This window comes from Syngnathus leptorhynchus, chromosome 5, assembly GCF_054491065.1.
Source record: "Syngnathus leptorhynchus isolate UIUO chromosome 5, UIUO_Slep, whole genome shotgun sequence".
Classification (NCBI taxonomy): Eukaryota; Metazoa; Chordata; class Actinopteri; order Syngnathiformes; family Syngnathidae; genus Syngnathus; species Syngnathus leptorhynchus.
Genome location: NC_141199.1, coordinates 17,965,067 through 18,213,793, shown reverse-complemented (window position 1 = coordinate 18,213,793; position 248,727 = coordinate 17,965,067). Strand labels below are relative to the sequence as shown.

Below are 248,727 nucleotides of genomic sequence, written 5' to 3'. Positions count from 1 at the left end.
AGGCGAGCGTCTGGCGGTGGGCCCGACGGACGAGGGCGGCTTCCTGCGCGTGAAGGTTCTGTCCATCCAGAGGAACCGCTCCACCTGCAGGCTGCTGAGGGCGGGGCAGGCGGCCACGCTGGCGCTGGGCAACCTGGACAGGACGCTGCTGCGCAAGGTGATGTGCTCAGGCCTTGAGCGTGATGTCAGCCGCGCTGGCTGGCTGCCGCAGACGTGCGCAGACAGCTGCCGTTGTGCCCTTGCAGGGCATGGTGATGGTGAGTCCCAAGATGAAGCCCACCATCTGTTGCCACTTTGAGGCGGCCGTGGTTCTCCTCTTCCACGCCGGGACCTTCCGCCGCGGCTCGCAGGTCACGGCGCACGTGGGCAACGTGAGGCAGACGGCCGTCGTGCAAAGGCTGCACGGGAAGGTACTCGCCGGCTGGGCCGGGCCGGGCCGGGCCGGGCCGCCCATCAAAATCTCGGGTGGCTGAGACACAGGACTCCGTCTCCCGGCAGGAGGAGCTGAGGACGGGCGAGCGAGCCGTGGTAACCTTTTGCTTCCTCAAACATCCCGAATACCTTCGGAGCGGCGCCAAACTTCTCTTCAGACAGGGAGTCACCAAGGGCATAGGACACGTGACACGCCTCCTCACCACAGAACACATCCAGAACCAGGAGAACCACAACTACTAGGACAGAAGCGCCATTCTCAGAAGCGCCGCCCGCCCGAACAATTGGCCGTCCGTCAAGCTAGCCAAAACATTGAAAGGACCGGAATGGATGGCGCTCCGACCGAGCCGAGACCTTCGTCCTTTCTGCTCATCTGCCTGCCGCTGATCCGGCTGGCTGGCTGGCTGGCTGGCCCGCCTGCACGAAGATTCCGACTCAATTCTTTCTTCAACTTTGACTTTTTGGCTGGTTTAGCACTTTATGACAAACGTCAGCCCTGTGGGTCGACCGCCACCTGGAAGCTTGTCCACTCCAAGAGGGGAATTTTGAATGTGTTTGATGTAAAATAAGACATCCGTTTTTGTCGTCAGCAGTAATTAGCCACCTTAGCCTGTGACCCGCGTGCCAGAAAAGGCTGCAAACGTTTCAATGAAGAAAGATGCTTGCTGTTTGTTTCCTAAAAAGAACAATATGTCACATGTACATCAAAAAGGAATCAATAGAAAGTGGAAAGCGACTTGTTGGTTGTTTTCTTGATGTTCCATCTTGGCTATGCCAGACCAGACTTGTGTGTCATGGATGGATGCATGGAGAGTGGCGCTCCGTGACCTGACGCAATCCATCAACCCCATCCAGCAGCAATCAGTGCGAAGCGACACATGGTCGGCTGGCTCACCAGCATCATCGTATTCGCGCGCTGCGACCGTCCGACTGGAGCCGAGGCGAGGCGAGGCGAGGCTGCTGTTCATCCGCGGTGCGGTGCGGTGCGGAGCGGAGCGGAGCGAGAACCTCAGCGGAAACAAACGTCACTCAGCTTCACCTCGCACGCTTGCCGAGATTCGGTTAGGGGTCTCCAAAATAAGATGACTTCAAAGCTGCAGAAAAGGGGTGGAAACGTCTGTTCCATCGATCCGTGTGTGTTTGTTCCTTTGTCTGTCTGTCTGTCTGTCAGAACAGAGCGCTCACTTGATCCGCGTGGTGACGCTGGCGCTCCCTTTATTGTGAAGGCAGGCGGAAGAACCACCTGGAAGTGACGTCTCCAACTTGGCAAGGAAAAGCTAACGTAGCCTTTGCTAATGATGAGCGAAAGGTTTGGCAGCATGACTTCACGGTTGTTTGACTTTTTTGCTGATTAAAACGTCGCCTGTTTGGTGGCGACCTCAAGTCCGCCGCCCGAAACTTTGTCAGCTTCTCAGGTAAACACGTTGATGGATGGCTGATTTTCTTCGACGCTCCTTTTCTTGTTGCTTGTCCATTAGCCCGGCAGTTTCAAATGCAAACGAGAAAGTGGGCAATAGCACCGGGCCCGTTGTTTGATGTTGTCCTTAGTAGCTTGTAGTCGAATTCTGACCGACCGACCGACGCGTTTTTCCCTGAAGTCCGATTGAAAGCTCAACTCGCCGTGCGTGCGTGCGTGCGTGCGTCTCAGCGTTGGAGGCCAACGAGATGGCCGATGTGCGTCGCGGCGGCCACCGAGAGGAGCGCAACTCGCTGATGTTGATGGCGCGAGGAAGACGACAAGCGCCTGAGGATGAGGAAGATCAGGTAGGATCGAACGAAGAGGAGGAGGAGGATCTGGTAGGACCTGTCGGAAGCGACGAGGAGGACGAATCCCATGACGAGGAAGAATCCGATGATGAGGAGGGGCCACATGATGAAGATGAGGCCGTCGAGTCAACGGCCTTGGAGATGAAAAAAGGTAAAGGACATCTTTTGTTTCAACTACAGATTCAAGGCCTTCCTCACCTGCCTGGCTTTCCAAATGGATTTGGTTTCGTCGTGGCTTCAGCCTGAACACAAACGTGTTCCTCAAAACATCGATCACATGGATTTGCCCAGAAGGAGGGCAATCCTTTTTTTGCTGGCGTTCCATTTGTTCTTGGCCCAATCTGAAGCGCTCTCTGCGTTGCCGGCCGTGCGTCCAGACTTGTCGGTGCTGCCGTTCGAGGACGTCCTGAAACTGCAGAGCTGCGTGGGCACCAAAGCGTCGGACCGGGTCGCCCGCGGCGCTCGGCCCTTGTGCAAGCGCCTCAATAAGAACAGGTGGGCTGGCTCCTCGCCGCGGCCGTCTGTCGGTCGGTCGTTCATTTTTCCTGAGGTCTTTTTTTCCTTTTTCTCTTCCCGCAGGCCAGCTGAGGTCTCCGCCAAAAAACGGGCGCCCTTCCTTCGCCAGGTGGTCGCCGTCAAGAAGACGGTGAGTGGGTGGGCAAGCCAGGCCAATTATTTTCTCTTCCATTTTCCTGGCCAAAGCGCAAGTAGGACCTCGGAGAGTGACTTCCAAACATTGCCTTTGTTTTGCAGACGGCCAGAGACCCTCGCTTCGACGACCTGTCAGGGGAGTACAAGGCGGACATCTTTGACAAGACCTACAGCTTCATCCACGACATCAGACGGCACGAAACGCAGGTACGGCGGCAGCCTTTGCTCACTTTGTTGTGTGTGTGTGTGGGGGGGAGAGACAATCTTGCGAGATAGTTTTTGTGCACTTCCAAATTGTCTGTTTGGCAAGTCCAAAAAATGGGTCCCATTTCTTTTCTTTCCCAAATGGACTCTCAGGTGATCCAAAAGCAGCTGAAGAAGAGCAAGAACGCCGACAAGAAAGAGCAGCTCAACGGCCTCCTCAGGAAGATGGTGAGTGCGCTCGATTGCCCGCCCGCCAGGGTTTACCTTTGTCGCCACGGTGTCGTCGTCCCGCCAGGCCGATCGGGAGCGAGCGCGGCAGAGTCGGGAGCGACAGCGGGCCGACCAGCTTCAGCACAAGAAGGAGCAGAGAGAACGGGCCCAGCGCGGCCATCGCCCCTTCTTCCTCAGCAAATGTACGTAAAACCACAGAGCCTGGCAAGTAGATTTCAAAAAGATAACTCGCGTGCCTCGGACCTTGTCCCGTTTTCCAGCCGAGCAAAAGAAGCGGCGCCTGGCGGACAGGTTCTCGGCGCTGAAGACGAGCGGCAAGCTGGATGCCTTCATGGGCAAGAAGAGGAAGCGCAACGCCGGCAAAGACCGCAGGAAGTTGCCGTGGGGACAGCAGCCCCGAGAGCAAAGCACCTCGCGCCCTTGAACGGATCCGGCAGCTGTTTGTTTGTCTTTAGCTGGAATAATAAAGCTTTTCTCAAATGTGCCCTTTAAAACAGCGCCCAAGCTCCTTTGGAAACATCGCCACTAATGCTAAGGAAGGAAAGCCCGACGAGACTTGTTGAGCTGCTTTATTGACCATCCCATTAGCGCGTTGGGATTGGTCCTCTTTCCACTGATGGAGGAAAAGCAAAACAGAAGTCTTTTTGTCGCGGGTTGTCAGTCAGTCGCCGCGCGTGCGCGTCTCTTGTCCCGTGGAGCGGACGGCATTCTTGACGGCGCGCTGCATCAGCCAGGTGGCCACGTGCACGCCCAGCAGGGCGCCGCCCGCCACCCAGGGCCAGTTGCGCCGCAGCCAGCCGCCTCTCATGGCGAGAGGCGCTACTCGCTCTTGGTGTTGCCGCCGGCGGGCTGGCGTGCCGCCGCGCTCTTGTACAAGTGGGGGCGGGCCTTGAGCTGGTACCAACCGGCGTGGATCAGAGCCAAACTGGTGCCCATCACAATCAGAACTTTGTAGTCGTGCCACAAGCCCATGGCGCCCACTGCCGAGCTGCGTCCGAGCAAAAGACAATTTACAGAGTCGTCGGGAGAAAAAGCAGCAAGTACATTGACGCCGTCTGTCCGTCCGTCCGTCCGTCCGTCCGTTTTGGTTTTCAGGAAATTCTGCAATGACAGTAGTCCGATCGCAACGCTATTGAGGACTGAATGATAGCGAATGATTGGCTCCCATTTGAGTAGGTGGCCAATGCGTCGGATGTGCAGTGATCAAGCGACCAGTGCCGCCTTCAAGTTGACATGAAGTCGGCGCTCACTCAGTCATCGTATTTCAATCGACAAATTCCGTTCAACATCCAAACAGACTCGTGACGTGTCTCTCGTTAAAGACAAATTGGCACTCTTCAACAGAGGCAAATGAGCGCTAAAAAAAAGAAAGTATATCACCTTCACAAACGAGGTAACGCTCCATCGGCGGCGGCGGCCATTTTTACCTAGAAGAGCGGAAGTGACGTCAAAGCGAAAGAGACGGAAACGCAGAGAAATAAAAGAACGCTTCGAGATGAGCGCTGTAAAGTGGGGCGTCATGATTATTCATAGAATTTGTTTTTATTATTGTTTTAAACATTTTAAGACCGGTGTAGATAGGGGAGGGAAGGAGGGAGGGAGTGAGGACAACACACGCACACACACACACACACCTCTGCTCTGCGCTGTCATAGCTTCATCCCATGAATTGAGTCAAAACATTCTTTACTATAAATATTTCACAAATGAACATCTTCTGGGATGAACGAATACAAATGTCACTAAACAGCATTAAATCGAGGTATATCAATAAATATGTCGAAAATGAACAAGTATAAATGAGCTCAATCATGTCAAGCGTTGAAAGATATAACAACAATAAATATGTATCAATGTCAGAATTCAGCCCTGTCAAACGTGTCATCAACGTACATGAACAATAGCAAACGGAAATAATGTCCAGTAAATCATCAATGTCATTGTGTCCCAAACGCGACTTGTCCTCCTCCCTCAATCAACAAATCCTAAAATAAGGCCAAATAAAGTCACAATACGCTTGCACCGTCCAATGGAACTCTTGCACGGACGAATAAATAGGTCCAATGCGTCAACGAGATTTCTTGCCAGCCGAATGGAAAAGTTCTAGAAGGTCTTCCAGCGCATGGCCGACAGGATGCTGTGCACAAAGTACAGCAGCGTGGCCGCGTACGAGAACACCTGTGAGCGTCGGACGGACACACAAAAGCACACACTTGTTGGACAGACGGCGTTTTCATTCACAACATGTTTCCATTTGAGAGCCTTTGTCCATTTTTATTGCCGATAATAAAGAACCTGGCTTCGCCTATGCGTGCATGAGCGTGCGCGTGTGAGAGTGACAGACAGACAGACAGACAGACCACTGCCGAAATGTCCAGCTGGTAGTACTGGAAGTTTCCGGCGTTCTCCATGTCCAGCGTAACTTTAGCCAAGGACACGGAAGCGCTGAGGTAGAAGACGGCGGCCGTCAGGTGATAGGCAAAATCCTGAAAGACAAGGAGCACCACGTTGTGCCGCAAGGTGGCGGTGCAACACCCAATTTGGCGTTTCCGCGTCGTCCGGCGCAGAGCAAATGGCCAATGCGTGTGGTCTGTTGGTTGCTCCTCCACCACTTGTTCGTTCGTGACTGTCATCGATGCTTACTTTTGCTCGCTCGCTCGCTTTTGCAGTGACGGCGTCAAAACGATTGCTTGTAGGTACTCACCGCTGCCGCCCAGCCGCTTTTGTTGGAGTGACACCCGCACAGGAACACGAGGCTCCACAAGAAGGTGGTGACAAAGCAGAAGACGCTGACCGACATCACCCAGCCCTGTGGGTTCTGGGGAACCACCAGCGTGCACGCCACCAGGATCCACACCAGACCCCCAAACACCTGCACGCGGCTCAGCGTTAAAGTCCTCAAGTCGCAGCCTCGTTTTTGTCGACCAAACGCCCAACGGCGTCGGACAAAATGGGTTTTTCCGATGTCAAAATCGTGACGCGGGCCATACGGACCCCCGTGCCCACTCCGATATTTGGCAGAATAACGTGCCTGCCGATAGCCGAATAATTCAACAAATATGTGTTGAATTTAAAAAAATCATAACGATAACTCGTCTTCGAATGAAAACAATTCCAAAGCTTTCCAAAAGTTCAGTCAAAGTGTGAACAGAAGAAAACCGTACGTGTAGCGAGTTCGCAGCATTGGATTAAGGGATGGAAGATGGAATAAAAGATGTTCTCACGAGTTCGGGAAGGTAGAGCACGTCCGGCAGAGTTGTGCACACAGCGGCACCTGCGGGAAGCTCCGGCATCGTTACTACCGTCACCGGGGCCGCCGGCTGCGGGTTGGCGCTGTTGGACGCCATCCACCCAGGGGGAGAACAAAAAAAAACAAACAAGTAGACTGCGAAGACAAGCAAGAACGACCGATGGCTGCTCGCCCGCCCGTTCAGCAAGTACAAGTGCAAATGCAAGTGCAAGCATCTCCCTCCTGCGGGCGGGCGCGCACAGCCGCCGCCGTCGTCGTCATGACAACCACTGGCCGGTCGCGTGACCGCCTCTGGCAAAAGACCGCTCAGCTCCGCTCAGCCCCGCTCAGCTCGCGTGTTTCGGTTGTGTTGCGCCAGCTGTCGCCGTGGAAACATGAGCAGAAAGTCAAGGCCGAAGAAATGCTCAAGAATGGATCCAAAGCCAATGCAAGTCATTCCTCTCCTTGGCAAACTAGATAGAACAGGTGTTGAGAGGGTTAGGGCTGCTTTTAGGACTAAAAACTTGAAGTTCAAATGAGCATCAAATCGGAGAATGAATGCGTTTCGCCGTTTGGATCCAAAAGTACTTTTCAAACGTCCACTGTCTTGCCATGGTTACTTACTTACCTACCTACCCATCGGCTGCCCAGCAACGACAACCATCACAAAGTCATCAATTGTTGATCAGGATCAAGTTTTCACGTCGCCACATGCATGTATGCATGCCTACGGTCATTTGATCTGACCCTCCACAAGAAAAACAAAACAACACCCGGCTTTGTTTTTGCGTTTAAAAAAAAAAAAAAGGATCAAATATCATAAAATAAATACATTGCTGAAAATATAAAAGGCGCACCACTCAAAATAGAACAACCGAGATCAACATGAGGCTCCAAAAAAAAAAACCCACACATGAAAAGTTAAAATCGTTGAATGAAATCAAATGGCAAATTTAGTCAAAGATGGGCAATTTCAGAAATGATCAGTTTTTGCTTGTTTCAATTCGACTTGTGGGAGTTGAATGAGATTTGTCTTCAGCAGCGCTTCAGTTGCTCACCTGCAAGTAACCTTGGACAAAAAAAGGCCACTTTCCAAGCATTGAGCGGCTGGCTGCTGCATGGCTCCATCTTGTGGACCTGCCCGTACGCGAGCGAAGCCTTTGTTTGTTCTTGTTTCATTTCGCCACTAAACTTGATTTCCAGGACACAGAAGACGGAAAAGAACATTCGAATTTTGAACTAGCCTACGACCAATGGACAAAACACATCAGGGAGGTTGCAAAGGATTCACACAAAAGCCAAAGAGGATAAATGACGTCTGTGGAGGCCATTTGCATCATCAACGAGTGACCACATTTACAATTTGAGTAAAAAAAAAACTTAATTTTATTTGGGTACTTTACAAAAAAGATGTACCTTAATAACAATTAAGTCGACCCCTGTGAACAAACAAACAAAAAAAAAAGTAGCAAAGGTAAAATGGAAATTGTCCGTTAGCGCCGTTGACGGGCGCGCGTGGGCCTTGGCGGCTGGCCGGCCGGCGCTACTTCTTGGCGAAGGTGATCTTCATGGCGCAGGTGGCAGTGATGCGGAAGCCTTGCAGGGCATCCTTGGCCACGCCCGCCTGCATCTCGCCTTCAAACTCCACAAAGGCGATGTCGTGCTTGCCGGGGACCAGACGCACCTCCTTGAAGCCCGGGAACCTCACGCACGCACGCACGCACACAAGCACACGGTTACGCACGCAAGCACGTCCACCCGCACGCAAGCACGTCCACCCGTACGCAAGCACGTCCACCCACCGACCGACCCACCCGCCCGCACGCACGCACGCAGATGCCACTTACTGGTTGAAGAGCATGGACAGCATCATTTCGTTGGTTTCCTCAGGCAGGTTGCTGAGGAACAGGATGTAGTTTGGCGGGTTGTCGGGAACCTGCAGAGTCAGTCAGTCAGTCAGCGCAGTCCTTCAAAGTTCCCTTTGAAATGGCTGGACGCCCACTTAAGCTAAGCCCGCGTGCGTACGTACCTGCGCGGCCGGAACATGAGCCGGAATCGACGGCACCTGAACACAAGGCCGCAAAACACAAAGTCACCACACCGGCCCCATAAGCGGGGGTGGCGGGGCACATCCCGGCGACGGCGGTTGGCTCACCGCCACGGCTTTCTTGGCCAGGGCGACGGCTTCCTGGGGTTTCTTCTTCTTGTCCTTCTTCTTGTCTCGGTCGCCGTGCGCCCCTTTCACCTTGGTGATGACCTCAGAGTCCGTCTTAGCGTACTGGATCCTCTGGCGGGAAGAGGAGAGCGGGCGCGTGGGTGAAAGGGCGGGACTGGGGGCGTGGGCGCCTACCATGGGCTTGTTGTAGAAGGGGAAGCCCTGCAGCTGGCGCAGGGCGTTGGTGGCGGCGGCCAGCTCCTTGAAGACCACAAAGGCCTGGCCCCTCATCTTCATGGTCTTCATGGCCACGATATCCAGGATCTGGCCAAACTGCGACAGGAGCGCGTACAGGGAGCGCTTCAACTCTGCACGAGAGACGTCAGCGTCGTTGGTTGGCTCTTCCTCACGAGCTACTTTGCACAACGCTGACCCAACAAAAACAAAGGAGGAGAAGTCCGACTACTCACCTTCTTTCTTGACTCTGTCATTGATGTTGTTGATGTAGATGGTGTGGTTGGGCCGGATGTCCATGACGGCGTCTACGGGGTTCAACATCAATCGATTACTCGGCATCACATCCATTGTCACGTGAACATAATCGTTCAAAGACAACAAATTGAGTAAATGTCCTCTGAGTGATACCGCTGAGCTGGATTTGAGTTCTTTTTCCCTCCCCGATGACTAAACAAAACATCCTTGGTTAACCAAACGTTTTTTTTCTATAGTCTACGCTTTGATGCCAATAAACGTGTATGCGATGGAATGATTCCGTTCGAAAACTACTCGATAGCAGTTTCAAATTGGGATTGCGACACGAGCGCGTTCTGAAGACCCACAATGCGCCGAGCCGCGTCCATTCAAAGCACTAGCCTAGCCTAGCCGATTAGCCGCCGTCGGTTGGCTGCGCCAGCGACTTTTGACCAAACCATCGCTCCACTTGTGACCGAACGCAGCCGCCACACAACTCGAATCGAAAGGCAAACTTTCTTGGACTCCAGGAGGCGCAAAAAGGAAGAAAGGAGCGAGAGGGGAAAAATCAGGCAACTCACTTTACCTCTCGCTGCCGCTTCTCACGCCGCCCGCCTCGCCTCGCCTTGCCTGACATGGTATGACCTGCGCTTTCGGGCAGCTTTATTATGGACTGCCACCAGCAGGACTGGAGGTGGAACTACAAGGTGATCGGGCCGGCCACAGATCTCGATCTCCAGTATGAATTCATTTGGTCCGCAAGTTATTGCTGCAAACTTGACTTGTACAGATTGAACTCAATGGTCATTTTCCAATCCGAAGCTGGATGGATGGATGGATGGATGGATGGATGGATGGATGGATGGATGGATGGATGGATGGATGGATGCATGGATGGATGGATGCATGGATGGATGGATGGGGTTCTGTGTCTGTGTCGGTCTAGTCGGAACGTCACTGATGACGTGTGAGGCACCACCGGCTCGTGTTGGCCAATCGCCACGCAGCTATCTATCTATCTATCTATCTATCTATCTATCTCTCTATCGCGCTCAGCCCTGCTAGCAGGCTAATGTTTTCTTCCTGCCGCCGGCTACTGCTGAGGCCCACGTCACAATTTCACCTTCCTGCCTGCCGGCCACTGCAATTGTGGTTGTTGTTTTTTTGTTTTGTTTTTTTGTCGGGTTGACTCCTTCGTGGTGCCGGTGCGTTTTATGGACGACGGTCCTTCTCCCGCGAGCGGCTAAGCAGCTTCCGTCTCCCCACAGCAGCCAAGCGGACCTGACAGTAGCGGGATGAGCCATGGCGTCGGTTCGGGTGGCTGTCCGAGTCCGACCCATGAACAAACGGTGAGCTTATGAAATACGATCCCAGTACGCACCAAATCGCAGCATATGCTCACGAGTCACAATAACAACACTTCTCTGCATTGTCATAATGACAACAATAACAATTTGGCCGCTCTGTCTTTCCTCCTGCAAAATGTTGTCACGGCAGCTGGTGAAGCTGCCGTGAACAGCAGCGGAACTTTCTTGAGCATTTTGCCTCCAGACCATGGCTGCTCATGCTTTTTTCCAACGTTTAGATAGCTCGGGGGCGGGGTTCGTTCGGCCCCTCCGACTCGTAGCTGACCGAGTGGACGCGTGTGTTGCTCGCTCTTCCAGGGAGAAGGACTTGTCGGCCAAGTGCATCATCAAGATGGACGGCGCCAAAACCTCCATCGCCAACCCAAAGGTGTCTGCCGCCGCCGCCGCCGTCGGCCAGTCAAGCGTGGAAAGGCGTCTGAAAGCTCATGGTCTACTTTGCCCCCAAAGCTCTCGGAAGGCGCGGCGGGGAACCCGAGCAGGGACTCCCTCAAGACCTTCACTTACGACTTCTCCTACGACTCGGCCGACTCCGGGAGCTCCGGCTTCGTCGCTCAGGAGAAGGTAAAGGCTCGCTGCTCGTTTGCGCCGGGAGAACGCGGACGACTTGAATTGGAGCAGATTGCCAGGAGGCTTTGTGAGGCGTAAAAGATCCGGGACGAGTCCTTGTGCGCGACAGGTCTTCCGAGATTTGGGCCGCGACGTGCTGAAGGCGGCCTTTGAGGGCTACAACGCCTGCGTCTTGGCCTACGGTCAGACGGGCTCCGGCAAGTCCTACACCATGATGGGCAATCCGGTAAGCCTGAGTCTCAGAGCAGAAGGATGGACCCTCCTTTCCTATTTTGCAAATTGTGACCATTTCAGGGAGACGCCGGTCTGATCCCACGGATCTGCCAGGGTTTGTTCGGCCGCATCGACGACGACGCTCGACGGGACGAAGCTTCCTTCCGCACGGAAGTCAGGTGATCCTCGCTCGGCCGAGGCTCTCTCTCTCTCTCTCGCCTGGACGGCCCCGGGACGCGCCGCTCATCCGTTGGCTCGTCGCAGCTACCTGGAGATCTACAACGAGCGCGTGAGGGACCTTCTGAGGAGGAAGTCCGCTCAGACCTGCAACCTGAGGGTCAGGGAGCACCCCAAAGACGGACCTTACGTCCAAGGTCAGACTTTCTTTTACTATTGTCGGAACGGGCCTCGTGGAGCTTAGTTAGCCTCCGGGCCGTGGGGGCCTTGAAAAACAAATAGCGAGCGGCAGCACGGTCAGCCGGAAGAAAACGTACTCACGAGCGCGGGGCGGGGCCTCCTTCCGATCGGCCCGTGTGACTTCAGATCTGTCCAAGCATCTGGTGCAGAACTACGGCGACGTGGAGGAGCTGATGGAGGCGGGAAACATCAAGCGCACCACCGCCAGCACCGGCATGAACGACACCAGCAGCCGCTCGCACGCCATCTTTACCGTCGACTTCACCCAGGTCTGGAAAAATCCAAACATTCAAGCCCCACACAAAAGCGTGGAAAATATTGCGCACAAACGTGTTACCGATGAAATTGAAAGACAAAATAAGACCAAATTCATTTTCACGCCGCCGGCGCTTTGAAAATCCCAAAACACAGACTGAGCGCTCGGTTGGAGCGGACTGTGATGGCTCCTGCTTTGCGCCGCCACATAAAAGAGACAACGTCAAGGTGATCATAGGAAAGTACGTAGGCCTTTTGTAGGCTCGTCTCACGAGCCCTGCCCAGCCAGGCAGGCAGGCAGGCAGCCACGCAGTCAGCCAGCCACGCAGTCAGCCAGCCAGCGGCAGGGTGCTCCTCACTCCTTTCACATGGTCAGTGGGCTGGGCTGGGCCGCGCTGGTCCGAGCCCATCTGCTCCAGTTGTGGGCCTTCTTCTCCACAGAAAGGCTGCCGGACTTTACAAGAAATGACATGGTCATAGAAAGGCGAATGACATTTTCGGAAAAGATTTGACATCCGGCACTGGATTAAATTGGAAGAACAAAAACAAAAACTATTTGCAATCGCGTGCCTTTGACTCCTTTGGTGTTGCTACGTTTTTCTTCTTTTTTACGCTTAAAATCGAATAAATCTTGTACTTTTTGAAATGACTAATTGCAAAGCGCACAATTTGTAAAAAAAAAAAAAAAAAAATTGTCGCTCCACTCAGATTTCAAATCCGTCTTTTGTTGTCCAGGCCAAGTTTGACGCCCAGATGCCCAGCGAGACGCTGAGCAAGATCCACCTGGTGGATCTGGCGGGCAGCGAACGCGCCGACGCCACCGGCGCCGCCGGCGTCCGCCTCAAGGAAGGCGCCAACATCAACAAGTCGCTGGTCACGCTGGGCAACGTCATCTCCGCCCTGGGTCAGAAGCCCGCAGCCGGCAAATTTCAAAAGGCACACCCGCAGCCATGCCCTCTTTTTTTGGGTCACGTAGCCGACCTCTGCGCTGACCCCGACGGCGGCCAGAAGAGGAAGTCGCTCTTCGTGCCCTACAGAGACTCCGTCTTGACGTGGCTGCTGAAGGACAGCCTGGGCGGCAACTCCAAGACCATCATGATCGCAAGTACGCCGCCGGCTCGAGTTGAAGTCCAGTCGAACCGCGGCCCTGACTGGTTTCTTTTGCCCCTCCCCAGCCGTGTCCCCCGCCGACGTCAACTACGGCGAGACGCTCAGCACGCTGCGCTACGCCAACAGAGCCAAGAACATCATCAACAAGCCCACCGTCAACGAGGACGCCAACGTCAAGCTGATCCGAGAGCTGCGGGCGGAGATCGCGCGACTCAAAACGCTTCTGGTTCGGGGCGACCGGGTGAGGGTCGGCGCCGGGCCGGGCCGAGCCGAGCGGGGCGCCCCTCGGCGTCACGTCGCGTCACCATCCGTGGCTGTGCTCATTTTTTTCAGGTCGCTGCCTTGGACTCACCCACCGCGCTCAGCATGGAGGAGAAGCTGCACCGGAGCGAAGCCAGGGTCGGCGCACGTTCCGTCCATCTCATTTTGGCTGGACCTAGGTTACCTGCCTTGCATGAGAGGGACGCTGTGTGTGTGTGTGCAGGTGCTGGAGCTGACAAAGGAGTGGACCAACAAGTGGAGTGAGACGCAGAACATCCTCAAGGTACTGCTTTGTGCTCTGTCTGCTGCCGCGCCGCGCCGCTCGCTGGCTGGCTGGCTCAAGCGCCGGCCGCCGTTGGCACTCAGGAGGAGACGCTGGCGCTGCGCAAGGAGGGCACGGGCGTGGTCCTGGACTCGGAGCTGCCTCACCTCCTGGCCATCGACGACGACCTCCTCAGCACCGGCATCATCCTCTACCACCTCAAGGTCCGAAACACGGCGCCGCCGCCGGCAACGCGCTCCGCCCTGTCTGACGTGCTTCTTTGGTCAGGAGGGCCCGACGTACGTGGGCAGAGAGGACGGCGCCGGTGAGCAGGACATCGGTGAGCCTGGCTCGAGGCGGGACGCTTCCAAATGACGTTCCAATCGCAGGCTGGCGCTTCTTTTTGAAAAGTAACTGAAGGTTGACTCGAAAACCCCGCAGTGGTCCACGGCGCCGACGTGGAAAGCCAGCACTGCGTGTTTGACAACAGCGGCGGGACGGTGACGCTGGTGCCGCTGGCCGCCGCCGCGCTCTGCTGCGTCAACGGGAGACGTGTGGCCACGCCCACGCGGCTCAATCAAGGTGGGGCTCCGGGGGCCCGGGCGGACTTGAGAAGCTCATTTGACCCACCCGCTGTCTTGGCAGGCGCCGTGGTCCTGCTGGGCAGGACCAACATGTTCCGCTTCAACCACCCCAAAGAGGCGGCAAAGCTGCGGGAGAAGCGCAAGGTGGGCACTTGTTCCTCTTCCTTGCTGAAGCTGGCGCCATCAGCCGCAGTCACACGGCAGGCCTCGTCCGTCCGTGTGTTCCCCTCCCGCAGAGCGGCCTCTCGTCCACCTTGGGCCTGTCGGCGAGCGACCTCTCCAAGTCCTGCGACAACCTCTCGGCCGTCATGCTCTACAACCCGGGGTGACGCAATTCCGTTGGCTTTGCCTGCGTGCGTGCGCTAAATTGCAAAAACAATCCATGCTAAGTTGGCTTTGCGCGGCGCCACCAGGAGGGAGCTGGAGCGTCGGCAGCGCGAGGAGCTGGACAGGTTGGAGCTGACCAGGTACGTGCGGCAACTTCCTTCCCTCCCTCCCTCCCTCCCTCCCTCCCGGCCGCCCTCACAGAGCCGCCGCTATGGCTTTTGCGCGAGGACAGGCATCAGATCAAGCAGATGGAGGCCAAGCAGCGCAGCGAGAAGGCCAAGCTGCAGCGCCTCCGGCGGGAGGTGGAGAGCCGGCGCAAGGAGTCGGAGGAGGCGCACCGGAGGATCCTGCGCCAGGAGGAAAGCCTGCGCCGCCGCAGCCGCGACATGGAGAGCCGCCTACGAGACTTCCTGGAGGAGAAGCGGCGCTTTGACCTGCTCAGACGAGCCGACCGGGAACTCCCGCCGCCCCAAGAGGAGCTCCTCAGAGAGCTGCCACAGCCGGAGCGTCTGGAGGCGGCGCGAGTGAGCCACAACAAAGGCGCCGACGCTGCCGCCGCCGTCACTCTCTTTAGCAGTGAGGAGGAGAAACGGCCGCCGGCTCCTGTCACTTCTCCCGGCCTCCCCGACCACCCAAATTCTCCAGGCCTGGACAACCTCCTAGACCACCCAAATTCTCCGGGCCTGGAGGAGAAGCTTCGGGTCCGGCGATTGCAGGAGGACAAGGGAGAAGAGATCTGGCACAAGAAGCAGCAGATACACACAGAACACTCGGTCCCCGACACCCAGGACTACCCGGGGCCAGAGCGGGGCCTGGCTATGGAACTGGACTCGCACGGATGGTTATCTCCTCACGTAGATGCAGTCAGTCGGCTGGATTCCAAGTGCCCGACGGACAGGGAACAACCGGTCGAGTACGGACGCGTCGAAAAGCCGCTTCCCGCCGCCGCCGCTTTTTATGTGCCGCTTTGGTTCCGACAGGGTCGCGCCGAACATCCAGAAGTTGAGTCGCCACGTCGGCCGAGGGGAGGAGGAGACTTTGGCGGCGGGCGTCGACAACAGCTCGCCGGCGACGGGCCACGTGCCGACGCGCGACGTGGTCGTTCCGCTCTCAGACCACAGGTACACAACTTGAGGTCCGCTAAGCGCAGGGTCGGACTGCGGCTCCGCCTTAATTTCGGGTGGTTGCGAGAGAGACGCTGATGTCGCCCAAACAGGATCGACATTGAAGAGGAGGTTGAGCGGAGGCTACGCCGCTTCAACCTCAAAACAAGCAGTCCCGTGATGGACCTGGACCCGTCTCACTCACCACAGGTGGGTCTTTGCGCCGTACGTAGTCTGGGCTCGTGTGAACTTGCTTCTGGAGTTGACAATCGGCGTTACCGGCCGGCAGTGTGGCGGCGTTGCCCAGCCTCCTCCTCTTTGTCCTGGCGCGGTGGGCGAGGGAAGCGTCCGGGTCAATATCCCTCGCTACGTCCTCCGAGGCCAGGGCAAGGATGAGCATTTTGAGTTTGAGGTCAAGGTGGGTCTCGCCCCCCCCCCCCCCCAAGCCTCATTTGGAAGTGCTCAAAGTTGATCTCTCGTTGTGACAGATGAGCGTCAAGGACGAGACGTGGACAATCTTCCGTCGCTACAGCCGCTTTCGAGAGATGCACAAGAGTCTCAAGTCGAAATATCCGCAGGTCACTCGCCGCCCTTTTGGTGATCTTTGAATTGATGTCACCGATGATGTCACGGATAATGTCATTGCAGCTGGCAATTCTGGACTTCCCTCCCAAAAAATTATTTGGAAACAAAGATGAGAAAATGGTTGCTGAACGCAGGAATCAGCTGGAGGTAACAGCAAACTTGTATTTTCAAAACACGCATCTCCTACACACACACACACACAGCAAGCAGACTTGTGAAGGCGGCACGTGTGTTGCAGCGCTACCTACGAAGCGTGTTTGAGGTGATGTCTGCGGCGTCCGGGTCGCCGCTGCGGCAGGATGACTTTCCTGTGTCCAAACGCTGCGTGTGTGAGCTGTCTCCCTTCTTCAAGAAAGGCGTCTTTGAGAGCGGTCGCCACGGAACCGGCTGAGCGGGTGCTCCCGCGGGACCTTTTCACTCGGCCAATAAACTTAGCAGCTTGTGGCTGTGTTTTATTGTTTAAGCAGTGACGTGCTGTGAGCTTCATGACTGGGGAGGCACTGACGTCATTTCTCAACCCCCCCCCCCAGGTCAAATTTGACTTCAGTACATCCCACATTTAGGTGACTAACAACACTCAGGACATGTGATGTGAATGACAAATACTAGGAAGGAGGGCAAGCAAAAAGTCCAACTAGTGTGGAGAGCAGCATGAGACTCAAAGAGTGGCTGGCGTGAGTTCATCAGAGCAACAGCCTGTCTCTGAGTCTGCTGCTTTTGGAACGTTCAAACACACTGCAACCTGGGTGAGAAGGCTCTGGAGAGATGTTATTTGCACCTTTCCTGGTCCTGGACAGGTACAAAGAATTGCCCCCCCCCCACACACACACACACACACACAGATCCTTTTAAAAAAAAAATATATATATATATATATAAATCAAATCATCAAAAATCATGGTCAAAGCTTCACAGAAAGTGAAAAGTGCCACACCTGCCCTCACCCCCACTTTGTGATTGGCTGCTTGATCTGTGATGTCACTTGTACACCCCATTAGGTGCCACCATTTTCAGGTGTTCCTAATCACAGGCCACTTCAACTAGGGAAAAAGCTTACACCCGCCCTCAACACCACCTCCTGATTGGCTGCTTGATCTGTGATGTCACTTGTACACCCCATTAGGTGCCACCATTTTCAGGTGTTCCTAATCACAGGCCACTTCAACTAGGGAAAAAGCTTACACCCGCCCTCAACACCACCTCCTGATTGGCTGCTTGATCTGTGATGTCACTTGTACACTCCATTAGGTGCCACCATTTTCAGGTGTTCCTAATCACAGGCCACTTCAATTAGGGAAAAAGCTTACACCCGCCCTCAACACCACCTCCTGATTGGCTGTTTGATCTCTGACATCACTTGGACACTCCATTAGGTACACCGCCATTTTCAGGTGTTCCTACTAGCAGGCCACTTTATTAGGGAAAATTCATGGTCAAAGCCTAAATGAAAGTGAAAAGTGCCACACCCGCCCTCACCCCCACTTTCTGATTGGCTGTTTGATGTTTGACGTCACTTGGACACTCTATTAGGTACACCACCATTTTCAGGTGTACCTAATCACAGGCCACTTCATTAGGGAAAAATCTTAAGTGAAAGTGCCACACCCGCCCTCACCCCCACTTTCTGATTGGTTGGTGGATCTGTGACGTCACTCGGACACTCCATTAGGTACGCCGCCATTTCCGTTGGCTGGCTTCTCCGAACGAATCGTCTTTGGTTTGAAAAGAACGATAAAAATTCTGCGATTTTGGTTCAAAATGAGACAAAAAATGAAAAGGAAAATGACTATCATAAAAACAATTGAATTTGTTTTTGGGGAGGCGTATCTAACAATTGGTGGCATTTGCCTTTTGCACTTGTCCAGCTGACTTTGGACTTTCCTCCCAAATCAAAAAGTGGAAAAAAAAGAAAGAGCGGCTGCGCCCGACCCAGGAAGGTGCAACTAGTGCGCGTGCTGTCCGAGGACGAGCGGCACGTCTGCTAGCGGGAACTGGTAGGACGGGACGCCCAGCGCGTCCAGGCCGCGGCGGCACGTCCCCGCCAAGGTGGTGTACTCCTGAAGAGACAAGGGGCTCAAAACACTTTCTTCAATTGCTTCCCTACACACACACACACACACACTTACGTGACATTGGCGATCGAGGTCTTCCTGCAGCGTCCTGACGGTGGCCCCTTTGGACTGCAGCGTTCCCTGCAAGCAGGAAGGAGAGTCCGGATGTCACGCGACCACGAGCGAGGCCCAGCCAGTCGCGGCCGTACCCCAAGTTTGTCGGCGGGCGCCGTGCCATCGGCGGCGAGCGCGGCCAGCAGCTGCGCCTCCGTCTTCTCCACCGAGCGACTCAGCAGCGCCATCTTGCGGTCCAGCAGCATTTCCTTCAGGCCGCTCCTTTGCTGGACCTCCAGCAGGACCTGCGTCTGCTTCATCAGCAGCGCGTCGCGCTCCTCCTCCACCTGTCCAGGGCGGAGCGGGCGGGTGGGCGGGGGGCGTCTGCACGCAACACCGATGCCACAGCGGCGCCACACTCTCACCTGCTCAAAAGCCGTGACGAGCAGGTCTCGCTCCAGGACCAGCTCCTCCAGCCGCTCCTCCAGTTGCTTGACGCGGGCGTCGCCGGCCTGGAGTACAACGTCCGCGAGAAGCACCTCGTCAACACAGAGTGGGATGGGGTTAGGACGGGTGACGTACCGCCTGCTGGGAGCGAGCTCGTCGGTGGCCCTCCAGCCGGTGGCGCAGGCCCGGGAGGTTCCCCTCGGCCTCCCGCAGGGAAGCGGCCAGATGCGCGTTGCGCTTCTCCGCCTCGTCCAGGCGACCTTCGGCGCGGGCTCGACACGTCGCGGCCGCCGAGGCCTCGGCTCGGAGCGTTTTGCCGTCGTGCACCAATTTGCTCTGCGCGGCGCCGAAGAATTCCCGAGCCGCTACCGACTTTTGGCGCCGGCGGTCCGCCAGCGAGCGGAGCCGCCGGCTCATCTTGTCCTCCAGCGCCGCCTGCGTCTTGTGACTCTCGGCCTGCCGCATCTGCTCCATCTTCTCGGCGTACTTGGCCTCCACCTCTAAGAAGCAAAATGAATAGCAAACAATAGCTTGGCTCTTTCCACTCCAGGACTGAAGTGAGCCCTCGATTTGTCATTTTTTTCGATTCGAACAATGACAAAACTACCAGCGTAAGCAGACACCACTATTTATTTATGATGGGAAAAACCTTTGACCGTTAGCAAGTGCTAGCTTAGTAGCGATTTCCTGCCTCTGAGAGGTCGGTTCTGGCTGGTTTTTCTCAAATAATGACCATGGCTTTTGGAGTAACAAAATTCACCTGCGATCCTTTTTTCGTAGTTGTTGCTGAGCTCCATCAGCTCCACTTGATGCTTCTGTGGAGGACAGTGCAAAGAGTCTCAGGTGTCTCGGAGCACCTTCGAAACTTTCAGAACATACCAGTTTGAGCTCTCGGACGCATTTGTGTCCGGCGAGCTTGTCGCGGCGAGCCTCCGCCTGCGCGTCGTGCGCGTGCCTGCGCAGACGCAGCTCGGCTTCGGCGTGGCGCCCGCGAGCGAGCCACGCGGCCGCGCCGCCGCGCATCTTCTCGTCAGCTGCCGCCGCCCGCTGCTCAGACAGGACGTGCTTCAGCTTCTGCTTGTACACCTGCGAAAGAAGGGAGGCGCAGGGCAGGGATAGAAAAAGAGCAAAGGGGGGCGAGCACGGGGGTCAAGCACGAGGGTCACGAGACGGAGGGTCAAGAGGCCGGCCTCACGTTGAGCTCGATACGGTGCCGTCGGTCGGCGTCGTCCTTCTCCCGGCTTCGGGTACCCAGTTGCGCCCGCGTCTCCTCCAGGAGGCGCTTGCTCACCTCCCAAGAGCTTTCGATCTTGTCGCGCTCCAGCTGGAAGAATGTCCTCTCCTCGCGCTCGCGCTCCAGCTCCTCGCGCAGGCGAATGACGTGCTCCTCCAGCTGCGCACGCGCACGCGCACAGCAAAGGCGCCCGTTTTTAGCCGGGTGTTCGGCATGCAAGTGGAAAGTTGGACGATAGAACGTGACAACGTTTGCCTTGGAGAATGTGTGATAAGCCTCCGTCTCTTTTCTCGAACCGGAAATAAAGTGAAACACTGAAAATAAACAATGGGCCAGTTCGATTGTCTGGCATTGAATTCGACTTTGACCACGTGAACCTAAGTAGCATTAGCCTAGCTGCGAGTTACCTGCTCCTTGGACATGTCTTCCATGGAAAGGACGTCCACGGCTTCTTCTACCGACTTTTCCCCCTTGGTCGCCTTCTTCTTCTTCCTCGACACCTTTTCACTTTTGGGCGGCTGAACGCACGCACGCACGCGCACGCACACGCATGAGCCAACAGCTAGCTTCTGCGCACGGTCGCTTCGTAAGTTGGGAGAACAAAAGAGTGGCCTCCGGCTCCTCACCATGGCGGAATGTCCAGAAGCGAGGCGCCGGGTCGGGCGCGAGTCTTGAGGTACCGGGGCGGGCGCGAGCCAACAAGGCGCTCGCTCGCTCGCTCGCTCGCTCGCTCGTCAACAGCCCACGGCTGTCATGGCAACGGAGTCACGTGCCGCTACACGTCATATTCAACTCCATTTTTTTTTTCAACGGCAAACAAAAACACGCGACAATTGACTTCACAGAACAGGAAAACTGCGAAAGCCGTTCTCGCATTCAACTTAAACCGAGCTACGTTCTGATTTCGGGTAGCAAAAACCAGAAACCTTCGATCGGACCAACATTTATTGAACAGTTCATTTGTGGAGGAAAAACACAGTTGAAATAGTTTGTCGGGTTTTGAGCGAAGAAATGCGATGAAGCAAAACCCCCCAAAAAAAGGTGCCTCCGGTAGCCACTTTGGAGACATCTTGACGGCTGCAGCGGGCTTCTGCCATTGGACACGAATGCGCCACATTTCACGTGGGCCCGCCCGACTCGCCGGCGTCGTCCCGCGCGATCTTGGACAAATCTCCAAAGGAGGCGGTCGCCGAGCCTCGCTTAGCTCCTTTGGCCTGAAGGCAAAAAGCCAGCCAAACAGAAAGAGACAACGTGGTGGCCGGTCCATGCTGAGGAAAAGGTGCCACCACTCACTCACTCACTCACCTGAGAGCGGTGAGGCTTCCAGCCAATCATGTAGAGGACGTCAAAGGTGGCCGGGACCGAGCCGTCCTCCTCTCCGTACATTTCTGCCACACACGCAGGCATGCGCAAACAAGGTTGGACACGGACAGCCAGCGGGCGCAGCCACGCAGCCACGCAGGCACGCAGGGCGATCCCTTCCATCCGCTGGCCACGGACCTTGGTAAACAGCCGCCGCCGCCAAAATGGTGTCTCGACGCAACATGGAGCGGCGGTTCCAAGCGCAGTTGCTCTCGCCCATACCTCAAGGACACGTCGGGTGCGTGTCAAGCAGGTGACGCGGAGGCTGGCCAAGGTGTCGTGCCTTACCTTGCAAGTCCATCATCAGCTCCACCACGCTGGGATAATTCACTTGCACCTCGTCGGTGTCCTAAAAAGCACAAAGCTTGGGTATTTGCACCTTGACCCGAGCGAGCCTGTCCGATCACCAGCGAAAGGTCACCACGGTGAGCAGGTTGAAGCCGGCCCGTCCCAGTAGGTTGCCCAGGTCGGCGACGGCGGCGTAGGGCGAGACGCGCGGCGACAATCCTCCCTCCCGCTCCGTCTCGGCCAGCTGCAGCGAGCAGCGCAGCTGGTACAAGGTCTGGCCGCCGGCCATGGCGCCGATAAACGCGCCGTCGGGCTTCAGGACGCCGTGGATCTGAAGCGGACCGGGCCAGAGCGCGCAAAATTGGAAGGAAGGAAGCAAGCAAGCAAGCAAGAAAGGAAGGAAGGAAGACTGACCTGGCCAAGTGCGGCGGGCAGGTCGTTGACCCAGTGCAGGCTGCCATGGGGGACACAAAGCCAAAGTCAGCGAGCGAGCGTCAGGGCCCGTCAGTCGTCCTCGGCGGCTCGTCACCTCATGCTGCTGAGCACCAGGTGGAAGGAATTCTCCCGGAAAGGAAGGAACTCCTCGTCGGCCGCCAGCGCGTGACAGCGCATCTGGCCGCCCGCGTTCTGCCTCTGGAGACACACGGGAGGTGACGCGACGGGCCAACAAGACAACAAGTGGGCCACGTACCAGGGCGCTCTGAGAGATGTCCGTCAAAAGCAAACGCTCCACCGTCTCCTGAAGCACAGGCGGCCGTCAAAAGCGGGACGCGCTCACCGTCGTCCGCAACTTCTTTTCATTTCGGGGGGAATCGATATTTAAATGTCAACGCGGCCTACCTTGCTTAAATGTTGCGCAACGTAGCCTCGTCCGGCGCCCATCTCCAAGGCCAGCGGGAAGGTCCTGCGAGGAAAAAAAAGCGTCAAAGTCGGCTTTATTGTCAATTTCTTCACACACAGAGATGGAAATGACGGCGACGAGACACATCGCACAACACATACAAGCAAATAGCACAAAGAGTCAAAACAATAGATGAAGAAGCAAGCGTGCGCTCTGGCGGCGGGAAGGCCACCACCTGGCCACGTCATACACGCGATCCGCCACTCGAGCGCCGACCTGCACGCACACAAACAACAGCAATCCGACGTCAAGCATCAGTCAACGATCAAGAAGCGCAACGAGGTGAAAGCAAAACCATCTTGGGGCGATTTAACAGCGGCTTTACGAAAACGTCAAAGAGGAAGTATTTTGTTCTCAGGTAACGTTTAGGGACTAGATTACAGACAAGCAACTTGTGGAGCTGGTACGTCACTAACTCAGGAAGCATGCTTTCCAGGTCATTTCAGCTCTTTTGGCAAGTTGGCTAAGCACTTGTCTCTGAAACACCCGAGCGAGCGAGCGAGCGAGCAACTTGTCAACTCGCTCACCTCTTCTCTGAGGTAGTCGTACTTATGGGAGTCGTGGACTGCGTTCGCCCACTCCTTCTGCCTTTTCTTCATGCTTCGGTCGAACACGTTGGCGGGTCCGCCGCCCCCGGGGTACGACGACCTCCGGCGGCACTCGAGCACCCAGCAGCGGGGCCGGCGCGAGGCTGAGACCCGCAGGAGTCTCCCGCACGCTCCGCCACCGATCATCGCGACCTTCCCAGCCAGCGCGCGGCGTGCGTCACACTGCTTCCGGGTCGGGGTGACCTCCGGCGGGCGGCGCGGACAGTGCTCGCGCGCTAGCAACCCCTCGTGCCACCTGGCGGCCATCTTGGAAGGGGCAACCCATGGCCATCGCAAGGAAGTCGACCCGTTTTTGCGACGTTTACTTTTCTATCGTTTGAAGGTTTGAGTTAAGATATGAATGTAGTAGTAGTTCGGACTACTCGTCCCAGTGACTTTCCTCATCTCAATAGTACGACGCTGTGCGCAAAGTGTACGCCTCACACCGTGCCGACATGCTTCTTTTTCTCCACCGGAGGGCGCTGGAAGCGGCTCCGGCTCCGGCGCCGCCACAACCACTGCAAACAGGTCGGTGCCCGCGCCCTGCCTGATCTCACAAGGAAGGCCTCAAACACACACAAAGTGACAGAACGGTTGGATAAGGCACGCGCCCAAAACAACACGCTCGCGACCTGACTACATTGTTCGAATCGGCCTCTTTGGCGGACACATGGGACTAGCTGGGTAGCTTGAGCTATGCCGTTAGATCGCTGGATCGATCGATCCATCCATCCATGCATCCATCCATGCATCCATCCATCCATGCATCCATTCATCCATCCATCCATCCATCACCCAGGCTAGGCAGAGCAGCAGTCGCAGAGCAGGAACCTTGGTGGTGGCACTTGTTGCGCAATCTCGCAGAGAAGGCTCCACAGCTGTGTATCCATCCATCCATCTTTCTGGCATACACGAATAGTTCAACTGTGAGGGCTGCCTCTTACTGTTTGCATAGGGAGCATTCAAGATAAAGAACTGGGAATAGATCTAACAACACCATCGGAGTGGTAGGGTCCTTTTTATTGGCTGAGCGCCCGCTGCGTGCGTGCGATCGATGCTGTTGGAAAAGGTACAAAGAGAACGTGGGAAAAAACACACACACACAAAATCAAGTCGGCAGGGTAACGAGAAGAAGGCTTTTAAGAGTCCCGCTCCTTCTTCACCTCCACGTCTCCGGCCAGGATGGTGGCGATCTCGCCCCGCATGAAGGCCCAGGGAAGGTCGGAGCCGGCCAGAGGGCAGCGCCCCCCGCTGGGGCAGTACACCTCCCCGCCGGCGCCCTGCGTCTTGATGCTGGCGCGAGAACACGGGAAGCAAAACTTGTGCGACGCCACAGACGGGCACTGAACAAAGTGCGTGTCCTCCAGCCGCTCGCGACACAGCGTGCAGCCGAGCGGGACGCCGCCCGCCGGCGCCCGCTCGAGCGGGGCGGCGCCTTCGGGCACGCCCGCGTTGATGAGCGCTGCGACGGGTGACTGAGCGAGCGGTGGCGCGGCCGCCTCAGGGGGGGAGAGTGCAGACGAGAAGCCGGGCGGCGCGGCGGCCGTCTTAACCGCCTCGCCGGGCCACGGCAACCACGGCGGACCCTCGACCACGTTGGACTCGGGGGCCGAGCCTTGTCCGTCTGGCTCGGGCGACGCCTTCCTCTTGGTGCCCCGCTTGGCCCGCTCTGAAAGACAAGAGGAGAAAAAGCTGAAGACGCAATATTTTCAGCTCTTTCATCCCGACGCGGCCAATCGGGAAATGGAGACATTTTTGAAGCCCTTCCTTCCTTCCTTCCTTCCTTCCTTCCTTCCTTCCTTCCTTCCTTCCTTCCTTCCTTCCTTCCTTCCTTCCTTCCTTCCTTCCTTCCTTCCTTCCTTCCTTCCTTCCTTCCTTCCTTCCTTCCTTCCTTCCTTCCCATCAAGCACAACTAAGATACGCAGCCGGCCTGCAGAGGCAGAGGACATTTGAGCAGACTGGCAGTCGGCCAAAGAGAGCGAGTGCTTTCCGTTTCCGTCAACGGAGGAGGAGCAGTTACTGGCCTAAAAAAAGCGAGCCTAGAAGAAAATGCTTCAGACGTGAGTGACGTGACGGCAGCGGTGCTTCGGTTGTCATGACGTCACCACACCTGTCTTGGAGGCGGCGACGGCCACGTGCTCCTTAGCGAGCCTGGCCTCGATCGCGTGCACGGCCAGCAGCTCGCGGCGCGCGCTTCTGCCTTTGTCCGCTGCCAAGTTGTCCTGCAGACGCTGGTGGCCGACGTTGACGCGGCGCGGATTGGTGGGGCTCTGGCGCTTCAGCTCGGGCGGCTCGTCGGCTTTGGGGCATCCGTTGGCGAGCCTAGCCGCGGCCGTCGTCGCACTCGACGTCTGGTACTCCGGGCCGAGGCGACGGGGTGGCGGCCCGTCGGCTAGCTCCCCCCCGCCCGGTTGCCGGAGCTCCTTGGCGGTGAGCGGCGGCGGTTTTCCTCCTCGTCCCTCGTGGAGGCCGTGGGCCCGCTTGAGCAAGCGGGCGGCGTCGATAACCGACTCGACGCGGTCGGCTCCCTCGTAGTTGACGCAGCCTCGGCACACGGCCTCGCTGAAGTCCCAGATGACGGCCCACGGCATACGGGGCAGGTCGCACAGGAAGCACGACTGGCGCCTGGCGGCCGCAGTCATTGTGAGCTGGGATGGATGGATGGATGGATGGCTGGGATGGATGGATGGCTGGGATGACTGGCTGGCTCGCTCGCGGTTGGACAAGCAGCCACGGACGCCGACAGAAGCCTCGCGAGCCGCCGTTGTGAACGCACGCAAAATGTCGACGTCGCCGTTATGGCGTCAGAAAGCAGCCGGCCGCCATCACGTTACGCTGGTGGGGCGCGCGCCCCCACCGTCAAACTCGCGCGCCCGACATGATTACGTCATAGTCAGGCGCGGACGTCAGGCAGCGTTGCCGCCGGCCGCGAACATGCCAGAAAAGCAAAGATGAAGATTTCAGAATGGCTGCAGGCAAAACGCGGAGCAGCCTCCAAGAGGAGGAGGAGAGAGAGGACGTCCAACTTTCTCATCGAACTTTTCCACAAAATTCCGTGGTACAGTGTATATATTGCAATGTGGGAGACCACAAGTTCCATTTTTTTCTCTTAAATTACTTTAATTTGTGTCGACTGAAAGTCAAGTGCGCGCGCGCGCGCACACACACACACACACACACTTGGGTGCTATTTTCTTCCATAAGAACTATTCCTGCATTTTACATGGGCAATTTATCTTGACGTGCGTGCGCACTCATTGGTCCCTTCATTGCCACAGCGTCAGTGTTGGGAACCGGTTGGCGTGCAACACACGCCAACTGGCCCTTTCAAAGTGACAAAGTCCATAAATAGATGCGTGGATTGATAACACATTGATTGGTCGCTCGGTCGGATTTCCATAATCAACGCCAGTTTTCCTTCCCTGATTATATACACACACACACCAGCAGTCCCACAACTCCTCCGCCGTGATAAATGCCTTCAATACAAAAAGAAAAGGGGGGGGACAAGGGCCGACGCCAGCAGGGACCTGCCGGCCGGGCCCGGCGGCGTGTGCGCACAAAGCGCGCTTCAGTCGGCCGTGGCCGAAGCGGAGAGCGGCACCAGCGTGGCGGGGAACATCAGAACCTTGGCCGTCATGAAGGACAGGTCGGGAAGGCCGCAGATCACCTCGGCCGCCTCCGAGCTCAGCTTCTCGTCCTTCCGCGTCCTCCTTCAAAAATTCACGCTCTCATTGCAATGGCTTTCACAAAAATGGGATTTTTACAAAATATTGCCAAAAATATTTTCCATGAATCTCAGCGCTCTGCGGAAGGCCTACCTGGTGGAGGTGCTGGTCTTGTCCACGGTGGACATGAGGCGGGCAAAGGCGTCCGCCACGCGGCTGCCGGCGCCGCCCGAGTCCATCTTGGCCGTGGTCAGCTCCACCAGCTCGGGGTCCACACCTGCGGGAGAGACAGACGGCAAAAGTTGCCGGGGCGGAATGCAGCGGCGGCAACGGACGCAACACGGGGGGGTGGGGGAGCGAGACACGGAGGAAAGCAAGAGACGGCGCCTGACCTGGGATGGCGGCCGAGCAGGACGAGCCGGAGTCGTCGACAGAACCGAAGAAGTCCAGGTTTAGCAGGAAGGAGCCGCCGCTGGCTGCGGGCCGGCGAGCGTGCGCGACCACGAAAAGCGGCGGAGCAGGAGGGCGAAGAAGAGAAAACCAGACGGGCCTCATTAGGGCCAGTGAGCCGTTCGGAGCGACCCGACTCGCTATCAGTCAAGCCGCTACGACCGCGTGGAGAAGCGGGCGGGAAAAAAGAAAGAATAAAAAGACTGTCCTTCAGGATGGGGAGGGAGGGAGGGAGGGAGGGAGGAAGGAAGGAAGGAAGGGAGGGAGGAAAAGCACGCAAAGAAAAGAGCGTCATCGAAATACGGCAAAGACGCAAAGCAAAGTCAACCACCGGGTCGGATGCACCCAAACGCCAAGGATTTGGCCAGCCGCTCCTCTCAGAGTAAGTGAATTTGATTAGGTTTGCTTTCGGAGGCCCGGACCAAAGAGAGGAAAGCGGCTTTTGTGGGTGGGATGTTTGTTTGCCCAGTGAGTGTCCCCCTACCGTCCAAAGGATTGGTAAGGCCACTGCTGCTCCAGTCGAACTGGACGGGCGGGAGCGCCTCCTGCACAGAGGAGCCACAGACGTCAGAGCGGCCGAGCCCGGCCCCGTCCCGAGCCCCGCCTCTCCTCACCTGGACGGCATCCGAGGGGCCCTGAGCCGCCGGTGGCGCTTGCGCAATGGAAGCGATCATCTCTGCTGCCGAGACGGGCTTGGCTGGCTCTTTGGTGGGCTCCAACATGCCCTGTGGATGTCAAAATACACAAGGAGGTTTTTTTTTCTTTTTAACACTGGGACGGGCTGAGCGAGCGCTTCCTCAGGACCAGGCCAGCGGTACTATTTTTGTGCGTCTCTCACCAGGCTGGCGGCGTAGACGGGCACGATGAGCGGCTGCTTCTTCTGTCCCGTGAACAGCTGAAAGATTCCCGTGCAATGAAAATCAAGGAGTGAGCACTCTGTGCTCACTCAATTCTGCTTTGAAGGGAATGATGCGCAGAACTCACAATGTTGCGCGTGTCGATGCCGAGGCAGGCGAGGAGCGTTTTGTTGCAGTAGGAGCCCCCCCACTGATGCCTGAGGCCCACCGCCTGGTGGACATCTCGCAGCCGCGGCCATACGCCGCCACCCAGCGCGCTACACAAACCACAAGCGACGAGTTGACGCGTGAATGCGTGCGTGCGTACGCGAGACAGGTCAGCGTGTGGGAAGCACACCTGCCGGCGGCCTCCAGAAGCGTCTTGAGCGAGGCCACCCGTTCCTCGGGGGAGGCGGCATCGGCGGCACGGGGGAAGCTCGCCTCCAACAACTTCTCCACTCGAGTCCGCGGCGCCTCCTGCAGACGCGACACCAAGCAAAATCAGCCAGCGGCGTCTCGCGGGAGGAGAAAAGACTTTGTGCTCGAGCATTCGTCCGCAACTAAGCGTCATCCCACCCAGGTGATTGTTGAAAATGGTCCTCCACCAAAATTGCAAGCATCCCACCCATCTGACTTTGGAAAACGACTCTTTGGCCCAAAGGCTCGAGTCGGGTGCTACTCACTGAGCGTCGACTGCCGTCCCGCTCCACGCCGGCGCTCTGGGCCTCTGAGGGGACGTTGTCCGAGCCAAACGGCGCCCACGACGCTTCGGCGGAGGCCAGCGCGCCCTCCGTCTCCTCTCCGAAGGCGCTCCATCTGGCATCGGCGGCTGCAAAATGGCCAAAGGAGGCTCCTCCCTCTTCATGGGCGTCAGCTTTGGGGGCGTTGAAGTCGCCAAAGTCATCGCAGGCTCGCGGCGAGCACGCTTCTCGGCAGTCCGAGTGGGCAAAGGTCTGCTCGCCGAACGGGGCCGCGTCTCCAAAGTCCCCAAATTCCTCGTCGTCCTCGTCTAGTTGGCTGCGGTCGGCAAGGGTGGCGTTCTCTTCCCGCATGAGGGGCGGCGAGCCTGTCGCGCTCAGGTCGCCGTACTCCTCCAGGCCGTCCGTGGACAACGGCCGGCCTAACGACGTCTCCGTGTCTGAGGTCCGCCCGTCCGACGAGCCGCCGTCCGCAGAGACGCGGGCGCCCTCGACGCCGCCGTTGACACGGACACCGTCAGGACCTGTGTCGCCGACGCTCGTGTTGTCTACGCTCGTGTTGTCTACGCTCGTGTCGTCGACGCTCGTGTCGTCGACGCTATTGTCGTCGACGCTATTGTCGTCGACGCTCGTGTCGTCGACGGTGATCCATTCAACGCCAACGTGGTCAACATCGAGACGAATGCCATTGCTACCTTGGCAGCGGACGCCACCGGCGTCACTTTGTTTGCCGTCTGGCTGAGCGGCAGTTCTGTGTGCCGCAGCACATCCCCGGTGTTGTCCCGTGTGCGAGAAAGCGGCAAAATCAGCAAACTCCGCCTCTGAAGCGCCAGCGTCCCCTTCGGCATTGTCGTGGGAGCTGACAAATGTTTGCGGACCCGACTCCACGTCCGAGGACGCAAATCCGTTTGTGATGATCTCGCCGCCGTCGCCGCCCGCCACATGAGAGTCGGGCCTCTTCAAGTCCGACCGATCGCGGTTTCGGACGGGCGCCGGACGTCTTCCGGGAGCCACGCCGTTGGCCTTGACATCGGGGCGTGCTCCCGGCACGGCCGGCGGGCCGTTGAAGAGCTCCGGCGGCGGGGCGGCAAAGGAGGCGAGGCCGGGCGCGTCCAACTCGCCAGCCGACACAGATGAAAAGTCGCCAAACTCGTCCTCGTCCTCCTCCTCCGCGTCCTCCATGGGGGGCGGGGACGACGAGTACAGCCGGATGACGTCAGGCTCCATGGCGACTCGTCCGTCCCGCTACACCTGGCGCGCAGATGAGAAAGGTGTCAGTGTCGCCGTGGCAGCCATCAGGTACCCGATTCCATTGGCGAGTCGATCAAAATGAACTATGACTATTGAGCCGCAAAGACGGGTTCAGGGTTGTGAACGTCTATCGATCCGCAAAGACGGTTCGGGCCGTGTCGTGCCGGGACACCGCGAGCGACCCGACCGGAACGATTGTCGCAAATCAACGATGGAATCGACACGTTCTTGATGATTCCATTTCGGACTCTTGGCCACTAAGCGATAATTTATTCCGTTACTGCATGTCAAGAACCTGATATAAAGAACCCGTCGCCAGCAGACACGGACGGGGAGAAGGGTTAGGAAACACATGCAAACTCCACAGGAGAACTTTGGAAGCGGAATCCAAGCCGCAAGCGCTACACTCTCTTTAAACCGAAAGTAAAACAAACAAAGAAATACATGCAGGTTCCGCTTTAATATCAGTCACCTATGAAGCAAGCATTCAGAAGCCTCAGGTGCTCTGGACCAGGTCTTCAGTGTGTTGCCAGAACCGGAAGCAAAGCGGCATTCCTCCGCTCGTGCTCAAACCGTCACTTCGCTACGCTTCGCTTCGGTTACGTCTCGGGCAGCAAACAAGTCGGTTCGAATGGGCCGGAAAGCTCGGCTCGGCGGGCGGCGAACATTAGCGCGTAGCTCACGACAGACACACAGTCGAGCTTGTCATTTCCGCGTTTCCTCCCTCTCCGCGACCTCAAGTCGCAAAGTGCTTACTCGCGCCGCTGCAAGTGAGCCCAAGAGCGAAACAAACGTGACGGTGTCAATGTCGTCGTCAAACGGCAGCGGGCGGCTTGGCTAGCATCGGGCGGCTTGGCTAGCATCGGGCGGCTTGGCTAGCATCGGGCGGCTTGGCTAGCATTGCGCAGCTAATCCGAGTCGGCCGGGCCGAGCCACAAGTTGGGCTCGCGTTGACAGCAGGTGTCGTCGTCTTCTCCTCCTCCCTCTTGTGTCGGAAAGGACAAGAAAGTCTTTTGACGCACCTTGACGCGCTCGACGAGAGCTTCCATGACGCGGGGGAGGAACTCCTGCACAGGGCCGGAGGAGTTGCAACTCACTGCTGGTGGCCCAAGTCGAGCCCGTACGACTCCGAGCCGGCCTTCGCTGAGGGTGGGGGAGGAGGGCCGACGAGGTCGCCTATGACGACGACGACGACGAAAGCCGGCGGGCGGGCGGACCGACTGTGGGCCGGGTCCTACCTCGCACTTTCCCAGCATGCGTAGCGCGTCAAATACGAGGGCCCCGATACCAAAACCCCTCCGGTCCTCGACGAAGTGTACACCTCGTAGAAGTGCGCGCGCAAAATACAGAATTGGGACGAGTTCGTCTTTTTTTTTTTTTTAAAGATTAAACCGTTGCACGACGTACAAACCTTACAAGTTGTCCATTTTCATCTCGGATAAAGTTATTACAATACAGTTCAAAATATAAGGGACTGTTACGTCATTGACTAAGCGACAGTGTTGGTACTACGTCATTAAACATGGCGACACTGGTTCGTTTGTTTTTTAGCCTTTTTGGTGCTAAAAAGGATTTCAAAGTAAATACTGTACTCGGGCTTCAAGTCTTTGGCGGCTATGACTCCCCTGTCCAAATGCTCGCACTTCTACCTAACCTTGTGCCTCCGAAATCCACGTTCCGTTGAGTGTGTGGGGTGGCCCAAATCTTCAGGACGCTCGCTAATGTACACGAAATGTGACAGCAAAGGAGCTAAGCGGGGATTGCCTCCGGTTTGCCGCTATTCTGGTCAAAAACGCGATGAATTGTGGGTAATACGCTCAAGAGCAATGGATGCGTGCTCAGCCCAAGTGTAGAACAGGGGCGGGGCGAGGCGGGGCGAGGTCGCACTCCGGACAGTTTTGGTGCGCAAGGGCCAAAAATGGCGAACGCGACACGTCCTTTCTTGACGTGCCTGACGTCATCGAGAATCAGCACGCACTGTTTTGTAAGGCTGCGTTTATTTTCTGCCTGGCGATCGGCGGACGACTAAAAGTCTGTGAAGGTTAGAGGTTGGGGTCCTTCACGGGTCTTTCCTGCCTTCCTGCCTTCCTGCCTGCCTACCTACCTGCTATCGAGTACCGCCGCTGTTCCGTGTCGGAAACGGGCGAGAAAAGGTGAAAGATAGCCGACGCTGCCGCTGCCGCTGGACGCAGTCGCCCTTTGGAGCTATGATGGTGGGAAAGACGAGCGCCATCGCCGCGGCGGGAGTGTGCGGAGCCCTCTTCGTCGGTTATTGTATTTATTTCGATCGCAAGAGACGCAGCGACCCCAACTTCAAGAACAGGCTCCGGGAACGTAAGTGGGCCACATAGCATGTTCGGGTCCGTCCCGCTGTCAACAGTTCTCTCGATCAATCCAACGTGAGCGTTACGTTGCAGAGCTGTAGACCCGCTCCTGCGCCTTGATGCACGGGATCTCTAAAAGCTAGCCATCTTTACTTATGGTTTGACCAGCTTGCTTTGGATCTTCCATAGAGCGCTTTCTTGGACTTGCTGAATGAAAAATACACATCCATCCATCCATCCATCCATCCATCCATCCATCCATCCATCCATCCGCTTGGCATCAAGATGCTAACATATGTTATGTTGTTGTTTCAGGGAGGAGGAAACAGAAGGTGGCGAAAGAGCGAGCTGGCATGGCCAAGGTGACGTGTGCTTTCCTTTTGGGAAGAAATGTCAAAGGTGGATGACGCGTGCGCGTGTGCTTTGTTTGACCCGTGAGCAGCTTCCGGATCTTCAAGACGCTGAGGCCGTCCAGAAGTTTTTCCTGGAGGAGATCCAGCTGGGGGAGGAGCTTCTGGCCCAAGGTAACGAGGACAATGAAGCAAAGGTTTGGCCGCCGGCTTAGCCCGTCCGTCCCTTTTGCAGGCGACTACGAGAAAGGTGTGGAGCACCTGACCAACGCCATCGCCGTCTGCGGACAGCCTCAACAGCTCCTGCAAGTCCTCCAGCAAACGCTGCCGCCGCCCGTCTTCCAGATGCTTCTCACCAAACTGCCCAGCATCAGCCAGGTGGGCATGGCACCTTGACAAAGGCTTTGAAAAGGGATGATGTTTGCGTTCCCATTCATTCTTTTATTGCTCTTGCTTTTGATGATGTGTGTTAGCGTATCGTGAGCGCACAGAGTCTGAGCGAGGACGACATTGAGTGAAGTCAGCCGTCGTCATCTTCCACAGCAGCGAGGGACACCCGTTTGGGTCGGAGGGACACCCCGCCCGCCCGCTCTGTCTGGAAGCTGGCGCCAGCCTCTTGTCTTGTTTTTGTGTCGACGTTTGCTGTCCTGTTTTTGTCATCTGCAGAATAAACACCAAAGTGGAAGAAACTCGTCCTTCACGACTCGATCCTTTTCTCACTTCTGGCTCAAGTCTCTTGATGTGTTTGTTGACGTTTTGTCAGCAGCTGCTCGGCTCGGTTCGACACTTGGTTGTAGAATCCGCCAAATTGCCGACAATGGTAAACATCCCTTCTTTGTGGGCGGGGCGAGGCTTCTTATTTAACGGAGTCCACGGCCAACGTGGAGCACAGAGTGAAGGGACCCGGCCGGCCGGCCGGCAAAGCGGTTCAGTCGGAGTCAGGCGGAGGGACGTAGTCCGAGTCGGAATGGCCGTCCTCGCTGTTGCCGACCAAACTGTCGTGGGAGTCCCGATCGGAATCCACGTGGGCCGCCGTTGCCGCCGTCCCCCGCCGGCTGCGACCTGACAGGAAGCACAAGGTGGTTTGCGGCCGTAATGACGCGTGCGTGCGTGCGTGCGCGCCCATACCTGCTCTCTTGGTGTGCTTGTATTGTTTACGGTGAAGAAGATTCTCCCTGCGTCAAGCCAACAAAAGCAGGACGTCAAAGGACGGACCAATCATTTGTCATCCTTCTCGCGTGTGAACTGAACCTGTAGCATTGGGTGCCGTAGGGACACTCGGGTCGCTCGTTCTCCTCCGGCTCCTCGTAGTCTGAGTCTCCGGGATGGCTGCGCTCCCGCAAGTGGAGAGGGTTCTTCCTGAGGGGACGCCAAGTAAGACGGACGGCCGGTCAGACAGTGAGCGGAACACAGACGCCTGCTTGGCGCCACTTTGTTGAACGCAAAAGTGCTCGGTCAGGAAAGCTGTGGTCAAACAAACCTGTAGCAGTCTTTTCCATATGGACACGCAGCTCGCGCTTGGGAAGCGCCCTGGTCTTTTTTCTTGCCTTTTGAGCCGCACGTTTCGGCGGTCGTGACGTCACACTCGGACGACGAGACGTCCTGAGAGCGCACCGTGTAGCAAAGGCTGGGTGATACACTCTTCCGCATCAGTCAAAATGTGCTCGCGTGCTCTCCCTAGTAATCTGCAAAAGCCTCACAAGCTTGTGATTTTTTTTTTTGAACCATGATTCATTTTCAAAATCTACAACTCATTTCAATAAGGTGCCTGCCAAAATGATGTATTATCGCAACGTGCATTTTTTCATTTTTTTGCTACGGAGACTCGAAAGAGACAAAGTTAGCGAATGGGAAATTTGCCGGACGGTCGACTGCGGCGCGTGCAACAAATGCCGCGCGCGTGCAACAAATGCCGCGCGCGTGCAACAAATGCCGCGCGCGTGCAACAAATGCCGCGCACGTGCCCGCTGCCACTGGACGGAATACGACAAACGGCCCCCCGCCCGGGATGACATTTTGCTCGCACCTCGGCCGAACAAATCGCTTGTCGGCACGCGACGTCCGCTCTCTCCGTTGTGGTGGTCCGCTCATTTGCACGTGCTCCTTCTTTCCGTCTCCTCTTGACTTTTGCCGTCTCCTCGCCGTGTGGACTTTCTTCGGTGGCTGCAAATTGGAGATGATTTGGTCGTCTTTTGCAAGCCCCAAGCTAAAATGGCTTCGCATGGAATTGTCAGAAGGCATTACCTTGGCGTGCGGGGGACGTCATCCACAAAGGTAAGCGGCGTTTCTCGCGAGGCCCAGGCAAGACCGGTGGCATCTCGCCGCCGTGTTTCCACGTGGCACTGGGTCTGCGTTGGATGAAAAGAGCAGAGATCAGCTTGACATCCTCGACACGGGCAGCTTAACGTCCGCCTGGCCAGCGCGCACCCACCCGAGGGGGCCGTCCGCCACTCGAAACATGAGCTGTCCCGGCAACAGTGAGAAGATGTGGCCGGGGCGCAGGGGGCACCAGGCGTCTCTCGGCAGCGGGCGAGGCCGCTCGTCCGGCGACGCTTGCAGGAAGCACGGGTTGGAGTGCGTCTGAATGCGACAGCGAGCGAGCGCGCGACACGCACGAGTCCTCATTTTTATCTCGGGCCGTCTTCTTCTTATTGCCTTCCCGGTCGGTGGCTTTGGGAACAGTCGTCCTGTTTGTTTGACTCACCGGCTTGAGGCGCAGTCGTCCATCTCGGTTGTCCAGCAGGCCGTGTTGTCTGGACACTCTCTTATCGCTCACCTAAGGCGTTCGTTCGTAATAATAATAACAACGATGTGTTTCCACGGTGTCTGACTCATTTTGAAAGAGCTTTGGCAATAACGTGACCTCAGCACATCTATCAAACTGAAATCATTGGGAGACTCACTCGGAGGAAAGGGCCTCGGCCCAGGACAGTCTCCCCAGGGGGAAGCTGGATGGCATCCCCGCCGTCCATCGGAAGCAGCTCGAAGCCGGACATTGTCGGTACACTGGAAGGAACGTTTCATCATGACTTCATCGGTTAGTGAACTAAACACATGCGTCCAGTGTCGAGCACGCGTTTCTCCTTCTTTTTGTTCGTGTTTACCAGGCAGGCGGGCAGGTAGGCAGGCGGGCAGGTAGGCAGGCGGGCAGGTAGGCAGGCGGGCAGGTAGGCAGGCGGGCAGGTAGGCAGGCGGGCAGGTAGGCAGGCAGCCACGCGGGCAGGCGGCCACGCAGCCACGCAGGCAGGCAGGCAGGCAGGCAGGCAGGCAGACAAGCAGCCAGGCTCCGTGGGATTGAAACGTTGTTCGCTTCAAACACAACAAAAAAAGGGAGTCAAGCTTTGAGCCTTCACTTGGTGGAAAAGCGGAGCCTTGTGAAAAGCCTTCTCTTCTTTTAGCAACTATTTCCAGGAAAAAGACACAACATCAACAATAGCAACACTATTTCAATGACGCCACACACTACTTCCTGGTTTGAGAGCGCATGCGCACAGCGAGACGTTCCGGTTTGATTTGAGCATCATTTTTTTCATTTGCAATTGTATTTGTTATAAATTCTCATGCACTACACGCGTAGCGTAGGAGTTTAGCTGTTGGAAACTACATGTTTATTACGTCAACGAATCCGATAGCGTCTCAGCACGTCTACGCATGCGCGGTCGAGCGGGAGGGACGGACGGACAGATGGACGGACGGACAAACGAATCAATCAATGGGCAACCAGCAGAATGAATGTCCATTATGAAAGCGAGCACTCAAATGTTTTTTGGACACGTCTACCAAGTTGAGCAGTCAGTCGCTAGATTTCTTGTTTAGGTGGATTTTTGGGTGATTTGCAAGGTGTATTGTGATTTTTCTAAAGAAAGTCATTTCATGAAAGGAAATAGTTTGACAATTTATATATAGATATATATATATATATAGGCAAGTTTGTTTATATATCACATTTCATGTACAAAACAATTCAGAGTAACATAATTAGGATGAAAATAAGGAGACATTGCAGAAATCATACAATCATCTAAAACTGAGTAAAATGATTCAAACCAAGCATCAGTCTAGATAGCAGAAATGGCTATTAAATCAGGAGAATGGAGGATTGATTGACGAGAATGCGGCGGTAAACACGTTTTCGTGAGCTGAGGCAGGTGAGGAGCAAACGCCGCCCGCGTCACTTGGTTTGCTTCTCGGACTCACAAGTACAGCCAAAAACCTCACCCGATCAAAAGGTTTTGCGTCAGCTCATTTTTAAGGCAAGAGAGAGAGAGCGAACGAGCGAGCCGGCCCCTCGGTCAGGCGTAGAAGATGAGCTCGGGGATCTGTCCGCCCTGCACGCCGGTGCCGTTGGTGCTGTCCGAGGAACACTGGAACTGGAAGGTGACCTTGCCGCACTGCACCTCCGTCATGCCCTCCTGGCCAAAGTAGCTGAGCTCGTTGCCGTCCAGCACCACGCTGGCCGTGTAGAAGGCGTCGGGCTCGATCTGCACCGGGTGCTCGAACCAGACGGCGAAGGTGGAGCTGGAGCCGTCCGAGAAGTACTTGACGGCGCGCTGGGCCACGGCGGCGCCCTGCCGCTTCAGCTCCATCTTGGCGCCGTACTCGGCCGAGCCGCAGCTGGAGCCGTAGAGGCCGAAGCCGGCCACAAAGACGCGCTTGTCCACGGCGAACTGGATGCTGTCGCAGCGGCCGCGGTAGCGCCACTGGTTGCTGCGGTAGGCGCACGACTGGAAGCGGTGGCAGCGCTGCGGCGCCAGGCCCCGCCGGGGCTTGCTGCAGAACAGCAGCTCCGGCTTGTTGGCCGCCGTGTACCACAGGAAGATGTCGTTGGTCTCGTTCAGCGTCAGCACGCCCGACTGCGCCGCCCCGTTGGCAAAGTCCTCCAGAGCCATGGCGGGGATGCGGATCAGGTAGATGGCCTGAGCCGGAGCCAGCGAGACACAGAGAGACAGAGTGAGAGCCAGTCCGAGAGACAGAGTGAGAGCCGGTCAGCCAGCCAGCCAGCCAGCCAGCCAGCCGGTCAGCCAGCCAGCCAGCCAGCCAGCCAGCCAGCCAGCCAGCCAGCCAGCCAGCCAGCCAGCCAGCCAGTTGGCCAGCCAGCCAGTCAGCCAGCCAGCCAGCCAGTCGGCCATCCAGCCGGCCAGCCAGCCAGGGACGCTTGACTGGTGCGCCGCTCGACCCGGCCGCCGCTTCCACGTGGGTCTTGCCCGATTGCTCACCTTGCCCAGCACCAGTCTCTTGTTCTCCAGGGTGGGGCCCAGGTCCCGGCGCCGGCACTCGGCCCGGGCCCAGCTGAGCGCCGCCTCGAACAGCACCGTCTCCTTGGCGTTGAGCGTCTCGCGGCGCAGGATGCTCTCCAGCGTGTGCGCGTCGATGTCGCAGAAGCCGTCGGAGCGCAGCGCCAGCTCGGCCTGGGCGTCGATCACCTCCCAGCAGCGCTGAGTCAGCTCGGGCTCCTCGAAGAGGCAGCTCTGAGACAGCAGCACGCAGGCGTTCTTGGCGCTCAGGCTGGTCTCCAGGAAGTTGACGCAGGCGCGCGCCAGGTGCGGCACGATGTACTTCTTGGCGGCGTACAGCGTGGCCAGAACCGTGTCGGCGCACAGCTCGATCTCGTCGCAGTAGATGTACCTGCAGCAGCGCAGCAGCGCAGCAGCGCAGCAGCGCCCGTTAGCCCGTTTTCTTCGCGGGAAAGACGGCCGACACGTCGCGGGGAACATAGAAGACGAAGGAGTCGCCGGCGGATTCTCCGGCCGCCCTGGAACGATCCGTTCCGCGCCCGAACGAACAAACCAACCGACTTTGACGCCTGTGGAAACGGCGAGCCGACGCGGAGAAGCCCGAGCTGGAGCAAACGTGCAATGGCCGCACTCACTTGAGCATGGCCAGGAAGGACGGCGGCTCCACGTCGGGGATGCGGATCTCGTCGCGGTCCTCGGCCAGCTCGCCGTAGAACATGGCGTGGAACACCGAGCTGCCCACCGCCAGGACGTACTGGAGGCACAGAAGGGATGGAGGGTGTTTCTAACGGAGCTCAACCTTTGCCAGCCAGCCAGCCCCTCTGGGCTTTTTGAAACCAATTTAAAAGGGCAACGTTCATCGGCGCGCTGGCAAATGATGAGGACATTTTTGTTGTTGTGTGAGCCGCGGTACCTTGTGGCCCGGAACCCGCTGCGTGCCGCCCGGCGGTCCCACCACAAAGTAGACGTCTGCCATCATGTCATTGTTAAACATGACTGAGTTCCTGCGGGGAAAAAAAAACAACAACAAATTGACATCTGCTCTTTCTTGTATCTCTTTTCATGACTTGAGAAATGATTTTGTCCCCAGTCTCGGCTATATCAAGTATTGAGAATCCTTTTGAGATGGAAGAAGGCTTCTGTTAAATCAAGCCTGACCGTCAATCCAGACGATGAATCGGTCGGGCCCGACTGACCCTAACCCGAGGATCCATCTGTCTGTTTTGAGTTGCATAATTTGGCTCGGGGCCGCTCGCCCCACTCACTCACCTCTCGCGAATGGTGGGGTAAAGGCCCTGCCAGGCGCAGCCGGCCTGCCCGGAGCCGCCGTTGTTGTTGCTGCTGCTGCTGCTCAGGTTCTGATGGTCGTGCGTGTGATGGCACTCCAGCTCCTGCCGCCGCCGCCGCCGCTGCTGCTCCTCCTCCTCCTCCTCCTGCTGCTGTTGCTCCGAGGCGGACGGAAGAAGCTTCTTGCCGGGAAACAACTCCGCGGCCATTGTCTGGCAGTCACGCCTCAGAGCGCCTGGCGCTCATGGCAGCCGCGGCTCACAAACGGGTCTCGGGAGAACCTAAGAGGGGTGGGCAAACTCCGTTTCATTCACACTTAACTTTCCAGTCAGTCGGTCGGTCGAGCTGCGACAGAGATCCGCGCTTATTTTCTTGATGGAGCGGGCAAGGAAAAGAACTTCTCTGACGCAGGCAGACATTTGGTTCCCGTGTTAATGTCTCCCTCCATAAAGCGTGACGTCCGAATTGATCTCGGAAATGCGCTTCGGCGACGGATGGATGCTGTGTGTGCGAACGCCAACGGACAGTTTGGGAGGCCTGGCGCAGTTTGCGCTTGCTGGCGTTCGAAGAGCGAGCGCAGCACAGAGTTGACAAAGGATAGGCGAAAATGGTCAAAGGCGTTTTGTTTTGTTTTTCCGCCGGCGGCGACGCTGTTAGCTTCATGCTAAGTAGCACACGAGCGACAGTCGGAGGAAGGAAGCGACATCGAATCGCTCCGCAGTCTTAACTAAAAAAAAAACAAGTGACTTACCTCAAAGTTTCTCACACGCCTTGACGTGCATCGGAAGGTTTTCAAAAGATGAACTTGTCTACGGAAGACGCACTTTTGTTGTAGACCGTCGAAGACGAGCCGAGACGGTGTCTTGTTCGACCGACCTTCAATTGCGGGCGCACCTGGAGCCACGGCAAGGCATCGCCCCCTGGTGGAGCCAAGACGCAATGGTCGGACACAACTTCCCTCCCCTCCCCTCCCGTCCCGTCCCGTCAGTCACTTAGTTGACTTGCCTTGCCTAGCCGGCAGACCGACGCCACGTGCTCATCAGCTGATGCGCCACAGCCGCGTGTGCGTGCGCGTGCGCGTGTGGACGCCGATTTAAAATTGAAGCCTGGCGCGCGCTCACGGTCGCGCCCACCCACCCACCGGTCCTCGTCATGCCTCCGCTGGAGAGGAGCCAGCAGCTGCACAGCAAACCCTTCAAGCAGAGGAAAAGCTTCGGTAAAGCAACCCAGCCGACAGAAAGAAAGAAAGAAAAAAAAGAAAAGTGTTGAAACGAAATGCTTGTCTTTTGCTTTGAGTGCAGCCACCAGGAAGCAAGAAGTGGCGGGAATACGCTCCAAATTCCCCAACAAGATCCCGGTGAGTCAACCAATGAAGAAGAGCTTTCGGTTGAAGATGTACTGCTGACATGCGACTTCCTCTTCTCAGGTCATCATCGAGCGCTACGAGCGGGAAAAGTTTCTCCCTCCTTTGGACAAAACAAAGTTTCTTGTTCCACATGAGCTCACCATGAACCAGTTTGTCACCATCATCAGGTAACCTCATACTAGTAGAATTTAGTCGAAGCAAGCGGAATCGAACGAATGAAACAAGTGGATCCCATTGGGTGTGGCCACCACCAGAGGGCAGTAGTGTGCCTGCCCACATAGCAAAGACTCGACTTTTCCCGCTGCCAAAGTTGCCATGAATCTTTGGAATATGCTCCTCCTCCTCTCCCCAGGAACCGCATGGCGCTGCTGCCCACGCAAGCTTTCTACCTGCTGGTGAACAACAGCGGGCTGGCCAGTATGACACTGAGCATGGCTCAGGTTTACGAGGACCACCAGGATGACGACGGCTTCCTCTACATGACCTACGCCTCCCAGGAGATGTTTGGACACATTTAGCACAGTCGCAATCCCCGTGTCAGTGTCTATAGAAAGAACGTTTTGTGTCTTTTAATAAATAAATCTTATGTATATGTCAGCAGCTTTTGCATTTGGAGTCATCTTTTGTTCTGCCGGTCAAGTGTCGCTGCCGCGCGTTTTGTTTTTGCGTTTGCGGCAAATGGCCCCGGGTGCTCCGGAGACCTGATGAAGACCTGATGAACGCAGCAGAGCTGAGCGGCCACACCAAGGGGGGAAAAAATGTCATAACGGGAAAAGAAAATCTTTGGGGATCTGAATAGTTTATTTTTTAAAAGATGAAGCAACAAATCACCCGTTGCGCATCAGCAGGCCCAAATGACTGACTCAAATTTGGACTACAAATGGTTTAGAAATGTCATGGATTGTTGGTTGTACCGCCAGTATTTTCAAAGCGTGATTGACGCTCCTAAACAAAGTGGGGAAAAAAAGTAGAAAAGTCGTAGCGGGCGAGGTATCAAACATCTCCTTCATGGTTTAATGGACTTGGTGTCATATATACACTTTACAGATGGCCGGGCCACGACGGAGCACACGTCGGCCGCTTAGCGTCATGCTAGCACACAGCGGCACGTATTTACATTTAAGGGGGGGGGGCGTGGTTGTCGGGCCCCGCTAAGAGCAGCCAGAAGGCACGAGATGGAAGATCGCGCCTGTGCCTGCGTGTGCTGCATTGCAAAATGAGGACAATGTGAAGAGACAAACAAAAAGAAAACAAAAGCGTGGGTGTGGATTAAAAATGGGACCTGCACAGGTGAAGTGTGTGAAGACAAAAAAGCAGACTGCCAGCCAGCTTCCGTGCTCTTGCTGACTCGGGTGTCCAATTTGTTTTACTGCGGCTGCACGCAGCAGAGCTCCTCGTGGCGAGCTCGCCGGCCGCCCGCCAGCCAGATCAGCAGCAGCCTCCGGACGAGGTGTTGACGGGCTTGCTCTGGATCTTGACGTTGGACTTGTCGGTGCCGGCGGCGGCGCCGGGGCCCATCCTCTTCTTGATCTCGGCCGCCATGGTCATGAAGGCCTGCTCCACGTTGGTGGCGCTCTTGGCGCTGCTCTCCAGGAAGGGGATGGCCAAGCCGTCGGCAAATTCCTGGACAGCGGCGGCAATGGCAACTTCAGAACGTCGTTAGGGAAGGCCGAAATGTCGGCCAACGGCCGGCATAAAGATGCCCGGCCGTCAACCGGAGCGCTGGTGATAACGCGCTCGCTCATATAAATTGGTGCGACGCGAGCAAGCACGGAATGACGGACGGACGGGCGGGCGGGGGTGAGGTGATGACCTTGGCCGTGGTGTAGTCCACCACCTTCTTGGTGGTCAGGTCGCATTTGTTGCCCACTAGCAGCTTGTTGACGTTCTCGCTGGCGTAGCGGTCGATCTCCTGGAGCCACTGCTTCACGTTGTTGAAGGACTCCTGAAGCCCAATTGAAAAAGACTTACTTCTCCGCCAAAGCGGCTGGATCATCTCCCGTCCGATCCAAAGTCAATATTTGCTGCGCCGCCGGGACGCAGACGAGGGGACGCGGACGAGAGCCCGCCCCGCCCACCTGATCGGTGACGTCGTACACCACGATGATGCCGTGCGCGCCTCTGTAGTAGCTGGAGGTGATGGTGCGGAAGCGCTCCTGGCCGGCCGTGTCCCACTGCCACAGCAAGACGGGCCGCAGCGGGCGGCCGCAACGTGTTAAAGGTCCGTACGACGGTGCGCGCGCGCGCGCGCTAGCGAGCGCCACAGGGCCGCCCGTCTGCTCACAATCTGCAGCTTGATGGTCTTCCCGTCCAGCTCGATGGTCCGGATCTTGAAGTCCACGCCGATGGTGCTGATGTAGCTCTCCGTGTACGTGTCGTCCTGAGGGCAGGCACACACGTGCGTGTGCAAACGTGCGCAAAGAATCACATACAGTCGCACGCATCAAAACACATGCACATAGACACGCACGCGGGCGGGCGGCCGGGCGGGCGGGCAAACACACGCGCACAAAACGTGCCCACACGTAGTAGTGTGGTTGTCACGGTGACAAACAAAATGACAAAAGAAAAACTTACTGCAAAGCGAAGCAGCAGACAAGACTTTCCAACGCCGGAATCTCCAATCAGCAGCAGTTTGAATAAATAGTCACTGGACACACACACACACAGAGAGAGAGAGAGAGAGAGAGAGAGAGAGAGAGAGAGAGAGAGAGAGAGAGAGAGAGAGAGAGAGATTGCTAAGTATGCGCTGCGTGTAATTTCTTTTCCCTCTTCCTAATTTTGCCACCCACCCGCACAGACAGCGTGAAGATGTTTGCAGTGAATCAGTGATTAAAGGAAGAGTCTAAAGTCGTCAATGAAAAAAGCCATCTGCAGTGTGTCGGTGAGCGAGGCTGAAGGTAAATTTGAATTCCGCCAGAAATACGAAAAATATTCTTCCTTTCGTTTTACCTCATATGAAATCAATCATCATGAACGTTGAGTGATGACGTCAGGCGTGACTTACGTAATGATCAACAACACACTGATGCTAACTTGACTCGCGGATGTGGTAACTTCCTGTTGACAACTCGTGACTCATCGCATCACGTTTTAAAGCTCGTTTGGTGGTCTTTTCTTCTTCTTCTTTTTTGGCCGTTTGCTTGGCATCCACGCCAAGCGTCGTTTGGTTCACAGCCAAACGCGTCAAAATTGTGACGTTCGGCTAAAGTTACGTAGCCGCCCGGTTAGCTCGCTAGCCAGCCGACAAGGAAACTTTGAATCGCCCCAATCATGCCAAAGGGGCGACAACGTGCTGACATACGCCTGGGCGACTCAAACAAAATCAAACGAGCCGAGCCGGTGTTTCTACCGGCAGTCAGGCAAGCAGGCAAGCAGGCAAGCAGGCAGGCAGGCAGGCAGGCAGGCTAACAAAGCAGCTGGCGCTAGCTAGCTCGCCAGCTAGCTTCACTGTAGCTTAGCTTTAGCTTAGCTGCTGACAGACAGCTCAGCCGGTCGCCGGCCGGAGCCTGCTCGGAGACTGCTGACAACAGCCAAGAGCGACACTTACTATTCGGGATTCATCTTCGAGTACCGCTCGGGGGGGGGGGGGGCGCCCGTCACGGTGGATGGATTCGTCTGGACTTTGGTGGCGGCTTCGCCGTGTAATGGAGCGAAGGCGGACGTTTCAGGGTGTCCAGAAGCCAGCAGAAAAAAAAACGAGCAAAAGAAGTGCCGAATCCGGTTGTGGCGCAGCCAGGACGGCGTAATCAAATCAAACATGGCTGTCGGCACCGCCCACCCGGAATCGGAAGCGCGGCATTGTGGGTAGTGTGGTCCTTTCAAGCCGCTATGTCACGCAGCATTAGCAAGGTGCCCTTGCAGGCAGGGCAAGCCCTCTTGCTGTCTTCTTTTAGATTGAAGAGCACGTTCGAAGCGGCAAGTCGGAAATGTCCACAGCGTAAGAAAGAGGAAGCATTTGTGCTGGAATGATTTCCCCAAACGGTGAGCTCCAAATTGTTTGGGACTTTGAGGCGACGCGATGACTTGGCCAAACTACTGCCGTGCGCTTTTTTTTTGTTAGCCACTCCTCCTCCCTCCCTTCACGTGTTGGAACAGCAACTGGAGGCAATACCGCCCCGCCACATTTCTGCACATCTTTCCGTCTTAAACATCCAAAGCGCCACCCTGAAGACCTTAGATTGGAAACAGATGATGTTTTAAAATATGACATGTCTAAATGTAGAAGATGTTTGAGCGTCGTTTCTCGTCCCATGCTCTCACGTCATGGCCAAGGTGCAGACAGAAAGCGAAGAGCGTCTCTTTCGGGTTTTTTCTACATCAACCTTTAATTGGCAACACGGTGTGTTTGAAATGTTCATATTCATCACTAGTCATATTTATATGAGTATTCACATGTAAACACCACAGTCGCACGACCTTGCGTGAAACGAGCCGGCATATCGACCGCTCAGAGTTGGCTTCGTTTGTCGCCAAAACGGCCGGCCGGTCCGGCTTGCGGGCGGGCGACTGCCGCCGGCCACCGGGCTCGCGTCAGCCGATCGCGCCACGGCGAGCCGCGCCTGACGCCCCATAAAGAAATACACACACGCATGCAAACATCACGCATGCGACGTTCGCCGGGAGGTCACGTGACCACCCGAGTGCACGCAATAAGACTTTTTTTTTTTTTTTTTTTTTTTAACTTTCTCTTCTTGCTTCTGTGCTTGGACGTTTAACAGCGAGGGCCTGCGTCAGCCGGGAAAAAAAAAAAAAAAAAAAAAGGCGGGGGCGATTTGTGAGGTTGACGAAGCGGGCCGAGTGCATCAATGTGAAAGACTTTCTGTTTGACATGCGAACAGCAGGCGGCGCCATTGAGCACACGTGCACCACGAAAGAACAAAACCACACAGCAAATTCTACTTTGTAAAAAATGTTTGGTAGCCGCTCAGCAGGGAGATGACGAAGAAAAAACATCAAGGTGGACGCTTCGTCGCTGCGCCAGTGAGCGCGTGCTAACATGCTAATGAACGCGCCGGGCTAACCGACGACAACACAAAGGGCCGATCACAGGCACGTGCGTGCCTCCGGTTGGCACGCTCGCGCTTCCTGTACACGGCAGAATAAATAAAAGCACGCACGCACGCACGCACGCACACGCAAACAAACACGCCGCAAATTGCGGTCGCTCGGCAAAAAACAAAACAACAATAAAAACGCCTTGCGAGCGCTCGGGAAAGTGCCGCTTCCTGTTTGAGCGATTGCCGCGAGAGTTTGGCTTTGTACGGGAGAGGAAGGGGGCGAGGGGCCGCGGGCGCCGTCGAGGAGCGGGAAGCCCGTCACACGTCCACCACCATCTTTTTGTGAATGTCCAGGCCGCCCACCACCTGCCACAAAACAAAGTCGACTGCATGATCATCTGGAGAGCAGCTGATCTTTCAGCAATCCGTGTCAACGAGGTAAGGCCCGACTTGTTTCAACTTGGATTTGTTTTGGGGGGACAAACTGACCGCACAGAACTCCTCGAAGGATATCCTTCCGTCGCCGTCCTTGTCGGCATTGATGATAGTTTTGTCGACGATCTGCTGCAGCTGCGTGTCCTTCAGGTTGTTGCCCACCATCATCTTCAGAACCTGGAACAGCTCGCCGTTGGAAATGTAGCCGTCTTTGTCCATGTCGTAGATGCGGAAGGCGACTGGAAGGCAAAACCGACGCTGCAGACGGACTCGCTTTTGGAACTTAGCAAAAGCGTGACTTCGACAAAAACGTGCAAATGTGACAACAATCTTGGGTTACGTTGGCCTTTCGTGCCAAGTAAACGGAATTGAATTCAAGATCCATTGCACGACTCGCACCGTGGGGGGGAAACCCCCCAAAAATGGTCAATTTCTGGAGTTGACTCACATCGTAACTTTTGCTCCTTATCTCCTTTGACGCTGAACTGAGAGACGCCCTCAATGAATTCTGAAGGGAAAAAGAAAAAGCATCGGCGACGAACAAAGCCAGCGAGAGCGACGACTGACCTTTGAAGTCCACTTCGCCGTTGCCATCCGTGTCAAAGATGTCGATGACGCGCTGCACCAGAGGGTTCTGCTGCAACTCGGGCAGGGACATGAACTCCTCCACGCTCAGAGAACCCGAGTTGTCCAGGTCCAGCTTCTTGAAGCGCTTGCCCAGACGCTTAATCTCGTCCGCGTCGACTGAAGACACAAGCGGACAGACAAGAGACGGACGGCGCGCGAAATCAGATCGGTCGTCGCGAATCGCTCGCGGACGGACTCGCGGGGGGCCTACGCCTCGCCCCCACCAGGACAGCCGCTTCCCAAACTCACCCGATTCGCGGCAGGCTGTGGCCATGGCGCCTTGTCTAAACCTGACTCGGCATCGGGGTTAATCCCCCCCCCCCTCGGGGGGAGGGGCTAATCCGACGAGAGACGCTTCTCGTTTGGCCGGCGATTTTAATCCGGTCGGCCACAATCAACCGATCAAAATTGCCAGGTTTGTACAAAGCTCATTCAAAAAATAGAAAGTGACCTCAAAGGCTTGTTTTTTTTTAATGCCTCTCGTAATAAACCAACTGGACCCCTGCGAGAGAACAAGAGCGCTCACCCCGCAGTTTCCTGGCCCGCATTGATTTGATGGCATCATTCTTCTTGGTGCGCATTTGAAAAGTACATTTTGACAGCGAAAAAGGATGTCACGCGTGCCGAGGGACCCGACAGTCCTTTTAAGAATACTAAAAATACGTCGGGGATCGCGCTGGCGTTTGCTGCTGATGGCATACTTACAGTGGGAGCACATGTCCAGAGCATAACTGGCTTCGTTCCCCTGGAAACCAAAACAACATCACGTTATTTCACAAATTCATCGTCTCCTTTCATCATTGTTTAGCTCAGACCCCAGAAGATTTGGTTGTTTTTCTCCATATTCAGTTTAGTTGATGCCAGCATAAAAAAATAAAAAAACACCCTCGTTTTTGCAATGACTGCACGCACGGTGATGATTTTGGGAAGCCGTTTTCTGTTATTCGCCGATATTGATATTCATTGATGGTTCGGTGATCGATCAATTGCGTCCACTTGCCAACGCTTGTCTTCGCCCACACAATCCCCCGACTTTTATTTTGGCAGCGCTTCTACGACGACCGAGCCCACTTCCGGTTGCCAGAGCTAGCCTTGCTAAGCTTGTAGCATCAACAACAAGAGCCCAGCTCACGCCAAATGGATGCACATCCGAACGCCCTCAAGCATCTTCAAATGTTCGTGTCGGAAAAGAAACATGTCACACTCCCTGAGAAGAGAATCTGATCAATCTAATTTTGCCGTGCCGTCCGTCGGTCCATCACGAACCCCGACGTCCAAGGCCCATCGATCGTATTAGGACGGCGAGCGAGCGAGCGAGCGAGCGAGCGAGCGAGAGAACGGCAGCCTGCAAATGTCGCCAACCCGACGAAACTTGGCCGGCGCGACGTCCTCGAGTCTTACCATGTTGCCTGTCGAGGGGAGGTCTGCGAGGGAGGGCTGACGATCGGGCCGGGCGCTTGAGCTAACGCGGCTAAGCAGGAGACTGAGGAGAGCGACTAGCTGCCAGCCGACTAGCACGAGCGGCACTGCGGCAGGGGGCGGGGCTTCGGCGCCCCAAGACTCGGAGGGAGGGAGGGAGGCGATGGGAGGGGAGGGGAGGGGAGGGGAGGGGAGGGGAGGGGAGGGGCGTGACGTGACGTGACGTGACGTGACGTGACGTGACGTGACAGCCACCTCGCTCGCTCGAGCGACATTTACCCGATTAGATTTGGAAAAAGTCGGTGTTCCCGCTCCTTTCGCGGGTACTGGACAACCTGTGGTTATGGAGCAGATGCTTTTGTATGCTGAGGGAGGCCCGTTTGATCACGTTATCATTTTTGGAATAGGGAGAAGAGACAACGTGGCTCTGTCGTTTCCATAGACTTCTCGTCACTTTTGTGTCACGCTTGAGCGTTTGGCTTGAGAACAAACCAGCAGACGAGTCGACCTTTTGCTTTTCTTGTTGCTTTTATCAAGGAGAAACACAAAAAGAGTTGGCAAGAAACAGGTGAGGGAGGACGCCGGGGAGTCACCAAATTGCACTCGGCTTGGGTGGGGGGGGGGCACGCAGTTGGGGCGCTTATCGGGGCGCTCAGTTGAAGGCCTCCTTGTTGATCCACATAAGGGTGCGCGTCTCGTTGGGTTTGCACTCGTACTCGATGCTGCTGAACTTGTTGCCAAACTGGCAGTGCTCGCGCTTGTAGTAGTTGTAGTACTTGGCCTGCCAAAGCGTCTCGAAGGTGCCGGCGCGCCCAAACTGCAAGCACAGCAAACAGCACAAGCACGTGATACGCCTGCGACCTTGGGCTCGCTTCCACTTCGCCGCTTCACAAAAAGTGTTCTCGAGGTAGGTAGGTAGGTAGGTCTGGCTGCTCGCGGCCGCCCTTACTTACCTGGATGCTGACTTGCACGGGCTGCCGGTCGCCGCTCTTGGTGTGCGGGACGCCTTCGGTGTCGTAGCGTCCGTGGTAGACGACGCCGTCGGCGTCCCGAGACTGCTCCTCCAGCGGGAAGACCACGCCGCCGATGTTCATGTTGCTGACACGCACACGCAAAATCCAGAAGAGGAACTCACTCGGCATGTTTTACACCTCCCTGAATTTCGTGACCGAAATGAAACCAGATTTGGGCGGTGTGAAGTTGAGCCTCGGAAATTCAGAATGAGCCAAACATTTTGGCTTTGCCTCACGACCAATGAAAAATGTCAAACGGTGGAACATGTTGCTTGTGGCCATCACGCCTTTAAGGGGCGCTGAGAGCCGCAGCTGCTTTCCGTTTGTGTTTGTCCCGTTTAAGAAATGGCGAGCGTGCCCTGCCTCCTGCCTGCCTGCTTGCCTGCTTGCCTGCCTGCCTGCCTGCGTGGCTGCAAAGATGATTATTATGGTTATAATGTTATTCTATTAACCACGGTCAGCCAGCACGTTTTCATGCGAGGAGCTCGGCAGCAGGTTCTTGCGCGTCCGTGCGTGCTCGCTCGCTCGCTCGCTCGCTCCCGTACAGTAGTCAATGATCGAGGTCACGTGACGCCGCGCATTTTTAAGACACCGCTAATAACGATGCCGTTTGGGTAGACTGCACCGCGTCTCGGTTCTTTCGCTTGCTTTGTGCGCTTTTCTTACGTGGCCTCGACGTTTCCGGGCTTGACGAGGACTTGGATTTTGTATTTGGAGCCCGTGAGCAGCTTGACGGTTCGGGTTTGTCCGAACCGGCTTCCGTCCACCTTGAAGAAAACGTCGCCGTCGTTGGGTTGGATCCACAACGAGATGGAGATGTGAACCAAGTCCGGGACGTCGTCCATTTTCAGGGAGGGGGAGGAGGTCCGTCCGCGGGGGGGGTCCTGCGCGATGGCTCAGGAGGATGCTGAGGACCACGGTCGAGCGCGCCCAAGCAAACAAGACTGCTTCCGCTCGCGCACTTCACAACAAGAGGTGGGATGTTGACGATGAGTGCAAGTGATGAGCCAAAGTCTGTCCTTTTATTTCGTGTGCAACATTTCATCGTGGATGCAACCAACGTCCTGTCATGTATTCAAAATTCGCCAACGCTGCTGTCTCCATCAAACATAGATTTTTCATTCTTCATTTTTCCAGGCAGGGGCCGCCACCGAGCAAGGTGTTTTCAACCAAGCCCCTCGGACAGACGTTGCATAAAGACGGTCGCTGGGTCTCGGCTCGGAAGCCCGCCCAAAAAGGGTCCTACTTCAGACAGCAGGGGGCAGTCTAACGCTAATGCTACCCTGAGAATACAAAGCCATCGAGCAAGGAGTGAAACGCGACGAGAGAGTTGCGAGTGTGAGCAGGGGTCAAGCCGAGCAGGTCGAGGTAGAGATGCCATCGAGCCTCGGTCACACGACACCTTGCTAACGAAATGAACGTCGGACAAAAAGGCCCAACTAAAAGCATTCGTTGATTTCAACCGTTTGAGATACCTTGAAATACGTCGGAATATTTCGAGCTTTTTGGGCTACCGGGCTTTTTTTTCAACGACTGTGACATGTAAGCTCATAGTAGAATGACAATATATTTGAAGTTTGAAGGTGTCGTGAGACCTTGACAAATCTTACTTGGGGAGGACATTTTACCACCTAAGCATCTTGCTTAACGTCCTTAGGAAGGGACGGGCAGATGGCGTGACAGGCTACTGTGACTGAGGCTTGAGGTGTGAGGCTAGGGCAAAACAAGCAGGAGTACAGAACAAGCAAAAGGGGGCGTGGCCCGCCAAGTCAGTCGTCCTCGGGCTGAGCGCTCGCCAGAGCGGCGGCGTCCAGCGACAGGGTCCGCCTCCTGAGCTCCGCGCCGCTCTCTGTCAACTGCGCCGCCGTGGCGAGCGGCTCCTCCCCCGGGGGCGGGCTCAACCGCTCCTTTTTCTTTCCGCTCCACGCCGGCGAGACGGATGGGCCGAGGAGCCCGCAGGCCTCGTCGGTATCGGGGGGCGCCAGGTGTCTGTGCGAGCACGCTTCGATGCGCCGCACTTCCTCGTCCGCGTCATCCGCCGGCCGGGGCGCCTCTTTTCCCGCCTGGTCGCCGCGACTCCGGCACGAGATGACTCTCTGCGCTTGAGTGAACTCGGAGGTGTGAACGCTGGACGAGCGGCGGCAGGGCGGCGTGGACCGAGAAGACGCGCCGCCGGCTCCGGAAACGTCGTGGGCCGAGCCCATTTGATCCGACGAATCGCAGCGCACGGCCTCCTAGGTGCAAAGACGTTCAAGTCATGTCGCGTGCGTGCGTGCGTGCGTGCGTGCGTGCGTGCGGCGCTCAAAAGCTCACGAGAAAAGACACTGACTTGTCTGCGCAGCCGTCGACCGGCCGCACGGAACGACGTCGGGATCTCCGGGTCGGGGACATACGAGGGGCTTAGCTTGTTGCGATCCAGACTGGCTTCAGGGCTCAGCCACTGAGGGCGCCCCCCGGAGGCCCTGAGCGCCGGCTGTCTGTCCACGCTGCAGCTGGACACCAGGGCGGGCCTGCATTCATCCAAGCTGCCCCCGGCGGAGCTCAGCCGGCGGGGGTCGGCGGCCCGGGCGGGGCCCGAGCGCCACCCGTCCACGCTGCGGGCCGAGTCTAGGCGGCGGGCGGGCGGGACGCCTCGACGGGGCGAGTCTTCGTCGATGCTCCGGCTGAGGCGGATGACGGGGCGGCCGCCGTGTCCCGAGCCCAGCGAGGCGTGGCCGATGGCGGGGAGGGCGCCCGGGACCTGCAACGAGGAGCCGGAGCCCAGCGACGACACCGAGCCTGCCCCGCGACCGCCCCGCGCGGAGAAAAGAAAGGGCGTGAGGCCAGTCGCGGGCCACGCAAAGCCCGCCGCAAAGTCTCACCTGAGTAGCCGTAGGCCGAGCAGGCGTCGTAAGGCACGCACCCGAGCGGCTGCCATCCGTCGCCGGGCAGCGACAGCATGCGGCCGAAGCTCGGCGGCTCGCCGGGGCCACGCTCCTCTGACCGCGCCTGCATCCAAAGCGAGTGCGCCTCACGTGACCCGTTTGCTTCAACTGACCCTTTTGACACGGACGGACCTGAGCGGGCACGCCGGCGCCCTCGGCGGTCTCCCCGCCCGCCGAGGGGGCGCTGTTCCTGCGGGCGGCCTCCTGGCGCTCCTCCATCTCCTCCAGCTGCGCCTCCTTGTTGCTCTCCTCCAGGTGCTTCATGAGGACGGCCACCACCACGTTGACCAGCACAAACTGCGCCGTCAGCACGAAGGTGACAAAGTAGACGGGCGAGATCAGCGGCAGGTAGCTGAGGCAGTGGCGCTCCCCCGGGCGGCAGTCGCGCAGCGTGTCCTTCAAACACAAATATCATCATGGGGCCTGCTTGGCAGGGACGGAGGGAGAGAGGCCGCCCATCCGTCGGCAAGTATGGCCGCGCCTCATTCACCTTCATGATCCCGTTCCAGTTGTCCCCGGTGGACACTCGGAAGAGCGTCAGGAAGGCCATGCCAAAGTTGTGGAAGGTGGCGTGACGGCTCAGGCCCTCGCACGGGTTCTCCTCGGAACACTCTGGAAAGCAAGCGCCGCCGAGGCCTTAGAGCGGGCCGCGACGGGAAACGGGGGGCCGAGGAATGGGGATTGCGTCTCCGATGCATGTTGGGCAGCAAACACGCAGGCACGCGCGCACGCACACGTGCACTAACCCAGTTTTCCAAAGAGCTCAACTCCCAGAGCTGCATAGATGAAGAACAGCAACATGAAGAGCAGACCCAGATTCCCCACCTAGACAGACAGACGGACGGACAGACGGACAAACAACCGTATGACACATATATACAGTACGTGTATACGGTGCCACACACACGGAGAGCGGGGGAGGGGAGCGAGGCGGGCGTGCGTGCGTGCGTGCAGAACCACGTTGAGATCCCAAATGGAGGCACAAGCGAAAGAAAGAAAGAAAGAAAGAAAGAAAGAAAGAAAGACGCCGTTGCCGGCTCACCTGAGGCAGCGCCTGCATGACGGTGTCCAGCAGAGCTCGCATCCCCGTAGCCATCTTCAGCAGCTTCAGAACTGCAATGGGAGTAGAAATGTCAAAGGGTGGGAAATTGTCACCATCCATTTGAGTTTGGAAGAGCTTGAACGCACCGCGCGTGATGCGCAGCACCCTCATGATGCGGATGATGGTGGGGTTGATGGGCAGCGAGGCGTTCAGGTCGATTTCTTCCAGGGTGATTCCCATGATGGACAGCAGCACGATGGCCAGGTCCAGCTGGTTCCACCTGGACAGCACAAAAAGCGCAGGCGAGCGTGCTGGCGGCGTTTTGGCATTCCCTGCTAACTAGCACAATTTCTCATATGAGCGCCACCTGTCTTTGAAGAAACGCCGAAGGCCCAGCGCCACCAGCTTGAGGACGGCCTCGATGACAAAGACCAGCGTGAAGACGTAGTTGCAGTATTTGAGGATCTCCACCAGGTACTGGTCCGCACACACGCGCACGGTGACGCGGGGCGTCGCCTATGGCGATGAGAGCGGGACTGTTGCCGTGGTTACCTGAGGCTGCTTGTAATGCTCCATGCTCATGGTGAGCAGGTTGGTGAAGATGATGATGGTGATGAAGAGGTCCAGATAGTGGCTGGTGCACACGCTGTGGATGGAGCGACGCAGCGGCGAGTAGTCGGCGTAGTACGGCTTCTCCAGGGCCTCTGCGCGCGCGTGTGCACGTGCACCGCTATTATTTCACTGTGTGTGTGTGTGTGTGTGTGTGACACATGCTGCCTCATACATTCTGCCCCCCCCCCCCACCACCACACACAACATGAAGGCGTCTTTGGGCTTAAGCCCTCGGAAGGTTTTTGGCCCAAGTCAAGCAACTCACTGCGGCGCCTCTTCTCCAGGCGCTTGCGTCGCTTCTCCTCGCGGAGGCGTGCCTCCTCCTCCTCCTGCTGCTGGCGACACTTGTGGAAGTTCTCCACCACCACGCCCACAAACATGTTGAGCACAAAGAAGCTGACGATGAGCAGGAAGGAGATGAAGAAGAGCAGCATCCACGGGTTGTTGTTGCGCACGGGCTGAAAATACAGCCGGCCATCCTTTAGTCGCCAATCCAAGCCACCGAGTGGGGTGGGGTGGGGTGGGGTCGCCCGCCCACCCGCCCGCCCGCCGCACCTGCTGGTCCACGCCGACCGCGTCCAGCCCGTCGTACATGATGCTGACCCAGCCGTCTTTGCACGACAGCACAAAGAGAGACATCAGCGCCTGGCAGAGGGACATTTGGTTGACGTCAGATTGGCTAAGAGCGCTGACGGCTTGGGGGCGGCCCACCTGTCCCAGGTTGTCAAAGTTGTACTTTCTGCGGAGCCAGCGGTGGCCGGCGTCCAAGCACTGCGTCTTGTTGGTGACGCCGGTCACGTTGAAGCCGTCGCAGTGGAAGAACTTGCCTTTGAATAACTGCGCGCACACACACGCACACAATCCCGGCCGGCCGGCGTGACGGGAGCCGGCCTTTCTCGCTCCGTGCGCAAACGCATGGCTCACCTGAACGCCCAGAATGCCAAAGACCATGAAGAAAGCGCAGCAGATGAGGACGATGTTGCCGATGGGCCTGAGCGAGGTGATCAGCGTCTCCACCACCAGTTTGAGGCCCGGAGCTCGACTGATCACCCTGAAAGGGCGTGGCGGGCAGGCGCTCAGCTCGCTCGCTCTCTCACGCGGCACGGGCGGGACCGGCTGGCACCTGAGCGGTCGCAGCGTGCGCAGCAGCCGTAGGACGCGCAGGATGCCCAGGATGCGGTTGCCGCCCGCCACCGCCGAGGCCAGGATGTCCGCCAGGGACACGGCCACCAGGACGCCGTCCAGGATGTTCCAGCTGCTCTGCAGATAGACGCCCTCGCCGAAGCACACGCCCATGGCCACCACCTGCGCCAAACCACAGCCGCTCCAAAAATGGCCTCCGAGCGAGTGCGCTTGCTGGCTCGCTCACCTTGATCATCATTTCGCCCACAAAGATAAGAGTGAAGATGTGGTTGGACACGCTGAGGAAGGCGCGCTCCTGGACAAGCACAGAGAATGCCTTGGAGTCAGAACAATTGGCAAGATTAGTCAGTCGTGATCGTTCCCACGGCCATTGCGCGTCACCGTGCTGTGCGGCTGAATGTCCGGCCTTTCCAGCGCGATGGTGATGCAGTTGAGGAAGATGAAGAGCAGGACGATGTGGTCAAACATCTTGTGGCCCATGGTCTTCTGGCACCACAGCCTGAAGCTGCACGCACAGGCAGGCAAAGGCACTGTAAAGAGCGTTTGGACTCAGGCGCTGCGGCGGCGGCGGCGGCGGCTGGCGGGGCCTCTACCCGTTGCGCGGCGCAAAGACGAAGAATGACCAGTCGCCGTGCTGGGCGCACCACTCGGGCTGGTACGGCTCCAGCACTTTGCGCACTTTCTGGTACAAAGTCTGCAAGAGCACAGAAGGAGCGACGTCCTCCTCCACAACGGTGACCCGCCGCTTTCCCCATTCAAAGCGCCGACCGACCTCGTCCGCATCGTCGGAAGCCGCCGCCGCCTCCATCTCGGCCGACCGGCCCGGGCTCGGCGGGGGCCCGTCCGCCGCCGCCGCCGCCGCGGGCGGGCCTAGCGTGTCCCGCCGTCGAAAAAGCTGCCGAGAGAAAAAAAGCCAGCGGAAGGAAACGTGACGAGCGCGTCGGACCAAAGAGACCCACGACGGGGGAATTGTGCTTGCTAAGCGAGCGGCTCACCGGCGACCTCTGCCGCTGGAGGCTCTCCGCCGCACTGGCGTAGATCACGGTGGGCGTGGCTTCCGCCTGCCCGACGACGGGCATGGAGGCCCTGGGGTTCAGGGGACCGTTGGGGCTGCCGATCATGGCCCAGATCTTCAGCTCTTGCGAGGTGAAACAAAAATTGAGTCCGGAGCGAGATGGCGCCTCTCAAGCCGGCGGCGGCTACCCACCGGCGGCGTACAATTCCCTCAGCTTCTCCTCGTCCTCGGAAGACAGCGAGCGGGCCTCGTCGTCCCAATCCGAGCGGCTGGCGTCGCCCTAAAAGCCAGACGCACAAAAGCGGAGGCTCCCGAAAGCAAGATCGCGGCGAGGCGCGGGGAGGCGCGGCGAGGCGGCAGCCGCCCTCACTTCAGCTTGGAAGCCTTCCACCAAGATGGCCACCAGCAGGTTGAAGAGGACGTAGTTGCCGAAGGTCATGAGCGCCACAAAGTAGAGCGCCGCCAGCGGCGTGGTGGACGCCATGCCGTTGTACAGGACGGCGTTCCAGTCCTCCTGCGTCAGGATCTGCCGGGACACACGACGGCTGCGGGACACGGGCCAGGAAAAAGCTCTCAATGTGCCAGCGAGCGAGCGAGCGAGCGGAACCTGGAAGACGGTGACGGTGGCCCAAAGCAGCGAGTCAAAGTTCTTCCTGTCGGGGAGCGTGTCTCCGCTGTCTTGGCGCAAGCCAAACTTGCATCCAAACAGGTGCATACCCAAGATGCTGCTCGGGAGGCGGACGGTGTGCTTGATGGATGGACGGCAAAGCTTTCCCATCCACTGCACCCCACCCCCCTTACCTGAAGATAAAAATGAAGAGCACGAGCAGCATGCAGAAGGTGGCCACGTTGTCCATTGTCTTGACGAGCACCAGCAGCTGCCTCCTCAACGCCGGCAAGAAGCGCACCAGCTTGAGAACCCGCAGCAGGCGGAAGGTCCGCAGCACCGACAGGCCGCCCTGCGCCTGGCCCGCCACCTCCCACACGCTAAGCACACGCGGCCGGCCGGCGGGCGGGCGGGCAGGCAGGCAGGAAGGCAGGAAGGCAGGCGTTACGCACGCACGCAGGCAGGCGGGCGGGCTGGCAGGCAGGCACAAGAGGCCCGGCGGCACCCCGTGACAGCACCCCGTGACGGCACCCCGTGACGGCACCTGATGACGACGATGACGCCGTCGAAGCCGTCGTACGGGTTCTTGACGTAGCCCCAGAGGCCGAGCGCCGTCACTTTGAGCAGCATCTCCAGGCTGAAGACGCTGGTGAACACCACGTTGCTGATCTCCAGCATGTCCGTCAGCTCCTGCGGCTGCGCACATCGGGACCCCTTCAAATCCAATGCTTCCTTCCACTTTCAAAGTCACCAACCAACCAACCAACCTGTTGGTGGTACTCGATTCCCATGGACAGCGTGTTGATGAGGATGGCCATCATGATGCCTCTGTTGAAGTATCGGCTGGCCACGATCAGCTCCAGTTTGCTCCTGACTTGAGCCCAGCATGGCCACCCGCCGCCGCCGACTGGGCTCTTGCTCCGGGGCCGCCACGCTCGGTTGCGGCGGTCGCAGTGCGGACAGGCCGCCGCCGCCGCCGCCGACTGGAGCTCGCCCGGCAGCGCCGCGCGACCGCCTGTCGCAAACACACAACAACCCGTCGCCGTAGCATCCGTGTTTAGCAAGCGCCATGCAGCGTCTTTTTCGGGTTTCGATGTATGTCAGGTGTACAAAAGGCATTTCACCGTCCTTCAAACCAGCGTCTGTCTCACCAAAGCGGGATGGAACAACTCGTTTTCACCGCTGTGCTGCCGTCTTGTGGCCAAGGGTAGGATTACACCCCAGGTAAAAGAGGCGCCCAAAAAAAAACGCCCCGGCCGGACCTTCTCCCAAACTTGACATTCAGGCTACTAAAACACATCGGGGTCACTCGCTCGCTCGCTCGCTAGCTAAGCCCCCACCGGCGGCTGGCTTCTCACCGTGCTCGGCCTCCGTGGCGGCGGCGGCGGCGGCGACCGCTCTCTCCGAGTGCGTGAGGAGCGGCGCAATCACGGGGTAATTGAAGCCTCCGTTACTCGGGCCACGTGCCTCGAGCGGTGGATGCGGGTCGCCCGACACGTGGCCGGAACGCCGCCGCGCCAGCCCGTCGGTCTCGGCTCGGTGGCGCCGGGCGCAGAGCGGGCCGGCCCGGGCCAGCGTTCGGGACAGGCGGCGGCCCGCCTTGCGGCCCAAGTGCGCCGCGTAGCGGATCATCTCCTCGTAGCAGCTGCCCGGCTGGCTGTCGCTGGCCAGCGTGGAGGCCGACTGGTGCAGTTGGCGGGCGCGCTGCTCCGACTTCATCAGTTGGTGCTCGCGCTGCTTGGTCTCCGAGAACTGCGTGGCGATCACCACCAGGCACAGGTTGATCATGAAGAAGGAGCCCACCTGCCGGCAAAGAGACAATCCATCCGTCCCGCGCCAATCGCAAGGCGGAGGCCGCCGGCTTACGATAATGAGGAAGATGAAGTAGATGAAGTTGTAGAAGGAGTGGGCGTCCATGACGGAGTACATGATGTCCACCCAGCCTTCCAGCGTGATCACCTGCCACGGGAGAACCGCTGGAACGCTTTTTCCTATTTGGCTGGAGGTCGTTTGGAAAGCTCGTAGCTTTGCCACGTCTCACCTGAAAAATGGCGATCCAGGCGTAGCCGATGTTGTCAAAGTTGATGGCTCCTTTGTGCGGGTTCAGCTCGCCGGCGCGACACTCGTTGTAGTACCGGTGCCAGTTGACGCAGGACGGGCCGGCCGACGCCGGCCTTTCCCCGGCCGCCAGCCAGCAGGCCCTGCCGGCCACGCGGCGGCGGGGCACGTCGGCGCAGCGCAGCATGCCGTTGTCCCGCTCGGCCGAGCAGATGAACGGGTGCTCGTCGGCGCCGCCCGGCCGGTAGTAAAGGCTCAGCGTGGACACGTCCAGGCGCCTGCGCCGGCAAAACAAAACAAAATAGGCCACCTATTGGTCGGTGGAGCCACGCCACGCCACGCCACGCCACGGAGAAGAACGGGGGCCCGCCCTGACGTACGTCTTGACGTCGTCCGCCATGAAGCAGCGGTTCCTCAGGAGCCCCGCCCACAGCTGCACGCCCACCACGCCGAAGATGAAGAAGACGAAGAAGCACAGCGCCAACACGTTGCCCAGCATGGGAAGCGTGTCCAGCAGCAGCGTCACCAGAATGCGCATGCCTCACCACACACACACACACACACACACACACAAGTCCATGTCAGTGCTTGGCGTGTCAATCAATCAATGCATGTGCAATGCTGGCCAGAAACAAAGCGGGCTGTTTTGAGGCCTGGCTTCATCGTCCTTGAGCTTTCATCCACAGGGAGGGAAGAACTCACTGGGAACCCTGTTGATGGCTCTGAGTGGCCGCAGGACGCGCACCGTGCGAATGGCCGACAGGCTGACGTTGTGGCCGTCCAGCGAGTACTCCAGCATCCTGGAACCGACAGCGGAGCCAGAGCGCCCCCCGCCGCCCGTTCAATCCGGCCCAATGGCAAAGACGCACGCGCACTTGCTTGACATTTCCCGGGCATTAAACAAGTGTCGGCGGCGGGCGCTCGCTCGCTCGCACGCACGCACGCACGCACGCACAGCTCCTGCTTAATGTCAGCGCCGCCCGCACCAGTGTCAAAAACGTACCCCACCACTACGATGAAGAAGTCCAGCCGGTTCCAGGAGTCCCCCAGGTAGCCGTTGTGCCCCACGACCCCCAGCGCCACCATCTTGACCAGCATCTCCCCGGCAAAGAACGCAAAGATGCCGTCGTCCAGTGCCTGGAGGGAGCGAGCGAGGGACCCAGGGAGAGAGGGAGCGAGGGAAGAGCCTCAAGTTTCACTTCAGCCAAACCTCATTTGTCCTTTTGGCCAAGTTACCTGCAAGAGGACGGGCGTGTCGTCGCAGGGCTGGAACATCCCCAAAGTCACGCAGTTGAGCAGGATGGCCAAGATGCTGACGCGCTCGAACCAGGTGGCCAAAAGGTCAAGGGTCACATTTGCAACCTTGACCAAACGACTGAACGGCAAATCCATCTCGAGGGACAAACTGCCATTTGTGACGCTGAATGCCAAACCACACGTGCCACATTGCGTTGGCCGACACTTTGCTCTCAAGAGGGCGGCAAATAAATGAGAGCACAATCCTTCAGCACACAGCGAGCGAGCGAGCGAGGAGGGAGGGAGGGGGAACGCGGGGGGGGCGGCAAGCAGAGGCTAATCCAGTGTCATCCCTGTGCGCACGTTGCCATGGGAACCACACAGCTCTCACCTTGGGACTCAACTGACGCGAGTTTGCCAATCGGCTTCGTCTGGGCCGCTGCAGAACGCATGCATGTCCACACACGCTCGCTCGCTCGCTCGCTCGCGCACACACACTTGGAACATTTGGGGCCCATTGTGCACGCACGCACGCACGCACGCAACAGGAAGCTCGCGCCTGAGACGAAGAAGCAATGTTGTTGGCTCGTTGGCTCGCTCGTTTTTGCACAAGTCGTCGAGCGCAGCCGCAGCAGGGCGGCAAAAGAAGAAAAGAGTACAAGTACGAGTCGGCCGCCCATGCTGACGAGCGACCGGAGCGAGCGGGAGACCCACCGCCACTCTTGCCTGCCTGCCTGCCTGCCTGCCTGCCTGCCTGCCTGCCTGCCTGCCTGCCTGCCTGCCTGCCTGCCTGCCTGCCTGCCTGCCTGCCTGCCTGCCTGCCTGCCTGCCTGCCTGCCTGCCTGCCTGCCTGCCTGCCTGCCTGCCTGCCTGCCTGCCTGCCTGCCTGCCTGCCTGCCTGCCTGCCTGCGTCCCCCCTCCGTTGGCGGGGCGGGAAAGGTCAGGCGGATCAAAGCCACTCACATCACTTGCCAGCCCACTTTCCACCCAAAGCCCTTGCTTACTTAAAGCACGACGAGCAGCGAGCCCACCCGGCCGGCCGGCCCAGTCGTTCGTCCGCACGCTTGATTTTGATGTCCACTTGAAATTTGCCTTCCAAAGGTGCGTTTAAACGAGATTTTGAAGACAGCTAAGGTGTCAAAGTGTCTCTGTCACCATTATTGCCTGGGCAGCGCTCCTGTCAACCGGTTACCATGGCAACATGCCGCAAACACCTTAATTGGCTGGGCCGGGAGGGACGGAGGGAGGGAGGGAGGAAGGAAGGAAGGAAGGAAGGAAGGAAGGAAGGAAGGAAGGAAGGAAGGAAGGAAGGAAGGAAGGAAGGAAGGAAGGAAGGAAGGAAGGAACGAACGAACGAACGAAGGAACGAAGGGGCGACAGCTTCGGCCTACTTTGGGCGGCCATTAAGCTCCAGCCCGTTTTGTCGGATGGAGGGATGGGGAGAGGGAGAGAGAGAGAGAGAGAGAGAGAGAGAGAGAAAGGGAAGGAAGCAGCAGTAGAATCCACATAAACAAAAGGAAACACCTTTTCAATCTTTCATGCACTGATGAATAAATTAGCGTGCACGCATTTCTCGTGTGACATGAAGCGAGCAGCACGTCAAAGTGGCAGGGAAAAAAAAAAAAAAAAAAAAACGCCCTGATTGGAGTGTTCTTCCAGAAGCAAGCGGCTTTGCGGGCCCAAATTCATGATTGGCCGTTTGTTTGGGTTTGAAGCCACTCTGGTACGGTACGCACGCGCTTGGGGGAGCATTTCAAGCCAAATGAGATTTTTGGGGGGGAACGTTTCAAAGAGGTGAGCGAAAGTGAGGCCGTCACACCAGAGTTGCTAGGCAACCGGGTGATTCCTCCAAAGAGGGAGATTCCCTGCCTGAGCCGAGCCGGGCCGTGAAGCTCAAACACCGCTGGGATGGGTTGGATTGTCAGAGTGAGCCTTACGCTTTCCTTCAAATGCCGCCGGAACCTTTCATACCAAGGCCCAAAGGATATGGGTGGCACACGGCCCGCAGGCACCAGGACCTGGGCGGGCTGCTCTGCGTGAGCGCCATCAGAACCACCGGGGCCAGCCAGGGGTACGGCAGCTTCTCGGCTTCCTCCTCCGGCGACACGCTCCCCCCGCCGTGCGCTTCTGGTTCCGAGGCGTCCGTCATGACGGGGAGCACCTGGAAGGAGGGCGCAGCGTTGAGGAAAGCCCACCCCCGATCCAAGCCAACCCGTCTGCTCACAAAACGAGATTTTCTGGAAATCCGGGATTGATGACAAAATTCAGTCCATAAAAAAGATGTGATCACTTTGAATCTTTTCAGATGTCAATCAAAGCAACTCCTGTTTGTGCATGTCCAATGCTGCATATCCATCTTGCTTTGATGACAAGATTGGTGAGGAGGGCCCACCGCCACGGAGATCGTGACCGCCATTGACTGGAACTCACTTGCCAAACCAAGCAAGCAAGTAAGCAAGCAAGTAAGCAAGTAAGCAAGTAAGCAAGCAGATAAGCAAGCAGGTAAGCAAGCAGGTAAGCAAGCAATTAAGCAAGTAAGCAAGTAAGCAAGCAGATAAGCAAGCAGGTAAGCAAGCAGGTAAGCAAGCAATTAAGCAAGTAAGCAAGTAAGCAAGCAGATAAGCAAGCAGGTAAGCAAGCAATTAAGCAAGCAAGCAAGCAAGCAAGAAACACGTGTCGTGCGCGCGCGTGCACCTGAGAGCATTTGCATGAGCACGGTCGACAGCAAAGTCGAGTGCGTGCGTGCGTGCGTGCGTGCGTGCGTGCGTGCGTGCGTGCGTGCGTGCGTGCGTGCGTGCGTGCGTGCGTGCGTGCGTGCGTGCGTGCCGTGGCGAGAGGATGACAGCAAGCAAAGTCTGCCGTCAAACAAATGAATCCACCGCGGCCGGCGCGGCGTGGCGTGGCGCGGCGCGGCGCGGTGCACTCATCCAACATTGCTCACGAGGAGGAGCAACCACTCCAAAGGCTTTTCTTGCCATGCTGCACTGAGAAAGCGATAGCGAACGACATCCCATGCACGCGTACAAAAAGTCAACGGCGAGACCGAAAAGTTCCTGGCGGGGCTTACCGGGGAGCGGCGTCCGTCCATCGTTACTGCGCGTCGGCCGCGCGCCCGGAACTCCCGTGGGAGCCTCGGTGCTCCATGGGGACCCCGCCTCGCGCGTGCGCGCGTGTGCGCTCACTCCAAAACGCAAGTAAGTCCACGGGTTGGATGAGGGGTCATCGAAGTTAGGACCACGCGACCCCCCGACTGCCTGCGAGGCTGCCTGCCTGCGAGGTTGCCTGCCTGCGAGGCTGCCTGCCTGCTTGCCTGCGTGGCTTGCCTGCGTGGCTGCGTGGCTGCCTGCCGCTTGTCTGCACGCCCTCTCAGCCGCCGCCCGCTGGCGTTCTGATGTCAGGTATAGGAGTTGGCCAGCACCGGGGGGAGAACCGGAGAGTGAGGGGGAGAGACAGAGTGAGCCCGACTCAAGCCAGCCAGCGGAGCGAGCGAGCGAGCGAGCTCGGCAACACCGGATACTGCGAGTTCCAAAATAAGAGTTTCTTAAACTTACTTCCGGTACACGAGGCTCCATGTCACATCCCTGCTCGCTTGCTTGATTGATTGATTGAATGAGCAATCTATCTGCTGCGTTACCTCTCAAGAAACTTTCAACGTTAACTCTTGATCAATGTCTGCTCAAGCCTAGTTTATGGACAATACATCCACATGAATGAAGTAACCATCCATTTGTCATCATCGACGAGCGAGCGATTGATGATCTTATTATTGTCATTGGCAGAGAAGAAAAAGTTGGCGCAGCGCACACAAAGCCAGCCACCGACAGACAGCAGGCAAAGCCTTCAAGGAACTCCCGGCAAATAAAAGTGCTGCTGGTTTGGTTAGCAACAGTTCAGGTTGACTCGCTCGAGTATCTCTGCCTCGGAGGAAGGCCATCCGGCCACCTTACGTAATCCTCAGAGGTACGCTTCCGACAACTGATGACGATGATCTCACCATCGCCTCCTTCCAGCGTGACTCGCGCGCGCGCGTGTGTGTGTGTGTGTGTGTGTGTGTTCCGTGAACTCGCGAGTCTCTTTCGTTTTGCTTCCGCGGACTTGGTTCATGCATTTTTCACTGCGTTGCTGTCACCGCGCCGTGTTCAGACGTCGTTTTGCACAATAACACCCCCCCACCCCGTGTTGCCGGTCGAGGATGAGTATCTAGGCCAAACATTATTAACGCCCCCCGTCTCCCCACATGGGTGCGTTTCCATGGCAACCAGCGGGCGCATGGCCACAAAGTGTTTGGTTTCACGCCGCTGTGACGGAGACACACAAAGGCTGCGGGTCATTGTGCCTATAGACTCGATACGCGCTGATCAGTCGGCGGGATTGCCACGGAGCCCATTCAAGGCTACATCCCGGTCACACCAGTAGGCGTTTGATAGAGCTCACGCACGCAAGTTGGAATTTGCGCTTTTCCCCACCCCGAGCCCGCATTTACACTTTGCATAGGCCCGCCCGAGATCATTATATTTTTATTGTCTGATATGATCTTGGGTTTTTTTTTTTGGGGGGGGGGGGGGGAGGATGGTTCATCCTCTGTTGGCATCTTTTCTGACAGAGGGCCAAGTTGCTTAGCAACCTTTGGCCTTGACGACGGTAAGTGATGTCACCCCGACAAAAGGAACGCACGCACCCACGCACGCACGGCCATCGAGCCTCCGAATGTCACAGAATGACTGTTATAATGGATGATAATCTGTGCAGGGGTTAAACTATATAGATGAATGTCTGCCGTGTCCGTGACCTTTCATACGTGTTGTTGGAAGAGTAAAGCAAAGCAAAGCAAAGCAAAGCAAAGCAAAGCCATCCATCTGCTCGTGCTGGGTCGGCCCTTTCACCGCCGCCTTTCACCGCCGCCTTTCGTAGCTTGATGTTGACACGGAAGCTCACAGCGCCGCGCAGTGGCCACCTTCTTGGATTTACTGCACATGGGGTTGCCTCGCCGAGAGCAACCTTTTTTTTTTTTTTTTTACGTCGACAACGTGCTCTCAATCATCAATCAAATTGAAATCTCGTGAAGCCACTTGACTTTTGTAGTTCAAGCAGAAGACTTTCCAAACATGCATGTTTTGACCTCACCTCGCGCACTCGTCGTGATGCAGGGGCCGCCCGGCCGGCCACTTTGGGGAGTGAGAGAAAGACCGTGCTCCTTGTGCAAAAGGCCCGATTCCAATCATCAGCCAGCACTTTGGAATCTGGTGCGTTGTTGTTGCACTTGGGACGGCGGCTCTCTACGACCAAACATGCACGTTCGCTCAGCGCAGCGCAACGCAACGCGCGGCTCCCTCCGTCTCTTGCTCAACATAAGTTGATTTTTTCTTCCTCCCCCAGTAAATCTCAAGTACCTTGAGTTTATTGAACCATGTTTGAGTTTCCACAGCAAATCACGGTGAAATGCACATTTCTTTTACAAAAGTTTTTTTTTTTTTGCCTGCCAGCAAAGGATTTGACGTCAATCTTGTCAAGAAATGATCAGAGGCATTTAGTTCTCCATCCAAACTAGTAGATTGGTTTTTAATGCCGGAAGCTATTTCAACGAAAAAAGGTGGCCTAGAAAGTGATCTCCAATGCCGCTGTGTCGGTCGGGTGTATTACGTTTACGTTGAATGTTCAATCAAAAGAAGAACGAGGGCTTTCCAGGGGCAAACGCTTTTAATAAAAAAACAAAACCAAATCAACAAACTGCAACAAGTCATCAGTAAGAATTTGTGTCGAGTCAAAATCAGATGACACTCGTTCAACGCCACTGAAGGTCTCTCTTTTTTGGGGCATCCAGTGTAGCCTGATTGCACAACAAGCGGTGGATGGAAGAGTTGTTCTCCTTCGGGAGCCGAAAAACAGGCTCGCCTTTTCAGCGCAACGCAAGCAAAACGCCACGGGATTGCATACATTTAGGAAAGGTCGGAGAAGCCGTCAAAGTGCGTCTTTACGGCTCAGGTCGGGGCAGGCGAGGCTGCCGTGCGCTGAAAGCTCCTGTCCCTGAGCAAAGGGATTTAAGCCAGTGGCCTTTGGGCTCTCTCCTCTGCCACAGCAGCTTTGTTGTCTGTCCTCCCTGCTTCCCTCAAGTTTGGAGGTGGGCCCTTGGTGTCTTTTGTTGGGCCGCTTTTCTTTTTCCGGCTTCCTCTGTGTTTTCGCTTTCACATTCCGAGCGGCTGCGTCAGGCTTTGACGGCGGCGGCGGCGGTTCCGGCGGGGCTCTCGGGCCGCTCCTGCTCGGCGTGGCCTTCCTCGGCGTCCTTGTCTTTACTCTTCTTGTGTTTCTTCTTCTTGTGTTTCTGCTTGTGCTCGCCGCCCTCCTTCTCCTTGTCGGCCACTTTGTGCTTCTTGTGCTTTTTGTGCTTCTTGTGCTTCTTGTGTTTCTTTTTCTTCTTCTTGTCGCCGCCGCCGCCGGCGGGCGAGGAGGAGGGCGAGTCGCTGCGGTCGCCGGAGGGGCTGCTGTCAGAGGCGTCGTCGCCTTCGCTGTAGTCGGGCACGAAGGCGGCCTCGTCCGTCTCGCGGGCCAGGTCGGAACACAGCCGCTGCCTCTTGGGCTCCGGGCCGCCGCTGGGGTTCTTGTCCTCCTTGGCCTCCCTTCCCTCGGCTTTGGGCGCCGCCGCCGCCGCCGCCTTCCTCTCCTCTCGGGCGGGCTTGACTTTGACGCCTTTGCTCTCGTCCTTGGGCGTCCTCTTCTTCTCCTCCTTGAGCGCGGCGACCTTCCTATCCGTTTGGAGCGGCTCCGTCTTCTGGTGAAGGGGCGACGGCTCTTTGGGGGTGGCTTGAGGAGCCGCTACCGTCGTCGTCGCCGCCGCCCGTCCCTCTTCCTCCTCCTCGTCGTCTTCTCGCTCCCACTTGGAGCGAGGAGGCGCCTGAACCAGGAGCTGCTGCTCCCCGGCACTTTGGGGGCCAGCCGGCGTCACCTGCTCCAAAGTTGCCCCGGAGTCGCTCTTCTTCTCGCCCTCTTTTTGCCCAGAGTCCAGCTTGGGCTCCTGAGCGGACCTGCGAGGAGGAACAAGGAAGGAAATTCAGTCGACGCTTTGAAAAATACTATCGAAGGCATCGAGCGCTCACCTGGCAGGCTGGCTAGTGGATAAGACCTTGCGACTGATCCTGGGCTTGGTCCTCACCGTTTTGGTTTCTCCCTCTTTCCCTGCGCAGGCGCCAGACAATCAATTCGCATCAAGCAAACAAGTGGGACAAAATAAAAAATCTTTCCATCCAGACTCACCATCTTTGGGAGCTGCGTCTGCTTTTCTCCCGGCGGCGGCAGCACTCTTGGCCGTCCTCTCCTTGGAAGCGCTCCTGGAAAGGCCAATACCGACCGGCAAGGGTCAAAGGGCGTTTGAAAAAGTAAGCGCAGGCGCCTTTGCGATACGCACCGGTCCGATCTGGCAGCTTTGTCGGCGGAGGAAGTGGCGCTCTTCTCTTGGTCGTGTCCCTGCTTCTTGTCGATGGCCGATTTCTCCGCTATAGTCATTTTGTCCAAGCAGACGGCGCTTCCGCAGGCGGCGCTTCCGCAGGCGCTGTCACCGGCGCTTGCAGAGTTTTTGCGCTCCATCTTCTGCGACTTTTCACCGCCATCTTTCAGCGCAGATCCCTTCTTTGAGCTGGATCCAGACGCTCTGTCGCGCTCTTTCTCTGGAGCCAGAGTCCGATCTCGGTCAGATCCCGACGCTTTTTCTCGATCCCTATCAGAACCGGAGGCCTTTTCTCTATCCCTGCCCGAGGCTTTTGCGCGATCTCGGTCCGAACGGTCTGAACTTGCCGCCTTGGCGCGATCCCGGTCTGAACTTGCCGCCTTGGCGCGATCCCGGTCTGAACTTGCCGCCTTGGCGCGGTCCCGGTCTAAACTTGCCGCCTTGGCCCGATCCCTGTCTGAACTGGAGGCCTTGGCGCGATCCCGGTCCGAACTGGACGCCTTGGCGCGGTCCGAAGCCTTTTCTCGGTCTCTGTCGGAAGCCTTAGCCCGATCTCTGTCGGAAGCCTTTTCCCGATCCGAAGCCCGTTCCCGATCTCTGTCCGAAGCCCGTTCCCGATCTCTGTCGGAGCCCGAGGCTTTTTCCCGGTCTCTGTCGGAGCCCGTGGCTTTTCCCCGGTCTCTGTCGGAGCCCGAGGCTTTTTCCCGGTCTCTGTCGGAGCCCGAGGCTTTTTCCCGGTCCCTGTCGGAGCTCGAAGCTTTTTCCTGATCTCTGTCCGACGCCGTGGCTTTTTCCCGGTCGCGTTCCGACCGCGAGCCTTTTTCCCGCCCTCGTTCAGAAGCTCTCTCCCGCTCTCTGTCGACTCCCGAGCTCCGGTCAGAGTCTTTGTCGGAGAGCGAGGGCTTGTCGGCGCCAGCTTTTTCTCTGGAGAGCGCCCCGTCAGAAGAGGACAAGCGCTCCTTTAGGTTCGGTCCTTCGGCGGGTTTCTCGGCATCCGGGCCGTCGGCGGTCTTCTCGGTGGCCGACGACGGTCTGTCCGAGACGACGGGGTTGTCTTTTTTTCCAAGGTCTCGGTTGAGCGGGACGCTTCTCTGGGTCACCGGCTTGACCTGGAAACAAGACGGCACAAACACAGCGCTCACGTGTCAATTTGGACGGCGGGCTGAAACAAAGCGGAGCGGCGACGGTGCCGCTTCTCGGGCGTAATGCCGCGTCACCCACCGGCAAGTCCATGAGAGGCCTGATGGCGCCTCGGTCTTTGTCCGCCCAGACAATCTCACGGCCCACCAGCACGGGAAGAAGCCCGGGTCTGTCGGCCGGGTGCGAAAACCTCTGTAGTCCCGACTGATGAGCGTCGTGCGGGTGCGAGAAGACCTCCGCTCCGATCCCGGGTCCGTCCAGTCTGCGGAGTTTTCCAGGCGGAGACCCGAGTAAGGAGCGGCCCTCCTCACCCAAGCGTGGGGGAGGGCGGTGAAGGTAGGGGAGGGCTTGGTGTGGAGGCAGGGGGATGAGCCCGCCGCCGTGCGGGGGGGGATCTCTTCGCCCTCGGTTGTCGTTGGGGTGGAGAGCCGGATGGGGCAGAGGCAGGCCTTGGGAGAAGAGCGGGGGTGTCTTTAAGAGCGGCGGTCTTACAGAAACAACTTTGGACTTTTCCTTTTTAGGCAGCACACTGGAGTTGTGGGACTCTTCAGCTTTGGCTTTGGTGGCCTTTGATGTTTTTGCAGCTGCAGCAGGGGCTGCAGGGGCAGCAGGGGCAGCAGGAGCGGCGGCGGCGGCAGCAGGTGTTGCCGATGAGGGCTCTTTCTTTTTGCTCATCACACAATCGCTGGTCTTCTTCTTGACTTTGTCGCTTTTGACTTTGGAAGCATCCGTCTTGGCTTTGGTCTTCATCTTCTGAGCCCCCTTGTCCTTCTTGGCCTTGTCGCTCTTGGGCGCCGACTTGAGTGAGGGTTTGGAGGGTGCGGCTGCGCTCTTGGAGCCGCTCGGCGCCTTGGACGACACGGGCTTGGAAGAGACCCCGGGGGGCGTCTTGTTTGGCGACAGGATGTCATCCATGGGTTCATCTCTGACAGGCGTGGCGTCACCCCTGTCCAAAGAATTGTGCGATTGTTCGCCGTCCTCCCCGGCTTTCCTCTTTTTGACTTTCTTGGTCTTGAGGAGCTTGCCGGCGGTCTTTGCCGTGGACGATGAGGACGGCGGATTGTGAGCGGGCGCGCCTTTATCATCTCGACCTCTTCTGTTTCTGCCGCCTTGGGGGGAGTACTCCCGATGGAGCGGGGACACTCGCACTCGCTCCCTTTCCCGCACCCTATCCCGCTCCCTATCCCTTTCTCGATCCCTTTCCCGATCCCTGCTACTGCGCCCCCCCCTGTGATAGATGGGCTGGTGTTGGTTCTCGTAATCTTTGTAATATTTGTTGTACCATTCTCGGTACTCGCGCTCCCACTGCCGGTAGCTATCCCGCTCCCAGTGTTCATGAGTGCCGGGGCTGAGAGGCTTCAGCTCATAAGGCGGCACCGCCGCCGCCGCCGCCGCTAAATCGACACGCGGCGGTGCTTTCCGACCAGCGGGGCTGCGGTTGCGGAAAGCGCCCGGAGATCGCGAGTGAGACCTGGAGCGGAAGGGCGGCGCACCTTCCGCCCCCTCCCAAGCGGCGGTGCGGAACGAGGGCGGCGAACCGGAGCGCCGGAACCCGTAGGACCTGGAGCGAGACCTGGATCTGGAACGAGAGCGTCCGTAGCTGCGACCGTTGCGACGGGAGTAAGGCGAGCGGGGATACGCTCGGCCGTGGGAGCGCGAACGCGAGCGGGATCGGCTCGGCGTGTACGAGTAAGACCTCGATCTGGACCTGGAGCGAGAGCGAGTGTAAGAGCGGCTGAACGGAGAGCGGCTGTACGATCGGGACCTGGGCGAGAGAGAGAGAAAGCGAGGTCAGCGCCAAGGTTGTAGCGCCAACGGCCAAAGCAGCTGTAGCTCACCTGGAATACGAAGGTCTCTGCCTCTTTGGTGCGTTTCGGTACTTCATCAGCTCTTTGTGGAAGTCCTTTGTGAACTCATCCAGCTTGGACGTAATGCTGCCAAATGAAAAGGTTCCATTAGTTCAAATTGGGGACGCTTGCAAACTGGAAGGTAGGAGGTGTGTCCTCACTTGTCTTGCCGGTGGTGGCGCTGTCTGTAGAAATCTTCTTTGGAGAGAGGGGGCTGAGTGAGGGCGGAGGGCAGGGGGAGCAGAGGGGGCTGGCCGCCGGGGGCTCCCCAGGGAGGGTTGACCCCCGGCGGCCCGTACACGGGCTGAGGCTGGTAGCCCATGGGCGGCGGCGGCGGCAGGAGGCCGGGAGCGGCCGAGTACAAGGGCGGGTAGGGCTGCGGCGGGGGCGGGTACAGGGAGGGCGACACGTAGAGGGGCGGGGCCGCCAGAGGGATCTGGGCCGTCGGGAGGTGGCCGGGCGGGGGCTCGCCTCTGCTTCTGTACGACCTACAAACGATGATTTCCAAAACAATCGTGAACATGGGACCTCCATTTCCGAACGGCTCAACTTTCCAGACTCGCTCACTCACCTTTCCCAGTGTCTTCCACCTCGGTCCCTGTGAGGCTGCTGGGGGCGGGAATGTGGGCCTAAAGACAAAACAAAGTGAGCCACAGCCTTTGGCCAGAATGACAAGAAAAGTGGGCAGTTACCTGAAAGATGAGAAGGCGGCGGCCTGGAGGATGGCGCCGCACCCAGGAGAGGCAAGTGGTAGGCCTAGTCAAAAGAAGCAAGCCCTTTCTTTAGGCCAGCTGGACTTTTTTTCATTCATTTTCCAACAACAACTGCCAGACGCACCTGTGACCTGCTCTCTGTGCTTTTGGTCAGGCTGGGCTTCACGAGAGGCAGGGACGGCAGCGGCGGCGGCGCCTCTGCCTCGCTAAACAGACAAAAAGCAGAGCAATTGAGCGCGTGCGTGCCTGCCTGCCTGCGTGCCCGCGTGGCTTGCCTTGGGCGCCAGCTCTGCTGACAGACAACTCACCCTGGCGGGGGCGGCTCGTCCTGGCTCCCAGAGAGCCGAGGAGAAGCGCGCTCCGCGACGGGCGGCCCGACCGGCGAGGCGGCTTTCCTTTCCTCGCTCACGTCGGCTCGGGGAGGCGGCGAAGGCGTAGGGGCGGGAAGGAGCGGCGTCTGAGGCCGAGGGGCTGTCGCGCTAGCGTGAGGCGGCGGCGGCGGGTGGGAGATGTTGGCGATCAGAGGGTCCCGCTGCCTGGACGGGAGAGGCCTGTTGAGGAGGTGTGGACGCGGGGGAGGAGGGGCCGAGGGCTGGATCTGCTTGCGCCCGCGTTTGGTGTAGCCCGTCTCGTTCTTGAAGTTGTTCACCGCCTGCGCGCCAAAAGCAGCCAATTTACTCCACGCGGAAAAGGACGGACGGACGGTCGGCGTCCCGCTTTAAGTTGAGCAAAGCTTACCTGTCGAAGGAACTTGTTGGCAATGAGGTTGTCGGGCGAAACGTCCGATTGTTTGCACGTGAAGCAGACGTGCTCGTCAGAGTCCAGCAAGGTCGTGCGGATACCTGGGCGCAAACAAAACAACCCACGGGCTTTAGAGTCCAATCCCGGCCTCAATTTGGCCCATCGCCGGCCGGCGCCGCCTCACATTCGTCACAGTAGCTGTTGCCGCAGCAAGGGATGACCACGGCGTCCGTCATCAGATCATTGCAGATGGGACACAGCAGCTCGTCCGGAATGGGGTCCGAATCGTCCTCGGAGGACGAGCGCTCGTGCGCGACGAACGGCGGACGCTCCTTCTTGCCCTGCGCGTACGCCTCCCTGCGTTCAAAGGCACATTTTGCCGCCATCAAGGGCCAGAAAAGGCACCACAGACTCGAGGCCGCTCGGGGCGACCGGAGGCGCCGGGGCGTACGCGTCGATGGCCGGGATGGCGTATTCGCCCGTGCTGGTCAGCATGGCTCCTTTGGCGCCGGGCTCGGCCTTCACCATGAAGCTCTGGGGAATCCCCTTGCTGGTTCTCACCTGCTTGGGACCCTCCATGCTCTTATCCTGAACCTGACCCCAAAATAAATAAATGCCATCGCCTCCGGCACACCAAAGGTCTACTCGAGTCAAGGCGGCCGTTACCAGTAGCAAGGGGCACTGTCGAATATAGTGACCCGTCTTTCCGCAACGGAAACAGAGGTAGTGAGCCGGCGGAGGTCCGACGGCCTTCTTGGAGTAACTACGACAAAGGGGGGGGGGGGGGGGGGGGAGAGGAGAGAGAAAAAAGAAGAAGAACGGTCACGTTCAAAGCAACGGCGCCATCTGCACGCGCACCACAACCGGGCCAGAATGCTCACTGAATAGGGTCGTATTCGTGGTTGGACTGCGTCATCATGGCTTTAATCTTGTCCTCCTCGGATGCGTTGGCGTCAACCAGGTTGGCCGTCTACGACGACGACAACAAGAAGCAAAAGATAAAAGGGGGCGAGCGACGTGCACGTTGTCAGCGCTCCAAAGCCAAACAGTGGCGCGGAAGAAGCCGTCAACGTTACCTTGGTGAGCTGCGCGAGCGACATAGACGGTGACGAGTCGGTCTGCGGGAGAATCAGAATACAAGACATTCAAGGTGTTACAAGACGAGCTCGCGTTGTGGCCGCTCCCTCAAAGTTGCAAGCGGACGCATTCCCAGAGCCACAAAAAGGAAATCTCGTGGCAGGTACAAAATCAAATCTACCCTCCTTAAGCTTCACGCCATTGGTTTGATTTTTTTTTTTTCCCTCCCAATGTTCTGAACTGCAACTTGACATGGGCACGCACTGCGCAAAGCCAATTCGTAAGGGAGCGTTTCAAAAGGTGGTCCGCCGGCGTACGACTCGGCGCAGAAGACGAGCCATCGCCAAAATGGCAAAGTTTGAAAGCTCACGCTAGCTAGCCTTAGCGTTGTCCAACGCCAGCACGCGCACAAAAGGGGCAATTTCCATGCGCAAGAGCACTTTCAAAGAGAAACAAAAAGGAGCCTGCCGCCCGCCCACCGGCCGGCCATCTGCGGAGGGAGGGAGGGAGGGAACACACAGGGAATGTGGTGCAAAAGCGACTCTCACAAGTCGCTTGAAAACCTTTATTGACAGGCTTCTGCAGCTTACAGGACAACCACACCAGCAAGCACGCAGCCCAGGGGTGGGGGGGAAGGAAACTACCTTTTAGCTCCCTACGCTAGTCCGAGAAGATGGCAAGAGAGGGAGGGAGGGAGGGCGGGCGAGTGGGATGTGTGTGTGTGTGTGTGCAGTCCATGAAACAAGGCAGAGAGCCATCTTGTACATGAGAAAACAGCTGACAAATGTGACCCGGTGACATTCAAAGAGCGGATTCCACGTGCAGCATGGTAAACTTGTCTAAGCTGCAAAAAATTAAAAAATTAAATAAAAAATGCTATCAAAAGAATCAGTGAAGATTCCGCATGCCCCGTTCACCCAGTCATCATCGAGTCATCAATGACATTCAAGGCCTCCCACGCATTGCCGGCCGGCCGGCTTCATATTTTCACAGAAAACACAATATGGTTATCACGTGGCATTAACATTATGTGACACAAAGGTTTGCCCGAACGAAAGCGGGCTACAAAAGCCATTTCAATGTGAAACACAGGTCAGAGAAGTGCACCCGCACTTGGAAGCTAGCAAAGACAGTACAACATTAGAAAAGTGATACTCCTTGTTGTAAACAAGAAACAATTCAAGCGCTTTGGCGTACCACGCCCTCCCCGCCCAGCACATGGAGAACCACCATCAACACAAAATGCAAGTGACACAAGGTCATCAGGAAGGGAGGCGGGAAAGGCAAGGGGATGAGTGAGTGTTGCTTTTGGGGTGTGTTTGCTTTTTTTTGGGTTGCTTTGGTTACATACGGGTCTTGACGATCCCGCCGCAGACGTGTCAGAACGATCTCTGGGGAGACAACATGTGAGGCATCGCTAAGTTACCGCAGCCTCGATTAGCATCGCGCGGCGAGACGACAACAAACAAAAATAGACACGTACACTATGAACGTCCTGCCGGCGGGTTTGACGCCGCCGATCGGCGTCCTGCGGACAATCACGGATGAATGCTTGGGGATGTGGGCTTCGTCGTCCGTGTATTCTATATTGGTAAGAGAGGCACACGTGCGGAAGGAAAATGAAGACATTTCTATCACCGCTTGCACCCAAAATGGACCATTTCCCAGTGTGAAGAAAACCACCTTCTCATTTGTCGGAACTACCTTCAAATGTCAAAATGAAATCAATGCTAACACACGATGCAAGTGACGTGGGCTGGGCTCACCTTCTCGCGTCTGCGCGTTGGTGATCTGCAGGTCGCAGTCTGTGGCCTTGAGGCGCTCTCTGGACATGATCTGCCGCTTCAGCTCATTGAGGGTGATGTGCAGCCCGTCGAACGTGACCGTGTTGTAGTCCAGTTTGGAGGAGAACTTGTAGTGAACACACGACATTTTTGCCACACTTTTCTTTTATCACAACAAGGGAAGGGTTAGGGGAGAAAGGAGGTTTAGGGTCGGGGAGAATGGAGACACGGGCTTCGGATGACCAAACAAAAAATAAACAGCGTCAACACTCAAATCACAGGGAAGGCAAACCTGGAAACCTTTTAATGCGGCAAAATGGGCTTCACCGGCCCAAAAAAATGAAGAAGGAAAAAATATTGGAGGGCTAGTCAATGACGCAGAGTCCTCGATTAATCCCAACGCAAGGGATAAAAGGTCGGCGCGCCAAACGACGGCGCCATGTGCCTTTTAGTCAAGTCCAAAACCAAAGCGAGATACACAAACAACGCCCCAAAAATCCAAGCAAAGAGGCCTCAAAATAGTCCGAGCTCGCTTCTACCGACAGAGCCACGTTCTGGACGGCGGTCACGTCCGCCGCCAGCAGTCCGTCCGTGGCAAGCAGGCAGGCAGGAGAGGTGAACGCAAGGGAAGGAAGGAAGGCCGCTACGTTAGCAGCTAATGTTGCTAAGCGCAGTCCAGCCAGTGCTTGGTTGGGGACGGGGGTCCCCCACCCTCAGTTCCTCATAAAACAGTCCATGTCCGTAAAAGAGTCCACAGAACGAGTCCACGGGATTTAGGTGGACGCTAACAACGCCCCTTAGCTGAGATGACAATTTATAGTACACGCAGAGAAAGAAAAATAAGGGCTGGGGCCGAGCTAACAAGCTATGGCTACCGGGAGGCCTCCGCTAGCCCCGAAACGCTGTCCGGGTCCATCGGGCTGTCCTTCTTCGCCTCCTCGGCACGAAAACAAAAACACCAAAAATTGGTAAAAACAGAAAAGGTAAAAAGAAAATGTCCTCACAAAAAAACACACGGCGGCGAAACACGGCAACAGTTGTGGCCACTCTCGTCGCTGTTTCATCAAAATGGCGTCGAACGGAAAGAACGGTCGTGGAAAGAGTCACAAGCAAGCACATGACGATGAGAGGGTGCACGCGTTTCACTTCCGGTTTGCTCCTACAAGCGCTAGCTGTTTCGTCACCGTGTCACTACACGGACAGTCCTCGGCGTGTTATGTTCAGGTTGTCGTTTTGACATCGATTTCGCAAAGAAAAAAAATGTAATATAGGAAGCGTTACGTTTGAAATGGTTGAAAAGCCTACAAAAAAAATAAATGCTGTTCTTTCATGTGTCATAGCGCCATCATCGTATTCCGTTTCCGCCGCCTGTCGACATTTGGTAGAAGACGGACGGACGGACGGACGGACGGACGCTTTCAATTCAGCTCTTCGGTCTTTCTTTTGCTTTTCAAGTCACTCCTGACACCAGCGGACGCGTACGGCCATCCACGCGCTTCACGCGTGGCCAAGGAGATGAATCAATGTAACCATTTGCAGCAGTGGAAGCGTGTTTTGGGGTCAACCGTCCGTCCGTCCGTCCGTCCGTCTCCCCCGCCCCGCCCCGCCCCGCCCTCACAACTCGGTTCGATCTCGCTGGGCCAATCGGCATCCGTCGCTTCCCTGTGCCCTACGGTGACGTGTACTTGTCTTTTTCTCTTTGCGAGCTGCGCCGACGGCAAGTGTCGTACGGTAATCATGGCAAGCGAATGGGAAGAAATTCGACGTCTTGCAGCTGATTTCCAGAGAGCTCAGTTCGCCGATACCGCGCTAAAGTTGTCGGAGAGGGATTGCATTGAAATTATCGCAAGACTTATCCAAGACAAGAAAGTGGAGGTGGTGCACACGATCGACGGAAAAGAGTACGTCACCCCGGCACAGGTCAGCAGAGAAATCCGAGAGGAACTTGACCGCCACGGAGGCCGGGTCAACATTTTGGAGCTCCAGCAGATGATCAACGTCAATTGGGTCGACGTGGAAAATCGAGCGAATGACATTGCAAAGTCCGACAAAAGTGTCCAGCTTGTGCTTGGCCAACTCATCGATGACACCTACCTGAACCGCGTGGCCGAGGAAGTCAACGATCGACTCCAGGAAGCGGGCTTGATCGGCATTTCGGAGCTTTGCAAGAGCTACGACCTACCGGGGGATTTCCTTCACGACGAGCTCGCCAAGCGCATCGGCAAAGTCATCCAAGGGGAATTGGATCAGTACAGTCGGGGGTTCATCTTTACGCCCGCCTATGTGGCCCGCCACACGGCCAAGATAAGAGGGCTATTCAGCGCCATCACCCGGCCGACGCCCGTCAGCGGCCTGCTCGGCGCCTTTGGCCTCCAGGAGCATCTCCTCAATGGCGTTCTGGAGGAGCTTTTGACCAGCGGACGCCTGAGAGGAACCGTGGTGGGAGGGCGACAGGACAACGCCGTCTACATTCCCGAAATGTACTCCAAAACGCAGAATGATTGGGTGGACGCTTTCCTCCAACAGAACGGATACTTGGAATTTGATTCTTTGAGCCGTCTGGGCATCCCCGAGCCCGTCGGCCACATCAAGAAGCGCTTCAAGGACCGCAAGCTACTTTTTCTGGGCGCGGCCTGCGTGAGCCAGGCTCTGGTGGAGCAGGCCGAGGCTTCGGCCGAGGAAGCCGTCAACTCGGCCACGTGGAGCGACATGCGAGGCGTCTTGCCCAGCTGCCTGTCGGACGAGGACGCGGCGGCCGCCGTCGAGCAGGCCATGAGGAACGCCGACGTGCAAACGGCCGCCGTGCTCCTGGCGGCCACGGTGGTGGTCAGCCAAAAGTGGATCGCCGAGTGCCTCGCTCTCTTCGACCGCTCCCTCCGAGAGCGGGCCCAGAAGGAGTTCAAGAGGAATCCCGTCCTGCTGATCACCGAAGAGGATGTGAAGCGAGCCGCTGCGGAAAACGCCGGAGCGTGCAAAAAGCGGGAGGCCGAGCGCAAGGGAAAAGGCGCGGCGGAGACGGCCAAGGCGGGCGGAGGGGGCAACGCCAGAGAGATCCGAACCCGGAAAATCAAGAAGAAAGCCAAGCGAGAGGAAGACCGGGAAGAAAGCCGAGCGGCTCCCAAGAAGCAGGAGGAAGCCCCCTTCATGACGCCGGAGCAAATCCAAGCGGTGCTGGAGGACCGCCTGAGCGGCGGAGACTTTCCGCAAGAAATCTTGCCCGAGCTGGCCGAGCATTTGGCGCGGCCTTTGAGCAAACGCTACCGGGAAGAACTGCGGCAGTTGTCGGCCTCCGGCGCCTGCCCGCTGCCCGGCGCCGACAGGAAGTCGGTCAAGGATCTGCAGGAGGAGCTCACCAACCTGTACAACAACATCAGGCTCTTTGACAAAGGCGCCAAGTTGTTCTCCGACGAAACCCAGGCGGTGCTCTCCAAGCACGTCCTCAAAAGCGTCGGCAGCCGCGCCGCCAACATCCTGGTCAACTTCCTGGCCGCCGACCTGATGATGTCCGTGGAGGAGCCCGCCGCCATGAGCGCCGAGCTCCGCTCCAAGATTTTGTCCAAAGTGTCGGAGGAGATCAAAGCGCCCCTGATGAAGCTGCACAACAGCCTGAGCGCTAAAAGCACGCCGGAGTTTCTGGACAACTTGGAGAGCTCGGCGGAGGCCTGCGGCTTCCTGCTCAAGAAGGCCGACAAGAAAAAAGAGCGAGCGGCTTGCCTGCTGCATCGCCGCACTCTGGCCGAGCAGCTGAAAGAGGCCCGGGACCCCGCTCTGGTCCTCCACCTCACGGGCGCGCTGCTCTTCCAGGACAGCACGCACTGCATCCTGCACGCTCCGGGCCGCTGCGTGCCTCAAATCGTCCAGGTCCTGGCGGGCCGCATCCCCCCGGAGAAGCACGCCCTGCTCACCCTCTATCAGAGCCTGGTGGTCAAGCAGCTGGCGAGCCGGAGTCAAGGACGAGCGCGGGACGGCCCGGAGCGGGACGACCCGGAGCGGGGCGACCCGGAGCGGGACGACCCGGAGCGGGACGACCCGGAGCGGGCCCGCTTGGAGGATTTGACGCCGCAAATCAAGGAGCTGGCGCTTTCCAACAATGAATGACGGACGGCGCTCGGGTGGAGACGCCTTTAGGAAGCGGAGCGGGCGCTCAGGCGGGCGCTCAGGCGGGCGCTCAGGCGGGCGCTCAGGCGGGCGCTCAGGCGGGCGCTCAGGCGGGCGCTCAGGCGGGCGCTCAGGCGGGCGCTCAGGCGGGCGCTCAGGCGGGCGCTCAGGCGGGCGCTCAGGCGGGCGCTCAGGCGTCCGCTCAGGCGTCCGCTCAGGCGTCCGCTCAGGCGTCCGCTCAGGCGTCCGCTCAGGCGTCCGCTCAGGCGTCCGCTCAGGCGTCCGCTCAGGCGTCCGCTCAGGCGTCCGCTCAGGCGTCCGCTCAGGCGTCCGCTCAGGCGTCCGCTCAGGCGTCCGCTCAGGCGTCCGCTCAGGCGTCCGCAAGGTTCCCCAATGTCCGCAGGCCAGCCGGGAGGGAACTCTAAACAGGTCTCAATGACATAATGGAGGAATAGCAGCCAGCCAGCCAGCCAGCAGGTGTCTTTCTGTGAGAGCTTTTTTGCTGCTGCAATTGTTTTGTTCTTGACTGTCAAACCGCAAGTGCTTTTGATGGAAAACAAATTCACAATCGGAGCGAGATGCCACAGACGATATTTGTTTGCAATCGGGAATCCAGTGGACAAAAAGAAACGTCCCTGCCAGTCAATGAGTGGGAAATTAAAAAGCAGCCCTCCCTCCCTCCCTCCCTCCCTCCCTCCCTCCCTCCCTCCCTCCCTCCCTCGGAGGCAAGTTTGAAAAGATGCCTTGAAAATGTCGCCATTTGGTGTGAATAAAACCCAGCAAAGAAAAAGAAAAGCTCTTCTGTCCTTTTTGACAAAAAACATTTCATTCACATGGGAATTTCGATAACTGAGTCAAGAAAGTAGTACACAAATTAGTAAATAAGATTCCCCCCATCATCAAATATTTGTAACTTTACTTTTTTCCCCACTTTAATCTCGGGAGAATAACGTTCATGGTATTGTTGTTTTTTTTAAGAGAGAAAAATGCCTCAATTCTATGGACAGACTTGCATTTGTTTGAGAATGAATTATTATTGTATTATCTGACTATTCTGTGCAAAAGGCAACGCCGAGGACCGGGAGTCCAAAGCCTTTTCGAATTTTATTGAATTTGAATCCAACGGCAACCCAAAGAAGGCGACCGGCCCGGCCCAAAGGAGGCGACTGGCCCGGCCTGGCCCGGCCCGGACCGGCCCGGCCCGTCAAGGTTGCTTCTTACAATAGTTCCAGTGATGTTCATTGGGCAGCACCCGAGCCAGTCTGAGGACGCAGTCGACGGCGGGCTCGTAAAAAACACATTCTTGATCCTCCGTCGTCACCGGGGGCCCGAACAGCGCCGGCTTGCCTCTCTTGACCAGCGTGCGCTTGACCACGCAGCCCAGCTCCACCAGCGACTGCGGGAGAAAAGGCGGCGTGAGCGGCCAGATGGCCGGAGACCAGAGAGCGTCGGCCGGGCTTTCACCTGAAGCAGCTCCAGCGCCACCACGGGCTGCAGGACCGCCTCGTAGTAGGACAGCAGCCTTTGGCGAGTGATGCCGGGACGGGACATGATGTGGAAGAGGACGGCCTCCAGCATGCCTTTGCACACCTGACGGTTCAGCGTCCCGTCCACCAGGCGCCACGGACGGCTGGCGAAGCTCACGCTCTCGCCGCTTCGCACAGAAAAGACGTGAAGGTTGGACATTGGCTTCACAAAGGCGCATTTGGGAGACAACCATACTTTTGAACTCCAAAAAAGGGAAACTTACTCGTCAAGGTCGTCGAGCTGTTGCGGCAAAGCGGCTTCTCCTTCTTTCTTCTCATCCTCAGCGGCACGGCACTCCTCATCCACAGAGTCCCGGGCTGGCGGCTTCGCCTCCTGGTTCTGCCCTCTCTCCTCCTCCGTGGCCATCTTCTTGGCCGGCGGCTCCCCTTCCGTCTCACGTGGCGGCCTCTTGTGAAGGAAGGGATCGTCGTCGGGGGCGGCCTGCGCCTGGGACCAGTTTCTGGGATGGATGGTAAGGATCCAGGGCGCGGCGTGGCGGGTGAGCACCCAGCGAAAGCCGTAAGCGCCCACCCTGACCGCCTGACCTTCCTCCTGTAAATCCTGCCAAACAAAATACCGCTCAAGTGTGCGGGGCGGGGCAGGGCGGGACGTGCCGAGAGGACGGACGGTACCTCCAGGTAGCGCTCCGGGCTCGGGAGGTGAGCGAGCTCCCGGAGCAGGTCGGCCTGGTCCACACCCATTTCTCCCGCCGCGTCCAAGCGCCGGCTCAGCTGGGCGCAGGCTCGCCAGTCCTCGGGGGAGTAGTCGGCACGCCGGGCCGGAGCGGACGCCCCCTCGCCGGCGCAGCGGGTGAGGACGGACGGCAGCAGAGACGGACCCGATCGGGACAAGTCCAAAGAGGCGCCGTGGTGGCTCAGCAGGCCGCCGAGGGGCGTTTGTCGTAGCCGCATCCTGACCACGCACGACTCCACCACGATGTTGTCGCTGGTGTTCAGGTTGCGGAGTTGCACTGCCGAGCCACGCGTTGGTTATTGACGGCGACTTTCATTCTCCTTTCCGTTAACGTACCGATGCCGGGAACAAAAAAGCCTTTCATCAACAGGTACTTGGTGTGCGACGCCCGGTAAGCGCTGACCAGCAACTTCTTTTTGCCCTCGCACGCTACGGCGCCGGCCGCTTCGTCCTCGTCGTCTTCGTCCTCCAAAGACGCCGTGCTGAGCGTCACACAGAGCAAAAGTGGCCAGAGGCGATCACGCCGCTAGCTGGCTCTCACCTCACCTCACCTCACCTCACGTCACGTCACGTCACGTCACGGCGTGCGTGATCAGGCTGCGGCCATACCTCTTGAAGTCATTGTCCACCAGGTCGCTGTCCACCACAACCATCTTGTTGGGGACAGACACGTGCACGGACAGGAGTCCCAAAGTGATGAGGGCGAGCGACACCACGCACGCTCCTCCGGGAGAGTCCAGAGAGAAGCGCGTCATGGGGGAACCTTTGGGACCGTGGCCCGAGGGCGGTTCGCCTTCCGGCTCTCCCTCGCCGTTGGCCGCTGTGCGGTTTTTCCTCTCCAGACGGAAGGCGACGGGCGGTCCGTCGTCGCCCGTGCCGTTGTCGGCCAAGGTCTTGAAGAAGCGGAAAGAGTCGCTGCACAAGGTGTGAGGAAAACGCCAGGAAAACAACCTGCCGGGGACATTGGCAGCAGTTGTCGACGACAGCCCGAGAAACTTTTGGTGGTACTTGTTAGAAAAGGATACCTGAAGTAGGACTGCGAGAGCTGGAAGGACATGGGCAGGATGGGCAGCGCTCGGTTTTTCTTGGGGCCCGCCGTGTGGCACACGCGCCGACGGTTGACCATGTGACGTTTGCGGCACTGAACAAACACCTGGCACAGAAGGTCCTGCGGGTAGCGGCTGTAAACGTGGAATGTCTGACAAACGGACGGACAGACAGACAGACAGCATTATGGGGCCAAGTGCAAGCCACAGCAAAAATGACACTTTTCAGCACATTGCAGGAGCACCTGAAAGGATCTGGACTCCTTCATCTGATGGTTGGTCATGGCCAGCGTGCTCTGGATCAGGTTGAACAGCACTAAGGTCTGGATGTCCTTTGTGCTGCAAGAGTAGCAGAAACTTGTTTGCTGAAGGAGGGAAGGAGGGAGGGCGGGGCAAGCGGCGCGGGACACCTACCAGGTCAGGGTGTCCCTGCAGGGAACCTGCTTGTCCGTGGCTATGGTGCACACTTTGGACCTGAGTGGCAAAAAAGGAAAAGAAGGAATAGGACAACTTCCTGCTTGCCGCGCATCCTTGGGCTTTTTTCACTCACTGCGAGAAGACTTGGCTTTTGCTTTCGGGCAATCGGGCGTCGGCGAAGACCGAGCTGAACTTTTGTCGGAGGAGCTCCACGTACTCGGCGAAGGCTTTGGCGCAGTCCTGAGGACCGTGACAAAGGAGGGGGGGCGTTGGGGGGGGCGTTGGGGCCAATCGCCGAAGGACGGGCCAAGGGGTCGTTACCTGGGCGTTATTGGGATCGGCGGGCTTGTTGTCCTGCAGCTGCTTCAGCAGGTCTTTGTCTTGATAGATTTCAGCCAGGCAGATCCTGTCCAATCAAATAAGCAGAATCGGATCCAATCATTTGAGCTTGTATTTGTGGCTTCTTTCTTCTTCTTCTTTGCTTCAAAAGGACGGATCATCGGGACCTGTAGTTGAGGAAGGTCTGCGGATTCTTGAGGATGTAGCGAGTGCGCCGCCCGACGGCTAGCGAGGTCTTGTCCTCGGAGATCTGAAACTCGCCCTGGAGGAGGTCGCGCACCAAGCAGTGGGCCACAAAGGTCCTCCGCAACTGAAAGGCAGGCAGGTGATGAGCGAGCGGCCGCAGAGAGCAAAAGCCACGTTGTGCCTACTTTGCTGTTGAGCAGATGCGAGGCCACGGCGCAGAGCATGAGCAGAGAGTCCTCCCGCACCGTCCAGATGACTCGCCTCCTGGTCATCTTTTTCAGCGCACGGTGGTCGGCCTCGTCGTGAGCGGGGATGCGCTTCTTGGGCTCTACAAAGCAAGCAAGCAAGCAAAGCACATATTTTGTGCTGAGTATTTTTCTTGTCCTGTCGCTCATTCAGCAGATGAAGCGCTCTCTCTCTCAGCCCCCACCTTTTTTCTTCTTGCGAGGAATTTTGACAACTTCCTTTTTGGGTCTCTTCCTCTTGCGCCCCTTGCCTCCGACCACCTCCCGGTTCCTGGACGACGGCTCGATGGCCACCTGCCGGCAAAGACGCCATGCGGCTCGCTTGAAAAACGTCTGCCCCTCCCTCAAATATTTGAAAAGCATTTTGTTACCACCAGAGCAGGCGGATCGTGTCGTAAAGCTTCTCACCTCCACGATTTCTTGCGTCACCGCCGACTTCTTGGCGGTCAGGAAGCGAGGCGAAGACGCTCCTGTGGAAAAGAAGAGTCTGAGAGGGAGGGAGGGAGGGAGGGAGGGAGGGAGGTGGTTGCCTGGAGAGGTCCAGTGACGGCCAACTCACTCAGTCAGTCAGTCAGTCAGTCAGTCCGTCCGTCCGTCCGTCACCCACTCACTCACCGGCTCTCAGCGCGGCCCGCAGCGCTTCTTTACTCAGCAGGCTCATCAGCCGCAATTTGCTGTTGTCGGAGCCGGCGGGGCGCTGCAAAGGCACGGCAAGGCAAAAAGCGGCTTAGCAACGGGCGTCCCGTCCCCTCCCTCCCTCCCTCCCTCCCTCCCTCCCTCCCTCCCTCTCTTTGGGCTTTTCGTACCCTTTTGTGACAGGACAGCAGGCTGTTGGTCCACAGCCAGTTGCGCTTGAGATGGGCAAAGAACTCGGAGGCCAGACCGGCGGCGCCTCTGCCGTCGCCCGGCGTGGTGCCGTCGTCGCACACCGTGTTGCTGCCCCTGTACGTTTGGGACCATCACGTGGCTTTTGACAATGACTTTTCCTTTTTCCTCCAAAAAGAAGAGTTGTACTCGTGTTTTGGCTTAAGCCTTTCAAACTCAATCGGAGGAAGCAGCCGTGCGTGGAACCTACTTGAGCAAGGAAGCCAATCCCAGAAAGAGGGTTCGATCGTTCACAAAGGACGGCGCCGCCTCGTCGTCAGCGGTGCCGCGCTTGGGGCGAATCAAGCCTGAAAAGGGCAAAAAGCAATTGCAACACTGGGCATCCACGAGGTGGCGCTGTGGCACGCACCCAGAGGCGTGTTGAGGCAGATGCTCATGAGGTCAAACCAGTACGTGTCCACGTCGTCGCAGCTGCTGAAAGTGTAGCGACGTCTGTCAAAGGGTTTGTCGGCGGGCTCCTTCACCAGCCAATAGTGCGGCTCGGCGTTCATGGTGTCCACGATGGTGGCGTGGCGCTTCAGGTAGCAAAAAAGCTGCCCCCCGCCACATTTGGCGCAGCGGCGACGCCCATTAGAAGCCGAGTCCAGCCGGCCGGCCGGCCGGCCGGGAAACACAAGTCTCCGCTCACCATGTCTTTCTCCTTCAGCTTCTCCACGGGAGCCAAGTGCAGCAGGCCCATGCAGACCAAGCGCTGGAGGTTCTCGAAGAAGACGTAGACGTATTTCCTGGTAGGGTTAGAGAGCACAATGGGACTCGGCACGGGGCTACGCCGAGCGGCATCGGGCTTCGCTGACCGTCTGAAAAAGAGCTTTTTCCTCATGGCCAGGGGCAGCTGCTGAATCAGATGGTGTTGCTTGACCGGGTCGTTCAAGTACTCCTCCAGGCCGTCCACCTGCCCACCACGGACGGACACGCGTGTCGACGCGCCGCTTTGCTTGGGACTTGATCTGCTCACCTGGTAGTTGATCTGGATGAGCTGGACGTAGATGGAGAGCGGCAGGCAGAGCAGCAGGTCCCCCACGATCACCCAGCCGCTGCCCCGACCGCAGTGCCTGCGAACGGGCGGGACGAACCTCTTCCACGAATCCTCCTCGCTGTAAACTGATGAGCAAAGGCTGACGGCCCGGAGCGCAACAACACAGAGACAGACAGACAGACAGACAGACAGACTTCTCACCTTTGATTTCACAACTGGCGTGACTGGGAATTTCCGTCACGGCCTCGTCCTCGGACAAGGCGGCGTCCAGTTCCTTGAAGGTGACGACGCGCTCGTCGACTTTTTCCGGCGGCTCTCGGACGAGCTCGGGAGCGCCCGCGGGGCCGGCCGTCCAGGGGGGTCTGGGCCCCAGGGGGTGGTCGTAGATGACGTACCAGAGGAAGGCGTGCAAAACACGCAGGCGGTGCATCTTGGGCTGGAAGCCCAGAGCCTTGCCCAGTCCTCGAACTGAAGCGGGAACAGAGACAAGTTCTTCCAATGGCTCTGGTCTGGTCCGTTTTGGCTCTCGGCTCACCTAGCGTGGGCTTGAACACCACTTTGTCCGCCGCCGAGTGTTCCTCCTTGATCTCGGCGAAGCTCCTGAAATTCTTACGGGTCTCCTGCGTTTGGGCTTTGGGGGGCCCCTCTTTGGCCCCCGGTGCCTGCCGGCTGCAACCACCGAGCAGGTGAGAAGCGCGCGGCGGCCACTTGGGCGGCGCTCGCTCTTACCATGCGGCAGGAAGGACAGAGCTGGTGATTTTGAAGCGGGCCTGGTCGATGCTCGCTCTCACCAGCTCGTTGTCGGGCTGGACGGACGGATGCACGTACAGGTCGAGCTGGAAGGACGCAGACGTTACGGATGGCATGTTAGCGCAGGCGGGCGGGCGGGCGCTGTTGCGTGCGTTGGGCCAGCCACCTTCTTGCTGATGCTGTCCTGGATGACGGTGGTGGTGAAGGTCTTGAGCAGCCCTTCTTTGCACAGTGTCTTGACGAGGCGCGCCGTGGTCTTCTTGCAGCACTTGGCGGACAGACCCTGCAGCTTCTCTTCGTCGTTGATCAGCTTCTGCAGGCTGGCGAGAGAGAGAGAGAGAGAGAGAGAGACAAACAGACAGATGGCGGTCACGGTTGCGGGCTAAAACGGGGAACGCCGTCATCGGGGACTGACGGGTAAAGGCCGTCGATGACTTTGAGCTTGTGCACGGCCTCGATGATGAGGTTCTTCCTCAGGAGCATGCGGTAGGTTTCGGTGGACCTGCGGTTGCGCTTGGCGAACTGGATTAGAGAAACTTGGCGGTTAGCTTGGACGTCGCTCGCCATTGGAGAGGAAGAAAAAAGGAGACAGACCAGCTGCTGGTCACTGGGATCCACCAGTTCGACGTCCTTGGACGGCGTCCCTTCCTCCTCCTCCTCCTCCTCCTCCTGGCGTGGAGGCAAAGCTGCTTCCTCCTCTTTCTCCTCCTGACCTGAGGCGCTGCCGGACTCGGCGTCCGGCACTTCCGGGGTCGGAGCGGCTTCGGCCCGCTCGGACTTCTCCGCGGGCTTTGCTGTGGGTTCGGTCCCCAAAGCGGCGTCACGGCCTTGCTCTTCTGCCCGTTCGCCGGCCGCTCTTCTCTTCTTGGGAGTTTTGCATCGTCGCTTGCCGGCGGCCGAACGGGGCGAGGCCGAGGAGTGGAAAAGCTTCGCTTTGCGTTGCTTCTCTTTGGAGAGGAGCCGCAGGTCGTCACTGCCGCACACGCTCCTAGCGAGGAGGAGGACAAACGTAGCGGAAGCGAGCTCCGTCCGGCATTTGCCAGCAGCGAGCGTACCGTACCTGTGGCCGATGAACTTTGTGACCCTCTGGCGGCCTTCGTCCACCATGAAGCCCTGCGAGGTGAGAGAATTGCGACGTGAGGAAACGGGAACTCCTTTCCCCAAAAGTCCACGCGCTTGACTTATTGAGCTTCTTCAAAGTGCAAGTGCAAGGCTGCCGGACGGAGGGAGGGAGGGAGGGAGGCCCCTCCTTTCCAGGCGTCTTACCTTGACCACGCCGTCTTTCTCCAACTTCCTCCAGACCATGCGAGCCTCCAGCTTGCCGATGTTCATGCTGGACGCGATGCCCGACTGAGGGATTCCCTTAGTGCCGCTCGATAGGACTGCGTGGCCAAGCGACAAAATCAGACGGCGGGCAGCGGCGGCGGGCAGCGGCAACGCGCTCGCCAACACACCCAGCTTGTACGCCTGCGACAAGAAGTCGGTCTCCATGATCCGGCCCACGGGGGGCAGCGCTCGCTTCTTGTCGCCCTCGTCGTCGTCATCGTCGTCGTCCGCCTTCCACTCGTCGGCGCCGCTCGCCGCCTTGCCCGCGTAGGGCTTGATGAGCTTCAGGCAGCGCACTTTGACTTTGTTGCCTGAAAACATGTTTTGAAAATCAATCTCAAGGACGCTTCCACCATACTTGCTTCCATTCTCTTTTGGTTTCATTTCATTTGACCTGTTCTGGTGCGCACAGGTTTTCTCTCTTGGTCCAAGTCCTCCAGAGGCACGCTACAGTATTCCACCAGATTGGCATCTCGCATGTAGCGAAAAACATGCTTGCATATCACCTCCGGCAGCTCCTAAGGCATTTGGGAGCGTTAATGTTAAAAACATCACATCCCCAAAAAAAAGGGAACCCCCCCCCCCCCCCCACCAAGTGCTCTCGGATGGTGACCAAAGCAGCCAGTTGCTGCGGCATCTTCTGGAGTAAGTTGGACACATACTCCATAAGCATATCGTACTTGGACCTCCTGCAGTGGACGGCACAGAATTTTGATTTTTTTTTTTTCATTTCGCTTGGCGCGTCGTCGTAGCGGATGCGACCGAAGCGGACCTGACCACGTGGAAGCGATTGAGCAAGAGTAGGATGGAGCTTTGCCACTGTCCCGACTTGAGGCGTTTGGTGCAGGGCTGGGGGCACACCAGGCGATGGCGGATCAGAGGCTTCCTGATGTAGAACAACTTGCGCGAGTCCACCCTGACAAAGACATTTGCAGCCGGCGGGCGGCTGTATTTGTGCATAGGCTCCACATGGCAAACGTTCACAAATTGTCCTGACGTGCAAAAGGAAATCCAAGAAATGGCTTTGACACAGCCCTTTCAACATGGGAAGGAACAAACGTACTTGAAAGAGGACTTGTGCAGGTCACTCTGCAGCTCCCCCTGCCATCGTGCCCGTCCCACTCGCTCCAGCATGCAGTAGGATTCGTCCATCAGTTTGATGTCGGGGTCGCTCTCTCTGCCGATTAGCGCACGGAAACGGCGCCGCTGCGACGCCACGGCCACCAGCTTGCTGCCGTACCTGCGGCGGGGTGAGCGACGAGTGACGCCTCGGACCGACCGACCCACCAGCTGACGTGACGGTCTGGCGCCGGCCGCGCTCGCTACCTTTTCAGAACCTCTTCCAGGCCGATGGGTGACGGAGAACGCAGGCGCGCCGTGACGTCGGTCCTTTGACGGAAGGTGGCGCACGAGCCCTGGAAGCCGTCCTTGTTGTTGTGGATGATGCATAGCGGGTACACGTCTTCGCCGTCCTCGACGCCGTTCTCCTCGTGGGACATCTTGAACCTGACATACATCTCATTAGCACTTTGTCGACTAGTCTACGCTGCAGAGGATAAAACAAGAATCCTTTCGTGAGTGGAAGAAGAAGAAGAAGAAGAAGAAGAAAGCTGGGAAAGTGAGTTGGAGCCCAGTGGGATGGGAAACTTAAGAGTTGTTTCGATTTGAAGCATCTCTTTGGTGGACCGACCTTTAGAACAGATTCGGTATGAGCACTACGTTAGCTTAGCTTAGCATAACTCAGTGAAGCCACGCACGAACGCACGCACGCACGCACTCACCTGTCGTTGAGCACCACATCGTCCCTCTCGGCGGGCAGCAGGTAGAACGTCAAGTCGCTGTTGGCCACCAGCGACCTCCAGACGAGCTCCTTGGTGCCGTCGTCCAGCTGGAGTGGGAACTCGGGCCTCCTATCTCTGAGTCGTATCCACAAAGCAGGGATAGTGATGCCGTCCAGTCCCTCCAAGGCCACTTCATCCTCCACCATGTCCAGCGGATCCATGGCCAGTGACTTAGCGCTCAGCTCACTAGCTAGCTAGCTAGCATGTTATCTTCGGCAGTAAGAAGAGGGTTCCTTCCGTGTGTGACGTGAGACCAATAAATGTTCACCACTCCGTTTGGAATAGATTTCTTTCTCTTCAACGAACGCTCTTTGGTGGAGTTTGGATTCAGGTTGGAGCTCGCGCCCACGGGTTACGCATGATGCGTGTCAAGTGGCAAACCACGGCGACTCATCATACCGCCGCAGGATGGAGCCCGAGCGAGCGCCGCTTCTTGCTAGCTAGCTAGCTTCGTCTTCTTCTGTAGTCTTTTTCGAGCGCCATCTATTGACGAAATTGGCCCACGACTTGAGCACAACCTCTTAGCTGTTTGTTCATGTTTATGACTATGCAGCAGCACGGCCATTTAGCCAACATCTTTATTTATGAAGTACCTTTTTGGAAAAGAAATGTACAAGTGGAACCGGCACAGTGACATCTTGCGGTGGCGCGTGTATGAAATGATAATGTACATATTTACAGAAAACCGGATGATTGCGACAAGTGAGCTTGGCACATTTGAAGCGAAACTAATTAAGCAGTGGGAAAATAGTCATATTTTTTTCTATCAACAAAAATAAAGATGGGATTAAAAAAAAGGCACTGTTTTTTCAGAAACAAGGACGAGATGTTAGCTAGTGTTAAAAAAAAAATCCATTAGCAAGGCAGTTACAAATACAGAACATGCTTAGTATTAAAATTATTTTTTCATAAACAAATCATTTTTAAAAATTTATAAAGGCATAAGTTGACGTCACTTTGGGATCCCGACTTTTTCCAGAGGTCCACACATTCGAATATACGTTTAAAAAAAAAATGCTAACCATGACACGCATACAGTCGATGAAGTAAGAAAAACAAAAAAAACATTCAACTTCCCAAATTCAGTTTTACATTCGAACAAATTTGCTGCCTTCAATGACGGGTAACTTTACATCGCTAGACCAATAGATCCATTTTTTTTGCGGGGGCCCAAATTTGAACTTTTTTTCTTCAAATCTCAGTTAAATAAAACTAAACAAAGAAAATAGTATACCTGCCATCTGACTCAAGGTAATATAGCAAATATAGTTAGCATCCAATTTTTCTTCCTACACGTTAAAAAAAGTAGGCATGCAATGTTTTGAAAGCGTGTCTAAAGAAAATTTGCAATGACAACAAATTTCATTCACTTCCAAACAAAGTGGAACGTACTGTACATGATCTGAATTGGACACTGTCATGATTTCGCAACATTGAGTCAAATAAGATGTTAAACAGCGGGTTGTCCAACTTCTTTTTTTTCCATGAAGAAATTTGGACACGCATGCTTGTCTTAAGTGTGGCGAGTAGGCATAACATGTCTTAAAAGCATGTACCATGTTTTTGGACTAGAAGTGGCACTTTTCTCATAGGTCCCGCAACTTGCAAAACTGGAGCACGGACTCAAACCCCAATTTGCACTCGCCATCCGCGTCGTTACTATTTACAGCACTAAAAGGCACACTGGCCGACCAGGGTGCGACCTTTGGCCGCGATTCCGTGCGGGGTTCTAATGAGTCATTTGAAACTAAAATGAAAAACTTCGAACCCAAGCAAGCGCAACTCCTTCGCTGCCGTCAACGCCATCAGATAACGGGAATTTCGGATGAGAGGCTGAGTTCTACCCATTCTGGTTTCAGTTTTTGTCAACTAAATTTCCCCCAATCTACTCTGGAGTGATGCACACTCAGGTATAGTACACCCGTGTAATAATAAAATAAAAAAAAAAATCACCCTAAAAAATTTTCTTATGCAGTTGTGTGAAACACCCCCCCCCCCCCCAGACCGATACCAGTCTTGAACAGTCCCTAATACCACTAAAACGTTTGCTATGTAAAATGCCCCCCCGCCCCAAAGGTTTGATAGCCAAGTATATAAGTTCCTTAAAATGACATGAAATGATTGGCAACTTTCTAGTCTTCCAATTCCTAGTTGCTACAATAGCGGTCGCTATCAGTACCAATTAGACCGCTGCTAGATGGTCCGTCCATACTAGCCCATCCCTAATTAAGAGACGTCAATTTGCATCGGAGTCCCAAAATGTGAATAGTCAATGCGAGCGACACTGATCTTTCCGACGGTTAACGGGACCTGCGCAGCATTGCGTTCTTTGGCTGGATGGATTGGACAGACAAAGCCGGACAAAATCAGGACAAGGGTGGCGGAAAACAACGGAATTAGTGAGAAACGCAGAGGGTCGGGGGGGGGGGGACAAAAACCTACACCATAATAGCACATTAACGCCAGGAGATACGTCCAAACTAGGCTGCACCAATAGTACCATACCTTGTACATACACAATTCATAGATCAATTTGAACACAAGGCAACAAAAGAAAACGTAGCTTTGGTTGTGTGGAGAACTTGGCCGGCCGGCCCGGCCCGGCCCGGCCCAGCCCAGCCGACGTCCCGCATGACTCGCGCACTTTCTTCCCTCGGTTCCGCCCAGCATCGTGCTGCAGGTTCAAGGGTCGAAGGTATTTCCGTGATGGAGTAGCAGCGTCGTTAGTGACGGTCCGCAAGATGACATCACCCGCCGACATTTTGTCCCGGGCGGCGGGCATTTTAGACAAAGGTGACAAAACTTCACTTTGTCCATCCCTTCCATCTTGACGTGCCGCTTCACCTGCCGTGGTTTTTTTCCCGCCCGACTTTTCAGTCCACCTTCTCCACCTTGCCGATGATCTTCTCCTCGAAGATGGGCAGGATGGCTTCTTCGTCGCGCACCTCCTCAAACACCACGCCGCAATCGAACTCGTCGCTCACCTTCTTGAAGTAAAACCTAGAGGAAAGTTCGACGTCACTTCATTTTCTAGCCGGCGACAACGAGAGTCTCGAGAAGGACGTCGGCAGAGACACCCGAAGCACAAAGACAACTTTTGTCCGGTGCCAGTTGTACTTTGTCAATCGTGTGATTGGTGGCAGCGTTTTTAAAGGGAAATGTCTCCCGGGATCTTTTTTTAGGCAACATACGAGGAAAAAAAAGTCCCGAAAGAAAACGTTCTCATGAGAAAAATGACATTTAAAAGGTGCTCCAGAAGCACATTCAAGAGACACTCCTTTGTTCAAGACAAAAGGAGAGATTCACATTCCAAAACAACTTACAAGATGAGCGTCGCAATTTCGGCACGTATGCATATTGGAGTTGCCCCTCGTTCTACCTTACCTGTAGTGGCCCTTTTTGGTGAGCAGCTCCTTGAACTGGCCCAAGGTCACCACCTGGCCCTTGACGGAGGTCCGGTACGGGATGGGCTCTCCGCAGAAGTAGTAGGCCACCGTCATGTTGTCGCACACTTGCCGCTTGCCAGACTTGTGCCTGCGGTGGGTGGAAAGGTGCGTCAGCCAGCCAGCCGCGCGCCCCACCCACCCACCCATCCACACACACGCGTGCGTGCCTGCGCCTGGAGGCCCACCTGAACTTGGCTTGCTGCACGGCCGCCCTCCGCCTCTCCTCCTCCAGTCGCCGCCGGGCCTCCTCCAGCTGCGTGAGCGGGTTGGGCGCCGAGTTGGGCGGCATGGCGGGATCCTGGACGAAGGGGTGCGAGGGCTGCGCCGCCGAGGAGGGCGAGGAAGGGTTGTTGCGCAGCTGGGCCGACACCCACGGGTGGACGGCCCCGGGGCGCTCCACCGAGGCGGGGCGCGGCGACTCGCTGCTGCCCCCCGTCCGCCGAGAGCTGCCGGCGCTGCCGCTGCAAAGAGGCGCAGACCGTCAGCTCAGCTCGCTCGGTCGGTCGGGGACGGAGTCAACCAAAGCAATCTTTCGGATCTCGGTGGGGTGTTTGCGTTACTCGAGCGGCTTTTGGATTTGTGTGATCGGTGTTTGACCTGTTTTTGCGACGTACTAGCAATCATTCAGGATTTGTGTTGTCATGTTTGCGGGGCTCACCCGTGGGAGCTTTTTCTTTGCCTGTCGCCCTCCATCATCCACTGGAGGATCTTCTGATTCCTCTCCAGATCCTCCAGCGGCACCTGCGCGTCCATCCCGCGGCCATCGTCCACTTTGCCCGAGGCGTCCGACGGCTTCTTGCCTCGCCTCGACAGCGTGCTTCCTTTACTGCTGCAAAACAAGGCGCAGCGAGCGAGCGAGCGAGCTCGGTCGGTGGGCGGGACGAGGACGGAAAGGCGCAAGGGCGGACGGGACGGCCAGCTCGCGGCTCTTACTTGTAGCCCATTGCGTCCAGGGTGCTGGCTCCGGCGCCGTCGGCGTAGTTGCGGCTGCGGGCGGCGTATTGGAGGGCCGGCTCACCGGTGCAAGGGAAGTTGGGCTGCGACCGGGAGCCCGCAGCCTCTTCCGGGCCTTCTCGTGCTCGGTGATGGTACAGCTGCTTGTGATGATGCGCACCTGACACACAGCCAGAACGGTGGCCAATCAAACAAAAGAAACCACTTCAAATGATTAGCAAGCGGGTCCCGGGACACTTCGCAGCCTTCGTTTCTCTTGATGGGAGAGAGGCTTCTGTTGTGTTCGGTTTGCCGCTCGCTCACCTTTGACCCCGGCGGCAGGCAGCCCGTGCCCCCCCGCCCGGTGCGGCGGGCCGACGCCCCCGTCGGGCGACCGTGACGATTTGGGCGGCGTGTGTCGGCCTCCCGAGGCCGCATTGGTGGCACCGGGCGACTGGCAGCCCGGCGTCTTCATGACCCGCTGCACGTGCTCGTCCAAGATGGACTCCGGGTCGTCGTCGTCGTCGTGCGCGTCCCCCATGGAGGCCAGGCCGCCGTAGGCGGCGACAGACGCCGACGCCGCCGCGTTCTCAGAGTAGTGGGCGCCGTAGAGGGGGGGGAAGGACGAAGGGAGCGGGAGCAAAATGCCGTGCGAAGGCACGGAGGCGCCGCCGACGTCGGCGTCGTCGCCTTCTTCTTCCTGTGCGCGTTGACGTGGGTTAGCATTGACGAGGGGCTGGACGGCGTTAGCGCACGCTCACCAGTCGCACTCGCTTCAGCCTCTCTTCCAGTCGCTCCTCGGCCTCCCGCTCCCGGAGAACCATGTCCAGCCTCCGGATGAGCTCGGCGGCAAACCTTTCGGGCTCCACGTGGATGTCCTTTGGCATGCGATACGTGCGCTGTGTGGCACGCACAATTGCACAGGTCTTTTCTCTCCTTTGTTTTCCCACGGCCGAGAACGTCTACTCACGGGTATATGAGGTAGGGGCACACGTCCGTTAGCTTTGGCACTTTCATGCATCTCCTTGCGATGCTGCTTGCGATATCGGTACGGTGGAACGCCATCTCTGCACGCACCAGAGGGGGGGGGGGGGGCAACTCAACACGCGTAGCGACGGGAAGCGGGCGCCGACGACTTACACGCTGCTGTCGGTCAGCGACATGGTGTCGGCGTCGCTCGACATGCTCTGCTGCTCGCTGTCGTTGGCGCTGGTGGCGGGGGCGCGGGCGTAACCCATGTTGGCGTAATACGGGTTCACCGGCTCTCTCCAGGGTCTGCAAAAGAGGGAAGAAGACCCTAATCAGCACGCTTCGTCAAGAGGCCCATCCATTCGAGCAAAAACGACAGCCAGCCCGTGCGTTGTCCGGCGAGCGAGCGAGCGAGCGCAGCCTTCGGCCCGCTCCGCTTTGGAGACTCACCTGTACTCGCTGGTGTCTTGCCGCCGCCTGCCGGTGGAGGTCCTGTGCGGAGCGCTCTGCGTGAGCAGGCTGTGGGTCAGCCTTCCCGCCGCCGTGTCCACCCCGCACTGCTCTTTGTCTCGCTCCGCTTCCCTCTGCCCGCCTCCGCATCTTCAACAAGTCAGCCTTTTTGGTGATGATTTTGGTTTGGTTCGAACCGGGCGCCCAGAGCAGGTTCTCACCTCCACTCCTCGTCTTCCGCCAGGGTGGGCAGGCAGCCCGGCGCGGGCTTGGCGGGCTCCGACGACGGGCTCCGCTCGCCGGGGTTGAGCTTGGGGCTCTCGCCGCCCGTGCGCGTGTACTCCAAGTAGAGGTCCGACTTGAGGAACAGAGGGTAGGTGTTCTCTTCCATGGCGGCCTGGATCTCCGTCTGGGCCTGCCGCGCGAGACGGACAACGGAGGGAGTCGTACGTGAACATTTGCGAACGCAAAGGACGGCTGATGTGCAAATCAACAAATGAGTCAAACGGGACAGCGGCAAAGCCAGACGACCGGGGAAAACGTGCCTGTTCAAACATGGCGGGGTCGGGATGCGGCTTCCCCACGCAGTCTCGAATGAAGCTCTTGGTGGCCGGCTTGATCTGCCGGGAGACGATGGCGGCGCCGTCCACGATGTACTTCCTGTAGATGGCCTTGGCCAGCTTGGCTCGCTTCTCCGGGCTGGTCTTGCGGAAACCGGAGCAGGCGAACCAGAAGTCCAGCAGGTCGGCGCAGCCTTCCTGGCACAGAAAGTTGCGGAAGAGCTGGATGCCTTCCTGGTCGTCCAGCAGCGAGTGCAGCGACTCGGCCCACTTCAGGTAGGGCGGCGTGGGCGAGGCCGAGCCCTCCGGTTCGTAGCCCAGGTCCAGGTCGGGCCGGCGGGGCGTGGCGGAGGACGAGTCGGCCGTCTTGGCCGACGGCGGGAGAGGAAAGCCGGGCGTTGGCGCCGGCGCGCCGGGACGGGCGGCCGCCGACTGGGCGGGCGCCTCCACGTCAGAGCCCTCCTCGCCGGGGACCGGTGGCCGCGGCGCATCCTCCGTGAAATGGGCCAGCACCCCGCCGCCTCTGAAGCCGATCCCGGGCGAGTCCCTGACGACGCTCATGTTTGCGGTTGTGCGCGGCAGCGGCGGCAGAGGTCACACTCGCCCCGGCAGCGATGATTTTGTGGACAAACGATTCACCCTGCAAAAAGGGAGACAAGAATAGCTAGCGCTCGGTGTCACAAAGGGAATCATTTGCTCCCATCTATTCTTATGGCCTTGCCTCGGGCCTGCGAGCGCTTTGCAAATTGGATAGCTATTCTTACGGCGTTGGTAACAATCCTCTTGCGGCGGCTCATATTTCCCACGCTAATGTCATGACTTTTATCAAGTACTTGAACTCAAATGCCTCAGAAGTGTGCCATCTTTATTCCTTCCTTCCTCATCCATTCTAACAAGGTTTGCTCACTCGTCGTCGTTCTTCGATGCACGTTTGGGAGCCGGACGGAACCGCACGGTAAAAAGTTCATCGTGACCGCGGGTTGCGGGTTTGAGTTTCTGGCACGCTTTCCCCTTGCCAACCTTTTGCGCGTAGGATAACAACGAGGCTCGTAAGCAAAGCGGAACAGAACAATGTTCATTTGATTCATCAAATGAATCCTTTCACTTTGAGACAACTCGAGACACGTTTCAAATCAGCTTTTATCGGCGCGATAGATCGTACTGGAAACTGTAACAAATGGTCTCGTGTCACAAAATAGACCCAGTCACCCAAGATCTCCATTCCAATCGACTCTACATTAAGATGTTTATCACCAGATTTGGTTGTAACTTTCTTCATATTGGTCTCGGGGAAAGTGACACCTACTTAAAGCGCGCTGGCAGTCTTGTAAATTGTCAATCCTAAAAAGATGCCGAGTCTGGGCATTTTCCTGAGTAGGCGGGCGGGCGGGCGGCTACCGTGCCGTGTGAAACAAACACAACATGGCACAATGCATACAAGAATAGCCGGAATGCTGCTAGCCTTGCTAAACAAACAACAGCCAGCACGGTCTCGCATTCTGTCCGATGGTGACAGTTAGCACGAGTTTGCTGCCGTCCATTTATGTTCCAATATGCCGAGTCAAAGACGCAGCAAAAGTCCACTTTTCGAGCGAGTCCCGTTAATAGCAACGCTGCGAGCGACTAAGTTAGGCGAAGGGCTAACATGCTAGTGCTAGGTGGCTAACTAGCCTTGAAGCCGTGCCCAAACCAACAGTGTGCCAAGCCTGCCTTTCAAGTGACAATCTCATTCATCTTGGGCCTGGCGAGACGAGGCTGTGCGGCCTGAGGGAGGGAGGGAGGGAGCCAGGGAGATTGGATGGGATGGCCCGGCCTAGCCTGGCCTGGCCTGGGGATGGGGTGCTGCGCTGCGCTGCGGTGTAGTGTCGTGTGTGTGTGTGTGTGTGTGTGTGTGGGGGGGGGGGCACAGCAACAAACTCCACAACTACATAAAACGGCCTGAATGAGAATGAAAAAGCAAACACCCCCTCGTCCGTCACTTGCACGGCCTCTCATTTTAATCGAGGAGGAAAACAATAATGGTTCCCAAAAGTGCCCAAAGTCGCCCGCGATATGACCAAGAAACAAAACAAAAAAAAGAGCGGAGCAGCACGTTTTCTACTCGGGCTGCTGGCTCCTTAGCTACTTTAGCATGCTAGTTAGCATGAGCTCCAAGAGACCCCCCCCCCTCCTCCCTCCACGCACGCACGCACGCACGCACACACCGTGTTTTTCTGCTTCAGACGCGCGCGCGCGCACTCACAGAAAAAGTCTTACCGTCTCTGAGAGGCCGTTCCCCGTGTCGTACCGCATTGGGGAGACTCCCACCGAGTGCTTGCTCCGCAAGGCGGCATAAGGAAGACTTCATTGGCGTCAATGTTGAGGGAAAAGAAACAAGAAATGAAGCCGACGTCTTTGGACCCCTCCCTCCCTCCTTCAACTTCAACTCCCCATGGTGGCCGAAAGGCTCCACGGCAAGCAATGATGAGCGAGAGAGAGAGACAGACAGCCAGCGAGAGAGAGAGCCAGAGAGACAGCCAGCGAGAGAGCCAGAGAGAGCCAACGAGAGAGCCAGAGAGAGAGAGACATAGAGAGCCAGCGAGAGAGAGAGAGAGAGAGAGAGAGAGAGAGAGCCAGCGAGAGAGAGAGAGAGCCAGCGAGAGAGAGAGAGAGCCAGCGAGAGAGAGAGAGAGCCAGCGAGAGAGAGAGAGAGAGAGAGAGAGAGAGAGACGCGCGCGTGCTTGTGCGCGTAAGCGCTCGATCACGCGCACGCCAAAATGCCCATCGGTCGAATTGCGACGTGGAGAACGGAACATTTCTCGTGTCGGTATTTGTTAGTTCGTACTTGACAATTGGACTTGTGCACGACTTCAAGCTTCTTTCAGTGCCAGGATTGCGATTTTTCATTCTTTTCTGGTTGTTAAAAAACGATCATTTATCAAATCTGATTTGTTTTCCAATTGAAACCGTTCCATCTGAATGTACCTCAATAAAAGCAGTCAATATTTTCAATGTTAACGTTGCAGTCGATTTTCCATCGGAACATATGTCCTTAGCAATTTCATGACTTCAGTCCTCTGATTTGGGGATAAATACAGAAGCCTTTCATCACAATCACCCGTGTATGAAATGAAAGGAAAAAAAAGAACCTAGTTGTCAACCATGGTGGACGAAGCGGAAAAATGTCGGTCGTACACGTCGCGGTTGTGTCCGTTCGACAGCGCCGGTCGCTCGGTCAACGCAGTCGACGCGGTCACCGCGACCCCGACAGCGAGTTAAGGAGCTGCTAATCCATCCGTGCACCTTTTCACAAAACGTCAAAAAAAGTCATCTCACCTGCAGTGTCGGTCGGTCGGTCGGTCGGAGCTGCCCTGGCCTGGCCTGGCCTGCCCTGGCCTGGCTTGCCCTGGCCTGGCCTGGCCTGCCCAGCCGTCAGTTGAGCGGGGATCCCGTCCGCTTCCGTCACGTCATTGCGACTGTCAGTCAGTCATTCGGTCGGGCAGAGCGGGCGGAGCGGGCGGAGCGCCATCCCGCCCGGCCTTCATCGGTGGAGGGAGGGAGAGAGACAGAGGGAAGGAGGAAGAGTGCGTGACAGAGTGCGAGTGAGAGAGAGAGAGAGAAAGAGAGAAAGAGACGTTAGAGCCCAATGCACTGGCACGCTTGAATGAGGGAGGACAGTCCAATTACAGCTGTGTGAATGAAGCATCAGGTGGCACACTGGCTGCCTTTGACGTGCACACGTACAACAAAGCGTGTGTACAGCGCCAGCCCATTGGTGGCCAACGCTACGGATCATTTCTGATGATATGAGAAGAAGTTGCACGGACGGACAGTTTGGTCTAGGCGGGGGCTGCTTTCCGACATTCGCCACGCCACAATGAGAATCAAAGGTGCCTCTCCGAGTCAGAAGGCTTGCTTGCTCGGCTTGATTGGCACACCTTCAAGCTTCATTATGGAAGTCTATGCGCATCACACACACACACACACACGACGAGGAGAGAGAGGCAAAGATGGAATACTGAGAAGGCTGAACTTGACCTTTATGGTGTCTTGGTGAGGAAGCGTTGGGGGCACGTTGCTACTTATGAATCTATAATGAGCCTCCGCCGTGTGTGCATGTGTGTGTGCGGGCCGTCTGAGCTCTGGGCTGAAGAAAGGTCATCGCACTGGGGGGGCTTTAATACAGCCGGCATCAGTTGTTCTACCTTGAGAACACAACATGAATATTTACAGCAGTGTCAAAGTGCAGCGCCCCCGACGCACGCAGGCAAGCACAGCCTCAAGTCGCTCTGGTATGTGCCAGCACAAGAGCCCTTGTACACTTGGCGGCGCTTTTTGTCTTCTTTCCCTAAACTTTCCAGAGGGCATCTCAAAGTATGCGAGTCAATACGCGGGCGGCAGTTTCCCCAGGCACTGTCGCTGGCCGGCTGGCCGGCCGGCCGGCTGGGGCAAAGCCGTCACTCGTTGACCGCTGACAAGCATGCGAGCGCCACTGCCACTTCCAATGAAGATACAAAGCAGCCAGCGTGACGCCAAAGTGAGGAGACGGCCCTGTTTTGTCCGGAGACGGACGAGGGGGAGGGGGACGGAGGGAGGGGGACGGAGGGGGCGTCCTTTGTTCCAGCTGCCACTGCAGATTTGGGCATCTGTACGGAGGAGGGCCTGTCAGAAACCGGCTTATCTCTTCCACCCTCCCCTCCTCCGCTCAAATCTTCATGATGCCCACCCAATTGGAGGAGGCGGCGCACAGGCCCGCTCACGGGCGCCCGAGACGCCGTCGGCGTTCTCGGTACACGTCCGCGGCCGTCCCGTTGCTTACGTCAACTGGCAAGGTCAAATTCTTCAAGCCCGTTTCCACAAACGCCGGGTCGGCTTCTGGGTGGGGCATCAAATGAATTGAACAAAATCCACGGCGCCAGAATGTCGACTTCAGAGCGAGCCGAGCGGCTCCGTCCGTGCGCGTTTGTTGTCTGATTGGAGAGGCCTTTGGGCCGGAGCGCTGCCATAGGGGCCGTCGCGGCCGGCTAGCGGGCGCTATCGCCGAGCGGACGTACCAAAGCGGCCGGCTTTGCCGCCGAGGCCGCAAAGCCGGCTCTCCGCGTCCGTCGGCCTTTCCCAGCCGTGCAAATCCGCCACGGCGTCCCGCTGACGCGCATTGTGACGCGGCTGAATACGGCCGGGATGGCCTTCGCCAATACTGGATTAGCCACACCGGATTAGCCTCCTGCTGCTTATTCAAATATTGTCGCCCGTATTGTCATCACGCGTCCGGGAAAGGCTCCCCCCGACAAAACAGTTGGGACGGGATGGGAAAGCCACGTCGGCCGCCGACCAAAGGCGAAGGCGGCGTGAAAGCGAGCCTTGATCTTTGCTAACATGGCGTTTGTTCGTTGGTCGGTCGCTCGGTCGCTCGGTCGCTCGCTCTGTCGGTCTGTCTTTTTTCCCCACTCGCTCTCTCTCTCTCTCTCTCTCTCTCTCCCCCTTGTCTGTCCTTCAAGGCTCTTGCACATACACTTGGGAGTCAAGGCAATTGATGTGCTGCCTTTGATGGCAAAGAGAGGCCTATATTAGTGGAGCCCGATGAAAGAGGGCCAAAAAAAAAAAAAAAAAAAGAATAGAAAATGGACGGGAAAAATATGAGCAAAGACGGACGGGCGATGGCGGAGATCGGACCACGGCGGAGAGGCTTACCGTGCCAAGCCGACGGCGGCGGCGGCGCTCGGCCTTCCTCCGCCGGCGCCGCCGCACGCTTCCTTCCTTCCTTCCTTCCTTCCTTTTGCCAGTCATCCCGAGGCGGAGCGACGGGGGTGCCGACGCGGGTGGAGGTTTTCGGGGGACGTCCCGCCGGCCGGCCAGCCGACGCCGTCGCCATCTTTGTCCCGTTGTTGTCTTGGATGTGCCTCTCCTCCTCCTCTTCCTCCGCATCTTCATCCCACCCCTTTCCTCGCCTTTGATCGTGCCTCGCTCCCCTCCCTCGCGATGACATCATCACGCAGCGCATCAAAGGGGGCTCGTCGGGCCGGACCCTGGCTGGGTGGAAATATGGAGCATAAGGAGAGCTCGGATGACAAAGAGCAGCGCCCGTTGGGTCGGCGGGCGTACCCCAAGGCCCCCTGCTGAGACCCTTGATGATTTTTTTTTTTCTCTTTTTGGAAGCCTTCCTGCACCGGCACCGGCACCGGCAACTTGTGTGACGCTCCCTGGATGATGACGGACGGACGGACGGACGGTCAGCCCTCCCTCCCTCCCTCCCTCCCTGTCTCCCTGTCTCGCCTCCAGCAAATGACTAGCTAGCATTCTCCACATCCTGTTAGCTGTGTGTACTGTATGCGCAATAACACATGTTGCACAAAGTCAGAATGTGAAGATAAAAAGCAAGTCTGAGCCATATGAGGACATTTTGGAATGATTTGTTTGGAAAAGTCTTTTTTTTTTAAGAGTGTAAAAAATATCGAAAAAAATATGAGTCTTTGGAGAAAAAAGAGCATTTAGATTAAAGCGGAAATTTGGAGCCCAAAAAAGTCATTTCATGATCAATAAATGTACTTACTTACTTACTTACTTACTTACTTAGCTCCGTCCCTGGCCGCCCCACCCTCCCCATCTCACTTCCAGCTGGCGGGCACCAGTCCCCAAATCCTGTTAGGGACACCTCTCTCGCTCTGCATGTGTGTGTGTGTGTGTGTGCGCGCTGCACATGTTGCACTGTCACCCTCAGCTGCCAATTCAATCGGATGAGGTCTTGTTGGAGGACAAAGACGTTGACAGAAAGAGCTTCATTCAAATGTTAGGAGTAAAAAAACAAAAACATTTTTGGGGTGGGTCAGAGAATCATGAGAATAACACAAAAATTGGAAAAGTAGCAAGAGAATGGATTCGGAATTGAGCTTTTTCAAGACAAAATCTTAGGCCAATGATTTTTTTTTTTTTTTTTTCCTCCTCGAATGTCCGCACAGTACAATTTGGCCAAAATGGCCACTTCAAGATAAAATGGCCGCCTTCCCCGTCATGGGACTTTAAGACTTTTATTACTTAGACTTACACACGGACGGAGATGGGGGTCGTCGTGGGCGGAGCTAAACCTTTGGCGGGAGCAGCTTTTGGCTTTTTGAAGCAGTCCTTCATTTCAGCCGCACATTTAATATCCCGTCGACAGTGGCACGCGATGCCACGTTGACCATCCGAGTCAGGCGTAAACATGCAAATTGCATGCAAATTGCCGCAGGTATTACGAGAACTCATCGGGCCGCGTTAATAGCTTTCCCGCTCGGCTTTTTCTTCCGCCACAAATGACTTCCCGCGTAATCCTCATCGACAAAATCCCAATAGACCACCTGTAGCATGGTCGGGGGGAGGAACGCTAATAGAGGGCTGCCCAGGCTTGATAAGCATTTCTCTACTGGTACAATCAATTGTCTCTCCTCCCGACCGATTACCCACACACACAGACACACGCTCCAGAATGTTGCCATCATCCAAACTAACAATGGAAATAAACAAATGTGCAATGTGTGCAGGAAGCCAAAGCACCTGCCACAAAACAGCTCGCGGCCAAATCCCAGTTTGTTGTGCAGCAAGTCGTCAAGGGTAATTGCGCTGTAAGAAATACAACACACGCGCACACGGCGCATTTAAATAACAATCATCTGCCACTCTAGTATGCAAACAAGTGCATGGGCCGATTTTTTTTTCCATCACAAAATATCTTCTCCAGAAAAGATGTCGTATCGTGGCAACAAGTCTGATAGATTTATTCATTTATCTTTGACGAGAAACTGTGAGAGAATCCAGCTGTGTTTAGGGTTAGCGTCGCATTTAGCGGACAGAGAGGCTAATTACTTTCGGAATGATTGCAGACACACGCACTCCTGGCGGGCATAGTGCAGAGTGTGCAGACGGGGGAGTGTGTGTGTGTGTTTGTGTGTGTGTGTGTGTGTGGGGGGGGGGGGTTTCACCGTTCAGCAATAGTGAGACAAACGAGACCCTGGAGAACACTACTTAGCCGCTCATAAAGGTCAAATATGGAAGCGCAGCGGCTAATCCCCAAACCCCCGGCCGGGGTTGCCATTGTTTCACGGCCGTGTGACATTTCAACGTCGCGGACGTGTCGCCAGCCTCCCTCCCTCCCTCCCTCCCGCTTGGCCCCAGACTGCCCGCCGAGGCTTCATTAGATTCGGAGGCCGAGCGACGGCTTCCGCGGCTACGTTTAAGCGCGCCCCTTTCTTCATTAGTCTTTACAAACAAAGTCCGCGTCGTGCACTAAATCTCATGAGATATTGTTGTTGTCGCCTCAGAAGTGTTGTTGTGTTCGCTGTGCTGAAGGCAGCCGCCACATCATTCAAATTCCACCGTGATGCTGGCTATATGCTCGCAGTCGCGTCCGTCCGTCCCTCCGTCCCCGAGTCACGTCTAATTGGAAAAGTCCGACTCCTCTGCGGGGTTCCGCTGATTGGAGGGCGCAACAGCTCTGGTGAGGCATATTTTGCAGGTAAATAAGAAGTGAGGCGAAAAGTGGAGCAGACAATGCTGTGACTCTGATTAAATAGACATCTCTCGTGAATAAATAAACATCTCCCCTGGGGGGGAAAGCAGTCAAAGACAAAAACTAACAAACCTGAAATGCCACATTTCCACTTACAAAAGCGTGTGCACATTTGCATTATCACTTGATCCTAGTTCATTTTACTTCCCCTAAAAAAGAAACCCCCCAAAAATAAACCCAAAATCAAACCCCTCCCACAAACCCCCTAAAAGAATGGAGTTAAACAGGTTAAAGGTCAAATTTCTGGTGGTAAAAGTTTTGAAAACGTTACTTTTGGTGTTTTTTTTTTTTTTAATCTAAAATTTAGAGAGGGCCAAGTGGACTTTTGAAATCTAGGCTGTCTAAAGTATTTTAACAGAAGCTAACGTTAGCCATTAGCATGACAACTAGCCTTCTTACCTGTAGGCAAAGTCCAGGAAGAATCCTTTTAAATGCATGAAAACAATACAATTAGCTCAGTCCTGCAACGTCACACTAGAAATGGGTCTATGCCTTTAATAACGTTCATTTTAAAAAAGCAAGAAAAAGGACGTCAGTGCATCCGTGCTGCTACTAAATGGAAGTCTTGCGCCGTCTGGTGGCACACGGGAGCACAGCGGCAACCATTCAACTCCAATCATAATAATGATAGAAGCGAATGGAGGAAATCAAAAGGTTAAACTGACCGCCAACCTGAAACATTCCAGTTGAGGGTGGGAAACTTGTCAAAATGATGCAAAGAAAGGTTCGACTTGGCAGCGGTGGAAGGTCAGAGATGAGATGAGCTGAGCTGAAAATGGAGCTGTTTGCCGTTAGGGAAAAAAACCTCGCATGAGATCCGGGTTCAGGGCACGTTAAGTATGGCGCATGCAAATGGAGCGCACCTTCTATCCAAACACTTCAGGGAGAAGAAGAAGAAGAAGCGCTTGCATTTGCACGTCCAGGTTGTTAGTTGACATTTGATTCAACCACACATTTTCATGTCATGTCCGGAGCTCCGAAACATAAGTTGGCTAACGCAAAGCAGTCACACTTTACAGCTTGTGGAGCAGACGCATAAATACCAAACGTGAAAATCAAAACGTCGGGGCACAAAAGTCGCAACAATTTACACGAGTCAAAGCCATGTTTAATTCTGGACGTTTCTTTACAGAAAAACACAGTGTGACACAAGTTGACCCATGAGAAAATCGCACGAGTACAAAAAAAAAAAAGGTTTAAAAAGACGACTTACTAAGCTCGCTTGACCCCCAAAAAAACCCCAAACAGTTACTCTCCAACACCTTCTGCCTCATCCTGCTGGTGGTCCATTGCAGATTGTTCCTCCGCCGGCCGCGTCTCCTTCGCGCTGCCTCCCGCAAGCGCTGATTGGGTAGCGGCGGCGTCTTCCTCCTTCTCGGGCGCCTCGCTGCCTCCCGCGAGCGTCGTTTCGGTAGCGTCGTCGTCGTCTTCCTCCTTCTTGAGCGCTGGTTCGGTAGCGGCGTCGCCTTCCCCGTCCTTGGCCGCGTCCTCCTTCTTGGGCTCTTCGTCTTTGACCACTTCCTGCAGGTTGTACTTCCTGTAGCGCGTGTACTCGCGGACCACGCTGACACAGCACACGCTCTTGATCACCTCCAAGATGATGGTGAGGTCCGGCTGGGTCAGGTTCACCTTGTTCTTGGGGTTCAGCTTGCCCACCAGACCTGCGAGGGACACACGTGGGGGGGGGGAGCCATGAGGAAGACATGGTGAGCAAGACGTGGTGAGCAAGCACCCCTCCCCTCCCCTCCCTTTGTGGCCTACCGGCTACGGCCTTGATGACGTCATCTCTCTTGTTGTGGCTGTTGTTCCGTGCCTTGAAGGCGATCTGGTAGGTGGCGTGGTTGGGCTTCTTGAACCAAGGCTCCAGGAAGGTGGACATATAGCGCATCATGTCCTCCGGGAAGGCCTTGCACGTGCCCGTGACCTGCGTGGATTTGACACACGGCATACTCCACACCAAGGAAATTGAGGGCGGCGAGTGCATCGCTAAACGTAGGAGGAGAGCGTTTTCTCGCTTTTTTTGCCTTCTCACCGGCAGCATGCGGAGGATGACGCGCGTCTTTTTCTTCTTGGTGGCGTGCAGATCGGACAGGATGTGATGAACCAGCTTGTCGGACTCTACACTTTTGAAAAGGAGGGGCAGAAATGAGAAGGCGCCAATGACGGATCGGGATATTGCGGGCAGCTTATGCAGCCGACTGATCAGTATACCCAGATTGCGAGTTCTGATGAAGATGACGTTGTTGGCTCCGCTGTCCAGGGCTTGGAAACGTCGCTCTTGTCTCCCGCCGCCGCCCGCTCGCAGCTGCGCCACTTCTTTCTTCAGAGCGTCCTCCACGTCAATTTGTTCTTTGGCGTTTTCTCCTTCGCTGCATTCTCCGGCTTCCTCTTCAAACTGCTCGCACGTTGTCAATGTCAGGTTAAAACGCTCCGAAAGTGAAGATGACTCAAATGCAAGCCAAAGCGTGACTTTGGAGGGAAAGTTGACTTGATGTTCACTGTCACGTCAACACTTTTCACCATTTGAACACGTCACAGTGGAAGAGCCAAAAGCGTCAGACGCACGCGCGCACGCTCGCACGCTCGCACGCTCGCTCGCTCGCTCGCTCACTGACCTTCTCGGGTCCGTACAGCTTGTCCGCGTACTCGTTGAGCAGGTTGAAGGCCTCCGCCGCGCATTTCCTCTGGTTCATGCTGCATGTGATAAGGATGCCCTGCATGCCCACCTCGAGCTCCCTGGAGCCCCTCCAGCGTTTAGCGTGATGCTGGCCGCCGCCAAAGAAGTGCTTCTTGCCGCGCTTCCGAAACGCGTTGTGCGCCTCCGACATCTTGCCAAGAACGTCACTGGAGGCAGCTATGAAGAAATCGGATGTTTATTTTTTCCCCGCTTAGCTCGCTCGGCTGCGGAGCGATTTCAAAGCGACACGCAATCCCAAAAGACGCCGAGACAAGTTGAACGTGCGTGCTGCGATCTCACTGTGTGACGGACGGACGGAAGGAAGGAAGGAAGGAAGGAAGGAAGGACGCTACATTCACCATTTGGAGGGACTCGACGGAGTGCGAGGACGGACGAAAAGCGAGCTTCGCGAAGCAAAGTCCAAAGAAAATGCTTTCCCTTTTTACACGAGGTCCCGTTCTCCAAAATAAACGTTGAAATCTTACCTAGGTGCTGTAAAAGATGAGAAACTGCAATTTTAGGACGGACACCTTATTAAACGAGGCAACTACGGCATGAGAGGAGGGACGAACGAACGAACGAGGCCAAATCATGTAAATGATCAACAACGTAGTATTTATTAAATGACTCGCACTGAGTGTCAAATAAAAATGTGTCACACGCAACTTACTAGCTCTTTGTTGTGACAAATATTGGCAAATGGTGAAAGAAAGGACACCCCTCGCCCACTTCCAAGGACCAGGACATCTACGGAAACCTATGAGGGTCAGTATACACATTTCCGCCGCTCTGCCATGTCTGTCATGTTATGGGGGCCAAAAAGGCAGGAGTCGACTCTGTGACAATTATTGGAGTACAATCGAAATTATTGCTTGTTTTAGCTCTTCCTTCCACATCAGGCTCGCAAAAAGCCTTACCAGCTCTTCCTCGACTTCAGAGGCGGCCGAGTGGCACCGACGCGAGACGTCGCAATAGACCACCTCGACCTTAAGACCGACTCCCACTGGAAAAAGTGGCACCTCTTATTTTGGCTTGGCCCCGTGTCCTCGCCGCAGCAGTAGAACCCCTTCCCTTGATTGGGTCCCCCGTTGGACACCCGCAGACGCTTGGCGCGTCGTCCGCAGTGGCACAGCGGCGACGTCACCTTCCCGTCGGCGGGGAGGACATCGCGGGCGGGTGTCCTCTCCCGGAGAGAGAAGCAATCGGGCTTGAATGATTTGCTGGCCTCAGGGTTGTCGTGCGAAACATGGGCGTCATCGTCGTACGTGGACCGGTCCTCGTCTTCCACGGAGAACTCCTCCTCCCTTGAGGTTGGAGTTTGCGGGCCTCCGACGACGGTGGAGCGCAAAAGCGGGCCGTTGCGGGGGTTCTCTTTGCAGATGCCCCACGGCGGCAGCGGCGTCCTCCCGGCGACAAGGTTCTTTAGGCTTTGAAGGGTATTTTCCTCGGTGGACCTTGTTTGATTGTGATGGCTTGCTCCGCCATTTTCTGTCAGCGCGGGTTTGGCTGCCAAGGGTGTCTGTGATAAGATGACAAGAGTACATAGGGAGCTTTGAAGAATTCTTCCAAATAAAACTGTAAGCTAACGACTTGGGGTCATATTTTTCTTCTTTACTCTTGTAAAACAATGAATTCAAGTATACTCCAACGACAAGTTTATTTCTGAAAAAAGACATTCCAAAAAAAAAAAAAAAAAAAGCATCCATACTCTATTTATTTCAAAGAAGCGTGCGGTGGCGAGCAAGAGGCGGGAGTGGAGGAATGGGGATGTGAGGTGGGATGTCCGCTCACCCTCTCCAAGCTCCTTGTGATCTTCATCACGCAGCCGTCCCTCATCATCCTGGCCGCCAACCGAGCCGTGTTCCTGGCGTCGTCCAGACCTGAAGGAAAAAAAACGCAACAGTTACGAGCTGACAAGGACGAGTAGAGGTGAAGCTCTTGTCCCCGCACCGCAATGTTCTCTGCCAGAGAACTCGATTCCCACGTCTCGCAGTGCTCCGTTCAGACCTTGGGGTTTCCTGTCGTAGAACTTCTACAAGAGAGAGAATCACGTTTGAAGCCACGGGCGGCGGCACAAGGGGGCGCTCTCTCTCAGGAAAGTCGAGTCCAATTTTTTTCCACACAATAATGTCACGTTTTCAGAATTGTAGCGTTTGACTCAACTTCACCGTTTCATTCCCCTAATTAATAAACGTACCCTGTACGTGCTCCTCAAATCGATCCAGCTGTCCAGCACGCGGAGCTTGTGGATCTGCTTGCGTTGACACTCGTAGCGCAAGCAAACGCCGAGATCCCAATCTGGTGACGAGCGCCTTGTCACAATCGCGCCTTTGGAGAGCCAACATTCCACTACCTGACCACGTGAGGAAAGCGCAGAGCTTTTGGCCGGGCCGCTCGGCCGAGGAGCTCTGTCGCCGGGCGGCAAAGACGACACCCTTCTCCAGGCGGAGCTTTTGCAGCCAGCGGCCGAACTGAGACAGACAAATCTGGAGCGGGACCCCGGCCTCCACCTGCATCTGTAAGGCGTGGGTTTTTTTTTTTTTTTTTTATATTTCTAACAACTATCTATCTGCCGTCCTCGGGTCACCTGTGTGATCCCGGTGAGCTCGGTGCAGAAAGTTGACAGTATGGGCCGCTCCTGAGGTTGAACGTACGCGTGAAACTCCGACTCCATCTCACCCGTGCGGCTATTGAGAAGAACGGCCGGGAACTCGACTAAAGGAGAAAAAACAAACAGTTAACACGCGAGAACAATGAGCAGGCACTTTTTAAAATGGAAACTTACTTATTTCTTGAGTGAGGTTGTTTTTCTCTCGCCAACATGTGGACTCAAAATCAATGACGACCAGGTATGAAAAGATTTGATCTGTTACGAAACATCAAAGACGAGGTAAGAAATTCGGCATTTCAAACGAGCGTTGTCGTTTAATGACGTCGTCTCTCACTCACTTGACAGCAGAGTCTTCTTTTGCTCGGCGGATGACTGCCGATGCCGCCTCAGCAGTCCCAATTCTCTGGACGAAGAATAGAAATATTCCATTCAAATCATCATCTTTGACCATTCAAACACAAACGGACTCCTGGCCGGCCGTCCGCACGTCGACAAGTTCGGCGAAACCCATGGTGCTAAACTTCATACTGCAGCCTTACTTACCTTTTAGGCTTTGACTCGATAATGCTTTTGGATGAGTGCTTGTTTCGCTGCCGAACTTTACGCAGCCTACCTATCTGATCATCACGAAATTTGTCGTGCGTGGCAAAAATATGATGGGCTCTCTCTCGCTCTCTCTTTATGTCTCTCTCTTTATGTCTCTCTCTCTCTCTCACACACACACACACACACACACACACACACACACACACACACACACACACACACACACACACACACACACACACACACACACACACACACACACACACACACACACACACACACACACACACACACACACACACACACACGAATGTTTTACTTGATTGTTTATCACACATCTATCCATTAAAAGTACGTACAATGGCCACAACATACTCACTTGGCTAACTTCTTGGTCGACATTTGCGCCGGCCGCTTGCACCGGTCCGGCGGCAGGATTTCAACGGAGACTATCTGGGCGGCGCAAGAGAACAGCAAACAGCGAATGGCAACGGCAATGGCGCTTTCTTTTGAAACGAGTCGCATCTATGACTCTGTGCTTGGCTAGTTTGGTCCGCAAGGCAGCAAAATGGAGAGCAGAGTGAAAGCGGATCCGTACACTACGCGTCCGTATTGAGCTTCAAAATAAAGCTTTGCCGTTCGGATTTCACCACGTTAATTCGATGGACCACCTCTGAGAAATATCTATTCATCATTGAAGCTATACTGAATGACCAGTACCGAAAAACGGCCATACAGCTCCAAGCATTGTTCTCGATGTGTATGCTTCGCGATTTATTTTGAAAGTGAGCGACTCAAGGCAGCGGATTTGACCTGCCTCCATCGTCAGTAAGCTTACCTTGTCGGCTCACGCGCTGCGTGGGTGCGTGTTTTCAATCGTCATTTTAAAGAGGTGAATTTGGAAGGTGCTGGAGCGTCATAACACGGTAACTAGTTATTTTATTGAGTTACTTTTTATTATGTTTTGGTGGCTTAACGCAGCAGTGTTTCCATACTGATGTATTAGCATGAATATTCAACTGAAGTGGTTGCATTTGGTCTGAACTTAACAATTTTTTTAAAAACTTTTATTCTACTTGTTTAAACTTGCTCCCTCACTCGCCACTCACTGATTTAATAACTCAACTAATTCCCTCAATAAAGCATTGACCGACTCACTCCATAATTCCCCCCTCACCGTCCAACTCATGAACTCACCTATGCACGTCGTAACCTGCTCATGCACTCAGTGTCCATTCCCTAATTTGCTGTCCTTCACACCCGCTTAGCAACGGCCTCCAATGATCCAGCACGAATTGAGCTGCAAACGACATTTGTGTTCCTTTTGCCTCCACGTCAAGATCGCCCGCCCGCCCGCCCGCCAAATGGAGTCCTCGCCCTCAAAGCCCTTCAACGGGAAGAAGAAAAGAAAAAAGGATGTGGAGCTTGCTCCCGGTGAGGCGAAGAGGAGCAGAAGGCAACGCGCCGGCGCTGACCAAACGGAGCCGCTGATCTCCGTGGCTCCCCAACGCCTGCGGCGGCCCATCGCGGCCGAGGAGCTGACGGAGCTCCTGCACTACGCCGCTCTCGGGGACGGCGGCACGGTCGGACGGCCGAGGTCACCGAGGTTCGCCGGTCGGGGGCCGCCTTAGCCAATTTGCGTCTGAGCGGCCGTGCGTGTTTTGTAGTTGGTGCGATGTGCGCGCACAAAGCCGCGTCAAAGGTGTCAACGTGGTGGTGGTGGAGGGCGTGAGCCAAAGCGACTTCTACAATCACTACCTGACTCTGAGCAACTTGAGGAGCCACTTCAGTAATGTGAGTCCATTCCTTGACCAAGGAGAAGCCAGGCTTATTGTTGCTTTGTTTGCGGCAGAGGTTGACCTTCGCGTCGGGCGACGGCGGCGACGCCCTGCTTTCTACCATCTTCGGCACGCCGGTGGAAGCGCCGCCGCCGCACGACGGCCAGCTGAACAAAGGTCGGCGAGAAAGGCTCGCTCTTCTATTTGCGGCCTGTCCAAAGACCAGTTCCTTAGTTAGTTTGTCAGTCCCGGAGAATGTGTGTGAGGTGACGCCACGGTGTTTCCAGCGCTGAGGACTCACCCGGTGGTGCTCAAGTACGGGACGAGCAAACGCGGCCCGACGGCCTACGTGCTCGGCCAGGAGGAGCTGATCAAGCGCCGTTACCCCGTGAAAGGTGACGTCTCGCCCCCCCTCCTCCGGCGAGAGAGGCTGGCGTTCACCCTCTCGTTGGCCGTCGCCAGGGCTGCCCGGCTTCGAGGACTTTGCGTGCGTCGACTGCGTGGCCGTGACGGACGCCAGCCCTCTCTTTGGACTGGACTGCGAAATGGTGAGACGACTTGAGCTCCGCCCCTTCCCGAAGTGACCGCGCCCGGCGACAGTGTCTCACCAGGAGGGGCTACGAGCTGACCCGAGTCTCCCTGGTGGACAGCGAGGGGAAGTGCGCGATGGACCGGCTGGTTAAACCCGACGCCCAAATCATCGACTACCTCACCAAGTAAGCGCCGTGGAGCTGGCCAACTTTTATGAGGTCACGGATGTCGCTTTGAAAGACAAAAGTAAAGTTCCGAGGTCTCGGTGCGCCGCCGTCAGGTTCTCCGGCATCACGGCGGCCATGTTGGATCCGGTCAAGAGGAGTTTGCGCGACGTCCAAGCCGAGCTGAGGGCGATGTTGCCGCGCGACGCCGTCCTGGTGGGCCACTCCGTCAACAATGACCTGGTCGCTCTCAAAGTAAGTGGGAGGAGGGACAGAAAGCCACAGCGAGCGTAATTCTCCCCCACTCCTCGCAGCTGATCTATCCTCATGTGATTGACACGTCGCTGCTGTACGCGAAATACTGTAACCAGAGGTTCAAGTTGAAACTCCTGGCCGAGGTGGTGCTCGGCAGGAGAATCCAGACGCCCGAGCGGGAAGGCCACTGTCCTGCGGAGGACGCCTTGGCCGCTTTGGATCTGGCCAAATACTTCATAAGCAGGTCACCTCTGAAGGTAAGGGCTGGCCCTAGTGGAGATTTGCCGCCGACCCATCTTTTCCATTCTTCTGTTAGCTTGTCGAGGATCACCTGGAGGACCTTTGGGGTTTGACCCTAGAAGACGACGGTGACGAGCCCGCGCCCAGTAGCAGGTGTGCGTCCAAAGGGCGCGCGGCTTTGTGTTGCGTTGCTATGGTAACCCCCCCCCCTCCCCCATTTGCCAAGGTTTGCCGATGTTTTGCAGCGTCTGGGCAGGTCCCTCCGCTATGTGGGGAAACGCCGTGACATCACCTTACAGCCGGACAATCAGCTGTGGCACAACTCCGACAAGCAGGTGAGGCTCCGGGCTGTGGCTGAATTTCGGCGTCCTAACGAACGAACGGATGGATGGACGGAGGGAGGGAGGGAGGGAAAATGAAGCGCAGCGAGATGAGACAGCGAGCGAGCGAGCGCTTCTACTCGTCAACGGACTCGTGCGGCGCGCGCAGGTGCTGGCCTCTTTCCTGGGACAGAGCAAGCGGCCCTTCTTCTCGGTGCTCAGCTTTTCCTCCTTCTCGAGCCGCCCTTCATGTCAAGACCACAAGGTGAAGGAAGACTCTGCGCGCAAGTGTGTGCGCTGTCCCGCTGACTGTGCGCGGGTGGGTGCGTTTGTCAGGTGAGCCGCCATCTTCAGCACTTGCGCGTGGTGTTTTCCGGACCTTTTCCCGCCGGCTTCTCCCAGAGAGAAGTGAGGCGACTCTTCAGCCGCTGTGGCTCGGTCAGGGCCGTCCAAATGCTGACCGGCACGCACAGGGTGCGTTTGATTCCCGCGCGCAAGCCAAATATCCCGCCGCCTCCCGGCGCGTGAGATCTGAGGTGGCTTTTGTACAGGTTCACGCCGCGGTGGAGTTCAAGTTAGTGGAAGGAGCCGCGCTGGCGCTGCAACTCCTCAACGGGACCTCCGTGCAGGGACACGCCCTGAAGGTGGGCTCGCCAACGCACCAAAGGAAGGCAACTTTCTTTTAGAATTGCAACGCTAGTCATTTCAGAAAGTGTGAAGACGCGCGCATTTGCTCCGTCCGTTTCAGGTTCAGAGGCCGGTGAGCGAGTCCACGCTGGATTTTGACGTGACTCTGGAGGCGCTGAGCAACGACGCCGTCAACGCGCGGCGCCTCTACGTGCTCGAGCGCGCTCCGGCATGGGACGGCGCAGAGGACGGCCAGGCTTCTACCTCCGGCCAACTGAGCCACGAGGCCTTGATGAAGACGTTCGGCCGCTTTGGCGCCGTGGAGAGCGTGACCTTGATGGGCAAACCCGGAGGACGGGCCAAACGGGCCTTCCTACGTGAGTGGTGATTTCGCCGGTGTTTGCGGCAACCGTTGTCGCTCTTCTCTTCTCTTCTTCCAGAGTTTGAGCGTTCCGAGGGCAAACGAGCGGCCGTGGAGTCCGCCGCCGAACTTTGGTCGGAAAGGTACGCGACGTGTCCGGCGCTGACTCCGGCCCACGGCGCTTGCGGCGTGTGGCGGCACCGAGGGCCGCGTGGCCGCAGAGGCCAGACGGAGCCGGAACCTCCTCAGGTGGAGCGGCCGCTTCACGCATACGGGCCCGGATAGGCGACTCGGTGGGCACTCTAACCCTCTGCGCTTTGTCCCGCCAAGGAGCGTCACAGGATGCGAAAGCTGGACGCGCGGCTCGGCAAAGTCTTCCGCTCTCTCCCAGAAGGCACCTTGTCTGCGGTGCTGCTGCTCGCTCCCCACAGGTGAGTGATGCTCCAAGCTTTTTGTTTTCTTTCAACCGTGCGACTTGAGCTTTCCTCCTTTGCGTCCCCTCAGCGTCGAGGAGCCGCCGTCACCTGGCCTGTGCTTCTTGGAGATCAAGTCTGAAGTCAAAGGTCTCCCGTGACGGACGGACGCCAGTTGACTGGATGCTCCTTTTGTAAATCATAACGGATGGCTCTCTTCAAGGCCCAAGTTATTTGGCTCCACATAGACAAACAACTGACAATTATTCTCAAAGCATCAAGGCATTCTGAAACTTTGTCACAATGAAAATCAGTGATGCTCTTTTGTTTGCTGCTGTTGGGCAAAAAAAAAAAAAAAAAAAAAATTTGGGCTTGTACTGCATTTGCCGGGTGACATGGCCGAAAAATAAAGGGACGGAGGCGGCGATTGTAAGAAAAGCTTTAATTTTTTCATCTCCCTGTCCTTTTTTTTCTCAAGGACATACCGAAGGATTTTGGAACCTGGTAAAAAAAACAGGTCAATATTTAGAACCATTTTGTCACATTTGCCGAAGAGCGACAAAACATCTGTACAAAAACAAGACATCGAATCATCACCTCCGACCACATCAGTGCCATAATAAATGATCACATTGTTTGGTGATGTCCTTTCTGTACGTTTGCTAAAACAAGATCATATTTGTTGTTTTTAAAATGACAGCATTTTAAATAAACATCACGCTCAACCCTGATGTTGTCAACGACACTTTTGCCTTGCGGCAGCTTAGCTAATGCGCGCGCAAGTAAAAAAACAAACAAAACAAAAAAATAACAAAACACAAAATGGAGAAGAGCACACCAACTCCATTCCGGTTTTGCGCCGTGTGTAAAAGAACTGATTGGATTGTGCGTGTTGAAGTGTGGGAAAGAGGAAACGGCCGTCTCTATGGCTTGTGGGCGCGGCTGGGCTGGGCTCCGCTGGGCTGGGCTCCGCTGGGCTGGGCTCCGCTGGGCTGGGCTCCGCTGGGCTGGGCTCTGCTGGGCTGGGCCGCACCTGCCGGCTGGTCCCGAGGTGCCTCTCCACTAGGTGCTACCTACCACACCTCGGGGACCTCAAACGGCGACGATGACGTTCCGGCACCTGAACGAGGAGAAAGTGAAAAGAAGCAAAAAGGAACGAGTCTCTTGGCTGGCATCAAAGTACACTCAAGTCAAAATGTGTCCGAGTTTGAGCGGATATTCTGCTTCTTCAAGCCCACCGCAACCACCGAATGAACAACATGCTGAACTGGATCGGACCTTCGGCTTTCTTCTTCTTCTTCTTCTTTTGACTTTGATGCACCGGCGGCACGGCCGCTGCGGCAGAGGCTCGCCGCCAGCAGAGCGTCTCATCGTCGTCCTTTGCCGACTCGGCGCCTTCGGAGCCGTCCTCCCCGGGACTCGACTCGGCGTCCCTGCGGAGGACGTCGCTCAAAAGGGGCCTCCGACGGATGGACGGAGGAAATGACGGACTTACGTGGTCTTCAGCCACCCTTCTGACGTCTTGCTCTCCACAATTTCTACAATGGGTGACAATTTGGTTGCAATCAGGAAATCCACTTCATGATGAAAAGCAAGGCGCCTGCCCACCGTCGGTTTTCATCTTCTTGCTCCCCGCGCTGTCCGGGTACGAGTAGCGAGTCCAGCCGTCGGCGCCGCTTCCCTGCTCCGCCTGGATGGGACTGCCGCTGCGCTTCCCAAGAGCACTGAGACCGTGACAAAAGACCGGTCGCTCTCACGCTTAATGCACAAGCCGGACGGACCCTTAGCAAGAGCCGCCGCCGCCAAAGCTTTGGTACCCGGAATAGCCGAAGACGGAAGAAGCGGCGTAGTGAGGCTTGAGCCAGCCGTCTTCGGGCCAGGACTCGGGAGCCGGCTTCTCCTTGTCCTTGTCCTGCCGCTTGGCCCCGACGTAGTCGGCGTACGTCCGGATCTTGTAGCTCTCGGCGTAGCGGCTGGTGTTCATGGCTATCTGCACCTGTTCCGTCTGGCTGAGGGACACGAAGGCCGACGTGTCGTCCACCCACGAGACCTGGATGTTTCCTGAGCGCCCCGGGAAACGGCGGCAGGTGAGCGACGGCCAGAGAGCAGAACCGCGGCGCGTGGACCGTCTTTACCGAAGGCACTGAAGAGCTGATAGAGGTCACTGGTCTTCCATTCTTTGGGGAAGGTCACGTAGAGGACGTTGTCCCGCTTGGGTTGCACTGGAACCACAAAGACGGCTGGCCATTTCTGGGCCACGCGAGTATCGCCGCAAATGGCCAATACTCACAGTCCGGTCCCGTGATGTTGAGGTAGGGGATGTCGATTATCCTCATCAGGAAAAGTCTGCAAGGAAACAAACCATCAAAGGGAGGAGCGGCGGCACGGCTGAACGTGGCTCACTTGTTGTAGAAAGGCTCCACCGGTTTGGAGCCGGCCGACACGTGCGCTTTGGGCGGCGTCAGGTAAGAGCCTGAAAATAGAACAAGAGCGGAGCCATTAGGCCAAAGCTCGGTCTCCAGCTCATCGTCCGCCCACCCAGGTAGTTGGCCATGGAGATGAAGCAGCGGCCGGTGATGTAGGCGTCGTAGCCGGCCTCGTGCAACTGCTCCTTGGCCGTGTTGTAGCTGGGAAAGCCTTGGGCCGCTTCTGCGGGAAAAGCGAGCGCATCCGTCAAAACACGTCCCGTCCCGTCCCACAGTGTGTATGCATGTGCGCCCTCACCTATCTGAGGAGCTTTGAATGGGCTTTCATTCAGCTGCTTCTCCAGCTCAGCCAGAGACGTGTTGCTGATCAGGTCCTGCATGCAGAACTTTGCATGATTGCAAGAAAAAGAATTCAGGCAGGGGATTCACCTTAAAGGGCTGAGTGGACGCCATCAACTTTGTATCCAGAAGCCTGCGGGGGGGGGGGGGGGACAAAACCCAAAAACAAAATCACGCAACTGCCGACACGCAGAGCATTCTCTCTCCCGTCATGAGAAACGCACCTCGGGAAAACGCACATGGTGACCTCCTTAAAATCTTGAAGATCCTAAGAGCCGGAAAGTGGAGCGAGCGTCAGATGACGTGATGACCCCCCCCCCCCCTCGAAAAAAAGCTGCGCGCATACTTGCGGCAGAGGGCAGTAGAACTGGTGGATAGTGTGCATGACGTCCAGCAGCATGTTGTGGCCCACCACCAGTTTGGCCTGTCCAGCAACACTTTGCGTTAGCGCCGGCTCGCGCTCACACTTGCGCAAATACCAAGTTGACTCACAGACTTGGAGATGGCGTGGATGACCCGGGAGAAGCCCACGGCGTCGTTCAGCTGCCCCTGGCCCAGTTGAAAGAAACCACAATCGTCAGAGCCATTCAAAGCGAGAGTCCCGTCTTGTTAGCAAACCTGTTCCTTCTCCAGTTTCTGCTGCTCCCTCTTCCTCCTCTCCTCGTCGTCCACCTTGCTGACCTGGATGATGCGCTCCTTCTGTCACGCAGAAGGGGAAGAAAAGGTTCACCACCTTCATCCATTCCACGCCTCATTTATCTTCTTTCTCTCGACCTTGTCCTCCATCTCCACGGTTTCGACGTGAAGCCCCTTTGGAAACCTGCGTGCCCACCCAAGAGAAGCGCCGCGTGAGCCTTCGCGCGGCAACAAACGCAAAGAGAGAGAGACGACGTACTCACTTCCAGTTCAGTGTCTGGTAGATCAACTTCCTCTGGAACCTTTGGACAGAAAACAAAGGGGAGCACGTCAGACCTACCGTCCGATAAGCCAGCCCAGCGGCCGAGGCCTACCCGCTGCACGGCTCCAGGTCGGTGCTTTTCTCCGTGCCGGAGAACAGGGCCTCCACCTTCTGCCTGCGTCGGGCAAGGTCAAAAGCACGTCATTGCGCGGGCCGCGTCAAAAGCGCGTCACTGCGAGACGTACACGGCTCGGTCGATGAAGTCCTTGTGCTCGTCGGGCACGTGGGCGGGACCCTTGGAGCAGGACGGCGACACGTAGGACGGCGTTCCCGCGCCGTTGGCCTGCTGGCTTCGCCTCTCCTCCGCCTGCTCCCTCAGCTGGGCCTCCTCCTCGTGGTTCAGGTAGGGGATTCCTGTTGACGTAAGCACCGGGAGACTTCTACTAAAGGTTCAGACCATCTCCCCAATCACTCACCGTCACAGAAAACCTTGTTGAAGTCAAAGCCTTGACTGGCCAAAAAGTCAATACTGGAACTCTAGAGCCATAGGAAAGAAAAAAAAAAAAAAATTTTTTCTTTTTTTTATTGGAGGTGCCTCAATATAGTGGAAACATTCTTAACAGGAAAGTAGCAGACTTACTTGGCAGATAAACTTGATGTCAGGTGACGCCCGGTTGAAAGGTTTGGGAAATATATAAAAGTTAAAAGTCTTTGTGATGTACCTGCAGGAGAGAATGACAGCGACACTTTGGAAGAGCACCATTCGGGGCAAGCAAGTGGATTCAATCGAAATATATTTGAAGGCGATCACGTTTCTATTCCCACTGACTTGGAGTCTTTCTGGTCATACTTGAAGGTGCACAGGCCAAATTGGAAGAGTAGAAATTCCATAGAATGCTTAAAGACGGGACAAGAAGACATTCAATTGGCAACCCGAATGTCTGAATGTCACACTTGCGCACCTTTTTGAGCTTAGTGTAGCGTTCCTCCGGCGTGTCCAGCCCGTTGGTGAGCGCACTGACGCTGGGTCCATCGCTGATCCCTGGGCAACACGCAAGCGGTTCGCTCACATCCACGCTAGACGGCTTTGTGCACGCATTTAGTCCTACCTGAAAACTCTCCGTCGATGGCGAGAAAGTCGGCCTCCTCTATCGCGGCGTACACCAGGTTTAAACACTCTTTAAAAGCTGAGAATGGCAATTTTCGCGTTAGCTTAGCTTAGCGGGCTAAGGTGCTCCAGGCACACCAGCCAGCGCTAGCGAGGACAGAGGGGGCGGGGGGGGGGAGTCACAGCGCGCGTATCGTTTTCTAGCGCCACGCCACGCCGCGCCGCGCTTCTAAAATAGCCAGCTCCAATAGCGAGCCGCGCATATAACCAAAGACAAGAGCCGCCGTGTGAGACTTACATTTGCGTGTCACCTCCATCTCGAGGCCGCCTGCTGACTGTTAACGGTTGCTAGCCGACCGACCGAACTACCAACCGACCGACCGACCTCGTTTTGCTTTCCAAGGTGCGTTCAGGTGGCGCTGGGAATTTGGACATTCTCGAGAACGACCCCCCCCCCCCCCCCCCCAGCATTTGCAACTCCAAGCATTTCCTACAGACGCAAACATTTAACATTTGCGGACGTTATGAAGATAATGAGCATTATTTACACTTGAATCACACGATTTAATCAAATAATCAATTACATGTCGTAGTTTATTACATTCAAATAGCGGGAATGAGCAAACGTGCTTTCAATGAAGCGAAAATAGCACAACGAAAAGCTATAAAAAAATAACCATAGGAAACAACAAGTACAAGGGATTTTCTTTTTTACTCCAATTTTCTTGTCACCATTATCCACCTTTGAATGAAACATTCAAATAAATATCAATAAATTGACATTCTCTCGGATCGGATAGGAAAGGAAGCTTGCTCGGCAACAACAGTGACAGGCAGCCATGTCATCCAATCAGATGCTAATCCCACTTAGTGGGCGGGCTGTTTTGGCACTTTAAAGATGAAAGATGCCCAATCAGCTGCGCCCCTCTATTTAGTCCGCGGGACCGACCACTGTGCCAAGCGATCTGTTGGCTTGTGCGCCAGCCATTGATGCTCCCGTCATTGAGCGCCGAAAGCACACATTTCTGAAGCAATTCGATTTTTTTCCCCCCCTCGACTGGAGCCATGGTGTCGCACTCCCTCGCCCTGCCGATGATCTGCTTCACCACCCTATGGGCGCTGGTGGGGGTGGTGGCTCCCTTTTTGGTGCCCAAAGGACCGAATCGAGGGTAAGTGGGCTTAGCGGCTAACGCTAGCGATGTTACGTTTCAATTGGTTCGCTCCCTCTTGATGGTTTCTTCTTGCTTGCCCTCTTCCAGCTCAATGCTACAATAAGACCTTTTTTTTTTTTGGGCCGTTTTATTCCATCAAAGATGAATTGCTCCTCTGCGAAGCTGATGTGTGACGTGCATGACGAAATGTAGCAGTGATGAGGGAAAGTGTGCTGATAACCATAAACCCAGAAATGGAAGCGCAAATCATCTGGACAGCATATTTCTATCACGGGATGTATTCAGTAAAAACCAGTTACAGAATGTATTCAGTAACCAGTTTCATTATTGCCCTTTACAGTGCATTCGTAGAAGAGTTTTCATTCTTCAAGGTTACTCCAAAGGTTGCAAGTTTCCTCGTATCACCCTCTACTAGTCCCTTATTCCATTTGTGTGGTACAAACATGTAAGGCTCCTATCTGGGGTCAACTCTCTAGTTGTGGGATCAAGTCCCTATTTCTCTGGTGAGGGGGTCAGATGGCTTGTTCTGCAAAGGTGCAGGTGTGGCGTCAAATCTCCTGTATTGTGCGACTCTCTTTTCCAGGGTGATTGTCTCCAGTTTGATTCTCACTGCCATCTGCTGCTACCTCTTGTGAGTACTTTGGAACTACACTTGTGTATTTTCAACGTCATTGTGTTTCCAACGAAACGTTGGGACGCTTCTCTCAAAACACCGCCAGAGGGAGCCAAACGCCGTCATCCAGTCTGAATTTCGGGCAGCGTATTTGACCGCATCCTGAATCATCTTTTCATATCGAAGTCTTTGATTATTGTGTGTATTTTTCCCCTCACAGCTGGTTAATAGCCATCCTGGCACAGACCAACCCTCTGTTTGGCCCTCAACTGAAGAATGAAACCATTTGGTACCTGACTTACTTCTGGGAGTAGACCAGGTGAGGCATGAACATGACATGTCAACATCCACATCCATATTAGACATTGAATATGTGGTTGGTTTATCCATTAGACACTATTCGTATTTAAAAATAAAACCAATATTGTGCACGTAGGATACGTATGATACAATAGACATCAATATGATTGAAACATGTAGGCATAGCAATTAAATACCAAATAGGATTGGAATGTGGTACATTAGCAGTGTATATACTCTGGATATCATTTCAATGTTTTCTTCATTGTGATGCCAATATGGTCCATGAAATATCTTGAGACATTCAACAATCAATCATGAAAAATGAATAATACAAATCTTGTATTTCTTTTCTTCCAGGCGGCCCTTCTATCGCCGTCACGCACGCATGCACACACGCATACCCCAAGTTACATACCTTTTAAGATGCTTGATGTTTATTTAAATGAGTGTTTAACAAACTTTTAAATGTGTTCCACTTTTTTTTTCTTTTTGTTTTTGTTTCATCTGCGTACGTAATGAACGGAGTGCTGTCATTGTACCACCCCCAAACATGGAGAGAAAGCCCCAACTCTTTCTCCTTCTCCTCATCCTTGTTGCCATGGTGATCCGCTCGCTCACTCGATTCACACGCCTAAGCACGCAAAATGTACATTCTGACCGATGCTTGCGCGTTTGAATAGAAAACACTCCAATCTGAAGTTTGACACCAAGTTGTTAGAATTGAGCATTTTTCCTGTTGGACATGGTGGAAACAATCTGTTTTCGAACGCTCGCCATCCTCCTTGGCGCTTCCTCCGCTATTTGTTTTTCGCTTTGCGCCTCAACCGCAGCGAGGTGTCCCGATTGCTCCTCCCTTTTCATTTTCCTTTCACCAGCGATGCTTTAGCCAAAAAGAAAAAGCCAACAAACCCAAAGATTCCAAATCAACATCTAAATACAGCTACTTTTCACAAAGACCAAATTGCGCAAAAAGAGAACGGCGTCCTAAGCCCGACCCTCTCCGCTCCACTTTTTTTCTTTTGGATCAGGGAAGCAAGTGTGGAAATCTTCCAAGTCGTGGCGCTCCACATTCCGCTGGGCAGCCGCTAAGCACTTTGGATAACGTTCCGTGCTTCCTGCTTTTAATATCCGCTCGTGATTCCGTCCGTCAATGTGTGCGTGGAGTCGCCATGGCAACAACATCCATCACAGCTCTAATTGTCATTGTCAGCTGGTATTAATGTTTCTGTTATGTGTGTGACGAAGTGAAAGAATAAAAGAGGAACTTCCCTTGTGTTGAATTCAACGGTTTGGAATGTATGCGGCAGATCCTGTTGACTTTTCCGCCGTTTCACAATGACACAGCACTTACAATTTTGGTCTTGCGGCCATTTGAGATTGTTGGGCTTCAAAAAGTACTGCGCGTCCAAAACGTAATCACACCCTCCCTCACCTTCCGTTAGCTTGGTCCCGCTACACAATGGGGGGGGTTTAGTTTTGTTCTTGTATTTCTACACATAACGGGATTGTTTTGGCCATGAAACAAGGAGCAACTTGGAACTTGCAGCTGTTGCACACGTGACATACATCTGGTTACTATGGCGATGGGAAGACGAGCTCCACGGTTATCCAGTAGGCCGACAACATTGGCCTGCCACTCCCTAGCTTCACTCTCTCGTCAGATTCAAAATGTTCCAAATTTATGTTTTTTGTTTTTTTTATTATGGTGGCTGGATAAAACCAGACTTTTGTGAATAGAAACACTTGTCCACCTTTGCCTCGAAACACGACCTTGTTGTCATACTCGTACATTTTAATTCACAAAGCTAAAATGAAACGACATCACTGTCCAGGCCGTGAGTCTGGGACCACTTGTGATTTGAGCATGTGAATGGAAATAAATACACAAATGCCTGCAAATGTGGCCTTTAAATGGGATAAATTCGCAGATGATCCTTCTGTAATATTCATAAATAGGCCATGATGTTCCGACGCCTGACTCCTCCCCAAAAAAGAAGTCTTTCTTTATGCACGCATCTAGGAAGCAGACAGCCTGGATGGATGGATGGATGGATGGATGGATGGATGGATGGATGGTTGCATTCATCACCTGGGAGTCGCTGCAGTTGCCGCAGCCCAATTCCACTCGTATGTATCTCAAGTAGCATCGTATACTGTGTAAATGTGGGGAGTATTTCGGGGAGGCCTCGGGTTCAACGGGTTCACATCTGCTGCCTCTGTCCTTAAAGGCGGTCGCGTCACTCCGCCCCGCTCCGCCCCGCCCCGCCCCGCCGGCGTTTGTAAACACACGCCATTTCCGCCGTTACGTGATGCCAATTTAGTCAAGCTAGTGACAGTCCAAGCACCGGAAGTTGGCGCCAATGCCATCATGTTCCAACAGAGTCGACTTCAATTGTCCTCAGCGGAAGTGTCGGCGCTCGCTTCGTTGTTTACGCGTTCATTTGACTTCATCTGAGAACAAACAAGCGACTAGTGGAGAGGGGAAAAGGCGTGTTTCAAATCGGACTGCTTCCCAAAGGTGATTGGTCTTTCTGTGTCACTTCCGCTGCAAAGCCGGGCGGTACCATGTCGCGAGGCCGCGGGGGTGCGTGGGTCTCCCGCCCCCTGTCTGTCCCCCGCCCCCGTTCTGCCCGGGAGACGAGACGACTAGCGGTGGTGTGGGGGGTGTCCACCGGCCTGACGTCCGTCGTTCGTTTCCAGTGGCTCCCGTCGTACAGCGAGGCGAAGCTCGCCGTCAATTAGCCACCCTCCCCCGGCTTTGGAGCGGGACTTCCCGGCCGAGAAGTGTTCACGGAGGTTGCCGTCTCGCGGCGGATGGTGCGCGCCCTCCCCGAAAAAAAGCACCAAGCTTAGTGGCGCACACCTCGGCGGACATTTTTGTTTCTTATCCGGGGTCCGTCCGGAGGAGCCTTCACTTCACTCCCGCCCGCCAGCCAGTGGGGACATGCGAGGAGACGGAGAGGTAAAGGCCATCCATCTCGCCCGCCTGGCTTCACATCACACACCTCCAGCCACTTTATTCTTCTTCTTGTTGTTGTTGTTATTATGATTGTTGCTATTTATTTGACCATTTGAATTGAAAATGCTCTCGGTAGTAAAAGCTTGTCGGTCGACGAGACACTTGTGCAAGCCAAGTTAGACATTTATTATTTATTTAAAAGTTGTCTGCGAGTGCTTGTTGAGCTCTTTGAAACATGATGTTGTGTTTACAAAGTGTGGAATGCGCTTTTTGCTTGGATTTTTGGGAAGGGGTGTGGATGTCTTCGACATCCGAGTGGCTGGCTGGCTAAGTAAGTGGTAGCCGGCCGGGTTCGTGCTCCGGGCCTCGGCGGCAGGTGGACGGACAGACGGACGGACGGACGGACGGACGGACAGCTGATGTCTTTATTTGGAATGTTTTGGTGTTTTTAACACACGCCTGACTGATTGACTGCCTTTAAGATGTGGAAAGTGGGCGTTTCCAGATGAAAGATTTGATGTTGGCCATTTGGTGGCAATGGCAGCTGCATGCTGGCCCTTTTTGTTGTTGTTGTTGTCTGCCAGCTCCGCCGCCGCCACGCACGGCGACGGTCTACGCTTGTCGGTTAACCTACTTCGTGGAGTCAAAGTGTCGACTCTCGCATATTTGTCAGGTTGTCTCTCGGAACGAGACACCGGTCTTTTGCCCGTCTTCTATCGGACGCATGCAGGTCCCTCTTTCCTGCCACCCCCTCAGTTCAATGTGCTTCCTTCTTTCACTTTCTCTTTCCACACCTCCCTTTTCTTTTCTCCCTTGCTGCTAAATTCTTTGTCTGGTCCCCTCAAAGAAAAAGCAGCGAGTATCGATGTGTCGATTCCTAACTTTCCACGTTGTCCCGCAAGGTTCCGAAAATCCCATGATTGTGATTACGCAATGACCTCTGCGTCTCGTCGTGAGGGCTATTTTTTGAAACGTAAAGTCACGGCAAATGGTGACAACGCAGTATTGTGGCCTTACATTCAGCCAGCCGGTCACTCACGACATACAGCGCACTGGGAGTCATTCCCAAAATAGGCGTCTATTTTGGTTGCCACCGGCAGGGTGACTTCCTGCCTCACCGAGAGCGTCGCCAATGGACGGATTCCAGCGTGGAGCCAGCGATGAATTTTGGGGCCTCGTCGAAATCTTTCAAGTTGTCTGCTCTGTTTTTGCAGCTCGTGTGCATCCCACAACACTGCGGCGCTTTTTGTCTTTGACGCGATAGTACTTGCTTCCGTCGTACAGCTGTGGCAAACTCTACCCGTTCCTATGCCCACGTCACCGGCCGGGCTGGGTCTTTTAAAGCCGTACATGTTCAAAGTCACAGATGAAACGTCGCGGCCATCTCGGGCGTTTGCTAAATGTGACTTTTCCGCAAGGCCTGCCAACAAGGCGCTATCGTCGCTACCCCGCCTATGCTCATTTCCTCATTCTCGCGGGCGCCATTGTTCTCCCGAGCGGGTCAAGCGAGAGCCGCCGCCGCCGCTTTTTGTTGACAGGTAGCGAGGCCGCCGCTGATGGTGAAATTGCATTACTCTGGGTTTCATCAAAGGGTGGAGCCGGAGAGCGAGGGGGCTCGGTCTTGGCTCGGGTCCATCCGTGCTGTGGCGCGGGCCGGCCGCCGAGACAATCAATGCGTAGGAGCAAAAAGACGCCCTTTGCCGGCTGGAGCTGAATGCGGCCCGTCGTTCAACTTCCTGATTGTGTCCTTCCTTTTTGTTTTGTGCTCAGTGAGCTTCAAGGCTCCGTCATGTGAACAAGGCTCGACCTTTTGACCGTCTCGACTGTGATTCCGAGGTAAGTGCGCAAACACGGTGAGGCGAGGTGGCCTAGTGTTTTTGTTTTAAGACGTGATTGACCGAGTCGCGTCGCTTACCGCAGTGGATTTTGCGAGGAGGACCCGAGCCCGTCCCTCCGAGGTCTTGGGCATGCCTCAGGTACGGCGACGGTGGCTGGCCCCACGTGCTCCTCAGCCATGCCGGCTGGCGCTTATGCCCTTTCTTCTCCCCCTCAGCCGGGTACGAATGGCATGGAGCCCGCTTTTGGCGAGGCCTACGGAGGCCACCGAGCTCTACTCGGGCCCTACGCCGCGTCGGCGCAAGGGGGCAGGACGGAGTACGACCAGGTGAGGAGCCCAGTTCCAAGTTTGCCGCGTTCTCCGTTTGAAGGCTTACGTAAGCGCGAGCGGAAAAAGCGCGCCCGGCCGGCCAGCCAATTCCAAAGGCTGCCTTCCTCCTCCCGCGCCGCGCAGAGCATCCTCCTCATGCTGGGCTCGCCGGCGTCGCCCCGCAAACGGCCCTTTGAGCTGCTCAGCGACCTGGTGGACGACGGCGGCCTGGGCGAGGACCTGCACGCCGAACGCTGGGACGTGTCGGCTCTGGACGAGATGGCCCGCTACGCCAAGCCCGGGCTGGCCGTGGCTTCCGAGGACGCCGTGCTTATGGGCCGATGGGGACGCGCTCGCGAGGAGGACGAGCCGGCCCAGAGGACGGCCCAGAGGACGGCCCGAGACGAGTCGGCGGCGGGGCGAGGACGCGACGGAGGCGTGAGGAAGGAGAACAGCGGGGAGCCGGACGACTCGCGGGTGAGAGACGACCCTAAAACATGGCCATTCCAGAGATGAAAAATGCCGCTCCTCAGGTGACGGCCGAGGACCGTCAGAAGGAGACGCTGCTCCTGGAGCACTGCAGCGAGGAGCACAACTACTCCCTCAGCCAGGAAGAAGAGCCGCCCGTCACTCGCAGCGTCCAGGAGGAGGCGCAGCAGGAGCACAGAGAAGACGAGCTGGACGAGGACGACGAGGAAGACCGAGAGGACGAGACCGCGGCCGATCTGTCCAGCTCATCGGAAACGGAGTGCGGTGAGTTTTCTCCTTTGTTGGATTTGACAAGCGTTCAGGGCCTGACCGCTCCGACCGCAGAGGCGGAGCCCGGCGGGCCGGCGGCGGGCCAGCGGCCGTCCAAGCGCCGCTGCTTCTGGGAGTACCGGCGCTCCCGCGAGTCTGCCGCCAAGAAGAAAATGTGCGCGGGAGGCGATTGGTCGCTGTCGTGGAGCTCCAGCACGCTGCCCAGCACGCTGTACCGGCGCCAAGGTGACGCACCAGAAAAGGAGGGGCTGAAGATCAAAAATGCAACCGAACATTTGAGTCGTTTGCAGGCAAGAAGGGTCGGCGCAAGGCCCGCAAGACGGACGCCAGCGACTTGACTCCCAACCCGCAGAAGCTGCACAACATCGGCGAGCAGCTGCAGAAGCTCAACGCCGCCATCGACAGCGTGGGGCCCGTCAACGACCTCCCCGCCCTGGCCAGGGCCCGCTCGCGCAAGGAGAAGAACAAGCTGGCGTCCAGGTCAAACTCGGAGCCGGCCGTCTTTTGGGCTGATTGGAATGGCTGCCCGATGCTTTTTGTGGAAGCCTGCTTTTGTTGTCTGTTGTGGCGCAGGGCGTGCCGCCTGAAGAAGAAAGCGCAGCACGAGGCCAACAAGATCAAACTGTGGGGGCTCAACCAGGAGTACGGTAGGCTCAAAGATTGATTTTGATTGGCCGGAGTTTAAAAGGCAAGCGGGATTGCGCCCCGAGCGACTCGCTCCAAAAGCTGCGCTTCTTCTCTTGCCCTTTGTTTGTTTCCCTTGCCGTGGGCGTCCCGACCGACACAATGTGGCAGCTGGCTCTTTTGCTTTGGTTTCTTCCTCTTCAGAAGAAAAAAAAGAAAAGAAAAGTGACATTCTGCTCATTCCTGTTGGCTCTGCCAAGGATTCCGTGGCTCTACAGAGCTAACAGGAAACACGCTCATATTTCCAAGGCCCCTGAGTCACTGACATGTTTTGGAGAACACCAATGGCTTTCTGTCCGTTATCATTGCCACTTCATTGTGTCATATCATCCAAAATATCCCCATCCTCTGAAAGTGGAAGGCTTAGGGCTCTGTGGCTCTTTATTATTTATTACATTATTGGACTTTTTGGCTTATGTCAATTTCTTTACATGCCAGATGCAAATTCCCTTTCCAATCTGGAGACTGACTATTTCAGTGACTTATGTGGCACTTGCAGAAAGTGTCGCTTTTTTCCTTTTGCTAGTCACACAAACCAACCAGCCAGCCAGCCGTTGGTCGGTCGCCCGCCCGCCATAACGTGCCTTTTGTGTGGCGCTGTGCCACCCACAGAGAACCTGCTGGGGGCGCTGCTGCGCATCAAGGAGCTGATCCGGCACAAGGTGGAAGACGGCGGCGGCGAGCAAGAGGACGCGGACGAGCCAGGGATGACGCGGCGTCTGGAAGATATCCTGGCTGAGTCCAGTGGTGAGAAACGCTCGGCACACATGCGTGCTCCGGACGTTTCCTATGAGCGTGTCGCCGTGGCAACCCTAGGTCCTCTGGTGGCCGGACGGACCAAAGACTTTGTGCAGAGGATCTTGGCGGCTAGCGGGGGTCCCGGCCAGCGCAAGGAGCCCCCCCGGGAGGTGTCGCTCTGAAGCCACGTCCTTTTGTGAGTGGATGCTGCTCTTGTAAAATACTGTAGGCCCCTTTTTCCCGCCGTGTGCTGTACTCGTACTCCATCGTGCCTATAAATAGACATTGCACTGTTCTGTGGCCGGGAGGGAGGGAAGGAAGGAGGGAGAGTAGGATTTCTCAAACGTGATGGGAAGACCGACCAAGCAAAAGCCTCAAAAATGAGCGCAAATGTCCCGTGGTAACGTTGCCGTAGCAAACGTGATGCCCCAAAATTCGGAATTTGGAAGGGAGCCAATCCAAATCATTATGTTATGACAACCAATGACTTGATTTATTGAAGAAGTTATGTTACAAAAAGAAATGAATCCAAAAAGTCATCCTAAATTCAGATTTTATTTTTTTTAAATAAATTCATGCCAAGATTAGAAAGAAAGAAAGAAAGAAAGAAAGAAAGAAAGAAAGAAAGAAAGAAAGAAAGAAAGAAAGAAAGAAAGAAAGAAAGAAACGTTTGTGTTGTAAAGGCATTGTCAAAAGATGATGACTTCTCTAAAGCCGCTCTCAACTTTTTCTTTTCTTTTCTACTCATTTCTTTTGTGGAGCCAAGCACTGGTTCAGAGGATGTGAGGGGAGATGTCTTTTTTTTTTTTTTCTTGTGTGTTGAGTCCCGATGTCAGAACAGCTGTACGCCCGCCCCGCCCCGAGCTTTAAGCCGCCCGCTTCCTCTCCCTCGCCAGCGTGTTTGGAAAGCTGCACCTTACAAAATGACCAAAGAGAAAAGAAAACACCAAAACCTCGCACGTGGCGCCAATGTTTTGCTTGTCTTCTATTTTGACCTAAGCAGCCAGCAGGCAGCCCAACTTTGGCCTGATGATGTAGCTAGCGCACCTTTGAGAGTAAATGGTGCACAACATTTCCCAACGGCCGGCCGGCCGCTTCTGGACACGCTAAGACCACGAGAAAAAGGCCGCTCATCCTGAAATGACAGCGCAAAGTCCAATATTGGCAACTCTGTTGTTGACTTTGCTTTTGGCCACATCTGCCTTTCTTCTGTGAAGCTTTAGACCGACCGTGTCCAAGGTCTCTAAATGTTGTCGGACATGAGAGAGAGAGGGGGGGGGGGGGGGGAAACTACCCTTTTTTGAATTGCACTGTGGTTTAAAAACAACGATGCACCTTGCCAGGGGACGCAAAGTCGTCCTTAAAAAAAAAAAAAAAAAAGACTTTTGGCACCTTTCTTTCAACTGAAGCGGGAAGCGCTGAACTGAGCTGACTGCTTTCTGGCACCAGAGCAGCCAAGCCAGCACTGCTTTTGTTTGTCACAAAGTGCCTAGCGTAGCCTCGTAGCGTAGCCGTTTTTGCTTTCAGAATCCTCCATTAAAACATTGACTTGCAAGTTTTTAGGAGATCCCAGCTACTTCTTTCGTAGCGCTACGGCTCGGACAAAAGTATCAACAGTCAACGTTTTCTTTGTCAAAAGTAGCAAGCAGCTGAATGACTTTGTCACAATTGCATTCATACATTCACACGGTCGTCGTCTCTTTGGCCAGAAAGCAGTCAGCCAGCCCATTTGTTTGCGCGGAGCTTGAAAAGACGTGGCCCGAGCCAATAATTGCAAACATTCCGCCAGCTTCTTGTCAAATCACGAGTCATGGCACGACCACACTACTCCTGCGCTAGTCTTTCAACACCTTTGTAGACCTTTTGTCTCACACACACAGTCAACCTTTAAGGTAGAAAACAAAACAAAACAAACGTACAGAAGTGCCGTGAAAATAGAAGGTTTGGTTTTTGTGTGTCTTTCTTGTAAACTGCTCTATTTTAATATTTATATGCAGCCGTTGTATTAAAAGTATATTTTTCAAATACAAGCGTGAGAGATTCCTGACTTGCCTGCTGACTTTGCATGCAAACTCTTTGGTGTTGTCTGGCGGCATTTCCAATGGATTTGAAGGAGAGCCAGAGAAGTCATGAAAACAAGGTGTTTTATTGGCATGGAATCATCTTCCTTCACATTGACTCACTATTGCACCTTGCCCACATTGGACAAATTGCTTTTCTGCTTCCCTTTGACAAGCAACAAAAAAGGAATGTGCAAAAAGGAACCTCCAGGTGCGTGGTCCGCAGCAGCATTTGTAGGGATGGAAAATCTATTCCGACCCACGTCGGTCGGGATGAGGCGCCCGCCGTGAGGCGCCCGCCGTGAGGCGCCCGCCGTGAGGCGCCCGCCATGAGGCGCCCGCCGAACCCTCGTCTCAGGGTAAGAGCGCCTCGCCTTCGTCCACCCAGAGCATGTCCAGCGCGTCCGCCTGCCGCTGTTCTCGCCGGTGGATGCGTCTCAGGCGCAGGACGTAGAGCAAAATGGCCAAGACCACCACCAGCAGGCACAGAGAGAACAGGTGGTGGTTGTACACGAAGGACGAACGCAGCCAGCTGGGGTGGCTCTGGCGCAGCGCCTCTTGCTGGAGGTCCCTGAACACCACACGGCCGAGTGGAGAAGCGGACGGACGGAGCCTTTTGGCCCCCGAGGCCGGTCGGTGCACTTTGGGCAACGTACCTGAGTGGCAGGAAGCGCGTCTTGTACAAGATGGCTCCCAGCGTCCACTGCACCTCCTTGTCGTAGACCAGCTGCGCCGTCCTCAGACTGCGGTAGTCGGCGGGGAAGCGGAAGCCGGCGTGCAAAACCTGGAACATCCACGCCGACTTGAAGCACTGGTACCTGAAGAAGGCGCACACACAGTTGAAGGACCAAAGAGCAGCACTGAACATTGCCCAGGAGTCTGGTCATAAAAGCTGTTGTTGTCCAGGCTCAAGCTTTGGAAGGAAATTTGCTCTTGGTGGTCCCCAATCAGGTTTGACTTTTTTTTTTTTGGTTGCAATTTTGCCTGAGCCAGGGTTGCCTAAGCGACAAGTCAAGCCGGGTACTGTTCTGTTCTGTTGTCCCTCCGAGAGGTTCCGACATGTTTTGTCTGTGCTCTCTTTTCTCAGCTGTCTTTAAAAGCAAAGGTCAAATACTTGAGCCTGTCGATGTCGGCCTGCCGGGAGAAGAGCTTCTTGTCCAGACGCTGTTTCAGCGTCAACCACTTGGTGGCGCAGAAGTCCTACATTGGCGTCACAAAAGACAAGCGCAAAGTAGTAATTGTCTCCGGGAAAAGAGACGGCTTCCTTCCTTCCGGTAGGTAAGGCGCGTAGCTACCGTGGCGGCCCTGGAGTATTTGTCGCTGTCGTACTGTCCGCCGATGCGCAGCACGTCCTCCATGCAGTAGTAAAACTCGGAGAAGCCGTAGAACTCGCTGTTACTGAAGTTGATGGGCGCCTAAAAAGAAAGAGATGGAGAGAATGATTCAAACAGCAATTGGAGAGGCGGGATGGATTAGCCGTCCCACCTGGTAGGTGGCCCCCGCCGCGGTCATGGTGCCGTTGCGGAGGCCCAGCAAGGGTCGGACGGCGTCCAGGCAGCGTGGCCAGTCCCCCTGGCCTCTGAGGTACAAGGTGCGGTTGTCTCGGAGCAGCGTGTGCGACAGGCCCAGGGGCAGGCAGGGGTCCAGGTGGGGCTTGTCCTCGCTCAGGCCTGTGGTCCGGGCGCCAGGAGACCTGCGTTGCACGTACCGGCGAGAGAGAGCCAGCCAGCCAGCCAGCCAGCGCCCCAGCCCTTACTTATTGGCGACTTGACACTGAAATTGCCACTGAAATCTGTCGCTTTGTTGGGGCAACCAAAGAAATCGGAGATCTCTCAATTTAGCGGGAGGACCGTAACCATTTACAAGCTTCCAGATGAATTCAATTCAATGAAGCCCAAAAATATGTGTGGTGAGCAAACGATTGCCCTCTCTCCTCTCCACCTGTTGTCGTCCAGCGCGGTGGCGTTAGCCACGCGCTCGTCGTAGCGCTGTCGGGCCATGTTGCCGCCGAAGCCCAGGAAGGTGGTGACGTAGACGCGGTACACGTGCTGCGTGTGCTCCACGTCGCAACCCAGGTTGAACTCAGCCAGGACGCTCTTGGCCGCCTCCTCCTGAAGCGCAACCGTTCCAATGAGTGACAGTCGTTAATGGAACTTCGTTAAAATGAGTCCTCATATGAGATCAGTTGTCACTGACCTCCTGCGGGGACCTGAAGGTGATGGCGCCGGGCACCTCGTAGGCGATCTGCAGCGAAGCTCCGCCCATGTCCATGATGCCCACCGTGCGGCGGCGGCTGATGGGACGCTGGTGCTGCGAGTTGGCGCTCACCTCCGCCGCCGCGTCCTCTGCGCCGCACAAAAGGACAGAGGGAGGGGTTCCTCGGACGCCTTCATTAACCGGCGACGGACGGCGTTCTCACCGTTGTCGGCGTGGTCGAAGCGGCCCAACACGAAGTTGATGCCGATCCACGCGTAAACGCCTGTAAACCACGAGTGCTTCTCTCTTATTTGTTCTCGAGCTCTTTCGGAAACACGCTAAAACGCCACAAGATGGAGCCAAAACCCGGTCGAATGGAAAAGTAGTGCTTTCGAGCCAGAACTATAATGAATGGCCCGACAGACAGAGGCCACAAGATGGCAGCAAAGCAAGTCTTTGGCACCATCTTGTGGCACATGGCAGAAAAGGAGCACAAAAAATGCAACTAAGACAAATGACAGTATAGTCATCATGCAATTCATAAGAAATGCTTCCCCCCCCCCCAAATAAATACACGCACACAAAAAAAAAAGTGGGCTCACCTTCCTGCTTCCCGGAGATCACCTCAGCGTGAGAGCGGGAAAACAGGAAATCAAAATCCCGAGGAACGTCGCTCACCAGGTCGTCCAAGATGGCCGCCTGCTGACTACACCAAAACAGCTAAGTTAGTGCCAGTAACTATCTTACTGACTGCGAGTGGCGACGTGAGCGAGCTACCTGTCCGGCAGGAGCCTCATGCCGGCCGTGCAGAGGATGTAGAGCGGCGTCTCCTTGTGTTTGCGCCGGGGCACGTGGGCGGCGGCGAAACTCAGCAGAGGGTGCAGGTAGTCGCTGGCGCTGCCCGGAGAGGTCGCCAGCGAGGAGATACCTAAACGCAAAAGCATCCCGTCGTCACGGCCTTGGCTCGCGTGGGCTTTACTAGCGGAGAGATCAAATAGTCACCCGGTTTCATCTTCTTGACCACCGGCTGTCGGTCCAGGTCCCTCATCTGGCGGATGTCGAGCAGCGTGTGGGGGTTTCCGTTGTGGGGGGGCCAGTAGTAGACGAAAACGCGAGAGCCGCTGCTACCGCAGTCCACCACCACGCCGTAATTGAGGTCGGCGTCGTCCACGTCGGTGGCCTCCATGGGGAGGAACCTGGAGGCGGGCGAGGGGTCAGTCGTCAGACGGACGCTACTGTACCTTTAAGACAGGAAAGGCGGGAGCAAAAACACCCGGGCTTCTTTTCTGCTAATGTCGCGTTTGCCGGCGCCGAGGACGAACGATAGGAACACGTGTCCGGCCGGCCGGCCACTCACTTGCCGAAGCGAGTGCCCTGCGGTCTGCGCGGGCCTCGCAGAAGCCTCTGGTGGGTGCCCAAGAGCAGCAAGACCGAAGCGGCCAGAAGCAGCAGGAGCAGGAGCTTCTGCCTGGGGGCCACGCCGCAGTACCAGGACGCCGGCAGGAACCACAAGGTGATCCTGGACACATGAAGGGCAATCAATACTCGTGGACCTTTTCGGGGGGAGATGCCACGAAAAGCCACGGAGCTTACCGTGCCATATGTCCACCACGTGGCCTCGTTGAAGCGCACGGTCGTCACCTCATGGTCGTCACCTCATGGTCGCTTGGGCTCCCGCGCACCACCGCTCTCGCCTCTCTTTATGTATTTCAATACCCACAACATATTGTTTGCAGTTCAAAACAACCCTATCATGTGTAGTCAGTCACAGTTTCTTCCAGTAGGTCATTTATTGGTGGTTAGCTAAACGAGTTAGTCATAATGGTTAGCAGGTAAGTCGAAGTGAATGGACAGTGTCACCGACGGGCCACAAAGGATCCTGAGATGGATGACATGTCAATACTTGAACGTTCATGTTCATCATGAAACTCTGCAGTTGGCAATCTTTGTTATTTCAAAGGAAAACAAAAAGCAGCAGCAGTAGCAGCATGATAAATCGCTCCAAGATGCTCCCTCCCTTCCTCCCTTCCGGCTGAGCTGCACGGAGTCCGGTAGTGAATCTTAGCACTCGAAAGCCAAAGCGATCCATCTGGTGTTGTATGACGTCATTTAAACCTACCATAAGAAGCCTCTCCTCGTTCGTGACGATACAGTCTGAGCGTGGTTGTTTCTTCGACAAGGAAAAATTGCAAGCAATGTCTTTTTGGACTCAAACAACAGTGTTGGTGTACGAGAAGAGAAGAGAAGAAAAGAGAAGAGAAGGCGTCGGGACAAGAACTCAGCCGTCCTACTTCCGGTCGGCACGACGTCAATACGTCACAGTCTACGTGGACGAATTGGAGAGCTGCATTCAAGTGCGGCTGCTGCTGCTACTGCTGCTGCTGCAGATGACTTTTCCATCTCTCTCGGAAGGAAAGAACTCAAAATGTTGTTGCAAACATCGTGCTTCCTACCAACGAGCCATGAAAAGAGAGTTTTATATCGACGTTGTGTGTTTTACGGAAGGGCAAAACATACAGAGTATTGAAAAGTTAACGATTGACAAAAGAGCCGAGTGTCTGAAAATGATCGACTTCCATTCAAAAAGCGCATCAAGATGAAATCGCGTAATGTGTTGTGCGTGTCCGGGTTACGTGAAGCGCGCACACTGGCTATCCGTGATTGGTTGTCGTGTCATCCAATCCCAAGGTAGACGTGGCACGTATGTCACGCTAATGTCCCGCCCAGCGTTTGCTTAAGAGCGCGCGAGCGAGCGAGCGAGCGAGCGAGCCGCCAAGCGCCAACTGAAGTAACTAACTAACTAACTGACTGGCTGCCTGCTCTTTCCGGCGGCGGCAACAGCGGCGACAGCGGCAGTTCAAGCGCCAGCCAGCCAGCCCGCAGAATCACATTGGACGAGTCCCTTTGAAATCCGCCAACGAAATGGAAGCCGGCGGCTTCGCGACCCGGCGCACGTCGCTGGACACGCCGGGCGTCGACGGCCGGCTTGCAGGGGTCGCAGCCGGCACAGACGTTCGATGGCTGGGCGGCAGACTGCTGGGCAGCGCGGGAGGACTGGTCGCAAGCGGAGAGCTGGACTTTTGCCCGGTGTTGCACCGAGCCACTGCGGAGTATTCAGCCGATTATGAAGGGCTTCCCCAGGGAGCCACCACCGGCACTCACATGCTAGCCGGAGCCGTGGCTGGAATGATGGAGCACTGCCTCATGTACCCGATTGACTGTGTGAAGGTGGGTAGGTGGGAGTGAGGTGACAAGCTGTGCAGTCCTTCCTTGTTTGTCTGTCTGTCCCATTTCAGCCAAATGCTTGTTGCGTAAAGCAGGTACATCCATGATCGGACACGCTCTCGATCCGGAACCGAATTTGGAACCGCTTTACATTTCCATGGGAATCATTTTCAACGTCTGCGTCATCACAGACTGCGGTTACAAAACGAGTCCATTTTTGCATCGTCATGTAGATGTAAGCTTGCGGTCATTGGGTGACGTCAAAGCTTACGTAACCACCAGCGTGTCTTTTGAGGCGTCGGAGACTTGAACAAGAACTTGTAAAAGTCAAGTCTGCTGAAAGTGACTATTTCTCGCTACGCCAAGTTGAATTGGCCCTGGTCCCTGGGCCTGCCCCTGGGCCTGCCGGGTCAGATGCCCCTTCCGTACACTTGCTGCTGCTCTACTGACTTGTCGCCGTGGCTTTTTTTGAAATGGCTTCTATGGCTCAGGCCCAATGTCACCGTGTCGTAACCTCGCCGGCCGGGCCTTGGGACATTGGCGCTCTCCAGCGGAAGCCTTTTCAACTCAACTTGTCTCTGCCTGCCTCCCGCTAGACTCGCATGCAGAGCTTGCGCCCTGACCCAAAGGCGCGCTACCGCAACGTGATGGACGCCCTGCGACAGATGGCGCGCACCGAGGGCGTCTGGCGACCGGTCCGAGGCGTCGGCGTGTTGGCGGCGGGCGCGGGCCCCGCCCACGCGCTCTACTTCGCCTGCTACGAGCGCATCAAGTTGACGCTGAGCGACGCCATCCACCCTGGCGCAAGCAGCCACTTTGCCAACGGTCAGCGAGGGTCTTTGGCGAGTTTTGCGCGTGATTTCAATGTGGCCTCTCTCATTGCGCAGGAGCGGCAGGCTGCATGGCCACCGTCGTCCACGACGCCATGATGAACCCGGCTGAAGGTAAACGGCTGAAGGTAGCCTTTGGGTAAATCCCAAAGGCTTCAGCCCCTTTTTGCTCCCGTTTGAACCGGTGCAGTGGTGAAGCAGCGCGTCCAGATGTTCGGCTCGCCGTACCGCGGCGCGCTGGACTGCGCGGGCGCCACTCTGCGCCAGGAGGGTCCATCGGCCTTCTACCGCAGCTACACCACGCAGCTGGCCATGAACGTGCCCTTCCAGGCGCTCCACTTCATGACCTACGAGTACCTGCAGGAGACGCTCAACCCGCGTAGACGCTACGACCCCGCCTCGCACATGCTGTCGGGGGCGCTGGCCGGCGCCCTGGCCGCCGCCGCCACCACGCCGCTCGACGTCTGCAAGACGCTGCTCAACACGCAGGAGGCGGCGGTCGCACGCGTCTTGCCGGCCGTCCTGCCGGCCGTCCTGCCGGCCGTCCTGCCAGACCGCCGCATCTCCGGCCTGGGCCAGGCCTTTCGGACGGTGTATCGCACTGGCGGCAGGGCGGCTTTCTTCAAAGGCGTGCGGGCCCGTGTCATTTACCAGATGCCCTCCACCGCCATCAGCTGGTCCGTTTACGAATTCTTCAAATACGTCATCACAAAGCGGCGGTGCGAAAGGTGCCTGCGAGAAAACCCTCCCAAATGTGCAAGCGGCCCTCAAGCGGAGGTTTTTCAATGAAAGGGGGCAGGCTGGCCAGGATAAGTGAGGTTAGCGTGTGCTGGCTGTAAATGAATACCATCCTGATATCCTGATCCGCGCTAAGCTCACTCATCCTGGGCTGTGCTTTAGGAGCATTTTGTTCTGCTTTGAAAACCAAAGAAGATCAAAAATGTGCGCGTGAGAGAGAGATGTCACTTCAATGTGAAGAAGGAAAACAGCAGCTCCATTTCTTGTATGCTTGTCACATCAGGCAGCTCCTCGCAGAAGCAGGGCCTTCTCTTGGTGCTCCACTAACACACACATGGATTTGGCTCTTAATTTCCGCCTTCAAATAGCACTGAAATAAAGCTACCGAGTGGAGTTTATGTTGTTGTATTGCGCGTTTGTGTCCGGCAGAGGGTGCTGTGGAATGACTCACCATACCAGAGTTGCGCATCCCGACATTGCTGGTCGTGCCTCAAGTCTTAGCTCCAAGTCCCTGTTTGTTTTGATTTGACGTCGGAACTTGTTTTCAAACTCCATTACCCAGCGTGCACCGCTGCTTCCCATGAACACACAAAGGAACGCGACAGACAGCCTTTGCTTTTTCCAGGTGGAAGAAGCGAGTTGACCTTGAACCCTGCCGCGACTGCACATTCGAGAAAACTATTGGCACTTTTCCAAGCGAGCAACAGTTAACGAGTGTCCGTCCCATCATTGACTGCAGTTGTCGTCATAACCTGGGCCACATGTGGGTGGGTCAAGGAGATGGAACAAAAGACTGCACTGGGAGTGTCTCACGTCATTTAATTACGACTGCATGCGGGCGTAGATGGACACAGGAACGAAAAGTGTTCCCCCATTTGTCAAAAAGTTTGTGAGTGGGAGCACACCCATTTCTGCGCGTGTGTGTGCGCGCGCACGCTCTCTCGTTTGTCTTCCATGTCACGGAAGCCCGTCTTTGCCCTTGACGAGAGGTGAGTGACCTTTCTTTCTTCTTTTTCCTCTTTTTATCTTGAGCGTGTTTGCTCCTGGCACGCACAGCACTCACCTGAAAAAGATGAGACTACCTCCTTTAAAAAATCGGGTTGCTGTTTTTTTCTTAACAATGCAAAAAAAAAAAAGATCCTCTAGCTGACAAAGAAAAGGTTGCTAGTAGTTGCTGCGTCAAAAAGAAAAGTTAGCAGTTTTCGCAATCAAGTGAACGAACAATGCCAATATATCTCATATGGTCTCATAAGTGCAAACTGTTGAATTTTGTACAGTTTCATTTCCCCATTCACGCAAAATGTTTTTTGTGGTATAGAGCCACCCTAACAAAATTACTTTTGTCTTTTCTTCACGCAATCTCGTCAAAAACACAAAACGTATTTGTAGTTTTTCACACATTTTCCATGTATGCCTGCTCTTTAGCTTCCCTACAAAATAAATCAAAATAATAAATTTTAAAAAATTATATATATATATATATATATATATATATATATATATATATATATGTTATAGTTTTCCATGTATAAACTGCCTAAAAGTGCTTGCGTAGTGTTTTTGGTAATCCCGCTAACTCGAGCAATATCAGCAATCAATCTTGAGCTCAGCCTCGGGAATAAAGCAAATTTTTTTGTTTTTCCTGACTTTCTAAAGAGCTTTGAATTTGGCGTGTTTTGCCTTGCGCTGCTGTCGCTTTAGGCCGATTTGCTCTCGGGTCAGCGCCGCTCGTCGGTTCCCAGAAAACGTGATGCGTTTCGCCCCACTTCAGCGTTTCATAGTGGATGCTGCCTCCAAATATTTATAAAAGATTGATGCACGGGTGCAGGGCGTTTGTTGACTGCATGCCGCTCGCTCCAGACGAGAAGAAGCAGCGCCTTTTGCCGAGCGCTGTCAGCGAGTGCTCCCGCTACACCGAGCATTTCCAAGCGTAATTGTCCAATTGTATCGCATCCAGTCTGTCCATGCAGAGCCTTCACAATCAATTGTTCAAGCAACACATTTCAAATTCATGAATGGGACGCATGTTGATAACCTCACTTGGCCAATTAAAGCTGCATTTGTCCTCCTTTGTAATGAACTAAATAGATTGAAGTGCTACGTGCATGTGAGGACAAGCCACCCCCCGTTCGGCCCGCTCGGCCCGCCCGGCCCGGCCCGGCCGGCCCCGCGCTTAGCCCTTCCATAATGAAGCCACCTTTGTACTTGCACCCCAGCCCTCCTTCCACTGGAATAAACGGTGCAACTTGTAGCAATAATGGCCCTCCTTTCACGAGCAAGACCCCCAGTGGACCGACCGAGAGTGCTCCTCACCGGCTCCCCCACTTCGCACCTCCATCATGTCAATGTGCACGCGGGTCTTTGTCTTTTTGCACATATCCTGCCCCATTGCAGCTGCGGGGCGCTTTTAATGACGCCATTTTCTCAATGCAGCAACACAAAATGGAGTTTGGAGGGGGTTTGGACTTTTTGGAATGTAAAGAAAACAGATTGACCACAAAAATCAAACTATAACCCTCTGTAGTAAAAAAAAAAAAAAAAAAAAAATCATTTCACGAAAGGATAATTCAATTTGACGTAAAAAAAACGGACCCAAAGTCACTTTGTCCCTTTTCCCGTTCTCTTATTTAATAGAATACACGTGAAAGAACTAACAGCAACCCAAAAAGAAAACGTCAAAAAAAACTTCAAACTTGCATCTTATCACGAGTCCTCTCTCTATAAATGTGACGTCAACAATCCCGTCAATGAACCGATTTTTTTTCCCCCTTTTCTTTTTTCTTCCCCCTACCAAGCCCGAATGCCCCCCTGATGGTTGTGGGCCGGCGCCGAGAGCCCCTGCAGGCCGCCTAAACTGACGAAGGCGTTGGGGCAGCCTGCGGAGGAGGCCAGCCCCTGCGCCGAGCAGGCCAGCGCCGAGGAGGCCAGCGCCGGCGCCGAGGAGGCCAGCCCCGGCGCCGAGGAGGCCAGCCCAGGCCCCGGTCCCGGCCCCAGGCCCAGGCCCAGGCCCAGGCCCAGCCCCGGCCCCGGCCCCGACCCCGTGCCGCCGTATGCGCAGCTGGAGTTGCTGTGGTGGTACGCTGGGCCTCCGTACGCGTAGGCCGGGTAACCCCCCGCGTAACCGTACGGCGCAGCGGCGCTCGGATAGCCGGGAGTTGAGCCCCCGCTGCCGTGGCACGGCTTCCCGTCTCGGACGAGCACGGGCACGGCCACGCGCCTCGGCGGCGGCGGAGTTGCGTGGCGCTGGCCTCCGGCTTCCAGGGTCCCGTTTTGCCCCTGACGTTTGCACTTGTAGCGGCGGTTCTGGAACCAGATCTTGACCTGGTTGGAGGTGAGCTCGAGCGCTGCCGCCAGGTGCTCCCGCTCGGGCGCCGACAGGTAGCGTTGCTGCTTGAAGCGGCGCTCCAGCTCGAGCACCTGCGCCTGCGAAAAAAGCACCCGGGGCCGGCGGCGGCTGCGCGGCGGCCTGGGCCGGACCCCGTCCGAGGAAGCTTCGTCCCGGGACGTCGCAGTCTCTGCATGCTTGCCTAATAGACACATATCATCGCGAGTTTCACAAAATATGTTGCGCACGTCCGCTAAAAATAAATAAATATATAAATCAATAAAATTGATCATAATAATAAAATAAATACATAAATACATAAATAAAATGCTGTGTTGAATTTCGTGCGTTTGGTTTCGTCAATGTACGCACAAAATAAAGCCATGCATCTGCATGGAAAATCATCCAAAAGCGCGAATCTACATTCCAAAAATATATCGAGTAAATTCAACACAAACTTTTTGTATCTACATCCACTCAAATTTACAAACGAAGGCAATCATAATGCTAAGTACAATCGCGGGCAAGATAAGATCATCAATGATATCTGAAAGCACAAATGAGCCTTCGTCAAGGAAATATTCACATATTGTAGTTCAACAAGAAAACCATTTTCCAAAAACATTGTGTTCAATGGAGATCACACTTTTCAGCAATATCAGCCAAAAAAACGCATCATTTCTGATTCCAAATGATTTTGTTCCGTCAAGTCCAAAACTCGCAGCACTTGATCTCGCTCCCCTCCTGTTTTTTCTTTTGACCGCACATTCGAGCATGATGCTTGCTCACTTGCGTGCATTTTTGTCTCTCTTTTCTTTTTTTCCAGTGATATTGGGTGAACGAACCGAAGACCTTTGGAACGTCAACTCTAAACTGTAAGTACGGCTTCGTCGTAGCTTTCTTTGCTTTTCGAAAAACGTACGGCGGCTTTGTCTATGGAATATGAAGCCAGCTCTGCTCCCTGACACAAATGGAAAGAAGGAAGGAAGGAAGGAAGGAAGGAAGGAAGGAAGGCACTTTTCTCAGAGCGGCGTTGCGATAAGGCCGCGTTGCGATAAGGCCGCGTGCCTGACGACGTGTGGAAAGCGCCCGACCCTCGTGTTCAATGCGGCTGCTTAAGTTGTTGGCTGTGCATGGAAATGTGCCTGCCATACGTGACCCGTGCAAGGGTGTCAAATGCGACTCATCTGGCGCGCAGCAAGGAAAAGTCCACTTACTGCTCTTCTGCTGGTCCATGTCTTGGGAGGTCCCCCGCGGTCCGCCCCGCTGGGTCCCGGGGTAGCCGTCCGGGGTCAGTCCGCTTCCCACCCCCTGCTCCTCCTCGTCGTCCTCCTCCGGGCTCCCGACGAGCCGCGTGAGCTCGGGGTCCAAGAAAGGAATCTGCGGCGCCGGGGGGCCGGGGGGCGGCGTGACGCGGTGGGCCGTGTGGACGGGGTGACAGTCCCGTCCCGCTCTCAGGATGTCTTTGACGGAAAAAGGCGTGGAGCTCTGGAGCATCGTCGTCATCGTTAACATCTTCAACGGCCTTCCCAAGCCTGGGCGGACGGGCGGTCGGGCGGCCGTGCGAGCGAGCGAGGGAGGGAGGGAGGGAGTCCACCCAAATGCTCCAAAACTGGGAATTAAGGCCACGGGAGTCGTGCGGAGAGACGGAGGGAGGGAGGGAGGGAGCGAGTGGGGGGGTTACAAAGGACGCACCAATCACAAAAAGTCCAGATGCCTTTGAAAAGTGTGTGTGTGTGTGTGTGTTGTGAGGAAGCAACCTGTTAGTCCTCCTTGTGCTGGTTTCCACGCATGCATTTATTTATCTTTCCATGTGTTTCTTGACGTCCATGTGTGGTTGTTTTTCCCCACCTGAGTTTGCGTTCCATTCAGTCTTTGCTTGGGTTCCTCTTGATTGTATTTTCTGCTCTTGTTCCACTCACTCGGTTGAAGTCGGGCTCTCTGGTTCCAGCCTTATAGATTGCTTTGGTTCTGTTGGATTCTGTGCTCAGTTCTGCAGTTGGGCCGGCTCGACTTGCTCGTAAGCGCTGAACGTTATGTTTGAATTATTGTGAATACAAATAACGTGCATGTGTGTTGCTTGTGTGTGCGTGCGTGCGAGCGCGTGAGCAAACTATCTAGGAAAGGTGACACCTCTTGTCTGCTGTCATTCTCGGAGGCGCCACGAAGACTTGGTCTTCTTCTTCTCTTCTTTTCCACCCCCCTTTTTCTTCTCTCGTCTGCTGTCATTCTCGGAGGCGCCATGAAGACTCGGTCTTCTTCTTCTCTTCTTTTTTCATCTGCAGCCGTCCGCACAGCAGCGGATGTGTTTCAACACGAGCCGTAAGAAGGCCAAAATATCTTGGAAAGCAGCGATAGGAATTTTTAAAATGCAGCTTTTATTGGATTTGTTGTCAATAAAAAAAGTAGGTACGTAGAAATCACGACGCTTTATATTTCGTATTTCATGATTTTTCCGGACTTCAATGTCAAACACAAATGTGGTGCCTTGAAGGATTGTGACCAACGCAATTTCTCGAAACAGAAAGGAAAAAATGTTCCCACAGAATGTTTCATTTTTTGGGGGTACAACAAAACAGCAAATAGAACTTGGAAATGAGCTTGGGCCGCATTGTGTCAAAAAGTTCAGCCGACGTCGGTCAGTCAATTGTCGGAAAGCAAATCATTGAGCATATCGCGACTATTTCCAAAGTCTGCCATTGGAGTCGGAAGAGTTGGAATTGAAACAAACATGCTGCAGAGGCCCTTGCAGAGTAAAGCCTTTTTAAATAACTCCCGTTATCATGAATAAGACAAATCTCCACAGTACTTGGAAAAGTCCAGAATTGAAAATATTCATCGACTGGAATTAAAATGAAGCCATGTCAAATACTAAATTGGTTTGATGACGCTAAATGCACTGTTGTACATTTGTCTTCTGTATGTAAAAACTTCACATGCATGAAATGTTGCTGTTTTGGGGTCCAACGTGCGCGTGTGTGTGTGTGTTTGTGATGTGTGCGATTGCTTTGTTCACGTGTTACGTGTGTGTGTGTGTGTGTGTGTGTGTGTGTGTGTGTGTGTGTGTGTGATTGCGCGGGCCCGCGCCTGTCTCTGTCAGGTGAGGAGCTAAACGTCATGTGAGTGCTAATAAGAAGCTTGTAATTGATCTCCTAATGAGCCGGCAGGACTTAGTGGCAACAAGGAGGCTGCTACGCACGCACGCACGCACGCACGCACGCACGCATGATATCCGGATAACTTGATACACAACTCAAAACAAAAAGTGCTGAAACGCGAGCTAGCATTCTGACTCGCTCGATCATTTCCAAGTCATCTTGACACGTGAGATGCATGGGCGCAGTGTGTTTACTGACATTTGCTCGGGACCTCGTTGACCTGTGCCGGATTAGCAGCTCATCATAACACACTCGCAGAAAGACTGTGTGCATTCTGGGAGTACAACAGGTCACCACATGTGATTGAACATGTAAACACACACAGACAAACACCTCAGCAATGTATGCGCAGGCAGGCCCGTTCTCCGAGCGTGCCTCAGCCAGCCAGCCAGCCAGCCAGCCATTCACCATGGCATATCATCATATGCTAGTAGAAAGAATCAGCAGTGGGTATTAGCATCTCACATGAGTAGCGTCCCATCAGCACGGCGTGTTAGCATTGACTGCACGTCAGCATCCCGCTATGCGTTACCGTGCCACTCAATTGTGGACTTTTGTGTTGACTGCTGGCCATTTTGCCTGCCCCGCGCTCTTCCAAAAATGCCGACGGGAGCTTCGAACGATAACAAATGGTGTCCGCAAGCAGGCCGTTTACTCCCTTGACGACGCGCTGCCGATTTAGGAATAGGGAAGGTCGCTGTCATAAGCGGCACCGAGCCGGTCCAGACGTGCTCGAGTGTGTGTGTGCGTGCGTGTTTGGTGAAAGCCCACTTCCTGCCGCAGGGGCACAAACAACTTGTGGCAATCACATCTACAAGACTACGCCAATTCCTGAATGTAAACATAGCACTTTCCTCAAAGTATGTACGCTCCACCTGGCCACGGGCGTGGCCGTGGGTGCTGTTTATGTGTACACAGCGACACGGATGGCTTCCTGCCACAGATCATCTCCATTTTACACGCACACACACTCGTGTCAATCGGCGTGTGGTGTGGTGTGGTGTGGTGTGCTCACTGGTGACGGGGAGTCTGACAAAGTCCAGACCTCACGCCGCAAAGTGACTTGAGTGGGAGAAAATGTGCTGTTAGGTCCCACTTCCAGAAGAAGTGGTCTTCCTGGCAATCTTCTCAACATTGCCCAAAAAAGGCTGGGCCTTCCTTCCATTTCATCCAGACCAAAAGCTGGTCCCATTTGCACCTGGCAAGAGGTAAAGAAAATGTTTTTTGGGTGGCTTTTCTGATCCTCAAGGACTAATGGACTCCATCATCCCGGTCTTTGAAATGAGACCTGACGTCTTGTCTTGCTTGTGTTTGTGGAGAGCAAAATGGCACTTTGGGCTGGTTTCTCTTACTTCAGCAGACACGTGCGTGGGATGGCCTTAAGGGCACGTCCGTTGACCTCGCTTGTTTTGACTGGGTATGTTTAGGTTAGCTGTCGTCAACAGGCCTCGGGGGAACAATGAATCTTAATGGGAGCGCTCACCATAGCGGCATCGGCCTGGAAGTGGAAGCCGTTCGTCAAACACGTCTGACACACCTAGATGTTTCTTACACCTTCCTTCATCTGTTGTCCAAAATAACAAAGAGCCATTTGCTGGAGTACACCATTGAATGGCGCTCGATATATTTATCCACACGTTTGCTTTTGGTCATTTAGTGCCAGATTGTTGTCTGATGATAGCTCCCGAAGTGCCCCGATCCAAGTATTTGATTCTTTTGGCATATGGTAGAACTTGGCAATATGGCGGAACGGAACGCTAGAGCGCTGGTTAGCATGTACGTATGGTACGATGTATGGGGTTGCATGGTCTCCCTGTGCGATCCGAAACAACCTTCTCCCCGTGCTTGCGTGGCTTTCCTCCGGCCGGGCGCTCCCACATGAAGGTAGGCCGACTGACGTGACGTGACGTGACGTGACGTGAGTGCGAGTGCTGTGTGTGTGTTCCCTGCGATCGGCTGGCAAGGAGTTCAGGGTGTCCCTCGCCTACTGCCCAGTCAGCAGTCAGTCAGGCTCCTGCACGCCTCGTGAGGAGAACATTTTTACACAATGGATAACGATCCCATCCAAAAGCGACTCAACAACGCCAATGCGCCATTTCGTTCATCATTGGAAGGTAACACTGACATCTAACGGTTAAACGTTGTTCCTGCGCCGCGTCCTTGACTTGACTGACTGAAGAGGAGCAGTCAGTTTAGCATGGAAAAAACAAATGTCATTGGACAAGTGGTCGAAGTTGACCATTTGAATCCAAAGCGCCCGATTTGGATGGAAATAGGTAGGCATCGATAACGGAAGACTTCCTAGTTGACCTCCTCCCATTGGTTTAAGAATCTACGTCACAAATAAGGAGGCGTCTCATTGGTGGAGGCTGCGCTGCGCTGCCGCTGACGCTGCCGCTGACGCTCCGGCGTTGCGCTGTCACTCCTCCCGGATCCGTGAAGGTGAACTCCGTCCCCGACCAAGTCGCTGCTTGCCTCCGGAAGCCGCGCCGCCGTCCTATTGTCTCCGCTCCGCAACCATGTCCGTGTTCAGCGACGTCCCGCAAGCGCCCCCGGTGGCTGTCTTCAAACTGAGCGCCGATTTCCGCGACGACAGCCACCCACAGAAGGTGAATCTCGGGGTCGGAGGTAAGCGAAGCTAATGATGCTAAAGGGCTAGCTGATCCCATTCGGTCAGCCTGGCCGAGTTGCGTTCACGGGTCACGTGGCCAAACCGCAAATGTACTTCTCTGGGATGGAGGCAGGACCGACCGCAAACGCATCACTTCCCCATCGCTCCCAACATTTAGGCAGTGAACGAAAACTCGTCAAACCACTAAAATAAAAAGAAAAAAAAGTTCAATAAAACGAAATTTAATGTTACAAACTACTATAATTGAAAGAAAAAAAAGGTCAAGCCAAATCAAACGAAAGTTACAATAACATGAGGAACGCGTCCTTTGTTTATGTGCTTGGAGTTTCGGGTTTGATTTGAAATGCATTTGATTCTGTTCACTGAATTTATTTGTACACGAATTCAACTTTCCTCACTTGCCGTTAGTCCACTCTAAAAAGAAACGGTGCTTATCGTAAAATACAAACTTGTTGCTATTGTAGTTAGCACGAAAGCGATGGAAAGAATTGGCGAGCCCTTTCAGTCCGTGGCCATCTTTTCCCAATGCAGGGTGCTGATACGTGATATGTCTACACGCCACGAGTTCCTGGGAGGTCGAACTCTGGCGTACGCTCTGGGTTTAGTTGGCCGCAACCTAGAAGTATTGGCTCTCTCTCTCTCTCTCTCTCACTCACGCTCACTTTTTGTCTGATCTTCCTTCAATATTGGTGAGCAAAGCTGATTCCCACTAAAACAACCAGATTTTATGCGTGCTGAGTTGAGGAGCGTCATTTCGACAAAAGCGCTGCTTTGCTGCCATCTCGTGGCAGTGGTCGCCCTTAATATTGCCGTTGCTTCTTGAATGTAAGCTCGTCCCACCCATTTTTCCCTTTTCAACTACTGGGCACCCGTCCAACCAGAGCAGGACCTCAGAGCTTCTCGTCCAACGGTCGTGTCGGGTTTTTCTGCCGTCTCCCTCAGCCTACCGCACCGATGACTCTCAGCCGTGGGTCCTGCCGGTGGTGAAGAAGGTGGAGCGCCTCATCGTGGACGACGCCACTCTCAACCACGAGTACCTGCCCATCCTCGGGTTGCCGGAATTCCGCTCGGCCGCCTCCAAGGTGGCCCTGGGGGAAGACAGCGGCGCCATCAAAGAGGGCAGGGTGAGTCTGTTAGCGTGCTAGCGCTTAGCATGATTCAATTTTGTTGGAGTCAAAGAAGACTAGTTGTAGTTGTTATGTTATTGTATGCGATGGCTTTTTTTTTTTTTTTTTCCCCCCCTGTCCGTCTCAGGTGGGCGGAGTCCAGGCTCTGGGCGGCACGGGCGCCCTGAGGATCGGGGCCGAGTTCTTACGCCGTTGGTACAATGGCGTCAACAACACGGCCACGCCCGTTTACGTGTCCAAGCCCACCTGGGGTGCGTCGACGTTCACACACACACACACTGGAAGCACGTGCGGCATATTCCGCTTCATTTTTTTTCTGAAATCTCAGAGAACCACAACGCCGTGTTTGCCGACGCCGGCTTCAAGGACGTCCGCCCGTACCGCTATTGGGACGCCGCTAAGAGAGGCCTGGACCTTAGCGGCCTGCTGGACGACCTTGAGGTGACTTTTTGCACCTCTGAGGGCAACACCTAAACTCGCCGGGCCCGTGCTGTCTCCATCTGAATGGCTCGTGACGTGCGTAGGAATGGAAATGGCCGTGAGGTTCCGCGGTGACGCTTTTGTGGTGTTTGAACAGAAAGCGCCGGAAGGATCCATTTTCGTGCTTCACGCCTGCGCTCACAACCCCACGGGCACCGATCCCAGTCCGGACCAATGGAAGCAGATGGCGGAGATCATGAAGGTCTGTCTCTTCAGGTTTTTTGGAAGACTCGAGGTCTTCACAAGTCTTGAACGGTTGTCTTGTGTCATTCTCCAGCGGAGGAATCTCTTTGTGTTCTTTGACTCGGCCTACCAAGGCTTCGCCTCGGGCTCCCTGGAGAAAGACGCGTGGGCCATTCGCTTCTTTGTGTCTCAGGGCTTTGAACTCTTTGTGGCTCAGTCCTTCTCCAAGAATTTTGGCCTCTACAGTGAGTAGACGCCAAGTTGATTACGGTGAACCCGTTGCTTACTGGGTGGCGGCGAAGGGCGAGGGTGTCCAAAACAAAGTGGACAATAAGCTTTAGCAAGTTCCACGTCCTAAAGTGGGCGGAGCGCGTCAACCCCATCCCAAGCCGGCTCCCTTACCTCTCCTCAGACGAGAGGGTGGGCAACCTGACGGTGGTGGCGCGAGACGCCGACAACCTGGGCCGCATCCTATCTCAGATGGAGAAGATCGTGCGCACCACCTGGTCCAACCCGCCCTCGCAGGGGGCTCGCATCGTCAGCAAGACCCTCAACTGCCCCGAGCTCTTCGCTGAATGGTACATTATTTGTAATTGGTTGCGCCTTCCGTTAGAAGGAAATGTTTGATTGGCTCGGGTGAATATGGATTCGTGGTTTTGAAATCAGCCGTGATATTTTCCTCAATTATTCTTCCCATGACCTTAATTTTGGACGAAAAATATTGTCAGAAATATGGGCAAAATGTCAACATTTTTATTGATGAAATTGTTACGGATTTTAGTAAGGATCATGGGAGTTGACACCATTTGCTTTTGCGGGCCGGGTCTGGCCCTCGGGCCTACGGTTTGACACCCGTGCAGTAAAATGTCACTCTCAGTTGGATGACGAGTGGTCGTTTGCCAATGGCTTTGTCTGCCCGCAGGCAAGGTAACGTGAAGACCATGGCCGACCGTGTGCTCCTCATGCGGGACCAGCTCAAGTCCAAGCTGCAGGCCCTGGGAACCCCGGGGACCTGGGACCACATCACGCAGCAGATCGGGATGTTCAGCTTCACCGGCCTCAACCGTACGCCCGCCCGCACGCACGTCACTCCATCCCATCCCCGCCCGTCTTTCTCCAACGTGACCTGTCTGACTTGTTTGTGCCGCCGCAGCCAATCAGGTGGCGTTCATGATCAAAGAGAAGCACGTCTACCTGATGGCGAGCGGTCGCATCAACATGTGCGGCCTCACCTCCAAGAACCTGGACTACGTGGCACAGGCCATCCACGACGCCGTCACCCAGGTCCAGTGAAAGGGAGTGGGCCGTCCCCTGCGCCCCGCCCCGCTCCGCTCCGCCTCTCCTCGCCTGTGACGTCACGGTCAGGCCAGTAACCATACGTTTTGTGCATTTCGCTCCTTCCCCACCACCTTTGCGCTTCCCGACCTTTACGGAGCGATCCCATGCCTGTCATGCTTTGCAAGTAGAATAGAAAACGGAGCAGCTAAAAAAAACATTTCATTGCTCTGCCCACGCACAATTTGGAGCGCACGCATTGTTTTGGGTGGGCAATCACTGCGTTACGCTACGCTACGCTAAGCTAAGCTCCATTAGTCACCTACTGCTGTCAACTGTAAACGACACGTCATCGCGGGTCATTTCATGAATGTGTGTGTTCTTTTCATCCCACTGCTGCTTCGCACACGCACACGAACAAATGAACTGAACACACAAAGACAAATATGATATGGAAAGAAGGCTCTTCTCCTGCTGTATTCACCTCCAAGGAAACGGCTCACGATTTAGTTGCCATGTGTAAACGTGTACGCTTGATTTGTTACAAGCGGCCGGGCCTCGGTCACCGCGGTGCTTTTTGTTGGAAAATACAAATAATTTTGGGTGTTAACATGGGCAAATCCAATAAATGACTCCACTTGAAAATCACATTTGTATTTATTCTTTCTTATCTATGCACTACTGGATACTGTGCATGTAGTTTGTAAAACACACATAGGTTTATGTTTCTTCATCATTGCTTGTGTATTTCAACTTCTCCTAGAATTCTTATTTGATTACGACCGACTCGTCACTTCTTTTTTTGACCGTCAGTCCACTCCGCCGTTCCTCCAAGAACCACGCCCGTAGCAGGTTCCTTATTGCTTTGATGAAGTCACCGAGCGGGAAGGCTTCTCGACATCCATTTGTAATGTGAGAAGTCTGTCGTATCAATAATGAATCCAAAATGCTTTTCTTGTTCCGACGCAAAACGCTGCAAGGGGAGTGATATTCAAGCATGAAAAAAATAATAATATTAATAATAATCATTCAATGGTGAATAAAGTAAAATGTTCTTTTTTTTTTTTAACTGGAACATTTTTGACAGCAAGAGCGACTCCTTGGGAAAGACAGTTTTCATTTCATTTGCGTGATCATTTGCATCCACAGAGCATAAAAGTATCAAATCTCTCGAAAAGGCTTGAAGTGCTAAAAATTGTTTGTCGAGTGTGACATAGGCAAAGAACATTCAATAGCAAGAGTCCTTTCAACGTCAAAGTTGACTTTCTGCGCTGTGGCTACCGACATCTTTGGTAGCTAGCGCAAAAAAAAAAAACAGATTCAGCGGCAGCAGCGCCCCCTGGAGGAGCTCGTTAGATCAAACCAAATCGCCCGGGTCGGTCAGCCAGTTGCTAAGCTAAGCTAGCTAGCTTTCAGAACTATCCTCCTGTTCCGTTTCACAGTGTTTCGTGATCAAATTGTCTTGGGGCTCGTCTGTTTTATCGTCTTCCCGTGACTTTTGTCTCTTCCTGTGGCCTGAGGACACAAACAAAAGCATCAGAACGAGTCATGCATGCCAGAGGTCAACTCGTACTGTGGCCAACCGAGTGAGCAATGGACAAATGATGACCGTTGCTTTTTTTCTGTGTGTTTCAGGCAAATCAAGGCTGAAGGTGAGTGAATGAGGTGTGTGTTGTGTTTGAGCGGATGCAGTAGGGATTTATTTGGCTTTGCCAATGGGAATCAAAACTGAAGAAAGACATTCAAAGGGACCATGAATAGACTGACTGAGTTCAAGTCGGAGTTTCTTTCCCAGCGTGTCCTCGGAGGCGCTGACCGACTGACCGCCGCTGATGAAAGGAGACTTGTCTGTTACCGTGGGAACGCTGGCCACATCTGACACACACAAAGGCTGTGTTGAGTTTGTGGCCACCGTTTTGCTGCGCCAAGGAAATGTTCACCACTGCATAGTTACCGCCATCTCGGACGTAAGGGATCTGGTCCATCCGCAGGAAGACCGAGTCGCTGGGACACGTCTGGCCGTCCGACTTGCTTCCTGCAACATTTTTCACCGCGACACAACCGTCCGTGTCTGTCAAGTCAAGTGATGTTTTGGGAACAGCAAAATTAAATGCACGGAGAAAGCAGTCGCAGGAAGTGAGGCAGGCGCCATCAACTTCCTGTCTTACGACTTACTGACGATGCGGTTTCTGCGGTTGAGCACAGTGGTGCTGTGAGGGAGGCCCGACTTGGCTTGGAGGCCCGACTTGGCTCGGAAGCCCGACTTGGCTTGGCGTCCTCCCGTGCCGGCGGCCTGGAGATGACCCGGCTCCCGGAGCGGCGGCATCAGCGAGGCGCCCGCCGCCGCCGCCGCCCCCATCTCTGGCTCAGCCGTGAGGGGTTCGGGCGTCTGCGGCGAGGTGTCCATCTTGGAGGCGCCGAGCGCATCGCGGTAGCGGCTCCTGGTGATCTGCGGCCGGCGGACATGAGGCTGATGTGCCCCGCCCATGAGGCGGCGGGGCGCCGTCCATCGCTCACCTTGACGATCTGCAGGGGCGTTAGCTGTCTCACGGAGTAGTCGGGCACGTAGACGTTGGCCCCCTCGTTGAGCTGGCCCATGGACCGGCCCTCGGACTCGGAGCGACACGGCGACCTCGAATCTGAACAAAACAAAAGAATTTGACACGACCGAGAAGATTGTTTGTGTGTTTTTTGCGGGACTGAATTGAGATATTTGTTTTATTTTCACCCACCCGCCGGCATGATGGCAGGAACCCCAAAATACGAGAAGGCTCCATTTTCAAATTTGAGACGCTCGTTGCCAAACTCCACCTCCACTCGACCCTGAAGGAAGACGAAAGGCCCTTTCAAAATAAAAGCGCAGAGCAGGAGAACCACAACCCGGAGGTGCAATTGGACCTAAAGGGCCACAATGAGAGATTGAGGATTGTTGTACCTGCAGCACCAAGACAAAGTAGTCTGCCGCTTTGTTTCTTTGGAACAGGAAGTTCTTGGGCGACTGTTTGTTTTTGTCGTCTAACTCGAGGTCCTGGACAACGCTGGGATGCTTGATGAGCCTCAGCAAGATCTTCTCAGAGATGTAAAGCGGCTTGAAGGGATCCACCTCTGGTTGATACAAAGCATGCAGCAAAGCACTTAGCCTAGCTTAGCATTGGATGGCTTCGGCCCTTTTTCTCGACATCGGCGTGATCGGCTAATACCCGTGGACAGAAAGCGGTGCGTGGCCAGGAGGAGCTGCGGGGAAATGTTGACTTTCATCTCGTGGTCGGCCATTTTGAAGCTGGAGAAGTCCTGCGGCTTCCTCCCGTGGCGAGAGACGCGACGCTTGCTGCGGTTGTCGGCTGTCGTCGCGGCGATGGGAAATTGAAAAAAAAAATCGCAAATACGATCGAGAACGCTGAAAACCGTGCTAACGCAAACAGCAGCTATGCGAACAGCTAAGTCCTAGCTTCCGCTAATGTCACCGTCGTACTGTAGAGGTCGGTCTCGTCCAGGATTTCCGACTTGATGATCTCCTCGATGACGTCCTCCAGCGTGACGATGCCCATCACCTCGTAGAACGGGTCGCCCTCGCCCTCGTTGTTCACGCGCTGAACGATGGCCAGGTGAGATTTGCCTGGCAAGGAGCACATGGCGCACAAAAAGGTGTCAGAGTTGAGCTCCGTGCCGGGGTTGAGCTCCGTGCCGTGCCGGAGTTGAGGTCCGTGCCGGAGTTGAGCTCCGTGCCGGAGTTGAGGTCCGTGCCGGAGTTGAGGTTCGTGCCGGAGTTGAGATCCCTGCCTGCCTGCCTGCGTGGGTGCGCGGGTGCGTGCTTCTCATCACAACGTGCGCCTTCCTTTCACTGCGACACACACGCTTCATTCATCTAAGTGGGTCAGCGCAAGGCGAGCGAGCGAGCGAGAGAGAGGGAGGGAGGGAGGGAGGGGGGAAAGCCTTTCCGCTAATAACAATTGGCTGAATGGCCAAAGAAAACGCTTCCGGTCTTAGCATTCAGCTCAAATTGAACACACAGAAACCAACGCCGCATTTGATCACCAAGTCTTGTGGCCCAAAGTCAAGCCTTATTCGAACATGCCAGTGTAAATCTATGCTAACAGCGCAGCTCTGCTTACCTTGTGCCTTTGACTGACTCCATTTTGTCATCCAGCCCTGCGGCTGCCCTGCGGCTGCCCTGCGGCTGCCCTGCGGCTGCCCTGCGGCTGCCCTGCGGCTGCCCTGCGGCTGCCCTGCGGCTGCCCTGCGCCTGCCTCGCGCCTGCCCTGCGCCTGCCCTGCGGCTGGGCTCATTTCGGGCCTGCGTTTGCAAGCCTAAGCTTCGAAGGATGCAGCGCCGCGCCGTACCGTACCTTTCTTGAAGTCTTCCAGCATGGCGTCCAGCGTGGTGTCACTGAAGACGTAGTGCAGCGGGCGGCGGTAGAAGCGCGTGACGGTCTGCAGCGGCGTGCAGTCGTCGGGGTCGACGAAGGCCAGGTCCTTGACGAAGAGCACGTCCACGATGTCGGCGCGCGTCTCACGGTAGACGGGGATGCGCGTGTAGCCGCTGCGCATGATCTCCGTCACGGTGTTGAAGTCCAGCAGGGCGTCGGCGGCCAGCATGAAGCAGTCGCCCAGCGGGGTCAGCACCTCCTCCACCGTCTTGCTGCGCAGCTCCAGCGCCCCCTGGATGATGTTGAGCTCCTCCTTCGCGAGCGAGCGAGCGAGCGCACGCGCTTTTGATTGGGCTCCACGGCTTTGGGGTCGGCGGGCGCGAGCGAGCCGACTTTTGGCCGCACCTTGAGTAGGTCGTGGTAGGGGTCGGTGACGCGCAGCATCTCCAGCAGCTTCTCCCTGGTGTAGAAGTTGGAGATCTCCTGGTGCAGGATGAGATCCAGCAGCTTGCTGAGCGGGTAGGACACGGGGAAGGAGAGCAGCATGAGCAGGCGCGTCAGCCAGATGCTGCGCGCCGCCATGGCCAGGCCGTGGCGCGAGGCCGCCGAGTGCGGCAGGATCTCGCCCACCAGGAAGATGCCCAGCGCGCACGTGGCCGTCGACAGCCAGGTCATGCCCAGGATGCGGCACGTCCACACCGCCAGCGAGGCGTTGATCAGCGCCGTGCCCAGCAGCAGCGTGCACAGCACGTAGTTGCCTGGGGAGGGGGCGGGATTAGGCGGGGGGGTGACGACGACGACGATGACGATGACGACATCATCGCACCCACCCAGCCACCGTCCCTCCCTCCCGAGCTTTTTCCAACAGCGCCTACCTACCCAGGCCTTGGAACCCAAAGTTCAACGCCTCTCTCGATCTCCAAGCCAACGCATTCGGCATTCACTTACCGTGCCGGCGCACCGACTCGATCTTGCGGGCGTAGCGCTGCTCCCGGTCGGTGCCGCTGTTCTGCAGAACTTGCAGCTCCACCGGGTCCAGCGCGAGTAGACTGAGGTTGAGGCCGCCGAAGAGCGCCGACAGAGCCAGCAGAAGCACCGACACCAAAACCTGGATCCAAAGCTCGGGCGCCTCCCCCGAGCGCTCGGCGACCGCCACCCAGAAGTCCCGAGTGCGGTGGTGCTCCCACTTGGACCCGTCAAAGGCGCACATCTGCGGAAAACAACTCGTTGAGCCCGCGTGGATTCCATTCGGTCGGCCTATCTCCTTCCCGCTACACAGCCTTGAGTTGCGTGACAGCGCAGCACAAGTACAAAAGTAGCAGCCCGAGGACCTCGAGGAAAAGTTGGCGACCGTGTCCCACACACATCACAAGTGGGTTGAATTGTCAAACAGCATACGACGGTACCGAAAGCATTGCTTCGACCAACTTGTGACGTCGCAAATAGTCCGTGCACGTGTGGAAAGGCTTACACTACCGAGTAGAACTTGATGCTCTCCCCGTGCCGCAGCTCCTTGGCCAGCAGCTCGACGAGGACCGAGTTGCGGCTGGAGGCCGACTTGAACGAGCCCAGCACCTCGATGTCGGACGTGCGCGCGCTCTTGTCCGCGCACATGTTGCGCGCATGGGGACGGGGACCCGGGCGCGGGGGCTCCTCGATGAAGGCGATCCACGGGGCCGCGCTGGTGGCCCGCGTCCGGTTGAGCTTGTGCTGCGGGGGTCTGGAGTAATAGACCCGAAGCGTGAAGCGCGTCCCCTCGGTGGCTTTCAGTACCCCGTCCTGCACGGAGAGCTCCGGGCCCGTTTCCTCCGGACGGAAGCCGAGCAGGGCGAGCCCCGACCGGGGCAGGAGGAGCAGGAGGAGGTAGAGGCAGAGGCGGAGAAGGAGGCTCGCCATGATGATGAGGTGAGACACCCTTCTTGATCAGCTCTGGTGTCGCGTGTTTCGGTCCATGCGCTGAGAGGATGCTGCAATGACGCGCCCACTCTGACGTCACGGCTTCTAATTATAGAAGGAAGGCAGAGCCACTGCTGCAGCAGCAGCAGCAGCAAGCAGCAGCAAGCAGCTCAGCTCAGCTCAGCTCCCCCTGTTCACGTAGCATTGCATTTTTAAGATTTTTCTTTTTTTTTAAAAATTCAATTAGAAATGATTTCAGAAGAGCAACTGCAGGAAACAAAACAACAATAACGCGCGTTTGTTGTATGACTTCATTTTGCTCCGTGTAAAGCATACCAATTGCACCGCTGCATTTTTGCATATCACAAAATAAGATTTAGGAATGACAAAAAAAAATTGTTAAAAGCACGGAGCAAAATCACTTTTTCAAGGTACGTAACAAATGAATCAACTTAGTATGCAGCGGCCGTTGTTTTAAAGTTCTCTAGAAATAAAGTCAAAACGCAACTTTATTGAATGTAAAGTGAGTAGTGATAGTCGCGACGATTGAAGTGACAAAAGTCAATTTGACAGCAGCCAAAGCCTCCTGAGCTCACTCCAGCAAAAAGACGTTTGTGTGGGATGGATTGAGGACATCAAGGCGTTTGCGGCGCTCTGGCGCCTTGTCGTGGCCATTCGCTTGAACTTCACTTATGTGTTCAAGTGTTGAGAAGGTGATAGCTAGCACAGTAACTGCTTTTTCCTTTTGTCTTTGTCAAACACACTTGCACATGCATTTCAATTCATTCTTCACTTGAGTTGCATTTCTTTTCATACGTGGCTAACCTACTTCACCAATCGCCCCCGTGGGGGCGCTAGTGCGTCACGTATCTTCTCAACCTACGTGGAAAGGAAAAAAAAAAGAAAAACAGTGAACAAGTTCGGTCAACATTTGACCCACCGAACGAGTCGAACTTCGTCAATATTTAACCAGGAGGCTCAGACATTAACAGTCCAAATACATCAGCGAAAAGAAGCACAAGTGCGGCGGCGGCGGCGGTAGCGGTAGCGGCAGCATGTTGATTTCCGGGGCCCCGATGATGTCGTTCAGCCGGCTGTGGACAACAAGTGCACGCTCCGCCCTCGGCTTCGGCTTCGGCCTCGGCTTCGGCCTCGGTCGGGGCTCCAGGCCGAGCGGGCTTCGCGGCCTGAGTTCGGCCGGCGTCCGCCTCGACCTGAGCGGCGTGTACCCCCCCATCGCGACCCCCTTCACCGTGCAGGAGGACGTCGACTACGACAAGTTGGAGCACAACCTGCGCAAGTACGCCACGATTCCATTTAAAGGTCAGAGCAGCTGGCTGAAGCGTCAGCACCAAAAAGTCACTCAGTCCACATTGGCTTGGATGGATTTATATCTTGATTTATTTTCACATTTTCAACACATAAGAGATCATAAATAAATAGAAATTTCAGAAAGCAATTTAGGTGAAATGTTCCTTCACTTTTCAATGTACTGTACTGCATTCTTCATTTATTTCCAAGCCACTATCACACAAATGAGACAAAAACACTTGAGTGCTATATTTCTTTGCTTTGAAACCATTTCTATTTCGTCCGCAGGTCTGGTGGTGCAGGGCTCCAACGGTGAGTATCCTTACCTGTCGGAGGAGGAGCGCGTGGAGGTGGTGAAGAGGGTTCGACGCTCCGTGCCCGCCGACAAGCTGCTCATCGCTGGCTCTGGCTGTGAATGTGAGCTACAGTGTGTGTGTGTGTGTGTGTGTGTGTGTGTGTGTGTGTGTGCGTGCGTGAAGCTGGAAGTGTCCAAGTGCAAATATTTCCCTCCCGTACTTTCCCGTTCTTACTTTCGAACGGGTACGGTGATTTGGCGAGTGCCAGAAGGTCATTTATGTTCTCACGTTGTCGTCGTTCAGCCACGAGAGCCACGCTGGAGCTAACGGCTAAGATGTCGGACGCCGGCGCCGACGCCGTCCTGGTGGTCACGCCGTGCTTCTACAAAGGCAAGATGGACGCTCAGGCCCTGGTCCAGCACTTTACCAAGGTCAAAGACTAAAACTTTTTTTTTTTTTCTTTCTTTCTTTCTTTCTTTCTTTTTCTTGCCCCCCATTGATGTCGCTTTGGCTCCCCCTTTAGGTTGCAGATGGCAGTGCGGTCCCGGTGATCCTGTACAGCGTCCCGGCCAACACGGGCCTGGAGCTGCCGCTGGACGCCATCGTACATCTTTCCCAGCATCCCAACATTGTGGGACTCAAGGACAGCGGCGGAGACGTGAGGAGCGCTTTTTGTTTGTTTGGGAGTAAAAGAGGGTGGGCTTTCCTTAACCGGCCCACTGCGACCACTGGGACCAAGCGGGCGGGACAAAGTCACTGAGCGAGGGAATCGCCTCTTGAAGGAAAATTCGAAACTCATACCTTCAAAAAACACCAACAACCGAAAGAGAATGACAAAGAAGGTTTCCTAATCAGAAGTAAAAAGTTGAAAATGGGAATGCAGCATGCGCTCACTCGGGAGGTCAGCTTAAGGCCGCGGGGGCAACAATAAAACCGCGCTCGGGCTGCGTGGGTGGCGTCTGACTGGATTTGCCATTTGGGAGGAAGACGACGGCGGCGCTCGACCCCGCGGCCCCTCGCCCACGCCGTCGCCGCCGTCTCGTTCGTAGGCGGGAACGGGCGAAGCAAAAGGTGAAAGGTCGCCAGACAGATTGCCGGAACAAATCTTCCCACTGTCAAAAAGTCTGATGACAAATGTGGCCACTCAAATAACTTTTTACCGACTGTGGATGCTGGCGAGAGGCTGGCTTCTTTTACGTGTCTCTTTGGGAGTCCGTCGGCCGCTCGCTCGCTCGGTGGGTCAGCTAGCCAATTTGTCAGTCGGCAACGTATAAAACCAAAGGAGGAGCTGTGACGCCCGATTGACAGCCGCGAAGCTATAAATACACACTCGGTAGGCGGAGCCTATTCCCTGCGGAGTCCTTGAATAGCTTCGCTTCTATTGGGCTGAAGACAAAAGAAATCCAGGCAGCTCATTCAGCAGCCAGCCAGCGGGCCGGCCAGCCAGCGGGCCGGCCAGCGGGCCAGCCAGCGGGCCAGCCAGCGGGCCGGCCAGCGGGCCAGCCAGCCAGCCAGCCAGCCACCTTTCATGTTGATTTCCACCTCTGGGGAACGGAGTCACGTGATCGCAGACATCCATTGGAAGCGGTTGGCCGACACCTTTACGTATTTATACCGTGGCACGTTCCCTCCGTCGTCCGAGTTGGGGCACAAATTGGGGGAGGCAGATTCTCTCCAGACGTGTGGGCTATTATCTCCTGTGTGTTTCCTGCGCAGATCACCCGGATGGGCCTAATAGTGCACAAAACCAAAGCTCAGGGTTTCCAGGTTCTGGCGGGCTCGGCCGGCTTCCTCATGGCCGCCTACTGTGTGGGTGAGTTGCCAAATGCTAAGGTAGCGGCTAGGAGTAGCGCTTTGTGCTAACAGGTGTTGTGTTTCAGGTGCGGTGGGCGGAGTCTGCGCGCTGGCTAACGTTCTGGGCCAGCCGCTTTGTGACCTGGAGCGTTTGTGCCGGTCGGGCCGCTGGGAAGAAGCCCGAGAGCTGCAGGCGCGACTTATCGAACCCAACGCTGCTGTAAGGACGCACCGTCGCGCAAGAAATGTCCATTGTTGCCTAACTCCTCAAGTCTTGACTTGATTTGACTTTGTTTCCTGGGCTGGAAACGTAAGAGCCGGGCTGACTTGCTCCCTCCCTCCCTCCCTCCCGCGTGCGTCGCTAGGTAACCAGGAAGCTGGGCGTGCCCGCCCTCAAGCAGGCCATGGAGTGGTTCGGCTTCCGCGGCGGCGTCTGTCGCTCGCCTCTGGGCCCTCTCCGGCAGGAAGAGACGCAAGGACTCCGACGGGACTTCTCCTCCAACGGGTGGCTCTGAACCTGCGTGTGTCATAAGTACGTGAACAATCATACACTACTCACAAACGTTGGCTTCAATGGGAAAGCCAAAATTGGCCAAGTACTTTTCAGAAACCAAAGAGAGAGAGAGAGAGGTGTCACAGAAAGGCATAGGCAGCGATGTCCTTGGAAATAAGGGAGAAAAAAAATCCATTGAAGTTCAGATGCTTTCTCGATTTATTCCGAAATTTGATTTCAAGCTTTGAGAGAAGATTTTCAAATCTCACCAAATGTTAGCCACAAAATATAGTTCATGTCAATTTCAAATATTTCATTTTTGATACACGCTGAAATATTTCATTCATATTTTGAAACGTTTTATTAATTGGTGATCAAAAGTGTTTTATACCATTTTTTTCATCATAAAGAGTGAATAAATGACCAAATTGGTCAAGGGTACCACGTGACTACTTGCAGCCAATCGGCAACCATCAATGCTTGAATACATTTGTTAGAAATACAAAAATGGAAGAACAATAACAACAACAATTTGTCAAGATTTGCATTTCTAATGTCATGTTTGACTTTAGGCAATAACATTTAAATACAAATAAAATAAGCTGTTCTGTACATCCTTCTGTTTTGTCAGTTACGTTTCAAAAAGTAGTTGCAGTAGCCTCTAACTGCCTCAAGGGGGAGACAATTTCCACTGTTATGGCGACACTGAAGTGGATTACCTCAAGCAAGGAAAAAGCTTCACGTTTTAGTTGATATTGATCGACGCGTTCTCTTGTGTTTTGAAAAACAAGTATCCCACCACCACCACCACCACCAAGGTTTCATCCACACTCGTTATTTTCAAAAGTTCATATACGATTGGAAGCAATCGCCGTGGTCAGCCAGCCAGCCTCGAAGCCAACTTTCTATAAGCTTGAAGATGCGAGCTTCAAAGTGAGGCATCTTCTAAATGTTGGTTGGATATGCAAACGAGGCTCATTGTGCTTCCGTCCCGTCCCATCTCATCTTCCTGCGCACTATTTACACATGCACCTCTGCACCTCTGCAGCGTGCGTGTGCGTGTGCGTGTGCGTGTGTGAGAGAGATTAAAATGAAAGCAGCCCTATGGGACAAGAGACACTGTTTTAAGTGCAAATTGGAAATGGGACTCTATGAAGATATCAAATATTATAAAATAGATTGACAAATATATACATAGTATATGGATATATATATTGTGTGTGTATTTATAAAACCAATGATATAGAGTCTGATGTATAGCTATATAAAAACTCCAATATACACACTGGTATAGAAGTGCAGTAATATTTCCTCCCACTTTAAATGTAGGTTCAGACTGACATTGACGCGCACAAACTCTCTTATATCCTGCAGTGCACGGTGAGGCGCAAAGCAATTAGACACACATGCACTCCCTTATATACGTGTGTGTGTGCGCTAGTTACATGTTTCATTTGGATGGCATCTTATCAGCAGCGTGTGCACGCTTTTGTCCTCTCCAAACGGCAAGGAATCGTTTGGGAAGCTTCCTTCCCTCATAAGATGACACACAAAAGGCTTCCTCATTTTTACACAAGAAGCCTAAAAATAGGCGCGTCCTCCCCGTGGAGACGGATTAACAAAATGAAGGATGAAAAAGAAGGAAAAGACATTTGGGACTCGGGGAGCATGGCTTTTGTAACTGGCAGACACAAATAGACAGGAATCCAAACAAAATTTGGACTTCCCGACAAAAGAAAAGCACCTAAAGCGCTTCTCCCAAAAAGTTCTTTTGATCCCTTGAACACAAACCGAGCCATCCATTGAAGGAATCGTAGCAATAAGATGATATTTAAACAGCTCGCCATGGCAACAGGCTGCAAAGATGATACAAATTAAAGGCACGGTTGCCGGGGAAACGCAGCAGGAGGAGGTTAAAGTCCAACCCAAACACACCTTAAAGCTATTTAAGTGACACTGGCTGACGGGGGTGGCGCTTGAGGGAGGAAAAGACACCCGAGTGGGTGCCGAAAAAAAACCAACCCAACACTCCACCTGGCAGGTAGTGTGATCCCACTTGAAAATCCTCCATATGCTGCATATAGAAAATAAAACACTTTGCTCCAATGTGGCTGGGCTGCTTTTTTACTGCCACCCACCATTCTTTTACAAATCCAAAGATATTTTTTGAGGCCAAAATAATACCATATGATACTTAGTTTTTCTTTTCTTATAGTTGCTAAAATAGCCATAAGATAATTGCATGTGATGTCTTTATTTCTCTATTTTTACACATTTGGATTTGTCTTTTGTTGGGATGCTGCCAAGTGGCTTGCTTCTCTGCTGCTTTTTCAAGGGCTTTTGTGATCTTCTGCGAGTTGCGCAACGCAAACACTCAAACGCCAAGTGGAGCCGCACCAGTGTCGTGGCGTGGCGTGTCGTGGCGTGTCGTGCGCTCGGGGCTCTGATCCAATCCAGCCAATGAAGCGTGTGATCGCAAACACAGATAATCATATCGCTGACAATAGACGAGTCTATCTGCTGTTTAATACACACGCACTTGGGCGCACTCCTCCCTCCTCCCTAACCCAACACACACGTACTGCACTGCACTGCACTGCACTGCACTGCACACAAATCCCAGCAGGCCCGTCGACTCGCTTGGAACTCTTCACACGCCTGGCAAGTGTCATAAGAAAAGGCTGAGGGGGCTCCAAATGGAAATGTGGACAAAAAGCTGGTGGTTCTTTTGATCCCAAAGTTGTGTAACAATCTGCCGCTTCAGCAAGCGGAATGAACGTGTGCAAGAATTTCAAGCTCCCGTTGACATTGTCGTTCGGATCCCTTCTGAAATGCCCTCGCTTGTCATCTCCAGGCCGGGCTTGGACTTGAGTCAGCGACGTCGCCTTTCTGTTAAATGTTAGCCAAGGTCTGCGTTAATGCTTAACTCCGAGACGAGAGTTAGGGCGCCGCATTTGGCCACTCCCAAAAAAAAACCACCTTTTTAAGTGTTTGCCAAAATATGCTCGTTCCTTTTGGGCAGCAGTCCACTTGGGGTTTCGTCAGCTGCTTTTTGGTGGGCCAGGACAATTTGCATTTCACAAGCGCCAAAATGAAGGAGAAGGGAAGGAAAGGAATGGAAAGGCAGGCAGGCAGGCAGGCAGGCAGACGGCCATGTTGTGCGTGATCAAGACGCGCCTGTTTCATAAATGCTACCAATTGTATTTTCTTTCTTTGGTTTTTATTTGCGTGTGACATTTGAGGTGGCAAAAGAGTGACACCTCCTGTCACGGCGGTCTCCGAGCTGTCCCATCAGCCGCGCCACGTCCCCGCGCTGCTGACAAAAGCACTTTGCTGCCACCGTTGGCGCGTACCCACCGGCTAGGCGTTTGTCCTGAGACTGCAACATTTGAGAGTTTCCTTTTGTCAAAATGAGCCTCAAAGTTGAAGAAGGTACTCTGAAGCACGAGCCTCGGAATTGGGCGCCAAAACGTGGGCTTCCGGCCTGCGCGGCAGGAATGGAACAGGTGCTGGCACTTTTTCAAGCCTTCACCAAGGTTACGTTGCGAGAGCCTCAAAGATCGTCATCACTTTGAAGCTTGGCTGTTTGCTCTTCACATCAACGCACCACTGGATGAGCGCAAGCGTGTGATGAAGAAAGCCCACTCGTGTGAATATTCTCCTTTTGCATTTGAATATATTCCCAGCGGGGCGCCGGAGCGACGAGCACTTCTCGTTAGCAAACGAGGCCGAGAAGCGGCGGAGGAATGTGATTTAGTGGCGTTTAAAGGGGCGGATCGGGAAGGGGGGGTCAAAGGGGTGTGACGGAAGGGGGAGCTTTATAGCGGACGGACAGACAGACAGACAGACAGACAGACACACAGCCAGTTTGCTCATGGCAAAGTAATTTAAGGGAGTATCCATCTGTCAGGAGAGTGCGCTTTGCTCTTTAATCAACAAACTATGTCCAGATCTCTTTGCTCTCCTCAAACATCAAGTCGCCATTCCCACAGTGAGGAGTGGCGCTTTTGGCCATGGAACCCAATGGGTCTTGGACGCCTGCTCCCACTTTCCAGAGGAGGAGTCAGGCTAGCCGAGTGACGCAAGGTGTCGCTAGCTTGTGGAGCTCGCTACCTAACTGAGTAACCCAGCGACGTCCCAGCTAAAGTCAAGCAAAGGCGCCTCTGCTGCTGTCACCATTCAAGCCCATTTCAACCTATCCTATTCTTTCTGCCGTCAAAGCCTGGTCATACATGCTGACTGAGTGATCTGGTGTCTTCTTGTTAGCACACAAGACTGACATGACATGACATGACTCTCCCTCTCTCTGACTCTGTCTCTGTCTCTCTCTCGGCTCGACCTCCAGCCTCCTTGAAATAAAAAGCTTGCTTCAGCAGATGGAGGGGGGAAAAAAATCCAACACAGTTGTTCATCGTCGTGCGTGTGGCGTGAGCGTGATGATGATGATGGTGAAGTTGAGCCGGGTTATGGTGACGCGCATTCAAATGGGCCTTGCCTTCTCACCGTTTCCCGTGATATTCTTCAGCGCCGGAGTACACGAAGGAACCTCGTGTACGCACAGGCGCAAACTCATCATCTCCATGGTCGCTCCGCGTTTTCAAAACGCTCATTTCAGACTTGAATGGAAATGGCATGAAGCCATTTTAAGACAGCTGAAACGAGTACTCTACAGTGTTGTGTTTGATGACAATATAGAGTCGTAATGAAATAGAATGCAAATTAAAAATAAAGAAAAACTGCCAGTTTGGGCATGGTGATAAAATGCTGCATTCCAATTCACTGGGCCGGTCCTCATGCTGTGCTCACCGTAGCCGCTAGAGGACAATAGAGTCAAGGGGACATAAACGAAGAACAACAGCACGGCTTCTTCTTCTTCTTCTTCTTCTGTCGCTGCTGCGCGGGTTAGGGTTCGTCTTTATGCTTAGCGGCCAAAGAATCCAAACGCTTGTGAGTATTGGTCTCCATTTGGGTGTTGCTTCTAAAACGGACTGACAATCCGTGCTAACATTAGCATGTGAATGGCGTTTTGTATGAGTTAACAAGAAGCTACGCGGACATTCCTATGCTTGTTCCAAACGGAAACGTGACAAAAACAACACTCCAAGCAGAAAAGTCCACACGTGGAAGATGAATTATTATTAGACAATCCGAATACAGAGTCAAATAAATGAAGACAATTTAGTTTTAGCTTGTGATCCAGCAGAGAGGCTCTTTTTGGCCTTGACCGCCCGCCGCCGCTTCTCTATTCATGAGCCTCTTTTCTTTTATTTCTTTTATTTATTCTGCTGCTAATTTTCAGGCCTTTACGTTGGTGTCTAGCTAAATGAAATGAGACATTTCCTTTTGTTTTGCTTCGCTGTTGCGTTGTCACCTTCTTTTTCAAAATGTTTCCGCCTCGCTTTAGCCGAAAGGGAACGCAAACCGTTTGGCCTCCTGCGACCAGCCTTATTTGATTCTTTGTCAAGTGCCATTGTTTGGTGCTGTCGTGTGATGAGCTGAAGAGTGGACAAGGAGGAGGAGGCAGAGGAGGCAGAGGAGGAGCGTCTCCTCCAGCGTATGTTGCCACAGTAACGCCGCCCCCTTGAAATCCTGCCGGTATCGGGACGCCGCCTGCCCCCAGCCAAAAGAACAAAAAATGAAGGTTGTACCTGTCTGTGGAAGCGGCCAACTCGCCTGTCTATACATCGCTGAACGCAGCCCCGACAGATGGGCTACGGAAATGGGCTCCGAGCGGCCGCCGCAGAGTACGGTAGCCTGAGCCGGCGGGTCCGATGCCAAGACGCCGCTCCCCGATTGGGTCTCCCGCCTGAGCGGCCGTTCAAGCTGGGCTCCCGTTGGCCGGATTGCGACGGCTGGGCTGGCCTGGGCTGGGCTGGCCTGGGCTGGGCTGGGCTGGGCTGGACGACATATTTGTGGAGGGCGGCGGGTTCAACGACTTAATTAGCGGGAGTGCTCTCCTCTTTAAAGCGTTTGCCCTTGGCAGCTTTTTATGTGCGACAGGATGACAAAAGGGCGCCGAGCTTTCCCCCCTTTTAATGACACGGGGCCGTTTTGCCTTTCAATTTGGTGATTAGGGCCGTCGCCGTTTTTGGTGACTTTTATGGAAGTCCATTTGGCCGCACAGAGCTTGTGACAAGATGGCGCGGACGTTCATACGGACAGCCCCACGGCCTTCGTCAATTCACGAAAAAAGCTGACAAAGATTTTTTTTTTTTTTCTCAAGGTGACCCAAAATAAAAAGCACACGATGACTTCCTTGGGATTCATTAAAGCGGGCTAGTGATCACGAGTCCGTTTCACATAATGGGGAAAGGTTTCTCCTCGGTACCCGTGCGGCGCCATCCTTCGCGTCAAATCTTTGGCCCCTCTTGAGAAGAAAGACAAGCGGCATCAATCATAAATCCGCATCAAACGTCGGGATGGGAAAACTAAAAATGTGCCTCCAGAGGTGACGAAAAGCATGCAAGCAACAAGCGCTGAGTTTAACGTGATTATTGCTGCACATTACGCCATTAACAAAAGGGGCCTTCATAAGAGAAGTTAGTCATACCTAAATTGGCCACACGAGTGTCACCAATGTATGAAATCTTCCCTGACAGAGAGTGATAAAAATGGAAGGAAAAAAAGCATGTTCTCTGCATGTGACGGCGGCAGCCACGGATCGTACTCCAGCGAGGACTGCGGGCGGGCGGGCGGGAAGGGAAGGGAAGGGAAGGGAACAAAGCGCTGCGGCCGAGTGGCGGCGGTGGCGAGGTAAGCCAACGTTGGCTAGCTGCCTGTATTTTGCCACCAAAGTTCTATTTTTGGACTGCATTTTTGGGAATAATAAATCAATTATTATCTTCCCCTTCAAAGATCACAAAAATGCCAAAGGCACCTTTTACGATGCAGTGGGGACTTGTCACCACCCACTAGTGGCTCGGCATACACATGACATCATTTTTGCAGTCTAGTCTTGATGTAGAAAGTGAAAAAGGCAGATAAAACCAAGATTGTGACATCCTCCCTACCGTTTAAGAGGTAATGCTGGCACAACAGCAACATCCCCAAGTATGTTGATTTACATTTGGTGCGGACGCGCTAACAATGCACGCGCCTTGTCTCAACGCTTTAAATCCGCCTGCACCTTTGACACATATCGGCCAGGCCACATTTGGTGCGCATACACAACATTAAAAGAGAGCGAGCGAGCGAGCGAGCGAGTCGGGGGGGGTGATCCCTAAGGACGACCAATGGCTGCAGAGATGCTGGGAGGAAAAGGTGGAAGTGGTTTGGTCGGGTGAAGAGAGAGAGGGAAAGGGGAGGGTGGGTGGGGGTGGGGGGGGTATAGAAAGGGTGATGCTGCAGTCCCGTCCACTCACAGCTCACTCCACCCCACGTCAGAAGAGCGAGCGAGCGAGCGAGCGAGCGAGCGACGGACGCGCGCGCGCGCCCAGCAGTATGTGCGCGCCCACGGGAGGGGCCGACAGAAAATGGCGAGCCTGTGCAAGCGGCAGCAATGCACACTAGAGAGGCGCGGCTTTCGGCAGGAGCTTGACTCGTGGAGGCACAAACTCATTCACTGTGTAGGTAAGCTCGTTCGCTTGAAATTGCGCGTGTGATACAAAGCGACTCTGAATAGCTGTCAAAATTGTCTTCATTGACGTGCGCGTCAAGTGGACGCTCCACAACTTGTGTCGTGCGCGTGTGGTGTTGTCGTCAAGCGCTCGATTCTTTTCCCCCGTGTTCTCGAGTTATTGTATGTTTTATTCTGACGCGTTCCGCTGTTTATTTATCGTAGCGTCACGTGCTCTCACGGAGCCGCGCCTCGGCCAATCAGCGTGGCCACTGTGCCCTCGTGCCCGCGCGCCAGCCGGGCTTTTGGGTAAAAGGGAGGAGGACGTGCGCGCTCCCGATCTCCAAACATGATCCCCCCCCCCCCTCCTCCCTCCGTCACTTGGCTCTTCTTAATAGCTTTTGGGAGGCGCATTGCTGCATTGGGGAACGCCGAGAGATGCTCGCCTTGAAGCGGCGTTCCTTTATTGTTGTTGTTATCGTATGTATTGTTTTGATTTTGGATCCGCCGGCCGGCCGGCGAGCCAGGCAGGCAGGCAGGCAGGCAGGCAGCCCCTTTGCCGGTCCTCCTCCCCCGCAGCGGCCACAGCCTCCATTTCTGGTGTATTTCATTAGCTGTCGTTTTAATCCGGTTACATGCAGCCGTCCCGATGTTATGTCAAGATTATCGTCCACTCCGCCGGTGATCCCACGACCTCGCCGGCCTAATCCGCCTTTTACGGCGTCCCCAAGTGGGAAGCGGGAGTGCAGCGCTGCGCATGTTTCTGGGGACCGATCCCAGTTGTTTTTCTTTTCTTTTTGGAGCAGTAGTGTCCAGATGGAAGCCTCACCTGCTGAGCGACCGTTGGGCCCCTTCTTCTTCTTCTTTCCATCTGATTTTTAGCCAGCAAAGCTCCTTGTGAGAGGATGAGGAGGGAGTGATCTCTGTGAAGAGCCTCACTTTAATTCCTCATCAATGCGCAGCTGACTGAATGCATTTAGCATTCCACGTCAGGAAAACATCTGTCAGCGTCAACAGTTTGGATCATCTCCATACTTTTGTATCTGTTGCTTCAGTCTGTATCGCTCGCAATGGCAAAATGTCGAGCCATTTCTAACTTGTCATTTGTAATTCCACGCTCAATGAGCTATTTATCTGTCCGTTTGCAATAAATAGCGGAAGATGCCAAGCTGGCTAAAGAATCGCCGTCCCGCGCCCGGCTGGGCATCTGATGCAAAAACGGTGGCAAACAAATCCCGCGAGTGAGTCGCGGCGGCAACCCCGACGGGAAAAAGCTTATCGTCACTTCTTCTGTGCTGATTCTTAGACGCGTATCAAGCGTTCCATCTGTCCAAGCTCAGCTAAGCTTTAGTCTGTGTATGCTACGCTACGTTGGGTACTAGCTAGCTAGGAGCTAGCTGCATAGCTACAACACGCTCCATTGGATGAAATGATTCCAGTTTTCCATGGTGTCGTACGAGGGCGCAAGAACTACTAAAGATTGTTTTGGAAGCGCTTTCTTTTTTGGGCTCACTCACGGCAGGTTCTACTGTCACTTTTTTCTTTGAAGGCAGCCTGGTTGAATTCTGACTTGTTTGAGGGCTGGCTAATTAGCGGCCAGGCACAGGCTCACGTGGACTCCGGCGATGAGCGCTAAAGTGCTAGCGTGTTAGCTCCATCTTTGGACAAATGGACGTGAGCCTTCTCAGTCTCTTGACTTGTTGTAAATGAGCATGAAAGGTTTTTTCATGAGTTTGAGTTTCAAAGTGAAACACTCTTTGTCCCGGAGGGGCAAACGTCACAGCCAGCCCGCCAGCCAACCCGCCAGCCAGCCAACCCGCCAGCCCGCCAGCCAGCCAGCCAGCCAGCCAGCCAGCCAGCCAGCCAGCCAGCCAGCCAGCCAGCCAGCCAGCCAGCCAGCCAGCCAGCCAGCCAGCCCGCCTTACTCAAACGGGAATGCCTTCGCTTGCGCTCGTATGTCCGGCCCTGATGAAATTGCTGTGAAAGGGTCTTTTCTTCACTTTTGGGTTTCCTTTCAACGCAATACACGCAGAGTAACAAATGCACGTTGTAAACTTGGAACTGCATCTTAAATCGGATGATGAACTTTTGCCAACCTGTGTGTGTGTGTGTGTGTGTGTGTATGATTGACAGATTGTGTTTTTCAATTGTTTTTGTTTTTTTTAGATCCTCAACACCTCCACATCTCCTCACGCTGAATTAAACAGTCATTTCACGCTTTGTGTGTGTGTGTGAACTGCGCACACACACTTAGCGTAACATATTAGCAGATAAGACGGCAGCTAAATGTTATCCAAAGCATGCTATGTTAATCATTAAGCAAAGTGGCAGAAAGAGGGAAATTGGATGGCTTGGTTTGTGTGTGTCATGAGCTAACCATCTGGCTTGAGTGGAATGGATACAGAAAAAAGCCCCAAACTCATTCCCTTGCGCCTTCGAGGTCCATCCCTCAGTTGCAGTACAAATGCCACCCTTGGTCTTAGAAGATCAAGTGCCTAGTCAATGCTAGCTCTTCTTAAGTCTGATCAGCCAGTTGTTTTTGCACCCGGCGTCTCGTCCCGATGCGCTCGCCTGACTTTTTCGAAGCTAATAAGCCGACTTTCTGAATGAATAAATGAATAATCTTCTGGTTACTTTTGGAGCCAAGCTGCTGGTTCCGACTTTTGTAAGCTAACGCCCTAGCTATCGCACTAACTGGGCATTTGTCTCCGGGATGCAGCCTCCGGTGTCGGGTAACATGTTAGTTTCAGGTTCTGCAAGCTAGCATGCTAACTAGCAGTAACAAAGCTTTACAGTAGATGCAAGACTTTCTTTTCTTATTGGTCCCCCCCCCCCCCCCCCCCGTTCCATCAGCTCAGGAGCCAGTTTGAGGTCTCGACTAAGTCGTATGCTAACACGGCTTCGATGAGAGGAAATTTCCCTTTTCTCCAATGGCACAAATGGCGGATTTGTTTGATCACGCTGTTGTGCATCCCCCATGTCGTTAACGGGATAAAATTTGGCCCGCCTCTAAGTCCCGCCTCCCATGCTTTCCATGGAAATGCACAGATGGAGCCATCCCCACCCCCCACACCTCCACATCACATCGGCAGCCACCCTCTCATCTGCTTCCGTCTTTGAAAAAACAAAACAAAAACGTCCACGGTGAATGAATTAGAGTGGGAGGCCTCTACACTGTAAATCTTTGCACTGACTGCTCATTACATATGCACACACGCATATATATATATATATATCATAAAAAATAATATAAATGATCATAATGTAAATAAATAAACAAATAATAAGCCAGATGCTAAAGTGAAGCTACAGAGCTTCCTTATAATTTGTCTGTCCCAAATCTATGTAAGGCGTGTGTGTGTGTGCGCTTCTTTTGTGTGAACCCTGCCTGCATTGGTTGGCTGCTTTCTTCTTTGGACATTGACACCTTGTGAGCTCATGCGATGTTGGAAGTATTTTGACTAAACACACACACACAAAGGCACACAATGCACAAAATGTTGACTCGCGCCCGCCCACGTTTTTGGTACATTCCTCTTTAACATAAAGGCCTTCTTTGTATGGAGGGTCATATTTGAGCTGCTTTTTTTCTCCTCAGCTTTTGATTATTGTCATGAAGCGTGTGTGTGTGTGTGTGTGCGTGAAAACCAGTTTGGGACACGGTGTACAATCCAAAGTGTGAGTGTGTTTTGTTTCTTGCGGGCTGAAGGTCAGCGGTTTGTAGATTGGGTTAACGTCGGGAAGGATTTGATCAAGAATGTGCGCTATGTATTTCTGATCTTTGTATCAGATTGACTGATAAGAAATCCCGCCGTGAAGTGTCCACCTTCAAATAGGTTCAAGTCAAGGAAATGTTGCAAATGTGGCAAAAGTCTGTGGCGGGCTTCTGCCCCATCCTCCCCTCTGGTCCCGCTTCCTTGCGCTTCTCCTCCACATCCGCGGCCAAGCGGAGCGAAAATGGACCCTTAATGAAATTACAGGCGGCGTCACCCGGACGTCAGTGAACAAATTAATGAATATTAAGAGGTGCGCTAAGCAGATAATGATGACAACAACCCAGCTGAGTTAAAGGGACAGGCCTGGACCCCGGTCCTGGACCCCGGTCCTGGACCCCGGTCCTGGACCCCGGTCCTGGACCCCGGTCCTGGACCCCGGTCCTGGACCCCGGTCCTGGACCCTGGCTTGCAAGCGTGGAAAGTTGAAGAAGAGACCTACGCACCATCTTGATGTATTTGAGCAAATGTCGCAACGTCAACAAAGCTTCGTGTGCCTAGTTTGCGGTGGATCAAGATCTGCTCCAGATTGAACGAACGTTCTATCACGTCTACACATCCACGCACGCACGCTTCAGACATCTGTGTCTAAAATCATCATTCATTTGATTAGTCGTTTGATCCAGATTGGACATTGGGACACAATGTCAACTTAGCACATTGAGAAATTTGGTCGGTCACACGGTTTCTCTCCGTCGTCACCTCTTGTTGATTTGTGGTAGTCGTGCTGCAAAGTAAAGATTCAAGAATGAAAAAACAACCGTGTCACTTTTATGTTTAAAAATGCTAGCAAAACGTTCAAAAAGGAAAAGCAGGTGTTGAAAAAATGCTTTTGTTGTGCCCCCCTCCCCTCCCTCCCTCCCTCCCCCACCATTGTTCTGATCTTCAGTTAATTAAACACTATGTCAAGCGCACACGACATCACGGCGAGGTGCTAATGGAAACGTACGGAGGCTGTCAATCAAAGCATCACCGTGCAGTGTTGTGGTATTCTCCAAAATGAGAAACGCCAGTCTTGATCCGGTGCTCGAGTGATGAGCCCAAAGTTGAACCACCTGGCCTCCCGCGTGTGTTTTTGCTTCAATCCAGATCCATTTGTGGGGCCAGCCCAAAGGCCAGTTGCAGTGTTGCGGATGGACGCTAACCAACGCGTTCTAGCTTGTTAGCAAACACTTGCTCTCATGTCGCGGCGGCTCCCAGTAGAGGCTCCCAGCAGAGCCTCTCCTTGGCTCTCCTGCCTGCCGCCGATGGCGTTCACGCTCTGGGATTGAAACATCAAACGCCGCCGCTGGTGGATTACTCACAATATTGACAGTCATTATGTGATGGCTCACTTAAAGAACAATCGTAGCCTCAACACGCGTTTCCATGATGAGATCAGGCCTGGATTCTAATACAAGTTTCTCTCACTCCCATCAAGCCCAGCCGAGTGTGTACACACTGCTACGCAAACACGCGCGCGCGCACGCAGAGTGAAGGTCAAGATGGGCGTCGGTATAAATGTCACTCGACTTTAAAATCTTCTTTCTTCCTGGTTTTATTTTGTCATGTTTGTCTGCCCCACCCCCCTTTCCCCTTCCTCCTTTGCTGCTAATGTAGTTTAGCATAGCGTAGCACTAAGATCTGATCAAGTGGGTGCAAAACGTCCCCTTTTGTCATCCAATGGTGGACAACGAAATTTGAGATGATCCGGATCAGATTGTGTTTTGTTTTCTTTTTTGTTGCTGTCCTAGATGGATTCAACCAGTTGTGGCTAAAGGCTAACCTAAGAGCGAGTTTCCACTCGATTGATGACTGCAAGTTCTTTTTTTTGGCTAATGTGTTAGCTTCGCCCGATTGCCTAAAATGTGACGACTTGAACCGTACTTACACCGAATGCACTGCAAAAATAAAGTCATCGGTAGATATAATCATAATAAAGTCAATCAATGAAATGTGGACGCTTTCAAGGTTTGTTGGACGTCTTTGACATTTTGACGTTTGTGCAGCTGCAGACGCGCTCAGCACTTAATTGACGCGTGGGCGCAGCCGCCATATTTTCTGGTTGCCGTCAAATGTGGCACTTTTTATTTTTAACGCCTCTTGCGACATGCATGCATGCATGGCTTGGCTTGGCTTGTTTGAATGCTAAATCGATTTTTGTGCTGACTTGAGCGCAAGTGAAGGCGGGATGAGCGTGAACTTTGTGTCATCGCGCCCAAACGATGTGTGCCGCTCGAGTGTGTCTTGTGTCACGAGAGGATTTGGACTTCCCAAGCGTGAACATGGGCATTTTTTCCCCAGCTGTTGCGTGTAACGTGCTCTCTGCGCTACTTTGAGACGCTGTCCCTCCCGCTACAATGGCCTCTCCTCTGCTGGTCATTTTGGAGAGCATCAAGCCCAAATGTTAACTCCACCCTGACCTCAAGCCCCTCCCCCTCGTTGTTGCGCATTGAAGCTCAAATAAGAATCAGGCAGGTCTTTCTTAGCTGTGAGGTGTGTCCCACACACTCTTTGGACCTGACTGACACCTTTGGACCTCTTTGCACAAACACTCACATGCGTGGCGCTGCAGTGAAGAGAACATTCCTCCGAATTACGGCTAATATGTAATATTCATGCAGGCAGCCTCCTCTTGTGTGTCAATATTATTAAACAGGAGTGACCCTCCCCCCACTCCTACCAGCCTGCGCGCTTCATCGCACACACGCACGCACGCAGGCACGCAGGCACGCAGGCACGCGCAGCAGCAAATTATGAGTAGAGCAGACCTTTGATTTTCCAAAAGGGAAATATTTATGACTAGTGTGTGTGTGTGTTTGTCAATGTGGGTCTGGGTCAGTGATATGTCAGACATTGTTCCGGGCACGCTCCCCCCCCCGAAGGTGTGTACTGTGCTGTGCGTGCGTGCCCCATTAAAGTCAGTCAATGACTCAAGCCTCCAAAATGTCTTTGGCGGTCCCGCTTACAAAAGCAGAAAAGAAAGAAGGAAATATTTCAAAGACGAAGATCCCATCGTAGGAACTTGTTTTCCAACATAAAAAAAAAAAAGACTGTTTGGCCAGAAGGTATCCGTGCAATTAGTTGAGTGATCATGCTCAGAATTGGACGCTTCCATCCTTCCCCGATGAAATGAATGGAAATGTCTGTTCCGCACCCAATGAACAAAATCGAAGAAAAGAAGCTCTATATGCTCTGGCACTGACAACCTGTTTGTGCGGCTCCTCCTGATGTGCGTGACTTGGCCATTGGGGGGCAGTATAACAGTCGTGCAGACAAAAGCGGAGAAGAGTTTCAGAACCCGGCCCGGCACCTCGGCTGTAATATGTCATTTAGCGTGGTGATATACTTCCTCTGTTGTCTTGCTATCGATGCCCTCTTTGCTTTTCAGCATTAAGCTAACGTTGTAATGCTTCATTGAGTGCGTGCGCTGCAACAGCTTGAAGGCTCATTTTTAGTTGATGTTTTTGGATTGATTTCATTGAGGGAATTTTGTTTTTCAAACAACAATATGGAAGCATATTTGATCTTGGTCTGTTTCCATGCTACCATCTGGAGCGGACCTACAGTATGAAGGAAGCAGTGTGGGGGGGCGGTGCAGCGGCGCTTTTGCATATAGATAGGTCAGAGTTGACATGCCTAATGTCCAAATGAGTCCAAGACATCCTCCGAGAAGACAAAGAAAAAGAACATTGTGCGCTTCTTTGTCCTCCGCCTGCAGCTCTGCTTCATGTGAACATCATATGATAAGCGGAGCGCGTGCATGCATGCATGCGGACACACACACACACGCACACACACACACACACACACACACACACACACACACACACACACACACACACACACACGCCTGTCCAAAATATGTCTTTGATTTAGCAGCTCGGGGCCCCCTGACCTCGTTAGCTCACCCTCATTTCAGAAAATCCGCCTGCACAGCTGGCTGACAGGGGCCAGTGAAAAAACACCTTCAATTAAAAGACACACATACATACACCAAGAGCATCCAATTACATTGTGGCCCAAAGTACCATAAAAAATCCCCTTAACTTATCTTAAATAAGTTGATAGAATCATGACAAGATGGCTATCAAACACATCTTGAAACATAAGGGAGCCTCATTGATACACAAGGATCAAAAGTGAAGAAGAAATAAGCTCCACCCAAAAGATGGACTAAAACATCCAAAACAAAATGTGAACGGTCCAAATGTGCACCTGCCTGCCCAAAATGTGCAAAAATGTCCCAAATTCAAGTCACCCCGCAAATAATAATGTGAGAACTTTTGCATATTGACCATACGTGGGCTTTTATTTTGACTGTTTTATTTCATCTCCTTGGGTTCTGTGGGAGTCAGCGCTCACCCTGCATGCGGGCCTTTGTTGTTGCACCCCTGTCTGCATGTGCGTGCGTGGCCTTTGTGCCACAGATCTGAACGGCGGGAAAATGCCTGGTTTCCGTGACGACGGGAAGCTAGCCGCAGAAGGAAGAGATGATGAAAGCCGCCGACGAGGGCGGTGGGTGGGTGTCAACGTGGCCGCCAGGCAAACCTATCAAAAACCAAATGTTCACGTCGTCAGGCGGAATTGGCTTTTGAGGATAGAAACAAACTTTTTTTTTGTGGCTCCATTGGTGAAGTGAAAGCGGCATCAGCCCCTTTTCTTCTCACGTGCGTTCTCCTTTGTCTCATCCCGAGGTTTGAAATCCCGGCAGGAATTTACCCACGTGACCCGACGTCCCAAAAGCGCAGCTCGGCTTAGGTTAGCTATGGCTAAAGAAGAAATGTCTCTTTTCTTCTTCTTTGGGCTCAATGTCAAATGTAAACATTGGAGGGATGAACTTTAAATTCAATTTGATCTCTATATTTGGAATGGAAATGATCATAACAAAGAAAATCATTTGTAATTTGCATCCAAAGAAGTCATCAAATGGCACGCACAGCAAGAGCAAAATGTTCTCTTTTGTATTTGAAAGGGTCATCTGCGTATTTGTTCGTCTGGCCCGACCCACCCAGCGAGCGAGCTGGCGCTCTTCTCACCTCCGCCTCTAATCACAGGAGCTTTAAAGAGCCCGGCCGGCGCGTGGCCGACACAGGTTAGGTCCCGCCCGCACAAATTGGATTTTGTGCTCGCCGTCACGTCGCCCTCCTTTGTTGGCTCCGATTTCTGAGCCAGCCACCATCCCACCTCTGCGTTTGCCACTGGGTTTTGAATATAATCTTCAAGAAATGTGTCAAGCGACAATCCGAAATCTAGCAAATGTGCGAGTGGCAAGGGAGGATGCTCGAATGCGAGGAGCACGTGCGTCAACCTGCTGCTCACTCACCTGGGTAAAAGTACTTGTCGGCCAAAGTGAAAAGGCAAGGTCGCGTTAGCTTCGGCTATAGAAATGCTTTTGCCTTTTTCATTTGACGTCCTTTCATCGGAATAATTTGTTCTGGCGCCTGAATGGAATTTGAAGAAGGTCGTCGCAAGAAAAAGAATACAAAAAAATGTTACCTTGCTCTCCGGGCGCCTCGCGAGCTCGTTCTCCTTTGAGACTCTTCAATGAGTCTGGCGGCCAGGCCAGCGCAGCCACGGACGGCCGCCTCCACCCTTCCGTGCTTCCTTTTCTTCTTCTTTTTTTATTTTGCGCAACCTTGACGCCGACGCCGTTTGACTTGCGAGTCCCGTGCTCTTGTTTGTCGTTCGACTCGACGGAACTTCTTACTCGCATTTAGCATTTGGTATGAAGATGGATGGATGGATGGATGGATGGATTGCGTTGGTGAATGACGCGAGCATTTGGGGTGAGGTTAGCATTTTGCATTTGTGGTCTTTGCTGGATGCTTAGCGTGCTGTTTGATGGTAGCATTCAGCACTGTTTAGCATTGAAGCCTTTTCTTGGCAGTTGGCTAAAGTAGCACTAGCTAAGGAACAATTATATACCCTATATGTCAACGGTGTGACGTTAGCGTTCAGCACTATTTTGTCAACACTGGATGTCGCCTTGTTAGCACGTAATCAAGAGTGAAATTTGGGGGGGGGGGAGCACCGGAGACATCGCTGGGATCTCTTTTGAATAATCATGAGCAAAATTAGCCATCACTTCATCTTCTTCCCAAATTAATTGGCACAGAATGAAAGAATGCACGTGTTAAAGCCGCCCGCCCGCCCGCCCACTTGAGCACCCCACCGCTACACCCACCTCGCTGCTAATTGCTATCAATTAGCTTCTCATTAGCACATTTGCGCGCGCGCGATGTTTGGGAGGTTTAGTGGCGGTTAGCGCTGAGCGGCCTCCTTCCTGGTCCTCACCGCATAATTATCTCATTAGCGCAATGATTTCGCTCAAATGACCAGCAGCTGTGTGTGTGTGTGTGCGTGTGTGTATTTTCCGTCTTTTCTGAGGCCCAATCCTATTTTGTTGATGAACGACAGTAGCGTGACATGAAGTCATAACAGATGACAGTTGAGCGCTCTTTTGTTCCAGAACCTTGTGATTCATGCGCTTTTGAGCACTGATGGACACACACGTGACGTGACGTGACGTGAGGTGAGGTGAGGTGAGGTGAGGTGAGGTGACGTAAGGACTATTTTCATGCGGCGTCACGCCGGCCGGCATCTGCTGTTATTGTGTTGTCCGAGCACATTCAGCAATTATTTCTTGCAGAGAGACAAACGTGTGACCTTGGCCTTTAAGCCTTTCCCAGTAGTCTGTCTGTGTTGAACACTTTCTCGTCCCCAAAACAACAGTATTGCGACGTTGGCACACCCTTTTTTTGTTGCTGTAGCATCGACAACAGCAAAGTTAGCATCGTTTGCTTTCCAATTGACAATACAATAGCATTTTTTTGTTGCTCGACGGACCGGACGGACGGACGGACGGACGGAGCGTATCTTCCATCCATTTCCCACTCGTTTGCAGTTGCTGCCGTGTTGCCGTAGTAACGCAATACCATGTGGAAATTGTGCTGCGTTTGTGTTTGCGGGTGAGGGGCGTAGTCTTGAATTACAGAGTCCATTTGCACAATTGATGGCAAACTCCGGCGGCCCACTGAGTGTTTGATTGCAATTTGGAGTGTGTCAGCCTTCTTTGAGCTCATCCTGCTTTTTTCTGGAGAGAAAAACATGAGATGAGATGAGATGAGGGATTTGCTTCGCCGAGAAGCGTCACATTGAATGGACGCGCTGCGTTTAGGGCGCGTGCGTGCGTGCGTGCGTGCGTGAGTGAGTGTGTTGCCACGCCTTTGGGCTTTTATTCCTTTTTGCCATTTTCTGCGAGATGTGCGGATACAAACTCACAAGTAGACACACAAGAGCTACATAGGCAAAAAAAAAAAAAATAATCGGCATTTGTTCAGCACAGATGTCATGGTTTTGTTCCATTTTCTGTTTCAGTACACAGCAAAGGTTGTGTTTCCGGGCGTCACGTGGACATTCGCCGGCTCTCGTGCTGTCATGTCGACAAAGGTGCCCCGCCCCGCCCCACCCCGCCCCGGAAGACACACCCCAAACTATAAGGGGACTCGCGCAAATGATTCTGCTGCTTATTTCCGCTTCAAGCAGCTATGGAAGCGCAGACGTACGTGCCTCAGCTGACGCCGCATGTGACCTTGCCGTGTCATTAGCCATTTGGACGGCGTTATTGTCGCACATGTTGCCGTTTGAATGGGGCGCGAAGGTCGCCCTAAAGAAAAGCAGCTTGGGGCTAGCGCGTCCAGACCAATTGAAGGGGTTTTTCGCCTTGATTCAATCACCGATGCTAATGCTAACAGCTAAATGAGGCATGTAAATAATGAATGAAACTGAATGGACGTCAAGCGCGGTTGCGACCTAAGCCCCGCCCCCCGCTCTCCGGCCCTAATGAGCTATCGATCGGCCGAGAACGGGGCTTGGGTCATGCTGAATTATGAATGCTCACGCTGCGCTATATTTAGCCGTCGTGCCCTAGTCACAAGAAACGTCAACATTCCGGACTCTTCCTACATACATCCGCGCTTCCTCACTTGGAACTCTTGAGAAACGCCGCTGCTTATTTCATGGGAAGAATAATGACGTCTTTGCAGTAGTCCATTTAGCTTTTGACTGGAAAAAGGTGACGAGGCTAACCTGAGTGAAGCTTTACAAGGAGTATTTCTATCCTTGTTCATTGCTTAATTACACATAGTTAGCTTCACTACCACTGCCAACATACATACCTGTGCGTACGTACGTGCGTCTACATGCTTTCATTGATGTTTTTGTGGATTTGGGTGGTGTCTACATGCATTGTGTGACTTGTGAGTCCCTCCATGCATGTGGAAACTGGCTCCCTGTGTGTGTGTGTGTGTGTGTGTGTGCGTTACATTGCTGTTGGATTGTGAAGTGAGAGGAAGTGACAGCTTTGTGTTAGTGAGCGCGCACACACACACGCGTACGTACGTACGTATGTACGTACGTGTGTGTGTGTGTGTGTGTGTGTGTGTGTGTGTGTGTGTGTGTGTGTGTGTGTGTGTGTGTGTGTGTGTGTGTGTGTGTGTGTGTGTGTGTGTGTGTGTGTGTGTGTGTGTGTGTGTGTGTGTATGTATGTATGTATGTATGTATGTATGTATGTATGTATGTATGTATGTATGTATGTATGTATGTATGTATGTATGTATGTATGTGTATATATATGCAGATGCTATTTAAATGGTATACTTCTATACTGTATATATGTTTGGGTGTTTTATTTATATATACACACACACAGGCACTGTTTTCGTGTGTGTGTGTGTGTGTGTGTGCGCTGATACGTACGTGCGTGACCTACATTGGTAATCTTTTTTTTTGCCTGTGGCTGACTGTTATCTCAACTGGCCAATCCCATCTCATAATCATTTCCCGTATTGGCTTACAGTTGATGCAAATGATTTTTGTTTTGGGCGTCGTTCGTAGCCAAGAGCCGACGCCAAATGAGCCAAAGCTTTGCCGCGCTCGCCAACTCGGCCCTCACCACAAAACGCGCGCGCGTGACTTTACCTGCGACGAGGCGGAACATGATGTGAATGATCCGATGGCTTTGTGTTGCCCTTGCCAATGCTGCCCTCCAAAGTCAAGTGTGTGCATGTGCGTGTGCGTGTGCGTGTGCGTGTGCTGGCGGCGCATTGTATCTTACTTTTCTTTTCAACGTCGGGAGTGCAAAATTGCAAAGGTTGACAAATGTCAGGCGATGCTGTGCTTTGGTAGAGGAAGAGCTTTTGTTTATTAGCGAGAAACAAACTGTGCGTGCTTGATGAACCTTTTTGCATTTCAACACATGCGTCTTTGTTTGCCTCCCTCCGCTTTCATTTCGATACGGTGGAGGCCGCGGGGGGGAGGGGAGGCGAGAATCAATCGTGGGAGGTGTAGGTGGATTTTTATTTGGGGGGGGCCATCTTATGTATTTATGTCGGAGCGTATGCGGTCGCTAGGCAACAGTGACAGCAAGGTGTTTACACTTAATAAAATGGGAGTGACTTTAGCGCACTAGTGTCTTAGCGCTAAAGAGAAGAAAGACTGCGTGCGTGCGTGCGTGCGTGCGTGCGTGCGTGCGTGCGTGCGTGCCTAGTAATTGGCGCAAACGAGTGCGCTCGCTCTGTCAGTCTGCGTTGACACAATGGTGCAGTCTGTGTTTTAGCATGATTGCCAGTTTTCACCAACCACACAAGGACTTTTGATACACACACACAAGGACTTTTGATACACACACATGCGCACACACACGCACGCACACGCACACGCACACACACCTACTATGTTGGTTACTTTCTCAAGTGTGATTTTAGCTGCGGTCACACGATTGCCAATGTGGACATTAACGCCATGTCTGTTTTTGTCGACAGGGTTCGAAAGCATCCTGGAAGGCTTGTTTGGGCCGGGAGTAGTCAAAGATCGCCCCTTTTCCCAAGGTAACGCACGCACGCACGCACACAAAGCGCTGGCGGCTCGTCATTTGTGAACAGATTCTACGGGAACGGAGGAGCAAATGCGCTCCTCGTCGTCGTTCCTTTTCTCGCCACGTCTACTTGTCTTAGTGTCTTAGTGAGAAAAGGAACGGCAAGAAAGAGACAAACTAGGTGTTTGGACGAAGGAAGCTCCTTCCGTGGCCATGTTTATCTCTCAACTGATTTGACAATGATCCAAGGACACATTGTTGCAAACCCGTGTGCCGTGAAGCTTTTCTAAGAAAAGAAAGAGGAAAAAAAAAAGCAACTACGGCGGTAAAACAAAGCCACGTGCGTTTTGCAGATTGCGAGCCCGAGGAAGTGTCCGACTGGTCCTTTGATGACAACTGTCTCTTCTGCTGCCTGCGAGTCGATAAAGTCAAGGTAAGGCCGAGCGAGGGGGGGAGGGAGCTTCTTGTCATCGCCCGAAACTTTTTGCCGTCTTTAGATGGAGCTAATCTAATAGAGAAGCTGGCAGAGCAGATGAGCACTCCGCACTTCAATTCCTTTATGCCTGTTCAAATAACAATCATCTCTCAATAAGCACGCTAGCCCGTTAGCTTCTCGCCACGCGGCCGTTGCTAAGCTAATTAGCTGGACGTCCAGGCCCCCAGTTTGGCCGCGAGCGGATTGGAGCTCAAAAATTGCACTAATGTGCTGTTTCAGTTCTGAATTTGGATATTGACAAAAGGTGAAAGAAAATATGGCAGCATTTTAGCTTAGGGGCTGCCGCTTGCTTCCTTTGAGGGAGGGAGGAAGGGAGGAAGGGAGGAAGGTGGGGCGGGCTTAAGACGACGAGTACAATGGCGGAGCGGGCCTTGTTGTCTGACGTGACCCGGCTCTGACCTCCCAGGTTAGCCATCTGCCTCCTAAAAATCTCCTCCAAATCAAAGCCTCCCTTTTGTCCCACCCATCCATCTGTCCCGCGGGCTAAGAAGCGTTAGTTCCTCGGCGACGGCTTTTTTTTTCTTTCCCCTCTTGATCAGACGCAATTTGCACGGATGGTAAAATGAAGATGGAAATCCACGTCAAAAAAATAAAAGAGCCCCGTGGCCACGCCGGCCGAGAGAGAAGGACAAATAAAGCAGCGGCAGCGAGCCATTCTCATCTTTCTGCGTTTTGTTTTGCGCCAAAGATTATTGATTGATGGATTGGAAGGCCGATGCCCAATAGAGAGGCAGGCACTTCAATTACAGCCGCTCGTTAATACGCACCCTGACCTGACCTGACCTGACCTGACGGCGTTTCTTCCTTGGCCAAAGGAGCATATTTGGGGCTTGGGAGGGAGCCTGCCTGCCTCCTCACAAATCAATGAGAGCAGGAAATGCTTTTTGGAATTCAAACAAATCCTATCAATCTCCCAATAATTGGATCAGAACAGAAGCTCAGTCGGCCAACGCAAGCGGGGGAGCGAGCGCTGGCTAAAACGGTGCCTGTTTGTTTTTTTCCCGCAGGATCAACGCGCCAACGACACGGAGGGCGATCACGCAAAACGGGAAGAGAGCCGCTTGGGCCGGCTGGAGAGACAAGCGCAAGACTTCCTCAATGCTGTGTTTCACAGGAAAGGTACGCACCAACATCAATGTGCTTCCTTTCACCCAGTGGGAAATGAAGCCATGCCATATGCCATGCCATATGCCATGCCATCTCATTTCAGGAGTGCCGATCATTTTGCGAAGATGATTAAAATTCCATTTCTAATACCTTTCTCCAAATTTGGATTTTCACTCATCTGAATGCTCCCAAGTCCCGTATTTCTCCCCCGCACGCTTTGCCTGCAGGTAGACGTAATTAAAGCAAATGGTTTGAAAGTGGGCCATGCGAGCCCTGCCCCACTCTCCTGAGCCCGACGGTACTTTTTGCCAATGCCGAGCCAGACGCCGCGTGACTTTGTACGTTGCTTTTGCACTGGACGGCGATAATGAACATCCATTTTGGAAATACAAAATATCTGCCTTGAACAATGACCACGAGTCATCGGTCCGACGCCACGTTGGCGGGCGGCAAAAGAGGATTGATTGATTGATTGATTTCTTTGGCGGCCCCCCGCGTGGCCACCTGCTGTGCGGCCAAAGAAATAAAGAGATTAAAATGAATTTGCTTAAACAAACCAGGGCGATTATTCATCTGATCTCATTTTGCGGCACGTAGCAGATGAGACGGCGTTTTGGAAACTGGACGCCCAATAAGGCGGGCCGGACGGACGGCCGGACGGGATGTCCCAAAGTGGCTTTGTGTTGCCGCGTGAAAGCCAAACTCATTTGAGTTTGATTTGAAACCGAGAAGTGGCGCTCGCTCGCTCCCTCGCTCGTTCCCTCGCTCGTTCCCTCGCTAATCTGGTGTCAAGGGCGGGATTAGAGGCTCTCGCTGATTTTTGGGATTATTTCAGCATCACACCAGGATTATGAGCGCGCTTCCACGTCAACATCTCACAATGTAATTTAGGCTTGCTTTTGGGCCATGACCGATGGTCCCTTGGTTCTTTTCAGACCTCCCAAGTTTGTCGGACCCCCACATACCTCTAGTGGCTCGTGAGATCATGCAGCGAATGATCTGCCAGTTTGCCGCCGAATATACCTCAAAAAGCACTCAGGACGCTCCGCTGACGCCCAACGGGGCCATGAAGGACCAAAGCCTGCCGCCCTGCTCGCCGGCGCCCGGCTCGCCGCCCTCGCCCGCCTCTTGCTCCTCGCCGTCGCCTTGCCTCAGCCCCCCCGACGGCGAGGGGCCCGCTGCCGCCTCTGCACAGAACCCCGTCCTCAGCAAGCTGCTGATGGCCGACCAGGACGGCCCGCTGGACCTCACCGTCAAGAAGAACCCGGCCGAGAGCGACGCGCCCGCCCAGCAAGGTGAGATGCCGATAAAGTGCCACGCTGCATTTTGGGACCTCCTGAATCACGTGTGTGTGTGTGAAAAACGACAAAATGAACCTGAAAAGAAAGAGGAGCAAAGTCCAACCTCCCTACTACCCACGAGCGGTGTGACCGCCGCCCGCCCTCGTTAAGATTTTAAGAGCGGCTTTTAGGAAGCGGCTTAGCTTAGTTTAGCGTGCCGTAAGCCTCCTCCATTTTAAAAAAAAGAAATATTTGGGCTTTTGCGTCCAACCTCCCTCTCGCTGGCAGGAAGCTTTCAATTCCACATCACATCAAATCATTCCTAATTCCATATTGCTGTTTGATTTCAATGCCAATCAAGTTATTAGGCGTAATGTGAGCCCCAGAAGTTGGATCTCACCATGCTTGGGATTGATTGCTATGTTTTATTTGAAGCTTAGCGTTAGCTAGTGTAGCGTGGCGTACGTAGCGTAGCCTAGCATCTCGGTGTCCCATTAAAGGGTCGTTGGGTCGGTTGCCCGCCGGCCGCGGGGTCAGCTGCGCTTTAGGGATTAAGCAAAACAGCTCGCTCTGCTCAATCGATGGATCGCAGCACTCAAACAGCAAATAGGAGATCATTTGTATATTATATTTCATGCCATTGTTATTTTGTGGGTGATAAAAGAACCCATTTGTAGCCTTTGAAATGATTTTCCTTACCATTTATTTTTGTCGTCTTCATTTCTGATTCCTGAATATTTTTATCATCATTGCCGTGTTTGTTCCGATCTGACTTTGCGGAAAAAGGAAATCATCACCACTGCTAAAGCTCCCAAAACCTAAAGCGGGAGGGACGTTACAGCAATCATGTGCAGCTAAAGTTTGTTTGAATTTTCAAAGCGTGCCTGTTGATTGATAGATGGATGGATGGATGGAGTGATTGAGCGAGCGAGCGAGCGAGTGATTGATTGAGGGCCGCTGACTAATGCTGCCTATTATGGAGCGGTCCCCGCTAATGAGCTGCCAAGACATTAGCGGCGGCGGCGGCCAGCTAAAAGGCTTTGGCCCTCCCTCCGTTCCTCCCTCGCAGCAGGATTTCGAAGTTATCCTAGCAAGTTGAAAAAAACACTTTCATCTTCCAAAAAGCCATGCCCTTGCCCTTGCCCTTGCCAGAGGGAACCGACGTGTTGAGAAGGAACAAATGGACTGTTTGCTGTCAGGAGAAACCAGAATAGAAAATAGCAATTCCAAAGTTTTCATAAAATATGTCCGTGGTATGCTTTTCTTTATTTTGCAGATGGAGTTTTGGATCTTTCCACCAAGAAGAACCAGAATGACAAGCAAGGCTTCTCTTCCTCAGAGCACGGACTCAAAGGGTAACAAACGCAGGCACGCACACGCCTCACCCGTCCGTCCGTCCGTCCGTCCTTCGCCGTGACATTCCAAAATCAGGACGGAAGCAAATGAAATTTGGCTTTGAAGGCCACCGAGGGAGGCGCTGCCGCTCACAATTGGAAACAAGATTAGGATTTCAAATCCAGGTTAGGCTTTCAGGCCTGGATTAAGGAACAATTTCTTCTTGTTTGGGGTCACGGCCGAGGCGAGGTTTCAAAGCCGCCGCAGACTTCAAAACTCAAAGTTGATGGATGCCTTCAGGCTCAGCGTGTAGATTGCAAACGCCAGCCGACTCGCGGGCGGGATGGGGGAGGTGCCTCTCCAATCTCAGAACAGGAATTTGGATCCCAGAGGGCCTCCCCCCTAAGGCGGCGAGCCCCAGTGGAACTCTCTAATGATAGGCTCATGAAATATTCACCCGTGGATGAATAGGTTTCAGCACCTCAATTGTTTTGTGTCTGAAGCGACATTAGCATCAGCAATAGCATCTTCACACTCTCATCTAGCTAGCTGTCTGTCTGTCTGTCCATCCATCTATTCGTCCATCCATCCGTCCATCTGTCCGTCCGTCCATCCATCCATCCATCCATCCATCCATCCATCCATCCATCCATCCATCCATCCATCCATCCATCCATCCATCCATGTATATGTTCTACATAATGAGCAAATTTCCCCTTTTCTACTCCGTCGCCATCTCATGAGATAATGCCTCAGCGTATGCTGCTATGGCCTTCCTCTTCCTCTTCTCCTTCCTCATCCTCTTCTTCTTTACTTTTTCTTCCTTCTTATGCTGTTGCCCTGGCGACCGGCCCTCACTTAAGGACTTTGCATCTTTCATCTGGCCGCAGACACATTTACATGCCGCCACCGCAATGCTGTCTCTTCATTTGACATTCCATTGAAAACAGTGGACAAAAGTATTGGGACAGAAACTGACAGCGTTCTATCTGACAAACTGCCAGAACAGAAGAGTCCAGGAGTTCCAAAGCCACAATTGCTACTTCTTTTCTGACTTCACGTGTGACCGGTTGTTTTCGTGCACGCAGGAACCCGCCGGCCAAGGCGGACCATTGGGCCGAGGCGGACCCTTGGGTGGCGGAAGCCAGCGAGGAAGACGGCGCGCCGCCGCCGAGCTTTCGGGACGGCCTCGGGGACGACGGCTCCTTCAAGTCGGCGCCGCTGGCCCGCTCGCTGCGCATCAAGGAGGAGTTGCTTAGCCAGAAGCACCGGCTCCTGAGCCAGCCCGCCGCGCTGTCGTTGGCCAGCCTGGAGTCGTCGGCCGCTCTGCTCAATCGCGGCCGGTCGCACTCCCTGCTGGGCCAGAAGGGCTCCTCGTCGTCCTTCTGGGGCAGCAAGGCCCACCTGGAGAGTCTGATGAAGCTGAAGCAGGCCAGCCCCGCCGGGGACCTCAAAGACCTGCCTCCCTTTCTGGAGAACCATCACAAGCACCACGGAGCCTTCTCGTTCAAGAATTCTCTGCTCCACCACCACCACAATCAGGTCTCCAAGGCCCAACATCACCGCCGCCACCACCACCATCACGCCAAACGGGACCACTCGCCTCCGGTCGACCTCAAGATCCCGCAGGTTCGAGGCATGGATCTCTCTTGGGACTCCCCGGCCTCGGAGCTGTACGCTTTCGGTGGACTCGGACCCGGCGGCGGCGGCAACGGAGGACTCGGCGAGAACGCCTTGAGCCGGAAGCTGAGGGCCATCCTGCCCAAGCAGAACCGGCGGGGCGGGAGCTTGGGAAGCCTGCTGGACGGCGCGGCGGAATACTGGGCCGCCGACTTGGAGCACTCGGCCTCCGGACCGGCCTACTCCACCTCGGACGCGGAGGGGGACCCCAACTCCAAGCAGCCGCGGAAGAAGCGCGGTCGCTATCGGCAGTACAACAGCGAGATCCTGGAGGAGGCCATCTCCGTGGTGATGAGCGGCAAGATGAGCGTCTCCAAGGCGCAGAACATGTACGGCATCCCGCACAGCACCCTGGAGTACAAAGTCAAGGAGCGCATGGGTACCCTGAAGAACCCTCCAAAGAAGAAGCTCAAGCTGATGATGAAGACGGAGGCGGCCGGCCCGGAGTTCCCCGCCGCCGCCGCCGCGGAGAATCCGCCCGCCGACGAGGCCGGCGCCGCCGACGGGCCCGCCGAGCTCAAGGCGGACGTCGAGGAGGAGCTAGAACCCGTCCAATAAAAGCCACCCGCGGAACCGCGGGGCTTCACGCGTGCCAATTTCCTTTGCAGTATCCGGGCCGAGCACAAACGCAGGGATGAAAACCGAGACGGGTTATCGGAGACCCCCGAGCATTTTTCCGCCCGCCCGCCCGCAGCAATTTGATGACACTTCTTTGAGATGGTGGGGGCTGCAATTTTGGAAATAGCACTCAAACACCTTTCCGTTGGCCTTCAGGTCCACTCAGTCCCATCAACAACCCTCGCTGGCGCCTCCCGCTTCTCCGGACCAGAACCTCAGCTGCTCATGAAGGCAGAGAGACAAATGGCTAGAGTTAAGTAACAAAGTGACCAACCATTATTGTCTACGTATGAATCAACATCTTCAAGATTCGTCGTCAGGGTTGCCAATGGAAACCCGCCTGCTGCCAGGTAGCCACCATGCTTTAACCAACCGCAAGACTTTTCTTTCCTTCCCTCCGGCCCGCTCCGCCCCGCCCCGCCGCGCCGTCCCGCCGAGTTGCGCGCGGAACCAGAAGACACACAAAAAGTCATTCAGGGATGCATGTTTGTGAGTTTTGCGACAAACTACTGACTGGTGAGATCATTTTTCTCCTCTTTTACGTTTGATTGAGTTTGCTTTCTTTTGCACTACACTTTGGGTCCGGCGCTTTGGCCGACGGACCGGGTTACCTCGGCATCGTTGCCCCTCGCATCATGCACTTATTACGACGGTCCGTCTCACAAGCCGGGTCGGGAGGGGCCGGATCCGAAGGCGGGTCAGCCGCAGCGGCGCCGGCCGGCCGGCGCTACCTCATGAACCTCCGTCGGTGTCCGATCGCGGAAGGTCGGCACGCTTTTCGGCCTTTCGGGACGGACGCCAAGCTCGGCTGCTATCCGCACGAGGAGCCACCCGGCTCCTTTGCTAATGTCTTAGCGGGGCTAACCGCTAGCTACAGTAGATAGCCTGGCCTTAGCCGGGACACTTTGCTCTCCTCCTCCTTTTTCCTTTTTCTCTTCTAATCAAGCTCAACTCATGGAGTTGCTCTCCCGTCCAATTTCAAGTTTTAAAGGCAGTTTACTACGACAATGTGCATTTATATGGGGTGGGTGGGCTTCATATGCAGTGGGGGCGGGGCGGGGTTAGCTGATAGTCAGATTTAATATATTATAAATTATTACGACTGATGAAAGCCAATTGTTTCTTTTCTGCTGGTTGTGAACTCAGGGTGTAACTGAGACGTGGTTCGCGTTCCAATGAGACTACTTAGCAAAAACAGCTAGCGGCGCGGCCACCGAGCTCACCTGACACGCGCGCGCATGCACACGCACACACGCGCACACACACACACACACGCACACACACACACACACACTCTCTGCAGCGCAACTCCCCATTACGGAACAAAAAGAAACACGACACTCCCAACTCTCCTACTCCACGTCATAGCACTTTGGGACGTGAAAGACATTCTGGCTATTCTGAGGCTCGGGGGCGCCGAGCTAGCTTTGGCGCAGCCAGGTGCCACTTGGCTCCACGCTCTTGTTTGTAGCGGCCCCGGCGGGACATGAGGAAACGTTGACATTTTGGTGTGTACCGTTGGGTGGCTGGCTGGCTGCGTGGCTGGCTGGCTGCGTGGCTGGCTGGCTGCGTGGCTGGCTGGCTGCGTGGCTGGCTGGCTGCCTGCGTGGCTCCAAGACGCGGCACACACGCACACTCAATGCGTATTGCGGTCACTCACGTCTGGAGCTCTCTTGCTTTCTTTTGTTGCTCAATGTTCTCGTCAACGCCGGCCGCTGAGCGACTTTATTTCAATGTACGTTTTCCTCTAAAACGGCACGCACCGCTTTGGCCATTGAGGCGCCTAGCCTAGCCTAGCCTAGCCTAACCGTTTCTTACAATCGCTCGCGTCTGGATTGGCAGCAGTCCCGTCCCGCATGAAATGCGTCCACACTTGGAAGAATGCCGAGCATTTTGAGTGTCTAAAACGAGGTTTTGGTTTTAGCGTGTAGCATGAATTTGTGTTTGAAAAACCAAAATTGGCACTTACTTCAAAGGAGCAGCACTTATCACTTTTGTCCAAAACGCAGGGCGACCACAAAAACACTCCAGTGTCTAAAGACAACAAGCATTTCAAAGCAAAATGCTTATGTTCAACAATTGGCTCCGGAAGCAAAATCCAAAAAGATTTGTGGCCAAGCAAAGGCTCCACGTTTGTTTTCGGGGCACCTCGCTCAAATCTTTCCGGAGCGACGCTTACAATCGTGAGCGCAATTTGAAGTTTTTCAAAGAAAAAAAATAAAATTGAGCGTTCTTTCTTCCTCAATACGACCTGCTCCCCCTTCCGACCCAAGCGGTGCGTGCCCTTTCTTTTGATGTTTGGACTGTCTACGCTCACAACGGCGCCCTGGCACGATGGGGAACAATGTCTTTGACTGGCTCTCACCTTGAATGTAGAAGAGAACGGTAGCCCTCAGTACTGTAAACGTCTCATGCAGCCCGGCCGGGCGGGGGCAGGCAGCAATATTCGGCAGTCGGGAAAAAACAACACATAACTACCTGAAACAGATGTTTAGAGAATATATGGAAAGAGTAGGATGTACGGACGGACCACAAGTTATACCTCAATCTCACTCAAAGGACTTCTTTGCCGTGCCTCGTACTTTGCTGTATCCTAGCGACGGGAAACCGCCGTGAGCACACTTTGTTTTCTTTTTTTTTTTCTCCAAGTCGCCTGCCTCCCTCTTGCTGAGGGCCAGGTGTCAGTCTCTGACTGACCAATATTTGCCACCCTACCTCATATTTCTGTCTTCACACACACACACACACACACACACACACACACACACACACACACACACACACACACACACACACACACACAGTCACAAGACAACCTTTAGAGAAGTCGTGGCGCGGATCCCAGTGCGATGGACGCCTAAAAAAAAACCATTTTGTGTGGCCATTCGGCCGAGGAGTCGGAGACACGGGGCGGGGCGTTAAGCGGGAATGTATGTGACTTTTATGTTGTTTGTGCTAGCCTCCACCACTTGTTTTTGTCTCTAAGACTGCCAGAAACAAACAACAACTGCGCTAAGCTCACAGCCGCCACGCCACGTTGGCCGCTGCCATTTTGTCCACACCCGTTGTGGTGGTTTCCTCTTGTGGTTGTCGTGGATACCTCAGGTCTGACCACTTTATCCAAGCAGCTGATTGTACAATACGCACACACACACACACACAGTCAACACAGGACAAATCAGGATTTGTAGTGCCGCTACTTTACATATTTGTAGGCCTTTTTAAAAGAGCCTACCTGTCAGTGTTGCTGTTTTCCTCCTTGTATAGAGAAAAAAAAAAAAAGTCCTTTAATCCAACGTCAGGTTTGCTGTCGTATTCCTTTGAACAAACGCTCGTCAGGTAGCCAGCCATATGCTGAGTGGGCGGATGGGTTCCTTGCAAGAAAGGGGTGGACGGACGGGCGGGCAAGCGGGCGGACGGACGCCTTTGTTTGCTCAATAATGCCTCTGTTGACGACTTTTCCCCAAAGCGTCAAAAGGTTGTGGAGGGAAAGGCCACACCATTTAAGTCAATTAGCTTCATGCTAGGATATCATCGTCGACGCGCTACTGAGGATTAGCGTCGGGATGTTCTCGACACGGCGTAGCTCAGCGCTGCCTGGCATGTTGGAAGTTGAGCAACTCTCAATCCAGACTCAGCGCCCAAGTCAAATCAACGTCCAAACACAAAATATAGTAGAAACACTCCAATGTCGCTCGTCGGTTAGCTCCCCTCCTCACTTGAGCTCAGAGGAGTTCTTTGGCGACACACACCGTGGCGCCAAAGCACTGGTTTTCCATGGGATTTTGAACAAACTGACAAATGGAGTTCAAGAGGCTTAGATGGAAGCCCAGACGATGCTTTGGACTTTCAGGCCGTCTTAATAACTAACAATCAGCACGCGGCTGGCTAATAGAGCCTCTCGGACGCCGGGGAAAATGTCAAAGCCATCGAGCCGGCTAAATGCGCAGCTTGAAAGGCCAACTTTTCTCTTGTTCAGAAACATTTGCGTGGTTACGGACGTTGGCCAAGGCTGCAAATGGTCCAAAGAAGGGTTTCATCGCCACAGCGACACCATCCTCCACCAGGGGGCGCCTAACCCTTTTCCTCTCACGGAGGCTTTGTTGATTGACAGCGCAGGCGCGCGAGCGACGAAGCACCCTCTCAACCGTCCGTCCGTCTGTCCGTCCGTCCGTCCAGCGTTTGGCTGGCCCGTCTTTTCTGGATCATTTCCCTTTGAAGCGCCTTCTGCCCATTTTACAGCCCAAACCTCTTTGAGTGCTTTAGGAAGCGCCGCCACGATTGTACACATCGGCTTCACCTCAGTGGCACAACAATTCCCAAATGTTAGGAAAGCTGCTCCCTAAGACCAAAAATGGACGTTTTGGAACGGGTTTCTGTTGTTGTTGTTGTTGTTTGATGTGCAAAAATAAAGAAAGTATAGGAAGAAAAACACTGAATACCTCAGAAAATTGTGGCTAGAATCTCACCTCATCATTTGACGTCACGCTCTTTGGCTTGTGTTGAAACTTTGATTGAGTGGCGTTGTGAACGAACGGAGCCAATCGTTAAAGCGATTGCTTCCTTTCTCGCTTTACTCCAGCCAGCCGTGCGGCAGCGACGTCCGTCTGTCCGTCCGTCCATCGGTGGCGCAGCAAAGACGGCGTTTCAAGATTGGGACTCTTTGAGGGCCACTTTTGAGAGCGAGCGGAAAAGATGCTTTTGTCTGCCTTTGCCATCTACGCACGCACGCACGCACGCGTTGGTCCATTTGCTCTTGTTCTCTCACGCGCGTCTTTGTTGGCGTTGTTTTTTCCCCGTTTCTTCTGGCTTGCAGTATACCTCTTGATCCGCGTCAAGTGAATGTAAACACATTGAACCTCACGCACGCACGCACGCACGTCAACCTTGTACATAGAATAGGTGTCGAAGAATAAAGTTTTATCTTGAAGCGGGAGAGGGCGGTGCCTTTTCCGGTGACATTCAGGGAAAAACGCGCAGTCCGTTGACGTGTCCAGTCGCTAGCTAGCTTCTCCTTTAGACACAAAAGCGGGCCGGGCGCCGCTGAGGAACGCACGCTTGTACAGAAAAATGCTTTACCTAGCCTCGGAGGCCGAGCGAGCGAGCGAGCGAGCGAACGAGCGAGCGAGCGAGCGGACGCGCTTTCATTTTCTCCACTGATATTTTTGCATGCCGAAGTAGATAGCAAACGCCCCACCCCGCCCCGCCCCGCCCCGCCGCGCCCCCTTCAGGCCTTTTTGTCGGGCCCAAACGTCGGCGACACCGAACGTCGACGGAAAAAAATCCCCTCACCCCCGCCCCTCGCGAGTTCTTGCAATCTTTTTTTTTTTCCCGGTCGTGTAAGTGACATTTGCGCGCGTGCGAGACTTAAATAGATTTTCCTGATTTCCAATCAATGATTTTTAGCGTAACTCAACAGATGTGCCGGGATGGGGGAAGAAAAAAAAAAAAAACGACCCAGAAGGCCTCAGGGACCCTCAGACGCTTTGTTCAGGTACAAGGAATAAAAAAAAAAAAGTCAAGGACGTCTTTTTACAATTTTCTAAAAATGATCCTTTCTCTGAATTTTGACTGTCAAGTTCTTTTCAGGAGTACATTTTGGATCAATTCCAAGGGAAGCCCCTGGAAATTCTTGTTCAATCAGAATGAGGTCAGATTAGCGCAGTTGCAGGGTTCTTCTTCTTCTTGTTTTTTTCTGCTAATTCACGGTCAAAGAAAATAGTTGACAAACTCTTGAAGCAGCCAGTGGCCGATTTTGCTTGGATTTGAGCTATTTTTGTCATACGGCTGGCTCAGTTCTTATTCGCTTCAGGGACAACAAAGTCAGACCTGGGAAAATGTTGCCATGGTGATTGCCAATGTGATTGAGTTTTGCAAAAAAAAGTTCAATACCTGGCGTTGAAACATCCAATTTCCTGAAGGTTTCAAGCGACTCCCAGTCTTGGCAAGCAGCTTGTTGTTTTGGGGGTTTTCTTTTTGATTCTGGTCTTGTGGCATTGCGGTCTACTTCCAGATTATCCCGAATTTGGATGAATTTTTTTCCTCTTCTCTTAAATTCTTTGTGTTTCCAGTGGTGTTTGGCCATTTCACACTGGCGGCTCTGCTAAGTGAGCTCACAAAACGTGGCGACTCGGTCACGTCTTCTTGACTTTATCAGACTTTGCGGCATGTTTTGGTGTTGGAATTCAGAATTTCGATCGAGTTTGGCTAACTTCATTTTTTTTTGTACCCAGCGGTCAAACGATCTGTATATATATCTATCTATCTATCTATCTATCTATCTGTCTATCTATCTTATCAAGAAGGCTTTGGACTGCTTCCGAAAGTCCCTCTGCACTTATCCTTTGCGTCATGTCGCTAAAATTTCATAAGCGCTAGGAACTTTGTTTTTTCTTTTGTTCTGCGTGTGGGGTTTTTTTTGTTTTTCTGTGATCTTTTTTGTCGGAACATTATGAATGTGCCCCTGGAAGGAAGGAAGGAAGGAAGCAAGCAAGCAAGCTTGCTAAGCGCACTGCGTGACGGTCACGCGCTAGCTTGTCATTTTGACAGTCGCGCTAGCTTGTTTTGGATGGACTTTTGCTTTTCGCTAAGACGTTGGAGGTGACAAGCAACTTTGCTTTGCTCTGCTTTGCTTTGTTTAGTTTTCATTCTGCCTGTGTTGAGTTTTGCATCCTGACAAGTAACGTGTGCTAGCTTGTCATTTTGATACACAGAAAATTGGAAGATTAGCTCATTCAGCTGACTGTTTTTTTGTACAGAACACTTTGAACTCCTTCCGACATTCCGGCGACCCTCTGGTAAGCGTCGCTAATGCGTTGTGGAACGTGTCCTAGCACTGTCTGCGTTTTGGTTCTTTTTTCCAATTCTAGCAGCCCAACGCTGTTTTTTTGTTTTGTTTTGTTTTCTTTCTTCTTGTCGTCTCGTCGTTTCGGGTTCGAAGATGTATAGAAATACCTCATTCCTTCCGCCCAGGGGGCGCTGAGCCCCTGCTCAGGACACCCAAGCATCCCTTTGACACTTGACCTCACACACGCACACGCACAGACACTCACACAAAGGTTCACACCCCCTGTAAAAAAAAAAAACCTCAAAAAAGGACCTCTCCTTTCTTCCTTTCTTTTGATGCTGTTTACAGTTTGACGGAAAAAAGTCTTAATTAAAAAAAAGAAAAGTTTTCTCACGTAGTTTTATTTATGTACAATAAAGTTTTTAGTTTGTTTTGTACCTTGTTTGTGACTCATAGGCTTGCTTCTCTTCTGAGTGCACGTGAGCACTTAAAGTCACTCACTGTTCACTAGTAGTGATTTCTGATTGGTTGATTTCTGATTGATTGACTGCACTGTTTTACTTTTCTGGTTTTGTTTGTATGCCAAAATCTGATTGGACGACAATAAAAGGTCTCATTGTGTCTGTGATTTTCTATTTAAAGGTCTTCATTTTGGAGACAAAGAAACAAAAAGAAAAAAAGCAGCATTTGATCTTTTTTTTCTTGTTCCTTTTTTTCGCCGCTGATTAGATCTGTCTTTGTGCATGTGTAAAAATTTCTTCTTCTTCTTCTTCTTCTTATGTTACCTCTCTCTTCAAATTTGCTAAGAAAAAGACAAATCAGAAGGAAAAGAAAGCAACGTTTCACATTTCAGCTGTGATGTCGTGTAAAAGGTCGTATTCACTGGATGCTCGAACCTTCTTTCCAAAACCACTATTCTTCTAATAAATGTGGTTGTCAAAAATAACGTGTCCAACTTTATTGTCACAAATTCATTTCTTCAAGTCATTGGTGGCTCAAATAAAGTCAAACAATAAAATGCTTTTGGGACATTTTTTAAACAATGCATGAAAAAATGAATTCTAAAAAGAATCTCATTTCCATCATGAATTGACATAGCAAAATTGTAAACAAGTTGTGTCTGTTGGCAACGCACACACCGTGACCTTTCGCACACACGCACACGCGTGTACATATACACACACACACACACGACTCCGCACACGCTGCGTGAATGTCAGTGCTCGGCCCTCCCACGGCGGCCCCCCCAGCAGGCACCCCACCCGGGCCCAATAATTAATGGACGCACACAGCGCCTCGCCTCAATTAACACTCACCCACTGTGACTAACTGACACGTGCACAAAAACACCAAACAGCTTTAGAACAACGAGGGTTAAGGCTTTTCTTCAACAAAATTTCCAATCATCTGCTCAAATTAAGGCCTGGCGATTTTTGAATATATATATATATATATATATATATATATATATATATATATATATATATATATATATATATTATTAATGTAAGAGAGATGCAAGGTGTCGTTTTTTTTGCAAGGAACCCGGAACACGCAAGCGGAACGCGCGGCGTTGAGGACCAGGGATCGTGTCAGATTCCTATCCAGTCGCTAATATCGTCGCCCAAAAGGCTCAAGGAATTTGCTGATGAGTTAAATACGACAAAGGTGGCTGTGTAACGATTCAAAAACGATCTCCCGTTCAAGCGTGAGCGTGTGTGTTTTCACCAGCTGATTGAGCTGTCAAATAGATAGCTGCGACTAACGTGAGCAATATGGGGCCGAAAAAAAACCTAACCATGTCCACGGAGGAGGTCGAGGACATAAAAAGGTCACTTGACTTCCTTTCGGAAGAAGTTTCTGCTTTGAGGATGCAGCAGAAAAACATCTTGACACTGGTGGAAGAGGTAAAGACGCTCCGTATGCTCAATGCTGAGAAGGACAAGCGGCTTGCCTACCTTGAAAGTCGGGTAGCGGAGATTGAACAATATACAAGAATAAATGACATTGTCATCACGGGAATAGCAATTAAACCTATATCTTATGCAAGGGCAGTGACGGCAGGTAACGATGGCTGTGAGCAAGATGCAAGCTCAGCCGAGCAACAGGTAGCTGCGTTTCTGCAAACTAAAGGAATAACTATGGACTCCAACCAGGTTGAAGCATGTCATCCACTGCCCAGAAGAAACAGTAATGACAAACCAGCAGTCATTCTGAAATTTGTCAACAGGAAGCACAAAGTTGCACTTCTAAAGCAGGGTAAGTTGCTCAAAGGCACAGAAATCTACATAAATGAACATTTGACAAAGACCAATGCGGATATTGCAAAGAAAGCACGTCACTTGAGAAGAATGGGAAAAATACAGAGTACATGGACCAGAAATTGTAAGATATACATCAAACTAAATGGATCACCAGAAGAGGCCAAGATACTGATGGTGAGGAGTATTGAAGAACTGGAAAAGCTTGAATAAGTATCCTCAATAGAAAATCAACTGGAGTGGACTTGGAACTGAATGGAGGTAACAACACAAAACATAAACATAATGCTCAGGGACACTACTCAACCTACATCGAGCAACAATGGACATGTAACACAGTGGATACAAGAACATGAACAACTCCAACTAACGTTTGATTACAGTGAAAGCAGCACTCTGGACATAGATCAGGACATTGACCCAGACAATAATTTCTTTTCCACCACAAACAACACATGTTATTATTACAGCAATGATCAGTACAACAAGGACATCTTAACAAAAGATAAACTATCTATTATTCATTTCAATAGCCGGAGTCTATATAGAAATTTTAGTAGCATTCGGGATTACTTAAACACATTCAAACAACCATTTAATATAATTACTATTTCTGAGACCTGGATTACGACTGAGAAGGGAATGCACTTTGAGATGGAAGGCTATGAATTCTTACATAATAACAGACAAAGTAAAGGTGGTGGTGGTGTTGCAATTTATGTTGATTTGAATATGAAATTCAAGATTGTAGAGGCTATGACACAGGTGGTGGACAATCTTCTTGAATGTCTCACGATACAGATTTGTGTTGAAAAGAAAAAAGACATTATTATAAGCTGCGTCTATAGAGCTCCTGGTTCTAGCATTGAGACATTCACAGAATGGATAGAAAGTGTGATTGTACAAAAAGGCAACAAAAATATTTTTATTTGCGGGGATTATAATATCGATCTATTAAATCCAAACAAGCATCAAAATATTGCTAATTTTTTTAATTTAATGCATAGCATGAGTCTCTTTCCTACAATCACTAGACCTACTAGAGTAACATCACAGAGTGCTACTCTGATAGATAACATATTCACCAATATAATAGAAAACAGGACAACAAGCGGGATATTAATTACTGATATTACTGACCACCTTCCAGTGTTCACAGTGTATGATAATAATTTCAAATCTGAAAGTGGGGTGTATAAGCAACAAAGAAGAATTAGGACAGATGAGACAATTGGTACTCTAAAACATGAATTAATGGAACAGAACTGGGATGCAATATATAAAGAAAAAGATGTAAATAATGCTTACCATAAATTGATGACTACATTCACTTTATTATATAATAAGCATTGTCCAATCAAGGAATATAATAAAAAAACTAAATATAAGAACAGTCCATGGTTGACAAAAGGATTAGTAAATGCCTGTAAAAAGAAAAATTTACTCTTTTGGAATTTCATAAAACAGAGAACAAAGTGCGCTGAAAATAAATATAAGAGATATAAGAATAAATTAACTAATATTATAAGATTAAGTAAGAAAGAATATTATAAAAATAAATTAGAGGATAATAAAAATAATATCAAGGGGATATGGACTCTCCTAAATCACATTATTAGAGACGGTACCGAACAACACAAATTACCTAAATATTTTGTTATAAATGATACTAAAAATTATAATATGGAAGAAGTGGCAAACAGTTTTAATCAGTTCTTTGTAAATGTTGGGCCTCAAATAGCAAAAAACATACCGATTCCAGCGCCAGATGCAGGCAACAGAGATAAATTAATAGAAAGGAATCCTTACTCAATGTTTTTGAAGGCAGTTGATGAAAATGAAATTATTAACACTGTAAAACAATGCAAAAATAAAACATCTACTGACTGCAATGGGATTGATATGATGTTAGTTAAGCAAGTCATTGAGGGGATTTCAAAGCCACTTGTGTACATCTGTAACTTGTCATTTTTAACTGGTACATTCCCAAAGAAGATGAAAATTGCTAAGGTCATTCCTCTTTATAAAATTGGTAGCAAACACAACTTTACAGACTACAGACCTATCTCAATATTGCCACAACTCTCAAAAATATTGGAAAAGCTTTTTAACAGTAGAATGGATGGATTTTTGGAAAAATATAAATTATTTGCTGAGAACCAATATGGTTTTAGAGTAAACAGATCAACAGCACAGGCATTAATGGAATCAATCGAGGAAATCACCGATGCAATAGACAACAAACGACATGCAGTAGGAGTTTTCATTGACCTCAAAAAAGCTTTTGACACAATTAATCATGAAATACTATTTAATAAATTAGAAAAATATGGGATAAGGGGATTAGTATTAGACTGGATAAAAGATTATCTGCGAGAACGGCAACAATATGTAAAGTTGGGTAATCACTGCTCTGGATATTTGGACATAGCCTGTGGTGTTCCACAAGGATCAGTTTTAGGCCCTAAATTATTTATTTTGTATATAAATGACATGTGCAAAGTCTCTAAAGAACTAAAACTCGTAAATTTTGCAGATGACACAAATATCTTTTGTTCAGGTGACAACATTCAACAAGTGGAATCAGTGTTGAATGAGGAAATGAAAAAAATCAAAATGTGGTTCGATTGGAACAAATTATCATTAAATGTAAGTAAGACCAAGTTTATGGTATTTGGCAAAAAGAACAAAAAGATACGAATAGAAATAGATGGGACTGAAATTGAAAGAGTGCAGGAAAACAAATTTCTTGGGGTTATAATAGATGACAGGCTGAGTTGGAAGCCACACATCGAACACGTAAAGTCTAAAATTTCAAGAAGCATGGCAGTTATATACAAAGCAAAAGAATTACTGGATTATCATTCACTTCGTACACTTTACTGTTCTCTTGTCTTGCCCTATTTGCATTACTGTGTTGAGGTTTGGGGGAATACTTATAAAACTTCACTACAGCCACTTATCATTCTGCAGAAAAGAGCAATAAGGACTATTCATAAAGTCAACTACTTAGAACACACAAATCCACTTTTCATACAATCCAAACTATTAAAATTCACCGACATAGTATCTTATCAAACAGCAATCATTATGTATAGGGCGAAAGCAAAACAACTACCAGAAAATATCCAAAACTTATTTTGGAATCGGGACGGAGGTTATAAGTTAAGGGGGCATCACAATTTCAAAATCTTAAACATAAGAACAACCTTAAAACGTTTTTGTATCACTATAACCGGGGTCAAACTATGGAACAATCTAAGTGAGGAACTCAAGCAAAGTCCAAATATCCACCAGTTTAAAAGAATGTACAAAAATATGTTGTTTAGCGAGTACAAAGGCTAAAAGTGCCAAAGGGCTACATGCAAGTAAAAATGAAACAGAAAATAAGTGTGAAAGTGTGTCTACTTGCGTTCTGTGGTAGAATTACAGTATATGTTGAATCACTGGTTTAATGGATAAAGTGAAAAAGGGGTAGGAATCTAAAAAGCTATGCTTCCTCCTACTCCTTTTCGAGCATTCTTTATTGGTCTATTTATTTATGTATTATTATTATTTATTATATTTAAAATAATTATTCTTTCTGTTTGTTGGTTTATTTTTTTGTTTGTTGTATGGACTTATATATGGCACTTCAAGTGCTATCTGTTTTGCTTAATTTTCTTTTTGTTTTGGATGTTCGAAATAAAGATATGAATCGAATCGAATCGAAAATGTATATTTATATATATATATATATATTATTAATGTATATTTATATATAAATATTTATATTTATATTTAATTTAATTTATATATTTTTTTATATATATTTTTAGATATATATATATATATATATATATATATACACATATATAAATTAAATAATTCAATTCAATTATATAAATCAAATAATTAAAAATCATGGTCAAAGCTTCAATGAAACTGAAAAGTGCCACACCCGCCCTCACCCCCACTTTCTGATTGGCTGGTTGAGCTGTGACGTCAAACTGACACAGGTGTACCTAATCACTTCATTAGGGAAAAAGTTTAAGTGAAAGTGAAAAGTGCCACACCCGCCCTCACCCCCACTTTGTGATTGGCTGCTTGATCTGTGACGTCACTCGGACACTCCATTAGGTACACCGTCATTTTCAGGTGTACCTAATCACAGGCCACTTCATTAGGGAAAAAATCATGGTCAAAATTTGAATGAAAGTGAAAAGTGCCACACCCAAACAACCCCCCACTTTCTGATTGGCTGTTTGATCTGTGACGTCACAAGGACACTCCATTAGGTACACCGCCATTTTCAAGTGTACCTAATCACAGGCCACTTCATTAGGGAAAAAGCTTTAGTGAAAGTGAAAAGTGCCACACCCGCCCTCACCCCCACTTTTTAATTGGCTGGTTGATCTGTGATGTCATTCGGACACTATTAGGTACGCCGCCATTTTCAGGTGTACCTAATCACAGGCCACTTCATTAGGGAAAAATCATGGTCAAAGCTTAACTAAAAGTAAAAAGTGCCACACCCGCCCTCACCCCCACTTTCTGATTGGTTGGTGGATATGTGACGTCACTCGGACACTCCATTAGGTACACCGCCATTTTAAGGTGTACCTAATAACAGCCCACTTCATTAGGGAAAGATCATGGTCAAAGCTTAAGTGAAAGTGAAAAGTGCCACACCCGCCCTCACCCCCACTTTGTGATTGGCTGGTTGATCTGTGACGTGATTCGGACGCTCTATTAAGTACACCACCATTTTCAGGTGTACCTAATCACAGGCCACTTCATTAGGGAAAAATCATGGTCAAAGCTTAAGTGAAAGTGAAAAGTGCCACACCCGCCCTCACCCCCACTTTGTGATTGGTTGGTGGATCTGTGACGTCACTCGGACACTCCATTAGGTACGCCGCCATTTTCGTTGGCTGGCTCCTCCGAACGAATCGTCTTTGGTTTGAAAAGAACGATAAAAATTCTGCGATTTTCGTTCAAAATCATACAAAACGATTGAAATGAAAAGGAAAATGACTATCATAAAAACAACCGAATTTGGTTTGACCGCACGTCCCTGATGTAGCGCACACAATACATCAAAGTCAGTGTAAAAGGGAGCAGCTGCTCTTTATTTCAATTTATTTTATTTCAATGAATGAATCCCAAAAAGTTAGAAACTAGCAAATAGCGTCAACATATATAAAAATACCATGAGCGCGTCATGTGATCTATTAGCTTGTTATTCTTTGTGTGTCTAGTTACAAAGAGCTACCGTGGATTATGCAAAATCAAAACAATACAAAAGGTTCATGCCATCTTGGTATAAATCATTTGAAAGCTACATTTATTGTTGATCACAATGACCTCCCTCATCACTGAGGAAACGGAGGAACTCATCAACCAACAAAGACACACGCACTGTCTTTGGGTGGCAGACTCACTCATTTGGTTTGGGTTCATATACATGAATTGTCAAACTGGGATTTCATCATCTGCTAAACCTTAAGAAATACAAACATCAACGACAGCCACAGAGTTGTTTTCAATAACCGACCGCAACACGTGTTGACATCATTTCAAGCCAACCTGCCATTCAAGAGAATTGGAGTCAATGTACCTTACGTAGGTGCTTTCACAAACATCAAAAGCAGTCCATCCTTCACTTTGTCTTAAACTTCACGCATTTCCTCTTCACAAATATTGAAGACATCTTTGCGTTCAATGAACATATTGTGTGTGTGTGTGTGTGTGTGTGTGCGTGTGTGAACTACACACACATTTTGCATCCACACTCGAGCGGCTTCTCCACATCTTGCGTCACAGAAGTTCCGTCGTCGCACAGAAAGCTGATCCGACGTCGCCGCAGCCTCAGCGGGGCGCAGCAGGTCGGGGAGCCCCCCTCTGGCTGGCAGCGGCCCTGGCACTCCAGCCAAGAGAAGGTCTTGGAGGTGCGGCAGAAGAGCGCCCCGCGCTGGAGGCGGTGGTAATCGCGCACGGGGACACCCAAACACGCCGAGCCTGGATGGAGCAGGAAATGACAGCGACGAGACGATCATCGGATCAACGCCTTCATGTTCTCAAGAAACATCTCAAACAATTTGGTCTCGAAAGAACTTAACACGTATTCTCACAAATATCAAATTTGTCTTCAACATACTTGACGGACATGAGCTTTTTCGAGCAAAACAAAGCAACAAAATGTAACGGCTCTCATGTTTGTCCACTCTTCAACCGGCGAGCATGCATTTTCTTGCCAACCTAAAGCTTCAGGAGCTCCCGCAGCGTCGACCGCACCCCTTTCTTCGTCGAGCCCTTCTCCGATTGGCTGGTCACACAGGGGGCCCGCCCACCCCGACTGGCACACACACTGCACGCCCTGAGAGCGCAAAAAAAAACAACCAACCAAAACATCTAAAAGCGCTCACTCAAAGCGCTCTTTATTGCTCTCTTGTGGTTGTGTGAGACCTGTGCGCCCCCTCCTGGTTGGCAAGTGCCATGCACGCAGAGGAGGTCGCGGCAGGCGCGGCACCCGGGCAGCACGCCCGCCTGAATGTGCCCTCGGGTGAAGTCCTGAAGCTCGTGGTTGATGTAAAGGTTCCGGATGCAGCCGTGGAAACCCGACGTGTTGATGGCGTGAGAGGACAGAGACAGCAGCGAGGCGGCGGCGGCGCCGGCGCCGGCGACTGCCTCCTCTGGAAGGCCTGGAAAGAGAAAGAAGAAAAGAATACAAATAAATCATCTATCATTGACTGTCTATTTTGTTCCCGATGGAAGGTGCTTCTCTTGTTTGCTGTGGCGGGCGACCCACCTCCCACGTAGAGCGGTGCGTCCGTCTCGCCGGCGGCCTGCCGGCGTCCGTCCGGCGTGGCCTGCCGGCGTCCGTCCAGCGTGGCCGCTTGCCCTCCGTCCACCGACAAGTTGAGCGTCCGCTCCGAGGTCAGCAGCTCCACCGTGTGGAAGAGACCGTCGTTCACCGTCTCCGAGCTGAAGGCAAGCAAGCCATTCGGATACGCCAGTTTGAATCAACATCAAATGGAAGAATTTCATTCAAGCACTATTTCCCAAACGCCGTGCAATCGTGTGAAGCAGCAAAACACGGAAATTGCTTGAAATGGCTTGGAGGATGGGCAACGCGTGGCGCGGAGCACTCAGAGCGCATTAGCGTACTTTGCCCCGCGCCAAGAGGCACTCGGGGTTGCGACCGGTCGGCCGCTCGCCCGGTTCCAGGTTCAGCACTTGAGCGCTGGCTGGCTGGCTGAATGGCTGGCTGGCTGGCTGAATGGCTGGCCGGCTGGCTGGCTGGCTGGCTGGCTGGCTGGCCGGCTGGCCGGCTGGCCGGCTGGCCGGCTGGCCGGCTGGCTGGCTGGCTGGCCGGCTGGCCCCTTGATGACGTCGAGGACACGTTTGTCAAGTGCGGCGTTTTACGAGAGTGCAAAACGTCTGTCTATGTCTATGTTTTGCCCCATTTTGCAACTTTATTTTGATGCCTATTTGGCGTGTAACACCAACCGTCGGCCAAAAGGTGGCGGGCCCACTATTGTGTACTGGATTTGTATACAGATCGTGGGTTCGATGGAATTTGAATGTGGTTTTTGTTTTGCGTTCCCACCTGTAGATGGCGGTGGCGGGCTGGTTGCCGGGGTCGTAGGTCACCCTGACGTGACCTTGATGAAGCTCCACAGCGATGGGCTCCTTATCTCCATTAAACAACAAAATGCCATTGTCATCCCCAGTAGACACCTGAAACATAATTGGTTTCTTTGACATTGTGATTTTTTTTCAAAGTGCATTTCTTTGACATTGTGCCCAGCGTTCCCACCTGCATGGTGATGTTGGCTCGGGGGAGGTTCTTGACGTCGAGCAGTTGGACGTAAGCGTCTGCGTTGACAAAGTTGACGGCGACCAGCTTCTCGCAGGCGGGACCCTCGAAGCCCGCCGGGCACTGGCACAGCGCCGCTCCCTCCTTCTCCGCGCAGGGGGCGCCGTTTCGGCAACGGGCCAGCTGGCAGGGCGAGGCCGAGGCCGAGGGCGGCGACACCTCGCACCGATCGCCCCTGGCCAAGGAGGACATTTTTTGGGAATTGATTCTAATTTGCTGACTTTGTTGATTTTCTTTCTCAGATGAGTTTTGAAATAATACTATTAATGATGCTCCTTTGCTATGTCTTCATGAATGGATACATGTCCATGTGGTGTGTGACTTACGTGTATCCGCGGGGGCACACGCAGGTGTATCCGTCCAGGTGGTCCACGCAGCGCGCCGCATTCCGACAGCGGTGGTCCGCGCACTCGTCGTAGTCCAGGCCGCAGTCGGGACCCACCCAACCCGGGACGCACACGCATCTCACACAAAAGAGAGGAAAGCAATAAGTCAGCATCCATCCTAAAAGCTCAGCAAAATCAAAGCATAGAAAAAGGATGAAACAATGGATCGTGCGTGCGTCACCTGTGTCCAGCGGCTGTGGCGACACAGGTGGCCTGATTCTTGCAGGGGTTGGTCGCCGCCGTACAGGCGTGGCGCTCTTCCTGGCAAAAGAGGCCTGAGGCGCCAAGCCAAGCGCAGCACGGCATGACCTGACGTGACGTGACGCCGCCGCCGTGACGCCGGCCGCCTTACCGTCTCGTCCCGGGGGGCACAGGCAGGTGTAGTTGCCGGCGCCGTCCACGCAGGTGGCGCCGCTCTCGCAGCCGTGGTCGCGGCAGTCGTCGGCGTCCACCTCGCAGTAGACGCCGTGGAAGCCCGACGCGCACGCGCAACTAGGCGCAAAACAAGGAGGAGGAGTTGACAAACGAACGCGACTCCCGCTAGCTCATTAGCCGCCGCCAGCCAGTCAAAACGGCGCCATCACACGTTTAGCGCGTGCAACGACTCGATGGGATAGGTTGACAAATTCCCTTTGGAAAGAAAAAAGGCCTCTTTTTTTGCCAAGCGGCCAACTCGTGACGTTCTTTTGCTACCTGAAGCCGCCCGTCCGATCGTCACGGAGACAAGTGGCTCCGTTGATGCAAGGGTTACTGGAGCAGGCGTCGGCGGGAGTCTCACAATGTTGGCCCTGCCAACACGCGGCGGCTGGTTAGCGAGCAGCCCGCTCGACGGGCACACAAGTGAGGTAGGGCTGGCAACGTGACGGGAGGGCGTACCCTGAATCCGTCCTTGCAGGTGCAGGCATATGGCGGCGAGTGCCAGCGCAGGGCCCGGCAGAGGCCTCCGTTGTGGCAAGGCGACGACGCGCACGGGTTGCACTTGGCCGCCACGCTGGCCTCAACCGAACCTGAACACACATCAAGGGAGGGTTTGCCCAAATCCTAAGCCCACTTTTTTTTTTCCTTTTTGATATGCGCAGCGTCTCACTCAGTCAGTCACTCACCCTGACAGAGGAAGCGCTCGGGCGGCGTGGTGAGCAAGAGTTTGCCCTCCATGGCGGGCGGTCCGCTGCAGCGCGCGATGCCCGGCTCCTTGTAGCCGCTCTTCAGCCACTCGGACAACCACAGCAGGCGGCAGTCGCAGTACAGCGGGTTGGAGCCGATGGCGCTGGAGGGATCGTGAGGTCACGCACAGCCACATGACAGACACCCTTTCATCTACGGCGCTTACAGGTGCGAGAGCGATGTGACCTCGTCGAAGATTCCTCGCTGCAGCTCAGAGATGTCGTTACCGTGCAGAGATCTGAAAGGCAAACCGTGTGCGCCTTTACCGGCCACCGACCATCCACGTGCGGCGTACGTGCGTGTGCGTATACTAACAAGAGCCTCAGTTTTGGCAGGCCTCCCAGTGCCAGAGGAGGAATACATTGTAAGGAATTGTAACTGAGGATCCTGAGCACAACACAACAACAACAACAACAACACGTCAAAACCACGGAGAGCGATTTGGCAAAATCATTCTGCTACTCACAGCGTGGTGAGTTGGCTCATGTTGGCAAAGGCGTGGTCGGACAGGGAGCTGATTTGGTTGTTGCTTAGATCTCTGCGCATTCAACACACACACATGTGACTTTGGATCCATTGGCAGTTAAAGGTAGCAAAAGTCTAGCGCGCCCTCTGCTGGACATTCAGAAACTAGGTGCATCAACGTGAACGGGAAGCAGGACTGAAAGGGATGTCCAAACCATGTGGGCGGCTAGTCAAAGTAGAAAGGGGGCGCTCACACAAGCTGCAGGTTGCGGAAGTTGCCGAGGTGCCCGGGTACTCGCGTGAACCGGTTCCCGTCCAGATATCTGCCGGGGCGAACACAACAGATGGATGACGCCGTTCCTTTCGAGGGGCCGGTCGAGGCGAGCGGGGCGCCCACAGTTCGGTCAGGTTGCCAGGAAGTCCCCTGGGCAGGGCCTGCAGGTTCTTGTTGCTGCAGCGCACCACCGTGTCCACGCACGTGCAAGCCCCGGGACACTGCGGGCCCAGACGGCAGCCGGCCCACTCTGCCGCCGGAGAGCCTGAAAAGACACGCTTGGGACGTCAAGGCTCGCTACGGGGGGAGCAGGAAAGCCGGCCCTCGGCCCACCGTCATCGCAGCGGAAGTCGGGCGCCGCCACATCCTGCAGCGGGATCTCCCGCAGGAAAGCCGGCCCTCGGCAGCGGGGGTTTCCCGTCACGATGCGCCGGCTCCTCAGCCAGGCGCCCAACCAGGACAGACGGCAGTCGCAGTCGAAGGGGTTGGCCAGCAGGTTCCTGCGAGTGGAGAGCAGCCCGGCCGGCTCAGGCGAGGCCCAAAAAAGACAACAACGAGCGCTTTGACCCACAGCGTGGAGAGGTTGGGAAGCGCCTCAAAGGTTCCCGGCATGATGGCGCTCAGTCGGTTGTCGTAGAGCGACAGCAGACGCACGTCGCTCAGGCCGGCGAAGCTGCCGTTGTGCAGGCACTCCATCTTGTTGTTGCGCAACATCCTGCACACAAGGCGAGGCAAAGCGAGGCAAAGCGAGGCGGCTCGCCCTCGTAGCACGAAGGCGAGCCGCCTGGCTTACAGCATGCGCAGCGAGTCCATCCCTCGGAACATGGCCCCCCGCACCGCCTCCAGGTGGTTGGCGCTCAGGTGGAGCTCAGCAACGGCCGAGGCGCCCTCAAAGGCGCCGTCCTCGATCTCCGAGATTTTGTTGTTGCTCAGGTTTCTGAGGAAAAAAAAAAAAAAAACAAGAATAAAAAGCTGGCGGATGACCTTGGAATGCAATTGAAGGCCACGGCCGCTTGAGCTTGGCCAGCCAGCGGCCATGTTGTTTTCATTGGTGTTTGAATTGCCCAAGGTCGCCAGACACAAAGCAGGACGCTTGTCACTTTTGCGCAAGTCACTCAAGCGTGCGTTCGGAGCGAGCGACTCGACCTACATTTTCTTGAGCTGCGAGAGGCCCTTGAAGGCGCCCGTGGCCTCCAGCAGGGTGAGGTCATTGTTGTTGAGACGCCTGAGACCCACATCATCATCATCATCATCACCACCGGGGCAGCCCAAGAAAACAAAAGAAGAAAAAAGATGGTTAGCAGAGTAGGCATCCAGTAGCGCCACACACACACACACACACACACACACACACACACACACACACACACACACACACACACACACATACACACACACACACACACACACACGTCAACATGGATACATGTGATGTTCATGTGTCATGGGTCATACAGTTCTTCCGTGGCCGGCGGCAAGGGTTGGGGGAACTCGGTGAGTCTCAAATTGGAGCAGTCCACCACGTTGGCCTCGCAGCGACACTTGCTGGGACACGACGGCTTGCCGTCGCAGCCGGAAGCACGCCGGCGCTCCTCGGCTCCTGACAACGTTGGCACACGCCATTGCGGCCAAATGGCGCTTTCTCCATATTGCGCATTTGGGAGCAGCCCGGACGTGAGTTGGGGGCGGGGCGGGGCCATGTGGTGTTACGCACCTGGAATGTGGTACTGCTCCTTGGCTAAAACATGAACGGAATGAAAAGTCTGTCAATAAATGCATTTTCATTTTCAAATCATTTCCTATATTCTAAATCCTGACAATCAATCATCTCGGTCAAAGAGTACTATATTTCAAAAAAAACAACGAAAACCATCGATCCACTTTACATGCGCTAGATAACACTTACCGACCAAAACACAACACAATATCGAGTGCTCATTTTCTACACACGCACACGCACATCAGCGAGAGACTGACCGGAGCATCGGAACTTGCTGCTTTTAATCTGAGCGATGCGCTTGTTGGCGAGGCGTCGCGGGCTGGAGCAGCGCGCCCCACTGGTTTCGATGGGGTTGGCGCCGAGGAAGTCGGCCAGCCACTTGACGTTGCAGTCGCACACAAAGGGGTTCTGGGCCAGGTGGCTGATGAGGGAGGGCAAAGCACAAAGCGTTCGCTCGCTCGCTCGCTCGCTCGCTCGCTCGCTCATGTGTGGTGTTCAGCGCATAACTGCCTTGACATTGCTTCAAGCGCTAGTGTGTTAGCACGAAGCTCGTAAGCGTTCTTTGCTTATGCCACTTGAGGAGCATCGGTAGGAGGAGAGGCGCTCACAGCGTTTGGATGCCTCGCAGCGAGCCGAAGGTTCCTTTGGCCAAACTTGCGATCTTGTTGTCGTACAGCGAGAGCAGCGCCAAGCTCTCCAGATCCTTGAAGGCCGAGGCGCGCACGCAGCGGATCTCGTTGGCGTTCAGCAAGCTGCCGGGGGAGCGGAGAACAGAACAGAAGAGAAGGGAAGGCATAAATCCAGACAATTGGCCAGGCCAGGCCAGGCCAGGCCAGGCCAGGCCAGGCCAGGCCAGGCCAGGCCAGGCCAGGCCAGGCCAGGCCAGGCCAGGCCAGGCCAGGCCAGGCCAGGCCAGGCCAGGCCAGGCCAGGCCAGGCCAGGCCAGGCCAGGCCAGGCCAGGCCAGGCCAGGCCAGGCCAGGCCAGGCCAGGCCAGGCCAGGCCAGGCCAGGCCAGGCCAGGCAACCCTGTGACAACCCAAGTCACAATCCCGGCTGGCTGGCGTCCACTTACAGCAGCTCCAGCGAGGACAGGCCGTCAAACACGCCGGCGGGAAGCTCCGTTATCTTGTTGCCGTACAAAACCCTGAACAAAAAAGGTGAAAAGGCGCACCAGGCAGGGGTGGAATGCCTTTTCACTCCAGCTCCTTTTGCATGCATTTGAAATTGTGTTCTTCAAATCCAGTTCTTTTAGATAGTCTGTTTATTTTGGAAAATGCTTCAATGCTATTGTTGTGGATTCAAGCAAAGTAAAAGGAATTGACAAAAACAAGAGTTTTAGTTTGTCTTCTAACCGTCAGATTTCTTTTTTAAAGCATTCACATTTGTATTTTATATCATGAATGAAAGTGTTTTCATTGATGTGTGGATAATAACCTTGGACCACCCACAAGTAAGCAGCAATACTCACAAGGAGTTGAGAGCTTTGAGGCCTTGAAAAGCATCCGGAGCAATCTCGGATATTTGGTTGTTACTCAGGTCTCTACACAAAAATGAAATGCAGAAAACAAAGAGAAAGATTTCCAAAATGTTCAATGAAGCATCATTTTTTTTTTCCTTTTTTAAATATGCTCAAAAAATATTTGTACAAATAAATTGTGGCTGTAACAAACCAAAATGTGCATCATTTGTTCTCGAGTTGAACTCACATTCGCCGAAGCTTCTTGTAGGAGGTGAAGGCACCTGGAGGAACAGACTTGATGCCATTCTGTTCCAGACGACTGAAAGGGACGGGGACATTTTGAGCAACATGACGTTTGGCGCACACGTCGGCTTCCTTTGGACATTTTGGATCAAATGGCCTAAGCGCGTCAACCGTGAGCTGAATGGCTGGAAATAGGAGGCCATTTTGGCTTGTCACTCACATCTCTGCCATGGCCTCCGGGAGGTGGGCGGGGATGGCGGTCAGGCCTCGCCCCCGGCAGTCCACGATGTTGTTGGCGCACGAGCACGTGGGCGGACACGAGCCGGACGCCAGGCTGCACGGCTGCACGAAGGCGCTGCCGCCGTGGTGGCCTGGAGCCCAACCCGAGGTTGGATGCATTTGGACGCAAGTGGAGGGAACGAGGAGAACACACCTGAGCAGGCCAAGTCGCTCTTGCGCAGCTCGGCCAGGTTGAGTCCCCTGAGGGCGGGCGGGGCGCTGCACTGGGTGTAAAGGCCCAAGGCCGGGCGCTGCCGCAGCCACGGGGACAGCCAGGCCAGGTGACAGTCGCAGCGCAGAGAGTTGGAGTGGAGCCGACTGGGGGGGGGGGGGGGGCATGACAAATGCAACTTCGTCCAGTCAGATTGGACAGCAAATTGCGGCGGCGGGACTCACAAAGTGCGAAGTTTGGGCATGTGGTTGAAACTGGACACGGGAATGCTGCTGATGTTGTTGTTGTTCAGCGTCCTGCGGAAGGAAGGAGGGAGGGAGGGAAGGAAGGAAGGAAGGAAGGAAGGAAGGAAGGAAGGAAGGCAGGAAGGCACGGCGCCGCAAGCCACTCCCAGTACTTGCAGAGATCGCAATGCTCGCCGCAAGCTACTCACAGTACTTGCAGAGATCGCAATGCTCGGAAGGCGCCCTCCTCGATGCAGCCGATGCGGTTCTTGTCCAGCTGCCTGTCAAGGGGCACACACTCACGACGCTCGGATGAATTGAACGCCACAAGGGGGCGCCGCCTTCCCATAAAGATTGAACATTTCCACCGTACAGATTTTTGAGGTCGGCGGCTCCTCGGAAGGCTCTCCTGGGAATGGCCCGGATGGCGTTTTCACTGAGGTCGCTGCAAACACAACGAGGCCGAGCTTGAAGTGGCCAGACACTCGAACGCATCACGAGCGCCCACGACACGCCAAGGCGTCACGGGCTTGATCGGTCGCGACGACAAGCCCCCGAGCCGAGCCGAGCCGAGCCGAGCCGAGCCGAGCCGAGCCGAGCCGAGCCGAGCCGAGCCGAGCCGAGCCGAGCCGAGCCGAGCCGAGCGCATCGACGGATGCTTTCCCAGCGGGTCGTTGCCGGGACGCGAGAGGTCAGACGACGACCCGAGCTGGTCACAGCTGGACGCCCGGGTTTGGGGCTAATATTTGATTTGCTCTCTCTCTCTCGGGTGAGTCCGCTCACCGTCTTTTGTTCGCGTGTGAGAAAGGTAAACTTTCCCACTCGCTCCTTCCTCACTGGCCTTGCGAGGACGCGAGCACGCGCACGACTTGAATTTTCACCATGGCGCTTTGGGATGAAGCAGCAAATGCGGAATGAAAATGCGAAGGAGGCCGGTCGACTTACAGACGCGATAAAGCTTCATTCTTCTGGAACAGAAGCTCCGGAATTTGCGTCAGACGATTCCTGTTGAGACGACTGAAGGCACACGCACGCAATAAACAAACAAACAAACAAACAAACAAACAAACACGCTGTGTAAAGTTGCGCCACACTCACAGTCGTTCCAGATCCTTCAGCTCATCCAAAGCGCCTCGCTCCACCTCTCGAATTTGGTTCTCCATGAGGTGACTGCCGCGCGCGCGCGCACGCACACACATGCATACACACAAAGTCCAAAAGGATTGCAAAAAAGATTTCTTGATGACTGAGAAAAATTCAAACATTTTCCAGAAGAAAACCATTTGCCTCCACAAACATATCACATTCAAAATGCATGAATACTTTCAGCAATATATGAAAGGATACTAAAAAAGTTCAAGCATTGCGTTCAAACACTCACAGCACTCGAAGATGCTTCAGGCCGGAAAAGTCAGACTTGCTGATGATGGTCAGGTTGTTGGCGTTCAGGTCCCTGCGGCAACAACAACAAAAGCGGGAGATAGAAATGGTCCAAAGGTCAGCATGCACAACCTGCAAATGTCTTGGAGCGGAAAGTGCAATGGGGAATTTCCCTCCCTTCTTGATGCAAAGCAAGAGGAAGGCCATCAATTATTGATACATCTATCTATCTGATGTGATCATTTCTGCTGACGTCAGGAATGGTTCCCTCTGACCTTGCCATACACTTCAAGACCGAGAGAGCAAGCGCCCGCTAAGGCTGACCTGTCCACTTTGCCACTTTGAGGAACTTGCCAGCCAGCCAGCGGGCCAGCCAGCCAGCGGGCCGGCCGGCCAGCCAGCCAGCCAGCCGGCCGGCCTGCCAGCCAGCGCTTGTTTCTTCGACACGTGCAGGCACGCACGCAGGGACATACTCACAGCCTTTCCACTCCTCTGGGGATGTCGGTGGGCACGGCGCGGATCCCCAGGCCGTGGCAGTCCACCGTGTTCCCCAGGCAGCTGCAGGGAGCCGGGCAGGCCCGCGCGCCGCCGCCTCCTCGAACCCCCGACGCCACGGCCAGCAGCGCCAGGAGCGGCAGCGACGCCCGCCCGCATCCTCTTGACTTCCCCGCCTTCCCGCTCATGACAGATACGCCGATGAGATGCGCAAGGAAGGAGCGCCCAGGTAGGGTGGGACGACCACAAGCAGACGCCGCCAATGGGGGAGGTCCGCTTGGGATGGAGTGCACTGATTCTTCCTCCTCCTCCTCGCTTGGCTTCTTCCTCTCATTGAGTCATTGTGCGGCGTGGATGCCAGCCACTGGCAGTGGTGGGGTGGGGGCGACTCCCTCCCTCTCTCTCTCTCCAGACACACAGAGCAATCATCCATCAAAAGCTTTTCCAAACACCAGCAGTAAGACTCCGCCCCGGCATCTCCCAGGGGCATCCTCCCTGTCCTCGCTACAGTAAGCCCCGCCCCTTAAAAGCTGGGGGTGAGGGGCGAATAGAAACGACGCCAAAGCATCCGAGTCAGCAGATTGGCGGGAAAGCACAAGTGCGCTTGATGTCATTTGTCTTCACAATGGTTCTTCATTGTCTTCCTCCAAAACTTCTTTCTGTCCAATTGCTTGCAAAGGCGGCATCTGGATCAGATCTGGATCAAAACAGGTTCTGGCAACAAATCAGACATTTGACAGACATCAGTTGTGCAATATTATTTGAAATGTCTGATCTGGATCAGATCTGGATCAAAACATGACCGACAAAGCGAACCGTTATTGTGAGGGCGTTTACATTGCGCATCTAATAACGCGTAACCTGGATCAGATCTGGATCAAATCTGGATGAAACCACATTTTGACAAAAATGGAAGGGATTGAACTCCATTTTCCATTTGTCAACAAGCTAACGCTCATCCTTCCCATGGCTTCCGAAGTAGTCGGCACCTTCTTCCTTCTAAAAGCGCGCTTTGGATGAGGCGAGGTGAAACGTGGGCAGTCGGAAAGACAAAAATGAAAGTAAAAAGTGCAAGACATCTGCTCATCTCATCTCTTGAAGAGTGTGATCATGCGTGTCAGTGAGGGGAAAGAGGAAGAAGGCCAGCTCTCACACTTCATTTTGTTTTGGCACCAACGCCGACCGCCGATCGAGTTTTGTCAGAAGCGGCAAATATGCGCGGCGGGACTGCACAAAAGGGATTGGGCCTGTTTGTCGCCTTGCTCTTGGACGTACAAGGTACCACGTTTGGCTCACAATCATTTGACGGTCGACTAAAATGTTTTCAATCGCCCAAAAATAACTTTGGACGAGCAAATTTGCATTTATGGATCCGCTCTGCGATGGAGCCGCTCTGCGCTTGACATCTTGAATGAGGACAAGATGAGCGGCGGGCTTTCATCGACCGTAATCCGGAGCGGATCCGGCCACGTTCGGCAGCGCTAAAAACACCTTGACATTGAATTGGCACGGCTTTGCTTCCAGAGGCCTAATCTGGATCAGATCTGCTTCCAAACAAACACGGCGATATTGTCTTAAATGGCTTCCAAATAGCTGATTGAGATTGGATTTGCTCCAAATGCCTTTTACGCTTGCTTCTGAATAATGGTGGCAACAAATTGTCCTTTCAAACGTTTTATCGAGCTTCATGAAAATGAGCAGGAAACGTCGACCGCAGAGCAGAGAGCAAAAGGAAGAAGTCGCGTGTCGATGTGCTTTTCTTATTTACAAAGTTGCATGTCGATGAGGCAAAGAGGAACAAGTCAAAGTCTGCTTTATTGTCAACACAACACGTACGAGCAAAGAAATCAACAAGAAATAGACAAATAAGCGGAGCAAAATGGAGCAGACAGCCAGAATATTGCGGAGGGGGGAGGGAAGCGACAAATTGCACTTTTCACTGCCCCGTCCGTCCCCAGGAGGAAGGGGGGGGGGGAATAACCATACCTTGCTCGCTCCAAGCCTACATTTGCATGCTTTTCAAACGCTTTCAGTGCTGGCGACGGATGACTGGGGAGGGCGCTACACTCGCAGAGAGGTCTGTGGCCTGGAGGGAAGCACGGTGGAGCTCCAGTGCACCTTCTGGCACCCGCCGAGCGACAAGGGCCAAAACATCTCCACAAAGACCACTTGGTGGCACAGCGAGACTACGTGGGCCTTTCACACGCAGCCCAAAGATTTGCGTTTGAACCCCCGATACTTCGGTCGACTGCGCTTTGACTGCCAACACAATTGGTGCAAGTTGTTCATCCAGGAGCTGAGACAAAGCGACGCGGGCCGCTACCTATTCAGATTCGTCACGTCACACGGAAGAGGCTACAGCCTGATACCTGGAGTCACTCTGAGTGTTACCGGTATGGAACGCACGCGGCTTTTGGGGCAAGGGAGTCGGCCCAGGTGGCCAGCCTGGAATGTCAGAACCATGTCAGAGCAAAGCTGTTTGCAGGCACATTTACAATGAATTTGTTTGACACAGATCTCAGCGTACAAGGGGCGACAACACTCACGTGTAAGAGCAAGTGCCTTCCGGGGGCTTCTCCTTCATTCATCTGGTACGAGAATGGAGAGGAAATCGAAAGGGCCAATGCCCAAAGCTACTATTATGCCAGCTACCAAAACAGCTACTCGTGTGCTCTGCGGCACCATGAGCAGTTTGCATCTCCTCCCGTGTGTGAGTTAGCGACTCCCGCCAGCCGCTACCACTACGGTCGGTGGGTCCGTAGCACCTAGCTAAAATGTTGTTCAATCTTGCAGGTGTGTCACGCTACAGCTCATGTCGCAAGGTGGTTTACAACAGCAGACGCATGTGCGCCCTCAAAGGCTCGACCGTGGTCATCGGGTGCTCTTACGGAGCCTACGGCACGCTCGAGTCCCAATTCTGGTACACAAACCCATCACAACCTCGGGACCTTAGTTCGGACGAGCGCTATAAAGCTCGTGTCAAGTTCCCTCGATCGACGGCTGGACAATCGACTCTGAGAATCGACAACGTGACGGAGAGCCATTCCGCCGAGTATCTCTTCAAATTCTCCACCACGGATTTTGAATGGAAGGGTCGTTTGCCGGGAACCACTTTGACAGTCACAGGTAACAGTGAAACATTTACTGGGGACTATCAGTCCCTTGGACAAGGTGCAGGTCCGCTCTGTCATGCACACAGCTTTTGCCTGCCTCCAGCTGCGCAGGTGCAGGTGATAAAGATCACAGGTAGAGCCCATGGCGTCGACGCTCAGCTGGCGTGTCACACCACATGCCACCTGGGAGTTCCTTGGTGGTTTTGCTGGTTCCTGAATGGAGTCCAAGAGGGCCCGTGCCAATCTTCCCAGACGGCCAAACCTCAGCCGATGACTTTACGTCCCGGAGACTACGTCACCTGTGCCGCGGAAAGGAATCCACTCAGCGTGTCTTCTCGCCTGTGTGAGAGATTTGAGCAATTGACTGATTCATTGTCAATATCCATCCATCCATTATTTACCTTGGTCACTGGAGTCATTACTGCCACCCGCACGCAAGACAGCAATTGAACAGCATCTACTGACTGACGTTCTTTCTCTACCGCCTCCTCGTTCAGATGCTCTGGCGGCCCCCTCCGTCTCCCCGAGTGACTCGGGTGATATCTCGGAGGGTCAGCGGCTGACTCTGACCTGCGCGGTCCACCCGTTCGCACCATGTACGTACCGGTGGTTTAAGGAGACCAGAAACTCAGGTCCTCAAAATGTGAGTGACAAAGCGGTCCTAGTCTTCCCATCCATCAAGTCTTCAGACTCTGCGGAATATTTTTGTACCGTGGTAAATGAGCTGGGGGAGAAGCAGTCAGAAGTGATCAAAGTCAATGTCAAATGTAAGTAGAGTAGCCGGCGTGCCGGTTTCCGACTCGTCATTGAGGCCAATTGTGCTCCTCAGATCCTCCGAAGGACGTCGCTCTGAGGGCGAGTCCGTCGGACGTCACTCGGGAAGGCCAGTCTGTCAATCTGGAGTGCAGCGGTGACGCTAATCCAGAGGCTAGCTACACCTTGTACAAGCGCGACGAACCGGTGCGCCGGGAACTGCGAGGATTTTTCCATTTCAGTTCTATCAGCCCTGAAGACGCCGGAAGCTTCCACTGCCAGGCCTACAATAAATACGGAGGCGCCAATTCAACCAAGGTTCTCCTAGACGTCCAATGTAAGTGGACAAAGTGGAGCTGGAGACTGGCCGAGCCAATCTCCGGACTTCAACCCCAGCTTTAGTTGACATTGTCAAATATCAGCGGTCTTCCGTTAAGCTTTTCTGCCAACGAGCAGTTGTGTCGTTTGAAATCATCAAACGTATGGAAAGCGCCCGTTTTCGCCCTAGACGGTCCTCGGCTGCCAAAGGTCTCAGCCACACCCTCGGGTTCTGTCGACGTGGGCTCTCGGGTCAGCCTGACCTGCAGTAGCGACGCCAACCCCGGCGCTAGCTACATTTGGTACCGCCGGGAGTCTCCCTTATCCGACACGGCCGTCTTCAACATCAGCGACTACCGAGCGGAGCTCGACGGCGACTATCGCTGCCAAGCCCGGAACGCGGTGGGGAGCCGGAACGCCACGCTGCGGCTCCGCGCCAAGGCCGGTAAGTTACGCTTCTGCCTCGTCAGCTTTGCTTTTCTTTTGGATTTTCACGTGTGTATTGGTCAGGTCCACCGAAGGCGGCGACGGCGGTTTGCGTCCTGGCCGGCTCGCTACTCCTCGTCCTGATTCCTGTCGCCGCCCTGCTGCTCAGGTGGGCTTGAAATTTTACCAAATGAAAATAGTTTCATAAAGTGAACCTTTCTAATTTTCGGAAGAACACAAATGACAAAATAATGATCAGAATATAAAGATGCCAATTTTGTGTTTGTTTGATATTTTAGGAAAAAGATGGCACCAGCAGCTCAGGTGAAAACAACTTGCATGACAATATCACGTATATATTATTGATATTTGGATACGACTAAAAATGTCCAAAATGTTCCTGTTACTTGGAACTCAGATTTGTCGACAAAAGTTGAAATATATTATATATTTGGAAGTCTTTTAAAATCATGACACACTTTGAGATTTGAAATGAGAGATTTACCGTATTGGCCCAAATATAAGATTGAGTTTTTTTTCATTGAAATAAAACTGAAAAATGGGGGGGGGGGAGTCGTCTTACATTCGGGGTCTAGACAAAGGCTTTTTTCAAACTCGAGTCTTGAAAAAGAGGGGGCCGTCTTATATTCGAGCCAATACGGTATTTTGGGAGCTGTGAAAAAGTTACCAAGGAAGAAAAAGGAGAAAAAGTGTGAACCTGATCCAAAATGTGGTCAGTCAAACACGAGCGCAGACGACAGCAGGGGCGGTCCGGACGAGCTGGTGTACTCCACGCTGGCTTTCTCCGAGCCCGCCGCCATCTACTCCAACGTCGCCGGGGCAGAGAGGCGCCGGAACGAGGATCGGGACGAGGGAGTGGAGTACGGTGTCGTCAAGTGCCGCGCCTCCAGGTAGGTGACTTTCAGTTTGGCCAAAAAAAAGCTTCCAGAAAGGCATCTGCCATGCCATTGGATGCTTTCTCTGGTTGTCTCCACTCAGGCCGGAAGCTGGAGAGGACGCGCCGTACAGCACCGTGCAGACAAAGCGCATCTGAGCAAAGCCAGCCAAAAGGTCTTTTTTTGAAAGCCCGGCCAGATAGTGCCAAGAAATGAGAGGAGAAAACTTGTCGTGTTTTAAAGTGGGAAGCAAAAAACTGTCTGGTGACTGACTATGTGCATCTTTTCTGAAAAAACATGAAATGACCGGGGCCGCCGCCGCCGCCTCCAATTTAACACTCGGAGTCGGGCTGTGTGGACTTTTCATAGGCAAGCCAGGATGTTTCTCGACGGAGGCTTTTATTGTAGCTCATTTGCACAAAACAAAGACAAAGTCCCGTCGACGGCGACCGGCGTCTCACAAGCGACAAGCGTTGAGCGACAGCTCGGCGGCGGCGGCGTCCAGGTCGGCGCATTTGTCCCGCAGCGTTTGGCCGGCGCAGTCGTCTGGCGACGGCCAGCGCTCCAGCCACGTGCCCGCCCCCAACGTGTACACCAAGCTGGCCACGCACAAAGGTTGGCTTTTCCGACAACACGCACGCGCCGGCGGACAGGAGGACTTACCTGTCGTTGTCGGCGTCCACGTACCAACGCTCCTCCTTGGGTCCCATCAGCAGGTATTGGGAGCTCACCTCCAGGGCCAAGCCGTCCCTGCAGCCGGCGTGGGACACAAAGGTCCTGCTCTGACCGGCCTTCACTCCCGCCTCCACGCCTGCAAGCGCACCCGCTAAGTGGTGTTCCTCCTGCCCCCCCGCCGCTCCCTCCTACTCACCCAGTTTGATGACCCGTACTATCTCCAGCTCGTACTTGTCGTAGTAGCTCTGTTGGACGCTCAAAACCTTGACCAGGAAAACTGAGGGCAAACAAGGGGAAAAGCTGCCTTGTGATCTGGGGAGACGCTACCATCGGGATTTGACGGCAAGGACCGAGGTACCGTGGTGCAGCGACTTGCAGGCGAAGGCCTCCCTCTCGCCGGCACCAAAGCGCTGCTCGTCTCTTTTGGCCACGCAGCAGTCGCCTGCGGAGAGCAGTCGGCAAAACGGCTTAGCGGGTCCGTGTGCCGGGCCGTCCCGGGCCGTCTGGCTTTGCGAGCGGGCCTGGACTTTACCCTGCGTGCAGCGGCAGACGTTGTCCTTGCAGATGTGCGTCAGATGCTCCTGGTCCCGAGGGGGCTCGTAGGGTTTAGTGCAGCGCTGGTCTAACGCCCAGAAATATTGGGGGGGACAAAATGACAATCATTGTAAGGATCGCTTCAATTTGAAGGGAGAATACGGGCTGCGCGCGGCAGCTGAACAATACCGGGGTTGTAGTACTCGTACACGGCGACAGAGGAGGGCTGCAGGAGGCCCACTTTGAAGTTCTGCTGGAGTCTGAAGCTCAGGATTTCCGGTTCCTTGTGGGACACCTGAGCCCAGAAGAAGTGAGCCCGGCGGCGCCAAGCGGACCGGGTCGGAGCGCCCGCTTCCGATTGGGGCGCGTACCTTGAAGAGGTGGATGAAGAGGGAGCCCCTGTCGCTGAGCTTGTCCACCATCTTGAAGTTGTTGATGTAGCGGTCCACCGAATTGGACAGCTGAAGGCAGTTTGGCGTGAGCCACAGCAGTAGCAGCAATAATGCTAGCGCTCTTTAAGAAAAAAAAAAAGAGGTGTACCGTCTCCAGGTCCGAATTTTCGGGGGTGAAGCCCGTGGGCAGGCTAACGTCCAGCACCACCATCCTGAGGTCGCCGGACCCTAACGCCCTGCGCCCGGGCCGACGGATTCGATCACGTTATCAGGAGTTGTTTCATCACGGCGTTGGCGTGTTTGGTTCTCCCGAGGTGCCGGAACCTTCCGACCTCTCACCTGACTTTGATGGTCATCACGTAGGACTTCTCTACATCTGCTGGGGGCTTTTCTGTAGCAGTTAGAAAAAAGAATGGTTTGATGTAAGCATGCTAACGCGCGGGACCGTCACAGGGCAACATTTGAGGAGCCGCTCACCGCTGGATTCCTCAAGGTGGACACTGAGCTCAAAGTTTTGGCAAGGTGTCTTTTGGTCCACCTCATGCAGCTGGTTGTAGTATGTCACCACCTGGAGTCACAAGTTGACAGACGCGTCGGCGCCAGCCGCCTGGGCATCGTCGGCGACGGCCACCTCTTACCTCCACTATCCCCTGCCCGTTGCCCGTGGCCTCCACCGTCAGGTCCAGATTAGCCGGAAGCTGTGGAAAGAAAGAAAGAAAGAAAGAGAGAAAGAAAGAAAGAAAGAAAGAAAGACCTTAGCACTAGAGCACCTGTGCGCTCCTGTTCAGTCCCGCCCAGCCAGGACTATGCTATGCTATGCTATGCTATGCTATGCTATGCTATACTATACTATACTATACTATACTATACTATACTATCCGATCCGATCCTATCCTATCCTATCCTCTCCCATCCTGTCCTATCCTGCGTGTGTTTGTCACCCGTGACGAGTGGGCGGCGTAGGCGGTCCTGGCGTCGAAGTGGTACCGCACGTCTCGTCGGCCCGTCATCTTGACGTCCACGTTCAGGGTGAGGTCTCCGGCGACACGAGACTTCATCAGGTACTCGGAGAGCGCCTGCAGCACTACCATGGTGGCCTGACGTCAAAGAGAAGAAAGAGTAGTTGGAAAGAAATAGTTTGACTGACAAAAACGGACGTAAGCCTTACCTGAGTGGAACCGTAGCCTCCGCCCAGCTTGCGCTGGCCGTTGATCCACTGGAAAACTTTGGCGGCCTCCGCCATGCGAGCCATCTTGACCAAGGCCAGCAAGGCGTAACCGCTCGCCTCCAGCGAGAACAGATGATTGTGAGCGTCTGGCCAGTGGCTGCCTGCAGGCGGGCAAATCAGGCACTTGACCCCGGGGGACTTTTTGGGGACAACAATCACAAACTAAGCCAATCCGGCCGGGGTAAGAGGTAGCAGTGGCTAAAGCTCTTCTAGCTTTGTAATACTGCAAAATGAGCATCAACGAGCTTTCCAACCGTCGGGAGACGCCGCGAGGAGCTGCTGCGTGACGACGGTGTGCTCGGCGGCGGGGTCTCTTCCCGCCGAGGCCAGCGCGTAGGAAGCGATGGCCACCGTGTACGGCCGCCGGCCTGACGTTGCCAGCGCCTTCCTCAGGAACGCCCCTGCGCCGACGATGGCCTCCTGTAGGGGGACAAGCGGCGGCCGGCCGGCTCAGAGCGGCGGCCGGCCGGCTCAGAGCGGCGGCCGGCCGGCTCAGAGCGGCGGCCGGCCGGCTCAGAGCGGCGGCCGGCCGGCTCAGAGCGGCGGCCGGCCGGCTCAGAGCGGCTCGCTCGCTTGCTCTCTTTGAGCTAGTGAGCCAACGTCACCCACCTCCAGCAGACTTTGCTGGCTGCATTGGATTCCCGTCTGCTTGGCCTCAGCCAAGGCGATGAGGACAAAGGCCGTCAGGGTGATCTCGGGGTCGTCGCCACGCAAGCCGCCCTAAAACAAAAAAGGCCGGGTCACGCCGCCAGCCTGGATTCCGAGCCTAGCTGGCGCATCTTACGGTCATGGTGGGACTGTAGACGGGGTTGTCCTCCACAAAACGTCCGTCGGGGAGCTTGTTGCGCACCAGGAAGCCCAGCGGGTCGCACACTTGCTGCGGGTCCACGTCGATGACCGAGTAGGCCATGGAGAAGACCTTCACCACGTACGCCGTGATCCTGCGCGCCGCACAAGGACGTGCTTTGAATTTGCCCCTTAGGACGCGTGCACGCACGCACGCGCGGCCGCCCTCTACCAGGTGCTCGCGCCCTCCCTCCTGTAGGGGGGGTAAGAGCCTTCGCTCTTCTTGTAGACCAGCTGGTTCTTGTAGCCTGAAGGCAACACCGAGAAGAAAGATGATGACAGTTGGGGTCGTCTGTCTGAGCTGAAGCCCCGCCCCCCCGCGGACCTCTCCTGATGTATTTGAGGGCGTCCGCTTTACGCTCCACCCCCACCGCCTGCCAGTCGTCCGTCTTCTCCAGGTAGACGGTGGCGATGAGCGGCAGCGTGATGGTGGCCAGGTTCTGCTCCACGCAGCCGCCCGGCATGCGGATCAGAGACTCCAGCGAGTCGTCGGCGATGGAGTTGTCGATGCTGTCGGCCAACACGTTCCCTGCGGGAGGAGGGAGAGGCTCCGGACGTCACGTGGCCGGCCGCATTTGGCCCCCCTTCCTTTTGCCCGGCGCCGCCTGACCTCGGACGTTGACGAAGGTTTCTGGCGTGGAGTTGGGCACCACGCCCTCCAGTTGCACCTTGCCCACCCGGACGCTCTGCTTACCTGTGCGAAAAATCCCAAAAGGCTGTCCTTTTCAACACCATTCACAAATTGTCGCAGGTGAGCGAAAGGGCCACACCTCCTTGGGCCGCCGGGTTCAAGACGGCACTCCAGACTTTGGTCTTTTGGACGCCGTCCATCTGTTCGGGTGAACATTTGGGAACCAATTGGAACGCAACAGATTGCAAATGCTATCAAACAAACGAAGAATTCTCGGACATTTCGGAAAACAATTTGGGAGGATGAGGTTGACCTCCATGAATTGGAGTCATTGTGGAGAAAAAAAAGAAACCCCAAACCATTTGCGGCTAAGCGGCTGGCTCACCACCACCCGCAGGAGTTTCTGCACGCGGTCTCCGCCCATGGAGTCCCGGGCCACCGCCATCACCTCGATGGGGAGGCGCCCCACCGCCAGGGGCATGAGGGTGTAGGCCACCGCCTTGGACGTGCCCGCCGCCAGCGTGACTTCCTGAGTGTGGCGCTCACGGAAGGCCACGCTGCACATGCCTTCTGTCTTCATCAGCACCACCCGCACCTGCGGGGGGAGGGGCGGGGAGGGGCGAGGGTCAGCGGCCAAAGCTTTTCCTTCCTTCCAGACGGCGCCGAGACCTACGTGCAGCTCGTCGTCTCCGTAGTTGTGGATGACGGCTTTAATTTCCACCTGCTCGTTCCTGGCCACCGAGTACGGAAGCTTCAAGTCCACGAAGAAGCGCTTCCACGCTTTGACGTTGTACGGCTCGGCCACGCAGAAACCTGGCGGCCCGCAGACAAATGAAGCGGAAATCATTCAGTAAGGAGCAGAAAGATCACTTTGAAATGTTGACGTCAACTTTCGGGACAGACTTGAATTTCAAATTGATTCCTGATCATAATTGCCACATTTACAGGAAACAACGGTGGGAAATCAAAACCAAAAAGTTGTGAATTAACACCACCCAATAGCCCAAATCCACGACAGCATCGAAGGGAAGCCCCGCGGTTACCGGTGTTTGGCGAGGAGCTGACGGCCAGGACGCCCCACTCGGTGATGCTGTCGGGCAGAGGCTGGCTCAGCTCGGCCGACGCCAACCTGAATGGCACGCACGCAAGCAAGCAAAGGCTCACGTTTGCTTTGCCGCCATCGGGGGGCTTTGGCCTCCTCTCTCTCACCCGTCGGCGTCGGCCTGATCGGGCAGCCGGACCTCGGTCCACAGCCACGACTCGTAGAAGCGAAAGCGCAGGTACACGTCCCGCTCCTCCAGGTACGCGTCCTCCTCCTCCTCCTCCTCCTCCTCTTCCTCCAGGTACTCGTCGTCTCCCTCCTCAAAGCCGTCCGCTCGCTCGTGTTCGCTGAGGACTCGGGGCTCCTTGGCGATGGCGGGTCCCCTGGCGTAAAACCTGGGCGCCAAGGTCTTGTGGGTGTCGCTGTAGGCGACAACGTCCACCGTGCGCCTTCCTCCCCAATCTGCCAGAGTAAGTCAGTTCAGGAAGAAGAAGAAGAAATGACAATCGTGACACGGCTAATGACCATTTACCAAAAATATCTCTGCCCAGGTGGATGCGAGTGGGGACGGGTCGCGGGGTGGTGGTGGGCGGCGGCGGGGGGGTGGTGGTGGGCGGCGGCCTCGTGCTGGGCATCCTCGTGCTGGGCATCTCCGCGTCCAGCGCTTCGCCTCGGTAGCTGGCGCAGCAGAAGCGGAAGGCCCGGATGCACTCCCAGCCCTCGGTGATGTAGAGGGAGCGCCGCGTGCACGAGTACGGCATGCGCACGGCCCGAAGGCCGTCGTTGCAGCAGCGATGCGACAGCTTCTCCTTGTAGTGACTCTCTGAGAAGAGAAAAACAAACAACACATTGGCACTGTGGATGGAGAAAGAGCACACGGGCAAACGCACCCAGCTGAACTTTCCTCTGCAAAAGTTGAGCAGAGCGCCTCCTCCTGGTGCTGACGGGGCAGCGCAAGTCTGGGGAGAGAGGCCAGTTGACGTAGTTAGCCTTGACCGTTAGCCCGGCCGTGAGCCCTCACCTTTCCTGCTGTCGGTTCTGAATCCGGTGCTGGATGCGTAGAGCAGGCCGGCGTCCCCAAAGAGCCTCTTGGCGTCGCCGCCTCCCCCGCGGGTGCAGCCCACGTCGCCTCGCTCCACCGTCTCCCACACCTGGGCGGCAAAAGCTGCAGATGGGTGACTTGATTCGGCGAGGCCCGAGCCGAGCCGACCCGAGGCGAGCCGACCTTGCTCTGCGTCAGTCGCTCCTTCTTGAGCAGAAACACAGAGTTGTCCACGGCCAGCAGGCTGACGCCGGCCCCCGCCGGGCCTCGGAGCCGCAGCCGCAAGTTCTTGCCCGGCGTGTAGTACGGCGGCCCGACGCCGACCGGGCCCACGCTCAGCTGGCGACGGCAAAAAGTCTTTGAATGTCTTCTTTCTTTGCTGTAAAGAGCCCAATTGGAAGGCGCCCGCTTACATCTGGGAGGCAGGAGGAGGTCACGTCCACCCAGATGGAGTCGGCCACCACCTCCTGGGTAGGCAGGCTGTAGAAGGCCACCACGCGGAAGGACGGCATCAAGTCGGCCGTCACCGCCACTCGCGCGCTGGTCACCAGCTGACCGCTCACGTCCACTCGCTGAGCTTCCACCAACCGGCCTTTGTTCATCACCTGGCCGGTCCACAAAAATTGCAAATCAGAAAAGAAATGAAGAGCAAGAGGAAGGTTGGACTCGGACCAGGTAGCTGATGTGCTTGACGTGTTGCCGGACGTTCTGTTCGGCCGTTTGGACGGTGAAGGTGAGAGCCAGCGTGTCGCCCGGAGACGCCGCCTTGCCGCTGCTGGAGATGTACAAGTAGTTGGGGCTGTGCGGGGAGAAAGTGGCGTAGGCCGACAGGAGCATTTGGGCTTTGGCCTGCCCCTGGGCCCCGAGGTCGGCCTGCTGGGTTTGGGCCTGAAGGCGCAAAGGCAAGCGTCAGGCGCTCGGTCTGAGGGCAAAAGCAAGCTGCCGCTGTGAAGCAGGTGGCAAAGTTCTTACCACCAGGGCTTGGCTGTGACTTTCGGGCATGTTGGCGGTGAGCCTGGCCGTGCCCGAGCTGACCATCACGGGATCCTGCAGGAGGTTCACTTTCACCGGGACGTTGCGGGCCGGCGAACCGTCGTGGTGGCTCACTTGGATCTGAAGACGGGTGCGCATTTTCACGCCGAGGTTCTGGACCCATGAACGCCAGGACAAACTTACGGTGAAGTCAAAGGGCAGTCCCGGTTTGAAGTATTTGACCGTGTCTTTAAAGGTCAGGACGTAAGGAGAGTCCACAATCTTGATGCCCGTCTTCTCAGCTTCCACCAGGTCACTGCCTGCGCGTGGCCAAAACTCAAGTCCATCAATGCAAAGCGCTTTGGCAAATGTTAAAGGCTGAACATCTCGATCTTGCGATCCGGTCTCCAAAAAAACCTCGAGCTGACCGAAACTCGTCGTCACTTCTTGGTTTCTCTGAAACCGGCGGCGTCCTTACCCGTCTCGGTGAGAACAGACGCTTTGACGTAGACGGAGTTCCCCGCCAAAGTCCCCACATCGGGGTAGGCCGCCTTCAGCTCGTCCACGCTCAGCTTGACCACGCCGCCCTCCAGCTAGACGGAACGGAGATGGAAGGAGAACCTGAGCCGGAGGCCCTTTTCTACCCCGTCGGCCTGGACCCGAGCCACTCACATTGGACACCTGCTTGACCGAAGGCAACCTTCTCATCTCCTTGTTGACGTTCAGGCCGAACGACACGTAGGCCGTCCCTTGAACCGGCTCCCCGTACATGTACCTGAGACCAGATTGAGAGAATAGACTTTGCACGGAGCGCCGCATTTCTCGCTGACGTTGATATTTGCGTGTACCTGGCCCAGACCTCCACCTCCAGCTCGTTGTCATCCAGAGTCAGAAAGGACTTGCTCGGCACCAAGGTCACGTTGAAGGCAGGCAGCGCTGCGGCGGAAGGCGCCCGTCAAAAAGCAGGACCAAAAACGGCCCAGAGGAAAAGGCGTACGTACCGTATTTCTTCACCTCAAAGTGGGAGGTGAAGGTGTTCTGCTGCCAGTGGTCAAACTTGGCAATCACCTTCCACGTGCCCTCACTGCGGAGACATTTCAAGCCGTGACGCTTCTCTTGTGGAGTCTTGAAGCAATTTCAAACCACTTACTTGGCCATTTCCGTGAGGTAGAAAGAGTCGGCAAAGACGCCGGAAGAAGCCTTGGTCCTCAGGACCTGCTTGAGCACCACTCCTTCTGGGTTCTGTCACGCACAAGCGCACAAATCAAACCTAGTCTGCGGGCCGAATTTTTTGCCCACCTGGATGTCGACGGTCAGAGAGCTGTCGGAAGCCTTGAAGGAGAGCGACGACACAAACGCCCGCAGGCGCACTGAGGAAGGAGCAAACGCAAACAAACGGATCCTCAAAACTAATTCGACAAACAAAAAAAGAATTCCAAAATAAATAGAATCAACTAGTAAATCAATCGACTAGTAAATCAATAAATAGACAAGTAAATCAAGAAAGAAAGAAAGAAAGCGGAAAAAAAATCCATTTTCAGTCTTCTGCGCAGGACGATCGATCAATTGCAATCCGACTGGGATTCTGCGTGCAAAGTCGCCGTACCCTCGTCTCCGGGGTTGTAGATGGGCTTGTCCGTCTGGATGAAGATGTAACCCGAGTGGAAGGACACCATGACGGTCCGCTCCTCCACGTGGTGGTCTCCGAATTTCACCTTGACTATCACGTACTTGTTCTTTGTCTCGTCGCGATTCAACGGATCGGAGGGAATCTGAAGCCGGACGAGATGAGCCGTCAATTGCCTCGGCGCGGAGCTTCATCGTGCATCGGGCCTTTGAATTTGCAACAACCTGGACAGACTTGAGGGCGTGGAAGCCGTTGCTCCGATCCAGCGTGACGGTGTCCGCGAAGAGCATGTTGGTCTTGGTGAAGTCGGTCACGGTGACGGCCACCTCCACGGGGCTGTCGATGCTTTCCGCCTGCAGGTAGATGTTCTCCGGGCTGTCGGTCCTCAGCAGGTCCGGAGCCACCAGAGTGAACCTCAAGTGATGAATTGAAGCATTTTCATGAGCGACACTCCACTTTCATATTTGCCTCAAAATCAATAAACATGACATCATCGGTTAGTTGATTGTTTTTAAACAAGACATGTTATACATTTGACATGTTTAACCTCTTCCCAAACTTACTACAAATGGAATTGCATTTATTCTTAGTTCAATGATTGTAAACATTTTGTTCAAAAACATCACAGTTACTCACTTTTGAAATGAGATATCAATCTTTTACTGTCAATAAAAGAAAACTAGCACAGAAAGATGAATCCACCTTATATTGCATTCATTTGGTTTATATGTACTTAACAATATGCACTTTTATTTCTCAATTTATTTGATCAAAGCGATATTTGATTATACACCGTAGGAATCTGAAGCATTCCCATCGGCAATATTCAAAAACTATTGTTGATATTTGACTTGCTTTTCGTTTGACCTCATCCAGAAATGAATGAATGAATGAATGAATGAATGAATGACCTTTCCCATGCACGAGCTGGGGCTCACCACATTCACATTGGCTTTGGCTTTGGAATGTTTTCAGGAGAGCGTCCTGATGGACAACCTACCTCGGAACGTCTACCAATGATGGCTCCAGTTGAATGCTGAAAAGAACGCTACATTGTAAAAAAATGGATACACAAACACAGGTGCATTTTTTGTGATGCCACATGTTGTATGAACAAGCTATCTAGCCTCTGTGATCTGACTACATGTGGACTTTTAAACCCTCTTCAAACTCGAAATAAAACACATTTGCAAACAAGTGCACCTTGGTGGCGGTGGTGGTGGCGGTGGTGGTGGCGGCGGCGGCGGCGGCGGCGGCGGCGGCGGCGGCGGCGCGGGCTTCGACTTCTTAATCACCCTGAAAGCAAAGTGAGCCCGTTAGCATGACAAACCAAAAAACTGTTGGTCACGAAGCCGTCACCTTCCTGTGTGGCCTTGAAATGTTTTTGGCAATATTACTTTGCTGTGGGGTCACTCACCCGATCTTTTGTAAGATTCGTTTGGGAAATCTGCAGAGGGAAAATCACCATTTCAATTTGCGCCGCCATCGCCACCACCTGAAAGCCCCAAAAACTTACCTGGAAAGTTTTTTTCTGCAAAGAGTGCACAGGCAGATTAGCGAGGTGGTTGTTGATGTCAAGTGTTAGCCCAGTGGCAGGCAGTGCATTTGCGCCTCTGCTTTTTCTTTTTTTTGGGGGGGGGAATGACTACCAAGCTTTGATCCATTTGTCAAAAGTTGTTTGCATTTATGTACGTGGATTTAGATTTGATTGATCTCATGATATTGAATTGGACTTTTACAATACTTGACTAAACTTAAGCGCCCACCACTGGCTTTAGCATTAGCGTGTTAGCTCACCTGAGGCTGCCCCCCACGGCCACGCCGCACAGAAGGCATACGATGATCATACAACATAGAAACGTCCGTCCGGCCATGGTGAGTGACTCGAGTGGACTGTAACCCCCCCCGGGTTGGGAACTCGACTACTACGCTACACCGGGAGCCCCCACCCCCCCGATCAGAGGCGGGAAATTGTTTGCCAACAAAATGGTGGACTTTGATTTCAGTGGTGAGCTGCCAATGTTTGCCTCAGCTGCTACTGTTAGCTTCAGTTCAGGGATAAGCTCTCGGGTTTGTTGAGTTTTGAGAAACACTCGTTCCGAAAAGAGACGCTAGGCCGTTGTTTGCTAACATTATTTGAGAGGCGGCCATTTTGCTTCCTCCTGTGGTCGGAACATGGAGGCATCTCTTTCTCCACTTGAAAGGGGGGCCTTGAACGTACTGTATGTTTGTTATGTTATGTACTGTAGAGGACTTTTTGGTTTGAAGGCGACGTCTCTCCGAGCTTTGACCTGGAAACTCGGGAAAGGCTTGTTTGTTTGTTCATCAGGGGGAACGATTGGAGCGGCCTTCATTTGCGCGCGCGCGCGTGTCAATTTAGAAAGAAAGTTATTCGGGGTGAGGAAAGATGAGGAATTGATTTATATGTTGGTCTCAGCATTGTTGTCAAATGTCGCCGTTTAGGGTTAGGTGCGAGGTGAAGAAGAAGCCCAATCTGTTCAGAGTGAGACGTTTACTTTGATACGTTTTCAAATGGGACTATCATTCCAAAAAAGCCTTGGAAACATTTCACTTTGGAAATCCAAACATTGAACAAGCAACGTGACTCCACGGCGGAAAGTCCAGAACACGGTTACCAAATGGTGACTTGCACAATCTGGACTTGGACATTCATGGGATGTTGACCCCACGGCCCCAATAGCCAGTACCAATAGTCTGTCTTTTGACATTGTTCTGTCATTTCCTGTAGAAAAAAATGTTGTTGTTTTTTTTTTTATTTGTTTGCGCCGTTTGTTCCAAATCCCCACAATCTGGTAGAAAGGCGTCGTCAGATAAGGTTCACTTGCCGTCAGAGTCCGAGTCACTGTAACAGGGCACCAGGGAGCCGGAACCCGTGTCCCGCTCAGTCGCTGACGGCGCCGGCTCAGCGGAACCCGTGTCCCGCTCAGCCGCTGACGGCTCCCGGGGGTCCGACTTCCTGCGGATCAGGGGGGTCCGCGGGGCGCCCAGCGCTTTGGCCACGGCCGCCTCCTTGGCCTGCAGGCTCAGCTTGTGGAGCAGAGCCCCGGAGGCGCTCGCGGCCGATGCCGAGACGTTTGCGGCCGAGGCGCTAGTGGTGCCCCCTGGAGTGGAGCTGAACCAGGAGCGTGTGGAGATCTCCTGCCGTTTGCTGCGTTGCTTGGCCTCGTAAGCTGAGTGCGAGCATACGAATAAATAAGCAACTTTGACGTAGCACTGGATGTTTGAAGAAAGTCGGATCGAGTCAGAATCTTAATAGAGAAGGATGACAATGCTGTTGAGTGTTTTCGGCGATACAGATAACCTTAAAAAAAAAAAAAAAAAAACTCAAGTATGGACTGTTTTATTGCTTTGGCGTCATCTTGTGGCCTACTGCTGCAATAGCCTGCTCTATTGCAGCCATTTGGGGCAATTCCAGGCAATTATTGGACAGGGCTGCAAATCCCGGAGCCCTTGAAAATGACCCAAATAAGTTTGTGTGTCTTTGGGAAACTCACAGTCAGGCGGCGTCTGTAAGCTGAGCAGCGCCGCCAGCCTCTTGTCCTGCTCGCACTCAGGCAAGAGCGCGATGCTCAGGTTGGTCCTCGCCCTCACCGCGTTATCCTTCTCCTCTTTCTCCACAATCGCCTTCTTCTCCAACTGCGGCGTCAAAGTACAGTGCTAGCTCAGCGTCCATTCTTTTCTTTCCCAGACCCGAGCACAAATAGTGCTTTGCCCAATGACAACGTTTGTTGGAAAACGACAGAAATGTGACAATCTTGACTGCTAAAAGGCAGAAATTCTTGGATTATCCATGACTGACTCATTACCCTGAACTTCCTGCGCAGGGCGCTGTTGAGCTGGAAGTCGTCCTTCCATGCGGCCTGGTAGTCCTGCAGCTCCACAAGTGAAGGAAGAGCCTTGTTGAGCTTCTCCTTGTCCTTGCCGCCGTGGTCCAGCTTGAACATGGCGTCCGTCTCCAACTTCTCCTTCTCTTCTCGCTCTGGTGGGAAGACAAGGACCACATTCATGTTGGCGTTGTCTTTCTGTGCTTCTGTCTTTCCTTCCTTGCCTTCTCCATTTGCGTCATTCTGACCTCCCTCAAGTCCTGTCCTCTTCTTTCTTTCTTTCTTTCTTTCTTTCTTTCTTTCTTTCTTTCTTTCTTTCTTTCTTTCTTTCTTTCTTTCTTTCTTTCTTTCTACGGGTTCTCTCCCTCTCGACAAGCGTGTCGAATGCTTGCAAAAAGTGCCACTCGCGTACCGGTGGTGAGTATCTGCTCGTTTTCGGCCATGTCCCATCGCTCCTCCTTCCTGCTGGCGCCGCTGACGATGACGTAGTCGCAGGCGGCCGGGTCTGTCTGCATCTCGATGTAGTTGACGCACAGGTGGCACTTCATACGGAACCTGCCGGAGAGGGATTTCAATTTGAGTTAAGCTTAACGATTACATTTCATGACTGTTGCCCCCCCCCACACACACACACACACTTTGCACTCACCTGTAGATGGGCGTGGTAAAGTAGTTGCCCACTTTCTTCTTCTCCGCATTGTACCGGACGCCTGAAGGACAATCAATCCACCGTGAGGACGGACGGGGCCAGATAGTGAGAAAAAAAAAAAAAAGGCCTAGCGCACACGTACCCATGCCGATGTGGTTCTTGCAGCCGTCACACCAAATGTTGTACGGCATTTCAAACCTGCAAGCAGAAAGAAAAATAACTTGGACCACCATGTGCCAAATGTGGGTCGGTAGCTTCAGAGTCACACAAAATGCCTTTTAGTAAGAATGGCAGGTGAGCGACCGTATGAAGAGCATTTAAGACAAACCTGATGATGAGGATGCCTTGGGATAGCTTCCTGGCCCGCTCCCGCAGGGCGTGTGTTTTGTGGTAGCCATTGAGAGAGCCGTGCTGGATAAGAGAAATAAACAAATGTCCAATAGATGCAACAAACCAAAAAACATAGTTGATCAAAAAAGATCGTACTCACTCACCTTAGCCGGATCAAAGTCCGGCGGGTAGTACTTGTTTGTTCCTTTTCGTTCTCCCTACAAGACAACACAAGAGAGTTTGTAGTGTTGGAAACTATCCGCACTTGGCTGTAGCGTGACGATGATCGATCTCACCATGTTGACACCTCTGCACAGCTCACAGCAGATTCAGTCTACGTTGAGAAAGGAAGGAAGGAAGGAAGGAAGGAAGGAAGGAAGGAAGGAAGGAAGGAAGGAAGGAAGGAAGGAAGGAAGGAAGGAAGGAAGGAAGGGAGTCATAATGAGCCAGAAGGTGCCGAGACGGGAATTCTGGGGTGCACCTTTTAGGACAGCCAACAGACTCAAAACATCATTGAAATCTGATTACAGTAACACATGTTCATGACAATGATTGGACGGCTACAGAGTGGAATTTTGTTGTTGTTGACTGTATATGACAAGAGCTATGATATTGTAGCGTTTCAAAGAATCCGGCGACAAACATCCGCGCTTAAGTCAAGTCAAGAGTGAATATTGAAAGCAACACGTTTTGGCTGACACGTAACGTCGACACGGCGAGCAGTCAACTGAATTGTGGCGCAAATGCGAGCTTACTTTCGAGCCCTCCGCCAACTTTTAAAGCTCGTTAAGGTGTCATATTAAGTTCAAACACTTACAAATGATGATGATGATGATGATGTCAACGCACGGGAGGGTGACAGACGACCAGCAGTCGCCAAGAGATGTTTTGCTAACTAGCTTTAGCTAGCTTACTTCACACGATGTCCTCCAAACGTCACCAAAAGGTTTCTTGAAAAGGAAAAAAACGGCGGCAGCGTTGCTGTTGCGAAAGGGCTTTACACTACGAGTACGTTCAAGTTGACTTTAGTTGATTCTAACCACTTGATAAAGGCGAACGTTTTAAGGAGACTCATAGCCGCCGTAAATTGTGTCATGTCGCAAATGTGTACGCTCAAACATGGCGAAGAAATTCTTCTTGAATCTTGAATCCAAACACAGGATTTGGCCCTTCCATTTGAACGTGGTGCTATGATCATTCCCAAACACGATTTCACTTTGAAATGTCTTTCGGTTTGAAATCCTTTCGGTCTTCGTGTTGTGGCTGACGACGCCGTAAATCGCTGTGTACTGTCGCAACTCGTGGTGTTTTCAAAAGACTCCAATGTTCCTTTTCAACCCTCAATGGGTCGTGCATTACTCCAGTCACTGATATGATTCGGGACTTGGTTTTGGTTTTTTTTTTTCACTTGTTTCAAATTTTCTTTTGACTTAAGTGCGTCTATGGCCTCTCTTCTTCACAAAACATCTCTGGTAAGTGACGACACGGGCAACAATAAAAGGGAGGATTGTGGGAAGACATGGCCCGTGTCCGGCGTGACAACGTGTGAGCGATAATCGCAGAACGTCACCGGTGAACGATGGTGGGAACCGCGCAGCCACGCAAGCGCTACATCTGCTCTTTTCCGCCGTGCACGGCGGCCTACGACAAGCAATGGAAGCTGGACGCCCACCTCTGCTCGCACACCGGCGTCAGGCCGCACGCCTGTCCGCAAGAAGACTGCTCCAAGTCCTTCTGCACCCCGCACCACCTGGCCCGCCACCAGCTCACCCACAGCGGCCTGCGCCCCTTCCCGTGCACGGCGGAGGGTTGCAAGCAAGCTTTCAGCACCAAGTGTGGCCGCACGAGGCACTTGGAGCGCATGCACGCAGTTCGCTCGGAGAGCAAGCTGTACGCGTGTACGGCGGACGGCTGCGACGCCGCCTTCAAAAAGCGCCAGCAGTTCAAGGCGCACATGAGCGAGAGCCACACGCACTTGCCCGCCTATCCCTGCACGCACGACGGCTGCGGCTTACGGTTCAACTTCCCGAGCCGCCTCAGGCGACACCTCAAGGTTAGTGGCCGGAAAGTGAAGCCCGTATTTCACTTGCGCTGGGTTCCAGACGCCATGAATTGCTACTGCTAGATTAGAGTGACGAAGTGACTTGACTCGCATCAATTCCTTGGTTGAAATCTGGCAAACATCAGGCGGGCTCATGGAAATGTCAACGATGGTCACTGTGCTCATATGTTGTTGTGAAACTCCTTCTACTGGAGCACTAAAGGCTTTGCTGTCTTTGCCTGTCGTCCCTCCCTCCGTCCGTCTGTCCCTCCCAAGGTTCATCAAGGCTACCCCTGCAACCAGTCGGGCTGCACCTTCACAGGCGCCACCTGGACTGAGTTTGTGAGGCACCGCAAGGCACAGCACCAAACTCGAGTCTTTTGTCCGGAATGCGGCAAGGCTTTCCGGGACTCCTGGTTCCTGGAGCAGCACAGGCGCGTGCATGCCGACACGCGGCAGGTGCACCGGTGCTTGCGAGACGACTGCGGCCGCACCTTCACCACCCCTTTCAACCTGCAGAGCCACTTGCGCTCCTTTCACGACGGCCTGCGCCCCTTCGCCTGCGACCACCCGGGCTGCGGCCGGACCTTCGCCATGAAGCAGAGTCTACGGCGCCACGCCGTCGTACACAACCCGCAGCGGAAGAAGATGGCGCGGCCCAAGAGGAGGTCGAGGTCTCTGATGTCCCGCTTGAGCGGGTGGAGCGACCGGGCGGCTGAAGGGAAGGCGCCCGAGGCGTCCGAGGCCCGCGAGGCGCCCGAGGCCCGGAACGCTCCTGAGCCCCTGGAGCTGCTCCATCTCCTGCGGGACACGGCCCTGTCGGGTCAAAACCCTCAGGAACTACTGTCGGTGGCGCCGCCGCTCATGCTGTAGATGAACCCTTCTGAAAGTGAATAAATCTTCCAAATATATTTGGACTTTGCTTCACTGGAGTGTTCACTGACTGGCGTGCCATCGCTTTATAGGCTACAGGTTAAGTTGTATTCATGTTTTTAATTCAATTCATTTTCACCATATTAGGACGTCCAGCACTCGTTGAAATTGAGCTTGTGCGCCTGCCGGGATGACGACGCCAGTTGAAAGGAAAATGCTTCAATATGGGGATGGGGCCGGGAAGTTCCAAATCAAGATATTTCAAACATGAAATCATTGGTCTAATACGTAATATCAGAGAAGCGAATGACTCTGGCAAAATGACATGGATTCCAGTATGGCTCCTTTTGCACCCACTTATGCAGGCTACACTCACTTGTGCATGGAAGGCATGTTTCTCATGGCCATGGTTTCTTGGCTAAAGCACACCATTATCTATCAGCTTTTCAATTGATGGGCCAAGGGAGGGTTCTTTGGCACGCGATGAACAAAAGGGGAGTCGGTGGAAAGTGGTGTATGGAAGGCAAAACAAAATTTATACACCACATGGTCCACGAGCGTCAAGTCTTTTTTGATCTTCTGCTAATGTGTCAGCATTGGTACAAAGAAATCTGTCGTGGTGGCTCAACCCGGTTCATTTGAGCAAAAGGCCACACCACAGGCGTCCAGGCGCTAAATGGCGGCGGGATCTTCCGGCTCAGCCGCCCACATTTGGACCCGGCCTTCGCTGGCGGTGAGGAGACGCGGCTGCGTTGGATGGAAGGACAAGGACTGGACCACCGCCTTGCCCACCGGAAGCTTCATTGACAGACAACCCTGACAAGGAAATGAAGAATTCAAGTGCGGGAGGTGTTTCCTTTGGCATTTGACTGCTTCTCGGAAGCACGTCCACTGGCAAACGTTTTGAGTACATGCGCTCGCTATGAGCAAGGGTTTTGCCACTGACCTCCACCAGGTCCCAGAAGTAGACGTGTCCGTCCTCGGAGCAGCTTAGCACGTGAGTGTCTTTGCAGGACAGGCAGCATTCCAGCTTGTATCCCTTCATGGTGTGTCCCGTGTACCTGCGGCGGAAAGGCACAACTGAAGACGGCCGCCCCATGAGATGGACGCCACGCCAAGCCACTCACTCTCCCAGCATTTCTCCCGTCTTCTTATCCAGTAGTCTGACGGTGGAGTCCAGGCTGGAGCTGAGCGTGCACTGGCCGTCCTGACTGAAGCATACGCACGTGATGGGACCTGAACAAAAACACGTGGCGCAAAATGACACGCTGGGTGACAAAACCACAGCGAGACGAGCGCAAAGAGGTCTGACTGTTGAGGAAGTCCACGTGGAGCTCTCCCATCCTCAGGTCGTAACGTCTCACTCGGCCGTCGACAGATCTGAATGTTAAAAGCCGACTCAAAACGTTGCTTCAATGGGTTTTCGTGCGAAGAGTCCCGGTGGTGTTCTTTTTTGCTTTTTTTCGTGGTATCGGGCTTGTGAGAAAACCCACCCGGTGAGCAGCTCGTGTTTGGACACCTTCAGGCTACTGACGCTGTCTCGCGCCTCATCCAGAACTTGGATGGGCTCGTTCTTGCGGGACCTGGTGTCCCAGCAGCGCACCGTCCCGTCCAAGGAACCTGAATCAGACGCGAGACGCTTGGATCAAACCGGCGGCCCCGCGACAAAAAATGTTGTGTTTTCGTAGGCCTACCCGACAAGATGACGGTGGCCTCCTCGTTGAACTGCACGCAATTGATTTTCTGCGCCGTGAAACGGTAAAAGCAAAGGTCAAAGGAGAGAGGGGGGGGGAGGAAGGCGAGGCGGAGACGTACCGCGGCGTGCCCTCGAAGTTTGCGAGCCACCTGACCCGTGGCCACGTCCCACAGGATCACCGTCTTGTCCGAACTGCACGAGCAAATGTTGCTGTTGTCGAACGAGCTGCGCGCACAAACCAGACGAGAACATTGCTGCGTTTGCTCACAGCGGCTTTTTGAGCATCGACGCGTTGGATACGTCTTACTATGAATATTAATGAGCACACTGATTGGCCGACGGCGACTCACCTGTCGGCATCCAGCACCTCATACCCGTGGCCGCTGTAGGTCTTGAGCAGCGTCCCTCGGCTGCCGCTCCACAGCTTCAGAGACTTGTCGCCGCCGCAGGAGAGCAGATACTGGCCATCCACTGATGGAATCGGGAGAAAATGAACCACGTGACACCGAGGCGGCGAGCGAGAACAAAGCGTGTTAGAAATTCCATGATCACCGTTGAAGCGCACCGCTCGGACGGCTCCCTGCTGACAGTCGATGCTTCGGAGCAGATGTTGAGGAAGCTGGGGGCTCTGAGGTTTGGGGAGAGGAAATGACATGGCGCCTCCCAGAAAAGGAAAGACACAAAAGGTCAAATGAGTAGGAGAAAGAAGGGCTCTCCTCTGTGGTGGCCTCAGCCAACCTCTACTACGCTGTGGTCTGCTGGGTGGGGCGGGACAGGGGGACACTCAATAAGATGGTCAGGAGAGCGAGCTCTGTCCTGGGCTGTCCCCTGGACTCTGTTGAGGTTGTGGCTGAGAAGAGGACGTTGATTAAGCTGCAATCCATCATGGACAATAGACTCGGAATACTAATGAAAAGTGGCCGTTTTTCTGTGGCATTTCCATTCCCAAAATGTATGAAAATGAAGAATGCTGTCAATCCAAACTCGCATCATTGCAGCTTTCGCGCTCCGGTGATGATGACCAAATGTACTTGTCACAGCAGCGCATACGAGTGCAACATTTCAAAATGTCATAGTCATGATAATAATGATATCCATTTTGATATCCCATATGCAAGCAGCATTATTTAGAATGTACTTACTCCAAACCCGAGGCGTTCCTAATGGAACGTGGAGGCGAATGGAATGGCAAGTCAAAGACGACGTAGTACGTGCTCATGTATTGCGTTTGGAGGGGGAAATATCAACGTCACTTCCGCTAGAGCGCGTGGTGGCTCCTGGGATAATTGCCACTTTTCAAAACAAAAGGTCACAAACCTTTCTTCCGATTTGAATGGATTCCGTGATTAGTCTTCGCTTTTACTTTGAAGACCACAGGAAACCCTTCTCACATCAAGTCCATTCAGTCATGTACCACCAACTGCATTTCAATCATCAAGCTTCCTAAAACAATCGTGAGCGTGTAAGAATGTCCTCGAACAACATGGCGGATCCCAGGAGACAAAACAAGATATTGCGGTGAGTTTCTTGCCTGTCGCCGCAGCTAGCTCAGATGCTAAAGGTGGCTAACCAAAGCGATTAGAGCGCTCAGCTGACATCATTTGCAAATGAAATGGAACACTTGAATTCTTGTGGCAGGTACAAGCCCCCCACTACGGAGTCCAACCCCACACTGGAGGACCCTACCCCGGACTACATGAACCTGCTGGGCATGATCTTTAGCATGTGTGGACTCATGCTCAAGGTTGGCACACGCACACGCACACGCACACACACAACACATAAAGTCTCACACACAAGCCGACAGCAGCGGTATCAATCCTTACGTGATATTTCATAAGCCTATGAAATGTTTTTGGACCTTGAAGCTGAAGTGGTGCGCATGGATCGCCGTCTACTGCTCCTTCATCAGTTTCGCCAACTCCAGAAGCTCTGAGGACACCAAACAGATGATGAGCAGCTTCATGTGAGTGATGCTTTTGGAGTGAAAAAAGGATATGTGTGTGTGTATGTGATGCGTTTTCCACAAATGACCTCCCCCTTTGGGTGTTGCAGGTTGTCCATCTCAGCCGTGGTCATGTCGTACCTCCAGAACCCTCAGCCCATGTCGCCGCCGTGGTAAGCGAGAAGCTGGAAGCAAAGGCAAAGCGCACGGAAAACTCAGCGCAACGGAGCCGAGAGGGCAGTCTCGCTTCCGCCGGTTTTTGATGCTTGATACTTTGGAATACAGAAAAAATAAAATATCATTCATGTCAGGTTTTAAAGTGGCTATTTTTCTGCCTTTGGAATTCGAGTGTCAATTCCAAACGAATTAAGGTTGGAAGACACCTTTGAGCTTTCCAGACAGGTTTGAAGTAGCAAACTAAGCTTTTGCCTGTATGGGACAAATACACACATTTCTTGGCTTGTCAATTAATTCCAAACTAATTAAGGTTGGAAGACACCTTTGAGCTTTCCAGACAGGTTTGAAGTAGCAAACTAAGCTTTTGCCTGTATGGGACAAATACACACATTTCTTGGCTTGTGGTACGAGTGTAGGGTTTTAAGGCCCACTTTGGATTTGACCATGAAAACAAGCTCTAGAAAAGTCATGATGCTTTTTTTTTTTAATTTGATTTTCAACATTTAAAACATTCAAAACAGCATCGATTAAAATGCAATAAAAAAAGAAAAATCAAATACATTTTTCTGCTTGATGACGCTGACCAACAAAAGCGACTGAAATGTTGGACAAAACACTGGAAGAAATGGTAGTATCTACGGCCGCCAGCAGGGTGCGCGCTAAGATTTAAAATGGGACATTCTGGCAGTCGCAACGCAACAACGTAACTAATATAGAAAAATAGATTTAAGGCATCCAGGCAGTGTGCGCCTACAACCAACATGAATGAATAAATAAGTTCATTAGGATTGGTGAATTTGAAGGAGGCACCGTCACTTTTAACACATTATCCCGCCCCATTCTGATCAAAAGGACTTGGTTGCAATACTTCAACAAAAAATACAATAATACAAAATGTTCCTGTAATTTAACCATGTACCTGTTCATAGAAGAAAGTTTTCAAAAATACTGTACGACAATTATAGTAACGTCTCGCAAAAAAAAACCTAACAGTTTCCATGTTTGTGGAATTGTTTTTTTCTAATTGTACAAATGTGTTTGCCAATATTTTATGACTTTTTATTCAAACAATTAAACTTTGTATTCTTTTTTCCACATATAAAAACTTCTTGTAATATTACACGGTTATTCTCGTATTTATAATTATTCTTGTGGCATTTTTCATGCTAAGAGCCTGACCTGTTGAAGAAAACATGACCTTCCTCCCCACATTTTGAGACCAGAGGCAAGAGTGTCGATTTTTTTTGTAACATTACAACTACTTGCATAGTTACATTATTTTTATTTTTTCGTGCCATTATTACTATTTGATCAAATTTGAGAAAATCCTCTCTTCCTCAAAACATGACAAATTTTTTGCAAATTGAGTACTATTTTCTATATATTGATTATTTTTTGTTTTGTCAGAGTAATTTCTTTTCTAAAGAATTACACATTTAATTTTTACAAAACAATTCTTCAAGCGTGAATTCCGACTTTATTCTTGAAAAATGTCCTGACTTGTTTTTTGCAAAACTACAATTTATCGTTCTGACTGAAAAGTTTGCTCTTGTCATAATATTCCAACTCATTTTTCAGCGTTTTCTCAACAAAAAAAATCTCATATTTTTGTGACTATTATTAAAAAAATATTTACTCAAGAATGTTACTTTTTTTTTTTTTTTAAAGTCTGAAACTTGGACTTCCTTTGGCACTCGCCACCACAGCGCCCCTTGCTGCTCAGAGTCCCAACCTGCACGTTGGATCCCTACCGGACATTGCAAGTCAACAGCTTGTTTTTTGTTCCTTCTGTGGGTCCAGGGTTAAACAAACAAAAAAAAAAAAGAGCCCACGGCGTCAGAGGGCGAAGAAGAGGATGAGGACAACGATCATGATGGCCACCAGCACGGCGATAGCGCACCACTGACGCCGACCTGCCCAACAACACAGGAAGCGGTCAAAATGTGCGAGCGCACGTACACATGCGTGCGTGCGTGTGCGTGCTACGTACTACTGGTCATATGCGAGACCTTCTCCATCTTTTTGAGCACGGAGTCCATACGTGACGATGTCTGGTCCATCTCGTCCGCAAAGTCCCCCAACATGCTAGAGGTGGGGGAGAGGAAAAAAAAAAAAAAAGAGACTTAGCGGGTCGCTTCATTTCCATATAATTGCATCGTAGGCAAGGAGGGGGGGGGGGGGGGGGACTCACATGGCCTGCTCGTCCAGTTCGTCGCCAATGCGTCCCGACATGTCTTTGAGGACCCGGATGCTTCCGGACACAAGCTCCAGATGATCGTCCTGCTCCTGCATGATCAGCTACATGCACGCACGCACGCACGCACGCACGCACGCACGCACACATCTCTCAGCCAAGATTCTTTTCCTTGCAAAATGATTCCATCTGAACTTTTTTCTGTGGTTGTTCTTGATTCTACCAGAATGACTGTTGGATGATTCCAATTTCCTCTTTGAAAATAAAAACAACAACATCTTCCTTCACATTGCTCTCATCCTATTGTTGTAGTTGTTCCTGTTACCTGCTGTTGTTCCTGCTGCTCTTGAATGTATCTGGAATTGGCGGACACCAGGTGGGCATCCAGTTGCGTCGAGCGGTCGGCTGAAGCCGGCGGCGCCTGAAACGACATGAATCCATCCTCATCATCATTTGCGTGTCATGTGGGGTTCATGGCGATGTGTCCAACCTGCTTGTTTTTTTTCTCTGCCTGAGCCACAGCAGATGGACTTGACAACTGATCCTTCATCTCCTGCTCACAAAAAAAAAGAATCCGTATGAATAAAAAAAAGAATCATATACATGTGCGTGCGTGCGTGCGTGAGAGAGACAGAGAGAGAGAGTGTGTGTGTGTGTGTGTGTGTGTGTGTGTGTGTGTTGACTTGACCTGCACAGACTTCCTGGTCCTCTCCACAAAGTCTCTCCGCTCCTGAAGCTCTTGGTGGCCCAGGCGGAACTTTCCCGGGTTTGACTCCACGATACCTGAAGCGCATGCTCAGGACGTAAACAAGCATCTACATCCTTGATATTGGGAGCGTTTCTCACAATATTGGCCAAAAATGCTTTTCCTTCTTGTGCTCCGAGTTGTTTAGCCATATTTCAACTTTCTTACAAACGTATGACTTTCTTCACTCTTTGTTAAAATCCCCGTAATACCACAACATTTGCTCCTCCCAAATGTTCAACTTGATTCTCTAGTTCCCTCATGATGCCAGCGGTTTCTGCCAAATGACGACTCTTGCTCACAATTATTGACACAGGCCTTAGGGGCTGACTAATTCCTGGAAGAGAACAGAGCTGGCGTTTGTTTGGCAAACACACGTGACGGAGGTTCTAGAGGATACTGATGGTCTCGCTCAGGTCCTCCAGGTCCCAGTCGATGGCCCGCAGGCAGTTGCGCAACTCGTTTGTGCTCCAGTCCAGCTCATCGCGACTCACCTGAGCAAATCATAATATCATTGCTTATCGATTAGCATGAATGACGGACGGTCTTACCTGAGTTCCATCCTGCAGAAGCTCCTCCCACCGATCAAACAGGCTACGTGCACGAGCCGTAGCCTTCTGCACCTCCCTGCACGCTCGCGAACACAAACATGTTGTGTGAGTCCAACATGTCACTTGCATCGACCAATTTTTTTATTTGACCATCTACCTATTTATTATTTGGAAATCAAACAAACACAGAAGCTAACTTAGCAGCCTCTCGTTAAGTGAGCCGCTTCAAAACACAGTTCTAAAGGTCCACAAATAACAGGCAGGTGAAACAAAAGCCGATATTTTAGGCGGAACTGACTTTGGTTTGCTCAACGTAAACAGAAAAAGCCCAAGAGCAAAAATCACTGCGTGAATTGGACGATAGCGTCGAAGGCTTGTCAGCCACCGCTCAGCCTTCAGCAATCTCCGCTGGGGTTCTGCTTGCCCGGCGGCCCGGCCCACCGAGTGCCACATAGGTCCAACAGAGTGGCTTTGCAGAGTTTTAAATGGGCTTTTATTGCTTTTTCTCACCCTTTCACGACGAAAAACGGGTCCTCCAGCGACATGCTGTTACTTCCGGGTGCGTCACGCTGCCGCGCAAGCGCACTGGCCGCGCTTCATTGAGCAGCAGGCTGTCACATTCTTTCCATAGATCGTGAGACAGACAGACAGACAGACAGACAGACAGAGCGAGAAGAGAGACAGACAGACAGCGAGAGAGAGAGAGAGAGAGAGAGAGAGAGAGAGAGAGAGAGAGAGAGAGAGAGAGAGAGAGAGAGAGAGAGAGAGAGAGAGAGAGAGAGAGAGAGAGAGAAAAACCATAAAATAGCAAGAATAATAATGCCATGTAAAATGCCAGTGATGCCATAGCAACCGAAATCGGGGGGGGGACACCGTGGACAACGAATCAATAACAAATATTATGACACGGCAAAAATATAGGCCACAAAATAGAAAACTGACAAGATGTTTCAAAATAATATTTTATAATCAATAACAAAGCCATCGTACTTGATGTAAAAAAATACAAATGCCGTGGATATAGATATATACTATGACAATTATGTCACAAATAAAATACAATTCTGTCAGTTGAACGGTTCTAGATTTATTTCGAACAGTGTGCTTCCCACAAAAGTCCCCAGTCTAAAAGCTTGTGTTCAATTAATTTCAGCTTGACAAAACTTGTGTTTTTATCCCTGACAACTGAAGGCGTGAACGCTGAATCATTCCTGGCACAGAAATGTTCTTGTTGCTACATTTGAGCTGCTTTGTTTCCCTTCCTACTTTTGTGCCACCGGAGCAAAGTCAAACACAACACTGCTGAGGACACCCCAAAAAAAGGGAGGAAAAAGGTGCCCAAAGCCAGGACGTAACGTGGAGGGAGCACTATATAAATAGAGCCGGTGATCCTTTCCCTCACGGTGTCTCCAAGTGCTCCTTGTATGGATGACCTACTTTACGGTGTGAAGGAGCAGCAGCAACATCACACAGCTTGGTAAGCTGCTTTCCACACAAAACCAAAAACATTCTTTGACTAGAGCTGCTGTGCCGCACGTGTGCAGCTCAACGACGCACTTGACATCGAAATAAGAACAATCAAGCGCAATTTCAAGTCATTCTTACCAAGTATTCCAGAAGTACACTGTTGTACTCGGTCAACTTGTGTTTTTATACAGCCAAGGACACACACATACACACACACACACAAACATTCCTTGCCAACCATTTGGCCTCAGGCGGCGGCATTGCAACTACGCACGCACGCACGCACGCACGCACGCGCGCACACACAAACACACGCACACGGCGTCACCATAGTGACCAGTCGGGCGCCGACACCAAGCGAGGTCACAGTGACTTTTTTTTTCGCCGTTCAAATGTAAGAATGGTGCTGGCAGATACAGATTGTCAGCATTCCAAAACAAAATGTGTCTTGTTTATTTCAAAACAAGTTGGAATTCCATGGAAAATGAATCCAGCTATTTATTCCATGGATTAGCAACAGACATAACAAAATGTCCAGGAAAAATGAATGGCAACGTGATGATCCAATCCTCACCGGCACCTCTGCCGACCTGAGGCACCGGGCAGGAGCTCAATAACAAATCAAGGCAAACAAATAATGGCACTAAAATGCTACGGAAAACAAAGCGACTGGCAATACAATTGGGAAATAGAAAAAGAGCATTTTACAAGGATGAATAAATAATTGGTGACTGTGAATACAAAAATGATTGCCATGGCAACAAGGGCAAAAAAGCATTTACTAAGTTATTTTTCAAATATAAAAGTAATGCCATATAACGGACGACATAAAAAAACATGATCATTATTGTCGTTATGAGCATGAACTTTCACGGGGTGCCTACAAGTTTCAAAGATGAAATGATAACTCCAGAGGTTATTGGGCGCTACGATAGATAATACCATAAAAGTACAAAATAGCTGGGCATTCGGTGACAGTATGAATGCTATGGGTGAGTTTACATAACACGTGTTGCCTGGCGTGTATTAGCGTGTCTATTTTTGCATCTGTGTGGCAGAATAGCACACATACCAAAATGCAGGGATGCAGCGGCAGCGGCAGCGGCGGCAGCGGCAGCGGCAGCGGCGGCAGCGGCAGCAGCGGCGGCGGCAGCGGCGGCAGCCGCAGCGGCAGCCGCAGCAGCGGCAGCAGCACACACAGATGGCAAGAGTTTGAATCATCCATACTCTTTTGTTTGGTTTGTTCGGGTTAAAAAAAAGAAAAGAAAAAACATTATGACTCAAAAGGTCAACAATATTTAAGGGTTAAATATTCAGGTATGGACTTTTTCACTTTTTCTGAAAAAGCGCACTTGAAAATCAACTGCAGTTGTAACAGTGAACATTTCCACCGGACGGTGAAGGCGTCGTGATATGACGTGTCTTTTGACCCGCCCGCCGCCCGGTAACCTTGGTAACCTCGGTAACCTGACTAACCTTGTTTCCACCGGCCGCCGCCCCATATATGGTGTTCTGGTGACGTCAGTACAGCTGGTGAGGGAGAAAGAGCGAGCGTACTGAGGGGGAGGGGCAATGACGTCCTGCTTTTCCACTGCGCGTATTTCCCCCTCCCTCCCTCCCTCCCTCCCTCCCTCCCTCCCTCCCTCCACAGCCACCACGGGATTTTACAACCGGATACGCCTTATATGGCAGGGGAGTGACGTATGAGTCATACGTGTGTATGTGTGTGCGCGCGCGAGAAACTCCAGTGAAATTTGAGACGCTTCTTTTTTTTTCCCCCTCTCACTTCCTCACCCACACGCAAATTCTATGAGCTGTGCCGAGTTACCAGAAGATAAACATGTGACATCATTCGGCGAAACTACACTTTGAACCCTCATAAAGTCATGTCAAAAATATTCAACGTCGGTCCCCATGATCTCGTTATTGTGTAAAAACGGCTTTCTAGGTCATTCTTTGACACGTCATCTAATGATCAATATATGACAAGTCTTTTGCCTTTACAATTCACTAAGCTTTTGTGAAGCGCGCAATGCGGAAGAGAAACTAAAAGTCGAGAAGGGTGAGAAAACGGGCTAGACGGAACAGATGGCGCGCGTGCGTGCGTGCGTGCGTGCATGCATGTTGTGTGAGTGTATTGCGTGCGCGCGCGCGCGTGTGTGCGCGTGTGCGGCAGGTGTGGGCGGTGCCTGCTTTGTCACTGGCTGAGGAATTCGGCGTGACGTCAGAGAGTAGATAAACGGCCTCCCTGCCTCTGACGCTCAATTCTACGCGCGGCAGCTCAGCGTTGCAATCGAAGGCGTCCCGAACCGAGAGCGAAACTTTTAAAACTTGTATTTGAGAATTTGGTCAGTCCGCTTCGTGACAAGACGGAAGTAAGATCTCGAAACAATGAGTGACACCACAACAACGGATACAACAATGGAAGTGAACGCGGAGGCCCGGCGGATTCTGGCCGTGTCCATAAGCAAGTTGTACGCGTCCCGGAGCCAGCGAGGTGGACTGAGACTTCACCGGAGCCTCCTGCTCTCTCTGGTCATGCGCTCCGCCCGGGACATTTACCACTCATCGGCGCCTCCGGCCGAGCCCATGGAGACGAGCCCCGAAGAGCCGGCTCAGCTCGACCTGGAGTCGGACGAGCCCCCCGCCGAGTTGAGCTCGACGGCAGGGGGAGGTGCGCACCAGGAGCCCGAGGGGGAGGAGGAAGAGCCTGCCGAGGACAAAGAAAACCGGAGCCCGAACAGGCGCTCCAGGAAGCGGCGGGGGAAGACTTCAGTGGCGCCCCACTTCCTCCCCAGTAAGAGGGCGAGGCTGGAGCCCGGGGAGGAGCGGCACGCCGCGCCGCCGCCGCCGCCGCCACCGCTACCGACCAGCTGCCGAATGGGCCCCGCCGAGTCCCTCACGTCGTTCTCCCTGAACCGGGTTATACCGGCTTGCTGAGAAGGCGCGCCGCGCGCGACACGGAGGCTCCACAGGACTTGGAGCGCTGTTTCCGCCTGCACACTCGGAAGAAGGGGGCCTGGAGGCCACATCGACTGTCCCGGGACGGGAATGTTCCCCAGCGGACACGAACGTGGAGGATCTTCGCTCCGGATCGAACGAGCGACCCAATAGACGCACGCCGTGGACCGTCCACGAGCCAGGACAAATACGCGCAGTGACTCATGGCGGGCGGAGGAAGTGAGGTGTTGACCCGAGCGACACACTCGCACAAGCACGCCACGCCACGCCACACCGCTGTGTGGACTGACGACGGACGGAGGGACGGACGGACGGAGGGAGGGAGGGACGCACGACACGGTGCTACCAAAACAAAAAGAAGAGGCTGTTTTGCATGGACTTTTTGTGTCTTCCATCAATGTGAAAATGACCTCATATACCTCACATATGTAAGGCTGCTTTCTTTGGTGATGTTCATAATAAATGTGTTGAAATAAGCACCTCTCTGCTAGTTATTGTTGTCCAGACAGGATGTTGCCAATGTGGGTCAATCCCTCCCGGCGCCAGAAGGCCTTCTCTAATCACACTCACACGCAAATCACACCACTTCCTGTGGATTACAACAGAATTATGAATCACGTCCTGCCGGCGTGATCCCACAACACACCGGCAAGCCACTTCATTTGGTCCACCTTCTCATCAAAGCCAATGCACCTTTCCAATCTCTTGCGGAGGGACGGTCAGTAACATGGCAGACAAAATCAATGACTAGCCCCAACATATTTGACATCAAATCAATCTATTTCTTCATGCTTGGACACTGAAGAAAAAAAGATTCCCCCTCCATGAAAATTGACAAAAGTGACAGCTACGACCTTTGACTTTGTACACTTAACCTCGCCTGTTGGATGGAAAAAAAAAAAAACTGCTCAGCACGTGACGTGGGTGCGCGCACCAGGCGCCACGGTGACGTCCGGCGGATACTAAAAATAGAATGGCAGGAAGGAAGGAAGCTGAAGCTGAGTCGACTCGAAGATGGACAACAGCATCTCGCTGAATTTTCCATCAGCAAAGGAGAAAACCATTCTGAGTTGGTGAGGGGGCATCCAGCATCATCTTGGTGGTGATAACAAACTCAATCCTGCACGTTGTTTACATTCTTGAGAGATGCCCGATGTCCGTGCCAAAACAGTCCATCATAAATAGAGGTCCTGCTCTTGCTCTCGTTCACATTTGAGACATCAGGAAGTAGCTGCTGAGAGCAGAAGGACGTGTGATGTACAGGAAGTGAGTGAGTGTGTGTGTGTGTGTGTTTGCCTGGAAGGAGCCCATACAATCCATGTGAACCGGCAAGTGTGTTTTGGCGCCAGACAGGAAGTGAGTGATGCGTTGTTGCAGCAGAACGTGTGGGAGGGAGGGAGGGAGGGAGGGAGGGCTCTATTTTGGGCCGCGAGTGTGGATGCGTGAGGAGCTGGGCGACGGACAGACAGATGTGAAGAGGAGGGTGGATGGATGGATGGATGCAGCGGGAGGAAGAAACAGCCAATAAAAGGTGACGTAGGAGGGAGGGGGCGAGACCGTGCGTTTCGCTGGGAACATTGGTGACGTCGCAGAGGATGCAGATGAGGAGGAGGAGGAAGGTGGAGCTGATGCTACTGCGACGAGAGCGAGGACCAAGACGCTGAAACGCTTGAGAGTTTCCAATTCACGTCGTCATGAGGATGCAAACGACAACAGCTTGGCTTGTGGCCATTCGGTCCAAATGGAAACATATTGTTCAAACTTGCTGGTTATATTTATGTCCAGCAATTTGGTGCAGCATGAAAGAACAGGACAATGTTTTGAGGAGGTCTTTGCTGTCCAAATGTGACCTCTGCCGAGGAACTTCTTTTTTTTCTTCTTCTTCTTCTTGTTAGTTTGCAGAATGATACAAAAGCTACTTGATGGCATTTTGGTGAAGCTGTGGCTCAAAGAGCGTATCCAGACTCCCGCCCTTCTCCAAATTTAAACATACATTCATATATTTTAGAAAGCCTCCCAATAAATGTTTTTGTTGTTGTTGTTGTAATCAACAAGTTGAAAATGTGCCAGTAAATAACTCAAAATGAACATTTGCGAATTTCCACAGAAAGGAGTTTTTCGGAATGGAGTCGAGACATGTGATGACAGAAAGAAGCAGAGGAGCAGAGGCGGGCCT

The 248,727-nt window shown here is 53.8% G+C and overlaps 45 protein-coding genes across 96 annotated transcripts in view; 18 read left to right on the top strand and 27 right to left on the bottom strand.

Annotated features, from left to right (window-relative positions):
- The window catches only part of LOC147057555 (GTP-binding protein 2-like), a 5,257-nt gene extending 4,089 nt beyond the window's left edge, over positions 1-1,168 (top strand). For both annotated transcript variants that reach the window (XM_085911912.1, XM_085911913.1), the window contains exons 11-13: positions 1-157; positions 246-410; positions 499-1,168. The exon at positions 1-157 is cut by the window's left edge and continues 15 nt beyond it. In XM_085911912.1, the coding sequence (XP_085768038.1) occupies positions 1-157; positions 246-410; positions 499-675 (499 nt within the window). In that variant the 3' untranslated portion in view covers positions 676-1,168. The remainder of the gene's footprint in view (positions 158-245; positions 411-498) is intronic.
- A 485-nt stretch (positions 1,169-1,653) lies between these two features.
- Positions 1,654-3,779, top strand: rrp36 (ribosomal RNA processing 36). Of its 2 annotated transcripts, none has more exons than XM_085911928.1 (8): positions 1,654-1,847; positions 2,031-2,350; positions 2,577-2,694; positions 2,779-2,845; positions 2,953-3,057; positions 3,208-3,282; positions 3,350-3,467; positions 3,546-3,779. In XM_085911928.1, exons 2-8 carry the CDS (start codon positions 2,098-2,100, stop codon positions 3,707-3,709), a joined length of 900 nt encoding a protein of 299 aa, XP_085768054.1. In that variant the 5' UTR covers positions 1,654-1,847; positions 2,031-2,097; the 3' UTR covers positions 3,710-3,779. The 2 variants fall into 2 exon arrangements, with proteins under 2 accessions (XP_085768054.1, XP_085768053.1); XM_085911927.1 differs by having other exon boundaries at positions 1,655-1,847; positions 2,081-2,350.
- Positions 3,780-3,839: 60 nt separating this feature from the next.
- LOC147057553 (uncharacterized) lies at positions 3,840-4,093 on the bottom strand. Its single transcript, XM_085911535.1, has one exon. It carries the CDS (start codon positions 4,091-4,093, stop codon positions 3,947-3,949), a length of 147 nt encoding a protein of 48 aa, XP_085767661.1. The 3' UTR covers positions 3,840-3,946.
- A 669-nt stretch (positions 4,094-4,762) lies between these two features.
- LOC147057552 (myelin and lymphocyte protein-like) lies at positions 4,763-6,632 on the bottom strand. Of its 2 annotated transcripts, XM_085911932.1 has the most exons (4): positions 6,510-6,632; positions 5,990-6,157; positions 5,646-5,771; positions 4,763-5,463 (listed from the first exon to the last, which is right to left on the bottom strand). In XM_085911932.1, the coding sequence occupies exons 1-4, from the start codon at positions 6,630-6,632 to the stop codon at positions 5,389-5,391; spliced, it is 492 nt and encodes a 163-aa protein (XP_085768058.1). In that variant the 3' UTR covers positions 4,763-5,388. The 2 variants fall into 2 exon arrangements, with proteins under 2 accessions (XP_085768058.1, XP_085768057.1); XM_085911931.1 differs by having other exon boundaries at positions 4,763-5,771.
- Positions 6,633-7,883: 1,251 nt separating this feature from the next.
- Positions 7,884-9,865, bottom strand: snrpb2 (small nuclear ribonucleoprotein polypeptide B2). Of its 2 annotated transcripts, none has more exons than XM_085911929.1 (7): positions 9,727-9,865; positions 9,140-9,211; positions 8,865-9,037; positions 8,670-8,801; positions 8,544-8,579; positions 8,362-8,450; positions 7,884-8,217 (listed from the first exon to the last, which is right to left on the bottom strand). In XM_085911929.1, the coding sequence occupies exons 2-7, from the start codon at positions 9,201-9,203 to the stop codon at positions 8,058-8,060; spliced, it is 654 nt and encodes a 217-aa protein (XP_085768055.1). In that variant the 5' UTR covers positions 9,204-9,211; positions 9,727-9,865; the 3' UTR covers positions 7,884-8,057. The 2 variants fall into 2 exon arrangements, with proteins under 2 accessions (XP_085768055.1, XP_085768056.1); XM_085911930.1 differs by having other exon boundaries at positions 9,722-9,861.
- On the top strand, positions 9,364-16,654 carry kif16ba (kinesin family member 16Ba). 8 transcript variants are annotated; one of them, XM_085911906.1, is made up of 26 exons: positions 9,364-9,778; positions 10,409-10,489; positions 10,805-10,874; positions 10,955-11,068; positions 11,184-11,300; positions 11,369-11,466; positions 11,552-11,661; positions 11,831-11,973; positions 12,695-12,863; positions 12,936-13,064; positions 13,135-13,310; positions 13,403-13,468; positions 13,554-13,613; positions 13,697-13,816; positions 13,881-13,932; positions 14,034-14,174; positions 14,238-14,320; positions 14,413-14,501; positions 14,590-14,643; positions 14,736-15,416; positions 15,484-15,624; positions 15,720-15,816; positions 15,896-16,024; positions 16,095-16,184; positions 16,255-16,338; positions 16,430-16,654. In XM_085911906.1, exons 2-26 carry the CDS (start codon positions 10,443-10,445, stop codon positions 16,580-16,582), a joined length of 3,213 nt encoding a protein of 1,070 aa, XP_085768032.1. In that variant the 5' UTR covers positions 9,364-9,778; positions 10,409-10,442; the 3' UTR covers positions 16,583-16,654. The 8 variants fall into 8 exon arrangements, with proteins under 8 accessions (XP_085768032.1, XP_085768031.1, XP_085768036.1 ...); XM_085911905.1 differs by lacking the exon at positions 9,364-9,778 and adding an exon at positions 9,841-9,879; XM_085911910.1 differs by lacking the exon at positions 9,364-9,778 and adding an exon at positions 9,856-9,879 and having other exon boundaries at positions 10,726-10,874.
- A 363-nt stretch (positions 16,655-17,017) lies between these two features.
- On the bottom strand, positions 17,018-20,721 carry LOC147057549 (dynein regulatory complex subunit 4-like). Of its 2 annotated transcripts, XM_085911918.1 has the most exons (10): positions 20,604-20,721; positions 20,385-20,495; positions 19,939-20,136; positions 19,623-19,829; positions 19,504-19,558; positions 18,879-19,243; positions 18,722-18,808; positions 18,452-18,643; positions 18,318-18,383; positions 17,018-18,248 (listed from the first exon to the last, which is right to left on the bottom strand). In XM_085911918.1, exons 1-10 carry the CDS (start codon positions 20,604-20,606, stop codon positions 18,135-18,137), a joined length of 1,398 nt encoding a protein of 465 aa, XP_085768044.1. In that variant the 5' UTR covers positions 20,607-20,721; the 3' UTR covers positions 17,018-18,134. The 2 variants fall into 2 exon arrangements, with proteins under 2 accessions (XP_085768044.1, XP_085768042.1); XM_085911916.1 differs by having other exon boundaries at positions 20,385-20,652.
- A 187-nt stretch (positions 20,722-20,908) lies between these two features.
- Positions 20,909-23,462, bottom strand: ndufaf5 (NADH:ubiquinone oxidoreductase complex assembly factor 5). 2 transcript variants are annotated; one of them, XM_085912203.1, is made up of 11 exons: positions 23,056-23,462; positions 22,704-22,744; positions 22,468-22,531; positions 22,319-22,366; positions 22,157-22,260; positions 22,042-22,081; positions 21,761-21,958; positions 21,628-21,688; positions 21,478-21,561; positions 21,283-21,365; positions 20,909-21,191 (listed from the first exon to the last, which is right to left on the bottom strand). In XM_085912203.1, exons 1-11 carry the CDS (start codon positions 23,380-23,382, stop codon positions 21,096-21,098), a joined length of 1,146 nt encoding a protein of 381 aa, XP_085768329.1. In that variant the 5' UTR covers positions 23,383-23,462; the 3' UTR covers positions 20,909-21,095. The 2 variants fall into 2 exon arrangements, with proteins under 2 accessions (XP_085768329.1, XP_085768330.1); XM_085912204.1 differs by lacking the exons at positions 22,704-22,744; positions 23,056-23,462 and adding an exon at positions 22,755-22,999.
- A 633-nt stretch (positions 23,463-24,095) lies between these two features.
- Positions 24,096-26,017, bottom strand: LOC147057547 (interferon regulatory factor 2-binding protein 2-B-like). The gene is made up of 2 exons (XM_085911522.1): positions 25,226-26,017; positions 24,096-24,784 (listed from the first exon to the last, which is right to left on the bottom strand). The coding sequence occupies exons 1-2, from the start codon at positions 25,755-25,757 to the stop codon at positions 24,255-24,257; spliced, it is 1,062 nt and encodes a 353-aa protein (XP_085767648.1). The 5' UTR covers positions 25,758-26,017; the 3' UTR covers positions 24,096-24,254.
- Positions 26,018-26,143: 126 nt separating this feature from the next.
- On the bottom strand, positions 26,144-33,454 carry aftpha (aftiphilin a). Of its 7 annotated transcripts, XM_085911518.1 has the most exons (10): positions 31,041-31,413; positions 28,753-30,018; positions 28,428-28,546; positions 28,218-28,347; positions 28,072-28,128; positions 27,848-27,958; positions 27,718-27,778; positions 27,176-27,259; positions 26,937-27,060; positions 26,148-26,828 (listed from the first exon to the last, which is right to left on the bottom strand). In XM_085911518.1, the coding sequence occupies exons 2-10, from the start codon at positions 29,992-29,994 to the stop codon at positions 26,687-26,689; spliced, it is 2,070 nt and encodes a 689-aa protein (XP_085767644.1). In that variant the 5' UTR covers positions 29,995-30,018; positions 31,041-31,413; the 3' UTR covers positions 26,148-26,686. The 7 variants fall into 7 exon arrangements, with proteins under 7 accessions (XP_085767641.1, XP_085767642.1, XP_085767643.1 ...); XM_085911515.1 differs by lacking the exon at positions 31,041-31,413 and adding an exon at positions 31,430-33,454 and having other exon boundaries at positions 26,144-26,828; positions 27,718-27,958; XM_085911516.1 differs by lacking the exon at positions 31,041-31,413 and adding an exon at positions 31,611-33,454 and having other exon boundaries at positions 26,144-26,828; positions 27,718-27,958.
- tomm20b (translocase of outer mitochondrial membrane 20b) lies at positions 31,936-33,381 on the top strand. Its single transcript, XM_085911524.1, has 5 exons — positions 31,936-32,352; positions 32,658-32,704; positions 32,785-32,866; positions 32,928-33,070; positions 33,166-33,381. The coding sequence occupies exons 1-5, from the start codon at positions 32,226-32,228 to the stop codon at positions 33,208-33,210; spliced, it is 444 nt and encodes a 147-aa protein (XP_085767650.1). The 5' UTR covers positions 31,936-32,225; the 3' UTR covers positions 33,211-33,381.
- A 12-nt stretch (positions 33,455-33,466) lies between the features above and the next one.
- Positions 33,467-36,288, bottom strand: aplf (aprataxin and PNKP like factor). Its single transcript, XM_085911523.1, has 10 exons — positions 35,797-36,288; positions 35,596-35,698; positions 35,397-35,468; positions 35,124-35,272; positions 34,937-35,040; positions 34,719-34,855; positions 34,173-34,294; positions 33,944-34,051; positions 33,821-33,867; positions 33,467-33,754 (listed from the first exon to the last, which is right to left on the bottom strand). The coding sequence occupies exons 2-10, from the start codon at positions 35,686-35,688 to the stop codon at positions 33,621-33,623; spliced, it is 966 nt and encodes a 321-aa protein (XP_085767649.1). The 5' UTR covers positions 35,689-35,698; positions 35,797-36,288; the 3' UTR covers positions 33,467-33,620.
- A 287-nt stretch (positions 36,289-36,575) lies between these two features.
- Positions 36,576-40,171, bottom strand: LOC147057543 (BTB/POZ domain-containing protein 3-like). The gene is made up of 6 exons (XM_085911521.1): positions 39,965-40,171; positions 39,196-39,494; positions 38,840-38,930; positions 38,562-38,680; positions 37,909-38,317; positions 36,576-37,608 (listed from the first exon to the last, which is right to left on the bottom strand). Exons 2-6 carry the CDS (start codon positions 39,420-39,422, stop codon positions 36,985-36,987), a joined length of 1,470 nt encoding a protein of 489 aa, XP_085767647.1. The 5' UTR covers positions 39,423-39,494; positions 39,965-40,171; the 3' UTR covers positions 36,576-36,984.
- A 106-nt stretch (positions 40,172-40,277) lies between these two features.
- map1lc3c (microtubule-associated protein 1 light chain 3 gamma) lies at positions 40,278-41,179 on the top strand. The gene is made up of 4 exons (XM_085912013.1): positions 40,278-40,429; positions 40,515-40,570; positions 40,640-40,746; positions 40,932-41,179. The coding sequence occupies exons 1-4, from the start codon at positions 40,366-40,368 to the stop codon at positions 41,095-41,097; spliced, it is 393 nt and encodes a 130-aa protein (XP_085768139.1). The 5' UTR covers positions 40,278-40,365; the 3' UTR covers positions 41,098-41,179.
- Positions 41,180-41,562: 383 nt separating this feature from the next.
- On the bottom strand, positions 41,563-44,539 carry LOC147057541 (ras-related protein ORAB-1-like). The gene is made up of 6 exons (XM_085911573.1): positions 44,130-44,539; positions 43,157-43,229; positions 42,864-42,959; positions 42,658-42,753; positions 42,393-42,524; positions 41,563-42,202 (listed from the first exon to the last, which is right to left on the bottom strand). The coding sequence occupies exons 1-6, from the start codon at positions 44,339-44,341 to the stop codon at positions 42,008-42,010; spliced, it is 804 nt and encodes a 267-aa protein (XP_085767699.1). The 5' UTR covers positions 44,342-44,539; the 3' UTR covers positions 41,563-42,007.
- Positions 44,540-44,891: 352 nt separating this feature from the next.
- On the bottom strand, positions 44,892-48,215 carry ppp3r1b (protein phosphatase 3 (formerly 2B), regulatory s1ubunit B, alpha isoform, b). Its single transcript, XM_085911574.1, has 6 exons — positions 48,043-48,215; positions 47,347-47,386; positions 46,582-46,758; positions 46,463-46,522; positions 46,069-46,253; positions 44,892-45,945 (listed from the first exon to the last, which is right to left on the bottom strand). Exons 1-6 carry the CDS (start codon positions 48,043-48,045, stop codon positions 45,898-45,900), a joined length of 513 nt encoding a protein of 170 aa, XP_085767700.1. The 5' UTR covers positions 48,046-48,215; the 3' UTR covers positions 44,892-45,897.
- Positions 48,216-48,432: 217 nt separating this feature from the next.
- cnrip1a (cannabinoid receptor interacting protein 1a) lies at positions 48,433-49,956 on the bottom strand. The gene is made up of 3 exons (XM_085912160.1): positions 49,740-49,956; positions 49,014-49,158; positions 48,433-48,877 (listed from the first exon to the last, which is right to left on the bottom strand). Exons 1-3 carry the CDS (start codon positions 49,916-49,918, stop codon positions 48,713-48,715), a joined length of 489 nt encoding a protein of 162 aa, XP_085768286.1. The 5' UTR covers positions 49,919-49,956; the 3' UTR covers positions 48,433-48,712.
- A 29-nt stretch (positions 49,957-49,985) lies between these two features.
- On the bottom strand, positions 49,986-62,794 carry LOC147057538 (voltage-dependent T-type calcium channel subunit alpha-1H-like). The gene is made up of 33 exons (XM_085911628.1): positions 62,778-62,794; positions 59,711-59,894; positions 59,478-59,611; positions 59,177-59,274; positions 58,855-59,014; positions 58,458-58,752; positions 58,283-58,375; positions 57,775-58,219; positions 57,184-57,431; positions 56,961-57,112; positions 56,611-56,796; positions 56,417-56,534; positions 56,180-56,335; positions 56,002-56,089; positions 55,790-55,932; positions 55,388-55,689; positions 55,176-55,299; positions 55,021-55,089; positions 54,775-54,956; positions 54,576-54,702; positions 54,363-54,488; positions 54,207-54,296; positions 53,917-54,109; positions 53,592-53,743; positions 53,407-53,516; positions 53,186-53,319; positions 53,040-53,110; positions 52,744-52,822; positions 52,488-52,609; positions 52,130-52,393; positions 51,935-52,061; positions 51,403-51,851; positions 49,986-51,307 (listed from the first exon to the last, which is right to left on the bottom strand). The coding sequence occupies exons 2-33, from the start codon at positions 59,864-59,866 to the stop codon at positions 50,843-50,845; spliced, it is 5,658 nt and encodes a 1,885-aa protein (XP_085767754.1). The 5' UTR covers positions 59,867-59,894; positions 62,778-62,794; the 3' UTR covers positions 49,986-50,842.
- Positions 62,795-65,388: 2,594 nt separating this feature from the next.
- LOC147057537 (uncharacterized) lies at positions 65,389-76,036 on the bottom strand. Of its 2 annotated transcripts, XM_085912832.1 has the most exons (20): positions 74,433-76,036; positions 74,150-74,249; positions 74,018-74,057; positions 72,666-72,707; positions 72,471-72,559; positions 72,256-72,352; positions 72,041-72,183; positions 71,774-71,946; positions 71,587-71,690; positions 71,157-71,500; positions 70,973-71,054; positions 70,828-70,891; positions 70,707-70,764; positions 70,297-70,623; positions 70,127-70,222; positions 68,370-70,053; positions 67,110-68,257; positions 66,959-67,032; positions 66,802-66,880; positions 65,389-66,729 (listed from the first exon to the last, which is right to left on the bottom strand). In XM_085912832.1, exons 1-20 carry the CDS (start codon positions 74,596-74,598, stop codon positions 65,913-65,915), a joined length of 5,727 nt encoding a protein of 1,908 aa, XP_085768958.1. In that variant the 5' UTR covers positions 74,599-76,036; the 3' UTR covers positions 65,389-65,912. The 2 variants fall into 2 exon arrangements, with proteins under 2 accessions (XP_085768958.1, XP_085768957.1); XM_085912831.1 differs by having other exon boundaries at positions 70,707-70,891.
- ufl1 (UFM1-specific ligase 1) lies at positions 75,824-79,393 on the top strand. The gene has a single exon (XM_085912833.1). The coding sequence runs from the start codon at positions 75,966-75,968 to the stop codon at positions 78,546-78,548; it is 2,583 nt and encodes an 860-aa protein (XP_085768959.1). The 5' UTR covers positions 75,824-75,965; the 3' UTR covers positions 78,549-79,393.
- gtf3c1 (general transcription factor IIIC subunit 1) lies at positions 79,142-89,215 on the bottom strand. 6 transcript variants are annotated; one of them, XM_085912829.1, is made up of 37 exons: positions 88,720-89,213; positions 88,265-88,444; positions 88,002-88,178; positions 87,711-87,854; positions 87,531-87,627; positions 87,333-87,456; positions 87,067-87,249; positions 86,879-86,994; positions 86,673-86,725; positions 86,207-86,600; positions 86,028-86,134; positions 85,779-85,932; positions 85,592-85,698; positions 85,398-85,531; positions 85,064-85,330; positions 84,842-84,987; positions 84,681-84,778; positions 84,515-84,611; positions 84,236-84,419; positions 84,077-84,173; positions 83,808-83,943; positions 83,617-83,698; positions 83,410-83,471; positions 83,187-83,295; positions 82,942-83,084; positions 82,738-82,880; positions 82,553-82,637; positions 82,365-82,471; positions 82,229-82,288; positions 82,060-82,153; positions 81,794-81,966; positions 81,378-81,719; positions 81,105-81,250; positions 80,708-81,045; positions 80,299-80,636; positions 80,013-80,202; positions 79,142-79,944 (listed from the first exon to the last, which is right to left on the bottom strand). In XM_085912829.1, exons 1-37 carry the CDS (start codon positions 88,938-88,940, stop codon positions 79,753-79,755), a joined length of 5,820 nt encoding a protein of 1,939 aa, XP_085768955.1. In that variant the 5' UTR covers positions 88,941-89,213; the 3' UTR covers positions 79,142-79,752. The 6 variants fall into 6 exon arrangements, with proteins under 6 accessions (XP_085768955.1, XP_085768954.1, XP_085768953.1 ...); XM_085912828.1 differs by having other exon boundaries at positions 86,879-87,249; positions 88,720-89,214; XM_085912827.1 differs by having other exon boundaries at positions 82,365-82,637; positions 88,720-89,214.
- A 128-nt stretch (positions 89,216-89,343) lies between these two features.
- On the bottom strand, positions 89,344-97,635 carry LOC147057534 (axin-1-like). Of its 3 annotated transcripts, none has more exons than XM_085912835.1 (13): positions 97,394-97,635; positions 95,123-95,777; positions 94,799-94,992; positions 94,578-94,727; positions 94,299-94,433; positions 94,129-94,225; positions 93,920-94,057; positions 93,483-93,858; positions 93,159-93,339; positions 92,884-93,054; positions 92,411-92,686; positions 92,164-92,313; positions 89,344-91,779 (listed from the first exon to the last, which is right to left on the bottom strand). In XM_085912835.1, the coding sequence occupies exons 2-13, from the start codon at positions 95,696-95,698 to the stop codon at positions 91,653-91,655; spliced, it is 2,571 nt and encodes an 856-aa protein (XP_085768961.1). In that variant the 5' UTR covers positions 95,699-95,777; positions 97,394-97,635; the 3' UTR covers positions 89,344-91,652. The 3 variants fall into 3 exon arrangements, with proteins under 3 accessions (XP_085768961.1, XP_085768963.1, XP_085768962.1); XM_085912837.1 differs by having other exon boundaries at positions 92,884-93,051; XM_085912836.1 differs by lacking the exon at positions 97,394-97,635 and adding an exon at positions 95,902-97,292.
- Positions 97,636-104,747: 7,112 nt separating this feature from the next.
- thumpd1 (THUMP domain containing 1) lies at positions 104,748-107,114 on the bottom strand. Of its 3 annotated transcripts, none has more exons than XM_085912754.1 (6): positions 107,006-107,114; positions 106,274-106,512; positions 105,870-106,053; positions 105,691-105,776; positions 105,420-105,582; positions 104,748-105,319 (listed from the first exon to the last, which is right to left on the bottom strand). In XM_085912754.1, exons 1-6 carry the CDS (start codon positions 107,112-107,114, stop codon positions 104,907-104,909), a joined length of 1,194 nt encoding a protein of 397 aa, XP_085768880.1. In that variant the 3' UTR covers positions 104,748-104,906. The 3 variants fall into 3 exon arrangements, with proteins under 3 accessions (XP_085768880.1, XP_085768881.1, XP_085768882.1); XM_085912755.1 differs by lacking the exon at positions 107,006-107,114 and adding an exon at positions 106,821-106,969; XM_085912756.1 differs by lacking the exon at positions 107,006-107,114 and adding an exon at positions 106,695-106,833.
- On the bottom strand, positions 107,075-110,012 carry eri2 (ERI1 exoribonuclease family member 2). Of its 6 annotated transcripts, none has more exons than XM_085912748.1 (10): positions 109,872-110,008; positions 109,490-109,657; positions 109,285-109,349; positions 109,121-109,201; positions 108,923-109,050; positions 108,533-108,851; positions 108,286-108,367; positions 108,044-108,215; positions 107,253-107,854; positions 107,075-107,171 (listed from the first exon to the last, which is right to left on the bottom strand). In XM_085912748.1, coding segments are annotated over exons 1-10 (1,641 nt in total). In that variant the 5' UTR covers positions 109,895-110,008; the 3' UTR covers positions 107,075-107,170. The 6 variants fall into 6 exon arrangements, with proteins under 6 accessions (XP_085768874.1, XP_085768875.1, XP_085768879.1 ...); XM_085912749.1 differs by lacking the exon at positions 107,075-107,171 and having other exon boundaries at positions 107,249-107,854; positions 108,127-108,215; positions 108,533-108,633; positions 108,689-108,851; positions 109,872-110,005; XM_085912753.1 differs by lacking the exons at positions 107,075-107,171; positions 109,490-109,657 and having other exon boundaries at positions 107,249-107,854; positions 108,127-108,215; positions 108,533-108,633; positions 108,689-108,851; positions 109,872-110,012.
- A 303-nt stretch (positions 110,013-110,315) lies between these two features.
- rexo5 (RNA exonuclease 5) lies at positions 110,316-114,818 on the top strand. Of its 3 annotated transcripts, none has more exons than XM_085912489.1 (18): positions 110,316-110,418; positions 110,761-111,089; positions 111,160-111,286; positions 111,345-111,447; positions 111,558-111,665; positions 111,733-111,818; positions 111,871-111,986; positions 112,082-112,220; positions 112,280-112,477; positions 112,537-112,613; positions 112,687-112,795; positions 112,950-113,045; positions 113,117-113,254; positions 113,332-113,424; positions 113,529-113,784; positions 113,848-114,017; positions 114,099-114,199; positions 114,273-114,818. In XM_085912489.1, exons 2-18 carry the CDS (start codon positions 110,773-110,775, stop codon positions 114,340-114,342), a joined length of 2,304 nt encoding a protein of 767 aa, XP_085768615.1. In that variant the 5' UTR covers positions 110,316-110,418; positions 110,761-110,772; the 3' UTR covers positions 114,343-114,818. The 3 variants fall into 3 exon arrangements, with proteins under 3 accessions (XP_085768615.1, XP_085768618.1, XP_085768616.1); XM_085912492.1 differs by having other exon boundaries at positions 110,354-110,418; positions 110,833-111,089; XM_085912490.1 differs by lacking the exon at positions 110,316-110,418 and having other exon boundaries at positions 110,620-111,089.
- On the bottom strand, positions 114,529-119,392 carry parn (poly(A)-specific ribonuclease (deadenylation nuclease)). Of its 3 annotated transcripts, XR_015066091.1 has the most exons (26): positions 119,251-119,392; positions 118,954-119,031; positions 118,807-118,886; positions 118,674-118,741; positions 118,485-118,566; positions 118,321-118,381; positions 118,090-118,258; positions 117,957-118,019; positions 117,846-117,884; positions 117,721-117,766; positions 117,565-117,645; positions 117,439-117,495; positions 117,293-117,370; positions 117,171-117,214; positions 117,037-117,079; positions 116,906-116,981; positions 116,720-116,830; positions 116,585-116,654; positions 116,472-116,527; positions 116,317-116,403; positions 115,999-116,242; positions 115,790-115,905; positions 115,677-115,719; positions 115,460-115,614; positions 115,196-115,301; positions 114,529-115,160 (listed from the first exon to the last, which is right to left on the bottom strand). XR_015066091.1 is itself a non-coding variant. In XM_085912493.1 (25 exons), exons 1-25 carry the CDS (start codon positions 119,267-119,269, stop codon positions 115,255-115,257), a joined length of 2,013 nt encoding a protein of 670 aa, XP_085768619.1. In that variant the 5' UTR covers positions 119,270-119,392; the 3' UTR covers positions 114,529-115,254. The 3 variants fall into 3 exon arrangements, 2 of the variants coding, with proteins under 2 accessions (XP_085768619.1, XP_085768620.1); XM_085912493.1 differs by having other exon boundaries at positions 114,529-115,301; XM_085912494.1 differs by having other exon boundaries at positions 114,529-115,301; positions 116,720-116,827.
- A 468-nt stretch (positions 119,393-119,860) lies between these two features.
- On the top strand, positions 119,861-122,330 carry atp6v0e2 (ATPase H+ transporting V0 subunit e2). The gene is made up of 4 exons (XM_085911310.1): positions 119,861-120,121; positions 120,708-120,755; positions 120,958-121,056; positions 121,398-122,330. Exons 1-3 carry the CDS (start codon positions 120,018-120,020, stop codon positions 121,049-121,051), a joined length of 246 nt encoding a protein of 81 aa, XP_085767436.1. The 5' UTR covers positions 119,861-120,017; the 3' UTR covers positions 121,052-121,056; positions 121,398-122,330.
- A 1,035-nt stretch (positions 122,331-123,365) lies between these two features.
- Positions 123,366-130,356, top strand: LOC147057528 (uncharacterized). 2 transcript variants are annotated; one of them, XM_085911307.1, is made up of 11 exons: positions 123,367-124,002; positions 125,770-125,835; positions 125,920-125,975; positions 126,053-126,163; positions 126,290-126,622; positions 126,679-126,898; positions 126,959-127,129; positions 127,195-127,384; positions 127,478-127,551; positions 128,201-128,335; positions 128,405-130,356. In XM_085911307.1, the coding sequence occupies exons 3-11, from the start codon at positions 125,967-125,969 to the stop codon at positions 128,506-128,508; spliced, it is 1,347 nt and encodes a 448-aa protein (XP_085767433.1). In that variant the 5' UTR covers positions 123,367-124,002; positions 125,770-125,835; positions 125,920-125,966; the 3' UTR covers positions 128,509-130,356. The 2 variants fall into 2 exon arrangements, with proteins under 2 accessions (XP_085767432.1, XP_085767433.1); XM_085911306.1 differs by having other exon boundaries at positions 123,366-124,002; positions 127,195-127,551.
- Positions 130,357-130,460: 104 nt separating this feature from the next.
- On the bottom strand, positions 130,461-135,959 carry LOC147057527 (ectonucleoside triphosphate diphosphohydrolase 7-like). Of its 3 annotated transcripts, none has more exons than XM_085911304.1 (14): positions 135,745-135,959; positions 134,702-135,685; positions 134,176-134,280; positions 133,940-134,101; positions 133,585-133,778; positions 133,360-133,510; positions 133,185-133,288; positions 132,806-132,865; positions 132,583-132,731; positions 132,328-132,497; positions 131,872-132,079; positions 131,682-131,801; positions 131,501-131,586; positions 130,461-131,204 (listed from the first exon to the last, which is right to left on the bottom strand). In XM_085911304.1, the coding sequence occupies exons 3-14, from the start codon at positions 134,181-134,183 to the stop codon at positions 130,496-130,498; spliced, it is 2,121 nt and encodes a 706-aa protein (XP_085767430.1). In that variant the 5' UTR covers positions 134,184-134,280; positions 134,702-135,685; positions 135,745-135,959; the 3' UTR covers positions 130,461-130,495. The 3 variants fall into 3 exon arrangements, with proteins under 3 accessions (XP_085767430.1, XP_085767429.1, XP_085767431.1); XM_085911305.1 differs by having other exon boundaries at positions 130,593-130,957; positions 131,043-131,204; positions 134,702-135,959; XM_085911303.1 differs by having other exon boundaries at positions 134,702-135,959.
- Positions 135,242-137,773, top strand: LOC147057526 (mitoferrin-2-like). Its single transcript, XM_085911308.1, has 4 exons — positions 135,242-135,810; positions 136,404-136,632; positions 136,695-136,751; positions 136,828-137,773. The coding sequence occupies exons 1-4, from the start codon at positions 135,505-135,507 to the stop codon at positions 137,424-137,426; spliced, it is 1,191 nt and encodes a 396-aa protein (XP_085767434.1). The 5' UTR covers positions 135,242-135,504; the 3' UTR covers positions 137,427-137,773.
- A 2,389-nt stretch (positions 137,774-140,162) lies between these two features.
- Positions 140,163-142,215, bottom strand: LOC147057525 (homeobox protein Nkx-2.3-like). The gene is made up of 3 exons (XM_085911309.1): positions 141,918-142,215; positions 140,359-140,890; positions 140,163-140,262 (listed from the first exon to the last, which is right to left on the bottom strand). The coding sequence occupies exons 1-3, from the start codon at positions 142,213-142,215 to the stop codon at positions 140,163-140,165; spliced, it is 930 nt and encodes a 309-aa protein (XP_085767435.1).
- A 3,757-nt stretch (positions 142,216-145,972) lies between these two features.
- On the top strand, positions 145,973-150,203 carry LOC147057524 (aspartate aminotransferase, cytoplasmic-like). The gene is made up of 9 exons (XM_085911615.1): positions 145,973-146,486; positions 147,433-147,614; positions 147,745-147,868; positions 147,946-148,058; positions 148,195-148,299; positions 148,375-148,525; positions 148,693-148,858; positions 149,203-149,345; positions 149,434-150,203. The coding sequence occupies exons 1-9, from the start codon at positions 146,378-146,380 to the stop codon at positions 149,571-149,573; spliced, it is 1,233 nt and encodes a 410-aa protein (XP_085767741.1). The 5' UTR covers positions 145,973-146,377; the 3' UTR covers positions 149,574-150,203.
- LOC147057523 (metal transporter CNNM1-like) lies at positions 150,194-155,817 on the bottom strand. Its single transcript, XM_085911614.1, has 13 exons — positions 155,398-155,817; positions 154,870-155,131; positions 154,327-154,679; positions 153,901-154,234; positions 153,028-153,171; positions 152,756-152,896; positions 152,491-152,660; positions 152,284-152,378; positions 152,073-152,187; positions 151,731-152,004; positions 151,510-151,590; positions 151,323-151,430; positions 150,194-151,070 (listed from the first exon to the last, which is right to left on the bottom strand). The coding sequence occupies exons 1-13, from the start codon at positions 155,815-155,817 to the stop codon at positions 150,961-150,963; spliced, it is 2,607 nt and encodes an 868-aa protein (XP_085767740.1). The 3' UTR covers positions 150,194-150,960.
- Positions 155,818-156,137: 320 nt separating this feature from the next.
- hoga1 (4-hydroxy-2-oxoglutarate aldolase 1) lies at positions 156,138-160,323 on the top strand. The gene is made up of 7 exons (XM_085911616.1): positions 156,138-157,140; positions 157,417-157,545; positions 157,728-157,855; positions 157,948-158,082; positions 159,141-159,237; positions 159,305-159,438; positions 159,584-160,323. The coding sequence occupies exons 1-7, from the start codon at positions 156,873-156,875 to the stop codon at positions 159,731-159,733; spliced, it is 1,041 nt and encodes a 346-aa protein (XP_085767742.1). The 5' UTR covers positions 156,138-156,872; the 3' UTR covers positions 159,734-160,323.
- A 6,764-nt stretch (positions 160,324-167,087) lies between these two features.
- LOC147057521 (ligand-dependent corepressor-like) lies at positions 167,088-195,144 on the top strand. Its single transcript, XM_085912245.1, has 7 exons — positions 167,088-167,280; positions 180,843-180,908; positions 181,249-181,328; positions 182,399-182,510; positions 183,434-183,793; positions 185,055-185,133; positions 186,202-195,144. Exons 1-7 carry the CDS (start codon positions 167,184-167,186, stop codon positions 187,349-187,351), a joined length of 1,944 nt encoding a protein of 647 aa, XP_085768371.1. The 5' UTR covers positions 167,088-167,183; the 3' UTR covers positions 187,352-195,144.
- A 1,076-nt stretch (positions 195,145-196,220) lies between these two features.
- LOC147057520 (uncharacterized) lies at positions 196,221-200,072 on the top strand. The gene has a single exon (XM_085913084.1). It carries the CDS (start codon positions 196,715-196,717, stop codon positions 199,802-199,804), a length of 3,090 nt encoding a protein of 1,029 aa, XP_085769210.1. The 5' UTR covers positions 196,221-196,714; the 3' UTR covers positions 199,805-200,072.
- Positions 200,073-201,572: 1,500 nt separating this feature from the next.
- Positions 201,573-213,897, bottom strand: LOC147057519 (slit homolog 1 protein-like). Its single transcript, XM_085912000.1, has 37 exons — positions 212,565-213,897; positions 212,089-212,160; positions 211,806-211,877; positions 211,653-211,724; positions 211,081-211,152; positions 210,917-210,988; positions 210,708-210,779; positions 210,466-210,629; positions 210,253-210,403; positions 210,037-210,108; positions 209,799-209,870; positions 209,403-209,474; positions 208,938-209,081; positions 208,587-208,750; positions 208,324-208,347; positions 208,065-208,209; positions 207,760-207,834; positions 207,403-207,546; positions 207,181-207,324; positions 206,943-207,109; positions 206,733-206,874; positions 206,590-206,658; positions 206,337-206,408; positions 206,186-206,257; positions 206,037-206,108; positions 205,810-205,973; positions 205,583-205,713; positions 205,400-205,494; positions 205,059-205,198; positions 204,888-204,981; positions 204,647-204,784; positions 204,261-204,495; positions 204,051-204,181; positions 203,250-203,425; positions 202,907-203,142; positions 202,700-202,817; positions 201,573-202,459 (listed from the first exon to the last, which is right to left on the bottom strand). The coding sequence occupies exons 1-37, from the start codon at positions 212,768-212,770 to the stop codon at positions 202,209-202,211; spliced, it is 4,512 nt and encodes a 1,503-aa protein (XP_085768126.1). The 5' UTR covers positions 212,771-213,897; the 3' UTR covers positions 201,573-202,208.
- LOC147057518 (B-cell receptor CD22-like) lies at positions 213,797-218,246 on the top strand. Its single transcript, XM_085911627.1, has 12 exons — positions 213,797-213,860; positions 214,616-214,975; positions 215,098-215,292; positions 215,376-215,708; positions 215,799-216,038; positions 216,193-216,462; positions 216,525-216,785; positions 216,957-217,211; positions 217,277-217,361; positions 217,492-217,516; positions 217,931-218,103; positions 218,192-218,246. The coding sequence occupies exons 1-12, from the start codon at positions 213,797-213,799 to the stop codon at positions 218,244-218,246; spliced, it is 2,316 nt and encodes a 771-aa protein (XP_085767753.1).
- A 222-nt stretch (positions 218,247-218,468) lies between these two features.
- On the bottom strand, positions 218,469-228,982 carry c3b.1 (complement component c3b, tandem duplicate 1). Of its 3 annotated transcripts, XM_085911983.1 has the most exons (45): positions 228,875-228,982; positions 228,594-228,608; positions 228,495-228,524; positions 228,281-228,373; positions 228,078-228,113; positions 227,302-227,491; positions 227,057-227,222; positions 226,750-226,820; positions 226,601-226,692; positions 226,452-226,534; positions 226,299-226,386; positions 226,123-226,225; positions 225,929-226,043; positions 225,655-225,770; positions 225,451-225,591; positions 225,151-225,366; positions 224,892-225,083; positions 224,662-224,817; positions 224,458-224,587; positions 224,327-224,395; positions 223,969-224,259; positions 223,604-223,898; positions 223,438-223,523; positions 223,068-223,207; positions 222,780-222,989; positions 222,534-222,594; positions 222,374-222,457; positions 222,089-222,292; positions 221,936-222,011; positions 221,702-221,858; positions 221,527-221,637; positions 221,172-221,337; positions 220,858-221,018; positions 220,631-220,786; positions 220,328-220,387; positions 220,167-220,257; positions 220,029-220,080; positions 219,838-219,925; positions 219,669-219,758; positions 219,487-219,592; positions 219,296-219,385; positions 219,122-219,205; positions 218,960-219,040; positions 218,752-218,899; positions 218,469-218,687 (listed from the first exon to the last, which is right to left on the bottom strand). In XM_085911983.1, the coding sequence occupies exons 1-45, from the start codon at positions 228,949-228,951 to the stop codon at positions 218,546-218,548; spliced, it is 5,409 nt and encodes a 1,802-aa protein (XP_085768109.1). In that variant the 5' UTR covers positions 228,952-228,982; the 3' UTR covers positions 218,469-218,545. The 3 variants fall into 3 exon arrangements, with proteins under 3 accessions (XP_085768109.1, XP_085768107.1, XP_085768108.1); XM_085911981.1 differs by having other exon boundaries at positions 222,780-223,207; XM_085911982.1 differs by having other exon boundaries at positions 222,780-223,207; positions 228,078-228,115; positions 228,295-228,373.
- Positions 228,983-229,574: 592 nt separating this feature from the next.
- Positions 229,575-233,865, bottom strand: yju2b (YJU2 splicing factor homolog B). 3 transcript variants are annotated; one of them, XM_085911985.1, is made up of 11 exons: positions 233,574-233,863; positions 232,719-232,851; positions 232,198-232,235; positions 232,066-232,119; positions 231,900-231,982; positions 231,714-231,769; positions 231,572-231,632; positions 231,335-231,477; positions 230,905-231,077; positions 230,593-230,734; positions 229,575-230,346 (listed from the first exon to the last, which is right to left on the bottom strand). In XM_085911985.1, the coding sequence occupies exons 3-11, from the start codon at positions 232,198-232,200 to the stop codon at positions 229,916-229,918; spliced, it is 1,146 nt and encodes a 381-aa protein (XP_085768111.1). In that variant the 5' UTR covers positions 232,201-232,235; positions 232,719-232,851; positions 233,574-233,863; the 3' UTR covers positions 229,575-229,915. The 3 variants fall into 3 exon arrangements, with proteins under 3 accessions (XP_085768111.1, XP_085768112.1, XP_085768113.1); XM_085911986.1 differs by lacking the exon at positions 232,719-232,851 and having other exon boundaries at positions 233,574-233,865; XM_085911987.1 differs by having other exon boundaries at positions 229,575-230,268; positions 232,719-233,760.
- Positions 232,337-234,869, top strand: LOC147057515 (transcription factor IIIA-like). The gene is made up of 2 exons (XM_085911995.1): positions 232,337-233,954; positions 234,219-234,869. The coding sequence occupies exons 1-2, from the start codon at positions 233,481-233,483 to the stop codon at positions 234,813-234,815; spliced, it is 1,071 nt and encodes a 356-aa protein (XP_085768121.1). The 5' UTR covers positions 232,337-233,480; the 3' UTR covers positions 234,816-234,869.
- Positions 234,870-235,330: 461 nt separating this feature from the next.
- Positions 235,331-239,009, bottom strand: wdr83 (WD repeat domain containing 83). Of its 6 annotated transcripts, none has more exons than XM_085911988.1 (11): positions 237,654-239,009; positions 237,250-237,361; positions 237,064-237,139; positions 236,862-236,982; positions 236,631-236,736; positions 236,510-236,558; positions 236,309-236,435; positions 236,128-236,195; positions 235,943-236,051; positions 235,762-235,876; positions 235,331-235,631 (listed from the first exon to the last, which is right to left on the bottom strand). In XM_085911988.1, exons 1-11 carry the CDS (start codon positions 237,728-237,730, stop codon positions 235,488-235,490), a joined length of 1,104 nt encoding a protein of 367 aa, XP_085768114.1. In that variant the 5' UTR covers positions 237,731-239,009; the 3' UTR covers positions 235,331-235,487. The 6 variants fall into 6 exon arrangements, with proteins under 6 accessions (XP_085768114.1, XP_085768118.1, XP_085768119.1 ...); XM_085911992.1 differs by having other exon boundaries at positions 237,064-237,171; positions 237,654-237,669; XM_085911993.1 differs by lacking the exon at positions 237,250-237,361 and having other exon boundaries at positions 238,338-239,009.
- Positions 237,839-238,775, top strand: wdr83os (WD repeat domain 83 opposite strand). The gene is made up of 4 exons (XM_085911999.1): positions 237,839-238,029; positions 238,150-238,255; positions 238,380-238,477; positions 238,567-238,775. Exons 1-4 carry the CDS (start codon positions 237,980-237,982, stop codon positions 238,631-238,633), a joined length of 321 nt encoding a protein of 106 aa, XP_085768125.1. The 5' UTR covers positions 237,839-237,979; the 3' UTR covers positions 238,634-238,775.
- Positions 239,010-239,099: 90 nt separating the features above from the next.
- stx10 (syntaxin 10) lies at positions 239,100-242,758 on the bottom strand. 2 transcript variants are annotated; one of them, XM_085911997.1, is made up of 9 exons: positions 242,634-242,758; positions 242,124-242,199; positions 241,973-242,066; positions 241,516-241,610; positions 241,318-241,380; positions 241,153-241,248; positions 240,825-240,931; positions 240,624-240,718; positions 239,100-240,546 (listed from the first exon to the last, which is right to left on the bottom strand). In XM_085911997.1, exons 1-9 carry the CDS (start codon positions 242,666-242,668, stop codon positions 240,470-240,472), a joined length of 738 nt encoding a protein of 245 aa, XP_085768123.1. In that variant the 5' UTR covers positions 242,669-242,758; the 3' UTR covers positions 239,100-240,469. The 2 variants fall into 2 exon arrangements, with proteins under 2 accessions (XP_085768123.1, XP_085768122.1); XM_085911996.1 differs by lacking the exon at positions 242,634-242,758 and adding an exon at positions 242,422-242,609.
- Positions 242,759-243,385: 627 nt separating this feature from the next.
- ier2b (immediate early response 2b) lies at positions 243,386-247,057 on the top strand. Its single transcript, XM_085911998.1, has 2 exons — positions 243,386-243,600; positions 244,649-247,057. Exon 2 carries the CDS (start codon positions 245,982-245,984, stop codon positions 246,528-246,530), a length of 549 nt encoding a protein of 182 aa, XP_085768124.1. The 5' UTR covers positions 243,386-243,600; positions 244,649-245,981; the 3' UTR covers positions 246,531-247,057.
- The last annotated feature ends 1,670 nt before the right edge of the window (positions 247,058-248,727 follow it).

Bases quoted from the DNA above. Each gene is read 5' to 3' on its own strand.
- aftpha (XM_085911515.1), bottom strand. From the start codon at position 29,994: ATGGAGCCTGACGTCATCCGGCTGTACTCGTCGTCCCCGCCCCCCATG. The intron at 27,959-28,071 runs GTGAGAGACGCA...TGACATCCACAG, and splicing joins CCGTCTACGCCGCCAGCCTG to GGCATGTTGGAGCCCACCAA. The intron at 27,061-27,175 runs GTCAGGCGCCGT...TCTCTCCCGCAG, and splicing joins CTGCTCGGCCGCCATCCCAG to GTGTGGACCCCGAGCTGGTG.
- map1lc3c (XM_085912013.1), top strand. From the start codon at position 40,366: ATGCCTCCGCTGGAGAGGAGCCAGCAGCTGCACAGCAAACCCTTCAAG. The intron at 40,430-40,514 runs GTAAAGCAACCC...CTTTGAGTGCAG, and splicing joins CAAGCAGAGGAAAAGCTTCG to CCACCAGGAAGCAAGAAGTG. The intron at 40,747-40,931 runs GTAACCTCATAC...TCCTCTCCCCAG, and splicing joins CAGTTTGTCACCATCATCAG to GAACCGCATGGCGCTGCTGC.
- tomm20b (XM_085911524.1), top strand. From the start codon at position 32,226: ATGATGGTGGGAAAGACGAGCGCCATCGCCGCGGCGGGAGTGTGCGGA. The intron at 32,353-32,657 runs GTAAGTGGGCCA...TTGTTGTTTCAG, and splicing joins CAAGAACAGGCTCCGGGAAC to GGAGGAGGAAACAGAAGGTG. The intron at 32,705-32,784 runs GTGACGTGTGCT...ACCCGTGAGCAG, and splicing joins AGCGAGCTGGCATGGCCAAG to CTTCCGGATCTTCAAGACGC.
- LOC147057549 (XM_085911916.1), bottom strand. From the start codon at position 20,606: ATGGTGAGGAGCCGGAGGCCACTCTTTTGTTCTCCCAACTTACGAAGC. The intron at 19,830-19,938 runs GTGAGGCCGGCC...CTTCTTTCGCAG, and splicing joins GGCACCGTATCGAGCTCAAC to GTGTACAAGCAGAAGCTGAA. The intron at 18,644-18,721 runs GTGAGAGTGTGG...CGCCCTGGACAG, and splicing joins TCGTCACGGCTTTTGAGCAG to GTGGAGGAGGAGCGCGACGC.
- LOC147057527 (XM_085911303.1), bottom strand. The intron at 132,866-133,184 runs GTGAGCCCACTT...CGTGGTTTACAG, and splicing joins GATCTCCGGGAAGCAGGAAG to GCGTTTACGCGTGGATCGGC. The intron at 131,205-131,500 runs GTATTTGACCTT...CGCCTTCTTCAG, and splicing joins GCCGACATCGACAGGCTCAA to GTACCAGTGCTTCAAGTCGG.
- c3b.1 (XM_085911981.1), bottom strand. From the start codon at position 228,951: ATGGCCGGACGGACGTTTCTATGTTGTATGATCATCGTATGCCTTCTG. The intron at 227,223-227,301 runs GTTGTTGCAAAT...GTCCGGCTTCAG, and splicing joins ACGCCCTCAAGTCTGTCCAG to ATTCCCTCCGATCCGTTGAA. The intron at 223,208-223,437 runs GTAACCGCGGGG...GCGGGCCGCCAG, and splicing joins CAGCTCCTCGCCAAACACCG to GTTTCTGCGTGGCCGAGCCG.
- snrpb2 (XM_085911929.1), bottom strand. From the start codon at position 9,203: ATGGACATCCGGCCCAACCACACCATCTACATCAACAACATCAATGAC. The intron at 8,580-8,669 runs GTGAGCCAACCG...CCTTGTGTTCAG, and splicing joins TGGCCAAGAAAGCCGTGGCG to GTGCCGTCGATTCCGGCTCA. The intron at 8,451-8,543 runs GTACGTACGCAC...CTGACTCTGCAG, and splicing joins CTCATGTTCCGGCCGCGCAG to GTTCCCGACAACCCGCCAAA.
- kif16ba (XM_085911906.1), top strand. From the start codon at position 10,443: ATGGCGTCGGTTCGGGTGGCTGTCCGAGTCCGACCCATGAACAAACG. The intron at 11,974-12,694 runs GTCTGGAAAAAT...TTTGTTGTCCAG, and splicing joins TTACCGTCGACTTCACCCAG to GCCAAGTTTGACGCCCAGAT. The intron at 16,185-16,254 runs GTCACTCGCCGC...ATGTCATTGCAG, and splicing joins TCAAGTCGAAATATCCGCAG to CTGGCAATTCTGGACTTCCC.
- LOC147057515 (XM_085911995.1), top strand. From the start codon at position 233,481: ATGGTGGGAACCGCGCAGCCACGCAAGCGCTACATCTGCTCTTTTCCG. The intron at 233,955-234,218 runs GTTAGTGGCCGG...GTCCCTCCCAAG, and splicing joins GCCTCAGGCGACACCTCAAG to GTTCATCAAGGCTACCCCTG.
- LOC147057541 (XM_085911573.1), bottom strand. From the start codon at position 44,341: ATGTTTGATTTGATTACGCCGTCCTGGCTGCGCCACAACCGGATTCGG. The intron at 43,230-44,129 runs GTAAGTGTCGCT...GTGTGTGTCCAG, and splicing joins TCGAAGATGAATCCCGAATA to TGACTATTTATTCAAACTGC. The intron at 42,754-42,863 runs GTGAGCAGACGG...TTGCTGTGGCAG, and splicing joins AGACCATCAAGCTGCAGATT to TGGGACACGGCCGGCCAGGA.
- LOC147057520 (XM_085913084.1), top strand. From the start codon at position 196,715: ATGGAGGTAACAACACAAAACATAAACATAATGCTCAGGGACACTACT.
- parn (XM_085912493.1), bottom strand. The intron at 118,259-118,320 runs GTGAGTGATTGG...TTACGTCAACAG, and splicing joins CAACAAGGTTTTCTGTGACG to GAATCCCCTACCTGAACCAC. The intron at 115,906-115,998 runs GTACCAAAGCTT...TCACGGTCTCAG, and splicing joins TCCGTCTTCGGCTATTCCGG to TGCTCTTGGGAAGCGCAGCG.
- thumpd1 (XM_085912754.1), bottom strand. From the start codon at position 107,114: ATGTGTATACTGACCCTCATAGGTTTCCGTAGATGTCCTGGTCCTTGG. The intron at 106,054-106,273 runs GTCAGTGAGCGA...ACGTGCGAGCAG, and splicing joins AGCTGTACGGACCCGAGAAG to TTTGAAGAGGAAGCCGGAGA. The intron at 105,320-105,419 runs GTAGGCCACAAA...TGTCCCTCGCAG, and splicing joins CGTCATCAAGGCCGTAGCCG to GTCTGGTGGGCAAGCTGAAC.
- rexo5 (XM_085912489.1), top strand. From the start codon at position 110,773: ATGATCCAGCACGAATTGAGCTGCAAACGACATTTGTGTTCCTTTTGC. The intron at 111,987-112,081 runs GTAAGCGCCGTG...CGCCGCCGTCAG, and splicing joins ATCATCGACTACCTCACCAA to GTTCTCCGGCATCACGGCGG. The intron at 112,614-112,686 runs GTGTGCGTCCAA...CCATTTGCCAAG, and splicing joins GAGCCCGCGCCCAGTAGCAG to GTTTGCCGATGTTTTGCAGC.
- LOC147057537 (XM_085912831.1), bottom strand. From the start codon at position 74,598: ATGTCGTGTGTTCACTACAAGTTCTCCTCCAAACTGGACTACAACACG. The intron at 72,353-72,470 runs GTGAGCATTCTG...CCTTTGTCGTAG, and splicing joins CACGAATACGACCCTATTCA to TTACTCCAAGAAGGCCGTCG. The intron at 72,184-72,255 runs GTAACGGCCGCC...TTTTGGGGTCAG, and splicing joins GACAGTGCCCCTTGCTACTG to GTTCAGGATAAGAGCATGGA.
- ppp3r1b (XM_085911574.1), bottom strand. The intron at 46,759-47,346 runs GTAAGTATGCCA...TTGTGTCTTCAG, and splicing joins TCTGGACATGTGCTCCCACT to TCGACGCGGACGAGATTAAG. The intron at 46,523-46,581 runs GTCAGTCGTCGC...TTTTCCCTTCAG, and splicing joins CGGCGAAGTGGACTTCAAAG to AATTCATTGAGGGCGTCTCT.
- LOC147057553 (XM_085911535.1), bottom strand. From the start codon at position 4,093: ATGAGAGGCGGCTGGCTGCGGCGCAACTGGCCCTGGGTGGCGGGCGGC.
- LOC147057547 (XM_085911522.1), bottom strand. From the start codon at position 25,757: ATGACTGCGGCCGCCAGGCGCCAGTCGTGCTTCCTGTGCGACCTGCCC. The intron at 24,785-25,225 runs GTGTGGTGACGT...CTTGTCTTTCAG, and splicing joins CGTCGCCGCCTCCAAGACAG to AGCGGGCCAAGCGGGGCACC.
- hoga1 (XM_085911616.1), top strand. From the start codon at position 156,873: ATGTTGATTTCCGGGGCCCCGATGATGTCGTTCAGCCGGCTGTGGACA. The intron at 157,856-157,947 runs GTCAAAGACTAA...CTCCCCCTTTAG, and splicing joins TGGTCCAGCACTTTACCAAG to GTTGCAGATGGCAGTGCGGT. The intron at 158,083-159,140 runs GTGAGGAGCGCT...TTTCCTGCGCAG, and splicing joins TCAAGGACAGCGGCGGAGAC to ATCACCCGGATGGGCCTAAT.
- wdr83os (XM_085911999.1), top strand. From the start codon at position 237,980: ATGTCCTCGAACAACATGGCGGATCCCAGGAGACAAAACAAGATATTG. The intron at 238,030-238,149 runs GTGAGTTTCTTG...TTCTTGTGGCAG, and splicing joins AGACAAAACAAGATATTGCG to GTACAAGCCCCCCACTACGG. The intron at 238,256-238,379 runs GTTGGCACACGC...TGGACCTTGAAG, and splicing joins TGTGTGGACTCATGCTCAAG to CTGAAGTGGTGCGCATGGAT.
- ier2b (XM_085911998.1), top strand. From the start codon at position 245,982: ATGAGTGACACCACAACAACGGATACAACAATGGAAGTGAACGCGGAG.
- stx10 (XM_085911996.1), bottom strand. From the start codon at position 242,576: ATGTGGCACTCGGTGGGCCGGGCCGCCGGGCAAGCAGAACCCCAGCGG. The intron at 242,200-242,421 runs GTCAGTTCCGCC...GCGAGCGTGCAG, and splicing joins TTTACGTTGAGCAAACCAAA to GGAGGTGCAGAAGGCTACGG. The intron at 241,611-241,972 runs GTATCCTCTAGA...CATGCGCTTCAG, and splicing joins GGACCTGAGCGAGACCATCA to GTATCGTGGAGTCAAACCCG.
- LOC147057552 (XM_085911931.1), bottom strand. From the start codon at position 6,632: ATGGCGTCCAACAGCGCCAACCCGCAGCCGGCGGCCCCGGTGACGGTA. The intron at 6,158-6,509 runs GTGAGAACATCT...AGCCGCGTGCAG, and splicing joins TGCTCTACCTTCCCGAACTC to GTGTTTGGGGGTCTGGTGTG. The intron at 5,772-5,989 runs GTGAGTACCTAC...CTTGTCTTTCAG, and splicing joins AAAGCGGCTGGGCGGCAGCG to GATTTTGCCTATCACCTGAC.
- yju2b (XM_085911986.1), bottom strand. The intron at 231,983-232,065 runs GTGAGTGAGTAC...TCTCTTATCCAG, and splicing joins CGGACTTTGATCCGGCTAAG to CACGGCTCTCTCAATGGCTA. The intron at 231,078-231,334 runs GTACGCGAGTGG...TCTTCCCACCAG, and splicing joins CGAGCAGATACTCACCACCG to AGCGAGAAGAGAAGGAGAAG.
- atp6v0e2 (XM_085911310.1), top strand. From the start codon at position 120,018: ATGGTGTCGCACTCCCTCGCCCTGCCGATGATCTGCTTCACCACCCTA. The intron at 120,122-120,707 runs GTAAGTGGGCTT...TCTCTTTTCCAG, and splicing joins CCCAAAGGACCGAATCGAGG to GGTGATTGTCTCCAGTTTGA. The intron at 120,756-120,957 runs GTGAGTACTTTG...TTCCCCTCACAG, and splicing joins GCCATCTGCTGCTACCTCTT to CTGGTTAATAGCCATCCTGG.
- LOC147057519 (XM_085912000.1), bottom strand. From the start codon at position 212,770: ATGAGCGGGAAGGCGGGGAAGTCAAGAGGATGCGGGCGGGCGTCGCTG. The intron at 206,875-206,942 runs GTGGGCCGAGGG...GTGTCTTTTCAG, and splicing joins CGACTTCCGCTGCGATGACG to GCTCTCCGGCGGCAGAGTGG. The intron at 204,982-205,058 runs GTAAGGCGGCCG...TTGGCGCCTCAG, and splicing joins GTGCCCCCCGGGACGAGACG to GCCTCTTTTGCCAGGAAGAG.
- ufl1 (XM_085912833.1), top strand. From the start codon at position 75,966: ATGAATCAATGTAACCATTTGCAGCAGTGGAAGCGTGTTTTGGGGTCA.
- eri2 (XM_085912747.1), bottom strand. From the start codon at position 109,894: ATGTCGACCAAGAAGTTAGCCAA. The intron at 109,350-109,489 runs GTAAGTAAGGCT...TTCTTCGTCCAG, and splicing joins ATCGAGTCAAAGCCTAAAAG to AGAATTGGGACTGCTGAGGC. The intron at 108,852-108,922 runs GTGACCCGAGGA...CACGCCTTACAG, and splicing joins AGCTCACCGGGATCACACAG to ATGCAGGTGGAGGCCGGGGT.
- aplf (XM_085911523.1), bottom strand. From the start codon at position 35,688: ATGTCCGGCTTCGAGCTGCTTCCGATGGACGGCGGGGATGCCATCCAG. The intron at 35,469-35,595 runs GTGAGTCTCCCA...CGAACGCCTTAG, and splicing joins GCCGAGGCCCTTTCCTCCGA to GTGAGCGATAAGAGAGTGTC. The intron at 34,295-34,718 runs GTGCGAGCAAAA...GTGCGCTCTCAG, and splicing joins AAGCGATTTGTTCGGCCGAG to GACGTCTCGTCGTCCGAGTG.
- LOC147057524 (XM_085911615.1), top strand. From the start codon at position 146,378: ATGTCCGTGTTCAGCGACGTCCCGCAAGCGCCCCCGGTGGCTGTCTTC. The intron at 146,487-147,432 runs GTAAGCGAAGCT...CGTCTCCCTCAG, and splicing joins GGTGAATCTCGGGGTCGGAG to CCTACCGCACCGATGACTCT. The intron at 149,346-149,433 runs GTACGCCCGCCC...GTGCCGCCGCAG, and splicing joins CAGCTTCACCGGCCTCAACC to CCAATCAGGTGGCGTTCATG.
- LOC147057521 (XM_085912245.1), top strand. From the start codon at position 167,184: ATGGCGAGCCTGTGCAAGCGGCAGCAATGCACACTAGAGAGGCGCGGC. The intron at 183,794-185,054 runs GTGAGATGCCGA...TTTATTTTGCAG, and splicing joins CGACGCGCCCGCCCAGCAAG to ATGGAGTTTTGGATCTTTCC. The intron at 185,134-186,201 runs GTAACAAACGCA...TCGTGCACGCAG, and splicing joins TCAGAGCACGGACTCAAAGG to GAACCCGCCGGCCAAGGCGG.
- LOC147057525 (XM_085911309.1), bottom strand. From the start codon at position 142,215: ATGTTAACGATGACGACGATGCTCCAGAGCTCCACGCCTTTTTCCGTC. The intron at 140,891-141,917 runs GTAAGTGGACTT...GCAAGCATGCAG, and splicing joins CATGGACCAGCAGAAGAGCA to AGACTGCGACGTCCCGGGAC. The intron at 140,263-140,358 runs ACCGGGGCCTGG...GCAGGGGCTGGC, and splicing joins GGCCTGGGCCTGGGGCCGGG to CTCCTCCGCAGGCTGCCCCA.
- LOC147057528 (XM_085911306.1), top strand. The intron at 126,623-126,678 runs GTGAGAGACGAC...GCCGCTCCTCAG, and splicing joins GGGAGCCGGACGACTCGCGG to GTGACGGCCGAGGACCGTCA. The intron at 126,899-126,958 runs GTGAGTTTTCTC...CTCCGACCGCAG, and splicing joins CTCATCGGAAACGGAGTGCG to AGGCGGAGCCCGGCGGGCCG.
- LOC147057538 (XM_085911628.1), bottom strand. From the start codon at position 59,866: ATGGATTTGCCGTTCAGTCGTTTGGTCAAGGTTGCAAATGTGACCCTT. The intron at 53,744-53,916 runs GTGAGTTGCTTG...ACGCGCGCGCAG, and splicing joins CCTGGAGAAGAGGCGCCGCA to AGGCCCTGGAGAAGCCGTAC. The intron at 52,823-53,039 runs GTGAGCCGGCAA...CTGTCTGTCTAG, and splicing joins TCATGCAGGCGCTGCCTCAG to GTGGGGAATCTGGGTCTGCT.
- wdr83 (XM_085911988.1), bottom strand. From the start codon at position 237,730: ATGAGCACGTACTACGTCGTCTTTGACTTGCCATTCCATTCGCCTCCA. The intron at 237,362-237,653 runs GTAAGTACATTC...TCCTCTTCTCAG, and splicing joins AGGAACGCCTCGGGTTTGGA to CCACAACCTCAACAGAGTCC. The intron at 236,052-236,127 runs GTCAGACCTCTT...GTTTTTGTTCAG, and splicing joins CCACGTGGACTTCCTCAACA to GTCCCATCACGTGCGTATGC.
- ndufaf5 (XM_085912203.1), bottom strand. From the start codon at position 23,382: ATGGCCGCCAGGTGGCACGAGGGGTTGCTAGCGCGCGAGCACTGTCCG. The intron at 22,261-22,318 runs GTACGTGGCCCA...GTGTGTCTCCAG, and splicing joins ACATCTCTCAGAGCGCCCTG to AGGCAGAACGCGGGCGGCCA. The intron at 21,689-21,760 runs GTGACCTTTCGC...TGTGCTTTTTAG, and splicing joins GCTTCAACCTGCTCACCGTG to GACACCGACGAGGTGCAAGT.
- gtf3c1 (XM_085912824.1), bottom strand. From the start codon at position 88,940: ATGGATCCGCTGGACATGGTGGAGGATGAAGTGGCCTTGGAGGGACTG. The intron at 83,699-83,807 runs GTACGAAAAGCC...GTGCCTTTGCAG, and splicing joins TGCTGTCCTGTCACAAAAGG to CGCCCCGCCGGCTCCGACAA. The intron at 79,945-80,012 runs GTGAAAGCCCGG...TTTCTCCCGCAG, and splicing joins TGGCGCTGGAGCTGCTTCAG to TCGCTGGTGGAGCTGGGCTG.
- LOC147057523 (XM_085911614.1), bottom strand. From the start codon at position 155,817: ATGGCGAGCCTCCTTCTCCGCCTCTGCCTCTACCTCCTCCTGCTCCTC. The intron at 155,132-155,397 runs GTAGTGTAAGCC...TGTTTTCCGCAG, and splicing joins AGAGCATCAAGTTCTACTCG to ATGTGCGCCTTTGACGGGTC. The intron at 151,071-151,322 runs GTCAGTCTATTC...TTGTGTCCTCAG, and splicing joins GAAACTCCGACTTGAACTCA to GCCACAGGAAGAGACAAAAG.
- rrp36 (XM_085911928.1), top strand. From the start codon at position 2,098: ATGGCCGATGTGCGTCGCGGCGGCCACCGAGAGGAGCGCAACTCGCTG. The intron at 3,058-3,207 runs GTACGGCGGCAG...ATGGACTCTCAG, and splicing joins TCAGACGGCACGAAACGCAG to GTGATCCAAAAGCAGCTGAA. The intron at 3,283-3,349 runs GTGAGTGCGCTC...TCGTCCCGCCAG, and splicing joins ACGGCCTCCTCAGGAAGATG to GCCGATCGGGAGCGAGCGCG.
- LOC147057543 (XM_085911521.1), bottom strand. From the start codon at position 39,422: ATGGCCGCGGAGTTGTTTCCCGGCAAGAAGCTTCTTCCGTCCGCCTCG. The intron at 38,931-39,195 runs GTGAGTGAGTGG...TTTTCCCCGCAG, and splicing joins TACCCCACCATTCGCGAGAG to GAACTCAGTCATGTTTAACA. The intron at 38,318-38,561 runs GTGAGTGCGGCC...GCGCTGCTGCAG, and splicing joins TCCTTCCTGGCCATGCTCAA to GTACATCTACTGCGACGAGA.
- LOC147057518 (XM_085911627.1), top strand. From the start codon at position 213,797: ATGCGCGGCGGGACTGCACAAAAGGGATTGGGCCTGTTTGTCGCCTTG. The intron at 213,861-214,615 runs GTACCACGTTTG...AAACGCTTTCAG, and splicing joins CTTGCTCTTGGACGTACAAG to TGCTGGCGACGGATGACTGG. The intron at 218,104-218,191 runs GTAGGTGACTTT...GTCTCCACTCAG, and splicing joins GTCAAGTGCCGCGCCTCCAG to GCCGGAAGCTGGAGAGGACG.
- LOC147057526 (XM_085911308.1), top strand. From the start codon at position 135,505: ATGGAAGCCGGCGGCTTCGCGACCCGGCGCACGTCGCTGGACACGCCG. The intron at 136,633-136,694 runs GTCAGCGAGGGT...CTCATTGCGCAG, and splicing joins AAGCAGCCACTTTGCCAACG to GAGCGGCAGGCTGCATGGCC. The intron at 136,752-136,827 runs GTAAACGGCTGA...GAACCGGTGCAG, and splicing joins CATGATGAACCCGGCTGAAG to TGGTGAAGCAGCGCGTCCAG.
- LOC147057534 (XM_085912835.1), bottom strand. From the start codon at position 95,698: ATGAGCGTCGTCAGGGACTCGCCCGGGATCGGCTTCAGAGGCGGCGGG. The intron at 94,226-94,298 runs GTAAGTCGTCGG...TGGTGCGTGCAG, and splicing joins TCGCTGACCGACAGCAGCGT to AGATGGCGTTCCACCGTACC. The intron at 92,314-92,410 runs GTGGGCCTCCAG...CACCCACCGCAG, and splicing joins GTGCAGCAAGCCAAGTTCAG to GCACAAGTCTGGCAAGCGGC.
- cnrip1a (XM_085912160.1), bottom strand. From the start codon at position 49,918: ATGGACGACGTCCCGGACTTGGTTCACATCTCCATCTCGTTGTGGATC. The intron at 49,159-49,739 runs GTAAGAAAAGCG...TGTGCGTGTCAG, and splicing joins CCCGGAAACGTCGAGGCCAC to CAACATGAACATCGGCGGCG. The intron at 48,878-49,013 runs GTAAGTAAGGGC...CTGTGCTTGCAG, and splicing joins CCGTGCAAGTCAGCATCCAG to TTTGGGCGCGCCGGCACCTT.